At 41.1% G+C, this 288,358-nt stretch overlaps 7 protein-coding genes and 1 long non-coding RNA gene across 16 annotated transcripts; 2 read left to right on the top strand and 6 right to left on the bottom strand.

Annotated features, from left to right (window-relative positions):
* Positions 1 to 115,599: 115,599 nt before the first annotated feature.
* Positions 115,600 to 118,004, bottom strand: LOC306812612. The gene is made up of 3 exons (XR_013776885.1): positions 117,926 to 118,004; positions 117,694 to 117,811; positions 115,600 to 117,578 (listed from the first exon to the last, which is right to left on the bottom strand). It is a non-coding gene; the product is annotated as an uncharacterized lncRNA (long non-coding RNA).
* A 13,522-nt stretch (positions 118,005 to 131,526) lies between these two features.
* On the bottom strand, positions 131,527 to 139,509 carry LOC306812589 (uncharacterized protein). The gene is made up of 4 exons (XM_079327330.1): positions 138,953 to 139,509; positions 133,578 to 133,628; positions 133,111 to 133,204; positions 131,527 to 132,093 (listed from the first exon to the last, which is right to left on the bottom strand). Exons 1-4 carry the CDS (start codon positions 139,109 to 139,111, stop codon positions 131,948 to 131,950), a joined length of 450 nt encoding a protein of 149 aa, XP_079183456.1. The 5' UTR covers positions 139,112 to 139,509; the 3' UTR covers positions 131,527 to 131,947.
* Positions 139,020 to 155,964, top strand: AKIRIN2 (akirin 2). Of its 2 annotated transcripts, none has more exons than XM_079327283.1 (5): positions 139,020 to 139,752; positions 150,198 to 150,341; positions 151,049 to 151,198; positions 154,895 to 154,966; positions 155,281 to 155,964. In XM_079327283.1, exons 1-5 carry the CDS (start codon positions 139,548 to 139,550, stop codon positions 155,289 to 155,291), a joined length of 582 nt encoding a protein of 193 aa, XP_079183409.1. In that variant the 5' UTR covers positions 139,020 to 139,547; the 3' UTR covers positions 155,292 to 155,964. The 2 variants fall into 2 exon arrangements, with proteins under 2 accessions (XP_079183409.1, XP_079183410.1); XM_079327284.1 differs by having other exon boundaries at positions 139,085 to 139,752; positions 151,064 to 151,198.
* A 4,499-nt stretch (positions 155,965 to 160,463) lies between these two features.
* Positions 160,464 to 195,476, bottom strand: ORC3 (origin recognition complex subunit 3). 4 transcript variants are annotated; one of them, XM_079326944.1, is made up of 20 exons: positions 195,254 to 195,476; positions 192,964 to 193,018; positions 191,169 to 191,266; positions 187,568 to 187,712; positions 186,219 to 186,323; positions 185,316 to 185,470; positions 184,250 to 184,386; positions 182,468 to 182,627; positions 181,548 to 181,661; positions 180,017 to 180,150; positions 179,459 to 179,522; positions 176,441 to 176,557; positions 175,452 to 175,531; positions 171,552 to 171,685; positions 169,100 to 169,185; positions 168,532 to 168,629; positions 167,493 to 167,634; positions 163,288 to 163,404; positions 162,156 to 162,235; positions 160,464 to 161,033 (listed from the first exon to the last, which is right to left on the bottom strand). In XM_079326944.1, exons 1-20 carry the CDS (start codon positions 195,275 to 195,277, stop codon positions 160,928 to 160,930), a joined length of 2,151 nt encoding a protein of 716 aa, XP_079183070.1. In that variant the 5' UTR covers positions 195,278 to 195,476; the 3' UTR covers positions 160,464 to 160,927. The 4 variants fall into 4 exon arrangements, with proteins under 4 accessions (XP_079183070.1, XP_079183071.1, XP_079183073.1 ...); XM_079326945.1 differs by having other exon boundaries at positions 169,100 to 169,182; positions 195,254 to 195,452; XM_079326947.1 differs by lacking the exon at positions 195,254 to 195,476 and adding an exon at positions 194,865 to 195,247 and having other exon boundaries at positions 169,100 to 169,182; positions 192,964 to 193,042.
* Positions 195,477 to 195,494: 18 nt separating this feature from the next.
* RARS2 (arginyl-tRNA synthetase 2, mitochondrial) lies at positions 195,495 to 225,207 on the top strand. 2 transcript variants are annotated; one of them, XM_079327038.1, is made up of 21 exons: positions 195,495 to 195,632; positions 196,268 to 196,341; positions 196,948 to 197,053; positions 199,780 to 199,863; positions 201,186 to 201,283; positions 202,389 to 202,444; positions 203,987 to 204,070; positions 207,432 to 207,508; positions 208,985 to 209,140; positions 210,570 to 210,676; positions 211,279 to 211,374; positions 213,231 to 213,291; positions 216,664 to 216,740; positions 218,021 to 218,145; positions 219,399 to 219,466; positions 219,566 to 219,675; positions 220,674 to 220,769; positions 222,489 to 222,563; positions 223,451 to 223,514; positions 224,756 to 224,838; positions 224,938 to 225,207. In XM_079327038.1, the coding sequence occupies exons 1-21, from the start codon at positions 195,594 to 195,596 to the stop codon at positions 225,104 to 225,106; spliced, it is 1,905 nt and encodes a 634-aa protein (XP_079183164.1). In that variant the 5' UTR covers positions 195,495 to 195,593; the 3' UTR covers positions 225,107 to 225,207. The 2 variants fall into 2 exon arrangements, with proteins under 2 accessions (XP_079183164.1, XP_079183165.1); XM_079327039.1 differs by having other exon boundaries at positions 195,546 to 195,632; positions 201,253 to 201,283; positions 224,756 to 225,064.
* Positions 225,208 to 225,323: 116 nt separating this feature from the next.
* SLC35A1 (solute carrier family 35 member A1) lies at positions 225,324 to 241,846 on the bottom strand. Its single transcript, XM_079327245.1, has 8 exons — positions 241,466 to 241,846; positions 238,154 to 238,331; positions 233,639 to 233,798; positions 233,127 to 233,279; positions 231,786 to 231,852; positions 228,621 to 228,797; positions 228,094 to 228,228; positions 225,324 to 226,803 (listed from the first exon to the last, which is right to left on the bottom strand). The coding sequence occupies exons 1-8, from the start codon at positions 241,692 to 241,694 to the stop codon at positions 226,673 to 226,675; spliced, it is 1,230 nt and encodes a 409-aa protein (XP_079183371.1). The 5' UTR covers positions 241,695 to 241,846; the 3' UTR covers positions 225,324 to 226,672.
* Positions 241,847 to 242,800: 954 nt separating this feature from the next.
* On the bottom strand, positions 242,801 to 264,869 carry CFAP206 (cilia and flagella associated protein 206). 3 transcript variants are annotated; one of them, XM_079327076.1, is made up of 12 exons: positions 264,630 to 264,869; positions 255,871 to 255,954; positions 255,485 to 255,575; positions 254,336 to 254,524; positions 253,912 to 254,070; positions 253,249 to 253,457; positions 252,444 to 252,563; positions 249,784 to 249,982; positions 248,935 to 249,072; positions 246,762 to 246,955; positions 245,627 to 245,770; positions 242,801 to 243,156 (listed from the first exon to the last, which is right to left on the bottom strand). In XM_079327076.1, exons 2-12 carry the CDS (start codon positions 255,913 to 255,915, stop codon positions 242,926 to 242,928), a joined length of 1,719 nt encoding a protein of 572 aa, XP_079183202.1. In that variant the 5' UTR covers positions 255,916 to 255,954; positions 264,630 to 264,869; the 3' UTR covers positions 242,801 to 242,925. The 3 variants fall into 3 exon arrangements, with proteins under 3 accessions (XP_079183202.1, XP_079183203.1, XP_079183201.1); XM_079327077.1 differs by lacking the exon at positions 264,630 to 264,869 and adding an exon at positions 257,777 to 258,174; XM_079327075.1 differs by lacking the exon at positions 264,630 to 264,869 and adding an exon at positions 257,296 to 257,434.
* A 4,305-nt stretch (positions 264,870 to 269,174) lies between these two features.
* On the bottom strand, positions 269,175 to 282,627 carry SMIM8 (small integral membrane protein 8). 2 transcript variants are annotated; one of them, XR_013776876.1, is made up of 4 exons: positions 282,378 to 282,627; positions 281,457 to 281,619; positions 280,046 to 280,283; positions 269,175 to 270,824 (listed from the first exon to the last, which is right to left on the bottom strand). XR_013776876.1 is itself a non-coding variant. In XM_079327316.1 (2 exons), exons 1-2 carry the CDS (start codon positions 282,495 to 282,497, stop codon positions 281,461 to 281,463), a joined length of 279 nt encoding a protein of 92 aa, XP_079183442.1. In that variant the 5' UTR covers positions 282,498 to 282,612; the 3' UTR covers positions 281,263 to 281,460. The 2 variants fall into 2 exon arrangements, 1 of the variants encoding a protein (XP_079183442.1); XM_079327316.1 differs by lacking the exons at positions 269,175 to 270,824; positions 280,046 to 280,283 and having other exon boundaries at positions 281,263 to 281,619; positions 282,378 to 282,612.
* Positions 282,628 to 288,358: the final 5,731 nt, after the last annotated feature.

Raw genomic sequence — 288,358 nt, 5'->3', positions numbered from 1 at the left:
GTAGACAAAAGCTGCTGTTGTCTGTTGTGACAGACTCATATCAGGTACACTTTTAAGTCCCTGACTGCACTCCTGAAGTCCAGGCAACACTCCCATTAGCCAGTGAGATCTTGCCACAGCCAGAACATGCCTTTCAAACACCTTCAGCTTACAGGTCAGGTTACAATGATGTTTTTATATCAACTTAAAAAAAATTATATACTTAGCCTAGTAAAAGTTCTTTTAAAACATGCAAAGCCTACTTCAATGACTTTCAGCTTGAAATCTACTTCCCACTACAGATCTGTGCACTATTTTACTGTAAAGAATGATGAAAAAAACCCACTACTCTATATTTTTCACAATTGCATTGCAAAAAATCCCAAACCTACACGAAAATTGTATGCACTTAATGAGAAATTTTCTAAGGTTCTACAAATAAAAAAGAGATTGACAACATATCTGAGAGTTTCAAGCAGACTGGTTCCAATTCTGCCCAAAACTTAGCATATTAACTTTTACATATATTTTGAAATGGATCAGGATAAGTTAATGGCAGAGTAGGATTACATACACACAGAGTAGATCCAGGCTGGTAAGCTTGGGCACCAGGATTCCCTATTTAATTTCTGTGCAAATGCAAGGACAATCATGGTTTTGCTGATTACATGTTTGTAGAGTAGCCAGTTTCAGAGATGTGCCTTTTCTGTCTGAGGGAGGCTTTGACACTGAGGTGAGCAGCAGGAAAAGGACTCAAAAGGGCTTTGGGCTACAATGGCCTCTGAGACATAGCAATGTCCCACTGGCCCTCCTGGAAACAGGGCACTGCTGGCTCATGGTTAACTTGTCCTCCACCAAGACCTTGTGTTTCAGGGTAATGATTTAGTAAGAAGGGCATATAGAAATGTAAGTCACCAAAAAAACCCTGGATTTTCCTCACAATGATCCTAATAATTTTTGATGAAGATAACTTTTCTTTTTCTGTTTCTTTTGCTATAAAAGGCAAGAGAAACCTTAGGTCTGAACAGCTCTGAAAACAAAAGAGACAAATTACTAAAGACCACTTATTTATGCAAAAAGATCATTATGCCTGTTTATCCAAAGGCCCCAGAGGAGCACACTGGTCACAGATAAAGGACACATGGAAGCTTTTCATGCATAGATTTGAAATTGACTCATACAGAGTTTCAACACATGGAAAATCCACACAAATTCCTGTGAGGTTTTACATGACCTTTTGCAATATCTCCTCCCTAACTCCTTCCCGCCTCCCACGTGTTAAAAACCCAAAACACAAAGTGTCACACTGTGTATTTTCAAGTGTTGGCCCTGGGGCCAGGTTTGCAGATGGTGTTGCTGACTCTGGCCACTGCTGCTCAGGTGGCAAAACATCAGAGCCACCTCTGATGGCTCTGATCAAGAGGGCTAAGGATGAGACAAAAGCAAACACATTCACCCTGTAGCAGCTGCATTGATGATTTTTAGCCCTGTTGAAGACTTAAGGGCTATCTCTCTAGGAAAGTGACAGGAAAAAAGGCCAGCTGCAGAGCAAACACATTTCCACTTTGTGCCCCATCCTGTGGCTCTGGCATGAAGAAATGTATCTCAGTGGAATAGTGAAATGAGAGATCTAGGTGATGAGAAAGGCTAAATATACAAACTTAAGCTTATTGACTTGAGTGAGGCAGAGAGATGTTCAGAATTGCTTCGATTTGATTTAAAAAAAAATATTAGGAGGTAATAGAGAGGACCTGTTATTTTCCTGACTAAAACTGATATGTCTGTTTGGCTGGTTGAACGATATCTCCCAAAATCTTAGAGACCCCTCCTCACAGACTGTTGCACCAGCTGCTAGAGCCCAGCAGGAGGCTGCAGAGCAGCTCCAGTGAAGAGGGGCAGGGGCTGCCCATGCTGGACATGGTGGATCAAGTCAGCTCTGACTGACCCTGCCAAGGTCAGCCCCCCACCAGCCCAACTTGTGCTGATTAGAGAGATCTAGTCAGCCAGTTTTGGATGCTGGAAGGAATCCATTTCACTCCTTTAGATTACCTGAAAGAAGAGATTTTTGTCCTTCCTCCTGATACTAATTTTGTGATTATGCCTTTCTTTCCATTTCAGCTCATAGACTAGATAGGCAAATGGCAAAGGAAAATATGGAATCTCAACAGAAAGACTTAGATTTCCTGGAACAGGTACAGAAATGATCTTGCTTGATAGGTGTGATAAACTTGCCTCAAATTCTCCAACCCCCCATTTCAAAAAGACTTTTAATGAGGAAATGGGAAAGGCAGCATTGTACCATGGACAGAAATGCTGCCCCTTTCCAGTCTGAACAACACAGAAAGCCATGTTTCCAGAGAAGAAAGCAATTCTGCAAAAGGGAGCAGATATACAGAACTACATCCAAACACAAGGAATCTTGTTGCATCCACTGATGCTGTCAAAATGATCTTTTTTATTTTCTCCTAACCCTTTCAGAAAAGTAAAAATAATCTTCTGATCTGGCTAGACTTCTGACCATCCACAGACAGAAAAACTAGTAGTGCTTCAGCTGATAATTTCTTCTGCGTACATAGATAAGAGTTAAATTTAAAAATCCAAGAATTAATTTTTAAAATCCAAACAATGGCACTCCTGGAGAAGCAAAGCCCGGAAAATCTTTTGGGCATCTTTGTACAAAGCCAAAGGACGGTGATCTGCCACTAAGCAGGACAATCCATTCTTTCTAATCTACTTAATATACCTTAGAACTTGTCTTCTTCAGATTCCTGTATAATTATACATACTGTCTGTGTCAATAAATCCCAGTCCTTTTGAAAATTTCTCAATGGGTCTGTTTGGTGGTTTCATCTGACCACTTTTCACCAAGTCACAGCTTACAACACAAGTGAGTGAGTTGTCCTATTGACTCATGACTCAAGTGAAGGAACATGGTTTCATGCTTAAACCTAAAACAGATTAAGTACAAGCTCTGCTTATTCATGTCTCAAGAAAAGAAGCTTCCACTATACAAAAATACATGTAGAGGCTGAACAGTGAGAGAAGCAGGGAAGAGGGAGTGGGGGGAAGCTTTGGGTGGTTTGTGACTGTCATATGGATTTAGAAAATGAATGAACAAATTTTATTTCACTGTACAATGGCAAAAAGGAACACCACAGAGATGCAAGAAATTGGGTTATCTTACTGAAATATCTTACTGAAGATACAAAAAATAAAGCAGGATTCCCAGGCCAGTTTCACCTAATAAACAACACAGAGGGAAGAAACATGGGGAGTGGTATTTTAGAGGATTTATTTCATTCTAGTTTGCCATAATTTTGTATAAGACCTCAATCTACCTTATTCAGGAAAAAAAACATTGATGTGCAAGGCACTTTACATGCTTTCTCTGATTAGGAAAGATTTCTGTGTGACTGTTCACCTGTTTTGAGAAAATCAGCACACTGCTACCTTCATCATGAAGTCAGAAAATCCCATTACCATACGAGCTGAGAGCAGTACCACCAAACTGTTTTATGATGTATTCTTTTTAGTGTTAAATTTCAATATATCTATTGTGCACAAAATAAATTCCAGATGGCCACTAAGAGAAAATCTCAAAATTTGTTTTCCTGCTTCTGTATTGAAATATAAAAGACACAACTGCAGAACCAGTGCTGCTGGTGCTACCAGGCTCAGTGAGACAAAAAAGAAACCATTTAAAGTGCAGTAAAAAACCAAGCAGGTAATAGAAAACTCCCTTTATTTTAGCTGGAATTTTTACAAAGAATAAAGACAAGACTCATGCCTACCACCAGGAATGTCTTCATTTCTCTTCTGTCATTTCCTCTTATATGTCTCTTTTACTGGGCTGCATTTCATGACTGTCATTATCACAGCACACAAGCTCCTGCCTATATAGTACCTCTGACATGCAGTTTTACAAAGATTGAGCACTGCATAAAAAACACAAGGCCATATCACTACAGCACTGCAAGTGTCTCTATGAGCTTACCAGTTGATGTGTAGACTGTGTATTTTACAGGGGCAACAACATTTCCATTTTCCTGGTTTCACACTGGAAAGTGATTGAATGAGTATCACTGCAAAATTCCATAATAGCCAAACCATTGAGAGGAATGTGGGCTTTATGGCCATATATAAATGAAAAGGAAAAAAAATGAGATTTTTTTTTAAAAATAGAGCTGCAAAGACAAGTTGTATTGTGTCAGATGTGCAGAAATATGCTTATTCTATTCCACTTGGTCATGACCTTTTGGCTGCTTGGAAAATTTCTCCCATCTCTTCATCTCCTACTTAAACAATTAGGAAGGGCAATATGGTTGTGACTTGCTGCACATATGTTCATCAGGCACTATGCCTCATTCTTCTGAAATAACAGTAAACATTGCTCTCTAAGATAATTGTTTCCCTCACATAAGCAGGAAATTGAAGCTGCATAATGGAGCAAAGTCATGTGAGTCCTTGTATTACCAACTCACCAGTGAGAAATCAAGGCTTAATTTCATTACGACAGCAAAGGACATAATTTGCCCAGAAGTCTGCACAATTCATAAGGAGAATGTGGTAAATACATGCCATATCAAATTTTTCTGCACAAAGTGTAATTCAATTGCTGACCTTGTTCGGAATTAGCATCTTCCAAGCATATTTAAATCAATATGGAGAAGGTATAAAAGTACACACAGGGAAGGCCCTCAGAAAATCATACTTCCCCTATATGAGAAACTTCAATAGGTATATAATCAACTGTATGAAACATCTTTGCAAAGATCATAAAGTTCATAATCCTTCAAACTGTAGAATGCTACTTGGAAATTATTCTTTCCCTTAAAATTACTTAAAAAACACTTTGCTTGGTCTAATGCCTAGAATGTAGTATCTAGCAGAAAACCAGTATTTTACAGGGACTTGAAATCAAGAGCATATCACTACAGAAAGGAGATCTAAAACATTACTGGATTGTTTAACAGGGCAATTAAAGGGTGAAATGTTATCACTTCATTCTACTTCCACCACTCTAACAGAGAATGCTTCCCTTAAATCAACTGGGAAAATCAGCTTATATGCTCTGCATTACTATATCATAGCATTTCACTTACATCCTTGTCACCTGGCCCACAGCATTCCTCCACAGGGACAATAATCTTTTCCTTCAGTCCCAGGGCATCCACTAACAGAACTTCTCAAAGGCCAGCCCCCTTAAAGGGAGAAGAAGCATATTTCTTGATTTCCTTCATATCCTGTTTTTGCTTTCTCTTTCTTTATCCTGGATGTTAATATGATGTTTCTACCAAACACCAGGCAAAACAGACTTTGGACTGCCTGCTAAGATCTCAATACAACATCCACTTCTGTCAGACTCTGCACCCTACAGATGCAAATTCTTCGAATCATCATGCGTCAGAAAAGGAACTGAAAATTAATTCAAAACTTTTCTTACAGCATAAACACTTAAAATAAACTAATATATGTTCTGCAAAACAGTTCATTCACTTTAAATATCAAAGCATTCAGGCTCCTGGCCTTTAAATGCTCAAATCAGATGGCACAGAGAATTCTGTACAGGCTGCCAGCTCAGTCTGCCTCCAGTCTTGTGACTGTCTGTCTTCAACTCCCACCAAGGTCAACAGAAATCAAAGGCACTGAAATCTTGAAGGCACTGGAACTGGGGAGTCTGAAATTCCCTAACAGTGACCAAGGTGCATGATACAGGAACAACACCAACAGCCTCCAGAGTGAAGCCTCTCAGAGCACAGGCTGGTGGTTGGCAATATGAAGCTTTTTATGAGAAACAGGTAAAAGCAGGTGTTGACCCCCTGGGCTACATGAAGGGTCTTACTGAAGGGAGCAGCAGGTAACCTACGACATGTGCATGAAGCTAAAGAAAATTAATACAAAACATTGAAGGAAGCAAAAAATATTCACACTCACTATCAGGATTTCAATGGGAACATCCTCATTTTAACAATTACACATAAATTCAAAACAAGTGCTATAATTGTTTTTGCCAAACAGTGTGTACACAGTTCATTGGAATGACATAGCTTGTGGGGGAGGCAGGAATAATATGCTTAGGCCCAGTAAACACTGAAGGTTTTGTCATTTTTCCAGAAGCATTTTGCTTACTAATAGACATGGGAAGAGGAGAGTTAACCCCCTTGCAGCGGAATAATAAATAGGAAATTGGTTTGAATATTGCTCTTATGATACATCTGCCTCCCTTAAACATGTATTATATAAATAAATGGATTTCAGAATGCTTCAGAGATGCCATGCAAATCATGTGACACAGAACTTCAAGTGACAGAGGGAGACACCACCACTTACTGAGAATGACACAGAACAAGGATCATTTTCTGTTCCAGAGAATGTCTCATAGATACAGAGACAGGGTGTAGATGGCAGAGAACCAACACCTTTATTAAAGGCATTCCTCTTTCTTCAGTGCCATTTGGGTTGTTCTAGCTAAGAAAAAGACAGGAAATCTATGAAAAGATGAAAAGGTGGCTTGATAAAATCTAAAGGTTGGGCTAACTGTAGTCACACTCACCAGGAAAAAAAAATTACCATATCTTATCCATGGGAATATTAAAAATTGAGGAGTATATCATACTCAAAGTGTTGATGAAAAAAACTATTTTCATTAAATGTGCAAGTTCCTTTGGTACACCTCTCTTCCTTTCCTTTTGGACAGCCTTTTCTTTCATTCCTATGTTTTATTCTCCTACCTCTTCTTAGCTGGTGCCAATGCTGAGGAAATCAACTAGTGAGTTGCCCTAACAAATGAAATCTTAACTTCAATAACTCATACAATCTAACCTAAAAGAAAAGCGGCCATAGTGCATCAAAATAAATTTCTTAAATTAAATTCACCCTAAAGAAATGTAAGTTAACAGACTGCAAGAGGGGTGCTGAAGAGGCACAACCCACAAAGAACTGAATAATTTGCAATACTAAAACAGCAATTCTGAGGGAAATCTAGAGGTAAGAGGGCACAAAACAATTAGATCACAAAAACCCTAAGGCAAAGCTTAGCAAACTAGACACCATTAACATATGCATTAATTATGCTTTAATGCCTTTGTAAACCTGGATTATGATTAAAGAAACAATGGATTTGAGGCTCAGCATTACTATGAAAAAATTGACAAAATTGAATCAGTTCAGAAATTGAGAAATACAAAGGGCTAGATAGATGGATGAATCTATGGAATAAGGACTGTGAAGTAGAAAAATAGTTCACAGTATTACTGGAAGAACCAAGAAGCTACCTTTCAGCCTTTCAAAAGACAAACATAGAATCATAAAATGATTTGAGTTGGAAGTGACCTTAAAGTTCTTCTAGTTCCAACCCCTCTGCCATGGGGCAGGTACACCTTCCACATAGACCATGCTCAAAGCCCAATTCAGCCTGACTTTGAACACTTGCAGCAGTGGAGTATCCACTTCTCTGGGCAAGAAGTTCCAGTGCCTCACCACTCTCATAGTCAAGAATTTCTTCCTAATACCTTATATAAATCTGCCCCTTTGTCCTATCACAAGCCCTTGTAAAAATTTCTGCTCCAGCTTTCATGTAGACCCCCCTTAACTACTGGAAAGTGCTAGAAGGTTTCCCCAGAGCTTCTCTTCTCCAGGCTGAACAACCTCAATTCTCTCAGCTGTTTTGCATAATAGAGGTTCTCCAGCCCTCTGACCATCTTCATGGTCCTCCCCTGGAATTTCTCTAGGTCCACATCCTTCTGATGCTGGGGCCCAGAGCTGGAGCAGCACTCTGGGTGGGGTCTCACCAGAGCAGAATGGAGGGGCAGAACCATCCCCCTCTATCTGCTGGTCACAGTGCCTTTGATTCAGCCCAGGACATGGTGGATTTCACATCCCTCCCAAATCCTCCCCAGGGCTGCTCTCAGCCCATTCTCCCCCAGTCTGTGTTTGTGCCTGGAATTGTCCCAACCCAGGGGCAGGACCTTGCACTCAGCCTTGTTGAGCTTTGTGATGTTCACTCAACGCACATCCCCAGCCTGTCCAGGTCCCTCTGGATAACATCCCTTCCCTGCAGTGTGTTCACTGCTCCCTGTAGTTGGTGTCATCAGCAAACCTGCTGAAGGTGTGCTCAGTGCCACTGTCCATGTCACTGACAAAGGTGTCAAACAGCAGCAATCCCAACAGTGACTCCTGAGGAATGTCACTTGTCACTGCTGTCCACTTGGGCATTGAGCTGTTTGTTGGCTGCAAATCTTTGAGAATGACTATTCAGCAAATCCTTATCCACTGGGTGATCCATCCATCAAATCCAGTAGAGACAAGGATGTCACGTGGGACAGTGTCAGGGGTCCAAGTAGATGGCATCAGCTACTCTTTCCTTATTTACCCACTGATATAACCCCATCACATAAAGCCACCAAATTTGTCAGGTGCAATTTTCCTTTAGTGAATGCCACTAATTATGTCTTTATTTTCCATGTGCCTTAGCATAGTTTCCAAGGGGGATCTGCTCCATGACCTTGTTGGGCACTGGGGTGAGACTGACAGGCTTGTAAATCCTCAGATCTCCCTTTTTAAAAATGAGGATTATTTTCCCACTTTTCCAAACAAGGGGAACTATACTGGACTCACAACTTCTCAAATATGGACAGTGGCTTAGCCAGTTCCTCCACCCTAAGGACACAGAGATGCATCTTATCCAGTTCCATAGACCTGTGCACCTTCAGGTCTCAAACCTGACCTACTCCCAGAGTCCCTGACTTTCCTTCTCTGAGTTGTGGAGCACTTGTTGGTAAGACCAAGGCAAAAGAGTTGTTGAGTACCACAGCTTCTTCCATGTCCTGCTTAACCAGGTCTCCTTTTTCCTTCTGGAGATCCACATTTTTTCTGGTCTTCCTTTTATCTGCGAAGAACCTATAGAAGTTTTTCTTGTTGCCCTTGGTATCTCTGGCTGGATTTAATTCTTTCATAACCTGAACTCTGGACAGCTGCTCTGTATTCTTCCCAAGCTACTTGTCCTTGCTTCACCCTCCACAGGCTTCCTGGTCAACCCACCAAATCATTAACTCTGAGGGACCAAAGATAAAACTGATAAAAAAATTAGGGAAATTCCCTTAAAACACAGTACATTTGAGATATGTAGTCACATAAGGACAAAAGGACAAAAGGAGCAGATCCTTAATATCCAAAATGTGCCTGCATTGGAAGTTATTAAGAGTATGGGGATACATATACTTCATCAGTGAATGGAACACATAAGCAGAATTGAAAATATGAAGAATGAAAAATATTAAAGTATGTAGAAGTAAGATGTATTTCTGATACCATTTTCTCTTTGTCCTTTGAAGCATGTTCTTGGATGCATAGCAACATACTGAGTGGGGGGAAGTGTCCTGGTATTTTGGGTCTCTGTTCTGGGGAGTCCATGAGATTTAGCAGGTTTTGTGTCTGCTGGCTATTTGCTGTTATTTCTTGACTAATGCTGTTCTGATTATTAGCAAACTGTTAATTTTTCATTTACATCATGATTACCTACTCATAATCATTCCTTATTGGTGGAAAGGGATTGGTTGAACCTATAAAGGGAGGCAACTCATTCCACAGTGTTCTCCTTTAAATTGTCTCTAAGCAAGACAATCTCTCAAACCCATAATGTCCTAAGATGTGAAATAGGATGGAATCAAGCAAGTTCTATCAAAAGAAACATCAAAAACTGACTGAATAAAATATAAAGGCATATGCTAGAAAACATCAGATAGGTGGGGACAAAAATTTGCCTCTCTTTCTTTCTTTCTTTCCATGATCTTAGGAGAAGCTGAATTTGTTTAGAAAAAAAAAAAAGCATTTCAGATTCAAGACTGCTTCCTAAGTAATATAATTACTATCTCTCAGCAGTTTCTATCATCACACCAAATGCAGAATTGTCTCCTTAGGGCTCATCTCATTTTTCCTTTCTCCCTTTCTACTCCAGAATGATACCTCTCCTCTCCATTGCACGATTTATAAATTGTGTAAATGTGGAATACAGAACAGGCTACTGCAGGAAAGCAATTTTTTGGCAATATTGTATGTGGAAAGACATCTGTGAGAAGCATCAGAAGATCTTTCATCTTCTGAACATCTCACAGATGTTCACAAATAGCGAAAATTGTTACTTTGGGGAAGGCAGCTCATCTGCCAATAAACGTAGAGAACTGATTTAAAATAGGAACTTGCAGGCTGTGAAATTAATAAAACAACAGATCTGACCTAAAATCCTAATGACAATCAGCCTGATTGTTTTTGTTAATTATAGTTATTGGCAATTGAAATCAATGAGAGGTGAATGAGGGCAAGCAAATTACAACTGCTAAATTGCTTCAGTTAGCACTTTTTTTTCTTTTTTCCAAGACCAAATGACAATATGTTTTATTCATCTGCTTTGTTACTTACCACATGTAACTGCATTCCTCAAATCCTACTGCTGTGAACATGGTGGCATTCAGACTTGAACATGAAGTCTGGGGTTATATATGTAATACAGTGACAGGGGTTGAAATGCCCAGTTAACAGCAAATTCACTCCTTGAAATCTTTCCCACTTCTCATAAAAACATGAAATTTGCCAACATTTTTGCTTTCACCAACTAGACCAGAAAAACAAGGCATTTATGAAATTCATTGTAGCATCTAGTGTGAAAGGCATTCGTGTTTAAACCTTGAAATTATTCTTTATAAGAAAAAATGTATTTTTCTTATAAACTAGTCAATGATGTTAAATTAGCCTTCTGAATGCTCTCTGAAGTGTGGTGTCTAGGTTCTATGCAAATTATAGGTCTTCTCTGAAAAGACTTGAGAAAAGTTTTCATTAAACAATATTCAATTAGCTGGTTTCCTTGTTCTTTCTGGCTAACATGTGCCTTCCCACTGGATTTTTCCTCCATCACTCTTCAAGGTCAGGCTTACACAGCCAGCACAAAGATGAGTCAACTAGGTACAGTATTTTAATTAGGAGCTCAGGTTTTAATCACTGTGGTTATGTTCCTTCCATTTTCAATGGTATTTTGAGGCTCCAAAATGCATAAAAGAAAAAGGTTCTCATCTCCATACGGGGTTGAAATCTGAATTATGCATTTACTCCTAATAGCATGCAGTTTGAATGTCTGTTTGTGATCATACTAGACACAGTAACTGTTCCATAGAGAAACTACCTTAGTGAATCTCTTTTGGAAATTATTAATTAAAAAAGCAGAAGGTCTTTTCAATCCTTCCAAATGCAAACAGAAAATCACTATGACTGTTTTTACAAGTCTACACTGCAAGTCCTGCCAACTCAGAATATTTTTTTCTTATAATAAATACTTACCACTGTAAAGTTGCTTTCACTGTTTCTCAGTTTTTTATATTCAAGATTTATGTTTACAGGACATTGTTTCTGTGCAGCAATACAAGTTTATGTATCACTTCTTGCTACTAAATCTCTTGTTACTAAATCTCTGAGCAACATTTACAGTTTTCACATACTAGCCCAAAGTTTAAATTTCTCACGTTAAAAGGAATGGATCCATTTCTCTTTCAGTCAGTGATACACAAATATAAAACCTTTATTCTTCCATTGCAAAAGATTTACTCTACAGCTGCATGGTGCATTCTCCACTCTCTTTCTCAACATTATAAATGAGCCATCAAAATCTTAATCTTCTGTTATCTCTGTCTCTATGGTTTTGACATTTACTTCAGCATATAAGCTGTGCTCATCAGACCAGTCTTCTGGTGTACACACAACAGTCCTTAAACAATAACTCTCCAGATGAATGATAAAATATCCAGCCTTAGCCAAAACATTAGGAAAAATGTTGTAAGGTTAAAATCCTATGAGAACAGAGACAACCTTTAAAATAGCTAGTGTATCCTCTGTCTTTAATTGGCTAAAAAATAACAACTTCTATAAAAAATGGTCCTCACCATGGTCATTCTCTCATGTTTCCCTTAGCTTCTTTTAAACTGATGGGGAAAGACTTTCAACTGTCTTGTCTGGTGACAACTACCACAGAGCAGCAGAGATTTGGAGGAAAACTTAAAGAAACTGTCTACAGTCTCAATACGGTGCTGTTTAAAAATATCTGTTTTCAGCTTGGTATAATGGGGGGTGCTCTTGCTTCTTCTGTGCAGAATAAATAAACATACAAAAAAGGATGAGAGAGAGGACTAGGACTGCTTCAGATGATGTAAATTCTCAGAGAATTCTCTGAAAACTTACATCAGATTGCCCTAAACATCTACCCTGAAAATAGGCATTACAGTAATTCAGTTTTGAGGTGACAAGCTGATTGTAGCCACAGCAGGGTGTCATCATATCAGAAAGGAAAAGACGTCATATCCCACCCAGAAACAAATTTCTTCAAAACCTCAAAAACTTTAGAAACAAGAAGAGACAAAACCCATCAGGTATTACTAATAGGAAGCTGAGATACTTTGCTAACCAGGGAAAGCAAACTTTTAACAATAGCTGAAGATACCAACCATGATATCCTTTCAGGACATTCTTAACTACAGGAGACTACAAGGTGCAGCATGACTCTTTCCTCAGAGATTCATAATGATGAACTGACTGTAGCTCTAAAAAAAAAAGAGGTACTGCATTTTTTAAGTCATATTACTTCAAATAAACATTTAAACACATCTAAACAGTAAAAGCAGATTGATTCTAAATTAAGCTAATCAGGAAGCCCCAATCCTGATTTTTGATGTAATGAAATTTATTTTAAAAGCCACTAAAAGAAACTTTGAGGGAAATAAGATCATTGAAGATAACATAATGTTTTTCATATTAATTATATGAACTTCCAATGCCAATATCACAATATTGGCACAAAGTCTTGTATCACTTCCTTCACTAGCATTTCCTCCATCCCTTTTAATTGAACCAAAATGTTAAGCTGTTAAGACAGCTTCTGGTAAGAAACTACAGATCTTTCTACTTATATAAGATGTCTGGTTCCAGTTGCATCAGGTTCAGATAAAAATATAGTGTTAGCCCTATGCAAAAAGAATTATGTATATAAGCTTCCATTAGCATTAATAGGAGTTATATATGTAAATCCCACACATGCTGTGATAAGAATGTGCTAAGAAACTGCATTTACATTCCTGTCAGGGGGCTGCAATTAGTACCAGCAGAGCAAAGGCAGCCTGTATTCCTCTCGACATTTTGAAGCCTTGTAAAACCCATGTAGGACAGAAATCTTTGCCATTATACCCCGTTTTAATTACAAGCCACATCACAGCATACGTGCAGAATATTTTGATAAACACTTCAAAAGCCCACAGAAATCCTACTAAAAATGTTCACTGGGAGAGCTCTAAGTCATGGTTGTGAACTTGATGGGAACTCACTCACTCCTGACCTGGGCTTCTTTTTTTTTTTTTTTTTTTTTTTTTTTTGCCAAGTATTGTGGCTTTATGACTTAGGGAGTCCTGGAGGTCAGCGTGCAGAGGGGAGAGGGAGCAACCTCTGACTCCAACCCCAAAATGGCAAAACAAGTAACAGTGGTGGGGATGTGGGCTCCCCAGGATAGAAACTTTTCCATGGGCAATTGGCTTTGCATCTGAGAGCACATCATCTCCAAACCTGTGCAATTTGTTGCTTGGTGTTGGACAGAGGGGGTTTGCAGGGATCTGACTCTCAGTAGCCCCTTGTTTTGTCTATGAGAATGAAGGGTAAATCCAGAGCTTGCCCTGTCTCCCTAGCCTCTCCCTTCAGGAATGCTCTCTGATGGCTTATAATACACTCTGACACCTTCCCACTGCCAGCAGACGACACCAGGGAGAGATTGCTGCATCCTGGTGGTGATTCAGCCTGCCTTAGGAAGCTGACACCAGGCAGCCTGCAAATTGCAGCTGGCAGGACAGAACACCAGCTCTCCCTGCAGCCCAGCTGAGCCAGCCCTGATGCAGAGAGGCAGGCTGCCCTCCGTGGGTCACCAAACCTGTAGGGAACCCATGGGGCTGGATGTGCAGGCAGCTCTGTGCCTCTGTGCCTGCACGCCCATGGGGGCTGGCAGGTCCAGGTCAGTGAGGTTGTAGGTCCATGCTGGCAGTCAGAGTGAGCTCTTTGTGCCCCCTTGGTCTGTGTCCCTCATGCTGGAGCACAAATTCCATTGAATAAAAAGGGGGGCAAACTGAGTGGCACAAAAAGGACCTCACTGCCTGCTATCAATGGTGCAGGACAATAACATTTTGGTTACAAATATCAGTTCTTCTCCAAAGTCCAGGAAAAAACAGATTTAGATTCAAGTTGGTGTAGCTGACTCCAGTTTCTTAAAATACTACTCTAGGATTTCCACAGTGCCTTTCAACCTCCCATCTACCAGAGCCCTGTGCAGATCTGAAAAGTGCACCCACGCTCAGGAAACTGGCTCTTGCATGTGCTGGGCACATCTGACAACAGGAGGCAGGGTCAGCAGAAGAGAATATAAGAGCCTGCTTTCAATAAACTTCCCTGCTACCCAAAACCAGTTTTTCTAAGTGATATTTCTACGTTTTACACAGAATCCATGTTGATAGGCTTTACTTTGATGTTCAGAAAGCCTTTGCAGATGTCCCAGGCTATCTGGGCTAGAACTTCCTCCTCTGTGATTATGTCTTCCTCCAGCAATTGCATTTCCCTGGGATACAGAAACACAGCCAACATGGAATTGCTTGTGAGTGCAGAGCTGGGCCTGGGCTCTGAAATTTGCTTTCATGGGAGTTGAAAATGAATAGAACTTTCCCTGACTTTGAGTCTACTCATGTATTTTATCCGTTTGATTTAGCCTTTCCTTAAAAATTTGTTGCCAGTACACCTACTTTCACTTATGCAACAGAAAAAAATGGAAGGAAATTCCTTGACCTAATCAAGCTATTTCTTTAAAAGCAAGAAGAAAGGTTGTTACTTTTATAAAATACTTGGAAGGCTGTCAGATATTGAAGGCAGAGAAAGCTGGATAAATGGGGAAATCCTATTTGATAGGTAATGAATCATCATTTATTCAATAAAGTTCATTCATGAAGCTGTCAAAGATTATGTTGTCAAAATAATAATTATATTCTTAATAATAGCTCTTATTTCAATACCTTCAGGATCCAAAGTCATCTAGAAATAGGGAAAAAAGTTAATATTGAATAAAAACAGTGTGTCTAGAGAATGGAAAAAGTGATCAAATAAGTTAAATCCAAGTGTGTGTTATGGTTTTACTTTCATCAAGACATTTTCTACCTGCTTTCCTGTCTGTGTGCATGTCTAGTACATGTATTTTAAATAAAACTATATTTACACACAGATACACATATATTCTGCTGATAGAATGCAGGAGATAGTTACCATGAAGTAAAGATGAATAATTTCCAGGGATAGTGGGGTTAAATACATCTTTAGAAGAAATAGGATTTTGCCATTTATACAGAATAAGTAGGAACTCAGATTTTTAGGCTGGAACCTAGTAAATGGCTTATGGATGGCTTTTTGTACATTTTTCTCCAATATTATTAGTCAGTAGCAATGTCTTTCCTGTTCCTGTCTTGTACTTCACATGCTTGGTGCTAGTCTTGGTCTCTTTCTACAGTCTATCTTCTGCCCAGGTTCTGCTCCTTTTTTTCTGACACTCCTTGCCTTCCTGCTTCTATAAAAATGGGGATAAGAATACTGATGGCAGTGGGCAACACCCTCTTGGCTGGGGCTGTTGAGTGGCCCTGTGGAGCAGTGCAGATCTCCCAGGTGGGCAGAGCTGTTCCACCTGCTGCTGCTGCTCTCACAGCTGGTTGTTCCTCAGGCTGCCCAGAGAGGACTGGCAAACAAACAGCTTGGAAAGAGCTTGCAGCTGCTTGTTCCTCTCCCCAGCCTCAGGACAGCCATAAAGTGCTTCTGCAGTGGGAGTGCAGATTTGGAAGCTTTCTTCCAGGCTGCTCCTTTTCTCTCCTCGTTTGGCACCATCTCCCACACAATCATTTTTCTCACCCTTTTACAGGAAGAACAGTCTGCCTGGACTTGTAGCCAGTATCACTCTCCTCCCCAGAGTTAGGAGAGGTGGGCAGAGTCACATACTTCTTAAAATTACCCATATGTGAAGCTGGGGATGAGAGCTGCAGTTAGGAGCAGCAGACAGAGCTTCTTCAGTGTTACACACATCTGGAATATGATTAACTGTCAACTCTGCCTTCAGGCCATATGGGATGTGGACTTTCAATTTAGCCACATGGTGCACAAAATAGTTTCTTGCTGAATTTATTTGTCCAGATGCTAATCAATAGACCAAATAACGCCATTAACACAATGCCAGCAGATTTGTACTTAGCCTGAACTCAATACCTGCTGATTTGTACTTGAGCCTGAACTCATTGTCAGTAAGAACACAGTGATATTAGATGCTCAGTACTTTTCTGACTTAATAGCTGTAGTTGTGAAAGGTTGAGTGCAGCCAAATGACAAAGACAATTTAGAGTGAGCCAGACCATCCCTGTCTCTTTTATTTACACCTGTAGCTGAGGTTGTAAAAGAGGTAAGAAAGATGTTTGATACTTATAGAAAAGAGTAGTTCCATGCACTGCTGTTTTCTGTGTCAGGACTCTGTTGGTCAATAGAATTTCTTTATTCTCTGTGCATGGACCAATAAATAATTCTGTAAGTCATTTTTCATTGAAAGTTCCTGCAGCAGGAGCTCATGCCAGAAGGTCAGCACATCTGTAGTGGTCAAGGGGAGGTGGGCACAGTTCTGAAAAATACCTCCTCTTGTTTTGTTCCTATGCACAGATAATGGCATGCTCCTTCCACTGGGTAAGAATTGTTGCCATAGTAATGTTTCAAGCACTCCTTTGGATCAATAGAAGAACAGAAGGTTTTTCAGGTATTTCTTTTGCTTGTAAGCCTGCAGTCATACCCCACATATATTTGTATTCACTTCTATAAAACAAGTTTGTTCAAAGATCTTTCAGCACTGCACAATTAAGCAAAAAAAGCAACCTAAGCATGGTATACAAAAATCTTGGGTCAGAATCACACCTCTAGCAAGCAAGTCCAGTTCTGTCTAGAGAGCAGATCCATATTTGCTTGATCAAAGCCCTGAATTTGGCCCTTGTAGTCCTATCAACCTCTCACCAAATGCAGGAACAAACAGCACCTATAGAATTAGTTGCATTTTTTCCTGAGGGCCCTGATGCAGTTCCATTCACAGATCACTGGGATTTTCAGCTCAGGATTTAAAATTCATTTGCTGTTTTGTGGTCACTAGGTGCCTGATATACTGCTACAGTATAGGCTGATTAGATGGTATTAATTCTATGATGGAAATGATGTGAATCTACAAAAGCATGGATTTAGTCACTTTATTGCCCCTTTCAGCCACCACCTTCAACATGTAGCTATTAGCATTTGGCCATCTGCTCTACAAATCAGAAGACTGTGTATGTGTTGAATACAGGCTCATACACTTCCCCTACATAACCTAACAGTTAGGAGACACCTCAGCATTTGCTTAGAGCTGCTTTAGCTCTTTACTGGGAGCAGTCCCATTCCCAGTATATAATTTTGAGCAGCCATGATGTTTTAAGGCAATAAGAGTTGCTCGTGCTAGCTGACCTCAATGCTGGGGAATAGTTACAAGCATGGTCGATGTAATGCAGTTGGTTAAACATAAAGAATTGAAATATATGAATGTTTTTGTGAATTTAATATGAAAAGCTAAGGACAAAGTTTTTTGAGGTAGAAAGTTCTGCTTGCCATATTGATATATAAGCAATAATAAGAACCTGATTTGCCAGCCTCCTTTTAGGAAAAATATCTCAAACTCAGATTTCTCCATGGGATAGTGATTCTTTTATTGCAGTATTTTACATCAAAACCTTACTACTCACAAGTATATTATACATTCTTCTATGCATAAACTCCTTTACAAAGAGCCATATTTTCCTACAAATGATGCACAAGGCTCCTTCAGGTATTACAGTTACCCACTTCTAATTGGAATGGGAACATGTCTTCTTCTGCAATTATGTGGTACATTTTTTAAATAGCAGCTAATATTTCATTTCCTGCTGAAAACATCTCCAGATCATAAATGCTGGAGACTTCTGAGGGAACAGTGGTAATCAGCGCCATAGACACAATTCTGAAAGATTCATTAGTGTTCCCCCTCAATTCCTAGGCTGGTGTCTGCATATATATATCATCACTGAGAAGGAAAGAAAATGGGCATTGCTTCTTCTTATCCTGACATTGCTCATGTCATATCTATTTATTATCCCTGTTCCTTGCTTCCACCAAAACTGGAGAAGTTTTCCTTCATCTCCTACAACTCCTTCCTTGTTGACGGTGAGGTTTCCTGTCCTACATCTACACATCTCTCTTCCATTGAGGAAGACAAGAGGAGAAAGGAGTAGGAGAGGAGGACAAGGTATATTCCTGGGTTTTATTGAGAGATTGAGTCAGGATGCATCTAGGCTGCTGAACACTGGAAAACACTCTCCTGTTGCTTGTAAGCAATTCTTGACCTTTGTGGCCTTGTAAAGAGAAAGATGGGAGGAATTCAACTGAGATTTCTGTCCATGGAAAGCAGTATTCTGCAATTATATTATTTTGCCCATGTTATTTAGCACATCCTCCTGACAACCAGCCTTTTCAACATCAGTACTTGTTAAATATTTCATGACACAAATATCAAGACTTTCTGATATAGTCACATCCATTTTCTTGTTACTCTGAACAGACTTTAGTGAGAAAGGTTAAAAGAACAGTAAGTCCATGGAAGGACAGAGAGGCTGAGAACTGTGAGAATCACTGCTAAAAGAGTACAAACTAAAGGTCACATTTTGCTCCCACTGTCACAGTCCTTTTTGGTCAGAGTGGCTGTTCAGTTGTAAATAAGGACTGAATACAAGTTGAATTAGTTAAAAGCTTACTCACGTGAAAGACAATAGAAGTTTTCTTAATAACATCATGGGGAGCAAGACCCGAGCTCTGAGCATCAACAGTGATGGGAAGGTGTGGTTTTATCTGTTGCTGACTTGCACTCAGTGCCAGCAAAAATAAAGTCTGCATCATAAAAGCGATCCCAGATTTTACAAGTAAGTGGGTGAATTCATGGGCTGGCATTTCAGAACCAAAATTGTAGACTTAAAATGCAGCAACTGCTAGTACATGCATCACCTGGTCAACCAGACCTTTTTGTTAAAAGTCAAGCTGATATCCTAGAACAGTTCCAGGAGCTGGTTGCTGTAGTGAGGCCTTACTTTTTTTGTCTCAGTTGCTGTTTGTTCCTAAGGGAATGCCCCTAGGCTACCCCTGGCACTTCAGCCTTTCTGTTTACCCACTTGCTCATCCAGAATTCACCCGCCTCCACATGGTGTTCCTTGGCATCCTTGCTAGCACAGAGCTCGCAGTAGCTCTAGCTTTGCTTGTCTCTGCACACAGTGAGACAAATGCCTGCATAATACAAGCCAGCACACGAGTGCCCTGCCACCTGGCCAGAGGCAGATTGCAAGGCACTGCTAGAGAGATGCCAGAGCTTCCACAGTGTCCCACTGGCTTTTCCCACCAGGCAGCTCATCGCACCGAGGAATCACACTGCTCTCGTCTGCTCGCATCTGCTGTCCCCTGCAGTTTGGCAGAGGCATCCTCTGAAGAGACCTAGCAAGAGATAATGCTCATTAACTCCTCCTCAGACATCCTTGGGTCTGGATGCACTGAGGTGCCATGGCAATGAGAGCAGTAAGAGTGTCTAGACAGACAGACAGACAGCAGTCCCACAGCTAGGAGAGAAATTTTGCCAGCAGATATTTCATCAAATTAACTGTTATATGTTCAGAGCAAAAGAAAATGGGAATATGCAACTCATGTTTATGGTGAACCTAATGAATGCCTGCTATCATAATTTTCATAGGATACCACAGAGCCTCTGGAAAATACACAATTAATAACACACTTTAAAAATTAAAATTACCTCTAATATTTGACAAGCTGTGTTACCAAAAGGGCTTCTCCAGTACTACAGGATTTTCTTAGTAGTGAGATAGCCAAACCAATCTTCCAGATCACAGTTCGTAAACGGATGGAATTAAATCATCTTAAAAGACTATCTCTCAAACAGCCTATACTTAAAAGTCACCACAGTAATTTCTGATAAGGATTTCAAAGTACAAGATCCATTTCTGTTATAGATGTTGATCAGCTGTGCACCATTGCCTTCTGTGCATTTGCCTTGATAAAAATAATTCTTGAATTGACTCAGGTGCAGAAATTAGGAGTTGCCTTGAATGTTTGTTTGTTTGTTCTCCAGCATAAATTATGCTTGAACAATAAGGGCACGGCTCTCTGAAGGGCTGAGCACCTGCAGCTCACATTCCACTCAGCTGGAGCTGTAAATGCCAAGCAGCTCTGAAAAGCCAGGGTTGTAACTGTTCCTTTGGATGAGATTTATCCAAACAGTATTGATCCACAGCTAAATCTCTGTATAGGGCTGGCCTTCCCTTTCTAACTTACCATCTTTACTTAGAGGTCTAGATGCTGAGTAAGGCACCCAGAATAATTTTGTTTAATTAAGACTGCAGTGAAAGGAAAGAAAAGCAAAGATGTGGCTTGTTCTGCAGTACAATAAAAAATAAGTAAATACAATTCCAGTTAATTATTCATCACTCAGTGTAGAGACTTCTACTTAATCTAATCACTGGTTAATTAGATTGTCTGTTTTGTTTGATCAAATCTACTGTAACAAAATCATCTGTGTTTGCATTGTCCGTTATTTTGATGATTTTCTATTATTAAAAAAGGTCATTGGCAGGTCAACATAGGCCTGTATTTGTTTTTTTAATGCAGCAGAATTTCACATTACATAAATATCTCTCTGTGGAATCCAATTTGAGGCCCAGACTTTTAGAGCTATGTAAAAATTGAAGGATCTAAAATCTAAGATTTTCAAATTAATTACATGGCTCTCTGGCTTACAAGCAACATCTCTGACTACCTGTGCTACATTCAGTGGGGTATTTCTCAGAATCAACAAGGTATTTCAATGAGCAGTGAGGAACCTAAATGGAAAATACATGTAAGAAAGGGTTTAGGTTCAGTATTTCCAATTTAGAACCAGTGGTGATCTCAAGGCAGGCCATGGTAGTGCAATGCTGCAGTGCCTGCAGCTGAGCTGCTCAGCTGGTGGATAGTAATGTGTTAAGGGGTAGTGGTTTGGTTGCTTATCTGACTCTCTAAAGAGTAAAAGTCCTATTTTGGCTTTCATTGAGATTTAGAGATTTACCTTCCCTTAACAGGTGTGCTTACCTGATGTAGCTCCCTATCCCAGCTACCAAAAATGAAGTAGTGCACAGGCTAAAGCCAGCCTAAAAAGCAGGCTATTCCTGGGCAGTTTAGAACGGACAATATTATGGGCTACTGTTGAAGGGATTATGATGCCTTGGTCCCATATTGACATTATCTCAGTGTGCAGAGGACACCCTCAAGCTACTCAAGCTGGGATAACTGATAAGCAACCAGACCAGAACTGGGACATTGAAGAGTTCAGAGGACCTGAAAACAAGAATGGCAATGACTCCCTAAATTTTCCCATGTAAATGTGAATACCGTGGCATTCATCGCTTCTCTCTAAAGTCCTGTTCAAGACCATGGTAAGTACATGAGAGAAATTTCCTTATCTTGAATTTGTGAGAGCTGGGGTTGGTGATAAGAGCAGGGATAGTATAATAAAGTGTGCTAATCTCATCACAGCAATCCTGCTGTGCATACTGCTCACGGCCAGCTCTAGGTATAGGCAAAATAGGCAGTTGCCTATGGCAACAGACTGCTGGTGAAACCAGAGTGAGTTCAGGCTCCTGCAGTGCCTTTGTCAGCCTGAGTGCCCTGGAGAGCCAGCCTGGTGGCTGCTGCTGGAGGAATCAGGGCATGTGGGGCCATGGCTTTTAATTGCAGTAGTAAAGATCTGAGGTTTTCCCTGCAATTGTTGTCATCCATCCTTTGCTCCCCTAAAACCCCTGGAATAGCAGAGTGGAAAGAGTGACTCCCAAGGAACCTTCTGTGGCTCTGCTGATGCTCTTTTGCAACAAAATTCAGTCTTTCCAGCACTTCTGAGGTGTCTGGAGCTGCCCTGGTTCTGGCTGGGAAAAAGTTAATTTTCTTCCTAGTGGATGGTACACAGCTGTGCTTGGATTAAGTAGGAGAAACATATTGATAACACACTGATGGTTTTGCTCAGTAATTCTGACCCTAAGAAAAAGTCTACTCAGTTTCCCCTGCTCTGACATCAAACAGATGCACAAGAATCTGGGAGAGAGTATGGCCAAGAGAGCTGACCCAAATTGGTCAAAGGGATATTCCATAAAAGGCAGTATCATAGTCAATACATAAACTGGAGGGAGTTGGCTGGGTACTACTGATCTCTACTCAGGGATGGGATGGACATCTGTCAGTGGGTGATGAACAGTTGAATTGTGCATCACTTGGTTTTCTTAGGGTTTATTCCTCTATTTTTATTTGCTTGCATTTTATTTATCATTAGTAATCACTATTAACAATTATTATTGCTATATTTTAATTATTAAACAGCTCCATCTCAACCTGTGAGTTTTACCCTTTTTTTCCTACTCTCCTCCCCATCAGAGGGATGGGGAATGAGTGAGAGGTTGTGTGGTCCTTATTTGCAGGTTGTGGTTGAACCACAACAGGAGCTGACTTGCATCACAGGAGTCCTGTAGGCTTACAATTCCCTGGGGCAGCTTGAAGTCATCCTTATGTCTTGAGGGCTTCCCAGAGCAATGGCAACACCAACATGGGCAGAGTCAGGAAAGTGTCATACAGCAGCAGGAGAAACAAATCAGACCTTGCAGAAATGTGCAGGTGAAGATCCAACAATTTTTCATGAAATCACGCCAGAGAACTAGGGATGTTTCTGTGCCAAAATAACACAAACATGCTAAATGAAGAAGAATTGTTGCTGGTTCATTCTGGGAGCTGAGTCAAAGCCAAAACACACCAGTTTCACATTTCTAGTGCTTCCTGTTGCATCTTTGACCCAAACAGAGCCTGAACACAATTTGTGCTGTAAAGACAAAACTATACCTTCCAGTGTTTTTGCATTATAAAACAATTTCTTGAAAGTAATGATTTCTCACTCCATCACTGGGAAGCATAGGAAGAAGCACTTCTTTGAATAATTTTATTCCAAGTCTCATGTGCATGTGTGTCTGTATGCACTCCTGTTTACAGAGCACTGAACTCTGTTTGCTTTATAGCTTCATTACTAGAAATATTATCTTGTTGCAAAGCAAGACATGTTCAGAAAGGGATTTGGTGATGGGGTGAGGTTGCTCAAAGTTTATTTTTTGCTCTTGCTGCCAATTGCTGCTGAAGCAAGAAGGGTGATTGAAAAAGGCAGCTCCTCGTTTCCATGTCCATAAGTAATTCACTGCTTTTGGCAGTGGACTGCAAAGATACAGCAAGGGCATAAAGTTAAAAGCCAGACTCATACTGACTTGCACCTCTCCACAGAGAATCTCCTTCTGTGCTCAAGCAAGGCGAGGTTCAGCTCTGCCTCAAAGACCCACTGGTGGGTGTCTGGGGATATTGCATATTCCCTGCCTTACTTAGCATGCTTTTCATTGCTGTGCAGTCTAGGATTCCTGCTCCTTGTCTTGCCTGAACCATACCTGCACATAATGTCCCGATGTTTTTTTGGGGTTTTTTTGCTTTTAGTGGCAGATTATTTTGAGTTACAATATTAACCGTCGTAGAGCCAGCAGAAACAAACAATTCCAAAACCAGTGGGAATTTAAAGGAGAGTCAACAGCTAGTCAGTCAATACAAAATGCATCCTTGCTGTCCAGTATTCCTGGTTGTTTGGTCCTGAAAATTGTGTGTGGGGAATTTGATTCATTTATTTGTGTCACCACTTTGGAATCAGTAATACAGTTGTCATACCCCCAGCTTAGTTAAGGTGACATTTTCCTAGAGACATCTTTTTCCACTGCCCCATATGGAAGTACTCTCCCTGAGGTTGCACCTATTCATTGATATGCAGAGTTATGCCAAGCCTTAGTCCTGAAGAAGTCTTCCAGCAAAACTCCCATAGTGTTCCTGAAGCAGTGGCTATGGATACCTTTGCACAGAGATGCTTTTAAATTTGGTCTTATCAGTATTCATAGACTGATGGATCGAAGGCTGGGAGGAACCATTGGATCATCTCTTTTGACCTCCTTAAGCCCTTAAATGTCATCACTTACCCCTGCATTGAACTCAGCTGTAGAAAATATTTCAGAAGGAAAGGAAAGTTGCCAAAGGACAGAGAATTCAGCACTTATGGTGGCTGTAAAGGGTGTACCCTGCATTGTGGCAGAGCCTTGGGGACCCATCTCGAGCCATGAGACCCAATTTTGGTGGCCCCACTGTGCATCATTTCGAAAGGCAGCTGCTGCCCCAGAGAATTCGGAGACTGTAAAGCATATGTGAGGCTTGGTGTCAAATAGAATGCTAGGCAGTTGGTTTCAGGATGCTTGGCCAAGTGAGTAAAAAATTTAACGATGCAGTGGTCTGAAGTATTTTAAAACCGAGAGCTGAAACGCATCAGGCAGACAGGAGGTTTACACAAATGTCACAGACACAAGAGGAATGATCCAGAGAGGACAGTGGCCCTTAGCATGGTGGTATCATAAAAAAATTGAATATGAATAAGAAATATGAAATAATAATAAACAGAGAAAAATTCAATCAGGTCCCTGAGGATTAAGAAGAAAAAGTAATCTTGTGGAGAGCTGGACTCTGATCTTTCTCTGAGCTCCACGTGCCTGCATTCCCTTTGCAAAATGATAAATAATTTAAATAAACAGCAGACTTATGGATTTTCAAAATGCTAAATAAAATAATCTCCCACATATAAAAAATATTAATATAAAATGCTAATATTTCCTAGTATATATTTATAAATTTGAATAGAAGCAAATAGAAGGCATTCTCTTTTCTTATTTTAAATTCTCTTTTCTACAGGAAAGAAAGAAAGAGAGAGAAAAAAGAAAGAAAGAATGGACTGAGCAAAATAACAAACTTATCGTTGAATACAGGCTTGAAGGTAACTTAGGGGTTTATATAATCTCCTTTTTCTAAGCAATACCTTTTCCTTCTGCATTACTATGCAGAAGGATGTTTACATATTTTTCTCTTTCCTTTAGCATATCTCTTGTATTTTCCAGCAGTCTTTTTCCTTCAAACTAAGATAAAAGCTAAAACCCTATAATTGTACGGGTCTCATACTTAATTTTCATTGCATTTGCACCTCTTAAGGGAAGCAAGTTTTGTGGACTGCCTTCTTCATTATTCTAGTCTGAGACAAAAATGAAGCCTCTTATTTTTGTGACTGGCTCAGCTGTACAAGCTGATAATTCTTGAAGAGCTGCAAGTTATTGCTTAGGGTGAGAAGCATTCAGCCTCTTGTGTTCTCCCCTTGAAGCAGTACATTTTGCTGAATTCTAAGTTGTGTTGGCCTAGCTAACCAGGGGCCTATAGCTATTGCAATAAGGCTTCAGCCACTTACAATACTCTCAAATCTTCTCAGGTGCTGGGTTGGTGCTTGTAAAGACATTATCTACCCCCACCCCTTGTCCGCTTCATCACTACAAGTCCCAACACAAAGATACAAACAGAGGAAATGATGAATTAGCTCCTGAAAAGCATCAGTGGAAAAGTAAATTAGGTGAAAGAATCTTCAAATTTGTTGACATGTTGTTAACATGGGCATATACAAATGATTTCAGATACTTGGGCTATTTCTGCTTGGATTCAGCCTTCAAGACTGAGACGTGCATTTCTTGGTACATCTCTGCTTGCTCAAATTGCTACAAGTTCCCCATGGCTTGGCAAAGGGTCTGTGTGGTCCTATAGCATCCCCAGTTAGTCAGACACACAGCCTCACTGCCTCTGAGGCAGGCAACAGCAGAGCTGTTGAGGAAGGGAAGGCAAATGCAGGTAAGTGGGGAATATCAATGCTAATTGTAGTGTAGGCTAAGGCAGGAGCTTCAGCAGAAAATCTCTGGCCAGCTGCTATGCAGGAGGACAAGCTGTTCTGTAATATTTCTTGCTCAGATGAGATGGATGTTCAAATGCTTTTACATATCTTTGAAGTCAGAAACAATATTTAGGATAATCTATAAACTGGCGGACACGAAAAGCTCCAGGAACAACCGAAGGAAGCAGCTGAGAGGTCTGCATTATCCAGCACAACATGGTTCAGGAGTCTCATTAGCATGGGGACCTACAGGATTGGTGCCTCTGATTAAATGCCACCAGCTGTCAGTTAACCTAAGATGAACATTAGCAGGTAGAGACATCCCAGATAGGTCTGTGAGGAATCCATCTGGCCCTGTCAGTCCAGGCACAGCTCTGCCCAGCCCTATGCACCCTCCCTGGCCACATGCACCCTACTCAACCCTTTGCAACCTTTCCAAGGCTGTCAGTGTGGCAGAGTGTGATAGACTGGCTTTGTAGAACAGCAGCTTGGCTCTGGAAGTAAATAGCTGTTTGCAGTCATGGTCTCTTCAACTCTTCATGCTTTTCTTAGCACGCCACATGCTCATTGCCATGTGCAGTGGATGGGAAGAGGTCTGTGCTGGGACATCCCTTCCTGGGCATGGGACAGGGGAGCTGCAGCAAGGACTGAGATACAGGAATGTGATCTCTGGAGGGGGGCTCTGACAGATTTCTTGTGCATGCCAAGGAGCTCCAGGGAGAATTCAGCTGATAGGAAACCAATTTCCTCCCTCTGCTTGCCACTGCATGAGAAGAAGAGTGCTTAGGAGGCAAGGCCAAGACCATTCTGGTTGTGTTACATGGCACACAAGAGACTTGAACAATACTCTGAGCCCCACTTCCCCTTCCAGATGCCTTTGCACCAGTGCAACTCTAAAGAACTTGGTGGAGCTACACCTTTAACTACGAGAACAGACAGCCTGGACACTATGATGGGAGAACACTAAAGAGGAAGAATTACTGGTGTCAGAGGAGGAGACAGGTTAGTTGTAGCCTCTGACAGTAATAAGAGAGTAAGAGGCTTCTGCTGGGACTTCCTCCCAGGCTTTCCTCATCAGAAGGGCAAGGGCTGAATTATATAACCTTTGAATATATAGAGGAATTAGAGTGAAATTACAGGCTCTCGGTGACCTGCCAGATTTTAAGTCTAGCTCTTAGGGAAAAAAAAAAAAAAAAAAAAAAGGCAGGGAAAAACTCCTTTTCCCTATAAAATTGAAATATAGTAAGTAATAGTATATGTCAGTCCCACCAGAAGTCTCCACATTTCCCTTCACTCTCAGACTTCAGTTTAATAGGCTCCAAACATAGACTGCTTTAACAGCCAGTATTCTGACATCTCTTGGTGTTATCTAGAAAATGTCAGCAGCTCAAATGCAGAATAGAAATGTGGCTTCAGTTTTTCTATAAAGCAACATTTTTTTGTCCTTTGACATCCAGTAGCTGCAGGGGTGATGCCTCAATTTGAGAAGTAGCTGCATTAAATGAATTGTGATAAAGAGACATCCAAATTCCAAACAGGTTTCAGATTAAGTTTTTGAATATGTAAATTTAGAAACATAAATTTAAATTCAAACCACAGGGTAAAATAAAAACCAAAAAAAAAAAAAAAGAGCAGCAGTATTTTGGCTGTTTGGAAAATTTAATGCAAGATGTTTTCTTCTTTTCAAGGGCTTGCATGTTCCAGGCAGATGGAAACATCATGAATATGATATAGGTACATCTTGGTCAAATTTAATTTAAAATGATGTAAAATAAAATTTAGTGATGCATGTATATATGATGCATGAACAAGTTTGTGACTAGCTAGAGGCAGACTAATACAACATCTTAGCATATTACTACAACTTCTTCCCTTTTGCTTTTCAAACATCACTGTGTTCTCAAAGTCCTGGTCACATTAAGCATTTTGCAACACAATCCTTTTTTGCTTTTCAGCTTTCCTTCACTTTATTGTGGTCGCCTTGTACTTGTAGGGGTTTGCATGGGTCCAACAAGGACCTGACTTTCTGGCCTGTCTCAAGTCTTGCACACCTTTAGCTACTTTGGAGTGAGAAATTTCAGGAATGCTTTGCAATAATATTTTATATTTTTTATAATATTTGATTTAATATTCTTTCTGGATTATTTACTGCATAGCTGTAATCTTCAATTCAGGATTGCTAAACTGATGCTTGATTTTCCTCTACATGAACCTTCTTCCCAAGTTTTTCCAGTATTATGAATCACAGAATCACATAGGCTGGAAAAGACCTTTTGGGTCATTTAATCTAACCACGAGCACAGCACTGCCAAGTGCACCAGTAAACCCTGTTCCTAAACCATCTGCATGTCATTTCAATACCTCTGGGGACAGTGACTCACCCACCTTGCTAGGCAGCCTGCTCCAGTACTTGACAACCCTTTCTGTGAAGAATGCTTTCTTAATATTCAGTCTAAAACTCCCCTAGACAACTTGAAGCCATTTCCTTTTGTTCTTTGTGTTATCTTGGGTTCAGTCTTCCGACATCACCTCTAGAGTTTGGCATTTTCATCATTATAATACTTTCCTGGAAGCTCAGTTTCTCATCAACACTTACTTTCTTGTTGCCTTTGGTTTTGGCAGTTCTATCTCCCTGAAAGTAATTTAAAGCATCCCCTGTTCAGGTCATCTGTCAGATTATCTCTGACCACAACTCACTGCTCTCCATGATTTGGTCAAAATTTGTCACTTCTGCATTTAGGGCCTTTCATTTCTTACTTTCACCATTTCTATTTCTATTAATAAATTATGTCACTGACCATACCATGTCTTGTAGAACAGTTTCAGCCTATTCTGCTCATCAGTCCACTGCTCTACCTAAAAGATCCATCTTTTTCCTATGCTGCATTTTGGATTTTGGGAATAGCTCCATATGCTCAGAGGTATTAATATTCACCTCTTCATAATGTCTTTTAAAAAAACCAAAACACTACTGTTGCTAGTTGGCTCACTGATAGTTTCTTTTCCTTTGTTTTGCATTCCAGCTTACTTTCACATTCATGCCATTTCTCTTCATTACCTCTTTGCCACAAATCATTAACAGTAAGATCAGCAACAAAACCTGCCACCAAAGAACCCTCCAAATCCTGCACCAGATACAGCATCATCAACAGCAGGTTATCCTTTAAATCATATCACAGACTCCTCTGCATCTGTGTTTCTACCATACAGCCTCAAACCCGAGAGAAGCTGCCATCACACAGTGGTATCACCAGCTGCTACCAAAATATAGATTCACTGGTGGCAAATATCAGTATTCTGCTGAAATCTGACTTTTAAGAAAGAGGAACATGTTTGATTTTTTTCTTTCTTTAGACTCATTAGAAAAAAAAATTTTTTCTGGTTTTGTGCATCCACCAAATTTTGAGCATTAATCATAATGTTAAAAAGTCTCCCTATCAAGAGATATGCAAGACTTCCCTAAAAATCCTTCCAATGAATGCTTAAGTCTGTTTTTCTTTCTTGTTCTAACAAGGTTTAAGGTCTTGTGTTCAGTCTTCCTCTCCCCATTTAAATATTGTGCATATCACCAAAACATAACTGGCACTTAAATACTAGGCTGCTATTGCCTTGAGTCAAACAGATATGCAAAAGGGGCAGCAGGAATATGTGATAAAGCCCATTTTGGAATGGAAACTAATGCTTTCTTTAGCACTAGTCTAACTCAGAGGGCATTTTGGATTCAAATTAATGGACTGTCAGCAGCTGCTTATAAAATTAGGCTCCAAAAGTATACTGCAAATATAAAACTTTAATTGCTTGCAAACAGCTGCAAGGAATCTCTTACAACTCCAGTGCTACATGGAAGTGGAAGGTCTGATTTTTGTTCTGTAAATATTTACCTTTTCTGCAGTTTCATCAGTATACTGTGTTTTGGATTAAAAGATTTTGAAAGCAGAAAGTAATTGCTAAAGAATAATAACCTGGCACTCTTATGTACCTATAAGAAACATGGATTGGCTCAATAATACAGAAGATTGGCCAGAGGGCAGAGACTTAGATACTACAACATTTATTGGTGAACTCCAGAACAGGTTTTATTATTTATGATTGTCTTTGTGCGTGTGCATAGGAGACTTGGCAATGACATCATGTTGGAAGGCTTTTAATCAGCTCAAGGAGCTCAATTTAATACCAGAAAATGTATCAAGGCAAATGTTAAAGGAGCTGGCCTGTCATTCAGAGAGCAGCTGAAGGACAGCATGCAACATCATTAGGGAGTGAGTGCCAGGACTAACAAATGGCAAGGTGAGGGCTGCAAAAAGCCCCCAGGCTGATAGCTGATGGAGGGTAACGAGCAGCTGAGGATCCCTGGGCGTTCTGCGTGCTGCCCACCACTGTTACTGCACTCAGACTGAGTTAGCTCACAAGCCAGCATCCAACAGCTAAGCTGCATTCACACATGACTAAAGGGAACCTTAGTGGTAAGGATGTGACATGTGTAGCTTAAATTTATGGTTCATCTGCTATGTGAGTGGTATCTTGAACAGAGTCCAACAACTCTTCCATCAGCTGCATCCATATGCTATGCATGTGTTCCCTGCTAAGCACATCTTTTAAATTTAGCCCTTGTGGGTGCATGTTCTACACTTTCTCCATGTTTGTGGCTTTTGTGTGCATTCTTTAGAAAAATACTCCTGTTCATTCAAAGGCTGTCCTGAGCTGTTCAGTTGCTCTCCAGCCATTCAGCTGTGACCTCAGCAAGACACCTCAGTGCATTCCCTTTGCATTCCCTTCCAGCTGTGTGACAGCCACCCTTGCTCCTCGGGCTGCACTGTGAGTTCTGAGCTCCTTGGGGAACTGCTAGGGCTTCCCTGCTGCTGCTTGCAATGATGTTTGTCCCTGTGTGAAACTTACAGACTCTTAGAATGATCTGAATGTTGCAACAGGCGTTTTCTTTTCTGGTGGATTTTAAGCTTCATTCATCAATTTTTTAATTTGCATCAACAATTTTTGTCACATTTTTGCCATGCAGGGTAAGGAGTGAGTGTTTGCATCTACAGAAGAAGCAGTTGCCCTTCATGGTTCTCTCCCAAGTTTCCAAAGCAAGAGAACCTTTCCTAGATGAAACTGTGAGCCAAGCAGGAATAATTGTCAAACTAGTACAATGGCCCACACACAATAGATTATAAAAGACTTTTCTCTGGCAGGCATTTGTTCCCAAGTCGTCTTCTGGAACAGAACATACTGCCCTACACATCATCAAAGAACTGAATACTCAAGAAAATTAGAAGGGAGACAAAATATTAAATACTCCTCTCAGTGTGAAGAGGTGATGCTCTGATATTAAATACTAGTGCCATTCTTTAGGCTTGAGAGTTCAGATTTATGAAAGAAATGCATAGCACTTCCCAGAGGAGGGTGGGAAAGGCAAAACACTGAAAATGTAATGAATTTGGACAAAAACTTGTATTTCACATAAAAATGCTATTAATAAAAACAAGAACAGTGAAGTGCTAAAAAGTATTGTCTGCACATTCAGGAATTAAATTGTAAACTAGCATTTGAAAATTGAACAGAGGTAAAGCTTAAAAAGCAGAGGGATTAAGAAATCTGCTGGAGCTCACATGGTAATCTGTGCCAGAAAAAAGTACAGAATTTGGATGTCTTCTGGTTTTAATGACACACGCTGTTTCCTCTTCCCACAGATAACCCTACTGATGTTGTCGTCTTGCAAGGAGAGGGTGAATTAAAAAATAGCATCTATTCAAATATTTAGCACTTGCCCACAGTAGAATTCATGTTACCTAACTCCAGCAGACTGAAAGTTGGAAATGGTATTCATCTGCCCAAATTTAGATTCCTACAGTGCAAACGTCAACAGCTGAGCGAGTCATACGGACTCCTTTATAGGCAATGGAGAGAAACAGGCACTTCTGATGGGTAAGCACATCTCATCCTAAAAAGTATGTCTAAAAGAGAGCCAGAGAATCACATGGAGAAATGGCTTTTTCCCCATCAACTGTAAAGAGAATCCAGACTGTTATCATTATGATACAGGCTTTTAAAGTCCAGCAAGATCCCTTTCTCTCCTGGTGTCTAATTTAAACTGGTCATTCTTGTTCCCTCGTCATGTTGGCAGAGAGAAGCTGTCACTTCCAGAGGTCTTGGTCATCTTGGCCATTTCCCTGAGCTACAAAGAGCTGCCTTCCACAGGTATTTGCTGCTGGGGGGGGGGGGGGGTGGAGGCCTCTGGGATGGCTGAGGAATGTGAGCTGAGAGGATTGACATTATTTCAGCCATTCCTCATTCCTCATCTATTTTTGTGAGTTTAAAATGTTGTCTCCAGAGATATGGAAGTCTTAGAAGGACAGTATCAGAGTGGACAAGGGGGCTGCAAAGACAAGTATACTCTGAATCTGAATATTTTTGTGTGTATCATTTAAGCCACTGCCTTCCCTGAGGTTTCCTCCTTCTTCTGTTAGTAGCTGCCACAGCTGAGGTTGGTGAGGAGTATTTATCCTATTTTTTTCTTCAGAGGTGCTGTGTTGTGCACAAAAGGATTGGAGACCTGTGCAAGAGCCAGTCTGCCTTCCTCTCCCAACGTCAGAACATTACTTGACCAATCCCACACACTACACTTGCGAGAAAATGCAAAAAAATAACCAAAAAGCAAACAACTGAGGAGGTATAGGAAGGCACAACAAGGAATAGGATATTAAGGATAATAAAGCTGGGAATGGCTTCTTTTTTCCCTCAGTTTTTCCTGTATGTGAGATAATCCCTCAGTCCACAGTTATTTCATCCCTCTTGGATTCATGCAGGGATCCCTGGCATATATAAATTGTGGGCTGCAGGTTTTTCTGGTCATTGCACAGCCTTTTTTCTGCTCCGTGCCAAGTGAGGCGTGAGGTCTCCTGCTGATCTCTGGTAGTTCTCTGATGTGGCTGCACACACACACGTGAGCACTCCCACACAGAGATCACCATCTCAGGAAGGTGCAGTGGCACGGGTTGTGGAGGGGTTCATTTTTCATCCTCCCAGGTTCTGGTGGAAACAGCTGGCACAATAACACCTTGGCCTTTGTTTTGCACTGTCTCTCCAGAAAGCCATGTTGAGAGGCTCATATCTCTTTTTTTCCTGTTCAAGCAGACTTTAATTACCTGCTACATGCAAAATGGATTCTCATTAGACAGAATTTTTCCTAAAACCATCGTGATTAAGCAGTAGCAATTATTGCTCATGCCATTAGGCTCAGTCAGTCACCAGGGAAGCTTTGTGAGCAGGAAGATGGGGATCTCTGCTTTCTGGTGCAGGGACTCTGCTTTTGGTCTGTGTGTGCACAGCCCTCAGCCTGGGGACCAGGGAGTATCACACTGAGTTTACAGATGGGAAAGGGGCTATTCTCACTTTGCCTGTGGGATACCCCCTGACCCCAGCATGGGGAGTGGCAGGGCCAGGCTCCCTGAGGCTGGCACCAGCCAGGCAGTCAACAGCACTGTCAGGCCAGCATTGAGCTCATAATTCACACTGCAGCCTTACACCTCTGCTCCCCAGTCCTGTTTTCACATGCAAGCCAGAGCAGCGCTGCATGCTGGACTCCCTGCTCCTGAGCCATGTGAGCCATCCCCAGAGCCTCCACTCCTTATCCCCAGCTCCTGCAGGCTTGCTGCCTGCTGCCTGGACAGCAGCTGAGCAGCCAGCAGCTGCTTTAAGACTTGCTGGGGGAAGGGATCCCTTCTTTAATTTTTCCAGGTCCTTTTGTGCTCTCCCTGTTAGCAGCACACCTGCCAGGCTGTCTGCCTCCAGGGCCAAATTGTACTTCTCTATTAACCCACAGCTTACACAGGAGCTGTGTTCTCTGACAGTCAGCTCAGGGTCTGGAGGATATCTAGGGACCCCTCAGGACCAAGCTTAAGTCCAAAGTCAGGACCAAACTTAGAACTGAGCTTTCTACTGCATGAGAGGGATACATTAGGCAGAGGATTTCTAGAGCCTTAACTTGGTCTGATTTTTTCAACTTCATTCAGTCTGACCCCAAATGGTTCAATCAGAGGCCAGATGCTCAGCAGTGACACATGCAGGCTGAGGATGGACACACAGCATGGGAGGAGCTGGCTCTGGCTTAGGTTCAGCCCTGCCAGCCTCTGAAAGGAGTAGAGGACATCAGAGGGACTGGTCCAAAGCACAGCACAAGCACCAGCCCCAAAGGCTCAGCAGAATTACTTGCTCTGTCTCACCATCCTCATCTGTTCTCATGCTGGCACACTTGGGATGAACATAAATGCAAAACAGAGCAAACTCAGAGAGAACAAAGGCTGGAAACAGGCTCCAAGAAACTGCCTCATCTGTTTCCACAGCAGATTGTACCTGGATCATCACATATTAAATATGATGGCCATTAAAGTCTGTTCAAGGCATTAGAGATGCACTGTATGAAAAAAAAGCCACACATGCACAGTGAGAATTAGATCACTGCCTGCTTGTTTCAGGGGAAACACAAGCCCTGTGTTACAAGAAACAGCAAAGAAATACTCCCTGTTCACTGCTGCCTATGCATCTTTTCTGATTTCCTAGGTGTGGCTCTCTCACCAAGTGGAAAAGACACAGCTCCATGGCATCCCAAGGCATTTCTCTTTCTGCAGTGCTATTCTGTGCAGGTCCACAAGTCAGATCACTTGAGCTGAAGCTCAAACCTTGCTGCTACCCTGTCTTTCTGTCAACTTTATATGCTTGTCTTTGTTGGTGCAGCTTCTGCATTTGCCTTTTCTCAGTCACTCTCATTTCTGTCCTTCCTGACTTTTTCAATTCAGTATCTGTAGGTTACAAAGCTGGCTGCTTGCTTGTTCTGCTCCTCAGCTCACAGGACACCTAATAATAGCACTTACCTGGAACATTTAGTTCTCCAGGAACTGCACAAACCCTGATCACCACACTGGGCTTGTGAAGGAATTGAATATTTGGTGCTGATTTATCAGAAGGACTGGGAAGGATGACAGCTCCCCCTTCTGCTCTGCCCCCAAGTCCCTGTCTTACATTCCCACATGGACACTTTCACTTGTCCCCAGCTCCTTCACACCATGGGACTGTAGGTGTTATCCAGGTGCAGAAACTTTTCTGTCTGACAGTCCTAAGCCCTTGGCACATCCAGGAGTTTTCATGCCATATGATCCCAGCATATTCCAAATATTATTGAGCTTAGCCCCACAGCACAGCTGTGATACTCAAAATTATATTAAAAGTAATTTTATGGAAAAGTAAAAGGAAAACTAATGACTATGTGTAATGGCCATGCAGGGGCCAGGCAGAGGTAAAGTTATACTCAGGACCTTTAGAGGACTTTCAAATGATGCATGTCCTTCTAGAACATGATGTGTAGATATATCAAATCATAGATATATGAACTGAAGCAGCAGGGCCTTGTCCCCCCTGGGATGAGGACTCATACAGGACATCCCAGTGAGGCACATCTTAGAATATCTGCACTCAGATTACTCCTTTTCACTCCCTACATCATCCTGCCTCTCAACACAGCCTTAACAAGTGAGATTCATGAAATTTGGAAACAGACTGAGTGGTGAAAAATAAATAAAATTGTTCTGCATGTCAGCAATGTTTCCTATTATTCCCAGAAGGCACTAACAGGCACTACATAATCCTGCTGACATTAATAATTCTTGCATTCTCCCCCATTCCATCAGAGCCGTGAAACTTGCTATGTCTAACATGAAAAATCTGAATGTGAGGGACTGTGCTGAGATTGTGCAGAATTCTCAATATTCAGGTGAAAATAAACTAGAGCCCTGATGCCAAATCTTCAGTGCTGATGACTTTTCTTCCATCTCAAGCAGAAAAAAGACAGATTTCTCTTTGCCTGCTTAAAGTTAGTCATATAATCCTCTAATCAGTAGAGTGTTGGTCTATCATTTGCAAATCACAATAGATGTCAAAAGAGAAAATATAAAAACTGAGCATTCATTGCTCATCCACCATAATCACCATGAATATATCATTGTGTCTGAGAGCAGAAGTGCCAGGTTAATTCTATTTGCAGGTTGCTTCACATCACTTCTTTTAAACCTGGCTAATGTCACTCATCTGCTGTCAGATTGGTACCCTCTGGGAAGATCTGACTCTTCTGTCTTCCATCATACATCCAACACATTTATTTTTCTGCAGTTGGACATATTTTGAATCTTCATGCCCAAGTCAGATGAGAGACACCTCCAGCCACTTCTGGTTTGAGAGCATCACAGAGTAACCATCCCAGGCTCCACACCACTGCTCTTTTATTCTTCAGCCCTGTCCCATAAAACCTGCTATCCAAAATCCTTCTAAACAAAATGCATTTCCTAGGTTGTCATCTTCTCTAATTCTCTATTTAAAAGTCTTTCTGTGACTGTCCAAGCACAAAATCTTTCCAAACATAAGAGTGATCATACCCCTTTTCTCAACTTTCCTCTAATTCTTGCAGATTGCTTAAAGTGTGCATGTGGTGCCAGGAAGGACTTACACACACACACACACACACACACACACACACACACACACACACATACACACACACACACACACACACACACATAAGCTTCAATTCTCACCAGTGAGATCTTTCCCCTGATTTCATCTCCTTCCTTACTACTTGACACAGGTGAAAGATTAACAAACTGAAGAAATGGCAATGTAAAACCTTTCTCTAGGTTCTCCTGTTTTCTCTGGTTTTAATTCTTCCTAGAGTACGTAAATGACTATCTCCAGATTTCAGTCTGCTCCCAGCATATTTGTTCTGAGCAACAGAGAATGGGGAGGATCCTAAGTCTGAGCCACCAGATACACTTTCAGATCATCTTTGGAACCCTGTCTGCAGGTTATTCTGTAAATATCAGTCTTTTTCCTAACCCTGGAGGTGCAACCATGCTCTGCTGGTGTCAGAGAAATGGGAAGCAGGAATAAAAGAGTAACAGGACTCCCACACAGTAATATTTTGTTAGCCCTAGGTCTCCTCCAGTGACCAGGTATAACCACACAGGAGAGCCCCTCCACAGAGCAAGCCCCAAGGGAGCCATGCAGGAAGGGAGATGACAATGTCCTTCAGACACCTACCCCAGTCTCCTCCTTCCTTTGCCTTCCCTTCCCTGCAAGGGCTCCCTCTCTGCCATAGGACTCGGGATCCTCTTCAACTCACACCCTCCTGATGATGTGAAACTATCATGGTGGCAGGCTCAGGGTTATCACTGAGCATTCCTGGTAGTGCTGCTGCTGCCCTGACAAGGGCAGTGGATTTTGTACAAGTCCAAGCCATTGTTTCAGGCTGCCAGGAGCTGCAGGAAGCCTGCACAGCATCAGTTACACTCTGCTCACATTTGGGGGTTAATTTGTAATCAAAAGGCTGTAAAATCTTTTTTCTTTTTCTTTTTTTTTTTTTTTTTTTTTTTTTTTTTGTGAAATGACTTCAGATTCTGCAGAAACAGAGGGTTTCACAAAATCACAGAATATTGAGATTTTCAAGGGAAAGAAAAGTATGCCATTTTCTTGCACCAGCCATGATGTCTAGTGCTGCTGAAGGCTTCATCCAAGTGAAGATAAGACAATCTGTAGCTTTCACAATTCTTTACATCTCAAAATTAACAGAATGGGGAAGGAGAAATTATGTCTTGCCCTAGTAGTTTGTTTTAATCCTACAAAATATCTTGATGACCTCATGCACAGCTGATACATAGCAAGAGTATGGTGTTTTCCCTTGATGAAGGTGAATTTATAAGGGCAAATAAACCAAATTACACAGTGAGTTGACAGGGCTGGTGTTTGCCACCTCTATCCCAAAGAAGTGGAGATTGTGGGGAACAAGCTTCTCTCAGCTTTTCCTCAGGGGCCTTTTGGCTGTCCCCCTCCTGGCACATTGGGCAGAGTTTCTCAGAAGTTTCTCTACCCAGGGACCTCCAGCTGAAAAAGCTGCTCAACTTCCTCTGTTCCCACAGCCAAATCAAAACCAGGCCAGGAAGAAAAAAGATACATCTGTCCCATGTTTTCCATGGGGAGAGATGCAGGAATATGTTTGCATGAGCTTTACCAAGCCTATGGGAGTAGAACATGGATGAAGATTGGCTTTGGTTTGAGACACTAGGAGCAAAAGCCTGGAGGTTCCTGTGACTCCAACATTGCAGTCACTGGCACTGGACAGCAAAAACTGAGACCAGCAAGTTGTATCTAATTCCATGCCAGAGATCCAAAATGGATTTTGAAATAAGCTTTGCCTAAGGGTAAAAAATGAAGGCAAGGTGACATTTTTAATTTGGGAATTAGCTCATCCTTGCAAGACTAAATCTCAGACAAACAGTTTCTGGAAGGACCTAAGCAGGGACTGGGATGGAAAGTGTTTGGAGACATGCTATGGGCTAATTTCTGTCAAGCTGGACTTAATGGTGACTGTAGCCACCTCCTTCTGTTGAAAAAACAGTCAAAGTAATTCAGGCACCAGATAATTCACAGAAGAGAAAGGGTAAGACCCACACTGGTGTAGTAGACAGACCCAAAACCATCCATGCCAATCTGGTATCCCACATCCACAAAAGACAAAAACAATTGAAACAGACACAGGCGCATGCTTAGAAGGAGGAGGAGGATCTTGCCTTGTTAAATCTGGCAAAACAAAGGATCTGATTGCTGCCTATAAACATATTGGGGGTAGACACCAGGGAAGGAAAACAGCTGTTGTGCTGAAGGACAGCACTTGCACAAGAACAAAAGGGTATGAACAGGTCATGAATACATTTTTGAATATGATTATGGGACGTGGTGTCTACAATACCAAAGTATTTGCTTTGGTGACCAAGTCACTCCATTGGTTTGAAGTTGTGCAGCAAATCCCTCTGTTGGTCCTGATTAATTTTTCTGATATTAGCTTTATGCTTCTTGCCAGCTAGTCACTTTTAATCCTCAGGGTGTAACATCCTGGTGTATTTGTCATAGGAAAGACATATTTGGAGCAAGAGTACCTACCCCAACCCCCCTGCTCACACCCAGAGTCATGTGGAAGGCAGCAAAAGCTCTTCCTGATGCTGGTGAGAGAAAGGGAATGAAAAGAGAAGGGACTGTCTAAATCATATTTCATAGAAAAGGCCACAAGAACATTAAGGACTGGAAGAGTTGTCAAAACTGTCTTATCTGCAGGGGGAATTTTACAGATGAATGAGGTCCATAATGATGAAACTCTCATATGAGAACACGTGGAAAGCTTTTGCACTTGGTACAGCTGTGACCAAAGCTTCTTGGTTTTCATGTTGTGCTAGGCAAGCTGGGGACTGTTTCTGTCCCCACTGGATTAGGAGGCACCTTCCTGACTTGCTGCATCTTGGATGCCAGGGCAGTGGAGGCAGAGAGGAGTCTGTTGGCTGCTTCATTGGAGATGATCCTGTGGTTCCTCCCCTCTCCAGTTTTTATTCTCCAGGCTCTGGGGAGGTAATGTGCTGCTTACTGTGGTTCTGGACTCATTTTCTAGGCAAAGAATCCTCCATCAGTGACACATCATTTTTAGTTATTTTGAGAAGAAAAGAATGTGCTTTTTTTATGTGGGTTTCTTTGGGCTCCAGAAACTATAAACGTCTTCATTTTTAAGTGTCAGCCTTGACATGCACAGCTGATTTAGGCCTCAGTGATAAATATATCTGCTCTGCTATGAATCTTTTTTTTTTGGGAGTTATAATTGAATTAAAATTGTATACTCTGTGGGCAGGCTGTGATAGGTAATTAAGTTTATTGATTATGCCATGGCTCAGTTTGTCAGATGCACAGAGCACCCCACACTCTAATTGCTGTTATATACACTGGACACAGCTCATCTCAGATGGTTTCAGCTGGCAGAAGGCCATTCCTTCAGTGATAGCTTTCATGAGTTTGGGACTTTATGTTACTGCTGGAGCTCTGCAAGAGGATCATAGGCAGAACAGACAAACCTCATCTTGTTTGAAAGTGCTATAAAATTATACATTTATCTAGATCAGCAGTCTGGTGCATTTAATAGTGCATAAGGCTCCTCTCTAAACCTGGGCTGATTTATAGGTTCACATGGAGGCTGTACTGAATTTTCACTTTCCAGTCTGAAGCAAAAATTGCCTCTGACTGAGGACCACACTGAGCACTGAGCCCTAAACTCAGTGCAGAAGCATCTGGGTGTAAAATTGTGAAGAACTAATTATTTGCAAAGTATTTCTTTTCAGGCAGTGCAAATAAGTGATTTTACCTAACCAGATATAGCTCTTCACAGAGTAATAAAATGCAGCTAGATGCCAGTGCTAAAATGAAATAGGAAAGACTGGGAATAATGGGAAGGGTAGTAGAAGACCTTCTCTGTGGTGAAGCTTGGGCAGAAGGGGGTCAGAGAGATTGTGGGAAAGGCACATGTGTGCAAAGTGTACCAGAGGGACCATTGTAGTGAAGAGGTGCTGAAAGGAATTTGAGGTGCTCAGAGAGCAAAAAGTCACTGCTTTTCCCACCTCCCACACCTTTGATCAACACATCTCCTCCTGGGGAATGGTAGGCTGCACCCCCTAGGAGAGGAGGGAGGCAGGGTCAGGTTGGGACAGGAAGCCAGCATAGAAGAGCTCCCTGCTGCTGCTCCAAGAGATGTGGGCTGGCAGTGGACATTGCTGCAGGGGTCACTGCCTCCTCACTCAACCTGCCCAGCTCTGCCTGTAGCAGGAGAAGCCTGTGGGGCAGGCAGCAGGGCAGGAATTCAGCTCAGGGAAATCCCTTCCACACACACACAGGGTATTCCCATGCAGATACAGATTACATTGCCATAATTTCCATGATGTGTTCTCCCTCTAGCACCAAGCCATCTTTCATCACACCACCCAGGGAACATCAGCAAAGCCACACAGTGTGACCACCACAGTCCTGCACTCCAACAGTCCTGCAGGATTTGATAAACTTCCAGAAATCCTGAGATTTTTCTTTTCTTTTCTTTTCTTTTCTTTTCTTTTCTTTTCTTTTCTTTTCTTTTCTTTTCTTTTCTTTTCTTTTCTTTTCTTTTCTTTTCTTTTTTCTTCCCTTCCCTTCCCTTCCCTTCCCTTTCCTTTCCCTTCCCTTCCTTCCCTTCCCTTCCCTTCCCTTCCCTTCCCTTCCCTTCCCTTCCCTTCCCTTCCCTTCCCTTCCCTTCCCTTCCTTCCCTTCCCTTCCCTTCCCTTCCCTTCCCTTCCCTTCCCGTCCCTTCCCTTCCCTTCCCCTTCCCTTCCCTTCCCTTCCCTTCCCTTCCCTTCCCTTCCCTTCCCTTCCCTTCCCTTCCCTTCCCTTCCCTTCCCTTCCCTTCCCTTCCCTTCCATTCCCTTCCCTTCCCTTCCCTTCCCTTCCCTTCCCTTCCCTTCCCTTCCCTTCCCTTCCCTTCCCTTCCCTTCCTTTTCCTTTCTTTTTCTTTTTCATGTAAGAACACTACATTTTTAAAGCTAATAACTAATTCATTGTGGTGCAGGTGCAGAACAATCCACAACTGCACAAGTCTGATGTGTCTGTGCAGCACCACTGGCTGAGGCCATTGTGTTCCCCCACAACAGGTCTGGACAGGTACTTTTTCCTCAGGTCTCTGCTTGAAAACAGGGTCTCTTCAATTCAGAACTTTGAGCAGCAGGTAGTGGCATTGAAGTATGCAACACAGTAAGCACATGATGGCCTTAATCCCACATTTCACAGAAGCTGCTGCTGAAATTTTGGGACTTCTGCTCAACTCACTAGGGCTACCCACATTTTTAAAGCTAGACTTTGCTAGAGGAGGTCTTTTGAGCTGAGATTTTGAAGGACAGACAAGCTTATAAAAATCAAATACTGGGCATCCAGATTTAGTTGAGGATAGTGTTTTTTCTCCCCTTTAACAAATCTGAGTTGCAGGAACCAGAGTACAAAATAGATTAAGTTGTATTGCATGAGATACATATTGCCTCCAAGACTTTACCTTGAAGCTGAGGCATATTTCCTGGCCAGAAGACTGAAAAACACTATGAGAAATGGGTCTGAAAATGCTGTATCTGAAATGTGATAATCCAGTTTCAAGGAGAAGAAAGCAGTAAACCTATTTTCAATTATACGAAAAGATTTTTTTTTTTTTTCCTTTTGGCCTCTTACCCTCCTCCCAAATCCTTGAGCCTGTTTATTGCTTTCTCCTTGTGATTGAAGCTGCTTCTAGTGGTCTCTGAGGCTAAGCACTTCAGTCTTAAAATGTGAACAAAGAGAATATGCCATGAGGGAAGGAGGTGCTGCTGGAAGAAAAGCCAAGGTTGAGGCTATCTCCTCTGAATACATGACAAGATGCTAAAGATGTATTTTTATAATCACACATAATAAAATGCTTTTAAACTTCTACTAAACTGCAAAGCTGTTCTGATGGTCTGTGTTCAAAGTATGTTAGAAAAATAAATGGAAATTCACAATTTCATGCTACCCCACATATTTCTGGATGAAGTTGTTAAGTATATCATCATTCTGAAACAGAAACTGCATCCCTAACTTCTTTCCCCTTTTTAGAACTGTTGCTGCTGTACAATAAATGGAGTTATCCAGGGCTTTGCATGCTCCAAAAGCCTGAAGTGTCCTGAGCTGATCCATTGCATTTTCAGATTATCAGAGCCAACAAGATATTTCCTGCCAGCTGTGCCCTTAATGGGACCCAAGTGATGCTCCTGTTCTCCTCTGTTCCTGAGCAGCTGAGACAAGAGGAGTGGGAGCTGAATTTAGTGGATGTTTGATTAGCAGGGTTTTGGCTGCCTTCCCCCTGTAGGGAGCTCTCAATGATTCACTCAGTCCCAGCAGGAAAGTCCATTGGTGGTGGCCACGGAGACTCCCTTGAGACTCCTCTGAGGGACCTCAGTGAGGGACCAGGGGATTCTCTTCTGTGCTAAGCACCAGGAAATCTGCAGTTTCTATTTCCCTGACAAGTGCTGATGTTAAGGAACTGTTAAGCTGACACTGCTGAGCTTACAGACTGGATCTGCCTGAAATGATAAGAGGATGGGAAAGTGATCTTAGGTGAATTTCTCATCAGTCTGGTTTAGCAGTAACAGAGAGGATATTCCTGGAGTGCACTCTGCTTCTGCTTAGAGACATGAGACTTAAAGTGAATAAACAGAGTTGTACCAGGCAGCAAGGGCCAGGGCACAGACCAGAAGCAGCCCACTATCAGGGATCTGGGTCCCAGGATGATGGGATCTTCATCCTTTTGGAGGCATAAGGGGTTATTAGATCTCTTGTGAATGGAAAGAACTCCTCTATATGCTTTTTCTCAGCCACACAACTCTTCTGATTTTTCCTTCTTGTCAGGTTGGATGTCAGGTTACATTATAGGAGCAATGGTGGAAAGGAAAAAAAATCAACTTATATTGTTTTGACTTCCTGCCCTTGCTCCACTCTTATATGACCTGCAGACCATGTTGTTCTTTTCTTTGTTTCTTGTTGCACTGGAGGTGAAGTTGTATGGGAGAGGGAAGAGCTGTCTGTACAAAGAGTTGCCACTCTTCTAGGTTACACAGGACATTGTGAAAACATATTTCAGACATTAATAGAAAAGCAATTTTTGCACTTTGAGACCAGAAAAGCATAGAAAAATTGGAGCCTGATGAATATTCACCTGAGCAGATGTGACATCTCAACAAAGCCACCACAGGATGCAGCTGTGTGAGTGCCATTGAAAGATATATTAGTTGTTCAGTGAGAAAAGTTCTTCTATGGAAATGCTGCCCTCAGCCTGCTGATAAAGCTATGGCTGAGTGCTTGGAGCAGTCATACTTTTTCCATTGCAATGTCATAGATAGATTTAAAAAGTCTTGAAAACCATCTGACAGCAAATGGCCTCTGAGATTCAACAAGGACTCTCTGCAGGTTGGGAAAATGACTTTGCTTTCAACTGTTCTTCAGTCTCTTGGGTACATCACCAGTAAATCTATTCTTATTAAAAATGGGCCCCTTACTACATGTACTGGAGTTTTCAATTATTTTATAATAGACCATGTTTCCAGAACACAAGTGCCACAAGTATTTTTCTAGAAGAAGCATAGGTTCAGTTCTCCAGTTCTTTCTTCAGGTTTTTCTGCAATTTATTTAAATAAATTTCTTTGAGAAAAATAACATCTGCTACCATTTAGTACAATTGGATCTGTTACTCTCTCCCTCTTAAAGGGAGAGTTTATACCCTTAATATTTACAGATAACAATCTTAATATTTAAATTAAACTAAGCTTGCCTATAAAGCACACATAAATTTCAGAAAGGTATCTAGGTTAATAAATGTATTTTAAATTTGAGTTGGCAATCCCATTCAGCACATTTACAGTAAAAAGACACAATTTATTTCATGCAACTTCCTATTTAATAATAGGACTTTAATAAATGATTGAAAGATAAATACATAGACAGAGAACTGAGAGCCGATGGCTTTTTTTAAATTTTTCATAAAGTGCAGCAAGCTTCACGATGAAATAGAGAAAATGTAAGCCTTAAACTAAAACAAACACCAAAACTTGTTAACATAACAAACATAAAAGCCTCAATATTTTTCATTGGATTGCCAAAACAAGTTGGAGATATACTTCCAGGTATACCAGCTGCAAAACAACAGAAAATATTCTTCCCACATATTGGCAAGCTAGCTCTGCAGAAAATGCAAATAAAAGCATGCATTGGAGGTAAGTAATAACTCCCAGGGCCAAGTGCTTTGCAACAGGGTTGGAAATGGCCATTTAGTCTTGCTCCTGGCAAGGAGCAGTGATGCTCCTCTCCCCCAGCCTGCCACTTGAAGGTGGGGTAAGCCCCCAGTGCTGTGCCTCTGTGGGCCAGAGTGCACGACACAGGGTCTCCATGCAGTGCCCAGACCTGGCATTCCCCTCCTTAGTGCTCACCCTAAGCCCTCCCACTGTGTTGGCTGACTGCTCTTTTGATGGTGATATCATGGGCTACCCTTCAGAGCATCTTCATCCCCTTCTAATTCTCCATCCCACTCTTCATGGTTGTTATTTCTCAAGGCAGTGCCAGGGATGTCCCCCAGATGACATGATCTCCTGAGAGCTGATGAATCCCTGATTGTGGCTAAAACCCCTGTATATGTCTCACCCCTAACTTCTGCAGGTAACTCTTTACTTGGCTGCTTTCTAAAGTATTTTCTGCTTGGAGTTTCCTGGAGGATTAAAAAAACTCCAAAAAAATCATTGTTTGCATTTTCAAGCTACCATTTTCCAGAAGTGAAAAGGCATCCTTTGGGCACCTTCCTCCTTTCCTTCCTCCAGGCAGGAGGACAAGGAGGTAACAAGTAATTGCCTATTCATGAGCCAGCATCAGTTTTCCAGGGAATGCAATGCTCTGAAGGAGAGCACACAGAGAATGGTGGTGATTAGGAAAATACTATCTCAAATACTCAGCTCCTGGAATGAATACTTGCATAATAGTTGAATTCCATTTTTGCAATCCACAGGTGAATTGCATCTCATTTTCTCTCACAAATTTTTCTCTCATCATGCTTGTATTTGACTTAAAGACCACTCCCATAACCTGAAATCTATCTTGAAAATAAGACTCTCCCAGCCTTCATCTATTGGGAAGGTATGTTTTCCTCATGACACACAGTAGACACTCCTGAGACCCTACAACAGAACAGGACTAAAAGTGCTCTCTGCAGTCTGGCTGTTAAAGAATTCTACAAATGAATCTAACTGTGATGTCTCATTAAAATGGACACAGTTTTCCCTGAGTACTCCAGAACTCCAGGCCCTCTGTTTGCAGGCCAGGCTCAGCTTTGTATTTTAAATGCTACATCTGTGCTGTCAACCCTCATGGGACAGAGGGGATGGAAAGTAATTACACTTTGCAGGAAAGGCTGCTGAATATCAGGGCTACTTTGAGCTGCTATGAAGCAGCAGACCATGCTCAGCACCTGGGGATGCAGGCTCTGGGAAAGGCAGAATTTTGGTTTCAACTGAGATTCTGGGCTGCAGGTACAGAATCCTTCTGCTGCCATTGTTGCACTGAATATCATGGCATTCTTTGTGCAAACCTTGTATATACTGCAATAGTGTTGCTGCTGCTGTTGTGGGTACCCAGAGGAAGATGGAGCCAATCCAACTCCCAGCCCCACTCTCTGCCTCACAGAATTCCCCCCATTGAGTCTGGACCCACAAGCTTGCACCTTTCTCAGAGGGCAAAAAGAGTTCTAGCACAGAGCTGACACTGATGGAGCTTTGAACTAGCTTGGACCTAAAGGGACAAAACCAGACTTGCCAATGATGAGCAATGGGATCCATCCACAAAACCTAAGGAAAGGAGCACTGACAGGATGCCTCAATCTGCTTCAGGGGTGTTGCCTACAATGTACCACACCTGAAGGGATTTTCTGCTAAGGCACCTGGCATGAGGAACCAAAAAAGAAGAGGGTGAGGCTTTGGCCAATCCCTGAGATTTGACATCCCTGGTACAAATGACACCTGGTGAGATGTGTCATGTGTCTGGAGTGCCCTGTTGGATGGTTGCAGGCTCTTCAGGAGGGATGGGCAGGGCAGAAGAGGTGGAGGAGTGGCACTAAGAGAAGAGCTGACAGCTGACAGTGACACAGTTGAGAACTTCTGGGTGAGAATCAAGGGACAAACAAGGAATGTGGATGTCATCATGGGAACTGACTATAGGCCCTCTAGCCAGGATGATGACACCAATGAATTATTCTTTGAGAAACTAAGGGACACTTTCAAGTCAACTGCCCTTGTCCTTATAGAGATTTCAGCTTGCAGCTGGGAGCATCCACACAGCTGCTACAACACAGGCCAGAAGATTCCCAAAAAACCTGGGTGACAACTTCATGGAACAGTCCCTAAGGGGCCTGACCTGACTTGAAAAGGTGCCCTCCTTGATCTACTGTTTGTAAGCAAAGTGGAGGCTGGCGGCCATCTTGGCCACAGTGACCACAAAGAGATCAAGTTTAAAATCTCTGTTGATGGGAGGAAAGTGCCAGCAAAACCTCAACTCTGGATATGGAGAGAGCAGAGTTCAGGCTGCTCAGGCAACAAGTGAGTAAAGACTCCTGGGAAAATGCTTTTACAGGTGCTGGGGTCTATCAGTTTTGGTCATTTTTTAAACATCACCTCCTAAGGGCACAGGAGCAGCAAATTCTAAATGTCAGAAGTTAGGTGGGAAGGGCAGAAGGCCAGCTTGGCTGAGCAGAAATTTTCTCCTGGAAATAAGGCAAAAAAGAAAGGTGTGTGCCCCATGGAAGTAAGGTCAGATGACATGAGAAAAATACAGAGATGTTGATTAGCCACTGCAGAGAGAAATTTAATGTGGCCAAAGCTCCACTGGACTTGAGGATGGCCAGAATTGTGGGGGACAATAAAAAGAGTTTTTTCACATATATTAATGGTAATAGGCAGTGTAAAAGTAACATCAGCTCATTAAAAGATGAGGATGGTCACCTCACAAACAGGAACATGGTAGATGTGTTTTAACACATTTTTTGCCTCTGTCCTCAACATAGATGACATACCAAAGGGGTCTTAGTGCCCTGAGTTGGAGGACCACGACTGCAAGAATGATCAACTCCCAGCTGACCCTGAAAATGTGAAAGATCTGCTGTACCAGCTGGATCCCTTCAAAGCTATGGGGCTTGATGGGCCAAGAATCCTTGATTCATGATGGCCTGATTCATCCAAGAATCCTTAAAGTGCTGGCTGATGTCATCCCAAAGCCTCTCCTGATGATTTTTGAACAGTCGTGGGAATCTGCAGAGTCCAGCTCACAGAAAGCTGACAAACATTCCAATTTTCGAGAAGGGCAAGAAGGAGGACTCTGGAAACTACATGGCTATCAGTCTCACTTCAGTACCCAGTAAAGTCATGGAAAAGACTTTCCTGGGAGGTGTAGAAAAACACTTGGAGGACAATGCAGTGATTAGCCACAGCCAGCACAACTTCATGAAAGGAAAGTCCTGCTTGTCAAACCTGATTTCCTTCTATGACAGGATAGCCCACCTAGTGATCTAGGAAAGGCAGCTGAAGTAATCTTTTTGGATTTCAGCAAAGCTCTTGATTCTGTCTCTCACAGGATCCTTCTGGACAAAATGCCCAGCACACAGCTGGAGAACCAAGTTGCATGGTGGGGAGCAGCAGGCTCACAGGTCTGGCACAGGGGATTATGGTGAGTGGGGTGACATCAGGCTGACATCAGACACTAGTGGAGTTCTGCAGGGCTCCATCCTTGGCCCAGCTCTCTTCAACATCTTCATTAGCAACTCAGACACAGGACTTGAATAAATACTAAGTAAATTTGCCTCCAGCACTAAACTGGGAGGAGCTGTGGACCTTCCTGAGAGCAGAGAAGCCCTGCAGAGGGACCTTGAGAAATCAGAGAGATGGACAGTGGTCACAGCACCAAGCCTGACAGAGTTCAAGAAGCATTTGAACAATGGTCTCAGGAACTTGGGGTGATTTTTGGGGTGTTGTGAGCAAGGCCAGGAGTTGGACTTATTGATTCTGATGGGTCCCTTCTGACTCAGCAAATTCTATGATCCTTTGAGTCTATGCTTGGAGTTCATGTCTCTCATGTGATACCTTTGGAGCAGAAAATGTCAGAGCACCCCTTTCTCTCTTCACAGAGATTTCCTTTCCCTGTTGCCACCCTGGAGGATAGATAACAGTTCTTCCAAGCATGGCTGTAATCCTTACTCATTACTTTGGTAATCTTTGCCCAGAATACATTTGTCTTGGGGCAGAAACATGTGAGATGTTCTAGGCACCCTTCCCAGTCATATTTTTCCAGGAATATGCATAGAATTTAATGTGTTCATGCCAGTTTACAATGCCTGAAAATGAACTGTTTGTGGGTGGTCTTAAATTCTGCCTGTGCATTGCTGTTTATATTTGTTTATGTTATATTTTATGGCATATATTAGGCCATAGGGATATATTTAAAAACTGACAATAAAGGCAATGGCACAGGTTGTAAAGTGGTTTATTTCATTCTCATTCCTTCTCCAGTCGGTGTCAGCTCTGTGTGAAAATGGTGTGTCCATTTTCCAAATGGAAATGGAGGTCACTGGAGACTTGGTTTGGCCAAGCTGGCAGTTGGCTTTTAAAAGTCAGTGCAAGGGGCTGCAAAAGGTAGCAATTGTGCCTTCTGGCACTTTTATTACTTTATGTATGCATTTTGAGGACCTAAAATCTTTATTTTGTTTTATTAATTACTGTTCATTTTTAATGTAGAAATACCAGGAATGCTGAAACTCCATTTCTTATTTTATTGGAGGCTTTTATTCCACAGGGCAAGATCCATACCTGGGGCACAACCTCTTTTAACAGCAGAAGCTGCCTGGCAGCTGCATCTTCAGGCATTAACAAAACAACAAATTACACACACACAGGCTTCAAACACAAAAATTTAGTCAAAATTACTTCCCACCGAATGTAGTGCCTCCTGTTTTGGCAAGTGTAACACCAGGAGCCTTACACATGGCTGGGAGGCAGGGCTATGAAAGCAGTACCCTCATGTATGGGGTCGGTGCATTGATTTTTTCCTGGAGCAACATTTTATGTGTGCAGCCCTCATCTAGCCCAGGGGAAGTCCCAGCTTGAGGAATCTGCTGTTTCTGAAGATCAATATCATGTAGTACAGGGTGCAGCTAGACAGCAGACCTCTAGATTCACATCAGCACAAGTGGGCCTTACCTCTGCAGGGCACACAAGCCTGGCTAGGTTTGGACTCTGTCCCTCAGTAGCACTATAGAAAAATAAAGCATCTAAGTTTTCACATTCCCAGGAAAGCAGCATATTGGCTTCTTGGTATTCTGACCCTGCACTGCATTAGTTTGGCTGGGAATATGGTGAAATGAGGGTTTTAAGAAGTAGCAAGGGCCAAACCAAAACTTTTTCTCTGCTAGCAACTGCAACAAGAAACTAGGAAGAAATATTATTAAAATATAGCAATGTGTCCTTATGTCCCAGGCAATCTCTGATGAAAAACTTAAGCTAGAAATTAGGTCATAAAATAAGTTCTACTGCACTTCTACGCCTCCAGTTTGGTGGAGAACATTGGTGCTAATAATCTGCTGTGTTGTTCCCACCCATTTAGTTTTATGGGTCTCTCAGAAACACACTTGCAGAAAAGATCTCAGACACCAAAACAAGCCATTTCTTACCTCCTCGTCTTAAACCCCACAGCAAGCATGACCTGCTTGGCAGTCTCTGACACCAGGGTCAACACTTGCAAATGTAGCAGAGCAGCTCTTCCAGAATGACAACGGTGTTATCAAACACTGTGTGGGCATTTTAATTCCAGAAGAAGAGACACTACCCCAAGACTTCTTCCAGAATAACTATTTTGGTAAATTTCCAACTGTAGGCAAGTCCTAAGCTTTTCAGTCACGACTGGAATGAATCATTCATTGCTTTAGGAGAATGTAACAATCTTGCATATAAAGCATCTAAATCTTTTTGGCTCAAAAAGCTTCACAGTCCAGAACTGAAATGCGAGAAATTGCTGCAAATTATAGGTAAACTCTTCTTCACTTAATAGTTCTCACTTTTTGAAATGTTTTCACTGATATTAAGGCAACTACTCTAAGGCTTAAATGCATCTGAAGCCTGTGAAATGGAGACCAGCAGGTTAATTGCACCAGGGAGTTGAATATCTGTGACAGAGAAGGCAGGCAGGGAGGTGAGTTATCAAGAGGGAGGCAGATAGCAAAACTGGTTAGAAAACTGCACAATGGCAGATCTGCTAACAGGAGGTGGCACAGATTTTTGTCCTCCCCCTTCCTTCCACAGCATCACCCTGCCCCAGTATGGTGCATGCCTTGGGACATGTGTCTGGGGTGGTACCTGGCCTCTGCATATTGCCCATCAGAGTGGTACCCCTCCCTGGCCTTGGTCCACAGACAGGAGCTGGGTTTCAACATCTGAGATCTCCCTTCATTTCTCTCTGCAGTGTCCTGTGCTCTGATGCAGCTCTGAGAGCCCCAGCAGCAGCTCTTTGCTGCAGGTGGGTGCCCAGGAGCAGAGATGGTACCCTTGGGGCAGTGGCTGCTGTGGGGGAGCACACACTGCCCTGCCCACCCTGTGCAGCTCTCCATGTGCTGGCTGGGTCACACTGGTGAGGGTTTGGCTTCTTAGAGGAAATTGAGTGCAATTACAGCAGGCAGCATCCAGCATGTGCCACATTGCAAGTGCCATCCCACCATCCCATCCCAGACTTCAACAGAACAGACCATGCTCCTGGTCTGCTGGGGCATCCCTGAGTACAAGGGTGGCTCTCATTTCTATTGAGCTTGAAAAGGGAGAGTGGAACCCAACAGAGATTATCCTGCCACCCTTGCTGTGAAAACTGTGACTGGGAGACTGGGGCCCAGTACAAAGAAAAATATCCAGCTTGGTGCCATGGGCATACTCATGTCAAAGAGGATCAGGATGGTACCTTAAAATGCAGTTTGTGGTCCTCACATAAATCCTAGGAGGAACTGGCATGTGTTTTAGATATTGCTGGAAGTTTAGGAAAACAACCTGCTTCTCCTAAGCCGTGTGCTGACACTGAAGCATCCCCTTGCTCCATTTCTATTTTTCATGGTGGAGACCAGACACAAGCTTCCTCTCCTCTCCTCTCCTCTCCTCTCCTCTCCTCTCCTCTCCTCTCCTCTCCTCTCCTCTCCTCTCCTCTCCTCTCCTCTCCTCTCCTCTCCTCTCCTCTCCTCTCCTCTCCTCTCCTCTCCTCTCCTCTCCTCTCCTCTCCTCTCCTCTCCTCTCCTCTCCTCTCCTCTCCTCCTCTCCTCTCCTCTCCTCTCCTCTCCTCTCCTCTCCTCTCCTCTCCTCTCCTCTCCTCTCCTCTCCTCTCCTCTCCTCTCCTCTCCTCTCCTCTCCTCTCCTCTCCTCTCCTCTCCTCTCCTCTCCTCTCCTCTCCTCTCCTCTCCTCTCCTCTCCTCTCCTCTCATCCCTGCACAGCAGTTTCCTCACTGACATTAGCATGGGGACCACACAGCTCTCAACAAGAAAACTCTGGATACCCACAAGGCAGATGGTTTCTAAAGATGAGCTGCATGATGAGCTAAGGGTGTTTTTTGGTTTTAACTTCTCTGAGTGCTTGCTTTTAGTGTATTTAGGCTTGAAGACAAATAAATTAGAGCTCTACTAGACCTCTTCTCTCTTTTCTCTCATTGTTATATTCACTCTAGGACAAATGATTTGGATGTTTTCAATCTCTTTGGAAACCTGTCCATGCCTCTGCATTTCCTCCAGCATTCTTAAACTTCCTTCTGTTTCCTGCTACATTATTTGCAAAGACAGCATGTATGTGCACATCTAAAGGTCAGTCATATCCTTTATTTACATCATTGTGTCAGCATTATCCAGTAACACTTTCCATTTACCATTTAGCAACTCTCCAACTAATTTTGGGCCAGCACTCACCAGACACTTTCATTTCATTTCCCTTGATGATTCCAATATATTCTTTCCTCAGAGTGACTACAGTCAATTATTTCTTCCATTCTGCACTGCCTCCTGGAGATTTTACACTCCATTTCGTTTGCCATAATGTTGCCCAGTTATCTTGCTGTGTCAAGACCCTTCTGATGTTCCTTGCCATTCTTTCTAGTTTTGACATGCTGCAGTAATTGTATTTTAAAATATGGCATTTTTCACTATTCTCTTACACTTCATCTACACCATATCAGAACATGATCAGGCCTGGATTCAATCAGGATCTAAAAAGGGGAAGAAACACCTGCCATACAGACCCATGAGCCCTTTTGATATGAGCTTCTGGGCTTTTAATTTTTTTTTTTTTTAAAGGAAATGATATTCTGAGGTCTGTCTGGTAGTGCCTCACGTTATCAGTGCCAAGTTCCTTTTTCCTCAGTGGGTGTCCTTTCACATCACTTCTGATCTAATCGTCAGAGGTTTTGTCTGAGAGCCATTTCTGCTTTTATCTCGTTGCTATAATTACATTGCTTATCTTTTACAGGGACTGCTGGTTTAGAGCATCCTGTTTTAGGAAAAAAAAAAATGTATGGCACTAAAGGATCCTAAACAGGAGCTTACTCAGAGCAGCTTGTGGGCTTCTTTTCATCTGTACAGCTTTGGTCTGTCCCAGTAATGCAGGGCAAACACAGAGGAAACTGTGAGTAAGACTTGGGCGACTCATTTTCACACTCCTCTCAGTCATCCTGCAGAAAGAAGCAGCCTGGCCTGAGAAAAATTTTTTTTTAAATGGGAGAAGGTTGAAAGAAATTTGGAGAGGCTGGGTAAAGGCAAAAGCAAATTAGAGTCAAAACAGCAGAGAGGATGAGGAAAGGGTGTTCAGAAATAAATTGCTGAAAAAATTACAATCCCAGCTCAATAGTATTAAGATCTGGGACTGAAAACACCCAACGTGTGTTTAGATGAATACATAAATAAATAAAATCTTCCCATTCTTCCTTAATCTCAGATTGTCTTATTAAGAAATCAGATTCACAGAAGATTCTTATTAAGAGCTCATATTCTTTTCTAAGGAGAAAATCCTATTAAGCTACATGTACATCCTAGCAGTAATGTTTGCTTTTAAAGATCTCTCTTTCTCCTACGCAGTCCCAAATCACTTAAGAGGCTTTTATTAAATTTCAGAGTTAGATAGCTTTCCTTCACAGACAGCCCAGGAGTAACAAATGCTAGCTAGCTAGAGCAAGGGAAGACAGGCAGTATTGAATCAGGAAACAAAAAGAAAAGAAAAAATATATAAGGGAAAAAAAAATGCAAAGTTCTCCCTCCTGAACCAGCTGGCACTATGTTTTGAAATTATACAAGGTCCCTGTTTCACATGACCCTGTTGAAAGACAGCAGCGCATGAAAGAGCAGAAGACAGCACCTCAAAGCCAAACAGCACCATAAGAAATGAGCTGGTTTTAAACACCCAGCAATTTATGGCAGCACAGCCAAGAGAGTGAGCCATGAGAATGGTCATTCCACTCCAATGGTACACATTTGCTGAGTGGAGATGGACAGGTTTTGCTGCTCTTTCACTGAGGTTATGAGGACTAATACACCTTCATCAGATTGTTTTTTTTTTTTTTCTGGGGGACAAATAAATTAAGATTCTGCTTTGTTACCTCGGGGTAAATCCTCAGTAACATCATCAACCTTTTTAATTCATGGGTGGACTCAATTAATTTGTAAAACACTGTTTTCCTCATTAGCAGCTTATTAAGGCAGGCTGCAAGAACAAATGGCAGCATATGGATTTCTCACAGGCAGGCAGAGAGGTTGAAGCAGCAGCCACTGCGCTGCCCGAGCTCTGCTCCAGCCGTACCTCAGGGCTTTGCAGCATCCTCCTTCCCTCACTGATTCTGATGGAGCAGGGCTGGAAAACAAGTCCCAGAGGAACCTGCTCCATGTGTCTTGTGGTGTATGAGGCGCTGCAGCGAGGCAGATGATGTAATATCGATTGTTTCTTAGTGAGAGAGGAGGGGAATGTCAGCTGAAGAAATTATGTCTGTGAATAGCAGATGAGGAGGAAATAATGAGAGAATTGGTGGAGTAAATGAAGACATAAAAGCATGTAATACAAAGAAAGGAGCATATGCTCTTAGCCCCATGACCTGCTGTGGTATTAGTGTACAGTTTTAGTAATGTAATGATCATTAAGGCTCTGATCCCCATTACTAGGAGCACGGCAATTTCTCTTCCTTGTACAAGGCTGCGTTTCAGTCTGGTATTAATAAAAATTGGTTTCACATATCATTACACTTCCCTGGCTTAATCATCTCTGAGCGTATTGTGTGTTCAAATGTTGCCATTTTGGGCAGAGCAGTGAACCAGTCATCTTAACAGGTTGTTTTTTTCCAGCATCTCAGTACAATGCCTTTCATCACTCAAGAGTGCCATCACCACGGCCCTTTTTGACAGATGAGGATCGAGGCTCAGGGCTCTGACACAACCATGTGACAGTTTGCAGTGATGGGGTTTATTTCCTCCCTTCAGACAAATAATACTGGGGTTTTATTAGGTAGCAGCCATGGGACTGACTGTGTGACACATAACATGTCAAGAAAGTTTAGTAAGAAATTTTCTTGCCAACAAACTTTTGTCCCAAACCCAAGAGGCAGATAGATAAAACTGGACTCAGGTGGCAGAAGCAGGTCAGCTGCAGCTGGGTTGGTTCTCTGTCAGCCTGAGGTGATGCTGCTGTGAGGACAGTCTCTCCCAGACCCAGCTGGCTGAGCTCTGCCACGGGAAGCCCAAAGCCACAGGAGCTCTGGCACAGGCAGAAGCTCACTGGGATTTGAATCTACTCAGCTCATGGCTGGAAGGATACTCAGGAGACAGAGGCAGCTGTTCCTCTGTTCTGCACTGGGGGAAAAATTAAAAAAAAAAAAAAAATTGTTTGATTTTCCCTAGCAATTATTTTTCCCTTCTTTTCCCTCCCCACAGATTTTCCTTTTCAGGGGGAAAATGACTCATTTTTCTGTTGAACCAAACTTTTGCAAATGTCAGGATTTGTTGCAGAATGGAAGTCCTGTGTTTCAACCAGATCTCAGCAGAGACATTTCAAACCAAGGCATCTTCAGTGTGTTTAGTTTCCTTAGTTACATGCCACATGCATCCAGGTAGAAAGGACAAGGGTCTGACACAGCTGAGACAGTTCTTTAAACTGAATCCTTCCTTGGCTTTTAGAGAAGTGAAGAATGGATGTCTACATCCAGGAAGACAGTAATAAGAGTACCTCTGACCTTGCCTGTCCTCATTCCCCTGCTTATCATATCAGCATGTTTCCAGTTTCTCGTTTCCATTGTTTGGAGGAAAACAGAGCTGCAAGGAAGGGGATGATTTACAGAAGACTTACTTCACTAATTCAGGCTGTATACACAAGGCTGAGAGCACATATCCTTTTTCCCAGATATGAACAGCAGCTGCCTTACTCAGTTTCCTCTCTCAAAAGTCAGCCTGACCTTCTGCTTGGGCTAGAAAGTCCTGACCCCACCTTTCAGGTCAGTAAAGCCCTCAGAAATAGGCTCCAAATGCAATGAGAAGTCTCCTTCCTGGGACACTGCCTTTTCCCAAGGTGGTCCTTCCCTGTTGTGCAAACATTTAGGAGCAGGTCACTGAAGACTGAGCTGCCTTTTCAGGACAATGGCCGCCCATTCCTGTAAAAACCAGAGGTAGCAGTAATTTGTAAACCTCTGGGACAAAACCACATCATCTCTAGCAGGGCTTGGAGTAAGCCAGTTATCTTCAACATCTTCTCAGAAGATGGTGCATCATTCTTAGAGGCTAACTTTTCTAGATGTCTTCCATCTGTATGAGAGCAGGTAAAGGTATGAAGCACGGACCAAATGAAACAAGGATGTTTGCCTGCATCTGCAGCTTTTCAGCAACCTCCTGCTTTTCTGCAGCACATGAGCAAAGTTTCATTTTGGTGCTGTGAGCAGATTGGACCATTTGGAGCAGGGGATGTAGATTTGCACTGCACTTGTTTGCATTTTCCTGTGTATATGTTATGCTCTTATGCTGAAGGGGATGACTGGGTGGCAGAGCAGAAGGCTGCCCAGCTTGTTTCTCTGGTTGTTGTAGTTGAAGTGAGAGGTGAGAGCAGGCACATGGGAGAGAACTGGCTGTAGAAGCTGGCAGGGGCACCAGGGACTGAGTCCCATGGAGGGTGCAGAGCATGGATGGGTCTCAGGGAGGATGGAGCTAGGTAGATAGAGGCTTGACCTGTAGGGGAGAGACCCATAAGTCTCCTAAAACTTACTGGCTACACAATTCCTGCTGGCCCAGGAACAATTGCTTGGCCAGGAAGGATAGACAGTGATTTCCATTGCATTTCTTTTTATTTTGCCCTCCCCAGGGCCCTGGGCTTCCCTATGTTTGGAGTTTCCAGATTATCACAAAGCCCCACTGTGGAGATCCAGCCTCTGTGCTTGGTGATCCCTTCAGGGAAAGGGGAAGGACACAATACCAAAGCTCCTGTGTGTGTCACCCCAGTGACATTTCCTACCCTGGTGCCAGGCAGGATGCTGGATGTCAGCAGGCAGGACCAGGCTGGATGCCCAGCAGCGTGCCCCAGGTCAGCCCACCAAGTCATTCTTCCCCCAGACCTCAGAAAAAATCCTCTGTCTGAGGAGAAAGAAGGCCCTCTCATTGGAGTGGGAATCTGTGTGCAAACCCCTGTTATCCTGTCCCTTCCTTATCTCCTATATTGTGGAGCCCCTCAACTGCCTCTCTCCTGCACAAGGGAAGAAGAGTTTCACAGATTCCCCCTTCCCTTCTCCACAGCACAGTCTTGTACCCTGAGCCCTCAAAAGCCATCCACTGAAATGTATGTTATTCAGGAAAGAGAACCAGCAACAGGGGTGCTGAAGCTGGGACATAGAGGGTGTCCTTAAAGGATTAATCTGCTTTATTTATGTCTCCAAGCACAGACAATTTGTCACTGGAAAGAGGGAGACACCGGATGAAATAAATAGTGGAGAAAAACAAAGAGAAATAATTAGGTACACAATATGCCTGTGGAGTGCATCTTAAAAAGAGTTATTTGGGACAGGCTGTACTGATGCTGGATTATAAAAAGGACTGGATAATTTTATAAGCAATATAATGCTTCTATAGTGTGTGAATGTATCTCAGGCTTCAGGAAATAAGGTACTCAGCTTACAAAAATAAAATCTGCCACTTGTATCATATGATTATACAATTCTCTGGATCAATTGCTATCCTTTTTTAAAAATTTTGCATTTCCTCAGGCCTTGGGTACCACCCAGCACTGGCAGTTGAATGAGCTATTAATGGCGCATTGGTGAGCATCCTAATGGAAAAGATCACATTACCAAAAAAAAAACCCCAACAGAATTGATTTGTTGTGTGTTCATCGATTGAGCCCCTTCCCTGACAGAAGCGAGGCATGCTGTGATCCCAGTGCTTGTCCTTCAGGCGTCCATCAGTCATTCCCTCAGCCTCCCAGCTGCCGCACGCGCCTCTGGCCGCAGCAGCCGGGGGAGCAGCAAGGGGCCACATCCTCCCTGAGTGCTGCTGGCTGGGCTGGGGAGCAGCCCATCAGCTGGCCACACCAGCCTCTGCTCCTCCCCTGCTGACAGCCAAGAGCCCCACGGTCGATGGTGGCATTTGGGCCACGGAGGAGTGAAAGCTCCTGCAGCAGAGAGACGGAGAAGGGCTGGATGTATTGGGAAGGGTTTGGAGGTGTGAGTGGAAAGGGGAATTTGGTTGGAGAAGTTTGGAGTGAGCTAAAATCAGGGTATAGAAGCACAGAGGAGAAATTGAAAGAAAGAAAGGAAGGATGAACCTCTCAGATAGCCAGACACCCAAAACCCTAATGTATTCTGACATGAATCTGTCTGGCTGCAGTGATTTCTGAGCTGTCCAGATAGCCATATCCCATTTCTTCCCATAAGTCTGTGGAAGAAGCATATTGCTGCTGCCCCACTGAAGCTGGCAATTCCTCTTTGAAAGGACAGAGCTGCAACTACCTTCATTTCAAACCCTAAAAAAGGAAAAGATAGGGGAAAATGCTTAGCAAGGAAGAGAAATCTGGGAAGGACATGACAAACAGTGCAGAGCCAATACAGCTTCGAGACCCCTGCAAATGGAACTGTGCTGGGGACATGGCCAAGGAGAAGAAAGCAAGGCCAAGGAGAAGCAAATGGAGCCAAAACAGCCTTGCCCCTGAGCATCACTGCCCTCCCAGATCCCTCTCCAGATCCTTGGATCCGTGTCAAGGAGCTGTGAAGTCACCAAGTCCTCTTCATCTTCTCAGCCCTAGCCACAGTGGAGTGCCATGAGTGTGCTGGAGAGGGAAATCTATCTCTTGTGTCTTCAGGAATAACCTGATGCTCATTGTGGTGTTTGATGTGGAGTTGCTATTGACTGAAGCTGGCAGTACCTCTGTACCACTGGCAGCCAGGCACCTTTGTTAGCAGCCACAATCACTGCACGAGTCTTGTCACCTGTGTGACTGCTAAGGGCTTGGGCATGAGTGGCACCATTTGGGCATTTTACAGCTCCCTCACACACCTAAACTCAGTTCTTGACTAGAACTGACTGGGCTTGAAAATGTAGTCTTCCTTTGTTGCACTAAATTTGGGAACACCTTACTGTAAAATCAAAACAAGACCCAGCCTCCCATGGCTGCCCATTCTCAAGGTAGGTGGCTTTGAGGGCTCCCCACAAATGGTGGGGCTGCAAGTGCAAACTTTGCACAAAATATTTTTAATCAAATAAAGCAAAGAGCACAGCAGAGAAATTTATTCAGACTAAGGTCAGTCTTCAACACACTTCAGGGTTCTAGTCTGAAGACCTGTGAAGTCAGAGTTTTTCTGTCAAGTACAGTGGGTTGTTTGGATCAGGATCCAAGTGCAATTTCTTTCCTATTTTTTTCCTAGGTCATTTTGTTGGGATTTTTTGTTTGTTTTTCTTTTTCCTTTTTCCCTTTCTTTCTTCTTTTTTAATTTTTTTTTGTTTTTTGTTTTTTTTGGGGTTTTTTTTAATAATGAGTAAAGCTACATCAGCTGTAGTGGATTGTTTCTCCTCCCTCTGCTTTCAGGAGCCAGGAAGAGAATCATTGAGCCATATTCTCCTGCTCCTCTGCAGAAAGCAAATGGCTATCCTTGGATATCAATCACTGGGGTAAAAGCTAAGAAATGTTACCAAGGAAACGTTGTCAGGACCATTGGCAGTCTCCTTTGTTTAGGAAGTTTACCCATGAGCAGCATTTTATTGTTTTGAAATCAAGAAATGTTAAAATAAAATAAATCTTCGAGAGACTAACCTGCTATGCACCCTCCCTAGTGTAACAAACACCCAAAATATATTGCTGTACTTTGATCCATGAAATAGTTAATTCATTCATCATCTTTGAATTAGTAATCTAAACTGGCCTTCTGAACAAATAAAAAGTAGATTTATCACTGGGTAAAATGTGTTATTTCTCCAAGCAGGTAAACATTAAAAATACTCATAATCCAGAGCAAGAAAAATTAAGGACTGCAGTGTGTCACATGTTGATCCAGCTGTGAGGTGTGAATAATAGCAAAGAGGATGCAAAAGCAACAGAGCTGACTTTGATCAGTGAGGTGCTCCTTTCTCACTGTGTGGGTGCATTTAGTACCCATGGAAGCAGGGGATGAACAGCATCAGTTCCAGCCAGACCTTGTGAAACAGGTGCTGTACCACCCTTCCAGCAGGCAGCACTCACAGCACCCTCCAGCCAAGAGCCTCTGCTGCCCCAAGGTGTTCCTGGCCATGCCACCCACTGCTCAGCACCTCCTAGGAGGTGACAAGTGCCCGTGGCTGTGAGCCACTTAGGGGCAAGCTGAGGGCACCCCAACTCTCACAGGAGGCATTTCTGCTTTGGCAAATCTTTGCTATTTAAATAGAAGGCCGTGCTGCAGGTTTTGTGACACGTGTGAATAAAAATCATGGTGTCACTGTCATATCCTTTTACAGTCCCAAAGCTGTGGATCTCAGACTTCCAAAGTGGAGGTGTGGTGCTCTACAGCAGTGTAGAAATGGAGGTAAACTTGGATGCTGCCCAGCTCAGAGCCATCAAGGGTGCACGAGAAGCCATGCAGATTTCCTGTAGTTCACCTAAAATGATGCCTATTCTTGGTCCCTAAGACCTTTGGACAGCATCCAATCCTCAGGCCACATTCAGCATGCTTGCATTCCCCCTAAATGGGAGGGAAGAGACATTCAAATACCCAGGAAAAGCTGGTCCATGTAGTCATGGTGCAAAGGAAGAGGGGATCCAGTTTAGTGTGAGTGCTGTAGCCAGCTCTCCCTGCTGTACTGTAGCCCTGCTCTCCCATAAACCCAGCTTTGATGTGCCAGGAGCCTAGGGCTGGTGCTGGGTGGGAATGCATCCTCTAGGCTCTGAGGCCCTAATGGACAATGTGGTGTCAAAGCACAGCCTGAAAAGACATCAATAAAAAATATTTTTCATAGCCAGGTGCTTCCAAGCATTATAAAATTTCCCTCAGACAGAAAGGGCAGGGCTGATGCCTTAATTATTGCAAAATAAAAAGATTAAAATTGACTAATGTGTTCAGGCACCAGGCTCAAGTCACATATCTATCTAGTTTTATTGGCACTTTCTTGGGCAGTGCAGAGGGAAGCCAGTCAGGCAGTCCTGCTGATTAACTGTAATATTCTCTGACTTATATCATGATTTCTGCTTATTTTTACATTTTATCTTTAAGGACAGAGTATTCTGGACTGCAGGATCTTGTGGGAATTACAAAATTGGGGAAGGGAGAACTCTATCACCCTGAAAGGAATAAAGAACAAAAAATAAAAGAACAAGTAATGACCTTCTCTTCTCTGGCTGACTCGAAATCCATACAGCATTATCAACCACAGGCAGACTGCAGTCAGTTGGAGGGGATGCTTAGCTAAACAGTGACACCCCAACACTAAAGAAAACCCCCAAAATCTCACTGCCCTCTGCTAATCAGGGGGGAAACAGCAGCTCACAATCCTATGTGACTATCACTTCTGGGATGCTGTGCTTGGGCTTTCATTAGACTTCACTTGTGTGTCTCCTGCAGTCTGCTGGAGCCAGCTGGCATTTTGGGTGCTGTTCAGAGGGAAGAGTTTACATCAGTGCTAAATACTGAGGAAACCTTCACAGATGAAGATGTCTGCAAATGTCTCTCTGCTCAGGAAACTCAGGGTTTACTTTCTCTTTTCCTATTTGCTGCCACTTATTATTTGAAAACTATCACAAAGCTTCCTGAGCCTGATCCAGATCAAGTGATTTTCCCCAAAACCACAGGAGTCTTCATAAGAGACTGTAGTGGAGACACTGAGGGCTTTAACCTCATATGAGGTCCCTGCCTCCTTTCCACCAAGGACTTCCTCTGCCATGGATGAAAATCAATTAAGCTTTGTTCTCTGCCTCAGCTTCCCACCTGCAGAACAGTGAAGACAGCACCTTTGAAGGAAGGCAGCATCAGTGAGGATGTATTCCAGCCCTTCTCCCAGAGATGACAGATTTTCCCCTCACAGCAGGGGCACTGTTTTTCCACCAGAGCTTGCATGTTAGTCCATTGCTCTGTAAGGACAGCTACCTCCCAGTAATCTGGTCCCTTCCCAGGCATCCCATTGAAGAGCAGACACAGCACCAACATACTGCTCTATCAAGACTCACAAAAGCCACAGAGCACTTTCTCTTTTATGTTTCACAAACCAGGCACAGGCAGTAAGAACTTCAGTCCTTGGGGGATGATCTCCCTCTCACAGAGGGACACTGAGTCATGGAGCTGGGACATGAACTTCCCACAGCTGGGCAGGACAGCCCAGCCAGGATTTGCTAGGGAATGCACAAACCTCCAATTTCTTTCTTTACTCCAGGCTAGATGAAAAAATATTCCCTTAGCTGATAGAAGGGAGTCAGTATGCTTCAAGGCTACCATCATTCTGCTCTGCTTAACCACTTCTCCTTCCCCCTGCACACCAAACCCCCTTCCTGCCCCTGTGACATCTGCAGGCAGGGAACAGCCACTGCCTGCCAGTGACTTGGTGGTGTCTGGCAGTGAGGAATCAGTGGCAGCTGAGAGCAGATGTACCTCATGGTCCCACCTCACACAAAGGAGGGAAGGCAGACAACTGAGTGTGGTAAGAAAACATAGCCCCAGCCTGGCTGATAACTGTACTTTCCTGCCTTTTGCCACTTGGCTGATGCCTGGACAGCAGGAAAGCATGTCATTGCTTCATGTCTATAATATGGGGTTCTCAGAGATGCAGAAGAGAATTCATAGTGATGCTGTTGTGTTCAGAACAAATGCTTATCTGAATTAGTTGAAAATAGTACCATTTATCTTAGTGCTGTTCCCCCACTTTCCTACTCCAGCCCCAGCATAATATAAAAGGAAGTCCCTCAAAGCAGGTTTCTTGTTCATTTTTATGGGCAGCTGGTAAAACCAGATAAAATGTGTCTCAAGACATGCTTGGAGTGTCTCCTGTTCTCTGTCACTGTGGCCTTACCCTGCTGGGAACAAGTAACTCCTCTGAGCATCTCTCTGTTGCAGTATCACAGGTCCAGCTGTGTGAGGCTGCAATAACTTTTCTGCAGGGGGAATTCCAGGCAATGAGCAAAACTGAGATAGAAACATTATGAATCACATTAAACAAACAAAGGGAGAGGAGTCTATGAAGTGCATTGAGGGCTATAGATCAGAGAGGGACAAACCAGATGGGGAAGAAAAATGTGGGCAGTCTGGAGGGTGCTGAGTTGAAGTACTACTAGCTCCTGACTCCTGCTGAAAACGCTCTCCTGGCTTTAGCTGGCCTGCAAAGCCAGCTGCTGGTGAGCCAGCTGTCCTCAGCCCCTGGGAGCAAAGGCAATGTCCTGGGAGAGGCTGTTCCTATAGGAAATGAAAACTAAACTGCAGAGCTGAGCAAGGCTGTGCCGGGGGACCCGCGGTGCTCCTGCCACATCAGCACCTGGGGGCACTGCACAGATGAAATAATTCTAGCCATGGCACCACCAGTGCCCAGCTGAGCCAGGCACAAACAACTGGCCATTGCCAGCAGGTATCTAAGCACCAAGAATGATTTTGGGCAGCTGTTTGCCAAAGGCTTTGCAATTGCCATTACCCCTGCAGTCCCGTTCATACCCTGCACAGCAAAGGCAAAGCTGTGCTGTGATTTTTCATTAGCTGATTGCTTTTACAGCCTCTGAACTTTACTCTTTGATACTTGATCATCTGGACTTTTATTTGTTAAAGGAAGCATGACATATAACCACTTTCCTAATGTATGCCAGGTCGGTTTCCCTTGCTCTCTCCCCGGTGCAAAGAGTGCCCACTTCATTATCTACGTATATTTCTGCTCTGTGTTTTTTTCCATGGATCCTGCTCCTTTATGTATGCCAGCGTTCATACGCCACCCAGTGGCTCCCGAGGCGTTGGGTGCCGATCTCACCGGTGACTGCTTCCAATGACAGATCCCCAAAAACCCTTTTCCATGAAATATCTTCCCAGAGGCAAAGGCACGGGCAGCACAGAGCCGTGCTCCCGGAGCTGAGGCAGCAACATCCTGTGAAGCCCTTTGCAGACCTTGGTGCAGGTACCACACTTGCTCACTCTTGTAACCACAGCACTTGTTCTGCAGTCTCAGGGTGCAGCATTGCTCTGCCAAATTTAGCATAAGCAATGGGGCACCTCATGTTCCAGTTGCTCACATCCAACATGCACATGGAGAATGCTTTCTGCCAGGTCACTTGGGCTTGTGGTCTTGTTCTTAGTTTTCAGTCAGTCTTTAGTCAAATTAAAATGAAATGGGTGAAAATCCAGAGCATCTTTTCCCAATCAGGTCTAGCCATGAGTCCTTCAGTCAAGCGAAAAAATTGTCTGTGCTGTGTCCCCAGCTTCTTACTGGGTCTCTCTGTTCACGCTGCCTTGTACTGCAGTTCCTGAGCTGAGCAGCCAGCTATTGGGCAAGCTGAGAGGAAAAAAAGAAATTACAACATACAGCTGAGTTCTAGACCACAAAGAGACTTGGGTGGGATCTCAGTTTTACCTGAGCTGCCATTCCTGCCTTTTTGTTGGATTTTCTCCTTCATCATTTTGCTATAAAACAAAGTCTCACACTCTTCACCTACTCTTCAAAAGCCTAAGACAAGCACAAGTATCTCTCCAACAATATTTACATACTGTGCCATCCTGTGCAACAATAAATTTCCCTGCTGACTCTCTACTTGCATTCACCAGAGTCTGCCAACTTCGTGCTTTAAGAGGCTGGTCTTTGATTTGGCGTGTAGTTATTGGACATTAGGCATTCATCTCATTCATTTCACTGTTCCCTGAGGGCATGTTCTTCACCATTTGCTGTCATAATGCTTGAGGGCAAGAAGTCATTTTTCTTATTTAGCCTCTGGTCTGTTATTTGGCCCTGACACTTGCTGTCGGATGCAGAGATGAGATGCCCCTTTGGGCAGAGCCAGCACACCCAACCATATTTACAAAGCAAATCATTGTGAGCAAGGCAGCATTAGTGACTGAACTGGGACGGAAACCTGACCCTTTTAAAGTGATACCCTAATGACAGGGATTGATCCTAACATATATAGATTCCCCTCTCTGGAGAGAATGATCCAAAAAAGTCCAAAACATGGAGTCTCAATGTTTGGCTTTACTGTGCCCCACCTGTATCCCACCCTATGTGCAGGCCAGAGAGACCTTTGTTTTCACAAGCACAGCAGGATGAGGATTTTGTCCCAGGACAGCTTTTCACTGGTTAGCACAGCCAAGCTGGGGTTCGAAGAAGTGCCAGGGAGCAGGGCAATAGCTCCTCTCTCCAGCTTCTCAGGATGCCTTGGCTCCTTTGAGTCCTTCAGGGGAGAGAGGGAGTTAACAAAATGGAGAATAACTCTGTCCTCTGTAAGAGAGCACACGAGGGAGGCAGCTCCCTTTCCAGGAGGCCCTTTGTCTGAAACCCAGCCAGCCAAGCATACTGCCTCCCTTTTGTTACCCAAACGTTGCTGCTCCACAGCACTTGACCAGCGCTGACCCCAAGCAGATTAGGCACAGCGAGTGCCTTGTGCTCTGGAGGGCTTGTGGTGGCTGCAATGCCCTGCATGCTTCTTAGGGCCAGCCTCATCGTGGGGCTCAAACAGCACTGCACGGCCTGGCACACACCATTCTGGAACTCTGTGTGCCACACCTGCAGGGCAAGGTGGGCTAAAGGACACCTCCCATCCAGAGAGGAGCACGTGGCAGGACTTCATGCGAAACCCAGACCAAATTCAGCTAAAGTCTGCCCTTTTGCATAGGTACCACATTCCCTTCCCAAGCATTTCTGAATCACCACATCCATCTGCAAACACTAAATATAATAAACACCATTGTAGGCTCCATCCAAGCCTGGCTATAATTGAATATATTGACTGATAAATGGAATATAGTTATACCTCTCCATCTGGTCTCAGCAGAGGACCACTGACATTTTGTTCATATTCCCTCATTTTTTCGTCTCTTTCAGAATGAGATTTGCATCATAGCTTTTTAATGAGCTAATAGTTAAAATAGCCCCCTATAATTATGCTAGAATAATCCAGCATTATTTCAGCTTAATTATAGGGGGATATCTTAACTATACATCATTTGCAGTTCTCAGTCACTCTAATGTGCAGATGTCTGAAGAAATGACATAAAACACTGGCAAGTTATAAAATATCTAGAGTGGTGCTCATTGCTTCTGTGGAAAATGATCACATCTATTTTCCGTACCTCTGCTATGCAGTCTCCCTGCTCAGATTATTTCCTGCTAACACACAAGAGATAATATTGAAAGCAATGGAAATAAAATACTTCACTATCTCATGTCATGCTCTGATATTGTTGACTCTTTCATTTTCATATCTCCTTGATCCTCTCATAAATCTTCACATCAACACATTGCAGTTAATTTCTCCAAACCTTTAACATCTCTGGAAGCAAACCAATTTCTACTGCCTTCATAGCTGTGGATAGGCTATGGGCTGCCTTTAACTTTGCTGTGGGTTTTTGCTCATTTGCATCAAATGACCTGGAAATATTGCCCTGGGAGCACGTGGCATTGCTATTCATGGTTAAACTCCGCTTCCCCAGTTGGAGACTCCCGCATCCCAACAAGGCAGCATTGTTGGAAATGTCAGCTTGCCATTTGGATAGGCATGTCTCTTCCCATCACATGACTCTTTCTCCTGGTGCACCTCCTGCTGTGGATGTGGGATGCCTGTGAGAAGACAGGAGAGGACTGACTGCAAAGTGGCTGTTGTTTGGAGAGGTGTAGCTGTCACGTCTGTCCCCTCACATTCAGCACCCCAACTGTGTGTTGCCACTCCTTTCCTGTAGCAGGAAACAATGTGTGTCCCTAAGTATTTACTGTTGTGTTGATAGGTTTGCATACACAGAGAAGGAAAGATTCACAGCAATATTTCCCTAAGGACTGCTGTAACAGGAAAAGCTCAGAGTTCTGCTCCATCAACACCATTCCTCATGCTGCCCCATTGAGCAGAATTAGAGTGAAAATCCCTCTATGTTGGAATAGGTGAAGGAAAAGGGGTGGTGGGAAAGCTGGTGTCAGCAGCCTGTGAGGACAGTAAGAGCCACAAGCACACACACAGAGACAGAGCTCAGCAGTGAGGTGATGATGGGAGGACAGGCTGTGGTCCACCTGTGTATTTCTGGCCAGGCATGGAGAGGGCTATCAGAGACAGGCTGAAACCACATGGGAACCTCTGCAAGGCTGTCTGACCTTGGAGGGTGCTACTTGAAAGGATCTCCATAATGCAGTGAGGCATAATTCTTATCCTTGAGCAAACTGAGGAGATGGGCAGCACTGCAGCTTCCAGGGAGGTGTTCAGCACTATGGGAGAGTGCTGGAAGAGGTCTGCCAGGTGCAAAAGCAACACAGGCAGAGCGTGAACCAAGTGCTATTTTTAGATACACTTCTCTCTCTTAACACCTGTGGATCAGCCTAATGGACAGAGAGGGTATAATAAATGTCATAACCTCCTTGGAAAATACCTCATGGCTTTTAAAGTAATCCCTTGATACTGTGAGAGCACTGCTGCGTGACACTGATTAAACCACCAGGGTTGCTCATGCTGAGGTAGCACTTTGTGTTCTTCCCTTGCCAGGCTGGCCTTCAACTTTGCTCTTCAAGGCAAGAACAGGGTCCAAAACCCCTCAAGATTGTGATCCTGATTATCTGGGCTTGCATCAGAGATGTGCCTCCTTGAGGCACGAACTCCTTGTCCTTATTCCCATTAGTCCGACAACCCTATCAGCATTCCTCTTCCTCAGCAGAGGTCCTGGTCTCTGGGGAGGGTGACACCTCTTCTTAAATTGTTCTCCATGGTAGTTTGCCATTTTCCCTCCCTTCACAGAGCATGTGACTGAAAAGGAAGGAAAGATTACCCTTTGAGAATCTCACACCCCCTGAAATGCTCCAAACTGGGCATGGGAGAGTTCCAAGCAGGGCATTGATGGTGGAGGGAACTGCTTGTTCTTACCCATGCCTCATTCCCACTGAAGCCCTTGACAGGCTGTGCTGATACACTGGACCTGAAGAGGATTGGAGTCCTCTCTCCTCTCAGTCCTGCACTTTGGGCTAAGGAAATACATGTGACTTTACATGACCATGTTTGCATGCTAGAAATGGGGCTGCACTAGTCTGAGCTGCCAGCAGAGATATCCCCCTTGCAAACCCTCTGACTTTGAATCTACATACTGAAGAAATGCCTAGTCTAGAAACCTCTAGCCTTCCTATGCTTCTCTTCTGATACTTGATAACTACAATGCTGTGCACCCTTACTTTCCTATACTAGGGAAAAGAAGTGGAGGGAATTGGAGCATTTGTTCATCATTTTTAAAAATGATTGAGAGCAATCTCATTAAATTCCTGAATATGAGGAATCACTTCAGTATGCATTTTTCATTTATCCAGGGTTTTGGAAACATTGCTTTTAGGGTGAAGTCCTAAAGGAAATCACCTTTTTTGACCTAACAAACTCATTAGAATCAATTATATTGAGTTATACCAAGCTGGAAGCTGACCCCATCAGCAACTTTCTATGACCCATTTATGAAAATAGTAAGGATAAAATTATCAAGAGTTGCACAGACCTCTAGTACCCAGAGGTCTGTTTGCTCTGCTGTCTTATTTACATATGCATGTCTTCCTCCTGCAGATCCTCATTGAACTCCCTCATCTTGTATGTGAACCAAAAGTAACTTCCTCAGCTCCCTTGCTGATGCTGAAAAGGCCTCCATACAGGTGAACTGTAAATGCTTGTCTTACACTCCAAAAGCTCTCACATCCTGGAAATGTCTATAAAACCAATTAATGCATCTTGTCAAGGCAACTGACTCCTGTTCCCAGAGCCTATTAATTTCCCGGAGCTCAGCCCCCTCCAGAGTCTTCCAAGGACTGTTCTACACCATGTGTATAAAAACCCCTCTATCATCCTTTCATAGTAGCCATCCTGGGCTGCAGGTTATCAGGTTTTCCATTCCTTCATCCTTTCTTTAGCTACATTATCAGATTGTAACAATACAGCTGATAATTCTTGTTTTGGTGAAGAATCTTCTCAGCTAACTGCAGATGCAGGACAGGGGCTTCCTCTCCATCAGTACAGAAGAGGAAAGGGGACATCTCTAGCAGAAGAGAAAGCTACAAGTCTTCTCTGCCTCAGGGGGATAGCCAGACCATGTTTCCAGCTGAAGACCTTCAGCTGTGGCCCTTAAACTGTATGATGAGTCTTTAGATCAGTGTAACATTGCCAAAGCTCATCTAACTGTTACACAGTGATAAAACAAATCATCAGTACCTCCCTAACACCACATCTAATGGCTTTTGCTTGAAGGATTAATGAGTGGGAGAGTTGGATGAGCTTTGCCAGAATGTTCCCAGACACAGTCACTCACAGATTTTAATGAATTTGGCCAGCAACCTCTCTTGGTACTTGCTGCCTTGCATATTCATATGGCAGCTCAAGGCTTTTATCAGAGCAAAGGCAGTGTGTCCAGACTGCACACATGAGCGTTCCAGGAAGCAGAGTTTGAAACTGAGCTGAGCAGGTGTTGGAACTCAAAATCCATGCATGCCCATTCGTGTGGTGAGCACCCATGGCCTGGTCCCCCCAACTGGGCAGTGATGATGGAGAGAAAAGCAGCAAGTCCTTCTCCAGAGTTCTTTGAGAGGAAATAACTAGCTCAGGAAAAACTAAAACAGCCTTGGAAATGGGCATGCTGAACCATCCTGGGTAGCTGAGAGTTGCTGTTGAGAGCAGTAGCTCAGGGTGCAGAAGTTTGCTCTTATATCTCAGACCCCATCTCCCTGTGTGAAGACAGTGTGAAGACAGTTTATCAAGGTCATCTCTGGCACATAAGCTCATGATGGTGAGCAAAAGGCTGTGAAAGTTTCAGTTATTTTATCCTTTAGGAATTTGTGAAGAAAGAGTTGAAGGCCAGGTCACGGTGCAGCACACTGAGCAAAGAGAGGGATATTTTGATTATCTAGTAAAAGCTTCCTGATTGACTTTTACTGGATCTTTTGCTTGTTCATTAATGTCACTTTACTCCACATTAACCTGTTCAAATACTAACCCAACAAAGCAAATTGTCTCAACCCTTTAACCTGTCTGATAACACATAATTGTGCTGATTACATCTTCGCCTAATTTAAATCCTTAACTAAATCCTTAATTTGAGGTGAGCTTTTGAAGGAGCACTGACAAATAAAAGTACCTTCTGAAGAAAAGTTCGGCTTCCCATGCTCTGTCAATTGACCTTAGAAGCAGTGATGTCCAAAGGCCACAAGTGAGCTCCAGGGCTCCTTCAGGGTATATGAAGCAGAGCAGAGCTTCTGTAGAGCATGGTGCTGGCTGAGACTGTCTGCTGAAACCCCAAACCCAGGTGGGACACCCAAAATAGTCTCTGCTAGGGAAGGAGCACCAGCCAGCCTTGCACAGGAGGAAAGGAAAAGTTATTGGATCCGTGCATTTTCTCGGTGCTGCCTGAGAAATCAGATGTTGTTAGAATGTGTGTTCAGTTTAAAAACCTGGCAAGGCCAGATGTTCGCTAAGTGGATACACTTCAGCAAGTGCCTGCACATTAAAATACAAACTAAAAGTGAAAAAGTGAGTGCAACTGAAGCATTAAACAAACACTGACAGGACATGCATGAGCACACACAAACTGCCGTGTTTGCAGCACAGGAGGCACAGAGCTCCCATTTGCATCTGAAGAGGTTTAATTGTTCATATGCTGCATACACACACTCCCTTTTGCCTGCGGAGCAAATGGCTGCATAAATAGGGGCACATAGCTACCTGAATGGTCAGTTCATCTGGCAGCAGACACTCACACCTGGGAGTGAGGCAGCTTCCACTCTGCCCCAGCCGTGGGACATCACCTCCTGGCAGCAGCCAGCTGGTTGTCCGAGCCAGCTGTCCATGCCACGTCCTGGCTGCAGCTGTTGGGTGTCCCCAAGTGCTGCAGCATCCCCTGACCACTGTCTGTGAAATGTCAGCACTGCCCCAGTGCCTGTGAATGCATTTATCTGTCTGACACCTCATGTCTTACTGCAAACAGAGAGGATAAACCACATTCAGTTCTTTTAAATGAAGTAATTCAGTATTTACACTGCAGCAGTCAGACCCCAAAACTGCAGCAGATGTTACAGTAGGGCTCCAGCTCCACTGTTCCAACAAGTAATGCAGTATCTGATCAGCTCTTTCTGTGACCAGGTACCAAAGCAGGCACTAACATCTACATCTCCCACTAGCTCATGAGGCAGAAACACCATTGTAATTCTGAGCAAGTCAGCAGCACGGTCTGTGAGGTCCCATAATGGTTAATGCTTCCTTACCAGGGAGAGTTTCTCAGTAGACTCAGCCTGTGCAATGTGTCATTACCCCCTCAGCTTTGATCGTCAATCTGAAGAGCATATCACCTTGGAGATTAACAAAGAAATTCTGGCTGCAAAGCTGCTGAAAAGGCCATTTTGGTTTATTTTCTTTTTATACTGCTCTGTGTTTCTGCTTCACAGAACAGAAGGACAATAAAAATTAATTTCATGATGTAATAAAATATTTGCCTCTGAGGTTTCTGGAAGCTGAAACACTGGTATTTTATTAGCATGCAAAAATTCATTATGGATATAAAAGTGTGATGACATGGTGTGGTTGCTAAACCTTAGGATATCACAGGCTTAGAACAATGCAATCAACCAGATGAAACAACATTTTAAACCAAACAAGTTTACAAGCATTATAATTAAAAAATAATAGTAAGAAAATGAACTATTTCCAATCTGTAATTGTTTTAATCTTCATGGAGCTGGACTGAAAAAAGCATCATCAGCTGGCCCCAAAGGCCTCAGGATTTTGTTTTCAATCCAGGAGGTCTTCTATTCTGAAGGTTGCCAGATTTTCACAAAATTTCAGGTAATAACAGGCTATCTCTGTTTTCCCAGGTTCTCTTTCCTGTCCTCTCAAATTTCTTGAGGTCAGTGAAAAACCCTGTTTTGTTCACTTTCTTGCTGCCTGGCTTTGCAACAAGGTGGAATGGCATCTCCAGAACTAAGAAAAGGAGCACATCCTGATGACCTTCCTCTGAGAGAGCACTTAGCTGGAGGAAAGAAAGAGACTGATTACTTTGTGTTACTTGGTTTTTTCCTTCATTTGCTCAGACACTGTGTTCCTGTGTTTAGGTCAGGCTTGGGATGTGCAGGAGAAGACCATGACACAAGTTACACAATGTTCTCAGTAAGTCAGAAAGATATTAACAAAGTGATTTTTTTCTGAAAAGAGACTTTCACTGGCAATGGGAGATGTTACAGTACAAAGCAATAAATTGCTGGCTGACAATATCGAGTGTTTACTAAAAAACTTCAGAACCTAAAAAATCCACTGCAAGCACTCTGATGTGTGGGGAATCATCATCCTGTGTCCTTCCTCAAATTTTAATCAAATATGCACAATGAAGTTCTATATTTTTCCTGATTTTTGCTGGGATAGAGCTAAGTTTCTTCCCAGTAGCTGGTTCAGTGCTATGTTTCGGAATTAGTTTGAGAACAATGTTGGTAACACACTGATGTTTTTATTGTGGGTCAGCAGTGCTTACTCTAAGTCTGGGACTTTTCAGTGTCTCATGCCCTGCTGGTGAGGAGGGGCTCAAGAAGCCAGGAGGGAGCATGGCCAGGACCTGAACTGGCCAAAGGGATTTCCACACTACAGAACATCCTGTCCAGTGTATGAACTGGGGGGAGTTGGCTGGGAAGGATTGATCACTGCTGGGAAACAGGGTGGGTATCTCTCAGCAGGGGGCTAGCAATTGTCTTGTGTATCACTTGGGTGTCTTCAGTTTTATTCCTGTCTCTCACTCTCCTTTTCTTTATTACTACTACTACTACTACTACTACTACAAGCAGTAGTAGTAGTAGTAGTAGTAGTAGTAGTATTACATTTTACTTTATTTCCATTAGTAAACTGTTCTTAACTCATGAGTTTTACCTTTTTCTCCCCACCCCATTGAGGGGTGGGGAGTGATACTTAATTGTTGGCTGAACTCAAACCACAACAACTTTTGTTTACAGGAGGGCAAGTAAAAACGAACCACTAAATAAAGCTAATTTTTTACCAGCAACTGGGTAATGCAAGAGCTGTGTTTTGTTTGTTTTACAGAGGCTGAAATGTTCCTGCATGAGCTGGAATAGATGAAAAACTGCTCGAAACACCCAGCAAGGGAAAGCCAGGACCCAGTGACGTGAGCAGGAGGGTCTCCACATGGTAAAATGCAAACAGAGAGCAAAGAGACAAGGTTCATGACCCTGTTCCAGCACCAAGGTAGAGAAAGCAGATGAAGGAGGCAGGACAAAGCTGAGCAGATGAATAGCATGGTTTTCAGCCTGGTCCATGAGAACCCTGTGTCAGCAGAGTTGACACTGCCCATCACCTCCAAGCAAACTTAATCCCACTGGCCCAGAAGAGGACAGAGATACATGAGAAGGGTGGGAAATATCACTGAAGCAGTCAGAGAAAGGCAAGGACCCATAAGAGAAAGGTTTACAGAGTCACCATGACCAGAAGTTTTGGGGATGTGAAAGGGATAAAGGCCATGAGCTGTCAGCTAAGAAACACTCTTCTCACCTTCACCCACACCAGAACATTCAGACTAATAGGGCTTTGTATACCTTTCATAAATAATCAGCCCAGATTCAAAGAAAACAAGATTTTGTGGTTGATTTTCTCACTAGCCAAGCTAAAAACCTGGGGGAGCTCACAGACCAAAGTCAAAGTCTAATTTTGCCTTGTTCTGCATCCTAGACCCTTCTGCACAGGGAAGGCTCATGAAGTTTGAAACACGTTCATATTTTGCCTTTTATATCACAGCAAGTCAAGTGGATTTTTTATGCATAACTGTAACAATTTCATAGAAATACCATTATTTTCCTATGGCTAGATTTCCTTATTTGATGAAGAAAGCAGCAATACCACAGCATGAGTACCAGAAGAGACTTTTGCAAGCCACAGTGAGCCTTGGGTTATTAATACCACATGACCCTGTGTCTCAGAGGACCACTGGTGAACCACTGGAAATCTTGCATGTTCTGGGAAGAATTAATCACATTGGGGGTTTGTTTTCCTATTCTTAATGTCCCCTCAACCCTGCTGTTATAATGAATGAACAGGCTGGAATGACCACTGAAAACTATTGCCTCCCCCATTTCACCATGAGCACCCTATGCTGCCCCAGGAACTTCTAGGTTCAGTGTTTTGGAGAGCAGAGTAGTTGTCCAGCATTGTTCTTGTCACAGTGTCCAACACAACATTTTTAATAGCCAGGCCTCAGTCACACTGACAGCCATGGGTCTTTGAGGTTAAACATTCCTTTGCCAGGTAGCTTGAGGATATTTGGAAAACCTGTATGGAAAGGCACAAGGTCTGGGACCATTCAGTACCATCTACAGCACAATCACCTGAAACTACTAAGGACAACACTCAGTGACCCACACAGTCCTTTCCAGTCCTCCTTCTTCTCTAATCAAGTGGAACTGAGTCACAGGCAGAATGCAATTATGTTGTGAGGTTCAGCTAGGCATAATAAAAACATCCCACCAAAATGAGCAGCCTGTGAAATAGCAGCAATACCAAGAGACCAAGCAGTGATAATGCTCAGTGATAATGCATATTAACTGACAATGAAGTGTAAAGACAAATAAAGATTAATACCATTTTGGTCTTCTTCAGTGAGGACATTATGTTGTAAGACAGGATATTTTCTCTTTCAAGGTAATGGACCTGCTCTCTCTCATATGACCTCTCCACACAGAAAATTACCATGTGTAATTGCTCCAGCAGAGTGATGCTCTTAATGCAGTCGCTCTTTAGCTAAGATCACTTCTTCTCTGGAAATAATAGATTTTGATAAGTAGTCGGGAGTTCAAAGAAGAGCAGTGAGAAATGCAATGAAACCAGGCCAATTTTGTTACTTTCCAATCTTGCATAAGGTTATGACAGCCTATTCACAGCACGCACGGAGTCCTGTGGGGAGGTTAGTGGAGTTAAATAGGCAGCTGCTAGATGACAAAAACTAAAAAAGGTATAAAGCATGCAATGGCTATTACCTAGGCAGGAGACATTGTGACTGTCAACCACCCTGTGCAGAGAGAGAACAGCCCACCACAGCCCATGGAGTAATTTTCCCCGCAGAGGAATTCAATTGTAAAGATCACTATGAAAAACTATTAAATTGACCCTGGAGATAACACTAATAAAGAGTCCTGTATCAGCAGAGAGATGGACAAAATTACTTTAAAAGGTCTTTCTTTTCTATAAAACTCTGAAGAAGTGATGCTATGCATTTTTTCTTTCATTTGAGAGGCTCGCCTAAGTAAGATTTTTTCAAAGGCATTTCTCCTGGCAGCATGCTGAAAGTGAAGACTTTTCTTTGATAGCAGCAAAGTGCATAAATGATTCACTGGAGAGAAAAAAAATCAGTCAGGGTGACAAAGACACTAAGCAAATGTCAGTGCGAAGAGGCATTTCAGAGAGCTGGTAAACAAGCTTCTACCCCTAGTACGTGCCAACTTGTGGACTAAGACCTCAGAACCTGATTTTCGAGTAAGGATTAATCAAACTTCCATTTCTGCAAGTGCTGATGAGAAACCGTGCCTGCATTATTGCACTGCAAATAAGTTTTGAGTGGAAATGTCAGCAACAAGACACCTGAACTTCCAGTCTGTGGGGAGAATTGGAAAGATGATTAAGTGAAGGAACAAAATGATCATCGAGAAGCAAGAGACTTTCTCTTCTAATTAAACTGGTTCTGGATTGTGGAACAGATGGTAAAGAAACGTGTCTGATTTCAGGGTGGAGTCTGACATCACTTAAGGGATGTAGCTGCTTATGTTTGGAGATGACTGGATTTGATAGTCTATGAAGTCACTTTCTTGTGATTGCATGTACCTAATTCTACTCCCTCTGGAGACAGTTATAAATAATTCTTTGGCTTCCACAGGGGCATGATGGCGTAAGGGTGTGAAGTCTCTAGCAAATATATGGCACCTGCCTCCCTGGTTTGTGCCTCTGTGCATAGTGGCAGCACTTGGGAAACACTAGTATTGACAGAATGTGTAAAAGTGAGCATTGCCACTGTCAAGCAGCACTGAGAGCTGGGTGTATGATGGTCATTCAGCTCAGTGCAGCTGTGCCAGTACTGCTTGCAAAGCAGGTGCTCCTTCTCCCTTTTACTTGGAATGACAGCAGTAAGAGACTTCCCAGTGCACAGCTGAGTATGAAGTATCAAATGCATCAGTGAGACTCCTGTTTTCTGGCTTCAGCAAGGTACTCCACCACAGACTTTTCTGGGGTCTTTTTGAGATGCATGGACATTTCAGGGGTCCAGCTGAAGAAATATCTCAAAGACATGCAGAAATAAATGACTGGCCTGGATGCCACAGATAAGAGATCTCAGCCATGTCTGCACTTGGGCTTGACAACACTCTGATGTTTCATTATTGTCTTCAGACTTCCTGTCAGGCCAATTGCTGTCTGGTCTCACTCATGTTCTGGCCATGACTTGATTCTAACTTGGTTGCCAAACCTGGATTGAATAGCATCTGCTATGCACTATGGTTGGAAGTAAAGGCCTGGCCCCTATAATTTTACACTCCCCTCAGCACCCTTCTGCTGTGCAAAAGGAGTTAAAGATATTAGCAGATCTAGATGGGTGTCAGCTAAAAATGGTTCTGTACAACCAGGGAATTAAAAAATCCTGCTCTCCATTCAGCCCAGGCATGGCTGCAACAACCTGCAAACATTTTAGGTTCAACTAAACCACACCACCCCAAACCTGCTGCTCTCCCACATTTCTTCTGGAGCGATTATTTGCAAGCCTACAGAGAAGGACAGTAATCCTCTGCTCTTTTGGTTTGATTTTTTTTGCCAGATCCACCTCTGTGTCTTTTCCAAACACAGTCCCATAGGCAGACAAAGCAGCAGGAGGCAATGAGTGTTCCTGAGTCCCTGGGTAGGAATAAAGTAGGAAGGAGCTGCTAAGACCAGTCAAGCCATCCATTTCCCATCACATTCATGCCAAAAGGCATTTCCTTTATTCTTGGAGCTTTCAGAGAGGGGAAGAGAAGCTAAGCTCACAACAATTGTCCTTTCATAGGCAGGATATAACTGGGTGGTTTTGGAGGCAGTGAATGAAGATGATTAATTATTGCTCACTTTTTCACTCCATCAGATATACAAGGGATATGCCTGTCATGCTGACAGTCTCCCTGCTCAGCCCTCTGTACACACAGCGTGAGTGGTGTGATTCAGTCTCACACGCCACCTTCTGAAGGGAAGAAACAGAGCCATGAGTCAGTGGGACATGGTTCCAAGTGTCCTTAATGCAGGAGTGTCAGCCTTATTGAGCAGCACTGAAATATTTATTAAACACAAACACGGGAGCAATTGTTTTTAATTTGGTAATGCTATCTGAAGAGTCAGAAGACACAGCACAGAGCAGCTCATTAAAAATATTTCATTTCAGAATGATCCTTACCTGGATACAAGGAATTCAATGAGGGAAACAGAAAAAGCTTTAACTATAGCATTATAATGAACTGTGGGACATAATAATATGTGTGGATTTCTTTTTCTGATACCCAGTTCCCCATTGTGTACGTACCAGCCAGGAAACACATACCAGATGAAAGAGATGATAGCTATTCCAAGGAAATCTGGGACCCTTAACTAATGGCCCAGCAAGTGTTAAAGCCTCATTAGTAATGACAATGGAAATGAATAATGACTGTAATAAATAATCACTTGGCCTTTAGATAAGATGTATTTTATTTCCCATTGTGTATGCCAGAAGTTAAGAGTATTTATAAGCTACAGTCACAAATGACTGGCTTGTGCTAAATGTAGCTGGGAGTAGGCAGACAGAATTTTCTTGGAAGTCTCTGGGCCAAATTCAGACGTCAGCCATACTTTCAGCAGTACCACTCATCCCCTATCTGCAGAAGCAATATTCAATTTAGTGCTTAGAGTATTTGAAGGAAATGGTTACAAGTGTAGTCAAAAAGTTTTCCACAGTGTCTCTGTTCTTTGAGCGCCAGTGTAGGACGTAGGAAACCAAGAGGGGAATAAAAAAAGGGCCACAGGAAGGAGGCCTTTCCCAAAATCTGAAGGGCCACAGCTTCCTTGCATGAGAATGGTCAGGCACTGGGGCAGGAATCAGTGGGCTGATGCTCTTTTCCCTCGGATAGTCTCAGTGGAAAAGTGCCTTTCCCTCCCACACAATATCCCCCTCCCTGCTTTCCCCAGGGAATGGGACCCCATGGGCATGAGTAGAAGCTGCCTTACAGAGGGACTGCTGTGGGCAGTGTTGGGCAGCAGTCACTAGTGTTTACTCCTCCAAGTGCTCAAGGGTTTGAGCAGACCAGCTCTGGAGACACACTGAAATTGCTAGTCATTCAATGGCACTTCAGGACTCATAAATTCAGAATAAATCAGAGCAAGAGGTTCTTAAATTTGCCAGTCAGTGGCACCTCATCCTGCAAAGAGGAGCAGTCAGGCAGTACTGCCCACCCTTGGAAAGTGTCTAGCTCATTTCTTGCCACTTGACAGAGTCCAAAACAGTTTGGTGGATTTCATTTTCCCTATTCCCAGAGTTCACTTTTTATCCATGCGCGAAGGAAGAAATATGTTACTAACAGACCAGAATGCTAGAAACATTAAAAATGTGGTGACAGGGGTGCAGAAGTGAGGAGCTCTGCCAGCTAGCTGTGGGCCAGTGTTTTTCAGCCTGTGATGTTTTTCATCACAGGAGTGCCCACAGTTTCCAGGAAGGTGCAAAAGCCCAGAAGTCGGGTGTAAGTCAACTGCAAGGGGTTGTTCTCTTGTTTGGCTTTGATGTATCCCTTCAAGTACTGCACAGCCCTTCTCAGGGATCTCTGGCCATGGGCTAAACATTACTGTCCTACCACTGCAGCTATTAGGAAGGAGAAAATCACTTGAGAGGCCACTTCCACAGCCAGTGAAGCCATGGGGAGCTGCTTTAGGGGCACAGGGGGATGCAGCATTGATCCATTTCCCACTGCTGGCAATCTGTTATCCCTTTCTCTGAAGCAGTGAGGCTGCCTGGTACCCTTGTGCTAAGCTGCTGAAGAGAGAAATGCTCGACTGCTACAAATCAGTGTATATGGTCGAGACAATTTGGACTTTACAGTCCATTTATTTAGCTGTTAAAGGCACCACTGATTCTTTTGGTAAGCAAAAAGTTTTTACATAATATTGGAGACTTTCAGCAGATTGCACTGCAATTCCTGCGATGACTATACCTATGAAAAAAACTCTGGTAAAGAGGAAGAAGGAAAAGGTCTGTTTGATTAGTGACTGCAACAATATAATTTTTAGAAAAGACTAGAAGAGGGGCTATTCAATCTCAGATAACATTTGCTCTAGTGGCATGACCTGTTGTAAACCTCGAACAGTGAACAAAATGTGAACAGAGACACATTGAAACGTCAAGCTGCAAAACCTACAAGCAACAGGGAGTGTAATTACCGGGAGAAGAAGTGGAAGGCTTTCTTGAAAGCCAATTCATTTTCCTTGAACCCCTGTTCTCCTTGCAGTTTTGTGCTGTCTCTCTACCAAAAGCTCCATGGCCATCACACTTAGCAGGGGAGACAGGGAAGTGGGAGAGTTGTGAGCAAAGCTGGCTAAAGTATGGAGATATTTGAAATCTGCCTGGATGTGATCCTGTGTAACCTGCTCCAGGGGAACATTTCCTTAGTGCAGCAGGAAGGAGGTGGACCAGATGACCCCTGGAGGTCCCTTGCAACACCAGCCATTCTGTGATTTGTGGTTGTGTGATAAGCAGAGGCAAGAACTTCTTTAAGCTCAATTTTAAATGCCAGCAAAACATGAAGAAAGCCAGCATATTTCTTATAAGAACTGATATAGGGAGATGAAACAACTGAGATGGGTTATGAAAGTCTGAAGACAGCAGCACCTAAAATAAAAAGTGTCATGACGCTTCTTTAGGCCCCCAAAATCATCCAACAGGTTAAACTGAATGTCCTTCATCAGACACCACACTAAGCAAAATCTCTAAAAGTAAAATCAAATCACTGACCTTTCTTCTCACAAAAATTTAAAGTATGCATTTTAAAGCACTATGTTTAGGAAAGAAAATTCAACTTTTGAGATAAATTATTTGTATGAGCAATATAGTTTATGTCAGTCCAGAGTCATCACAAATAGTACTTTTCACAATTTAAATGCAGCAAAGTACACAAACTCAGTTTTTGTTTTTCAGAAAAATTCTCTTTTCTAAACCAAAAGAAAAGTAACTTAAATATATTATTTAAATCATAATATACAATAAACTATAACACACACATAATATATTGCATATAATGTAATATAACAATAGATAATAAAATGTCACATATAAAACATAGATTACTAAATATTTTCAAATGTAATAGTATCACTGTTTTCTCATTAATGTCTTTTGTTCTTTCTCTAATAAAAGAAGATGTACATCCATGATCCAATTCTTAAAAAAACTAATTTTCCAAGACAAAAGAGTTGTGAGACTATAAAAGCATCCCCCAAAAAATCCAAATCTGCCAAGCTCCATTTTATATTGTATTTCTCCAAGTCAAAAATGCCTGCAGAGAATATTATCAAGCTCAGTCTCTGTGAGAGATTCTCTGAGCCAGGTTTCAGCTCAGAAGAAATTGGTTTTCCTGTGAGGAGAGTGAGGAAGTCAATGGTATCAGAGCATGATAATGGCTGATCTCCTAAAGTTTAGGTATAATATTTCCAGTTGGCACTGCTGTACTTTATGGAGGGATTCAGTGGACACATTGGTAACCATGAGGACAGTGCTCAAGGGTTTTCTGTGGATACCTGAGGGGTAGCAAACATAAAATGAAATATACATTATCCATGACATTAGGTCAGTATACAGCATCTTTCTGAAGGCTTTTCATGAAAATTCATGGATGTTTTGAGGCCTTTCAAATATCTGGATTTCAGAAGGGCAGAGCTATGTGAGAAATCTTACCTGAAGATCCAGTGATGGAAAGCAGACCAATGGGCACCACATTTCTTCATGGACTGGACTGGCCTCAGGGAGGATGGGGGTGGAGATGGACCCTTCCCACTGGGACTACAGATGTTGGGGAGAAGTCCTGGGAAGATGGGAAATGCTTCTCCAGCCTCCAGCCACTGCTGGCCTGCCCTTGTCCCACGGGGCCATGGGATGGTCACTGGACAGGAGATGGAAGCAGAGAAATGTTGCTGCAATGAACCCAATCACAAGGGGCAGCCTGGGTGCTGACTGGCACATCAAAAAGCATTTTATAACTGTGTGAGATGCACCTTTGAAAATTAAACTGCAATAGAGGTCATGCTCCCTCTTGTTCTCCATCCCCTGACTGCAGGATTTCTGCTGCAATCTAATTTTACTCAAAGTAAAGCAAAGCATGGGTGAGATTCAGTTTCAAGGAAGAAGGTTCTTTTTCAGTACAGTGCTCTGTACAAATTACTCTGTCAAGAAAATGTTACATTTTGAGATTGAAACTCTTAATATCTGGCAATGCCAAAATTTTGGCTAATACATCAACCCCCACTGAAGATGATGCAGCTTTTAAGGGGATGAGGGAAGCTAAGTTATTGCTGCTAATGATGCATTTGCATTTCTCAGACTTCTTTCATGTGTCTACAAAAGTGCCTCCTCCCCCAGGGTAATGGAATCAGCCTTTGGGTCTAAGAAGTCGGTGAGGAGCTGTAGTGAGAATAAAGCTCAAAATTCAGAACAGTTCAGGTCTGCTTTATCTCACTTGTCACCCATGTATAAGTCAGTCTTTCCCTCTTGGCAGTGAAGAGGGGTATTTACAGTTATTCTCTCCTAAAAAGACAAGTGAACCACCTCTGAGAGGTGCCCATCTGTGTTTGGATGGAGAGGAGGCTTAGACATTTACCTTGGATGAAGTGCCCAATGTAGCTATGCTTATATAAAAGAAAATCAGGGGAGGATGGCCTTGGGGAGCTGCCAAGGCTGTAATTTTTAAATGTCTTGTCCAAAAACACTCCAGTGAAGAGGGGCATGGACTTCTTAGGGAAAATAAACAGCTGGTGTCAGCTGTGTGTCACAAAGTACATAGAGCAGCTAGGGTGACCAAAGCCTGCACAGATGTTATGCAAGAAGTTTCCTCCCTCCAAAAACACACCTCTAACTGAGGGACCAGACAGATGCATGCAGCCAGCAAATATTCTCTCTGCCTCATTTAGTCAAGACAGTAAGATTGGCTCTGGGATGAAGTTAAATCAATTTTCTGATGAAAAACCCTTGGATTTAAATTTCTATTAAATGTTTCACCACTGTCTGATTTCTACAGAGATGTCAATTTAGTGTTGCAAGAACTATTATAAGCAAGTACACTATTCTTACATATTGACAGCCAAGGTATTTCGATTGGGAAGAGATATTTTGTTCATGGTCCAGTTTCCTCATGTTCCTGTTCTTAAGTGTCAGCAAAATCAGCAGACAAAAAACCTCTTTTGACAGGTGCTGCATGACACCCCCATGGAGACTCCATGGTCCACCTCTTCAGTCACGATCACACAACACAGCCAAAGTGGGGGAGAAGGGGGATCTGAAGTATTTTTTGAAGTTTTTTCTCAAAACCACAAATGTTTATTACTGAAAAGTTTTTCTCACCTCCCCTTCACTTCCTCTGAAAAATGTCATTGGAAAAGACCTCTTTTTAGCAAGGTCTAGTTTGTAGACAGGGCAAGTCTCTCCAGTGAAAAATATGCAGACAGGAACTTGGCCCAGGCTTTCACTGTACCCAACCTCCAGAGCACTTTGTGACCCTAATTTCAACTAACATCAGGGGGAGCTGGGAATGTGTGGCACCAACAGGGCACAGGTCTCTCTAGGCTAACAAAGATGTAGTTAACTGCACAGTTAACTAAGGATGGAGTATTGAGGGAGATGAGGAGAGCTTGAGGTTCATCCATCACACTGCAGGCTCTCTGGGAAGGCTCCATTACAGGTAAACTCACCCACAACCACTCAAAAGCAGGACTCTGTGCTGGATATTTGCAGGACTATCAGCTTCATCCTCACTTGGCTATAGCTAAACTTCAGTTTCCATTCTGCAGTTGCCAGGGGTTATGGGGAAGTCACCAGGATCTAGGCAGGGTTCTAAAAATATCATCCTGCCACCAGTTTTCACACTGTGGCTTGCAAAAAACTATAAATAAACTCCTGTGAGGGACTAACATAGAACTTTTCTTTGGAACCACAGCTGGGAGAGTGAACATCTCATCCATTTTATGTATTTTTTTTTTCTCTAAAAACATACTGGTTTTTTTTTTTTTTTTTTTTCTTAGCTAGTGAGAGTTGTTCAGCATCAAAACCAGAAATAATTTTTAAAGAAAAAAAGTTTCTCAAAAAAAAACAGGAAGGAAGGAAGGAAGGAAGGAAGGAAGGAAGGAAGGAAGGAAGGAAGGAAGGAAGGAAGGAAGGAAGGAAGAAGGAGGAAGGAAGGAAGGAAGGAAGGAAGGAAGGAAGGAAGGAAGGAAGGAAGGAAGGAAAGGAAGGAAGGAAGGAAGGAAGGAAGGAAGGAAGGAAATGGAAGGAAGGACGGAAGGAAGGAAGGAAGGAAGGAAGGAAGGAAGGAAGGAAGGGGAAGGAAGGAAAGGAAGGAAGGAAGGAAGGAAGGAAGGAAGAGGAAGGAGGAAGGAAAGGCAGGAAGGAAGAAGGAAGGAAGAAGGAAGGAAGGAGGAAGGAAGGAAGGAAGGAAGGAGGAAGGAAGGAAGAAGGAAGGAAGGAAGGAAGGAAGGAAGGAAGGAAGGAAGGAGAAGGAAGGAAGGAAGGAAGGAAGGAAGGAAGGAAGAAGGAAGGAAGGAGAAGGACAGGAAGGAAGGAAGGAGGAAGCGGAAGGAGGAAGGAGGAAGGAAGGCAGGAAGGAAGAGGAAGGAAGGACGGAAGGAAGGAAGGGAGGAAGGAAGGAAGGAAGGAAGAAGGAAGGAATGGAAGGAAGGAAGGAAGGAAGGAAGGAAGGAAGGAAGGAAGGAAGGAAGGAAGGAAGGAAGGAAGGAGGAAGGAAGGAAGGAGGAAGGAAGGAAGGAAGGAAGGAAGGAAGGAAGGAAAGGAAGGAAGGAAGGAAGGAAGGAAGGAAGGAAGGAAGGAAGGAAGGAAGGAAGGAAGGAAGGAAGGAAGGAAGGAAGGAGGAAGGAAGGAAGGAAGGAAGGAAGGAAGGAAGGAAGGAAGGAAGGAAGGAAAGGAAGGAAGGAAGGAAGGAAGGAAGGAAGGAAGGAAGGAAGGAAGGAAGGAAGGAAGGAAGGAAGGAAGGAAGGAAGGAAGGAAGGAAGGAAGGAAGGAAGGAAGGAAGGAAGGAAGGAAGGAAGGAAGGAAGGAAGGAAGGAAGGAAGGAAGGAGAAGGAAGGAAGGAAGGAAGGAAGGAAGGAAGGAAGGAAGGAAGGAAGGAAGGAAGGAAGGAGGAAGGAAGAAGGAAGGAAGGAAGGAAGGAAGGAAAAGGAAGGAAGGAAGGAAGGAAGGAAGGAAGGAAGGAAGGAAGGAAGGAAGGAAGGAAGGAAGAAGGAAGAAGGAAGGAAGGAAGGAAGGAAGGAAGGAAGGAAGAAGGAAGGAAGGAAGGAAGGAAGGAAGGAAGGAAGGAAGGAAGGAAGGAAGGAAGGAAGGAAGGAAGGAAGGAAGGAAGGAAGGAAGGAAGGAAGGAAGGAAGGAAGGAAGGAAGGAAGGGCCCCATATTTATGTGAATATTATTTCTGCCTGAACCTAAATCTTGAAAAAATCCCCAAGTTCGTTTTTTTAAAATCTTTGTCAAGAGTGGTCATTTTACAGCCTGCATGCACCATGTTTTTGGCATGATGATGAACTTTGAGAACATATGGATTAGATCAGGGCAGATGGGGTGAACCTCTTCTGGTCAATGAATGACCCTGAAGGTCACAGAGTCCTCTAGTCCTGCAGGTTTCCTGTACCAGGGGCTGACCCTAGTCATTTCCTCACTGGAAAAGCAATCCAGTTCCTAAAGCCTTCCAAAAGCTCTCATGGGTTATTTGATCCCAAACAGCTGCCAAAGCCCAGACAGAGACTGAGTACCTTGGAATACTGTGGTGAGCCAAACAAGGGCTGTGAGGTGAGGCTGGTTAGATGCCTGGCCAGGCACAAGAGGCTTTCTAACAGCAGGATGAGTGCATGCATGAATCTGCATGTATGTCCCATGTGCACAAACATAATGCTGTTGTCACCCAGCCCACAGCATGACTAGCAGATCCTTTAAAAAGAAACCACACACGCACAAATATTTTATGTGCATGCCTTATACATAAGGCATGGGCCAAATGACTTGCCCACACAGTTCTAAAATGTACCCTTTCCCTCCCTTGGGTGCCAAGGAAATGTTATTGACTACAAATGGTGACAGGGAGAATTGCACAATCCAGTCCATACGTATAAAAACCAGCAGGCTGAGCATAAATGTCTATTTGAAGGAATACAGATGAATCAGTAATGATATTAGAGTGATTAGCCAACTGCCTTAATTGATATGTACAAAACCATATGTGCTTATAAGCTTACAAATGCTAACTCATGCTTATCACCATCTGCACAGAAAAGCCTTTAAACTCACTTTTTCTTAATGTTTGTCATTTTAAAAGAGATGGGCTGAGGAGGGTTGTGAAAGGTTGTGCCATGAAATGTTCTTTGCCAGTAGCACATGGGTCTCTCAGACCAGATTTATTTAGTGACTATAATACAGCTCAATTATTGTTCAGTTCAGTGCAAAGACATGAGGGAAATGTAATAACCAGCTTTTCAAGAACAAAAATAAAAGTGAGTTCTTAAGAGAAATTATGAGGATGGTCAGTTGTACATTGGGTCTCCATCCTCTGCAGCTTTCTCCAGGCTCTCTCCTAGAGTTGTGTATGAACCACAGCTAAAGAAGGCTAAAGAAGAGCAATCCAGAAATACCTAAATGATATTCAAGTCCATAGGCAAGACACTGGCCACTGCAGCTTCCACTGAAAAGCAATGATGGCCAGAAATATTTGAGTGTATTTTTCACAAAGTTACTGTGAGAGTGTCTGACTGTAGGTACAAATTCATGCCCTCAGAGCCAAGCAGAGTGGGAGCTTAAAGTTGAAGTGATATGTGTATTCATTCCAAGCACATGTGCTTTCCCATCTCCTGGCAGTACAAATATGTTCCAGATCACCCATGGCCGAGGGCAATCAGTCACATTTCTGCTAATATAGCCAGAGCACAAAACTGCAGTGTTTGGCCAGCTGCATGCCTGACCCTAGGAAGACAACTGACATCCAACTTGGCATGAAGATTGCAATGTAATTTGGCCCTTCTGATACAAGAGAGTGAATTTTGTGTCATGTATGGGTTTTGTGAATTATCAAGTGCCCTGTAAGGTTGTGGGATGAATCTATGAGGGTATTTGGGAGTTAAATTCTGTTTAAAACGAGGAGATAAGGGGAAAATAGTGTTTGTACATCCCCATGGCCTCAAGGTTGTCACTTGCTTAAGCAACATAGCTGAAAGTTTTATGCTGGCTGTCTCCACAGAAAGACCCATTAGAATTTGCTGTGGTACAGCCTGCCATTTTTGACTCAGGCTTCATGGCAGAAGACTATTAAGATAGGAAAATTGATAAGGATTCTCCTGACACTTCTGAAACATGGAGGACATGTGTGTGTGACAGGGGCAGGTGAGTTACTCTCATTTTAAAAATCTTGACAGCACTGTGCATTAATAGTGTCATAAATATTGTATCTGTGCTGCAAAGGAAACTGAGAAGTTGTTATAATTCAGTTGTCACCATTGTGTGGGCACTGTGTTGTGTCTGGGTGACCTGCAGGCTCAGAATAATAACGAGGGTGATTCATCAGACCTCACCAGCGACAAAGTGGGGAGGGAGTATGTGATGGGCAAAGGCTTTGATCACATTAGACAACAGCAGCTGAAGGAAGGGCTGGATGAGAAGGTGCATGTGAAAAGTGTGATTATTAGACAGGTCCCAGTAGTTCTGGAATGACAGGGAATCCCTGGGTGCTGGCAATAAGTGTCAGTCACTGCCAATTTTACAGGTACACCTGAAACAACTCACTCCAGAGGAGCTGGCAAACATCACAGAGGTGCAAATAAGTAAGAAACTGCACAGGAGCCCCTGACATGCTCCTGTCCTACCTGATGCTTCCTGCCATTGCACCTCAGGAGCAACAATGACTGGTCAAGCACAGTCAGTACAGGAGCAAACTATGGGCCACGATCCAGTTTGGATACAGGCAAATCATGTCACAGGAACACAGACACCAAGTCATGTTCAGTGGCCATTGGCACCTTCTGCACGTGGCCAAAGCAGTATGGCCTCAGTGCTTCCTGAGACAGGCAGGACCAAAATTAGTTTTGCAGAAGCAAATTAGTCCTTTGGGAAGCAGCTGCTTTAGAAAACACAATAAACCATCCCAGCTCTGAGACTCTATGGGTGTTTTTTTCAGCTGGAGTATCCTACTTTCCCCATCTCCCTGTGCTCAGGTGCCTCTAGTTATAGAAACCTGTATGCAGAATTTCACAAGTCCCAAAATTATATATAGCAGGAGCAAGTCATATGCAATTGCTACTTTGAAAAAGCACTCAGACATGTAAAAGAGAAGTGAACTTGGCCTCTGGCCCATGAAATCCACATACCACACAGCTTACCATGTAAATACAGCAAATTAAGTCAACTAGACAACTAGAAAAAAAAAAAAAAAGACCTAATACAAAATAGTTCAGGAAGTACTGGATTTATTCAAGGTGTTTAGAGGTGCATGCATACATTAATATATATTAGCATACATTAGCACCTTGTTCAGTAGAAGCTTGGGGTCAAAGCTAGAGCATGAGAAAAATGAAATGCACATCTCTAAAATGTGCTGGCAGGGCCCCAAAATAGTGGCCTCAAAACCAATGGAACTTACTCTATTTTGACTCAAATATTGCATGTCATGTAGAGTCAAGACAAGCATAAGTCAGAATAGCACACATTAAATGTACTGATGGATTTGAAAAGCAGTAGTAAATATAGAGCCAGAATCCAATGACTATTTTCAAAGGCATTTGTGATTCCTAAACTCAGTTTTATGGCAAATATAATAAAAGAGATTGACAATAGAACTGTATGTCAGTAGTTGCACTATTGCAAAAGAGGACCAGGAAGAACTTGGTAGCTTGTCCAAATCACCCTCCTCCCAAGGAAGAGTCAATGACACATTTACCAGCCCCATAAGGTCTTGTTAAACCCATCTGTAAAAGCCTTCAGTAACTGCAAGTTAAGCTGTGCACTTCCTGTCCTACAGACATGGCAAGGAAGTTTTTCTTTTCAAAGAGACTTTTAACAACTTTGAAAGCTGTATAAGTCCTTCATTCTGTACACTCTGCTGACCCAGTTACTTTAGTCCTCCTGTGGAGCCCATGTTTTTTGAGATGTGTCAGCAGTGGTGTTCTCCTATGGGTTCCCTCCAGCTGATTCCATTTGCTTTGAAGTGCAGCATCTAAAATCAATCTTAGAGCTGCTGCAGAGGCCCTTCCAGTGCTGACCAGAGCAGCAGGAATATTTAATTTGTGCTGCAGGCTAAACAGATGTCTATATTCCCCACTGTAACACTTACCTCTTTCTTTTTTCATTATATAGACAGAGTTGCCTCATGTTGAACCTGCAGTTCATGGAAAACTCCAGTCTTTTCTGCAGATTTGCTGAAAGCCAAGTATTCTCCATCAGATATTTCTGTACAGAGTACTACTTTTGGGTGTGCTTCCTTGAATTTTTACTGCTTGAAACTGACCCTCTTTATTTTCAGGCCATGCCTCTCATTTGGGAATACTGTTATGAATTTCTAGTTCTTCCTTTCAGCATGTTAGCAGTTTCTTGCAGGTTCATATACATCAACCAAGTCATGAGTGGAAACACAAAGCAGAGTTATAGCACAATTATAGCATGTCTTTGGAGCATGTAATAGTTGCTATATTTTAATCTATAAAAAAATCAAAAGCCATGAACACTAACACTTAGAGGTAGTACAAAAAGTGACGTATGAAATAATGACAAGTCAGTGGCACAAAGAGATCTACATAGTTTTGTAAAATGGATTAATCTGACAAGTTTGAGTTTTAATATGCCAAAACACAAATCACAAGCATCTTTGGAAATCAAGAATGCAGATCACACCTGTGGGATGAGGAAGTGTGAAATGGGGACCCTCAAACTTAACCCACTGAAAAGGGATGTTGAAGCAAAACCACAGCAGGGCATAACAACAACACTTGCTTAAGTAAGCAGTGAATCACAAAACAGAAAAAAAAATCCAAGGAAGGGATCTTTTAAGGAGTCAGAATGTCTCCTTCATAAATATTTCCCAAGTTAAAATTAAATTGACAACTCATTTTTCTAGGAGGCCATCAATGCACTTCTTTCAGATACTTTCCCACCTGCTCATCATATGATGTATGCATATCAGCACTATCAGCATGATTGCTTACTCAGTGAAAGGAGCAGTGACGTTTGTACTGCTGTCAAACACGAGGGCAGAATTAAAGTTTGTCTACTCAAGTCATCAGACAGATATTTAGGACAAGGAACAAAATGCTGCAATCCCCAGAGGACTCTGCAATAATCCATTCCAAACTTTCAAAGTCTTAGCCTGTAGCACAGAAACTGCACAAACCTGTGGTTTCCATATCTGAAAGTTTTAAGCAAGCAAGTCTTATGTAGTCCAACTTGTCAGTATGTCTAATCACAAATAATGCTTATGTCCAAAGGACTGGTATGGCTTTACAGCTGAATAGCTGAGGCTGAGAGCTCTGTTCTGAAATCATTAATGCTGCACAGCTGAGTAGAGACCACTGGAGTCATTTGCCCAGAGGCACTTAGAAACTAAAGAATTAAATAAAGTTCTTCAGTGCCTGAACTACTAACAGAACATATCTTCTAAAGGTTCATCAAATAGCAGAATATTTTACATTTCCTGCTAACAACTTTCCACAAACAGGAAGAAGGTGTGCAAGGAAGAAGTGCAGTGTCAGACCTCCATATATCAGCATTCTCTACCAAAAAATGAAAATGCAGGAGGAGTCTGGTTTCTAGAACAGTGTCACAGATAGACAATGTCAGATCCTCAAATCTGTAAATTCAACAGTCTTCCCACACTGGATATGAAGTGCCACCCAGCATCCAGCCCATTACTTCCAAGGATGGCTATCTCAGATACTTTGGAGGGTGGTGTGAGACCTTTCCTATACCAAGGGCAGGATTATGCAAAGTTGTACTTGAAAAACCTCTGTCTGTTTTGAAAATAGCATTGCAGAAAAGGTTATTTATTTATCTAAAGCCCACAAGCAGTTTTATCCAAGAGGACTTTAGAATCAAGTGCCTGGAACTCCTTGGAAAACTTCTTTTTGTTCCTCTGTGATACTGAGAGAGAACTACTGAACCAGTTTTCCTTAGCTGAGGTGCAGCTCTGAAATCTCCTTTATTTTCTGTATTTTTAATATCTAACTGTCTGAACTGGTCCCAAACAGCACAGTTCAGAACTAACCTCAATCTAATTTATTTAAATGTATGCAATAAAAGTGTGGCTACAGTGCAATTAAAGTGCCATTTCTGTTCATTTTAAATGTCAGTGAATTAAAGTTCACAGCTAATAATATTCATAAATCTGTAGATTTTTCCAGGCTCCTCATTTAGTACTTCTGGAGATTTCCACACATGAAAACGTTGGCCTCAGTTATCACTCATGCATGGATAGCTGTGGTGCTTCTCTGCTCGCTGTCTTTGGCCTAAGGCTTGTCTACACTGAATATCTGTTGCAGTATGGTACATGCTCTATCATTTTAAACTCCTACTTGTTCATCCCTTTTCATATCAAAAATTGCCTTCCTTTTTTACAGTTCTTTAATCTGCAAGCAACTTTACTGAAACACAGGGGTAGTGCATCCTCATGCACACTAAAAATGGATGAACATCCTTGAGATTCAGCTGCTGCACCTGCAGGGACTTCCTTCTGCTTTAACATACAGGGCTATGCCAGTGACAGACATCATACAGTCTCATCATCACTGCACTGAGCTGTTCTGGGTTTTGGGGAGTTTTGACTGTCTTATGTGCTCCCTGTGCCATAGGTAGAGCAGAGCTTAATGTCATGGCTCCTGTCTGAAAAGCCCTGGGAACTCTCATTTCTTGTTTCCCTGATGAAAATCAAGAGTCTTTCCTCCTCTGGAGATGACAACATTTCCTACATGCAGAAATTTCAGGAAGCTGCTGATAACTCCCAACATCCTCCATATACCTTTCCTTCTTCTGGTCATTGAGCTATGCAGAGCATGGTGAAAGAGTTCCATATTCCTTCTCAATTCAACTAACTAAAAGTGTAAATGGGATACTCATAAGGAGCAGAGCAATGGAGCAGCACTGAAGTCCAGGAATATAGAAGTTGAATTGCGTATTTCAGAAAGTAGCTAATACCCTACTGGCAGGGATTTTTCAGCAATATTCAAATCAGTTAATTCATCCCAACATGGTTCATTCACCTTGAAGTATCAGTGTGAAAAAACCTTTTTCTTTTGAGAAAGTCCAAATCCTTCCAGGGCACAAAAAGAAGTGGCACAGATCGCCCCCAGTAAGACAGCACAACCCAACTGCAAAACCCAAAGTTTTCCAGAGCAGTGCTTTCTGCATATATTTTTTTTTAGCTTGTCCCAGCTCCCAAGATGGCTCCCTTTATGGACTGCTGCAAAACAACTCTTGAATTGTCTGCTGGCTTTAGTCTCACCCTCCTCAGGAATGTGCTTTGGAGTCACTGCATGAATATCAATCTGTTTGCAGCAGGCTGATGAGGTTCAGCATCAGTGTACTTCCACTGAAAGCACTTGGGAAATTGCTGTCACTGACTATCAGAAAAACCAGAGGGAAATGGAATAAAACAAAGAGAATGATGTGGATTATTTAACTGGGACACAAACTCCTAAATATTGTTGCTTACCAGTGCATAAAAGTCCCAGCAATCTGAAGGTTTTATTCCAAAATAGCAGCATGATTGGCAAGAAAGCAGTTTATCAGCACATCAGGACTCATTTCCCTAAGTCTGTCTGTCTAAAATTCGTGTGTCTCACTGTCTCTGGCCCCTCTTCAAACAGCAGAGAGCTAGGTACTTCACTAAGTGACACAGGTAAGAGGCTTGAGCCCGATGATCTAGATCCTCCCTAGATATTCTTGCATCATTCCAACAACAGGATAACTCTTTTACAAGTTTAAAAAAAGTGAGTTCTGTGAGATAAAACACACCCAACTTGAATGCCCTGCCACTGGTTTCCCATGTGGCATCACTTTTCAGGCAGGAACACAACAGAGAGAAGAAACTTTGAGTGGGACCTGCTTTTGTCCATGTGCCAACACTCTCACCACACCTATGGGTTATTGGCAGGTGAGGGTTGTGCCAGGCAGGGAGGAACTCTTCTGTCTGCTCTGGGAAAATGCCCTGCTCAATCACCTGCCATCTCCCTGGCACCCCAGTACCTGCTGCAGATTGATCACTTTCCAATAGCATCCTTCTGAGCTGCAGTGTCTGGAAAAATGGCAAAGGAGAGAAAGCAAATTTAGGAAGCTAGAGCAGCACCACAAGGGAAGAAATGCTAGGCTTTATGGACTAAAGAGAAGTCCTTCAGGGACACAGGCTTTTGCATCATAAAAAATGAGTATGCAGCCTGCTACTAAAGCAGACACCCATGTAACAACTCAGGCATCCTCATAAAACAAGGTATTTTTGTTAGTCTGCTTTACTTATAGTAATGCCAAAGGGAAAGAAAGCTTGTAGACTGACAAAATTACTTGAACACATTTTCACTGGAGACTGCTGGATCCTGAGAGAATTTTACCTTCTAATTTAATAAAGGAAGTCTGAATTCATAAACACTTCTTGAACTAGAATTCCTACTTTGTTGAACTTGCATTCAGTCTCACTTTTTATGTCTCTGATCTTTGCTTAGGATGATGGCTGATTCAGATCTGTGGAAAAAGGAGATACTGCCCTAATTGCTAATGCAAAGAAAACCTTATCTATTTCAAGCAAAAGTCTGGTGGAAGAGGAAACTTACAGTTACAGATGGCAAAATCTATTTTGTCCTTATTTGGACTGGTTTAAGCTTTGGGGAATGAAACAGAGGGGAGCTGTTTGTTTGTCTGTTTGTTTTGCTCTGGGAATACAGCTCTTAAAACAATTAGTCATCTCAGAGAAATTAAACAGAAGCGGCAAATATAACTGTGAAAAAGCTATTATTCATGGCCATATTAACTAAAACAATCTTTTTATTCTTAGAGGAAAAAAATGGATGTTATTTGATTAGAAAACTTATTGGGTCTACTAAATGCGAGCAATTCAGAGATTTTCATTGCTTGTGTGCCCTTCCTGAACAGGGAAGGACAGTGAAGTAATACAGTGACAAAATTGAATATTTCCAGTAGAAAATAGAAGATTTCAGTGCCATGGTACTGAAATGGTGCTGTTCTTCAGCATATTTATCATGAATTACAAGCAGCACACTTGCACAGCTGACAATATTAATATTCTGACCTTAACAGTCATTAATATTCCAAAGTGACCCAGCTGAACCGAGCTTACACCTTTCATTAACCTTCCCAATAAAGCTTCCAGCCCTCTTACAACACCAGAATCTCAAGGCTGCCAACACAGACCAGTGTAGAAATCCCCTACAACAACCAGGCAGGGTGGAAGAAGGAAAGCACACTTCTTGCCTTCTTTGGGATGGAGCCACAGGGGCACAGGCTGGCTCTGCAGCAGGACCAGGAGAAGCACGAGCATGCAACATGTGCAATATGGCTGGCTCAGTGCACCCTGAAATGTAACTGTGCCTTGGACAGTTCAGTATGGATTAGCACCAGCTTGGCCTGTGCAGAGCTTGTTTGAGCTATCAGGTCACTGAGGTCACAAAATCCATCTCCAACATCACACTTGTCCACACACAAGGCTGGGGTCATTCTCCATTCACCTCACAAGTCTGTTCCTCAGATGATTAATTAGAAAAACACAGCTAGAGGTGAGAGAGAGGGAGATGCCTTTGCTTTTTCCAACGTGTCAAGAGCATGAGGAAAGCACAGGAGAAGGGGGTGACCCAGGGTCCCTTACCCTCCCTGTGCATACACAAGAGACTCAGGGCCTGGTGGAGTCTCCTGGGGAGGACCCATTCTTCTGTTTGTCAAATACAGATCCTTCAGTTCCTGTACAACATGGAAAGGACAAACTTTGGGGCTGACTGAATGGCCTACATTTGCCTCTTGTGAAACCATCAGGAGAACTCCCATCAAACTCCACTAATGGAGGATGCCAGTTACTGCTGAAAGTCCCCATGCACAGGTGGAAACCACAAGAAAGATCACTTTTTTATCAAGTGTTTCCATTTTCTGTGGTTATTTAGGGGTAACCTAAATGACTGGTATTGAAGAAATCCAGTCACAAACAACAAGAAGAGTAACAGACAGGAACAAGATTCCATTGTGTTAGTGGCTGTACAAATCCAAAGAAGACACAGCCACTCTGCTGCCAAGAGCAGGGATTATAAAATGTTAATGGAAATTTGGATTATTTATCAGTGACCTTTTGGTCCATGGTGGCCTCTGAATCACTATTAAATACTTTGTGTGTCATGCAGATCTCATATTCAAAACTGTGCTACTAAATCACACACAGGCATTAGCTACTGCTGCAGAAACCACCAGCTGTTTCCCCTTCACATCATCTGATGCTCCAGGCATGCTTGGAGAAGCCCTGAACTCCTTTTACAAGCTTGCCATTATCCTTTTATAAGTAAGCTCAATATTACAGAACTTCCCCTTGAAATAAATGCCCACCTATTTTCAGTAATTTTTAACTTCAACAATTCAGTCCTGTGTTTTTCATTTATTTTCATTCATGCTAAAACCTTTGCAATTCTTCCACTGGATGGCAAAGAAGAAAGTCTGACTTTAAGGAAGGCAACAAGCTCAACCTTTTCCTGCTGCATTTTGGGTGAAGAAAGAAAAACACCTGTCTTGTGGCAAGGGACTTCTCAAATGGCAACTTGCCTCATCTGATCCTGGCAATTCTTTGGCAATATTGTTTATGTTTGAGCTCCACCAATACAAAAATATCAAAGATCCTCAGCTGAGGACAGACAATGCATGCAACTCATTTTTATAACAACCCTCTTCCTGTTCCCTGATAATGAATGGAAATAAATACTTTAAGATGTGATTCAATAACTTAACTGATCCTGTGGCTTCAGAAAAAGGATGATGAGTTCAAATAGTCAAAAACTGATACACTATATGGGACTGGATGCAGACAGACACTAGAGCCAAGGGAACTGCAGTGACAGGCAGCAGAGCAGGAGGATGGTGGAGCTGTGGATGTTAAAGAGATAATTTCTTCAGAAACTAAATATATGGCATGTCCTGTACTGCCTGCTGTTGTTAGTGATCAAATGTCAAGTTGAAAAGAAGATGACTAAGAGCCCAGAAAGTATGAGGTGGGTCTGGGATGCTGCTGACCATCAGGGCCCATCAGCTTAAACCAGAGACAAGCTTGGGAACTCAGTCCTGCAAAAGAAACAAACCTACCTGAACATCTGCTCCATGCACAGCTCAGCCTAGCACTGCCATGCATCATGTCTGTCCCTGCTGGCAGGCTTCACATACAGACAGCACAGCTGTGGCTGCCCCTAGAGGGAAGAGGTTTCCTTGGCCCTCTGGGGTGATGATTTTATAAGAAGCCCCACACATTTTAATGTCCTACTTTAACAGATGAGACTAGGACTATGTGATGGCCAGCTCCAAGAGTCAAGTTTGATTTGGTGACATTTCAGTGGTTTGATGTCAGTGTGTGCCTCTGTTGCCTTGAGGAGAGCTGATGTTTTCGTTAGTGAGAGCTTAGAGTCACATCTTTGGTAGTCACTGGCAAACATCAGACTGGAGAGATAATTTTTACCTTTAATCAAACTGCATAACACCATGGAAGTGGTTACAAGACAGTCTCATCTGGGGTATATTGGCACTTGAATTGCAAATGGTGTTTGTTCTGGCCCTTCTATGCACTAGCACATCTGCACCTGGGAGCAGAAAAAGGAACCACATGCTTTATCAAGGATAAGTGAATTCAGTATTCATTTTAAAACATTAAAACTTCAAATGGCTTCCCAGGAGTGGTCTTTATGTGACACAATTACACTGTTACTGAATCTTCCTTTTTTATTCTTGCATGGCTTTCACTGAGGAAAATCACACTGAAAGCCACAGCTAGTTTATGAATATTATAGTTCTGGCTCTAACTGTTTGCCAAGATTTTCCATTAGGCACGGGCTATGTTGAGTAAAACACTGTGTCGAGGCCAATAACCAAATTTTCATTTAACATCTTGGCTTTTATTGCCCTGTTTGCCCAAAACCAAATAACATTACCGCTTGTTATCAGAAGATTTAACTTGCATGCAAGCTGCAAGCCTGCTTTGATTTTATTGATGGTCCTTTTAGGTATCTCAGAGTAAATTTTCAAGCTATTTGCAGGCATAACCACCAGCTGCAGAACCAGGGAGGTGTGCAGGCTGCTCACATGTTGCCAGCCTCACAAGGGTAGCAGGAAAGAGAAAGCAGCTGAGGTGCAGTTGAACCCAGGACATCCACATGCATGGACAGACAGATATTAAGACCTTGAGGCAGCTACCATGGGGTTGTTTGGGTTTTTGGTTTTGGTTTTGCTGGGGTTTTTTGGGGTTTTTTTGGGTTTTTGTTTGTTTGTTTGTTTTTGAGTTTGGGGTTTTTTTCCCATCTTTCCTCCTAGTTCTCTTGTTTTAGTTATTTTTCTAACCATTGTTTTTTGGTGAAACCCTCCAAGAGTGACCTCCCCACCTCGTGCACATCATGTGCTACAGGAATGGAAGTGCCACCACTGTATGCTTTATTAGTAATGCATGGGGTTCATTCCAGGTCTGACAGGAAGGAAAGGGTGTCTTGCCAGCATTACCAGGGTATTTTTTCATGGTCATATTTGGATATGAGAACCCTGGAAAACTCTGCCAAACCATTTTTCCCATTGCCATACACTGAAAAATAGCCACATGGCAACTGTGACAGTGAGGGAGGAGGAGGGAAGGAAGGGTTGGCCTGAGACACCTTTGTGCCTGGTCTCTTGCTATGGGACCCCATGTCCCTTTCAGAAATGTCACAGTTTCCTGGCTGGTGCTCCACCTTACCTTACAGACCAGCTCCCAGGGAACAAATATTGCATTTTTCAGTTATGGAAAGTTTTGTCAGCTTGAATTGGCAGGTACCACTCGTGCAATTGTGAGACAGTGACAGTTGTGGTCTCTTTTGGGCAGCCACAAGAGGGCAATAGGACCAAATCTAACTTCTCCTTGATGAGATGTCCCTTTCAGCAGATAGCAGGTATGTGCAAACCTCATCCTTGCAAGATGCTGGGTGCTTCGTGAAGGACACGTGTGTAGGTAGAGCTGCCTGGTGTCAGGGAGATGCCTGCACCAGGAGCATCTATTTTGTCCTGCAGCCTCAAGCCAAGTCAGTCTCACTCAGGAGCCATGAGCAGGTCACAGGAAGAGCCCTTGTGCTGATCTGCTCCCATGGTCCTGTATGGAGCCAGGCAAGGAGGGCACACTGCAAGGTCTGGAGCAGGAAACTTGGGAACTGCTCACCCACCCTGCTCCATGGGAAGCAGTCAGAGTTGCACCACTGCTTTCAGGAGACATCTTCCAGCTCTGCAGCCTAAAGCAAGCAGTTTGTGGAATGATAAATACTATCAACATATTCAAATAATCATGTCCTTTGCCTATACTAAAAGCTGAAGTGTTGTATTCTCACCATAACAAACCCCAGTGGGAACAGGATGAATGTTCCCGTTGTGAAAGTACACATTGTAGCGGGGTTCAGCAATTAACTGCATCAGAATAATGAAGAAAGCTGCTATTTGCATAGAACATCACTGCATTTTACTTTTGTGCTTTCCGTTTAGCAACCTTCAAACAATCATTAAAGAGACAAGTAGGGACAAGAACAAGAGGGAAAGCTGTATGTTTACTTGCTAAACACAATGTGCCTTAAAAATAACAAAAAAAAAAAAAATCATATGACTGTTGAATCCAGGTCAGCCCTGTGTGAACAGTCCTGCTAATAGGCCTCATTATCAGAGGGAAAATTAGTTCTTGCTGTTGGGATTGTTATAAATGAGGACTGTTAAAAGCTGAGTTTATTACTGTGTAGCTGGGCTGCATTTAAAAATGTTATTGAAGATTTTCCAGTCCTAACAATTGTATTAGGAACCACTTAAAAGATCAACTGAAAATGTGGTAATTTCTGAATAATAGAAACAAGACTTATTCTTCAGCATGCAAAGGTATTGTGGGTTTTTAATTAGGGTTTATGTAAAGGAGGTTAGAGATTATGGTGACCTCCATGTGAGAACTGGCTTACTAACAGAGCTCAGCCTCACCAATGCACCAAGCTGTGAAAAATGGCACCCAGAAAAAAAGTCCTTTGGGTTGAAAACTAACATCCAACAAGTTAGAGAAGACTATCTGACACTGGGGACTGGCAATTTAGCTCCAAGAAACTGGCTCAAATCCAGACATAGCCACCATAAGTAAAAGCAGACATGTCCAAACAGTCTATCCACCAGGGTCCAATGGTTTGGATTTCTCATGGGCAGAAGTCTCAGGAGAAGATGGATGTTATGTATCTCAGCTGATCTGGGTCGACCTCACTGTGGAACAGGCACTGCTAATGGCCCCAGATGTTTCACTAACAGAGGAGAGTGTTCAATTTCCCAGCTCAGAAGTCAGTGCCTGCTGGGCATATTTAATTCAAGTTTTAAAGTCAAATCACAGGGCAAAAGAACATTAAGACTAACTGGGCTTTTCCCAGCAAGCAAACTCCCAAGCTCAAAGATTTACCTTTTTGCAAATCCTTTCCTCTGAGGTTGCCTATGAAGTAGCATAGACCAGAGCTCACACTACCTAAGTATTTTTGACTGTGGTGGCCTGGGCAAGAGAAGGATACGATCACCACATCATTGCTGTTCACTTCTTCAGAAAACCCCTTCAGAGCCAGGAGGGAGGGATACAGCACAAATTCACCCACTCTTTATGATGTGGGAATTCAGGACATCCTTTTCATTGAAAACACTGGTGAGGTCTCACCATCAAGAGCCATGTTGGTATGGGGACAAGAGCACCTGGATGCTGCACAGGGTGGACACCAGTCCCAAGGACACCATTCCAGCAGGCAGGGAAACGTTCAGCCCCAGCAGCTCGGGTAACTCTGCAGTGCTGTGCCCTGCTGTAAGGGATATGGCAGGGACAGCTGAGCAGGATTTTGTTCCATCAGCTACATGAAGGAAGGTCAAGACAGGCCACCAACCTTGCCAGCTGATCTCACAGGGGAGAGCCCCCGCAGCGCAGCCCAGCAGACACCAAACCTCCCCTTTCCATATGTCTCCATGGTTTCCTGGAGCACAGAGTTATGCACAAGGTTTTGCTCCATTTCCCTCCATGGCTATCATGTCAGTTCGTGGGTAAATTGCCATGACAATTAGAGAGAATAATAGGAAGACGTGACATATGTTCCTTTTACTTCAACACTGTCTGCCAAAAACTGGAACTAAAAAGTACCAGGGAGCTCCTTCCCTGTCTCTGGAATTTCATAGAGAGTGACTCCAAAGCATTAAAGAGGCACAAACTAAATTAAAAACAATGAAAGAGAGTGCATAATTTTCTTTGTAGCAGCCCTTGCTTGCAGCAGTTCTGTGTGTTTCAAATAGAGTAGACGCTGTGAAACCTTTTGGAGGTTAATGAAAGCCACTAACACAGCAATAAAATCTTCTCACAGCTGGAGCCAGAATGCAGCATTAATATTTACTAGCCAGTGAGTGTATTTACACGGCAGAGAGGATTCTAACAGTGTCTTCAGTAGACAATTAAGACACTCACATGCACTGGCAGGAAAATGAAATAAATAACTTTATTAATGTCTGTGATACCATCTCTGGTAATGCACTAATAATTACAAATGTATATGCAAGGTTCTTGCAACAGGTTAGGTTTTGTTGCAATTTTTATTCACATTTAAGCACATCTTGAAGTCAGTTGTGGCTACTAAATTGTACACAGAGGAAGAAAACCCAAAGGTTTAATTTGGTATCAACTGCTTCATTGCATAGCCTGCTGACTAAGATTTAGTGTGAGAGCTATGGATATATTTCAAAAATGTCCGGGTAACAATGGCACTCAGTTGGTGTTCAAGCCTAGAGAAAAATGGTTTGGAGGGCAAAATATATCTCTTTAACTAGATGAGATTATAATCCTTTAGGTCTACCTTTGTCTTTAGTGTCAGAGCCCAGGCTGGGATCTGCAGTGATGATGGCCAAGAGATATGAATGTGTACAACTCACAGCCTGTGAGAAAAATGGGCTTGTGAGATCCACCTGGGTTTGCAACCTCTGCACCATGGTAAGGGTCTCCCCAAGGATTACTACAACTCCACACCATTACCTTGATGGCCTGGTACATTTGTACTGCAATTTTATTATCTGGTCTAACATATGTTAATGGGTTTGTTTGCATACACAGACCTGACTAATTTACCTGAAAGTCCAAAGTTGCATCAAAGTAGGGATATTTTGCACAAGGACAGTTCTCCATAAATGTGAAAACCTAACTTAAAAATCCTGTTACTCAATCAATCAAGCTGAAAATATGTTTCCATAACAAAGTGGTTCAATTATTATAGCACACTAATGCATGTAGCTTATGTACAGCATTAACAGTGAAATGCTCTGCACATTCATTCCTATTTGTATGAAGAAGCATCTAACTGTAGTGCTGCTGAAAGCTGAGTAAGGTTTGCTGCATTAGAACCTCAGTTTAATCACATAATTCTGGGGTTTTTAGGTTATTAGGTATTTGCTATTCATTTGAATTTCTGCTACAGGAATACCAATAGAATGTGTTTTATATCCTAGACCAAAACAGCTGAGAGATGGGAAAAGAAAATATTGCCAGAGTTCAAAGAATGAAAGATTGCCTATATCATCTTGCCTTGAGAAGTCTGAAGTACAAAAAATGAGCATCATTCTTAACAAAAATTGTTGGGTTTGTCTATCAGTTATTAGTGGTTCCTTCTGTATCTTTCAAGGCTCTGTTGTCAAAATGTTAACAAAAACATGTTGCTAGTGAAGGTCTTGGATTTATTGCAAAGATATTATTAAAAGGGAAAGGAAAACAAATTTGAACATCCAATTTATTTACCTTCTTTGACTGTTTCTCTCAGCTTAGCTGTAGAAAGTCACTAACATCAGTCTTGTTTCATGTTACAGGAATGAGTTTCACTATCGGGTTGTCAGAGCTGCCATATTATGGCTGCCAACACTGCAGGGGGATATTTATTGCTTGAAAAACAACAGTTCCCACTGGATTTAGAAAACAATATAATTGCAGTATTTTATAGGGCATAAGTTTCATAATGGCAGAAGTGATTGTCCTCTCCCCCACCCTCTGCACCCCATTTCCTTTCCCTGCTCTGCTCCCCCCAGGCTAGGTCTGGGACCACTCCAAGACAGCAATGCTCTCTGCATGACAAGCGTGCTGACACACTGAGAGGAGAACAGCTCTAATTGCCAGCTTAAGCCTAAAACTGCACAAGGGAATTGCTAAGCAAGGCTCAAGGTCACGTACAACCAGGCTTACCCCACTGAAACAGAGAATGACACCAAATGTCATTAGAGTACCCCCACACAGAGGACCCTGCAGCCCAGACTGACCTGAGCACATCAGACAGCAGTGGCATGTTGATTTTAGTCTCCTCTAAAGAGAGATGCTAATTTTCATTTCAAAGCAAGAAACAAAGATAAGGCCTTGGAAGAGATTCACAGGTTTGGCTGAAGGACAAATAACTGAACATTCCTGAATGTGAAGAGCAAAGGAAGTAAGATAGAGTCCAGTTTTTATTTTGTTCTATCTTCCTTTCCAGAATCAGTAAACTTTTGCTGCAAGCCATGTCTTCCAGAAAGAAATCACAAAGAAGAAAAAAAAAAAAAGAAATAAATGGAAAAGCATAGCACTATAGAGATGGTTAGAGACAAGGAAAATGGCTGTCTAATTTAAGGCAGAGAGACAGACAGAAAAGTTATGAAAATTAATATTTTTCTCATGTGAAAGGAAGGGATGTATAAAGAGGGAGGTAAAAAAAGTGCTTAAAATGAACAGAAGCCAAGAATGAAATTCTGTTAAGCAAAACACAGTGCTTGGGAAAATATTTCCCATAGGATTTAGGAAGAAATGTCCTTAATTTCTCCATTAAAAAAATTCCCCACACAAAGAATTTCCAAACCAAAAAACCCAAGAGAAATACAGACAAGTGCTTTAGCTCAGGGCCTGGAGTAGGGAAGCCATAAAGTCATGCAGAGAGGCCACAGGAAGTTGCACTTCCAGCACAGCTTACCAGCATGGTCCTTCCCCCATGGTGCCAGACAAGCATCTCCTTCCCATCCCTGCACAGTTTCTCATTCATGGGAGACACAAAATGCAGGTGCCAGGGTGGTCCAGCACCAACACATGCTGTGGATGGACACCTCAGCAACCATAGCATGGTAATAGCAATGCAGCCTGTCCCAAAAGGAATAGAGAAAATACAAGCAGATACTCAAAACTATGAAGTATTTTTTAAAACAATCACTTATGACAGACATTTAGAAGAGTTCCTGAGGAAAAGCATGGAAACCATTCCATTACAAGTTCATGGGATGTAATTGTAGATACATAAACATTTGCAGAAAATGAGTTTTCAGACACAGAACAAAAATCATCACGGCCTTATTTGAGAGAGATCTTTTTCCCTACATGGAAGCTGCACAGAGCACTCTTAAATGTATGCTATTAAAGCTCCTGATGTACCTATCAATGAAGTAGATGCTGAGTGCCTAAACAGTTCCTGTCCAGAGGTCTCTTCTAGAAAAAGCACAAGGTGCTAGTTTTGCTCCTGCTTGTGGCCAATGTTTACAGCCAAAGAGGAGAAACAGCACTGCTTAAGCTGATAATCAGCTTTTGCTTCTGACACAGTTTTAAAAGCTGGCTGGGCAGGTAAGAGTGTACAAGAGGTTTGAATGTGCCAAGGACTGGATTTACACTGACACTGCACTGGGTTGTCAAACACAGAGCAAAGACAGGAGCTATGCAGCTGCTGCCAATGTGTCCTGGGAGCTGTTTACTTTGTCCAGAGGCTGGTTTTAACCTGAGCACCAGGTAGGAGCTTCACTGGTAAAGCAAGCTTGCCCAAAGCCACACTTCACAAAGGGTTATTAGTTATTTACAGAGGAGACCAAAGCAGGTATTAGTAGAGGGTCAGAGGAGATGTCACACTTGCTCTGACACCACTCAGGCAGGTCAATAACCAACCCTTTGTGGTGGTCTGGATGCCTGGCAGTGTGGGACACTCCAATCCTGCTTCTGTCCTCACTTCTCAGTTTGTACCTCTGTGACCTTACAGAGAAATTGTTCACATCCTGAAGTGATGGATCTTTGAAGCCATAGCTGTAGCTAAGTTGCATCAAAAAGCAGGATGGAGGTACCACATTCTCCAAACTGGCTCATCAACTCCCTAACACCCTACTGTTCCCAAGATGGAAGTAAAAGGATTTTTTTACCTGCTGCCTGCATTTGGAGAACACTTGACCAAGATGCAGCTGGTCTCAAGATCAGTGGCTTCATAGGAAATATAAAAACTTACATAGCAACAGAATGACCTGGTGAGATTTTCCAACTGTGACTCTCATAGCTGCTCTGACTGAGTCCAAAATCCTAAGATGCCTGGGACCTGGAAAAACATCTGGTTTATAGAGTCTCTCATAGCATGTGGTAGGGGTACATTTCATAGCCACTTCATTTTGATGAATGTAACACAAGGATTATAAAGCAGTTTAAGTATAAAACACTAGCTCCCACCATGGTAGAATGGATCAAATTGATTAAACCTGGGTCACATCACTCCATGAGGCAATTCATAATGTCAATAGAACATTAAATGGTAGGATTTGTCCTCTGAGCAGTCAAATCACGTATCACCCAGCCATATCCAGCCCAGTGGAGAACCCTTTTATAAAGGTCCATGTCAGTTCATGGGACCTAATATCATGCCTATGAGTCACCAAAGGGCATTTAAGGTTCAATCCCACTGACCATTAGGCAACAGCATGCACCTGCAGCTGGTCAGTTCACAAAGAAAGGCAGGGAGATAACCTACTGTGTACACACTAATGACAACACTAAGTATTTCATAAAACCCCCGTCCATTTTCCCAGCAAGGGCTGATTTTCATCAGGTGCTGATGTGATTTGCCAGATCTTGACATAACCAGCTTTACTTCACTTGTGCTCTGGGTTATATGAGGAAGGTTCCCAGAAAGGTCAGTTCCCTCCTGCTGCTGCTATCTGGGCTGGCAAGCCTGGCACACACAGCACAGTCCCAGTCCATACCTGGGGCTTATCTCCTGTTAAACCATGAATCTCCATACCTGACCTCACTATCAGAGCAGGGAATGTCCTAGCTGTGAAGGTCAAAGGGACAAATGAAGGCCTCAAGACTCCCTCCCAGAAAGATTTGACTTCTCCAACCTGTTTGCATTCACATCTCAAGAGCACTTAAACCACATGGTCTAAGGAGCCCAGCCCCCAATATTAATGGGTACAATCCTGATAGTTTGCAGATCCCCCAGTCTGGCACAATTGCATACATGTTGCCTACTGGCACCCCAAGGCCCCCTTTTGAGATTCTACTCACACAGCCTGCCAAATGTCAGGATGAACAATTACCTCTGGTGATTGACATGAAGGAAGAGAGCTTTAGCAATCATTAACAGAAGCCTTCACTACAACAAAACACACTCGTTTATTCTGTCTTCCTAAACCACAGCTTGTGAAGAAAGAAAGAGAGAATGAGAAAAAGACAGATAAAAAGAGCAAGTAAGCAAGCAAGCTTCTTTTCCCTTCTGTAAACTTAGAGCTGTTTTCAATTTTCATGGGTTTTAGCCTGAAGAACTGTACCATTCTTTTTTAAATGAATATATAAATTGCCATTTGATAAAAAGAAGAAGTTTGCTCTCTAGTGGCTGAATCTAAATAGCTCAAAAAAAAAAAAAATAACACAGGCTGCTGAAGAAAGGGAGAGTTTCATCAAAAATGTGCTCAGTTTCTAATCTTTGTGCCACAAAATATTTGATCTTTGCCAACACTCACTGTTGAATGATATGACTGGTCTGATTCTAATAAGCAAAACCAAAGTGCAGGGTGTTAAGAACTAACTCTGTGCAGTTTATAGTTGGAAAAGGAAAAGATTCTGTCTCTAGATGCTTGCTGATGTGGGAAAGGGCTAGGATAGGGTCTGAAGGGTCAATTGACATAGGAGAACATGCTGCACAACCCAGATTCACTGGCTATGGAAAGTTTATGAGAATACCACCACCAGAGTGACTGATTCCTGCTTGTGGCAGGTTGTTTTTGACCATATCAGGCCAATCCTGCATTTTGACACTTCCATTCATTGTGCTATTTTTGATCTGGGACTGGCTTGTTCCAGTAGCCAGGATGTCATAGGATGGCAGAGTGCAGGACAAGGGGCAGATGAGGTCAAGACAGGGCAGGAGCTTTCTCCAGGCTAGGAGGCCAGGAGGAGGACCACAAACAGGACCACAAGCACGGCCCATCCCTGACCCCAGGGTCGCTTGCAAAGCTGCACAGTTGAGTCAGGATATAAAAAATACTTCCAGTTTCTTCACATTTGCATTCCTATCCCTGGTTTTCAGCTCAGGGATTTCAGAGCAAGAAGGCCCAGTCTGCTCCCTGCCCCCTGGTTTCCCTTTGCACAGACCCCCATGGTGACCCCTCAGACTTCATGTAGATTCCAGCATCTGGGTTTGGGATGGTGCTTCTGAGTAGTGTTTTTCCTAGTCCCATAGCCTTTAGCAGAAGCAGTCAGTGGCAGGCTCTCAGTGTGCCATGGCTATCTCATTTCTCTCTTTTACAGCACATCTGGCAGGAGGGGCCGGATGCCATGGTGTGATTGTGTCAGCCCAGGAATGGCAATGACTATCAGACATTTTCTATTCACCAGGGAGGGGGAAAAAAACAAAGAAACAAATCAAAGATACTGCCTCAGTGAAGGCAAATCCTGACCACTTCTTAATTAGTGCTCTCATTTCACAGAAAATCTGCAAGACCTCATGCTTCTTCAGCAGCCAGATGGAGAAGGGGACAAGACAGATGAGTGACAGCCAGGTCTCAAAAGCCCACCCACTTGTGAGGCCCATTCCCAGGCAGAGTAATTGCCAATCAGAAGCAAACTACTCTATAATTAAAGCATTGTATGAGCAGAAGGATGTCTGGGGCTTTTGCTTAATTGATAAACATGGCAGAGAAGCACAGACACATGGACAGAGGGGCTTAGGCAACAGTTGCTGAAATCAGTGAGGGTTTGGCACAGAGTTAATCCTAGGCAGGAGCAGAGCTAGGGCAGGTGTAGAGGCACTAGCAATCCTCCAGCCAAACCCTGCCCAGGAGAGTGTATATACCTCCTCCTTCCACACACCCAGGGCAGGCAGGGGCACAGCCAGGCCCTTAGGGATCTCATTCCCAAAAGAGGAGCTCCACATGTTTTGTCACCATGGATCATGCAAGTTTGGGCCATGCCCCACAGCTTCTGCTGCTCTGGCTCCTGCCCCACTGCCTGGCTTGCATGCTGCCTTGAGAAGCTCTTCCTGGAGCATGGGCCCTGTGAAGTTCCCCACTGAGGAGTCTTCCTCTTTTCTTCCTCTTGCTCTTTCTCAGAAGATAGGTCTTGTCTCAGTGTTTGGCCGCAATGTTAGACTATGTCTCTTAACTGTCCTGTTCCTCATGCTCAGGAAATCCTTTTTTGCAGCTTAAACCAGAATGAGAGTGCTGTGGTTATCCAGTCTGGTCTCCATAACCTGGTTCATTTGGCCTCCCAGCACTGAGCCCTTCTTGAACAAAGATATTATCTTCGAGCAGAATCTTGTTTAAGAAGTGCAGTGTGATAAGTAAAGTCCATCACTGACACCAAGCACCATAGATGGTACAATCTCACCCCACAGAGCAGAAATTCTATATACAATTGTTGTATTTGGATCTTGAAAAACATAATGCATAGTCATTTACAGAACAAAACCACCCATACCTCAGTCATATTTCATCATTACTGTATTGCAGCATTTCAGATTTTTTTTATTTGAAGTTAGTAATACTCTAGATGGAAAATGCAGAAGCAGGTTTAGAAATAATTTCTGAGTATAATCAGACCCTTGGAGATAAGGAAGTGACTACATTAGTTTCTAGGGCTGTCTTTGGCTACAGCATCATTTCCTATTATGAGCTAATCCAGAGTGGCACAACATCAGTGGGAAAACAGACTCAAGGTTTTGGGGCTCTTTGCAAATCCCAAGCCTCCCCAGTAGCCATATTTTACACCCAGCCTTGCAGGCAAGGGTAACTGAGGTTCTTGTTAATACATTGCTTGGGGACTATTAGAGTTAAAACACTGAATGACCGGTGTTCATATATATGTATATTTGACAAGCTTATTTTAGAACAATTTGGTTTCGGTGGAAAGAAGGTATGTACCTATTTTTGCTATTATCTGTAAAAATGCAACAATATCAAAGTATAAAGATATCGCTTGAGGACATTTTTGAGGAAATGAAAGAACAAGAATAAAAGGATAAGAGTAGATAGTGGACAGGAAAGATCAGTAGATCAAGCAACAAGACTCAGTTGTTGAAATTTCGATGTCCATTGGCCAAATGATGGTCGCAGTCTTGGTCAGTCGGGACATGGGGGAAGCCCACAGAACACAAAGTTCAAGGGGTTAATAAAACCTCAGCTTCAGGTGGGAACCCCCAGGTACCTCCCTTGGAGAGGGGAGTTCCACACCATGTTGTACACTGTGGATCGTGACCAGTCCTCTCCAAAATGCCCCTAAAAGTGAGTCTGGCTCCCCAGGGGTCTTTGATGGCTCCTGAGTGCCCCTAAGACCCGGCAGCCGCTTCTCAGGCAGCCCAGTTCAGCCCCGCCAGAAGGGATGAGAACCTTCAGACCCATGTGAATGCCAATGTCTCCATACCACCCAGCAGGGGAGATTTACATCTGAGCCACTTGTGTAAGAGAGGACATTGTCATGATAAAAAGCATTATCCCACTTCCACAGGATGTGTTTCCTATTGGCATTTCCCTCCATCTGGCTCAAAACCCAGCTTGGTGCTAAACAATTTTTGTTTTGGTCATCCTCTGGTGGCAGGAGTGCACCCCCTCTGCACCTGGGCTGTTCTTGTGCAGATCAGAGGTTTTGCCACCAGACACACAAAATCCCTCTTCTCCCCTTCAGCTGGGGTGTGCAAACCTGGCCTCAGCAAAGCACCCTGCTGCTTTTGCAGCTGGCTGATTGTTCGAGGCATTAACACTTCAGTCCCTCACACCATCGTCCTCTTGATAGCTCCTCCAGCATCACCTGCCACAGTGTGCTGTCTGTGCACCATCAGCTGGGCAACACTGAGCTACTTCAGTGGAAGACTGTTAATCCATCTCAGACTATTAAATCCTTCTATTTGATGGCAAGACCAAATAAACCAGGACTGGTAAAAGAAGACACTCTTCCTCTTGGGGCATCTCCAAAGAGGGCCGAGCAAAAGGAAGACGTGTATCAGCAGCCTTCTGCAAATATCAGAGCCTTTAAAGGATGTGGATGTAACATATATTCCCCTTTCTTCCCATGAGTCCTTCCAAGACTGAGCCTATCAGATTGGCCATGATAATGGACTACCTTCTCCCTGCTCTGCTCTTCATGCAATAGGTTCTAGCACCAGAAAGGTACCACTGTGATTATCTTCTCTGATCTCCCTCATTATGAGGTTCAGTGGACCTCCTGGGAGTCACCTATCTTTAACAAAACCACCACAAATGTTAATTTTCTTATGAAGGAATAATCACTTAAATCATATTTGAAGTCATTGAAGTCCAATTACTATTATACTCCCAATAAAAAAATGCATCTTATTTTTGTCCAAGTTTCCTCACTTTCAGCTGCCGTGCAGTTTTTCCATTCATCTAGAACAAAAAGCATTTGGCCATCAACCTGTCGTCATCCAGGCAATGGTAAGCAGTGAGCAGTCTTGTTCTCAGGAGTGTAATGACACCAGATTCTTTCCAATGAACCAAACAGGCCCTGGAGACCTTCGAGTGTTCTGCCACTTCTGTTCCTAGATATGTGACTTCATGTTAGATACACTTTGAGACACACATGGTTTGTTTACACCCAGCTAAACCACTGCTCCTCCTGTGACCACAAGCATTCCCTGTCATCATCTCCACGTCATCAGCAATGGGTCCTCCTTCCATAGCATCAATAATATGTTCAGTAGAACCCTAGCTGGTGGATAATGATGTGTACCTGTACTTACGATTAATCCCCAGCATTATTGAAGAAAAATCTGATGCTGCTTAGGCAAATGAGAACCAAGAAAATAGGTGCTATATACAGTATGGGTTTGTTGTTTGGAAAGCAGTGATGGCAGAAAAGGCAAGAGACAAAGAAGCAGGTTGAACACCATATCCTCGGGATGCTCTGACCTTTGCTGGCTCACCTGATCTCTCTTCAATGATGAGAAAGGGAAGATCTTGCTTTCTTGGAGGTAGAAATCTGTCAGGGCTAAGCCTGAAACCTGCTTTCCAAACAGCTTTCCCTCAGGACCTTTCCAACAGACTAGACCAACTTAGGTGAGAAGACTGTGCCTAGTGAGCTCTCCCCTGGCTTCTGAGGTTGGGCACACCATTGCAGATGAAAGATAAAGTCATCCAAGTTGCTGAAATATCTCTCCTTATAGCATGTGGGGAGGCTGGCAGAAATGGCAAGCAGATCGTGAGGGAGGGGGGAGTGTAGTAGTGCATCGTGACAGGAATAGAAATTACATTGCACCAAGCTTTGATGTCTCCAATAATAAGCTCTCAGAAAGAGTTTTACGGATTTCCTTCCCAGTACTGTCGCCCAACTAGATTAGATTTTGCTTACAGTCAATCTGACCAAGGCTTCACCAAAACCTAAGACTCTGAGCAGGATATGCTGGAAGTTTGTTAGTGTGAGTTGCACTTCAGTAAAGCTGAATGTTGCATAAAGCAGCTTTTTTTTTTCTGACCAGCACTGAATCTGAATGAACTCCTCTTTTGACTGAGCTTTCATTCCCTGGAAACTAAGACCTTTCGTCCATTTTTAAAAGGAACTTATTTCCCGTCTCATTGAAAGTGAAATCAGAGCTGATTATTTCTGCTGACTTGGGTGCTGTGCTGTGAACAGGAGATGTCTTTTAATGTAGCTCAAACTTCTTTTAAAAGTGTATCTAAGGAATAAAAGTGAATGATGAGGTTGTTCTTAAGTATTCTTAGTGTTGCCACGGAAACCATTTCCTGCCTGTATTTATCCCAATTCATCTCTGTTTTTTCAACAAGGGGAGGTAAAATTTCCAAAATAAATAGACAATTCTCTGAAATGAAGGTACTTATTAATGAGACAGAGTATCCCCAAGATATGCAGCATGGGATCTGGTACTTTTCCAGTCAAGGTCACTAGTTTAAATACATCCCAAATCAAGAGCTTCTGGGGGGGAAAAATAATATAATGAAGGGATAGTCTGTATGGCTGGTGGTGTGTGTATAACCCATCTAGGACAGGGCTGTATCTGGGGTGGAAAAGATACATTAGTCAGCATTGTGTGCAGCTGGCCCTTGAAGTGTGTTCCCACCTCGCAACTCTCTCTCAAATGGGATCTCTCTTTATGGAGGTCTGGAGTTTCACCACATCCTGGATTAAAAAAATACCTCGGTCAGTGATTTGAATACAAGCTCCATGCAGATGTGATGGGCTGGTGTCTGGCATGCAGCACATCACAATGTACAGTGAGAAAGAAGAAGCATGAGGCTCAGAATGCTGCTGCCCATACTTGTCACACATGGTCCTTAGGACCACCAGGGGACAATTCTGGAAGCCAAAATTCATACTGATGGGGCCAGCAGGAGAGAAAAGGTTGCCCTCTTTGTTCAGGTATCGATATCTTCCCTACATTGTTTTCCATTTTGTGGTTTTAAACATTACTCATCATGTCAGAGCAAGAATCCAGTGGAAAACCCTAACTGATAAGATTATATGCAAATACTTTGAAATTGGAGCATATTGCTAGAGATACATGCTGTGGATCCTGTAGGTGCGTTTGGCCTGTAGCTGTTCAACTGAAGAGTGCTGGTTAGGCTAAAACCCTAACCCTCTGAAAGTCAGAGGCTTTCATTCTTCCAGTGACTCCAGTGCGGTGGAGATGAAGCTCCTCAAGTTTGGTGCCCGATAATTTCCACTGACATGAGAAGGAGGTGCTGGCATGGGTTTTCACTGTGTCTGGCTGATGGGCTTTCCTGGGGACAAGGGGAGTGTATGTGATGAAAGTTTGGGTAGGAACTGGGCCTCCATTTGAGCACACAGAGCATCCTTCTTCCTGGGAAGACAGCTGAAAGAGTGTTCTGAAAAACTCTCTTTGGCAGGAGCCTTCTCTGTTTCTGGGAGGGTTTATTTCCTTTGTCTCTCCTTTCCTTACCAACTAACTTAAGACTAGTCTCCTTAGTCTCCTTACACTAAAAGAAGAGGGGCAATAAGGGAATCAAATGGACAGAGATTAAACCAGTCTAAATGAAGGAAGTAAAGGAGCCTTCTGGAGACAGGCTATCCATCTTTGGAATGTCACAGGCTGAGTTAAATTATGCAACTTCACCACACCCCTGCATGTGAGATAGCTCTGAGGAATAGGTAAGCACATATTTAAACACAAAACAAAAGCAAACACCTGAAGCTGCTCTAAATTCTGGGCAGGGAAGATGGGCCAAGGGTGGAGTTGCCTATGCATTTTAGGAATTTCTGGTACAGACTTCCTATGAAAGGGAACATGCAGGGCACTGAACCCTGCACCTCATCTTGAGTACAGGCAGCAGAAGGGGAAGAAACAGGGAGGCAAGACACAGAAGCAGACCTGTAGGATTCAGATCAGAAAATGCAACAGACTGCATAGCTGCAATGGCTCAGGGTGACAAAAAACATCAAGCTCCTCAGCCCATGAAGCCACCTGGGTCAAAACAGGGTAAGGACTCAACAAATTCATCTTATTTTGAAGGAGATCATGGTTGACAGCTACACCACAGCCATGGCTTTTGGAGCCCTAATCTGCACTGCCACCATATCACCTCTGCTTAATGCCCAGTACCTGAGGGCAGACCAGAAGTACTTGTCTCCTGGAATGCAGGAGACATTTCAGGCTTACATCCTGAAATGTAAGCAGGGAATGAGGCATGGAGGTATGCCAGCCTGGGTTGCCTCAGCACTACTTGCTGGATCCCAGGAGAGTGCCTCCACAGATGTCTATGGGCTTAAGGCCAGGCTGGGAGCCTGAACCTGGCCTAGCATCAAGCCAGCATCAGGAGAGAGACAGGCAGAGAGCAGCAGGGCTCCGGGGTCGAGTGAGAGACAGCAAAACAGGAGGACTGGGCACTGGAGCTGGACCCAGGTATGTACCAAACATTGTCAGACAGAAAAAAAGCTGAGAATCGTCATGCAGGCAATCCTTGAAGAGGAAGCCCAGCACATTCTGAGCCCTCACACTGTCATGGACAAAACCAAGTATTTTCTCATAAATAAACACAACTGACCAAACTTTATGATATTTTGTACCTCCTACCTACAATCATCTGCACAATATTCAAGGCTCTTAGCTATTTGGATCTAAAGCACTGTTCGTAAAACTAAGTTTGACCAAGCTATAACACTGATTTTGGTCCCAGTTGTTTATACTAAGGAACTCATTAGAGCATAAGCATTTTGAGTATATAATATTGAACTATTAAAAGGGATTTTGTTTTGTGGTATTTAGAGTAGTTCTTAAATCAAGGCCTGGTCTGTCTCTTGACAGTATTATCACTGCAACTTTCTGATGTTCGGTCGATGGAAGGATCATTACAGCTTCTTGCCAACATGAAGTATGATGAAGTTAATTAAAGAAACATAAAGTTGTGATGCTAAAGATCACCTCTGTGCCTCTCCATGCACACTGGCATTACATCAGTTGAGTAATGATGGGATCATTTTGTTCACCATTTTAAGCTGAGGTTTATACAGTCCATTATAGGATGGAAATGTCACCTTACAATTTAGCTGAAGGTGATGTTAGACTGTATGGTTTATAATTTAGGTCATATTTAAAATATTTTTTTTATTTGATGACTCTGAAGTATGAAAACTTGAATGGTCAGACTTTGAGCCTTCTTAAGCTCAGGGTGCTTAAAAAGCTGGAGATTCCAGAGGAGAGGCTCATAGTCTTGCTACCCCTTTGCTGCTCTGTGCACATCCTATAACTGGTAAAACATCTCTCCAGGGGGACATTTGCACAAGTCCTCATGACAGCCTCACCCAAGCCAGAATTGAGGAACATAAGACAGGAAGCCTGAGAACTGGTGTGTCTCCTGCTCACTTCCATGTTCCTGAGGGAAAACCATCAGGAAAACTACGGCGTTTAAATGAGCAAAGGTGCAGTGTTGTTAGCCCTGATAAAACACACATCTACAGAAAGACAGGTGACTATATCCAGAGCATCAGTGGTTAAACACAAAATGTTCCAAGAAACAAAAAAAATACATTCACTTTTCTTCTGTTCAGCAAATTTGAAGCTCTCTTTGAATAATAACAAAACTTTTTTGATTTCATATTTACCAGGTTGTGTATAATAATACCAGGAAAGATCAAAACCTGGGCAAACCAGGCCATGATGCTGCGTCAGAGTAAGAATCACTGAAAATGGGAATGTTTCCAAAAAGGGAATGGGCTACATCATTCATTCCTGACAGAGTTATGCAGCTGTTACTTAAGCCAGACCTTGTAATGCCACAGTTCCCTGATAGTATCGGGAACTACATGGACATTTGTCAAAACAGGATGACATCTAAAGATAGCATTGAACTTAAGGGAAAGGAATTTTAAAGAAAACAAATCACCATGGTTACCATGTAGGGTGAGAAAAGTTCCCTGTGAGTAGAAACATGACTTAGGTGACCTTTGCTGAGACAGAGTCCTGAGACAGCACTAAGCTGTGCAGAGCCAGCAAGATGAAAACAAGAGAGTCTGAGCAACAAGTGAAGATAGTTTAATGTTCAAAGTGGTACAGTGCAGCTGCTGCAGGTCACACCCCCCTGCAGAGCCCAAGGGCTTGGCCTGGGGGCTCAATGATTTGTAGCTGAAGCAGTTGGAGCCTACATGCTGGTGCAGCACTGGCAGCAAAGGTGAATATGCCAAAACCTCCAGAGCACACCCAAGCACCACTACCAACCCATCCAAACACCCTGGCTAATCCACAGGCCAGACCTGTGATCCAGCAACAGGCTGAAACCAGCACTAGGGTGCCTAGAGCCAAGCCAAATGCCACATGTTGCAAAGGTTTGATAAATCAGGTCTGGCTACTCACACTTGTTTAAAACCATTGGTGGGTTAACCTTGTACAGGCATGCTGGGTGCTGGAAGAGGCTCTGATTGCTTGTGCTGCCTCTGTGCTGCATCACATCCTCCCAGGAGCCGTGAAAAGACAGCATAAAGTCAGTGGCTAATCTGATAGCAGTCGCGTGCCTGCTCTTGCCCAGCACCTGTGGAATTACAGCATGGGTTTATAAAAGAGCTTAGGGCTTCCTGTGGCTGATCTGAGAAGCTGGCAAAGAGATGTAACATCTCACTAGACATCTACAGCCCTTTGAGCATCTCAGCTACCACCAGGCAACAGCCAACACATAAAGATATCTGGCACAGGTGCAAGCTGGCTGTGCTATTGGAGTAGAAAAAAACATAAAACCCCAGTTTGCCTACACAAGCAATCCAAAATAAGTTCTTGGTTTTCTCTTCCCTATCTCTTGCATGCCTCTATTTCAAACCTCACAAGCACTCAGGTATACAGGTATTCACCTTACTCCACCATCTGAAATGCTGAGACCCAAGCTAGGATATTGATCTGGAAGCTACTGGTAATATATGTTCCTGAAAGTCTTCTGAGCAACAAGGCCAAGAAAGTTCTGCTTTGGTGACTTCAAAGAGAAAATTTGCATCAATCCTCTAGCTCCTAAATTTTTTATTAGATATTTTTGGGTGGAGTGGGCTTCTCTCCCTTAGGCACTTAGTGGCAAGCTATATTAATATAGAATGGAGTTTCTGACAGTGTTTGCAATACTCAGGAAGGGGCAAATTTCCATGAAATCATCACTTTCCTGCTGAACTTAGAATAGTGTGACATAAGCAAGCCATGATGAACTGATGAAAGTTTGTTCTGATGATGTAAACCCAACAGTGTTAGGTAACACTGAAGGTTGGCAATGCCATGAACACACAGATTTTGCAATCCTCCCTTTTCTATATTACTCATGTGCTTTAAGGTAAATGAAGCTGAACTGGTCCTTTAATTTTATTAGAGTCTCATCTTTGCCCTCTTACTATTAAGCAACAGTATGTCATGAAAGTTCTAGTTTTAGTATACTCAGATAATAGTTTCAAGAACAGGATGGATATACAGCAGAGTGATAAAATTACTATATGGCCTAGCAAAGTTTATAATTGTCCCTCACACTCCAGCCAGCAGTGGGTTTTCCTGTGATGTGAAGGAATACAGTAGAGGTGCTTTAGACCTCTAAAAATTACCTCTGTTTACATCAGTCAGTGCTGTGACTTCTCTTTGTCCCACATCCTTTCCCCAAATACAAAATCAGCATTTCAGCTATGTAGTCATTAACTTTACTTTTTAAAATCAACAGTTCAAAGCATCTGACAAAAATTCCCTTCAGCTTTCATTACCCACTCTACTGACATCATCCTTTCAGTATCTCTCCAGCCATCAGAGTCCAGCCAGAGAAGACTGAACAAACGCAGAAGCAGACAATTAATTTTCCCAGAATCTCTTCATCTGTTCCAAATAAATTAGACAGTAAAAAGCAATGGGAAAGGACATTTTAAATTCATTACACACTTTCAAGACCTGAATTAAAACTACAAATGGTTATACTGTGTAGCAGAACCAAATGCATGATTGAGGTTACAGATTTTGTTGTTTACATTGGCCACTGTGTAACCTAATGCAGCTGACTGTTTATTTCCCTGAACCAGTTACATCAATTCATAAAGCACTGGGTATTTGGCTTTCCTTTTTTTTTTTTTTTTTTTTTTTAAGAACTGTGTCGCAATACAGTTTTTAGCATAGAAATTTATCAAAAGTATTTACAGTTGGTTGAGAGTTCAAAGGGGCAAGATAGGAATTCAGATTAACTGGAAATCTAAACAAATGTAAAGGAAAATGAGGATCAGATTCCAAAAACCTTCTACTCTGCACTGCAAGTTTAACAAATGGTCTTGATTTGTGTTGGTTGTTAAAGAAGTGTAAATTCCATGATAAATTGATGTAGCTCCTGGGATGAATAAAATCAATAATGTAATAACACTGAGTTAATACCAAGATGACGTTGATTGAGAATGAGTATACAGAATTTGAGGTCTCCTTCCATGCACAAAGAGATATTAGTAAATCAGAACCAGATTGCCAATTAAACCTTGTTATTTTAGGGCAGATGAATAAAATAATGTGTGATGAATAGAGCAGACTGGGGGTAAAGCCAGTCAGTTCAAAACTGAGTGTTCCGAAGTCTATGATTCCAGAATGGGAGCATGTGAAGAAGTTAATAATGCCCTCAGAAGCCTTGCAGAAGCTGATATTTTCTGCTGCATTTTTCCATAGCTGTTTATATATGGGCAAAGGCAGGGGAGGCAAAAGATCTTTACTCCAAGGAATGGGGCCCCAGATCACAAATTAATTTTTGCAATTTGTCTCCAATTTAGACATGTATTATTGTGTTCCCTTAGCATATGGTGAAACTGGTCAATAAATAGGCCTTCTCCAGCTCCTAACAGACTTGTTCCCTTTGCATGTCCACTGTTCCTTTTACTTAAATTCTACCCCTGTCATGGGTGGAGAGTCAACACCAGGTGAGCATTAGGCCTTTCCAGATACAATGTGGACAGCAACTGAGGACTTATGGGAAGAATATTTGATTGCTAATATAGTAATTTACACTTCAAATCGCAAGTGAGGCTTAGAGAATGATGGGTCATGAGAAAACAAACAGAAAACCCAAAATGAAATGACTGTGTGCAACAGAACGAGAAAATGAAGCCTTAATTCTTATGATTTTTTATCTGTCCCTCTATCCCTTTTCCTCTCTGACATCTGGTAAGGCTTGTCTCTGAGGAGAAGTGACATTTTAATTATTCATTTTCCCAATTTCATGGAAATTTAATGCAACTTTGATACCACTGAGGCCTCTATACTTATCTGGAGTTGGGTATTAGCATAGAAGTCATCTGGAAGGATGAAGAGGCATATACACATATGCAGGACACAAAATGTCATCTAGGTTTAAAAGAAAATATTCCTTTTATTATGAGAAATGGAGTGCATTTGTTTTGAAGATGGGAAGGAGGGATGACTGCAGAAGCTCAGAGTACTGCTGGGTCTCAGCAATTACCTTGGAGTAGATGTGGAGAGACTTCAGGAGCAGAGTGACAGTGGGAATGACTTGCCTGTGGATATGCAGGAGGACATCACAGAGCCAGACCTCAGGTTTTTCATTTCCACCCTCCACCCTGAAAAAATGAAAACAGAAGTGTCTTTTCCTCTTGTTGTGAGACTTATGTATCAGTGGGGTAAACCCTCTGATAAAGTACTTAGACATCTGTTCAGACAGATCACAATCTCACCTTCTAAAAAGAATTTCTTCTGGGCAAAGACTGTCACTGCTGCAATGTGCAATTCCTTTGTTCCTGGGGTTTGCAGCAGGGATTGGTGCTGAATGCATCACTGGTGGTAAATAATTACTTGACTAGTTAGACTCCTCAGACTCCTCAGACTGTCTCCTGTGTGTTTACAGCCTCCCCAGATGTACTGGACCAGAGGATTTCACAGGACAACCACCAGAGCTTGCTTCCACTTGATCCACTGCAAGTTTGGTCACCAGCTTCAGCAGAAACAGGAGATGAACCCTACATGCTCCTCAGGGTTTCTGTCAGATACCAGTGTCTTCTAAACGTCTGTATATACCTAAAGAGGCTGATAAGTAACGAGGGAGGGAAGATGTCAGACAGGAATGCCCTTGAAATAAGCTATTCTAACAATACTATGTCGGGATTAAGATAAGCACATCATCCTCAACTCTGTGTGAATGAACTGGGGCTATTTAGCAGCTCCATAACTCATTCAGCTTTTTTTTCTCTGAGTAAAGCACCAAACTCATTCATTATTGTTGGCTTCAGGAATCTTGGGAACCACCTTCAAAGCCCTCCATCTTCAGCATGGACAGCTAAGCGGGACAAATAATTTCAAATTGTTTAAGAAACAGCTTGACCCCCAGTGCAATATAACTAAAGGTTAAAGGGACATCTTGGTGTGTATCTGTAGAGAATATAAATTGAGCTGTTTATCCCTTGTCTCTGGAGCCTGTGCAAGGTTCAAATTCAGTTTATAAGCTTATCACCAAAATTCATTTTATAGAGTACCTTAAACTCCCACTCAGCCCGATCAAAGCTTTTCCGACATAAAGTGAATGAGCTACAATGGGTTCCCTTGTTCAGTCAGCCAAGTCAATGTTCTTAATCAGTATAAAAACATCAGGAGTCAAATGGTGGTTTTTATTAAAATGTGTTTGATCAGCTTCCAAGGAGGTGACAGAGGTCTATGGAAAGAAGCATTCCTGCCTGCTCCTAGAAAATGCATGTGAGCCCTGTAAAAGCACTGGGCTCCAAGAAGACCCTGTGGCTTGCTCATGACTGACCTCATTATCCTGGAAGCAGGGTGCACCCTCTCACCCCTCACTCTAATCCTCCTCCAGCCTGACCTCTTTTGAGTTGCCTGCTCCTGAAAACTCATTTATCTCAGTTCCTTCCACTGGATAATAATCAAGCCCCTGGGCTTTGCCAGGGATCAAAGAATGATTGCTCCAGTTGTCTCAAAATCTATTGCTTCTTTAGATGCTGTTACTGCCTATTCAGACAAAGTGACATTATGCTGGAAGTACACAGCAGCTGTGGATGAGAGACAGGGCAATGTTTAGGAAGTGATGTGTGGGGCACAGCATCCATCTGACTTTCTGGGCACTTACTCAGTTACTCAAGAGAGAGTGGATGTACCCCCAAGAGCATCACACAGACATGGTCAGCCCCAGGAGCTGCTTGTTGGTAGTAGCACTCCTACGAGTCTTTTCCAAACACAGGCCCATAAGTGACAGCCTCTGCTCAGTCATCATGCCACATACACCCAGACATCCCCCACATATCAGAACATCTGTCTAGAAGCCAAGGTCCTCTTTTGAACTCAGTGAAAATAAAGTTGATTCTTCCAGCAGTAGGGAAGGAGCTCTCTGAAGCCTACACCCCTACAAAGCACAGACAGGGAGAAATGCCACATCCTGGGCTGTCTGGTCCAGAGCACTGATCACCATGAGCACATTGGGGAATGGGTTATATTGCCCAAGGCTTCACTGTGACATGGGGCTGTCAAACAGCTGGATCCCCCCACATTACAAAACAGAAGAATCAGCACAATACTGTCTTGCTATCAGGTCCTTAATGGGCTCACAACTTTCCTAATGTTTCTCACTAAAATCAATCTTATCTCAAAAATCTCCATACACTGACTGCCAGAATCCATTTACTACCATGAATAGGTCAGACACGGATCTCTGAATGGCTGAAACAGAGATGATCAAGACACATTCATGACAGCAAGGCTGTTATGAAATAGAATGATTCTCTGGAATAGCTCTAGACTGCAAATATTTAGGGCAGAAGACTAATGCTAACTAAATACTGATCCATGCGATTAAGCAACAGCAACAAGCAGCAGGGCCATTTTAGAACCATGTGCTGGGGAAAAGAAAATGTCCTAACTAGTGGAGATGCTCTTCTGCATTCATGATGTGCTCTCCTCCCTCCAAAAGCCAGTCAACAGAAGTTGGCAATAAGACAAATATAACTGAGATGTTTAAGGAGATAGCTCATCAACAAGACCTAATCACACATGCAAGTCATCAACAAATATTTCAGCTGGGAAAACTAACCAAATTTGGCAGATGAAGCCTTTTTTGCCCTTGGGACTATGCTTGAAACTAATAATTTGCAGTTATAAGCCCAGCTGGACACATCACTACCTCAAGAAGTTTAATCAGTGAAGACATAATCTCTGTTTAGGATTATTTGGACAGATTTTTCTCTCCCCAAGGAGACACTGGGAGGCAGGAAGGATGTGTCCACACACTGATTGATGCAGAGATCCGACTGATAGGAAGGAACATCCAACCAGGAGTTGGGAGTGGAGAGTGAAAAGGCATGTAAAAGACAACCTTCATTTTCATTTATTTACATTTTGATAATTTATGCAGAGATTTGATAATTTTAAAGAACTTCAAATAAAGGACAGGAAAAGTAGCTGATGCATCTTATGGTCTCTTATGGACATTCTCTGTGGTGACCAGTGACAGGACCCAAGGGAATGGCCTGTAGATCTTGTGTCAGGGGAGGTTTAGGCTGCATATTAGGGAAAGGTTGTTCACCTGGAGGGTGGCTGGGCACTGGAACAGGCTCTCTGGGGAAGTAATCACAGCACCAGGTATGATGGAGCTCAGGAAGCATTTTGACAACACTCTCAGGCACATGGTGTGGTTTTGGGGTGATCCTGTGCAGGGCCAGGGGTTGGATTTCAATTATCCTTGTATCAGGAGATTCCATTAAATGGGCCTTGTGGGTCCCTTTCCCATTCAGGATAGTCAACATCATTATCAATTCAGGCAGGTAGAAAAACTTGCACAAACCCTGAACAACTGAACTCTATTCCATTCACAAAATAAAAGCATGAAGAAGAGAGCAGCTGAAATTGTCCATGATTCCACACATTCAAAAAAAACCAGCAACTCCAAGGGTTCCTAAACACAGACTTGTGATAAAAATTTTACACCCATTTGTTAAAATTTTTATCTGATTCCCTAGAAACATCCTGTGAGTAATTCCTATCTTCAGAAACTACATGGATCTTATATTTTTGTCCTGATTGAACTATTTTTTTTTTCATAAATTGAGCACAGTCATAGTTTTTTGGGTTTTTTTTTTGTTTTGTTTTTTTTTTTTTCGCCAAAGCATACTGAGTTGGATTTGAGGAGATGAACATGGGAACACACAAATCTTAAGAAACTCTCCCCAGGCTTCTGGCTACCTGTTGATAATCCATTCTCTCTCCAACAGTGTCACACAATGTCTGTAACAGTACACTAAGGCAGTGTAAACGTTCTATGTTTCAATGTTGCAGTCAGTGCTTTCTTTTACACAAATTACTCAATCTAACGGAGAAGGTAAGGAAATTACTAGTTAAAGAAATGTAAATGAAACATTGTTTTATCTCTTTTTTGCCTTGTTAGATGCCCCCCAAGCTTACATTCTCCTTACATACTCCTTTCTTATCATAATACAGTGACAGGTAATTCAGATTTTCTCTCTGCAACCCTGACCACCTTACCCACATCAGCAATCTCACAGCCCTTACCAGGTGTGATCACCCACCTTGGTACTCACAGAGCCCAAAGCCATCTTGGTGCTGCTGCCCAGCTTCTTCCTGTTTACTAACAGAGGTATGTTTGTGTCAATTATAATTGCCATGCTACAGAATCACTGAAAGATACAGACAGCAGTTGAGTGTGGAAATCTCTAGGAATAAGACATCTTTCTTGTGCTGCTGACCTCTCTCTCTTTCTAAAATGCTTGTGCATTACTGATTTGAAGAACCAATTTTTTATTGTATTCACCAAGCTAGATGCATGCTGATTCTGGGTAATGAGATCTCCTCATTCAAATTCCTAAAAGTGTAAAACAAGCTACACATTCTTGCAACTCTTTGCAATACAATCAGTTACATATCTGTGTGTGTAAAATATTGTTCACCTGCATTTTTAACCTGTAGTATGCAGTGATGGAAGATGGTTATTCAGAGTAGTTGCTGCATTCTCATTGAAGAAGGCAGCTGACAACATGGTTCAGTTCACATCAAGCATGCCAATAAGACTTACAGATGATCATTGTTGACACACTGTTAACTCTTAGTCACCATACTTACTGTGCTCTGTGTGAGATAATGACAGGTTTGAACCTACACCATTGATAATAATACAGGGTTTGTCATGTATTTCAGAAGGAACAGGATGAGGAGGGTGTCATTCTTTGTTCATAATTGTTTCAGCTAAGTGAGAGGAATCATATAGGGCACTGACTGGAACAGTTCAGTGTAAAGCCTTCACCCTTCCCAACTCATGCTGGTGACCAGTTGCTGACATGATTAACTAGTGACCTAGATATTGCAGGATGACAAGAAATGTCCATGCTGCATGGAAAAATCTTTGGTTTTCTACAGCATTTCTTGCATCCCCTCTGACAGCCCATATTAGTTGCTGTCTGAAGATGGATACCAGACTTAATCAGCTTGGCCTTGCACAGCAATCTCCATGTTCCCATAAACATGGAAAGTGCATTTCAACTTCTCCCTACCAGACTGGATGCAATGTCTGTGCAAATATCCACCAGACTGCTGCCTCCTTGCAGCCTCCACAGAATTCATTCCATGCTTACCATACTTGCAGCACGGTGCTACAGTCTGTCTCCTACATGATTCCAGGCTTCCAGCAAAGTTCAGGCAGTCTTCAACTGGCAGAGTGAAAAAGCAGAGTGGTGGAAATATGTAAAGAAGTCAAGGAGGTGTAGAGGCTGTTTTATCCACCATGGAAACAGCTGCAGGATGGCTGCTTATTCATGCTCTGTCCCTCCCATCCTGCATGAAGAATGAAATCTCTAATGCATCAGAGCCAAAGAAATTTTGTATACCTGTATTTAATATGAAAAAAGAGTGACAGTGTCACTTTTGATTGCAGGCTGAAACACAGCTGTTTTCACTAAAGCCCAAATAATTATGTAAGGAGTGAGAGTCACAAGATCTCTGATAGGAGGCATAGTCTGAGAATGTAGAGCTCAAATCCTAAGAACAGGATGGGGTTGTGTTTATGCAGGTAGGTAAGTAGTGAGAAATGTGATTCAGATGCTTTTATGAGGCAGGTCCATATAACTACAAACCGGGTAAGGCTGCCAGATTTCTGTGCGGTTCCATTGTGCTTTAGGGAATTGTCACACCCCTGATGCTGTACTGGAGAGGAAGAAGTTGACTTCCCCCCAGGGGAAGTCCAGCTTGTCATGCAACAGCACCCATATTTTCCCAACCAAAAGCTGTACCAGCCACTTTGCCAGGAATGGGAAAGCCACACCTCATCTGCAGAAAATAGAGGGTATTGCAACAAACATCCCTTAAAAAATGCACAGCTCATAATGGCTGCAGGCTGCAGCAGGCCAATTTCTATCCTTCAATTAGTGATCTTCCAAATGACTCACCAGTGAGCATTGCATCAAAGACCTGCAATCTGCAAAGGCCATATCTAAGTATTCATTGACAGGACAGGTAGCACCACTTTTTTGAAGGTTGCCCAACTTCTCTTTATAAGGTCCCATTTTCTGTTTCCTTACATCTCTGCCAACCCTTGATCAGTTCCAGTTCACATGTTTCAAGCTTAGTGTCTGCTGACAGCTCATTGTCTGCTAGTTGGGTTTGTTGATTCAGTTTGGTTGAGTTTGGGGCAGATATCTTATTCTCTGTTTAACCAGTTTAGCTGTTTCCAAGAGAGATTTGTCAAAAACAAAGAAACAAAGCAAGACAGAAACAAGCAAAAACAACATAAAAAATGTTGTGGATTTCTTCCTATAATTGCTTTTTGTGGCAGAGATCTGAAATTTTTCAGGCAGATGGTCCTCAGGTCATGAATCCACCAGGAAAGCCTATGCTAATGATGCTTCAGCTAATCAGATTGTCTTGAAACTTGGTCTTTCCATACAGTTACTGACTATGCCACACTGGTGACAATATCATCAGGAGTAGCATTTGGCCATCTCAAAAAGGCAGAACTAAACTGAGCAGGGCACAAGTATCAGACATGGGGAAGCAGGCTTGTAGGCAAGAACCTACTGTCAGTGTGTAGTTGCAGTCGTTCAGTGATCCACTTTTTCCCTGAAAAGGTAAAAACTACCTGGGCCAAATCAAGAGAACAACCTGTGAGTGAACCTGTTGTTTCTATCTGCTTCTGTCATCAGTTTTCTTTGAATACAGCAAAATGAGCCCTGCCAATTTGTACAAGATAATTTAGTTTCTAAGTAATTTCTAGAGGTTAATACATTGTGGATAAATATGTGGGAATGATCGGCATGTGGCTGTTGCTTGGGCTTGGGAGACTGTTAAACCAGAGAGCCACCATCAATCAACCAATCAATAAATCAATCAATCAATTAGCATTGATTAATTAAAGGGAAGAAGAATGACAGCAAAGACACTGTAATTATGTTTTCTGAACGATAAAGCTGAGCATGTGTAAGCTCCAATCATTACTGAGCCATGGGCACTGCAGTATGAGATGTCTGGAGAGGGATCAGTGGTAGGAATAGCCATGGGGAAGATACAGCAGTGAGACCAGGCAACTATGTGAAGGTAAGAGTAATGAAAGAGTATGGATGATAGAAGCTAAAGCAAAGGAAAGGGAGTAAAGCAAAGGAGATAGGCTTGGAGGGCGACCAGTCCCAGTGTACAGGGGGATCCTGTACACTTCCCACTCACTTCCTTCAAGAGCTAGAGAAGCTTTTTCCTACTTCCCAAGCCTATCCCACTTGCTCCAAGGCATAATGAGTGCCCTTGCCATTTCCAGACTGTAGTGAGGAAAAGCATGGGTCCCCATTGGGGTCCAGGCTGGCTCCCACAGCTGCACAAGGGAGGGGATGTAGCTTAGGATGTCCAATGGGATGTAGCCTGGACAGGTATTTACAGCACCAGAGGGCACCAGACAGCAAGGAGCAGGTGCTAACTGGGTCCTTGAGGCTACAGAGTTTTAGGCATAGGAGCAGGGGGCTGAGCTGGAAAAGTAGACAGGAAGGGCCATACATCATGAGTGTAAGATGTCAGAGTGGCAATCTCTAAAAGCTTGTCTACTTTTCTCATTTGCCCACTGTAACTGACTTGGAGTATATCTCAAAATACCTAGCTTCTGAGATTTCTCTCCTTGCTCTGTCAAATGAAGAAGACTAGAATATAAATTCAACCTACCCCCTCCACTAACTCTGCCTCACTGAACAGTACATGTCCATACCATTCATACTCCAAACATGGCTTTGGAAAACACTTTAGAGAAGAGGGAACCACTAGAGATTTTTAACTTCACAAGTGTGGTGAAACTTGTGCTGTTGGTCTGTATAGTCAGCACCCATTTACACCCCTAGAAGCAGCAAGACACAGGGTAAACCTTTCAGCCATTGCACCATCAACTGCAGCCCACTCAGCCTAATGCCAAAGATACCATCTCTGCTTCCCTGGTATATGTCACTGAAGTTATTGCTCTCAGTTGATTTCCTGCCTTCTGTTAACATCCCCAGTGGCAAGAAGGCCCAGAGGCACTCCCTGTGACACAAATCTCTGCACTAATATGATCATTTGAACCTTGGGAAAATCAGGCTTCCTTTTTCCCTCTGTGTCCTTGTGCTCTGAAATTAGATTTCCTTAGATGTAGGGTAATTAATATGAGTCCTCTCCTCAAAAAAAAAAGCACATCAGGCTACACACTTTACTCATCAGCTGCTAACTGAGAGAAGTATTACAGCCTTCCTACACAGTTTGCTCAAAACCCAGTCTCAGGGCTCTAATGGACTGTTGAAGAGAAGCAGCTGTGGCCAAAGCAGACTCCCAGCCTGGGAAATACCCTACCTGGCATGATGATTTATGAATGTGTTCAGAGGAAGACTTTCAATTGTTCCCCAGCTGCATAGATACCTTCCTCTTTCTACCCCCACAAATTAGAGCTTCCATGTAAGGTCCTTCCCACTAAACATTTTAGTCAGGCTAAATGGGGTTTTATCCTTGGATTTTGTCACAGTAACTGCTCAGAGCAATAGTGGTCTCCTTTGCAAAGGCCTTTCAGCTAAATTAGCTGCTTTAAGTCTGACAGCCCCTCATGTAAACTCACTTTCCTACTGCTGAGCTTGAGCTTCACAGCAAGCTGGGCCACCAAGAGTGAAAGGATGTGATCTACCAATCACACCAGAGATTAGAAACACCTTGGTCTGGAAAGAAAACTAAGAAAAACATGAGGATTCATATGAATAGAAAAAAGTATTCAGAAAACCTTGATGTGTCATCTTAATCGTCTTCCTATTCATGAATGTACTTGAAACCTCTCACAAGGTTATGATAAGGAGTTGTTCACCAGTGTTACAAGAAGACAAAGCGTTCTGTTTTTTTTCCAAGCAGCAAGTTACAACATGAAAGTGAACGTGGTGTGCAGAACACTTTTCACCTCCACGTTCCCATCCAGAACTGTATTTTCCCTTGATAAATGATGAACTACGTCCTACAGCTGTGCTACATATTTCAGACTAACAAGGGCAGAAGTAAGGTCACAGCAATTCTAGAGCACTATCTATTGAGACAAAGGGACTCAGGCTTGTGTCATGTGCTCTGTGTTTCATGCAGCATAGATTTAAACTATTTCCCAAATCCCTTGTTTTCCTGGGGACATGGCAACAGTTTATGCACACTGAAGTTAGAGAAATGGCCAGTTTATGTGTTCTTCCCTTTCTCTACCAAACATCATCTTGTTCCTTTAAACCCAGCTTAACCTTACTTTGGTTCCTGTTTCTTTGGGGCACATACACCAACAAGAGAAGTGAAAGCAGATATTTCTGTTTCTTTCGACTGCTCTGAGCAGTTCCTGAATGCTTGAAAGTGAATAAGGGCCAGAGACACCTCCAAGAGGATGAGTGAATCTCTAGTTCCAGTTCAAACAAAAGGGATCCTTGAACTAAACCTCTGGTGTGAAATTTCTCATCCTCATCTGGTAACAGGATTTTGATCTGTTGCCAGCAATATATAGTTAGACTGTGCAAGAGCTGAACAGTGAACTTGGGATTCATGTCACTGAATACCTGCAGTCTGAAAAATACAGATGGTCATCTAGGCCTCCTCAGCACACAATGCAGACAGACAGACAGAGTTCATCACATCCCTTTTATACCTACTTTGGGCTGGTACAGATTGCTCCTGGAAGGCATCTCTTTGTCTCCATATGGTCTGAAGACTGGTATGAGCTAGATGCTGAGCTATCAGACTGGGGTTAGGTGAGAGGCACTGAAATCATCTTAACATTCATGTTTATCTGGGTCTTTTGTCCATCTGGGCATTTATATCTAGGATCCCCTGATGCTGTCAATTCCAAAGCATTCAGAGAACTGATAGTGATTTCTCTAGTGATCTCGTGTCTCTTTTGCTTCCTGGCTGTTTTTGTTTTCAGGAAGTTATTTCCCTTCAACCATGAACATGATTCTAGAATTACAAAGATGATGGAGAAAAAAAAGGGGAGGTTACCTCTACCCCACTCTTAATAGCATCTGAAAAATGTCCAAAAGCTGCTCTTAAATGAGTAGCGCTGTGAGCAATGTAACCGGTGACTCCTGATTTCCTATGGATTCCTGTTTACAGTTAAATTCTCTGGTGCTTAATAATGTACAAATGCCAATTACAGCTTCTCTGGCACTTGGAGAGGTCATAATGATCCACTCCCACGTAAAGTGTCTGGTGTCAGATCTGAGTTCTGCCTGGGCTTTTCCTCCAGTGAAGGCATATACATAATATGTCTTTTCTAAGAGAGACATCTATTTTCCTGACTGGAATTGACTATGAGTTCAAAGACCTGAGTGGAATGACAGCAAAACACAGCCAGTCTTCCAGTAAGCAGCAAGCCCCTTGAAAACTCAAAGAGAATCCATTTATAATGAAAGGAAGTAAACTAAGAATGGAAATACTTTTCCCTCTGTACAACTTTCAATGAAAACTTTTCTTCATCTCTGTCTCTTTTTCCCGTTACATCACACCTCTGAAGGCAGAGACCTGGCAGATGGCAAAAAAAAAAGGCTAGTTGTTTTTGTTATTGTTTAGATATAGAGCACCTTAATGTATGCTAGTTACTGCTGAGTTGGGTGGAGAAGCTTCCTGATGGAAAACTGTACCTCCCTTTGAAAAAAAAAAAAAATATAAAAAGAAAGAAAGAGAAGAGGAGGTACTTGGAAAGATAAAGGCCAATTCAGTCCTTTGAATGCTCATATCATAAAACTGAATACGAAATAATTACCATAAATGAGGCAACTAGTTCCTACACCCTCTGCAACCTGGATGACATCCTTCTGTGTCATCAAAATATGTGTTACTTGCAGAAAATACATCATTTACTACCTTATCTCAGTTACCCAAGCTCAAGCATACAAAAGAAGAAGACCAAAGTCTTCTAAATTAGTTCTCTCTATAAAGAAATTTAACTCTGCAAGGATTTTAAGTCTATTTCTTTCTCCAAAACTACTGGCACTAGGAGAGGCGTGATTTTATCCTTAAACAGGGTGTTCCTTAGGCTCTCTGCCAATTTAATTGGCTTATTCATATCCTTCCCTTCCAGATTACCTCAGGATGATTTACATGTTGGAGGCCTATAAACACCGATGAATCAGTACATGAAAACCAAAAACATTCTTCAGTGCTACATATGACAGGGTCCTCACTGGTTTTTGCTCCTAAATTAATTGTTCTCACTGGAACAACCTAACATGTCATCAACCTCTGACATCATTATAATGTTATACAGAAAAAAGAGTTGCTAAAATACAATGGCACTACTGCAATTTGGTTTTTACCAGTGTTTCCAAGTATTTCGTAGGAGCAAGCAAGGTGAGGTTTTCAAATGAGAAAATACAGATGTTCCCAGTCTGGCTTCCTCAGCTGACTGGCCATTTTGAAGACTGTCTCCTTCTGATTTTCCATCAATAAATCACTGTGACTGAGCTCTAAAGAAATGCAAATACAAAGACAATTTAATTTCCTCTCTCTGAGAAACATAGCTTTTGTTGTAGCAGTTTAACATCTACACGAATACAATTTTATTTTGAAGAGCTGGTGGACTTCTAGTGAATTCAAAACTATTTCCTTCACATGGTAAACCTGAACTACACCTCTAGGAAGTATTTTACAGGCCAATTAAGGACAATTTTACCTCCACCAAATACAGAAACAAGCAAAGATTTGTATTGATGAATAAAGAAAGAGCTGAAAGAAGTTCATTTTGTCTTTTTGTTGATTGAAGTCTTAGATTTACATGTATCTCCTTTTTGTGACATGAACACTTTCACAGAATCAGAGAATGGTTTGGATCAGAAGTCACTTTAAAGATCATCTAGTTCCAGCTCCACTAGACCCCATCCAAGCTGGCCTTGATAAAGTGGTTTTGATAAAATGCACTAGAAAGCTTTACAGAACACACTTCTCTACAACTTTGGTAATAATTTAATATATTTTGCCTCAGTATTATCACAAAAAACAGTCATTCCAACATCCTCCAGGGAATTACTATACCTCATATTCAAACACATTACATTTCCTCCTTAAATTATATGTTCCCTGCAGTGCCTCTCCTAAGCAAGCTCCCTGCTTTTAGACCAGACCTATTGCTGGTATACAGCCACTCATGGAAATACAGCACCCTTCCAATATGTTCCTACTTTGCTTTCAAAAAAAATCTCCATAAGATCACCAATCTCCATAAGATCATCAACCAGCACTTTTTAGTCCATTTCACAGTAAGATTTCCATAATGTCTTTAAAAGCCACAGATTGCTTCATAAGGCATTCCAGTACTTGTTTTCACAAGGACTTTGTGAAAACTTCTATCAGCTGCTAATAAACTCAGTACTCTTAATAACAGAGTCCATACACTTAAATACCTGCTGGAGGATAAACACTCCTCTACCATTACAGCTGAAATATTACAAAGTCCAGCACTTTTAAAACAGTACAAATGCCTTAAAACTAGTTTCCCTGTTTGCACTGGCAGTTGTGGTTACAGGTGTCATGCACTTACTAGCTCTGCTTAGATATTAAAACTTGCACTCAAATTCAGTCATATTTGCATTCACTGACTGTGTTTATCTACAAAAAATCTGCAATACACTTGTCATGCCCACAACATGTTCATACAGAAGTTCTAAGCAACATCACAGAATTATAACAGCCCATATATGCAAATGCAAGTGAGCCACTACATGAAGTTTTTAATATGTAATACAGGAAAGCAAATGTTTAATGAAATAGTGGGAAGAATGAGGGGTGAACTCCCTAGAATTATAGCATATATATACATAATTTTTATAAACAGATGGAACGTTTCATTCCTACTGAATACTTTAAAAACACAAACTAGTAAATAGAATTCAGATCCCACAAGAAGTCCATTTGAGGACTTGATCATTTAGAGTAATAGAGGAGCATTGCCCAACCAAGGGAAATAAACAGAGCCCACACTCGAGGCTCACTGCAGGAAAGTGGAGAGCTGGCAGCCCTTTGAATTCCTCCTCTTTGATCCACAATGAAAAAGGATAATAAGGGTGTGCGTACTCACCCTAGTCTAGTTTTCACTTTCTTCAAGAAAAGAAGCTATGCTGATTCAGGGCTCTAGCTGTGGCCCAGGAGAATTTTGTCCTTATACTCCCCACACATTAAAACAACGATTTAAAAGTTCTCAAGATTTTCTCTCCCTTTCCTTAATTCAATCAATTCTAGTAACAAACGCTTCTTTGTTGCTTGTCACCAAAGTATTTTAAGCACTTTGAATCCTCTCTCGTTTTAGACTTGTTTCTAAAGGAGTCAGATCTGACCTTCAGCTCTTTGTTTTTCTTTCAAAACCTTATTGAACGAGTTGTGCTCCTCTGCATTCACTTCAAGGACACACATTTTCTTTTGTCATGATAACTCTCACAGTGGAATGCCTCAAAACATCAGATACAAAAATAAAACTATCTTTTCCATTTATTATTTTTAATAGCATCCCTTTGGCTGAGTCTCAGATAACCATTCAAAAGGACATGCTAGGGGTCACAATGTAGAAAATGGGGCTAAACCCTTGCAAATTGTAGCTCAGGCAAGAAAAGCGGGAATTCAGGAATGTCCAGTTTATGACTCTCTATTTACACCTTATGCTGCAACAAGGATTGACAGCTGCAGTAGGTCTGGCCTGCTCATTCACAGTGGGCTCTCTTTCCTATAACATTAAATGTAAGCACGTGTTTTGTGATCATGGGTATTGTATAGGAAACCTGCTCTTGCTTCCACCCAAGTCCACAGGAAAACAAAACAGTCTAGGAGCCAGAGCTTTCCTTTCTTCACTTTTATTTAAATGTCAGTGTTTCATGTGGTTGTTTATTAAATCATAATAACACAATAATGCCCAGAGGCTCCAATTAAGACTGGGAAGTCGCTGCAGTGGGATTGTGCAAAGGCAGAGGAAGGGGCTGGGAGTTGGATGGCTCCCCAGTGGCGGGAAGCAGGGGCTGGGAGCTGGCTCCTCTCGGCAGGAGGAGCCTTTTGTTTGCGTGGGAGTTTGATGCTACTTTGGTTTTGGGGTTTTATTCGTTTGGGGTTTCTTTAATGTCAAGACACAGATCAACCAGGAAGACATACAAAGAGGTTTTCTTCAAAGTAGCTGAGGGAATAAAAAGAGTACATGTAGCTGTATATGCTAATTCTTATTAATTAAAGCCAGAGTGCTGTGCTGGAGCTGTGCACAGGCTTTATTAGCTAATATTAAAACAAAGGCTTGATCGCCTTCCACAGAAACTTTGCCTTGGCAAAGCTCTGTTTGCTGAAGAGGAGCTACTCCTCACTTCATACCAGTGTGAACACAGGGTCAGGCCAGGACCCCTCTGAAAAGAATCAAAAGCTGATAACAAAACAAAAGGACAAACAGGAGGCACACAGGGAGGACAGCCCTAAGGAGTGGGATAAGAACAAGCATGTTGCTCTCGGCAGAAAGCAACTGGCAAAAATTAATTGTGTAGTCAGTCTCTGTTCTTTCTGTTTTGTTATAAAACAGGACTTGCTCTTATTATAGAGGGACGGGATGTATTTCAGGAGAAGAATCTGAGCTGGATCGGTGTTATGGCACAAGTACATTTTATGAGGAGATTCAAATGAAAGCAGTGTGGATTTGGTTCACAAGATGGGTGCAGTTGTTCCAGACTTAAAGCATGAGTAAAAGTCCTCTGAGGAAAGCCAGAGGAGGGAATGAAGAAGGGAAGGAAGTTATTAGAGGAAAGCTGGACTGGACCACAATGTGTGGGATTGACACAAACCAGAAATTAATGCCAGAATGCCAGGCCCCAAAGGTGAGGCCTGAAAGCAAAGGAATGAACTACCCAAGAATGTCCAAGAAGGCACAAAGGTGATTAAGTGCTCCTGGTTATAGTGAGGAAAAAGGGTGAAGAGGGCAGTGAAAACTTTTTCTCCTGAAATGGTGAACAGAGAGACCCTGACCTGTGGGTGGAAAGGAGAAACTAAAGATTCCCTGGGAGAGAGTTCTAGAAAGCTGGTAACTTATGAGCATCTTCAGGCTAGAGGTGACCTAAGTCTGGAGAAGAATTTTGGAAACAAGGTCTGAGGTGGGGAAACAGGTCATTGTAAATACTTCACAGAACAGCCATGACCTAAAACCAACTTTTATATGAGAGAGAAAAAGGAGCAGATCAGCTTGAAGGATGACAGAATTAGCAGCAGTGATGGAGAACGGACAAGGAATGGGTTTGCCAACAGAAGATGGGTGCTGTGTTTTGTTTTAGGAATGGAAAAGGTGTGCTAAATAAAAAGTACTGTACAGGATTGGCAGAGGGGAACAGAATGGGTGATGGATCAGAGAAGTAGGTTCAGCCATAGGTGTGTATAGATGATAGAGCACACATACATAGCACCTTGCTTGGGAGACCAAGGAGCATCCTGGAGGTCAGCTGAAGCAGGAAGGAAGATGTTTTTGATAATAAAATATAGCCAGGTACTATCTGAAAAGAACAGAAGGACAGAAAAGACAGGTAAGATAGTGACAGAAGGGCTGAACATTTAAAAAATGATCTGGGAAAATGGGAGTTTTAACTCAAGTCCCCAGTTCTTCATTGTTCTATGCAGAAATTTGAGTTTAATAAAAGCAAAATTTCCAGCTGGCTTCTATGCAAAATTTCCACAGAAGGAACAGGGGAAAGTACCTGCCCATTTCTTATGTGTTGCAAGTGAACAGAATGAACACTATCTCAAGCCTCCTCCTAGTCCTGAGGAAGTCAATAAGAGATAGTTAATGGATAGGTTAGTTGTCACCCTGTCCTGTGCTGGTTTGTTTACTAACATATTGGCACAGAGAAAAACTGAGCTTTACCATACCTCAGCCCAACACAGCTGTGTAAGCTCACAGAGGATCCAGGCTCCAGTCCACTGAAAAAGAGATGTTCACAGCTCAGTGTATTTGACTTCAATGGCTCTTAATTTACATGTTCAGTATTACTCACATTATTAATACTTGGCCTTGGTAATTTTTTTCACCATTCCAGCTCAATATATTTTTAGTTGACTCAATTCTACTCTCCAATTAACATGCAATACCATGCTGCTTCTTCACCCTTAGAATCAATTATGAAAAGTTCTTTTACAAAGATGTAAGAGAACATTTTGGAAAAAAAAGTCTTTTCATAAGAAGTACAGTGTTCCTTTCTGCTAAAGCACTGCACCAGTTTTGTTTTGTTTTTTTAAGATCAATAGCAAAGCAGAATTTAACATGGCACAGTATTTGTCCAAAATCCAGGCAGCAACATTTATCTGTGAAGTTTAAAAATGTGAATTCTTAACAATAGTAAAAGGGAGGAACAAAACTGATAGGCACAATGTAAACGTTTGTTATAAAAACATTTGACATTGGGGGGTAAGGGTATTCAGGACACGGTGATGTAAGGCAATCTTTCTTTAGGTTGCAGCAGCATTTCCAGTACCTCATGACACTGCCCTCCTTATACACCATTACTTTTTTGGGGGATCCTATACAAGGATGTGACTAACAACAGATAGAAAAGAGTATGATCCATGCTTTGCTAGTTGATGCTTTCCTGAAATCATTGAGGTAATTGCAGTAGTCAGAGCTGCAAAATTTTACTCAGTGCTTCCTAATTATTCTATAACCAGGTCTGTTAGCACAATTCATGCATATACACCAGTGAGTTTAGTAATTTTCTTTTTATAGCCTCAATATATTATTCTGAATACAGGTGAACTGACTCAAATGGGTTATTCCTGCTTCACATCCTTTCAAGCTGTCACATTTTAACTCCAGCCAGCAGCTAAGCACCACACAGCCACTCCCCTGGTGGGATGGGGGAGAGAATTGGAAAGGTAAAAGTGAGAAATCTCATCAGAATTTTCTGAGATAAAGACACCTTAATAGGGAAAGCAAAAGCTGTACACGCCAGCAATGCGAAACAAGGAAGTTATTCACTGCTTTCTGTGGGCAGGCAGGTGTTCAGATATCCCCAGGAAAGCAGGGCCCCATCACACCCAACAGTGACTTGGGAAGGCAAATAGCACGACTGTGAATTTCCACTGCCCCCACCCCTTTCCTCTTCCCCAGCTTTATATGCTGGGCATGATGCCACATGAAGTGGAATGCCCCTTTCAGCAGTTGGAGTCCTGACTGGGTCCTCTCCCAACTCCTTAAGTACCCCCAGCCTCCTCATTGGTGGGATAAGAAGGAAAGACCTTGATGCCATGCAAGCACTGTCCAGCAAAAAATGAAAATATCCCTGTACAATCAAAACTGTTCTGGTCACAAATCCAAGACCTATCCTACATCAGCTACTGAAAAGAAAATCAGCTCCACCCCAGCCAAAATCAGCACACCAGTAAAATGTTTAATTCCAGTGATTTTGTTGTCAATTTGCATTACAAAACTTCTTGGATTATTCTTAATTGTCTCATGTCCCTGAAAACATCAATATCATAGAATCCCTTTCTGTAAAAAATACTTGGCCTTACCTAAAGTCCATTTAACCTGCAACTAAAGATTGCAGTTTATTTTCACCCATACTGGTGCTACTGGAAGAGTGTTCTGGAAACTCATTCCTCTGGAGCTTCTAAATCTTCCTTGTATTTCCATTTGGGTGAGGTAACTGACAGTTCCTGTTATCAACATGGTCTTCATCATAAACCAGATCTCCTGAACTTATTTTTCCCTTGTGCTTTTAGGGAAAAATCATAGAATTCAACTAGTAGGAGTAATAACACTTAGATAACAACACTTTAATTTCCTGGGGCTAATTTTTCCTTTTTATATTATTCTAATCAGCTCAGTTACCTTTTTCTATACGGATTCTGGTTTTAATTAATCTTTTCTGAATATGTGGAAGTATATAAAGTATTTTAGAGGAACTTAGCGTTTTGAATGTCTTTTATATTTGGAAATCCACTTCTGTACTGCTGCTGGCAATACCTTTGTAGCTAAGACCTAAGAAACAGATTTGTCCTGTTGAAAGTCAAAGCATGTTGCAGGTTCAGGTCATAATTTCTGGTACAGAAATAAAGTCAGCATAAGTCAGCATCTAAAGAAGCAGAGCTGACCTTCACTGACCTTTGCCTTTCATTCCTATTCCTGTGTATCCTTTCCCTTTGTCCAGCACCATCTAGAGATTCCTATATAGCAAAGCAGACTGAGAAATTTATTCCAATTCCCTTTCAGCTGTTTTTTCCATTTTACAGTTTGTGTACTAATCTCTATTTTTTTCAGCATAAATAATCCCTTCTCACTTGGTACCATACAAACACCTCACTGATATCATGGCAGATAACCACTGCTGCATTTTGCCCACAAAATCTGCAACCACAGCATATGCCTAATACATAACTAAGAAACTTTTGGTGCCCATGTCCAAATTGAAGTGGCATGACACCTCTTAAAGTGAATTTTGTTCATTTGTGGTGAAATGAACAAGGACTAGAAACTGTTCAGCTAATCCGTGGTCTCGTTGACAAACACGACTGGTTAATGAGAAATGAGCCACAGGTGAATTGGGAAGAATATGGTTAGATGGCATAGAAGAAAAGATAAGGACTGTGATATGGATCATGCATCAAACAAATAGGATGTCTCAAGGAAAAGGAAGCAAAGTCAAGATGGTCTACAAAGAGAATGAGAGGAAGACACCAAAAAAACCAAAAACAACAACAACAAAAAAAACCAAAAAAACCCACAAAAAAAACCCCCCAAAAAAACCAACAAAAAATAAAAACAACAAACCAATGGGGAAATGAAGCAATGGCAGAAGGAAGGAGAAGAGAATGCACAAAACCTAAAATTCGGTCCACTATGATATTTCCATCACCATCCCAAAGCAATACACTGAAAGGGTTACTTTCCCACCTCAATCAGGACTCTACAGAGGTCAAAATATTGTCTTGAGTCAGGTCTTGCCTTTTTAACAGGTGTCATGCTTGAAGTAAATATTCAATATAATCTAGCACAATGCCAGCTATGAATAAGATCTCCCACTCCCAATATTAATAAAATTTGTGGGTACTATTTATTTTCAAAAGATGCTTATAATATATAATTTTAAAGGCACCCCATGTAGCACATAATGGGGCACTGCAAATTGGTTATATAATAAGTAAGTAGAAGAACAATATAAACAGTGGTTTGCAGCCTTGACCCTATGGTGTTTCCTGCCACAATGAAAGTAAAAACACATGTTCCCTGACAACCATCAAGCACTTTGTCACTGCTGTTGGACATTTTGCTGCCTTAGGGCTTGTCTACATGCAAAGCTACATTGGTTTGGCTGGGTTTAATTTGCTGCAAAGGGCTGTGTGAATTCTTATTTTGACCTAAATCAGACTTGCTTCAGTTTAGTTCAACAAATTAAAGGTCAGATAAAAGCTAAGTAACTCTGTTGATTAGGACAATCACAGTTCTAATCAATTGCTTACAATTATAGTGCTGCCTGTGCTGGCAAAAGCTGACTTTCTAGTAGCTTATCTTGATGAAGTTTCACCTGATTCCTCAGACTGTCTTAATTAATTTAAATTGTGCTTGAATGGTTCTTAGGATCTAGTGCTACATGGTTAATGTCACCAAGTCTTTGCTTCTTCTGCTGCTGAATACAGAATATATATCTAAAATAATAATTTCAGTGGGGAAGTGCTGGTTATTCTGGAAGTTACTTTTTTTTCCACTACGTCACCCAAACACAGGCACTTCCCAGCATACAAATGATGGCAGAAGCAGGGAACAGAGCACTCCAAACTAAACAGGTGCATCATACATGCACTGACAGACACCTGGGATTTCCTTAATTCAAAACCTGCAAGAGCAATTTTTCCTTAGTCTTGCTGGGTTAAGTGCTTGGTAGGAATATTTAACAGCAGTGCCCAAACACAGGGAAAGCTGTATGTTTAGGGAAATGTAATGGAAATGAAGAATTAAATGAATGGAAAACCAGCCAGCATTATTCCAAAGCAGAGTGTCCACAGAAGTCGTTATACCAGTACACTAATAGTAGGACAATTGTAACACTGTAATAACATCAGTACATTTCCTGAGTCTTGCTGCAGAGAAGCAGAACTTGTCTTAGTTGTACAAAGGCTTGTCAGCATCCTTATTTCCAAGGAAACACTCCAAGTACTTCCTCTTCAGAGGAACAGCCCACAGCAGAGGATTCATTTTCCGATTTTCCAGTATTAATTTTAGGCCAAGGCAACTCAGACAAGCATAAGGCAAATTTCACCTAATCGCTCCAACATTGTCACAAGCTGTCTGTGTCAAAAAACAAATACTTTGCTGAGAAGGAAGGCTCTGCTAGGTCACCCCACCACCTGAAACCTCAGCTACCCCAAGAGCAGCACAACCACAATGCCAGCACAGTCAGATGGGTGTTTAGATTGACTGGGTGCCACTGTGGCTTAATTAACAACATATGCCACACACCAAAGGTGTACAGCAAATCCTGTTTCCAAAGGTGTACAGCAAATCCTGTTTCCAAAGGATGGTAAGGTTTGTGGGTTTTTTTATGTCATCACAGAAAGTCTAGCTTACAATTCAGAACACAATCAAAAACCACCAAAGTGTCAAAACTTTAGGAGGGCATATCTGTAATTTTGTTTTACAAAGACAGCTTGACTTTGCGTCCATGGTTAAATTAACAACATTAGATACAGAAAATCTAAAAGTTATATATATATATATATTGGGGGTTATCAACCTCTGCCAGCTTTCCCACTGCGGTGACCTGTAACACAGTTTGTTTCAATCAGGAAGCTGCACAGGAAAGAGCTGCGCTCTTCCCAGCAGCAGCTTTAGAGTTCTTTGCACCTCTTCCCTCCCTCACCACCCTCCTTAAGCAAGAATGTGCTTTATGCAACTACAGGGAAACCACTCGGTTACGCCGTGACACAGTTCCCGACATCGTGGGGCCTTTCCACGAGTGTCCTTAGCTGTCTCCTCGGACTCCCGCACGCTGCCGGCTCTGCCCTCGCTGTGGAGGCCACTAAAACGGACTTTGCCCCCGATTTCACATACAGACAAGCGCCACGCGGACGCACACCGGCCGCCCGGCTCGCTCGACACTGCGCTATCAGGCGGCAGGGCAGGCCCATGGCCCTCTTTGTGCCCCGCGTCCCAAGGAGACCTGCCGCCCCTCCCCGGGGTCCCGCCACATCCCCCTCCACACCCCAGCCCGCACCCTCCCAGGGGGGATTTAAACCAGAACCCGGAAGCCTACCCTGCCGGCGCAGTGCACGCCGGGAGTTGTAGTGCCAGCTCCCCACAGGCCATCCTGCCTTTGAGCGGCCGGGGACGGGGCGGGGAAACCACGAGTCCCGTGAGCCTCTGCGGCGGGGGGGGCTGGCGTTTGAACCGGCGGCGTTGTTGTTGACGCCATATTGCTGGTGCGGGGGTTACGGCCGGGAGCGCCATCGCCGCCGCCATCGCCGCCGCCCGGGCCCTGCCAACGCCATCGCCCCGCATCGGCCGCCCCGCACCGCGCACCTGGGACCGACGCCGCGCCCCTCGGCACTGCTCGTGCCCCGCCACCGGCCGCGGGCGGAATTTGTCCCGGCCGGGCAGGGCGGAGCGGGCAGGGAGAGCGGAGACCCAGCCGGACTGAACCGGGGTTGCTGCTGCCGCTGCCGGGGCCGCTCCCTAGAGAGAGGCCGGCGGGGAGGCGGCGGAGGCGGCCCTGACGCAGCCGCCCCCTCCTTTCCCTTCCCTCCCCCCTAGCCCACTCCAGACAGCGGGGAAGACGCCTCTGGGCAGGGCCGGCTGCTGCTGCCTCCACCGCTGCCCCTCACTCTGAACCCCCTTGGCCGCTCCGCGCCATGGCTTGCGGCGCCACTTTGAAAAGGACTCTGGATTTCGACCCGCTGCTGAGCCCGGCGTCCCCGAAGCGAAGGCGATGTGCGCCATTGTCAGCCCCGGCCTCAGCCGCCTCCTCCTCCTTCGCCGCCGCTGCCTCCTCCCCGCAGAAGTACCTGCGCATGGAGCCCTCGCCCTTCGGAGAGGTGTCGTCCCGGCTCACCACAGGTGAGGGACGGGCACTCCCTGCACCCGGCAGCCCCCCCGGGGACACTTCGGCGGGGAGGGAGCCGGGAAGGCGGCCGGGAGCGGGGAGGAAGAAGAAGGGGGTTGGGTGAGTCTGGCGTCCCCCTCCAGCCATTTTCTGCCGGGCTGTGCGGCTGGCAGCGGCCGGGGCGATCCCTGCTCGCCTTGGCACCGAGAGACACAATAGAAATGGCCGTTTGCAGCAGGAGAGGAGGGGGAGGAGGAGGAGGGACGGGGAGGAAGAAGGGGGGGCGGGTTGAGCCGCTGCGGGCGGGTGGCCATAGGAAAGGGGTCGGTGAAGGCGGGGGGGTGAGACTGGAGAAGGGGACCCGAGCAGCCTACGGGGTGGGGGTGCTACTGGGGGGGAAGCTCGATCCTAGGAAAGGAGGTGGCCGGCTTTTTTTTTTTTTTTTTCTTTTTTTTTTTTTTTCCCCTCCTGTTCCTGCTCTCCTGGATGTGGCAAGGAGAGCCGCAGGGGCGAGTGGAGCTGCGGAAACGCTGGGGGCGGCAGGGGAGCGGGGGTGTGACCGAGGTGCGGCTGGGGTCGGGAGCCGGCGGGGCCCCAGTCGATCCCTTCCTCGCAGCCATTATCGGTGGGTCGAGGCGGCGGCACCTCCTCCCGTTGCTCAGACATCGGGGGAGGGCGAGGGGGCAGGGCGGGGAGGCCGGCCTGTCATCCATCACCCGCAAAATGCCACTGGGAAAAGGCAAAAGCGGATAAAACAAAGGGGTAATCCCACTTGCCAGCCTCTTAATACGGGCCGTCGTCCCGGATAACCCATTCTGTGGTATCCTTAAAAGTTCCGTAGGGAAACCGAGCGTTAAAAGCGGTTGTGTGCAAGGGTGAGAGTTGCCTTTAGGGCAGATAAAATGGAATCGGGCGGTCTCCTCCTCTCGTCTGGGAGACGCGGGGCAAGAACGAAACCCTTTTACATTCTTAAGGTGCGAGAGATGAGTCAACCGGCGGTCCTAAGAGCTCGAGGTCTGCTTGTGTAATGGTTGTCAATTAAAAACCAGCCGAGTTCTTTTTAGCAGCGAGTAGGGAGAAAAGCAAGGAGTTCATCTTGGCAGGGCTCGGAGGATCGATTGGCCCGTGCCATGCTTAGTCCAGTGGGCAGCTTCCAGCGATGCGCTCCGGGCCGGTGCGGCTCGCGGCCATGAGCGCCTGTAGCGCCGAGGTATGGATGTATCCGTGTCCTTTGTGTGCAGGGAAAAAAAAAAAAAAAAAAAAGGCCCTCTGCAGTTGTTGCAGCAGAATTCCTTCCGCTGTTGTGTTTGGTACTCCCTTTTATTATAAAAGTTGGCTCCAGGTTACCAGGCACTAAGTTTGAATGTTCAAATTGCAATCTACACGTAGGACAGTGCCTTGTTTCAATATTCTTAGTTTGGAAAACGGTACTGTACAGTACATTTTTTTTTAGAGGTTTTAATCAAATAATAAAAAATTGCTGTGGAGGAAATATAGAGGGCCTACAGATTAAAACTTGGCATCAGTGCCTTGATATTTTTTTGAACCTCTAGGAAATGATCTTGAATGAGTCAGCGGTCTGGGATGAGAGTTGTGATGGATGGCACTCCCTGGTACAGTGAGGCATGACATGTACTTTGAAATAGATATTTTAAATGAGACCTAATTTGATTCTTTTAGAGGATAAGTGTTACTTCTTTGCAATGCTTTCTTTTTATTTCTTTAGGGTTTGGAGAGCTTAGGTTATGAATATTTAATATAAATATTGTCTGGTCAGTAAATATGTATTGCTGAAAGGAGGCAAATCAATAAAATTTTCAGAAGAGACAACCTACAGCAGTATTTGAGGTAATACCTAAGCTTCTACCCTGATCATTCTGAAGGGCTTAAAAACTGAGATGTTACTGAAATTGAGCGAATACAGGGCTTTCTATCTCCTGAGAAAATCAGAGGTGCAGGTGGTAAGCCGTGTGACAAGGTGATTTCTGTACAGACAAGGGTGTACTTTATGTATAAAAAATGCATTTAATATAATGAAGAGTGAATGGCAGTAAATCAAAATGTCTCGTACAGCACTTGAATACTCCTAAGCAAAACTTGAAGCATTTATAAGTTGTGCATGTTTACGTGGGTTTTACTTAAAAGCTCCCGCTGGTTTCCATTACAGAAAAAAAAATCTTTTTTTCTGTGCTGGTATAAATGTATCTGTTAGTCAGCTTGCTTAGCTTTTAATTTCAGTTGAAATTAGGGGTATTATCACATTGTGTGTATTTCATTTCGACCCTCACTGAGCAAAATAGAGCTCATCATTTTAAACGGGGCTGTTGAAAGATGGTGTGTGATTCATCTAATTGTGTAAATGTACCTGTGAACTAATAGTTTGCATTTTTCCTGGTAATCACTTGGAAGAATCAGGTGATTTATTCTAGAGCTCTGACTTAGGTTGAGGCCTAGTGTGCTGCAGAAATATATATTGCTTTATATTGACTCTAAAATGAGTTCACATGACTGTTTCTGATGCAGATGTCTGCATTAGGGTCAGATAAATCTTGGTGTACATGTGAAAAGAATTCCAGTCCGATTTAAAAAGTGTTCCCGAGTCACCATTTTGTGTTAGTTTATGTGTTGGGAAATTTATTATCAATAGCCAGAATTCTGACTTGGCTTGGGCTTTTCTCAGCCTGTTTCTGTAATCCTTAGATTTTCAGCACTTAAAAAAGTGTCTGTCTGAATTCTACATAATGAAAATTAATGTTCATATGAAATCAGAGCTCTAGACATTAAGGACCTGATGCTTAGACTTTTAAGTTCATGCTTGAACATTTTTCTTGTATCTGATATTCTGACCTGGTAGTGTTTAACTTCACACAGTGGACACTATATCAGCACCACGACTTCTTACCACATCATTCATCATTTCAAAAATGAATTCTCTGGAAGCAGAATACAGATTGATTGAGGGGTGTGCTGAGAACTGAGAACACAGTGTGGTAGTCAGATGAGAAAACAGCTGTCTGTATGGAGTGGTCATAGACAAATAACCAATGTCTGTTTGAGAGAGGGTAGGCTTATTCAAGATGAAATTTATCTCTCACAAGAGTGTTTTAATATTTTGTGGTTATTTGAACAGCTGTTAGGTCACTTCCAGTTTCTCGGTGAATTTGGCAGCCAAACTGTAATTGTGGCTTTACAGTCTGTACTTTCTGTGGAATTGTGCTTACTGGCTTGAGCATACTCATGAGTGTGTTTCCTAGTTTTTGAATAGCATTGTTTGCATGTAGAATGATGTTTTTTAAAACTGTGTTCACTATAAGCAGTTCAGCTCCTGTTAAATATTTTTCTACTGCTTGAATACTACAGATGAGTTTTAGTTTCATGTAAGTTCTAGCTATAAATGAGACTGTTTTGTGTTATCAGAATATCTACACCTGGGTCTGGATGCTGCCTATGTGTTATGCATAGACTTGTTTGGTTTCCTCTGAAGTCCAAAGGGTGCTTTTCTGTTTCAAAGCTGTTAAATGAATTCAAGGGTGAAAGGAGAAAACATTGGCAATATTATTTCTCTGTTCTCTGCTGGATGTTTTGGAACCATTGTTTGCATTTTTACCCAGATAACAACAGATTGTTCAGGAGTGGGAGAAAAAAAAGAAAAAATAATTAGTCTTAAATTTTTTAAATTCAGAGGCAGGTTAGTTGTTGAAAGCCTGCATGTCTGGACATTTCTGAGATTGCATCTACAGTGGGAAATATGGCTAAAAGAAATTGGAGAGACAGAAGGGACAAATAATGTTGATCTTAAGGATTTAAGTCTCCTAATTCCTGGCACATAGAAGCTCTGAAGAGAGACTTAGATCACAGGGGTTTTTTCCACACTTCATCCAAAACCGGAGGTTAACTTGAAAGACCTTTATGCAGTCAGAAAGGATGAGATAATTTAAAAATCCACCGACTTTAGCACATGCAGTTTTTTTCTCCATCTGAAACATTCAACTGCCTCAACACTTCCCAGCAACTAACTAATGTTGCAAACTAAGAACCCTAGTGGGTGGACCTGTTGAGAACAGGCCTCTCATGAGGGTTTCTTTACAAACAGAAGGTAGATAAATTTGCGTTTAGTATATCCTTTTTTCTTTCACAGAATAGTCTGGAAAAAGATTGATGTAATTGACACAGTTTTTCAAAATTAATGCAAGAAAATGTCTTTGACCTTATTGAATAGGAGGAACTGTTAGTCTTCCCTGTCAGCTGTCCTCCTATGACCTTTGAGTTGCCCTGTTGAGCAAACTGAACTACTTCTATCTGAAACTTGGTCAGGCAGTGGACAAGCATAGGTTTGGCTTTTAAATGAGCAAATCCAGTGGCTTTGGAATGTGACGTATTAGTAGTGCTGCATCTCTTTCTGCTTAATTTCTGTTTTGTTAACTTATCCACATGTGTATTTATTGCTAAATTATCTCAGTGAGATGCCAAGTTTTTCATTCTGCTCCAGTATTGCAGAAGTCATTAGGATTTTTAAAAGCAAAACATTCCCACCCCTTAAAAAAGTCATGTAATGGCTGCATCTGGACTTCATAATTTAATTTATATGAAAAAATTCTCTGTAGATGCCTGTGGTGACTATAAATGTTAAATACACTTGGTCGTAGATGTCATAAAATGTTGAAGCTGGTTTTTTTTTTTTTCCAACGGCAAGTCTGATAAATGCAATGTGACATTTTGTGTGAAGGGAGAGATCTAATTGCTGTGTCTAATACATTTTGCATTGCTTGATTTATTTTTCATTCCTCAATCCCTTGATCAGGACAACTGGGACTTCCTGAAATAACACATTTGCAGAATGAGCTAATTCATATGTGAGCATCTAGCCTGTGGGAGAACCAGAACTTCTGTCAGCCTGGAACCTGGAGTAACTGGATCTCCTGAGGTGGTCTGCTCTGTGCCCCAGTTCGTGGCAATGCTTCTGTCCCGTTCTGTAGCTACAGCCAGTGGCTGTGAGGTGTCAGCTTGTACCCATTCATCGGTGTTTTCTCTCCAGCATAGAGCATGCTCTTCTCTGAGGGGGAACGTGGTTTCCAAAAGTAATATATTCTGTTACTAGGCTCTTAGAGTGCCTGATTGAGAAGCATAAGTGGAGTGGTTGATACCTGAGACCAAAGCAAGAAATAGGAATATTTGGGTTGTTTTAATTTCTGTCTCTGTCAGGGTTCCCCGGTTAAGTAGAAAAAAACCCCCTGAGGAATACCTTTACCCATTGCTCTGCTTCAGTGCTGCCTTTAGGGGCATCTTAAAATAAGCATTGTATGTCAGTAGTCTGGTGGGGAGACCAAAAGTAGGAATGTGGTAACATCACCTAGGTGTTGAATAAGATTGAAGGCTTAATGGAAATGTTACATGTTAATTTGAACTAGGACAGTGGAGCAGTTTTGCTTTAACAGAAGGTGAAATCCGTAAAGACTTATGTCATTGACATCAGGATAGCATTTGATTGATTATTTTGAAGAAATCTCAGGCATGCATCAAGTTTGAATGTATATGTTGAATGGTGACATTGCAAACTGAAACCTGAGCTAAAGGTTCCATTTCAGGCCAGGAAGACTTCTACTCTGATTTCAGTGCATTGAGTCACCTTCCTGTGTGTTTTGCTGAATTTTCCTTCAGCTAAATCAGAGAAGCCAGGAGCTGTGATGAGAGATTGATAGTTTAAAAATCAAGCCCAAAGAAGAAAGTCCTTCAGGTGAAACAGACAGCACCTTCATAGTTGATAAGCAGATATTAAAACGGACAAAATAATTGTTTGCTTGTTAACTTTTCAAAAGCAGATATTAAAACGGACAAAATAATTGTTTGCTTGTTAACTTTTCAAGTTGAACTTCTGTTTCCTTTGTACATAATTTCTAGGTAATTACAGGTCAGGATGAAGTAATTAGATGGCAGAATTTCGAAAAATATTAACTTATCATGAATTAAAGAAAGTAGGATCTTAGTAGAGACTACATCAGTCCTTGGAAATGAATATTTGGCTTTGTAATCCATTATGTGATAATCATATTTCAGATGTAAAGCTTGAACTCTAATTTACCCTGTTCATCCTCTCTTGATTCAGAAATCTTTGTTCTGCAAATGGCATCTCAGGTTCTGAAAGATCTTAATGCAAAATTTAACCTATGTACTCAACTTTATGCTCTCAGTACAGAGCTCTGGATAAAAAAAGAGTATCCATTTCATTATATTCAGGTGTATTTGACTGAATCCCTGATGCCTTTGGTGGTTATGGTGAGACAATAGCAATTTTCATTTGTCAGTCTTAGCCTTGAACCTGAAGGAGAAGGGGGCATAAAACAGGTTCTGTGTAACTGGTGGAGATTCGTAGTCATGTTGAATTTGAAACACTGGGTATGAAGTACTAATTCCTTTTGTGTGTTAGCAGTGTGGCTTTTCTTGCTGCTGCACCAGATTCAGCAAGTCTCATTTTCACTTTCAGCACCTCTGCCTGGAGTTTTCTGCCAAATATCTCAGTGCCTTCAGAGGCAGCTGTAAGCAGCAGGAAGCGCTGGGCACAGGGGCCAGAGTGTAATTACAGAGAAACTGAGAATAGGCCTCACAACACAGTGATGTGTGCTTCATCATATTAAATATATTCCTTTTGTCATCTCAGATCAAATCATTGTCTGATGTGTATCTGATTTGAACTTCAGTGTGTGTACAAAGTGGATGAAAGCTTTTATTGAAGATATCTAGTAAGTTGTAATATATGTAATGCAAGTTCTTACGTAAATTTTATAGTCTTAGGGTGACAGTAGATTTTCTTTAATAAGTGTACTTTCAGATTCTAAATTTTTATATATAAAATAATTTGTTAATTAAAATGTATGTCATTGATTTAAAGGATAATTTGAGCCTCCATACAGAGGCTCATAAATTGTGTTGTGTTTGACATCAGTTCAGAGCACATTTTAATTCAGTTGTGCACTGCAGAGAGAATAGTCAGAACTAATTGGAATCTGGATAAGTTAAAAAACTAAACTTGAAAAAGCAGGAAGACTTTCTGGAAGCAAAAGTAGGTTGGATCTGCTAACTCTTTAAGATTTGCTTAACTAGGTCAGAGTTTTAAAAGTCTTTAAAGTTAGATGTCTGCTGTATAGATCGTGTTCAGAAGTTGTCTGGTTTGCACTACCTTAATATTTCATGCCTTTCTGCAAGTGCTGAGATGCTATAAAAATGTTGTTAATATATTTGTGTGGAATTATGAAACAGAACTGTAAATTGAGAAGTAACTTGGTGCATTTAAGCAGTTTTTCTTAATATATTTAGATGATTTTAATTTGGCATTCAGATTTTCATTTAAAATGAGTCATAAATGTTTGCAGTCTTAACATTTCACTTCACAGAGAAGTCGTTTTAAGTCTAAGATTTTATGCTATTGTGAGTTAATAAGAGTATCTACTTAGTCTTTGCTGATATAAAAATGTGCCTGCTTTATTTGAACATTCCTGGTCTCATCATTCACATGAATAGTCATTGAAAGTTTGCTGCTACGTTAAACTTGCATTTCTTGAATCTTAATCTCCATTTTACAAGTGGTGGAAATTGGAAAGTGTGAAATGAGTCAGTCTCCTTGCCTGCTATCAGCAAGGTACTGAGTACACCTTACAGTCCAGTTTTCAGTTCTGAGCAGTGGGGCCTTAAATATTGTAAGTCAGTCTGAATAGAGGAGTACCATTTAACAAAACAAATTGCAGAAATGCTTAGTAAATATTCAGTCAGTGCTTAAAATTTCAGGCTTTTTTTCTCCTGGTTGCTATTTGTCGTGTAGGCAGTGTCGTGTTTAAATAGCCCTTTCTCTTAAACTTTGCTTAGTTCTATACTTTTAGCTGAAGTCATAGTAGTGCTACCTGTTAAAGTGATTTTGTCAGGTTGGGGATCTCCCAGTATCTGTTAGTAGTTTTTCTTGAGATTTTTGATCTTAACAGCAAGATTTGAAGGTGGCAATTTAAGAAGTGTTGCTAAATTAGAAGTAGATGAAATTGCTGTAATATCATTGAGACTTCTTGGCCACAATTCAGTATAATTTGGAATAGAATCATGTATCTTGGGTGCACAAATCTTAATTTGCTATCCTGGTTGTTACTGTTTTCCCAAAATCTACACCATTCTGGCTGGTGTTTTAACATTTTCTGTAAATTATTCCTTGTTTAATTTCCATTGTTTGTTAGGACTGAATGGGGACATGGCATATGACTGTTGATTTAACTCTTGCAGTTTTATCAGTTGACCAGAGTCTGTTTACTTTTTTTTGTCCTTAATGATTTTGATGATTAATGTGGTTTGAGAATGTTTCTACAATAAAGATAAAAGAAAGGAGAACTATAGAAAATACTTTTATCTGAGTTATTACACCTGAAATTTGGCTGATATTTTTTGCAGTTCACATGGAGTTGGAAAAGCATGGCCAGGACAAAGTAGTCATAGCAAAGGAGGGTCATGGTCTGTTATGTTTTTCAGTTAATACAAATGCAGTGTGAATATGTGCAGTCGTGTTTCTTAGAGTGTAAACATGCTTTAGGACAGATGAGTTTGGTTCCCATTCAAAATTACACTGTATGACTTGAGCCAGAACAGCACTTGATTTTGACAAGTGTTGTTCTACCACCATAGTGCCATTGAGTGTAAATACTGTTAGGCCATTCTCTGACTGATGTGGGCATGCACATGACTAACTCTACATGGGATTCTGTTTAATTTTGGAAGCCTGACTGCATCTTGATTTAACATGGTTTATGTACTTTGGTGTTGTAGAGTAGGAATGTGTGTATCTTGTCCTACAGAAAGTATGAATCCTCCATCCCCCCAGCACCCCTTTCTTGTGATTCCTTCTCTTAATTTACCTGCTGTGCTTTTTTATTACTGTTTTATTGCTGTCTTCTGCATTTGCTGCTTCTTTGAACCATATTAGACCTTAGAGAGTTGAACATTTTGCAGCTGCAGGCATGGGACTGAAAAGGTATCAATGGACAAAATCAAAGAAGCTCCTTTGCTGACACTCCTGTTGACTCAGATTCTCTCCTTTTATAAATTGGAAATCTCTAGACTGACTCATGAAAATGCACAATGTCAGTATTTGAACATCTGAGCTGAGAATTGGTGTTTGTTTCCACTTGGTCTAGCAGAGGCTTCAGCCACTGGCTGAAGAAGGTGGGAGCTGAAGTTGCCTGCATCACATGGTTCCTGATTAGAAATGTTCAGATATGGAACCTCAGTAGCATATGAATTACAAACATGAAATTTGGTTTAAGTTTTCATGGTGTTGTACTGGCAAGATGTGATAGAGATAGGAAGGTTCTGAGTGGAGTCCTTTGTTACTCTGACATGATCCTGTAGATTTATATGCACCTGAGTTTTGGAAAGTTGTCTTTGCTAAAAAGTCTAGTAGTGTCAGTGGAAGCCAATTGTGCAGATAATCTTTTTCTTAATGCATTTGAGCATTTAAAAGTAAGAGCTCTCATAAAGGATGAGAGTCTTTGGAAATTTCCTTATGGAAAGGTGTTACGTGAAGAGTAGAAAATAAAGTTATTTTCTTGAATATTTTACACTGCCAGAGGATATACAGTTAGGCCACTGATGCACTTGAGAGCCATCTGGTGTATGGAATTTCATACCAAATGTGTGAGAGAAGGCACAAAGGATTAGTAGTTGCAAGGATTCATTTCTCAGTGGAAATGAGATTATTAAAATAACTTGCTGTACTTTTTTCATTGCAATCAAAGGCTGCACTACATACTACCATAGTCCTTCAAAAGAGACTGCTGATCCATCCACTATATTTTATTTGGATAAATTTGAGGCTGTCAAAAATGTTGTGGAAAGCTTTTGTATTTTTCCTGTCAGCTTTCAATTTTTTGATATTTTAAGCAGTAGGTGCTTTATGCATATTGTATAAATTGTGTTTTCCTCTTCACTGTGCTGTCTGTTGGCCACTCAACCTACAGAGAGGAATGGCAATTCATATGGATGTTTTATTCTAGTCTCTTGTTGTATGAGTGATAAATGCTGTGTGGGGATGAAAGACTGAATTAAAGATTAAATATATATGAAACAAAGATAATTAATACTAGTGCAAGTTTTCTAGCCAAATTTTTATCCATGCACATGGTATTGTTCCTAAATTTTGGGCTGCTGGGGTTTTTTTTTGTTAGCAGTACTCTGGTGCCAATACTTAACTAAAAACATTTTTACTGGTGTTCTCCTGGTGAAAACAGTCTAGGTTACCTTTCTTTTAATTATTTTAATGATTTTATGTCTTTGGTGAAACATTGCAGATTTTGCAGATCATGTTTTAAGAGTTTGTATATCTTTTATCATCTGTTATTTATCTGCAGCATTTGATGTTTGAGTGGAAATCAAGTGAAATGTAAAGATAATTATTTTAGGGGTTTTTTGTTTCTTTTTTTCTTCTTTTTAGAACAAATTCTGTATAACATAAAACAGGAGTACAAACGCATGCAGAAGAGAAGACATTTAGAAAATAGCTTCCAGCAGACAGATCCTTGTTGTTCTACTGATGCACAGCCACATGCATTTCTCCTTACTGGACCAGCTTTGCCAGGTACCCAGATAATTCTGTGTAATTTTCCTACGTTTAGACTCTGCTTGTGTAAACAATTTTTTCTAGTTACTTGGTGTTTTATATTTTTACCCTCTCACCAGCTATTGTTTTTTTGGACATAAATTGTGTGTAATTCTGCTAGATTCTCTTACTCTGTCAGATTCCCTTTGAGTAAATAGTTTTCCCTGTTACCTGTTGTGGTATGACACATTCCCACTAGTTACTCCTGCTTCTTTTTTGGCAATAATGGCATTGGTCTGGAAGATGGTAGCTTTTCACTTTAAGAATTGGTTGTAAAAAAACCTGGTAATATTTTCAGGAAGCCATCCTGCCTACTCTGTCCCCGAGACTGTAATAGGCTTTTGCAAGGCAGCTGTCTCGGCACCAATACACTGTACTATAATTTTTTATATAAAATAGAGGCTTAAATTTCTTTGTGGCAACTGCCATGTCAGTGGTGTTCACAGTGTTTGTGTAACACTTTTGGAGTTTTAGTAGCTGTGTGCATTGTCCACTACAGATGTCTTCCTTCTGAGCATCCAGTTCTACTTCAGTAGTAATTAGGAGGATCAAATAGCAGAGAAAGTATTCTTCAAATGCTTTGTAAAGTTCCTTTAATGTAAAAGATACGAAAAAACCTGATTATGAAAAACTGGTTCTGTTCTACCTGTAATAGTAAATTGATATGCCCAAATATTTGCTGTTAGGTACTTCATCTGCAGCATCATCACCATTGAAAAAAGAACAGCCCCTGTTTACTCTCAGACAAGTTGGAATGATCTGTGAACGTTTGCTGAAAGAGCGTGAAGAGAAAATCCGTGAAGAGTATGAAGAAATTTTGACCACAAAACTTGCAGGTATCTTGCAGTCCAGAATAATATATGTCAGAGTGCACTTGAAAGCTTAAAACTTTTCTTACTTCTGTGTATGTTTTTTGCTCACCTAATCTGATGAAGGTATGGGGTTGCATGCATGACAGAAAAAATGGTGTTTACTCTCTTTGATAGGTTTTTTCCTTCTGTGCTGCTTTGGATAGAAAGTATGACTCTTAGTTACTACTATGCAGTGCATACAGTGATTTTATTTCAGTTAGAACTTTCTCTTGCTATTGTGTCTGAATTGACAGGTTCCCCTTTTTTTTTTTTTTTATTCTTTTTTTCTTTTTTTATTTCTTTTCCTCCAGAAAGACTGCCTTTAGAGCACTTTTTGAAGGACTGTTTTTTTGTTTTGTTTTTTCCTGCTTGGGAACTGACTTCCTTTTTCTGGAATTCGGCAAGATGACAATACCTAAGATTTCCCTTTCTCTTCCCAGTACTTGCCATCACACTGCTGCCATCAGTGTTTGGTATCTGCTTGAGAATCAACTGGAGTTCGACTGTTTTTCTGATGTTCCATGTTGAATTCTTGTATTTCACTATTCAGCTGAAATTCTTGGCATCTGATGCCAGCTTATCTTTCCATAAAGATCATGCTAATGTCAGCATTGTAAATATGACCCTTCTTCAGTTTTTGAGATCCTTTACTTCTAAGCCTCTTGCCTAGTATTTGAGCACCTTAATTCTTATGCATTCAGAGGTAGGTGCTTTGGAGTCTAATTTAATATTTAGTGTGATGATAATGAAAATCTGAGCACACTGTTCTGCATACTTGCTTTTGAATACCTACTGCTGTTCTGCTTCCCACCTTAAAACATCAGTGGCAGGTCTCTTCAGGTGGGAATAAAACCTTTTTCAGGCATACACATGCAGAAAGTCACCACGCTTGTGGGTTGCTTGTGGTAGTATTGTCACTGCATCTGAGATTCTGTTAATGTTCTACACTTGATGATCTGCCATTTCTGTGTAAGAAATTGTTACAGTTCTATGTCCCTCTTAAATCTGCATCTATTTAAAACTATAACTAGAACCATGAATACTTCTGCTGCTTTGGGCCTAGTGTTCCATTTCAGTGTTTTTCTTCATCAGGCTTCACCCTGATGAATTAGGGCTCTACAGAACTTTTTCTCCCAATTCATATATGTTAGGAGTTAGGTAATTTCTTCTATTTTCTTAAATTCATTTCATTTAACAGGGTAAATAATCATTTGAAGACCAGATAGATTTACAATTGTTCTAGGCAAGTTTTGGAGTACAAGCTTGTAGTTCTTAACAAACAGGAAGCCCCTCTGTCAAGTTTTTTACATGTACTGTGTATCTCAGTCCAAAGGGAGCATTCTTGGGTTTTGGGTTTTTTTTGGGAAAGGGAGGAGATTAAATTCTATCTGGGAATTGTGGTTAAGTGAGATGATTTAGGTTTACTTATTCTTACCGTGGTGCTCACCAGAAGAGCAATTAGGAAGATCATGTTACTGCATCATGTATATTAAGCCACTAATACATTTTCAACATTATATGTTGAACATTATATTTAAAGACTGACAAAAGAAGTTAGAAATTCCTTACATAGAAGGCCAGTTATGGTTGTCTGCTGACAGAATGGTTATATCCTTTTCTAAACTTTGTGCAGTAAGGTGATACTCTTTGCTACAGAAGTGAAGTTAAAGGAAATTCCATAACAAATCTCAATTGAATAGCTTCTTTCAGGTGACTTAACTGAATGTTTGCATCTTGGGTATTTTCTGAATCAGAGTTGTCATGTAGGTACTTAGCCAGATACTGCCTATTCTTTCCTTCTTTCATGTTCTTTGCAAGCAGAGCTGCTTTTCATGCAGAGAAAGTGTTTGGTAAAAGGAAAACTCAGATCATTGTAATGCCCTGATTTCTCTTCCTGCCTCTGTTACCTGAAACCGCTGTGTTAGCGCAAACTTGGTTTTGCAAGAGCATTAGCAAAGACTAGCTTGAAAGGTTTTAAAGAGTGTGAAAAACAGCCTTTTATAGTATCATTATTGTATTTGGATTCATCTCATGTAGCCACCTGACTTAAAATAGTTGGGATGTATATGACACAGTGATGTGAGTATTTGTGCAGTGTTCACTTAAATTTTCAAGTAGTTCACTGTAGGCTGCTCCTACCTTTGGACTGCTTAACTTCTGAATCTGAATGTCACAAGAAAGGGGCTTTTTAGTAACTGGATTTTTTAAAAATTTGCAAAGCTGTAGTTCTAACAGAAATAATGTTACAAAGCAGCCATGTGTGTTGACTTCCACCTTTAAAGAAGAACATTTGCAAGTTCAATTTTGGCCTTTAATAAATACTTGTGGGAAAAGTTCTAGTTGCTGTTATATTTTGAAATGGTTTCAGTGCACTAGATCCTTCAGTCTGCTCTTTGTGTTATTTTGTTGTTTGGCTGAAGTCGTCGTGTGGCTGCTGAAAAGGTGCTGGTCAGAACTGCAGTGAAGCAGGTGCTGCCTGTGGCAGAGGGGAGCTGGCTGCTGTGACTGCAGGCCCCCTTGGTCAGGGATGAATGTCCTTAGATCTTTGGGTCCTCTCCGTACTTTGGGCTGCTGCTGCACTGCTTGCTGATTACTGATACCCTGTTTACTTCAAAGGTGAAGCTCATCCCTGCAAGAGGATGGGGACTTTATTGGGGCAAACCTGTGGGACTAGGAACCACTACAAATCTAACTGCATTTTTGGTTGAAGATTGCCTTCTTTGACCTTGCCCTTTTCTCAGAAAACCCCACATTGCTGCACATGTATTTTTCCACAAGGGAGGAAGGGGAATGGAGAGGAGCGGCATCTGGTAGATATTACTCTCCTTGTTCAATTTCCTAATTCTGAAAGGTGATATCCTGCTGATGAGTGCAGTATTAAAACTGAATAAAATATTGTTAATGTATTTGTATGTATGTGTGTATAGAAAGAGAGTAACCTTTCTGGGAAATAACAGTGCTTAGTTCAAAGCCAAGTATGTTTCATATCAAAATTTAATTTCAGATGACAATAACCATTTTCATGCAGTCCACAGTCAACTATATGTCTCCCATAGTAGCTACTTTTGTGATTGGAATTACTCAAAACTTAGTGACTTAGGATTCATCCTTTAGTTTCTTGTTTGCTCTTGATTTTCTGGCATTCAACAAATAGAATTTCTGACTCTGTAGCAAATCCCTTTCCTGTACTTTTGTGTTTCCATTTTATTAAATTAATTTTCTTGCATATGGTAGTGGTAGCAGCAGACAAATTATGTTTCCAGCCCTAGCACTGACCTTTATGCTGTGTTTTCCTTAACTACCCTGCCTGCATTATAGATCTGTAAAATGGGCACTTCATTTCTTCAAAATATGGTGTGTGATACTTAGCCAGGTGTGAGGTATATTGAGGTCTTCCTTATGTACAGCATAATTTTCTTTGAGTTTACTGCCATATTCCTCATTTACAGAAGTTTGTAAGGAAGAGCCTTTTAATTAAAGGGACATTGACTGAATTGTTCTGGAGGATAAAAAGGAAATAGCAGCTACAAACTGTATTAAGTTATTTAGAACTACTGCTATTTGGGGACGTGCTTAACTTGTATGATTTCTGAGTGTAAAGAAATAATTTCTGAGTATTTCTGAGTATTTTTCTGCTGATTTAAGCTTAATACTCGTATTTGTAATGCTTCATCCTTGCAGAACAATATGACGCATTTGTGAAGTTCACGCATGATCAGATCATGCGACGATATGGAGAACAGCCTGCCAGTTGTGAGTATCTCTTTCTTCTGGTCCCTGGAGCAGCATTGAATTACCAAATGTTCAATAATTTAAATGGCCATTGTTTGCTGTTGAGCTGCTAAGCCCCAAGGTAAAATAGTCGAAATTGAGAATATGGAATATTGAAGTTGAAAAGGTGGTGTGAGAGAAAATGCAGCTTGTGTTTAAAACATCTGCAACTGGTTTCCCATAGCATGCTGGGGTTTTAGTCTTGAAACCAGTTTTGATGCTACCATAGTAGAAGGTTTGCACAGAGCTGATGCTTGGTACTGCTGTCATTGACCCTTTTTTTTTTCTCTTTCCAGATGTTTCATGAATCACACTTTCTGCATATGTGGGCTGCCCTATACACCCTGTTTTGTTGTTGCAAGCTATCCCAGTAAAGACTTGCAGCAATGCCATATTTTTTCCCCCCTGTGAACACAGGTTATTTCAAGCTTTTGTCAGTGGCAACCACTCTTATGCAGCAACTGGTTTTGGAGTGCTCCCTGATGTCAGTACCACCTGGATGTGGACCTTTGCTACCTGTAATAATACCAGTGGCCTCATTTGCTGTATCATTACGATTTGGCTTCTTATGTTAATAAGTTTGAAAAAGTAAAGGATTAAAGCTGGTGTTCTAGAAGTTGCCCTTCACTGGTTGTGTAAATAAAAATGTAGAATGACACTTCTGACTGAAGTTAGTGTGGTTTTCATAACTGTGCACTACAACAGAGCTGTAATCACAGTTAAGTTAGAATGTAATCCCAGGACAATTTTAAGCAAATAGCCCACAGTACTGCCTGTGAAATAGTGAAGGAGGGCATTTCTGTATTCCATGACTTTTTTGGGGGTTAAGAATGGGTTTATATGATTTCTCATTTTTGTAGTTTTTATTTATTCTATCAGTCTTTAACAAATGTTTATTGCTGCAATTTTTCAGTGTATCATTGTTTTACTGCCCTTGTAGTACTGGAATTTAGTTGGAAGAATAAAACATTTACTTCTAATCTGTTTGTTTTTAATATACAGGTGGAACTTTGCTGTGTATGAATAAACTTAAATCTGAGTGTTTAAATGAAAACTTTATTTTCTAGCAATAGCAGGGGGGGTCAGTTTTAGATCAGGAGAAGGAGGTGGATTAAAATCTCAGGTCATTCTTCAGAGGCAGAGAAATCTTCCATAGATCATCTATATTGTTTCATGTTGAGGAAGATAAATGTTTTCATGTTTGGTACAGAACAGACACAAAACTGGTGATGTAACTTGCTGCAGATTACTCAAACAGCAGCTGCACTTGCCTTCCTTCAGATTCCAGTGACACATTAAAGGAAATGTGTTCATGAGGTGGAGCAGGAGCGTGTAGAGTAAGCTGGAACAGTGTAGGTATTGCAAGGTGTGTAATGCCTGTTGAGGGTTGAGAGCCTTGTTGGATGCATTCAGCTGTTGACAGATTGCTGTGTTGCTGCTGGCTGCTGCTGTCTGGGCACTGCTGGGTCTGAATCACTGCAAAGTTCCTACATGGCAAGTCCAGATCTGTGTGTTGTGGGGTGGAGGTATTGCTACCAAAGGCCTTCAGTTACCTACTTTGGGGACAAGAAAGCAGTTTCAAAGTAATTGATTATAAACTGCTGTCTTCTGTAACTTAACTGTCAGCTTCTGGGTAAATGGAAGTCTGCTCTGTGATAGATCTCTGTCCCATCTCAGATCAACAGAGGAGTTTGAGTTGAAGCTGGTAGATGAACTTGGTAGTTGGCTCATGATTACTTAAGGTATCAGAGAAGCCTTGTGATGAGTTCTGCTTCTTGGTCAACTCACTTGGGAGTGGGATTGAAGGCTCAGAAATGGACATGTTGCCACAGTATCAGAGTATTTTCTGCTCACTGTCCTGAAACCTATCTTGCCTAAATATTTGGGTTATTTCTACTTTATTTTCAGAATCCCAGAAATGAGGAATCTCGGCTATACTCCCCTCTCAGGTCTCCTGTCACTGAAGATAAACTATCAAGGGCTGTAATTTCTGTTGTCTGCCTTGGAGTCTTCAGTCCCTCTCCTTCCTGCTCCTCACTTTTTGACCTCATTTTATTAAGTTGCCCAGGCTAAGAAAATCACTGCTTCTAAGTGGACCACCATGCAAATTCTGGCATCCTCATACATCTCATGTATTTACTGTGTTTTTATCTTTTCCTTTGGGATCTTAAGATTAATGAATAAGCAGTGATGTCATGCTAGCAACCAGCCACTCCTGCACTGCTCCAAATTGATGCATAATAAGCAGTGTTGTGGCAGATGGAAAGAATGGCACCATGGGTGCTGATGTATAACAGCTGTGGTATGCTTAAGTTGTGCCTGGTTTGGAAATGAAGTTGCATTCTTTGAAATTTTTCATTTTTTATGCTGCTGCTTGTTCTGTCTTGGACTTCAAACTGGCTCCTTTTGCTAATCTCAGTGCCAGTATCTGGTGTGATGAATCACACATGAAAGGCCTGTTCTTACAAGAGACATACTCTTCAGGAGGAAAATGGCTGGCAGCTTGATGGCTGTTGAAAAAATTAGGGAAATTGGGGGACTGTGAGGATCTGATTGCTGCTTGAAAACAAACCTGCTTTGCAGAGCCTTTCCAAAGGCTTTTGAGTCAAGGAGAAATGGGTACAGTTCAGTAGCTACACAGTTCTTGGCACTACACTTTGTGGGGGCCGTGTGTAGAATATTTTTGCCACTTGTATGCAACTGCAGTCTTACCCAAAAGCAAAGCAAGCTGAGAATAGTGAAATTGGAACTTAACAGAGTGAAACCAAAGATCTTGGTTAACCTGTTTTTAAGGTAGTGATGTGTTTATTTCTTTCTAAGCAGATCTCAGTTACTGTTTACTTGAAAAGCAGCAGGTACATCTTGTGTTGATTCTTGTGTTTAGATGTGAGAGCAAGATGATTCAGCATTTTTCAAGGTTGCAAAGGAAGGAGATGCAAGCAATCTTGTGTGCTGGTATTTGAGATTTGTCTGTGTACTCTTGAACAGCATGACCAGTCACAGATTCTGCTTAAAAACTCTGCTTTGTGAAAGCTCTCTTCATTCCTGAATTGGGAATTGGGAAGGATTTAAGCTTTGTGGTTTCACAGGGAGAAAAAATGAAGGCTGGTAAAGTATTAAAAGTTCGTGCTCCTGTTAACCAGTGCTTGTGACTTTTGTGTTAGAAGTTGTTCTCAGGCACCTGGGCTGTTCTTACAGTTTATTGCTGTTATAGGCTTCAAGATAAAAATTACAAAGTTTGTGTTTCAAACCAGTAGTGCAGTAGTGTAAAGAGATGTCAAAGAACAGCATCTGTAACAATAGAGAAAAAGGGTTGGAAAATTGTTTTAATGAGTGTTAACTTGCATTCAGATCTGATTTTTGGCAGTAGTTCTGCTGAAAGATGTGTCTACCTAAGAATATGAGACAGTTAATTCAGAGGTGAGGCTTTACAGTGGAGTTTCAGAATTACTACAAACATTAGCACTTTGGGGTTTTTTTGTCCTGTTTTCTTGAAGTGAACATTGCAGACAGTGAAGGTTTTCTGGAATATCTGCAGAACATGTTATTACTATGCAGACAGTTGTAGAAACTAATTTTTAATTTTCCAGTTGAAATCTCTATTTCAGCTTAGGTATGTGAGTGAGGGTGTCTCAGGTGTTACTGATGTTGGTTCCAGATTCAGTGATACTAAGCTCTTTCCAGGAAAGTAGGACTGATTACAAAGTCCAGCTTCTGAAGAAAGAAAGGTGAACTAAATTAAACTTGACCAGTTTAGTTTGTTTTTACTGTTAACATTCTTAACCCTCCTTGCTGAAGAAAATAAAGTGCCAAGTACAGAATTAAAGATTTGATCTGAGAGACCATATGTAGCACAGCAAATGTGACTTTAACCGTACAGATTGTTATTAGTTAAAGGGAAGAAACAGCCATTAACTATTATTTTTATTGTTTTAATGTCATGTTGCCTGCACATTTGGGGATTAAAGGCCACACACTGTTGAGGCTGGTTTCTCTTTATTTCGGACTGGTTTACCCTGCAGGGGTGTGAGTGTTACCTGGGGTGAGGATAGCAGAGGGGGTGGCAGGGGACAGCTGCACAGCACTTGGCTCCCCGTCCTCTTGCACATCACAGAGACATTTGGTGCTGCTCCCTTTCATTTGTCAAGTGTGTTTGTGAGATAAATGGGGTGAGGTTCAGGATGGGGGGTGTTCAGCCTTCCCCTCTGCTGAAATGGTTTGCTTTCCTCTGCTGCTGGAAAGCTCTCTGTATACACTACTGAATGGTCCCTGAGCCTGCTTACCAGGGAACAATGGGAATTTTTTACCTGTGTTTTGGAATTTTGCAGGTGCTCCACTGCAATCCTAAAAGTTCATGCTCTTGAGGTTTTAGTCATTGTTTCCCAGGGTGTATGTTCGGGCAGTAGAGTCTGATAAGCTCCTCCTGAACTGGCTGGCAGCATTTAGAACCAGACCTCCACTTATACACAGCAGAATATGTTGCTGTGGTTGGAAAATATACAACTCCTACCCTCCCTGAGCATATTTACAAAAAGCTTGACATCTCTTCTATGTATTGCTGGGGGGAAACAGCTGGGTAAGTTACTGATTCTTGTAACTCTCCCCTCCCCAGTACGGATCTGGTTTATGGAAGTGACTCTGTCCTCAGAGCTCCAGGCTGAAGTGCCAGTGCAGTTAAGTAGGAGAATCTGGAGTCTACTGATGGCTAAACTAGAGAGCACTTCAATGCCCCAGAGGGAAAATGAAGCCTCTAATCCCTTCTCAGTCAACTAAGGGTATCTGGAAGTTCTTAGGAGGTAGTCTTAAATAAAGTAACTACCACTCAACTTTGCAGTTGTCTGGGAGGGACTAAGTCTGAACACCTCTCTTCAGAACAGCCCTTTCTGGGTGGTCAGGCTGCCCTGAAGTCCCTGCCCCTACAAAGCTGCAGTGCATCTGTCACAGTCTTCAGCAGGGTTTATCAAAGCATGGCAGACACTGCTTTGGAGGGCAGTGCAGCTTTTCCCCTTTGGTTCCTAAGGCTTTTCCCATGGTTGAACAGGGCACAGACTGTCATAAACACAATTGCTCCTTAAATGGAGTGAAGGGAAAAGGTTGGTCTGAGAAGGCTTTCTGAAGAAGATCAGTAGATGAGCAGTGCTGGTACACACTCAGCCTACATTGCATTCACAAAGCTGTTTCCTTTGCCTGCATGCAGCACAAACCCTCAGCAACACAATGTGTGCTTTAGGTGAGGATTTTCCTACCTTCCACCTGAGTGCACAAGTGCCATGTTCTCGGGGCTGACACAACCTTCCCCAACAGCAGAAGTCAGGCAGTGCCCATCAACTTCGCTAGAAAAAGGCAATGATTTAAATAGTTCACTTCTGCTCTTGCCAAAGGGCAAAGCTCAGTATCTTGACAATTATTCTCTCCCCTTCTCAATGAGATTTTAGGGCATTAGGACCAGTTTAGAAGAACACACAGCTGAAGCTGAACATGGAAGTTCATTGTCTTCTTTCACATACTTGTTTTATTTCTTTTTAAATGTAGTTCAAGGATCTAGAAGGCATTTTATAATAATGACTCAAATCCTATCAGCTTATAATGATGTTAATAATACTGCTTCATCACTTTTGTGGCTGACAGAGCTAGTGTTGTCCTTTTGGCTTGCTAGCTTGAGTTTTATCAGTGGACTGTTAAATATCACACACATCAAAGAAGATTGAAACTGGCACAATACAGTATTTGGAACATGAACATTAATAGAGCAGAACATTACACAGGGAAGATGAGCATTAAAAAATAACATCTCTATTCAAGCCTGCCCAGGCACTCACAATGTATCTCACAACATTCAGGCCCCGCTGACTTTGACTCAGTATGCAAAGTTAGTGAGGAGTGGTGTAGTGGGAACACAGCCCTTGCTCTGTGGGGGAGGTTTATTGGCACCTTGGTGGCACATTAACAGCCTCCCCAGGTCAGCCTTGCCACGTGGTCAGTTTTCTGCTTGCTGGGCTTTATGAAGCCCAGGAGCTCCAGTTCAGAAACAGCTCGAATAAAGCGAGCGCTGGACATGTCAGTGAAGGAAAGAAACCAAGGACACTGTTGATGACACAGTGACAGACATGCTGGTCTCTTCTAGGAGGGCAAGATTTCTAAGCCATGGGAAGCACAGATTACACAATGTGTTGCACAATAAAATCGTTGGAAATAAGGGCAGAGCACAAGCTGCCTACAGAAACACATCTTCAATCTGATCAGTAGTTCTGCCACATGCATATGACGTGACAGCAAAGGAAGAGTTCCTTTTCCCACTGCCAAGAGAAGCTTAAAGCCTACAAACATACCAATTTTGTAGTGTCTCAGAAGAACTTATACTCTTATGTCCCTTGACAAAAAAAAGATAGATAATTATAGAGATTTTTTTATTCTCCTTGTTTTTTATTCACTCTGCTTTTCTTGCTGCCTGTCTGACATACAGGTTTATATTCCTGACTTAGAGAATTTAATGTATTGTGAGTGACAATTAACAGCAGAGCTTGTAAAAAAGGAAAGGCCAGGAAAGCTAGGTACAGTATTAGAGCATATAATTATCCTTCCTTTAGTTAAGCCTATTTTTGTACAACTATTCATTTCTTCTCTGTGGCAGCACTACTGCTGTAGCCATGAGTTTTGGTTCTAATGCTCATCTATTATATATTTTTTAGACCTCAGTTCAGGATCAGAACAAAGTAAGAAGCAGAATGGGTGTCCTGTGGAAAGTAAGTTCTCAACTCTAAGGAACATACTGGAACATAATGAACTACTGCTTCTATTTCTCCATCTGCTCTCTAGGTCACAGCCCTCCTCCCATCTGTTCCCCAGTAATGCTCTACCCCTATCCAACAGCTACACCATGAGCTAACCAGTTCTGATGATTTAACCAAAAAATTTTCACTTGTTTTATGCACTTTTGGTTCTGTTTCAGATCCAAACAACTCCTACAGACAAAAGCTGCTCTCTAACCTCACCACTCCCAGTCCAACTATTTCAACTGATCTATTTCTTATACATTTTCAGTAAATTAAGGCTGTTTAAAATAATTTTTCTGAAATTAGTTAATGTACATGAAACTGTATTTTAAAACCCCTGGTTCATAGATCCTGTGAGCTTTTCCATATTAAGCTTGAGAAAAAATGAGAAAGGATACTGGATAGTATCATCCACCTGGTCTGAGGAGGCTGCATCTGCATTTGGTTCCTCAGCTGCCATCACCACAGTTGAGAAAGCCTAGAAAGGGAAAAGCAACACATATTTATTCCAGTTCACAGACAGATGTGCATATAAAATATGCAGAGCTCTGTGAGCTCTGAGCTAAAGGCTATCACTCAGGGGGAATAAGATCTTGGAAGGAGAACTCTAGGAGCGTGTCAGTTCAGCAGCAATCAAAGAGCAAGCAAGGTTACATATTACCATGGCAGGAATACAGAATGCAAGACATCACTCTGTGAACTCTTGTGCCTGCTTTTTAAATCTCAAAAGGTTCTGGGTTCTGACCCATTCTCAGCAAAACTACAGAACTGAAAAAATATTCTCAAAGTAAGACTGCTTAAATATTCTGGGGATGTGATAGAGGTAAGTTGGCTGTAAAGAAATCTATAAAACTGAAGGACAGCAAGAGTCTGGGTAGGAATATACAATACACAAGCAAGGTAGCAGCAAGCAAAGCACACAAGTAAAAGGATTATCCCTAAACTGCAGGTTGTTAAGCTACAGTTTCTTGCAGAGGATGTGGTTGCTAAAATATATTGATAATGACATCCAGGTAGGTTTACAAAATACAGAAGAACCACTCAAGTTTAGGAAACCTTAGAACTAAAAGGTGGTTGTTAGCTAGGGAGACTATGATATTAATGCATGTTCTCTTCCTATACTCTCTCTGCTTTTGGCTATAGTATGAGACAGGTTATTAAGCTAGAAGGACCTGGACTTTTCCCTGGCACAAGCATTCTTTCCAGGAGCCCTACTTGCCTGTTTCCATAAAAGTGTCAGAGAATACTTAAAGACAAAAAAAGAAAGGCAATTTCGTTAAGCACAAAATCTGATCTGTGCAGAGCATAAAACAGAAGCAGAAGCAAAATGGTTTTATCACAGAGTAAACAGAGCTGGAAATCAATGATTCCCAATAAAGAGACATATTGGAATTACTGAGAGTTCTGGTGGATCAAGGTATGCAATGATTTAAACTGTCAAAAGGGGCACTAAAGAAAAGCAGACATGCAGTAAAAAGATAAATAAGAATACTGAAAGCAGGTAAAGGTACTGTTTGCATCATCACATACCTCCAACCAATCAACAAGATTGATTAATCTGCCACATTCCAAATGAAGCTTATACACTATGCATATGTCAGGGGCTTTATTAGAAATGCCTCCTCCATCACATTTCAAAGCTTGATTCTGATGAAAAAAATTGAAGGCAATAACTGATCAGTGTCTAAATCTTGAGCAATTCAAAGGGCTAGATAAAACATTATTTCAGGTAATTCAGACAGTAGGTATTTTAAGCAAATGTTTACTGTTTGTGTGTTTAATGGCAAGTTGATGGTACAAAGAAAAAACCCAAAAAACAAATAGGAAAATAAAAAGCATACTATTAAAAAAACCCAATAATCCCCACCCACACAGCTACTTCACTCCTGGTGTTTCTTCTATAACACTTATGCAGTATCTACTGTAATGAGTGATTATCTGATTATGCTTTTATGTAATTTTTTTGCTAGTTCTATTTACATATGAGAAAGAAATATTCAGTTTTATGGAGTCAAAAGAAGAAACAAGTCATGATCTGCCATCTAGAAAATAGGAAAGTATTCTTTTCCCAAGCCCCCTTGAAAGGAAGAGGAAGACTTAGTATAGATCTGTCATATGCACTAAAAATAATTGCTTCTCTCATCTCAGAGTTTTATCTTTGAAATGTAACAATCATTTATTTCTGACTTGAAACTCAGCATCTGTAAGGGCAAAAGTCTAATTTCTCACAAAGTATTCTGTATTTCAGGAAATTCATAGAATGATTAAGGTTGAAAAAGCCCTTAAAGACCATGTGAGTCCAGTGATTAACCCGGCATTGCCAAGGCCACCACTAAACTGTGTTCTTTACTGCCACATCTACGTGTCTTTTAAATCTCCCCAGGGATGGTGAATACCACAACTTCCTGGGCAGTTTGTTTCAATGCTTCTTCTTTCCAGGAAGAAATGTTTCCAAATATCCAACCTAAACCTCCCTGGTGCAACTTGAGGCCATTTTCTCTTGTCTTCTTGTGGATTCCCTGGGAGAAGAAGCCAAGCCCCACCTGGCTACAATCTCCTTTCAGGCAGCTGTAGAGTGATGAGTTCCCTCTTGAGCCTCCTTTTCCCCAGACTAAACAAGCCCAGCTCTCTCTGCTGCTCCTCACAGGACCCTTCACCAGCTTTACTGTCCTCCTCTGGAATGCTCCAGCAGCTCAGTGTCCTTTTTAAAGTGAGGTGCCCAGAACTGGACACAGCACTCAAGGTGCAGCTTCACCAGTGCTGAGAACATAATCACTGTCCTGGTCCTGCTGGCCACACTGTTGCTGATCCTGGCCAGGTGCCATTGGTTTTCCTGACCACCTGGGCTCACACTGGCTCCTGTTCAGCTGCTCTTGACCAGCACCACCAGGCCCTTTTCTACTGGGCAGCTTTCCAGTCTCTGGATTCAGGTCATCAGCACTGAAACATTTACTTGGGAAGTTAAAAAAACCACTCAAGCCAGAGGCAAAAGTCTCTGTACAGCTGCAGAAATTTAAGCATTTCATTTCAGTTTCAGGCACTCTAAGAAGTTTGCTGTCTTCACATGAAAACAAATACTGATCATTCCTTTCAGCTCATAGAAGTTTGTTCTAAAATGTTTTCATATGCTAGTAAAATATACAAGCAACTTTTGGGAAATTATAGAGCTGTAGCAATGACAGACACCTTCAAAAGAAAAACACTTTTCAAGACAGGAAAGAAGGCAAGACAAAGAATATAATTTTGCTCAAGAATCTCTAGTTTACCCAGAGATCTCAATTCCTGTAATTTTTGAGACTCAGCTCCAGTTTGGACTCTGGCACTTATGAGACGTTTCACAATTTCCAGAACACCTAGCAATTTTCAAGTTTATTTACTCTCTTCTACAACGAACATAAAAGCTGTAGACCTTAAGTTAATATCTGTCAGTTCATTACAAGATGGTTTCCAGAAAAATTCAGAGAAATATGGCTAACCCCTCACAATGTTACAGAATGTTACAATGCAGAATTGTAACTCAGAAATGTAACATGACAGTTTCAAATACTCCTGTGTTACTACCTGGCACGCATGAGGTTACATTTCTGGCTGATGTAGATCTAGTGGCTCACCACTGCCCAGGAGGACAACACTGCACCCTTCTCTTTTCCCAGCACCCAGCTCTGTGGTTTTCTACCACTCATCCATGTACTAACCTGGAATGCTGGACCCTTTGCACTGATTTCCTAATTTTAAGGTGTCAGGACAGTTATCACAACCAAGAGAGGATGCAACTTCCAGAGCACCTGCACACTCCTGGCACAGGTCCATCTGCAGCAGCACCTGAGAGATGCCAGCCTCTCTTGTGGCAGCTGGGCCAAGCTCTGCAGTGCAGCTGGGAGGCTGCAGCACACGTGTGGTCCCCAGAGGAAATAACCAGGCTGACAAGCAGGAAGCTGCCCCACAACGAGCAGCCAGTTGTGAAACCATCTGTACAGCACACAGGTGCTGCTCCCAAAAGAACAGAACAGGAGTGGGAGCAACCCAGAACACAGCTGATGAGGAATTGCTCTCGCCTGACCCTGCCCCAAGGCTAGACAGAGGACACAGCATACCCTGATCTGGAATCAATGCTGTTATCCCAAGGACCAAGTCCTTTTTCCCTGATATAGGAGCTGGTATCCCAAGTTTCAGCTTGTTAAATTTTCAAGGGATCAGTGGAACCAGAATAACACTGGGTTTGGTGCAGTTTTTTGGGGGGTTCTCTTCTCCCCTACCTGATAAATATGACCCTTGGTTCACATTTTGCTAAATAAATAACTGAACTGGACTCCTGTAAGCAGTACATCATATATTAATCATTCACAGGTATTCTACTGAAGCACTTTTCTGTCCTGGCCTTCTGGAAGGAACAGCTCTGGAGAACTTTGTTCTGGTCACAGTGCAGAAAATACAAACCATGCAGAAGTCACAGAGAAAAAATATTTGACTCGCATTAAAATGTAAGCAAGGTACTCAGCCAATACTGCTACTGTTAGAAGCTATGCCAAAACTTCACAATCTTCTCAGAAAACATTGGAAATATGTTAAAGCATGTCCAAGTACAAAGTATAGGATGACAGGGGGCTTTAAATCTTATCAACTCATCAAAGAGAATGCAATACTTATTAAAGACATTAGTAGTTTAAAGACATTTTCTTGGCTGTCCTAGGTTTTCTGAAAATATAAACTACTGAGGCTCATATTAGGTTTCTTTAATGGTAACTTGCTAACTACTGTTCTCACAAATAAGCTCTGTAAATGGTTTTAGTAATAACTCTTGCACACACCAAAACTGATAACCCTCATTCAAATCAAAGACAGTGCCAACAAACCCAATACAAATCACGCTGTAGATTTCAAAGGCTGATCTTTATCAGCCTCTACAGTTCCTGATAAGTGTTAGCTTTGACTCAAGTAGTGCATTACTCAGATACAGCTACAACCAATACTTTCTTCAAAATTACTACCAGTTTTTAAAGAAAAAAAATGCTAGGGCATAAGAATAACTTCAAATACCTTCTATAATCAAGGATAAAAAGAAATACATGTTCTCTCCTTTTCCAAATCCTAGTCTATTTCTTTCTTTTGGTCAGTTTGACTTACAAAAGAAGCAGAGAACAGTCTGCTTTTCTCTTCTAGAAAAGGGCAGGGTTACGCTGATAGAATCAAGGGCTTTCCTTTTCTTGGACTCAGAAAACATTGGATATCAATGCACAATAAGTATTAAAATAAAGTTACGGAGGAAAACAAAGGACTTGGTTAAATACATTGTATTTATGTTATTTTAATGTTATGACTCCACCTGAACAGCCTTCACCTTACAGCTAATCTACATAGTGAGGACTGAACACCAGCCCTAATAAGAAAGTCTCTGGAAAGAGCAACAGATAGTTGATTCTTCCCTGTGGACAGTCATCCTAATTGTAGCGGGGGACAAAATTTCTGCTATATATAAAGAAAGAAAATATCATAGCTAGAACATGCACTGAAAAATGGATTCCTCCTACAGAACTTTTTCCAGAATTACCTCTGCAAGACAGATTCCCCAGCTCTTTGAACAAAGTCCCTAGTTGCTTATCAGCACTTGCTAGTTCTCTGCAAAACAGCTGAATATGTGCCAAGCTTCATGAAACAGCAGAACTCAGCCTTGCACATCATCCCCACACAGCCTCCCAGAACTACTCCAGCACCCAAACTGCCCTCTTGTCTCCTACCTTCAGGTACCAGTGGGGGTTATTTAAAGCTGTGTGCAGTGCAGTCCTGGGGGCAGCATTCAAGTGCCCTCGGAGGACATTGGCTGTGTTGAAATACACAATCTCATGCAGGGTCCTGTCTTCTGCAGGAACAAGATATTTTCTGGAAAAGCATGAGGTATGGGGGGAGTGGGGAAGACACAAGCTTGAGCTTAAGGGAAACAACACAAGTCTACTGCAGTCAGACTGCAAAAATGCATGTTTCCTATCCAGTACTGAAAAATCTCTGAAAAACAAGATGAACAGCATTGAAATAAACTTTTAAGCAGAGAAGTCTGTTATTATCAATTCTACATTGAATGAATTTAGCATAGAACTCTAGTTGAGACACTGACAAATTAAGAAATAAGGGAAGAAGCTACAGTGCTAACCAGTCAAGTACTCCACAGATCTTGCTTGTCCATCTCAAGGACTCATCATGAGTCTCTGCTCATCTATATCTTCCTATCTGAAGCTTTTTGCTTGGCAGTCATACTTCTGTTAGCTTCTCTGCCTCCCCCCACCCTCTATAATTAACAAGTGCCTTCATCTCTTCCCCCACCACAACAAGCCTTTCACATTTTCCACTGCAGAGCTGCCTCCAAAAACTGCATCTGCTATGGCTTGCTCACCAAAACAGCTCTGAAAATGGACAGGTTATCACACTTGACATCAGTACAGTTTCATAAGTAGAACAGATCAGCAAAGATTAGGGAAAAGACTCTTGACTTTATTTTGCCACTCGTACCCACTCCTCCCTCAACTCTGTTCCAGTAGCCAAAGTAGGTTGATCAATTCATATCCTAATTATTTCAACTGATCTGATGGAAAAGAGGTGTGGTTTGTTTGGTTTTGGGTTTTTTTAGTTATTTTTAGAGCTCTCTAAGAAAGAATAGGAAAGGAAAAAATAAGTGTGCCACAGACACTGAGACACAATTTTGACAAGATTAACATGTTAGTAAAATTTCATTTGCAACTTATGATGCAAACTAATGCAGGAATATAAAACAGGAAGGCTCACCTTACAAGGCTGTCTATATAGTCAACAACCTCAAAACGAAGCATTTCAAACTTGGTCAGTTTCTTAGGCCTCCTTGATTCCTTCAACTCCAACAAAGTCTTTAAAGAAAAGTGGTGCATGAGACTACATAGGAGGCAGTTATTCTCTGGAGAATACAATCTATATGTTTAATGTGTATAATTAATTTTTGCTGGCATGTTTCACTGATGATGTTTGAAATGCAATCATGCAGTTATTTTTATTTAGGCCAATGTATTCAGTTCTCAAACCCGTAGGAGTTCGAGAAATTCAAAGAAGTATGTGTTAGGCAGAATGTCTAAATTACAAGTTAAATAAAAAGAAAACATCTAATTTGCATTTTAAAATCCTGGTTTATGATAGATATTTTCTATAATTTTCTATGTGTCAGGAAGGCCTGAAATACATAGTTGGTACTTATTCATTCATTTTTAAGATGAGACACACACAACCCTTTACTCAGAGCTCTAGCAAGCTGGGAAGAACTAACCATGATCATTTTCAAACATTAATTTAAGGAACCAGTCAGTAAAGCCTAGGCAGGCCTGACCTTCTGAAGGTGATAAAGGTCTGTCTTCTTCTGGAGCTCCTTTTGTGATGATACGGACACATCTTGATCTTGGGAAGCTTCTGCTACTAAAACAAAACTAATGTTTGACATGTGGGGTAGACTTTTCCTACAAAAACCTCCTAACCCAAGCAATCTTCAATGTACTCAGTAGTTCCTTGTTCATACAGACCCAATCACAGGCAGCTTTTGGGTCTTACATCTTGTAAAAGATTGTTAAAAAAGGAGTCTGCAGTGCAGCTTAGCCAGCAGTGATTAAGTAACAATTCAGACCTGAGCACAGGCCCAGCACAAGCATCACTTTAAATCTGTTTAGGCCATCCTAGGTCATACTCTCAACATTTGTTAATTGGACAAATTAGGACTAGGTACTACTGATGCTTTTGGAATATTCAAAAAGCCACATGTTGCATTTTTTTCCCTTCTCATGTGCAGAAAAATAATAAGAATAGTAAGAAACGAGTTCTCCCTACCTAATCCAGAAACTGCAGCCAGAGCAGCAAACAGAAGCATGCTAAGGTATTTCATTGCCCAGTTTTATTCTCACCTTAATTTGTAAGAAAATTTCATCTTCATGAACATGCAGTTTGGTGATCAGTTGCACCATTATTAGTAATTTTTAGGTAAAAAAAAATAGAAGCAAAACCTCCCAAAGCATAATCAGTGCTAGGATAAGAGATAATCAGACCAAAAGGAATCTAGATTTCTTGCCTTACTTAAGATGATGGCAGATGGAAATTCCACCCACACATCACAGGTAAAGCTCTATCAGCAGTAACAATCATAATATTTAAAAGCCTTTTGGTGACCTGCACAGAACAATTTGATACCTTCTGGGATCTTGTGGATATTTGTTTGAGTGTTGAAGACTACAAATCAGAAAACCTCCTTTCAACTAATACACCAATATTTTTTTTTTTTATTTTCCAAATCCTTCAGCTCAATTAAGCTTCAGCTTCATTGAAGTTATTTAGTTTGTTCACGATTTTATGGTTTTCAGTTAGTTAGGCTGTCAGAACAATGGAGTTTTTGTTGTTATAAAAAAGTAGTATTTTGGACTATCCTTTAACTCTAACAACTCTGTAGGTGATTTGGGTACACCACATTTTTGGCAGATTCTGAGAACCCTCAATAAAGATCAATACTATCACAAAGTAAGAAGTTATCTAACTCAGCAATTTATTTACATACAGTATATCTTAACTTGCCTTCTCACTTCTCCTTTGGAGCTTAAATCCACTTTGAAAACAAACTTAAGATTACCATGGATTCTCTATTTTAAAACCATCTTCAAATCCTAAGTGAAAATAAATACTGTCTCTTTTGTTTTATAGCTCTGCAAGTTCTGAATCCCCAGAGTTGTTGTTACTTATTTATTTCCTCAAGGTAAAAATCCAACTACTTAAAAGCCTTTTGCTTTAATTCTTTTTTTCCAAACTACACAAACCTTTTAATTTTCCATCATAGTTCAGATTCCTCAGTGCTGGTATCAGCAGTGATATACACAGCAGTGATATATCAAAGTGAGGACCTATTTTCTTTACCACAGCTCTGCTTTTACTGCAACTCTTCAAAAACACATGGTACAGACAAGAGCTGATTCTTCTGGACAGCCCTCAGTTGTAATGTGACTGCTTTAATTAATATTGACAGCATCTGGGGGTTGTTGCCTACTTGTCCAAATGCTGTATAGCAACCACACTGATAATGAGCTTAATTAATATGCATAAAACAGACCAGATGATAACCAATTCATCTTCAAAAGCCAATCTTTGGGGAGTGCTTCTCCATAATTCAGGCCAAGCAATGATATTCCTATTCCAGAAGAATGCTGGAATACATCATACTCCTAGTTCAGAGAGAATGCAACTGTTTCAGCTAACACACTTCTGAAAGAGAGAATGCTGCTCATTTGCCTTGCTAAACTTTGAAATATATCCCCTACCATGAACAATCAAATCTAGGGGCTTGACAGGTCACAGCCTGTCAGCTGAGCTGACAACTGGCACTAGGGGTCCTAGCTCTGAACTTGCAGGGGAAGGAAACTTACATGCATTTGGGTTAAATACCACATCATAAGAAAGTCTGCTGCTATTTATCTTTAAAAACAGTTTGTTTTTAGCAACTGCAACATCTGCTAAAATGCTCAAAATACATGTATGAGAGATTTAGGGGATAATGCTTGCTGATCTGTCCAATTTCTTATCTAACATCACTCTTCCATATTATAAAAAACATGAACCACAGACCAGCAGAGAATATAAACATTTCCTAAATTTGTGCACGTATTTAAAAAAAAATAAAATCCTGCCAATATGGTGGCTTAATACGACGACAGGCTGTCTCAGGAAAAAATGTTTGGCTTACTCACTGGTCAGATTACAAAACAGCTTTTATATAATTTGTAATGGAATACATGATGGTACACACCCACCTTCTAGATTCTGAAACTGGGTCAAGAACTCCTTCAACTTTTCTGCTGTCTTATCAAACTCCCTTCCAGAAGATGACATCAAAATTTCCACACATTGTTGGAGCATGTTTACCAAATCAGTCTTATTCAACATCCTAAAAGACACAATTATTGGCTGAGGTTGAAATGCAGAATGATGAAACAGCTTTCAATGTTCTTGGTTGAAAAAGGTTAAAAAAAAAAAAGAAAAATTTAAAACTCCTTCTAAAAGAAAAAATCTCCAGGATCTCAACCACGGAATCTTGCAGCAAAGTAATTTTTTCCTGCTGTGATTAATAGAAAGAAACATGCCAATTAGTTTTGGTGATGATGTCCTTCACATTTTCCTGCAGAACAGTAGTTTTCCTGATTATCTAAAACCTCTTGCTGAACACAGGAGTTGCAATTTTTGAAACTGGGAGTCAGACATCAAAATAAAATTTAAAAAAAACCCAACACCCAAACCCCAATCATGGTAGGGTTCAGAACTCATTCCCAACACCAGTAAATGAAATGGTAAAAAAAAAATCACTAGGTAAAAACATCCACAAAATTATTGTCTGTGACTCAGAATGACTCTCAAATTAAATCTGTATGCTTTTTTCTGTATTTAATTGCTGTAAATCTAAACATCACTAGAACCCCAGAGCCATTCAAGTTGGAAGGGATATCTAGAGATCATCTAGCTCAACCTCCAGCTCAGCATTTACTTTCTATTTAGTTATTAGGGACTTTCCCAAATGTCACCAAGCACTGCCCAGTCTCAAAATCTTAATTTAAAAGATTACAAAGTAATGATGGTGGTCATGTCTCAGGCAGTGGGTTTCCATATCAGCTACCTAAAAACTGACTATGAAATTTGAGGAAGAATTAAGAAGAGTCTGGGGAAGCACTGTGGATATCTGGAGGGACAACTGAAATTTCAGCTCTAGTTTCTAAATGGCTATTGATACTAAATTCTTATAAAGGTTAAAATTTAAAACTTCAATTTGTCTGCTTCAGCTTATGGATTTTTGCAAGTCAGGTATTGCCTTCAGATACACCTGTATTGTATAGAAAAGCATCAGGAGTTAACAACAGAAAGGGTGACCCTGACCACACAAAAGGCTAGAAAACATTTTGGAACTGTCTTGTATAGTATAACGGGAAAAGAGGATAGCCTTGTTCCAGGCCAGACAGAGCACTGCAGTTAAATACCCAAAATGGAGAAAAGAGAAGCAGATCTGGAGATCTGTGAATAGGAAAGAAAAAATTTATTTTCATAGTATTATTCTAAAGGGAACTACAAGTTCTAGAAAAAACTTATTTACAACAACAATGGGATTACAGGGCCCAAACAACAGGCAAGAAGACAGTTATCACATGTGAGAAAACAGTAAAGGATCCTTTGCAACCTTTTAGGTTTGAGATTACTGCAAGGTATGCCAGGTATCGGTGGGGTTGAAATTTTAATCTGGTAAGGAATCCAGCTTAAAGCAGAAAGGAAGATCTCAGATTACCAAAAGGCAGTAAAGAAATCTGGTTATTCAGACAAGTCATGAAAGAGAAGAAAGGAAGCTACAATGAAGTCCACAGAAACTCCTTCTGAATGCTCAAGTGGGGAATCACTTGAAGAAGTGATATCAGGTTGGTCAGCACCAAAATGACCAGCCACAGATGGGTAGGACACTGATAATCAGCATGTGATGAAAAGTCATCCATAATTACCAGACAAAAAACAGAGCACAGTATCTGGACAGAAGACAATAGAGCAGACAGTCCTTGAAGTTTTGCCACCCAAAAGGTTGGTGAGATGTCCCAGCCAGTTAGCTCCACATAACCAACCAAATGAGACACTCTCCAATCTTCCTGATGGCTCTCTTCTGATGGAATTAATGCAAAATGAACTAAAGCTCACACATTCCCTCTGTTGCCACATGGTATCTTTTAGACTCTGGAAAACTCAGGCAGAGTAACCACTGCCTAGATTAAGTCAGATTACCTGAAACACCATCTTTGGGGAGAGCACTTCTAGCAGAAGGGATAAAAGCATATCCAAGGAAAGGCTGAAGTAGAGAAGCCAATCACAAAAGAAATACAATTCAGCAACTTAAAACCTTACATTCAAACATAATTCATGAAAGGCAAAAGAGATACTTTATCAGAAAATGAGAAACTAATCTAAAGCTTCTCTATTTTTTTACTTTCTAAATAAAAGGAAAAAAAGATGGATTCCAGAAAAACACTGAAAAGGAATATTGGATGGGGAAGAGTAAACATAAGGATATCAACAGGTGCTGTGAATCCTAGGAAGGCAGAGATAATAAGGGACAGTGAGTAACTTTTAAACATGAGCAAAAGGGGAAAAAAAAGATTGCCAGTAGAAGGGGAAAAACCACATTTTATCATTTTCTTCTAAAAGATAACAAAGATTCTATATAGAAAAAGCAGAGACAAGAGGAATTATTTGTAAAAAAAGCAAACAGAAGTTAAAAGCTGAAAAAATTATAATCCCAGCTAGAATTCCAAGTACTTGAAGAAGTTGTGTTGGACAAGTTTTGTTAAGAAAAATGACAATTTCTGGATTAAAAAAAAAAAAAAAGAATCATGGAACCATCATCTATGAAAGCAGCGACCATGATCACTGTATTTCTATCAGAGGCTCCCACAGTGGGAGCCAGGACCAGAAGAACAACAGGAGGGAGATGAACAGATAAGAATAAAAGGGGAGCAAGCCAGAATCTGATGGAGCATCAACTTTGAGATAGGAGACAGATGAATTCAGAGAGGATGAAAGCAAATTAAACAGAGGAGAAGAAAAAGAAGAGGGGAAAAAATGGCCAAGAGTTATTAAGAGATTACAGACAGACGGCAAAGGAAAGCAGAATGACACATTTTTGGGCAAGAGCTGAGAGGTGACTGAGTGGTATCAAGATTCAGGAGAGTCAGAGAAGAAACACAAAGGAAAGACTGCAGAAATGACAACTCAAGCATGTAATAATTTCAAAGGGATGAGGGTAAAGAGCACAGAAAAGTGGCTGTGTGCAAGAACCACTCGGTATGGCAAAGGTACAGTTTGAAGAGTGTGTTTCCTTGTATGTGTAAAAAAAAAAGCTACCCTCCATCCACCACTGATAGGTGGATGTTTCACTGCCAGACACATCAAACCTGAGCAGCTCGGTCTGGAAGAGGCAGTTACATTTACAGGGTCACACTGGCTCCTTGAGTGACAAAGGGAGGGATCATTTGAAGGAGTACAACTCTCAGGAGACAGACACTGCCATGTGTCTGTTTAAAGCACATTTACAAGTCTGTAGCTGCAACACTGCAATTGAAAGGTTTTCCATCAAGAAAATTGGCTTTGACGACTTTGGCATTTTAAACACTGGCAGACAACACAAGTACAGGCTCTCCTCAAGTCCTACGCTCACAGTATCAGAAAAAATTAATTCAGTCTCTGTAAAAACTGTTAAAGCAAATTAAGAAGAAAAAAAAAGCAGTAAAATAAAAAAGAAAGGTCTCAGCTACTATTCATTTGGAATAGATTCTAATTTTCACAGCAGATTAAAATTTAAGACAACTAAAACTAATAATTCGATTGATAATATCTACCACAATCATACTTTAAAAGACAAAACCCAACTCGTTCTCATTCACACAAAGCAATCTCAGTGGTTTCAGCAAAATTACTCACAGCATATGAGATATTCAAACCTGGCTGAATTTCACAGAAATCAGTAGAAAAGGAAACTGAAAACAGCAGCCAATTACACTTGCAAACAACCCCAAAACTAGCTGTGAACAGGTAACATCCTCAGCTTTAAGTTCCAGAATAGCTGATGACTGATATTTTCCATGTGTACAGCCGTATTAAAACCAAATGGGAAAAAAAAAAAAAATCACCTTGCTAGTTGAAGAGATGACTCATATTCCTCTGTCTCCCACACTCGGTTTTCCAAACAAGCACAGTGCAACTCCCTGATCTGTTATGCAGAAGGTGAAGAAAGGATAAAGTGTTTTACAAAGTAATGTGGAAATCTTAAAACAAGCTGTTCAAAGCAATATGCAATTCCTTTAAAGCCTGTTTTCCAAAGATGCAGAATGATTGCAAAAGGAATGAGAGCACTTAATATCTTTCAGAACTAAGCTTCTGCTGGAGACTGTTGCTCTGCACCAAGTTCCAAACAACTAACATTGAGGTGACGATAACTGCAGTGAACAGAAAGGAGCTCCAATCAAATGCCCCAGCTAACACATCCTTTTATTCTCAAACAGTGGGACAGGCCATGCTGCTTTTGTAGTCAGTGACAGATTCTAGCAACAGTATGGAATACATTGAGAACTGAGACAAGTGCACATGCACAGAATATATAATTGCTCTTCTACTGGAAGAAATTGCTTAGCATGAGAAGGTGGATTAAATCACATCAGAGCAACAGGACTATTAAGAGCAATTATCACTGTTCCTCCTACTACTGTTTTTTTCTGTACAGAAGGTTGCTAAAAACTCAGTCTCTTAATCTGAACTTGACTGGTGATCTAATAGGTGGCAGAAGAGTGTACATTGTCTGCAATGCATACAGATAATCTCACATGTGGGAAAGTCAGCGTGTGGATTCTTTTGCTGATCTGTGCACCTGCCTCCTCCTAGAAACTCCTTCCTGTTGACTGACAAGGTATCATCCATGCCAGTAAGAAACCACATACTCTCATCCTCTGGCCATAGCAAGAAAGCAGCTGTCTCCATTTTAAGTAGCAGGGGGCAAAACAGCACATTAGTAATTAAAGAGTAAATCTTTATTTAGATGACACACTTTGAGAAAAAAAACACAAAACAACAAAACAAACCCAAACCAAAACCACAACAAAACACACATACAACAGTACATCACCTGCTTGCCCAAAGGATACTTTGGAAGAGAAGATGTGAAAACATGAAGACATCTCAGAATTGAAACATAATTTTCATGGTAAACATGTAAGTCTTCCAGCAACTTCACTGTTTCTTCCTACAGCGACAGAATAATTTTTAAATTCTGACATCCATTTAAAATTCCCATAAAGCACTTAAAATGACTCTGAAGTTTTGATATGGTAGTGTGCTATGATTTAAATCACCTTAAACTGAAGCCACTAAGCAAATGAGCTGCATTTCAACAGTTTACTGCATTCCCGTTGCATATTGTTACCGTTACATTCTCCCTTCAGCTCTGTAACGATTTGCTATTGACTAGCTTTATTATTCTACCATTTTCAGCTATATTTAGGCCTTTAGACTTGAAATGTCATCTCACAACAATGAGTATACACTATTCCTTTAGCAGGGAATGAGAAATTACATAGCTACTTTTACTTGAAAATTTGCATTTCTATACAATAAATACATTTAAAAGTTCATTTGTTATACTGTCAGTGGCTGTTGTTTTTATTAGTTATATGTACATAAAAAGACCAGCTCACAGAAAACAAAGAAATACTCAATTGCTGCTCCTATGTGTTTTTAATTTGACTTTTGCTTATTCATGTGTGAGAATATGTTATTCTGCAGTAAGAACCACGGAAATAAAAAAACAACATTAAAGAAAAAGAAATTATTGACTACAGTTGCTGAATTTTCTGGGTGACACCACATTATCACTGATCTGCCATGGAAGCATATATTAACATTTCTGGAAAGCCACACTCAAAAATTCTGGCAACTGTACTAAAGATATTTAGTCTTTGTGAATCAAAAGATATTCTCTCCTCTGTCTTCAGTCAAAAATCAAGAGGAAAAACCACAGGATCCTCTACATATTTTACTGCCCTTTTGCCTAACTCTGAGCAAACTATTCCAAGTGCAAAGAGAAAAACAAAATAAACCACTGACATTTTCTAGAGTTAAATGAAACAAAGGGTATCAAAGATAAAAGAAAAGCAAAACTTTGTCTATAGGCAATATAAGGAAGGATGCATGGAAAGAAAAGGCATTATACTGCAAAGACTGAAAGTAACAAAGACACTGCTACAGAGCTTTCTGATGTTAAAGAAAGTTTTAAATTATTAAAAACATTAATTGTCTTTCTCCCCATAAACTTCTTATATATAGGAATTTAAAAGTCATTGATATAACAACTCTTAAGGCAACCTCTAAAATCCCAGGTAGACAAGTTTGTATTTTAATTTTAAGTAGGATCATTAAGAAAAAAAATTATCCCCACCATAAAATAAGCTAAGAAAAGAAAACAAGTTCCCTCTAATGCTGCTTTGACCTTATTTCCCCAAACCCCAAGCATTAACACATCTATATTTTCCTTCTTGGTTCTAGCTCAAGATATAGTTAATATAAGTAAATAGCAATGTATTTTGCCAAATAATGAAATTGAAATGCAAAATCCATTTTAGTAAAGTTCAAAAATGTCATTAGGAGACTATGTAATACTGTTTCCAGAACAGAAATAGAAGACACAGATTGTCACATTTACATAGTTTCAAATTAAACTTGCCATGAAATCTTTCAGACAGATTTGTTAATAATTACAATGTAAAATTGCTTTTAAAACTGGTTATTTTAAATAGGTGAGATGCTTCCCATAGTTATTAAAAAAGTTGGTAACAACATGGAATATAAATGAAGCTGACAAAGTATATTGCAGGTTTAGGGGCCAAGCTGGAAGACTGAAGTGAGCTGGTGCTGAAACACCAAGTTCATATGAAAGATTACTATAATGATTTTGAAAGTGTCTCCAAAGCTGGGCATGACATCAGAATAAACAGCACTGATTAATGCAGCAGTAGGACCTTTTTTCGCCAGGCATAGTCTGCCAGCTTGGCAAGGCAGTAATGGTCCCACCTCTACTCTGGAGATTAGAATAAGTGTCTTCAATTAAAATCTGTGAGAAGCATCAAATACACCTAAGCATGAAAATTCCAGCTTCCTTCCCCAAGTTAAAAGGTGCGGCTTGTGAAATAAGGGGTGAATTATTAAACATTTAAGATTGAAAACAAATAAAGTTTAAGCTGATGAGTATTCAACTTTCAAAGCAGGTGTGAATAAAGGGCAAGAGAACAGTAGTACCTTATTTTTGCCAATGAAGATAATGGATCACAAAATCATGTAAATGATTAATATTGAATACTGTAACTGTACTGCCAATGTTGCCTGCTCCTAATTTCCCCTCCAGCCATTACCACTGTTCTTCACACTTGAAAAAGCTTTACATACCAGGCAAGTACCATTTGCCTGACAGGTTAGAAATACTTGAAATGAATAGTCAGAAGAAACCCTTTACCTTCAGCAACGCTTCTACTGAGAGTGGCTCAGATGGTGAAAATAACAAAGAGATTTTTTGTTGGTGAATTCCTAAAGGGCTCACAAAGCAGTAGTCTGACTTCAATCAGTTGGCAAAGCCTCAGATAAACATGTAACAAATTAGTTTTAATCCTGTATGAGGTCTAGTATGGATGTGTACCTTGGGACACAGACTCTGCCCTACTGAGTTCAATCAGAAACTATGCAGAGGCTATGAAGGATTAAGAGCTTATTAAATAACCTCCAAGATTGCTTACACATTCTTCAAACACTTAACTGACCTTCCAAGAAAGTCAGTCTGAGTAAGCATGAAAAGACCTGGCCATAAATAAACCCTGTATCCTTCTTTTTAAGCAGTTGTATTTCTAGATATATCTAAAAGTTGATGTAAGAAAGTTGTGCAGCTTCATATAAAGGCTGACCTGGCAACCCCAGAGATTTGGAATTTTGACCTGCCAATCCTACTTCCTCATCACTGATCACAAAGCACAGTATTTCTGTTGTGTATGAAAGATGTTATACAGAACTATACATCTTGGTCTTGTATTTTATTATGCTCCACAAAGTGATACATTGGGCAAGTTATTTCTGCTCTTCAAAGACATTCTTAAAATTTTACCTTTAAGAAGCTGTCATTTGTCAGCAGTGCAACCTGTTTCCCTGACTCTTGCTTTTCCACATGCCTTATGGCAAGAAAAAAAAAGAAAACAACATAAAATTATAATGTAAAGGAAGATTCTAGGGTAGAAAACATTTAAAATACTTATGCTGCTATAAGGAATACATTATCTTTCTTTGGAAAAAAATAAAAAAGGACAGTCAAATCCAACAAGTTGAAAGGCCACACCAAAACCCTAGAGATTATGCCTTAAATCAGCTTTACAAATTCAAAAGTGATTTATGGTTATTTGTCAGAACAATTTGTTTCTGTATTAAGAACAAGAAGAAAAAAAAGGAAATTCAAGTGGTTGCACATCACAGAAGCTGCACTCTCTAGTCTAGAACATTAAGGTTTCCTGAAATTATTTAGAAATGCCTTCTGTTTGATCAATTTACCTTTGCTATAGAAACGTGCACAAATGAGCTATAGTGTTCACAGAGCTACATTTACAGATTCTTTCAATCTTTTCTAATGCCAACTCAAGACACGATTGTCCAAAAATATTTCCACCTTTACCTTCTAAAAGAGGGCAGTCTCCGAATGTTTTCACACTGATCATGTGATAAAGAATAAGCTCTCTTCTTAATATCTTCCACTTGGCAACACAGTACACTGAGGGGCTGGGAATAGAAGTGCTCCACAATACAGAGCTGAAAAACAAACCAAGAACTAGGGATGTTAATAAAATTAAATCTCCCTGCTATATCTACCTTTTAATGCTTTCTTGCTACTACATTGCACATACAATGATAGTAATGGTACTTCTTTAAAAAACATTAATTACAATTCATAAATATTCCCTAAGTCACTACAGGACATTGACTATATAATTGCAAACAGTCACATAATTCACCTCTTTGCTATATATGCTATGCATTTTCAGTATCTCAACTTTTCCCCCCTCTTATGTAACATCACACCTAGATATAATGACATGATGGTGATCTCTTGTATCTACCACTTCAAAAATCTGATCTGAAATTGCTTCATCCTTGAATGCTTTTAACACATGAGGACACAACCATACACTGTCAGGTCTAAAACCTGTATTTGCATGTCAGGTCAATGGATGAGTACTAAATTTTGATGACTCTCTTTCAAATAAGAGGAGCTATGAAAGCTCACAAGGGTCTGTTTTCAGTTACTATGGCCAGGATACTCCTCCTGGCCACAAGTAATCATTGAATCTTGTATATCAAAAAAAAAAGAGAAATTCTGTAAGTATATGATATTAAAAGGGCATGTTTTACTAGCAGGTTCACACATGGAACTAGGCAGGAAAGGAACTATTTCACAATCCTGCATTAAACAGATGACAGGGGCTACAAATTCTTCAGAGAACTCTTGTCTGCAGTCCACAAAAGCTACAAGGAGACCTAGACAGAGAAATACATCTAGATATGAGGAACTATGTAAGACAATACAAACTTAACTATCATGATCTGTAGAGACTCTTTTTGAAAACCCCCTGAGCTCTTCCACTTTGTCTCCTGAGAGAGGGTAAATGTAATTCCCACATTGCTGCATAACTGCTTGGAGCACAAGTATTACTCTGAGGCACCAAATAAATACCCCTGCAGCTCCTATTTCCCTGAAAAGGCAGGAAAGTCTGCATACTGAACATGTGCCAGAGGAGTTCAGGTGAGGAAGAGACAGTGCTGTAGCCTACTCACACCAAGACAAACCAGTCCAAGGTAGTCCCTATAAATGATCAGAACTGGGGAGCTCTGCCAGAGGTGTTAGAAAATTAATCTATAGCAAAATGCAGCTCTTTCTGCCCACTAAGCCTGGTCACTCTTTTAAATGTAATCTTAAAATAGCATGGGTTTTGTGACAGAGTAAGCTTTTATTTGCTTCCTACAGTTTGCTCTTAAACCTTTATCAGTAAGGATTTTAAAGTATCCATCTGCTCACAGATCCAAACTGTTTTCAAAAGATATTTTTTTCATGCAATTCAGCAATACTAGGACCTAAGAAATCTTTCAGTGCCTAGTAATTAGTCTTTGTTTTCACAACCATAATTTGAATTCTTGTTACCACTGCCTACCTGAAATCCTTTGATGAAATTCTGAACAGAAAAGTCATGGTACAGGAATATGTTGATGAGAACCTGCAGAACTTTTTCTCCCAGTTTAAAGGGAAACTGGGATGTCAGAAGCAGCTAAAAGGGAGATAAAAACAAAAAGTACCCATAGCAGAAATTTTCTCCTGAATTCAAATCAGTAAAACATATATACAACTTGATACAACTCTTAGTATGTGTTAACATTCAACTGAGATACTAAATACACTGCCAGCTCCTAAAAACAGTATTTCTACTAAAATATCCATGCAAAGTTAGATTTTCAGTTGATTTTACCACACTTTCATAACTACCTTTCACTAATACAACATTTCAAGTTAATTTGCTTAATGCTATTTTTAAAAAATTACAAATAGAACTAAGACTGCTGTAATAAACAATTATACCACTACTTTCAGTATGTGTAACAGAGACTTTGGAAATCCTGTCTACCAAGAATCCACAGGCACAACATTTAGATGGCTTGAACATATGGATAATTCAGCTAATGTCTGACAGGTGGCAAAACTCATGCTGAATTTTATTTTTTAGAATTTTAGCTAAGTTTCAAAGCTATTTTTTTTCTGGAACAAAGTAGAACTGAAATCACAGCTTGACTTTAATGAAGAAGTGTGAATGTCAAAGTGTAATTGCACAAGGCAATGCATATGAAAGATGAAAGCAGGTGTGTGTGTGTCTCAGTATGAGAAAGGAGTCTCAGTATTGCATTACTCTGCAGCTGCAAGCAGAAATATCTGAAATCCACAGCTTTCAGGAACAGAGTCCTTTCCAAAACCTTCAGACAAACCTGCATTCAAAGGCCACACATGTAAACAGTGCTTCAACACACACACACACACACACACACACACACACTCCTCATTTCTATTTAGAAAGGGAATTACCTTGTCAATTATAGTAGACAGGTGCTCCTTACAGGAAAGGGACTGGAAAAGCTCTATGCACAGCAGAGAGGAAACTGAGTGAGGAAGCAGTCTGTGGATAATCATTGGTGATGTAGCAATTCCAAAAATCAGCACTAGAGGTAATTCATGGATATGCTGACTGGATAATGGGGGAAGGAAAATAAAAAGTAATAGTTACATTATGGAATCTTGTGTAACAAATGCATTATGCTCCCAATACAGCACTGAATTTAAATGCAGAGAGGGGTAAATTAAAGAGATTTGCTGCTGGTAAACCAAAAGAGGAATTGAAAAGAGAAAATTAAAAAGAAAGGATGCTATTTAAAACCCTAAAGTAGGTAAAAAATCAAATTCCATTTTTGGATTTACATTTCAGAAAGTGGCACAAAAAGCATAATTTCAGTTCTTGTGGTGATGCTACCTTCCCAAAAAGTTATATTCAGAGAACTAAGTCTTATAATTGGATTTTTTCAAAGATACATAGGAAAGACAAGAAGACACATTAAATAGGTAACAGCCAAGAAAATTCTCAAGATTTACCATTTAATAAATTCAAAATAAATATGAAACATCTCCAACATCTGTATTCGAATCACACTTTAAAAAAATTTCCAACTTCTCCAGATTATCTTCCTCTTCAAATAATTTTTGAGTATTTGCTTTAGAACTGAAAATCAAGACTGAATGTGTATTCCTTGAGGACAGCATACAATTGATATAAAATACAGTGTTTTCAGTATCATGTCATCATTATTTTTCATTTTTAATTGTTTCAAGGAGGTACAAAATATGCTATCTTAAATACCTCCTACATTAAAATTTTCCTTTGTTTTTGCCACAGCAACCTTCTGACTTTGGATTTTAACTGTTATCCCACAATTACTTCATTTCTCTAACTCCTGAAAAGAAATTGCTGAAGACAAACATAAAACCAATAAACTTCATTATTACTGTCCACTGTTGATAACCTTAGAGAATCTTAGAAAGGAATCAGAACTAGGGATTAACAAATCAGAGGAACCTCTCACATTCACCCACTTCACCCTTATTATTAAACATGTTTAAGACTGAGATGAAGATAACACAAGCAATACAATTTCTTGATGGCACAGCAAGTTAACTGCCTAGGCCCTGTTTAGAAGTAACATCAGGTGCACACACACTGCAGCCCCAATTTTAACAGCTCCAACTGTAGTTCCAACTTGGGCACTTAAGTGCAAGATGCTCTTTTTGGAGAGCAGCAGGAGTTTTTGATTAGCATGCCCAAGATTACATTAAGGAAGACAAGCTAGAGAAGAACAGAAGTACAGGAGTACCTGAAATAGTCAGCTGCTGATTACAGATCCTGGTCAGCTGGGAAAGTTTTATATACACCCCTACTAGTGAGCTTAGTGACCTTGAAGCAGCAGCATTACATCAGTAGTCACACAAAAATACATTCTGCAAACAATTTTAAAATACCTAGATATCTTAAAAATTTAGTTTCACATTCAAAAAATTCTGCAACAACTAGTACCAGTAAATACTACTATGAGAAGAGCCACCTCTTACCTCAACTGGCCCTTAAGCATTCTGGTTCACAGTCTCATGTTTAGCTTTAGCATAATTTACCCCTAAAAGCTAGCAAGTAGTTTTTTGCTCAATCACTGCTGTGAAGAAGCCACACCAATATTTGATTCCAATGCTTCACTGGCCTCACTGCTACATTTCAAATAGAAAATGGGTCAAGGAGTGGAAGAACTGAAGTTCAAGTCACATTACCTGCTGATGACTATGAACTCTTGAAGAACTTTTGTGGTGAAACTTTCCATGTCTTTGAATATGACTACAATTGGAGGAGATTGCCAGTGTCTAGAGGAGGAATTTCTTTTTTTGCTTGGAGTTTCAGAATCTGTTTTCTTTAAAGCCATTAATTAAACATTACTAGACAGAAGCCAGCAAAAGAAAAGACTGAATCACATCTATGATATTATAATACTCCAAAGTGACATGACTGACTTTTTGTCAGCTGTATTTATTATTAGCACCTAGAACTGCCCTTTTTCTTCCTTCTGTTTGACACAGCATGAAGTACAAAGAATAAATAGATTTTAAACACAATCCAACACTGACAAGAAATGCCCTGAGAGGCAGAACTGGTGGGATTCTGTTGGGAAAGAGGGAGAAGATTTGAATTGTGTACACAGACATTGCTTATTTCCTGTATCTTTACCCAGTAATAAAAAGAGCATGCAGTCAGTACACTTTGGTTTATCACACTGCCCCGATGAAGTCATCAGAAAATCAGTTTTAACTTGTATTTGTGACAAAAACAAAACTTAAAACTTCAATAGCTTTAGCAAACACAAAGACACAAAAATATTTTGAAAGTAATTTCCTTACTGCTTGCCAATGTAGTGTGGGCTGCAGATGACATCATGGCTCATGAGCACTGATACAGTACCTTTGCCCTGGATGGCTGTTCTTCTGTAAAGTTTTGTTTTAATAAACAAAATATCTCAGCACTCCTGGGAGAAAAGCATTTGGCATGAAGCTGATACTGCATTTTAAGCTTCCAGCTCCCAATGAAACATATGACTAAACAATACTTCTTGCTTGTGTTTCAGAATTGACATTAATACATCATCAGTACCTAACTCCACATTTGTTCTACGTGTCACACATTATATTCAAATCGCCTCAAGATCACATTATTTTTTAGTATTACACTAAAAATTAACTTCTGGCATTTTCTTACAGAAAGCTAAGCTATTAAATTTCTGTTTTAAACACATCTAAAGGTCAGGTGTTTTCATAAACTGGGGTTAAAAAACTGCCAACAACATACCTTTTTTACACTCTCATACCAACTGATAAGAGAAGACATTGAACAACGTATTTTATTCCGTGAAACCTGCACACATTCCTCATCTTCCAGTGAGTCCACATCTATATCACAGTTCATCAGCTGCCCCATCAGCTTCTGCATCAGATTTTTTGTGCCTTCACAAAATATTTTTAGAAACATGGTAATGACATTTGGTTATCTCTGGTGACAATTCTCCATCTCCTACTATAAGAAACTACCTCAAAGTTATTACTCATTATTTTCCACATCTCTAATTATTCTCCTGCTCTCTGCACAATGCACATCTCATGCTCCTGAAAGCATTACTGACATGCATGCTGTTGATGCAATTGGCCTAGATGGCAACAACTGAGGTTAAGATGCTTGTTTTCCATCTTTACCTGACCTCTAGCCATATACTTTTAAGAGTGACCTAGAAACAAATAAGGCAGGCACTCCACAGAACTGAGTCTGATGCCATGTGTGATTTTAATCTTTTTTCTTTAAAAATAAAAAGGAGCATGGAGGCTGGGACAATTTTATTCTACCCATTCTCTCACTAAATAATGTGACTGTAAGCATTTAAAAAGTGGAACACATCATCCACTATCCAATTAAACAAGAAAACTAACCTACAACATCAACAAGGCAATGCACAAAGCAGCATGGCCTTAACTGTTATGCCACAGCTAAGTAGCATTTCAATCTTCACTGTTTTAAACTGAACTGGATACCTCTCAAAATAGAGTAGGACTAATGCTCTGGTAACATAGGTTTGAGCAAGTCTTTGGAAAGTCTTCAGGATCCCTCTGTCCAATTCTCTTAAATTAAGGGTCAAAGCTAGAATTCCTAGTTAATTGATATTTTATTCAAAAGAAGCAGCTATACTAATGCAGTATTTACCTGGGCAATCTTTGGCTTCCAGCAAGGCTACATAAGGAGTAATATTATCCTGAAGGACATCTGAGAGACCTCTGAAAGTCAAGTCATGGTCTGTAACATTTACACCTAGAATAAAATATAAAAAAAAAGGACAAAATTTTAAGAGCATTTTTCCCATGACATGTCAGCACAATGAATGAACAGTAGACAAAAAACACAAGATACAACCCCAAATATTTAAGGAAAGAATGAAAAGTATCACATCAGCGATGAGGAAAGATGAAAAATTAGTACAAGATTAGACATACATGTTGACAGCCCCTGATTAAGAGAAACAGGGAGTCACTGTGAATACCCTTCATCATATAGCTTAGTGGGGTATTTAAAGAAGGTTTTCTCAAGGGTGCAAAACTGCAAGAAGCAGGACTGGTTTTCTAACATCCCTCAGAAGCCTCCACAGCCATGTAAGGCCTGCAGACACCTTCTCTAGAAGAATACTGTATCCATACCTGGATCCTCTCATGGCTCATGTAAAGAGGAAAACTACTGTAAATGCTGTGAAACTCAGTCTGAATTCACTTTGAACTACATAGTATGTAATGCTTTGTTAATATCCTTAAACAGTGAGAAAAAAGTAGAAGCCCCTCTAGGAAGCAATTCAGAACTTCGTTCACACATGTATTTGAAGCCACAGTTTTTCACTTTCCATTACCTACAAAAGTAGAGTACTTTCCAGTCTTTGTTAGTGTCTATATGACAAGTTTGAGGTACAGGCCTGATTTTAATTTGCCTAAAATAATACACTGAAAATGTAATCAAATCACCTTGAATCAGGTTTAGGATTTATAGGTACAAACCTCTGAAAGAAAGGAGAAGGGAAGAAAAAAAAAAAAGGATTTCAGAACATCACTAACTTCATCTCCAGCTATTTTCTTCTCCCTCTGCTCTTTTCCCAGGATAAAGACACTACTTTCCCACATGTAAAAAGATGTACTGCAAGAACACATATCAGAAATACAGAAGCTGTATCATGGTTAAGTTGCAGAAACCATCAAACATGCTGGTGGCAGAAATGGGGATGTGATCAAAGTTATCTCCAGTGCCTGGAACAAAAAACCTCAAATCACTACCAGCTGTTTAAGAGAGACCTGCAAGGGAGTTGTTGACTTACTGGACTATTAAGCAACATAGACAAAAGGGGAAGGAGGTTTTATCTGACTTTCTTCTCCCCACCCAATCTCTTCTGTTGACATGTTTGAGGCTGATATTGCTCACAGTAATTGCTGGAACTCAGTAAGTTTCTTTGATGTGAGTCTCAATGTGAATTTCAATCAGATGTACATTACAAAAAATATTTTTAAAAAAATTACCTAAGACAAGAGCTGCAGTAGGGATTTCTCTGAACTTCATCCTGCAAGTCCATTCTGTTGTCTTCTCTTGAAAGTTTGAATGAGACCGGCTCAAAAAGCTCACCAGATTCTCAAGCAACTGCTTATTCAAGTCTTCCTGTATTTGCTGCAAACATACACAGAGAGAAGTCATCTATAAAAATGTGAAAACACCACTGCATCTTCCTTTTTCTACTCCTTTCCTGCACAATCTTTAACCCTTAAAACTCCAGAGCTTTAAATCTTCCTGTGATCTATAAACCACACTAACTTATTCATTGTGTGGCAAACAGAGACATTTCCCATCTTGGAACATCTGGTCAAGTGCCCCAAGAATAATTTGAAAAGTAAGTGAGCTTACACCACAGGCTTTAAAAGAGAAAAAAACAACATACTGACAAGCCTCAGTGACATAGGCAGAAAAAAACAATATAATTAGTTTCTGGAACAATGTTCATGGAAATTCCTATTCTTCCTTCTCACCTTACAAAACAACTGTAAAATTTTTCTGAGAGCAAATATTCCGCTCCTCCAAATCTAATTTGGGATGAAAGAAATAAAAATAGTAATAAAGGAAATAATGAAATATGTTTTATAGGAAAAAATACTAAACCACATGACTCCCATGTTTGCTATAATGTCTTTAGACATTCAGGATGATTTCCACACAACAATTTGTACAAGCAGGAACGCATGAAAAGGTGAAAGAAAGCAGAGTGGGGATAGAGATAAAACTTTTAAAGGCAAATATATGTCAGCAGCATTTTGTATTTCCTTTTTTTAAATCTGTATGACTTTGAAAATCTGTCCATAAACCAAGATATGCCTTCATCTAGAAGAGACAAAAAAATCTCCTGTACTCTGAAGTTCAGGATATCAATATATGTAGTCTAGAATGAATGTTAGAAACAAGATTAAACCCTTGCTCCAAACAAAATAATCATCAAGATTTATTAGCAACAAAAAGTGACACACAGAGCTGTGAGCTTGATATTAAGCAAAGTGGCAAAGGTCATCTCTAGCAGCATTGAAGAGGCCACTATCAAAGAGTGACGGTCACATCTCCAGGAGATTGCACATGATGCCTGCTCAATAGCCTGAACTGCATTTCCATAATACAGAAGGACTTCTGTTGGTCTCCTAAGCAACTGATAAAACTGTACACAAAGTAATTTTAGTCTTTTCATCCTCTGGTTATTGAAGAATATTTTTCTGGCCGTTCTGATGTTGATTGTGCAGCTCTGAACTCTCACTTCATAAATACTGTGCAACTCAGGTCAAATTGTAACATGACATTTTTGAAAGAATTTACACCATCTGCATTATAGCACCACTGTAGCAACTCCTGTATTACCACAGATCCTTCAACAATCCTCTGAGCTTCTGTTTCAGATTCCACCAAACTCTGAACTTCCTGTGATCACTATTGTTTTTGCTAAGCTGACCTAACAAGAACCTCAATTCTTACTCTGCATGATTACAGAATATATTATTTTTTCCATTGTGCACTTGTGACAATGGAATTCAGTCTGGCATAGCATTTCACATTTACCTAGGTTCCTTAAAATACATCAGTCTTTTCTTGTCTAAACAACTTTGTTACTAGCATTGTTTTGATAATGTTCCAGAAAGTTCATCAGGCTGCTCTGCATCTCAAATGACCAAGTCACTTATTTACATGGATTCTCACTCTGGAAAAGTCACAGGAACTGGAAGTTCAGTTACTGCCACAACACCAGGTTTCATCATGACTACTTGTTATGTGGTCTGAAAATCATTATCTTCATATTAGAGCAAAAATTACTGTATTTTAGCCCTGCACTTTGCCTTTTTGTTTCTAGACCATATCCTGCTAGAATGAAATCTTGTCACACAGGAGAAGAATGTTTCTGTAAGCCCTTGATGAGATTTATCAAAGAAATTTGCAAGACCACTTCTGACAGCAGGGTCAAACTGGGATACATTGCAATACTGAAACCAAAAAAAGTCCAAAATTCCACCTTCCCAAAACAAAGAGCAGTTCCTGCCACACTTTTGTCAGCTTTTCACTTGTGATAAGTGTGAAAGGACATCATCACCAGATGACACATGGTGCTGCCACAGGCCAAGAGTGCTCTATAACAAAGTGCCTTGGAGGGCAAATCCTCTTCTGAATACCTCAGGCAGATACCAGAGAACCAGGAAAACACCAGCACAAGCACAAAGCCTGCCAACAAATTAGCAGGTAGCAGGGCCCTGGCAAAACCTTTGGAGAATGTCCTGCTAGGCTCCCTTAGCACACTAGCAGAGCCCCTAGAATAAAAGCCCAAACCAACAAGCCACATGCTTCCCACATACTCTGCCATGGATCAGGCTTGCTACACCAGGGTTTGAAAACATGTGAGAAATGGAATCCTGACTAGCTAAAGCCCTCACCTACCTGGTCTGACCTCACAGATGATGCTGCTCTGAAAAGTTCAGACTTGAGACCTGCTAAGGCCCCTTCCAACCTAAATTACCACACTATTTTACATGTAAGAACAACCACCAGCTCCACATTTGCCAACAGTGGGATAAAAGGATGATGATTTAAAACTCAGAAGGAAAGTTATTCCAGATACACCAGAAGTAGTATGAAGAAAATTCTCTGTGCAGTAGCTGAAATAACTGGAGGCAATCTGCCCCAGGGCAATTCAAACTCTAAGGAAATGCTCCTATCAATATGTCAGTATAGGAGGAACTGTCTTCCATCAGGAGGAATAAGGTCAGAAGAAAGTATCTAGAAAACTCCTAACAGTCTCAAAGAAAACAAGAGTTGGAACAGAATTAGAGGAATTTAACAGCTTAGCCCAAGGGTCCAGATTTTAAGCCTCATCCATCTGGCTTCTACTGCACATCCCAAAACAAACATTGGGGAAAAAAAATTCCTAATGTATATGGAGCCAAAGAGCAGGCAGAGGAATATGGAATATTTGCCCAGAATTCATGACACTGAATAGAGGAGGGGAGGAAATCTCTGCTGTGGGAAGCAATCATTCATACTATAATGCAAGCCAGCTGGCTATAGGGACACAGCAACAGCATGCCATGTAATACAAAACAGTCAGGAGGCCACATTTCAGTATGAAATTAACTCTGACACCATTCACACCATCCATACTAATTCAACAGGCTGTATTTGCAGTGGTGTCATTCTGTATTTGACATCCATGCAGCTATGTTAACATAAATCCACTGTGAATCCTGGGCTGCTGTGTATGAATTCTGGACCACTGAGGTCAGGACCAGACTAACCCTGAGAGGGCTGCAAGCATTAACTAAATTGTAGCAACAGTATGCCAGGAGAAGAAAAGTAGGAAGAGAAGCTTAGAAGCAGCAGCCTGAAGCAGCAAAAGTGAACAGTTCTGTGGTTACAAGTAATGTGTACTTGATGCATTCATTATTACTACTTCATATTCTGGACAGTCAATATTTCTGGCCCTCCTATTGCTTTAACTAACTGCTGTGCACTTTTAAGCATGTCAAAAAGATCCCCAGAAACAAAGAAGCAGCATTATTACAGCAATGTAACAAACACCACTTCAGTGTGAGGCACAAGACTCACCTGTGTTTCAGATTTGACCTGGTTCCATAGAGACTGACAAGTGACAAACCGTAGCCCAGTACCCTCTGAATCATCACCCGGGATTCTGAAATCATGACCTGGAAACACAGAAAGCAAAGGAAAGCACAAATAAGCTCATGAAAACAAAACATTTCTTTTCCTGAGAATAAAACAAAGCACCAAACCATACATTTATATTTCAGGGAGAAAACTTTTCTCTTAAGGAGTTAATTAATTGCTGGTATTTGGTAGAATAAGCAAGGGAACAAGCAGAATCTATTACCCAAGTATGCAGGCAAAACAAAGAAGTCTTCTATCTCAAGTCCCACATAAGCTAAAGATCAAATCAGAGCAAATAGCCTTTATTATTAAACTAAAACAAACATCATCATCATCATCCTTCTCTGTTTTCACCAAGCTTTGTGGGTCCACTTAGCTGCCATTCAAGCACCAGCAGTGGCTTGATCTCTGGAAAAGAGCCAGTTGATGAGCATACTCTTCTGAAGCACTAAACCCACCCAAAACAGGTCTCTAAATGACAAATGAGAGACACCTCCCTACCTCCATTTTCATTGTCTCTCCAATCACCTCATTCATATCCCTAAGAAAAATCACTCAGAATACATAACCAACTCTGATTACACAGATCTTAGACTTTTAGTTGAAGAAAATCCAGCCACCCCATTATCTTGTAACATATCCAGGCATAATATCCTTATTTTCACTACCAAAACTCAATTTATAGGTGCAAAAGTCCTCAAAAGGGGTTTTGTGGGGTGTGCCAGTATTATCAACTATTGATGGGGAGGAGTTTCACAACTAAAGCTTCATTTTGGACTGGGCTTCTAGACTGGACAGACACACATCCAAGCACATGATTTAGAACACCACTCTAACCAACTGCTGTTAAAAGCCAAACCAGCTCACTTCTGCCTCTCTTTTACAGCTAGTCCAGCCAAATTTACTTCTCCATCTCAAAGCATTTGCTAACTAGAACAATATGCTTAGCAGTTTATCCAAGCATTTCTAATCTTGCAAAAACAAAAACATAATATCCAATAAGGGGTAAAATTTCAATATGGTGTAAACGCACAGGCCTTGGTTGTTGCAATAATAAAAATCTGGCCTCATTACTTTGCTTTCCATCTTTTTCATATAAATTGCCACATATTTTGACAGCTCTAGTGATGATAAAAGTAGTTTAACCTAGGAATAAAAACAGTGAGTTTCCCAACTGAGTCTCAAATAGCAATTATTTAACAGGCATTATTTCTGGTTCCAAGAAGAGTCAGTCCTCAAATGAAAACTGACCTGCATACACATCTAGAGAAAATGTATACAGCAAATACCAATGGGCAGAAACCACAAATGGCATTTCTTCCTTCTTTTCCATAAGAAACTTACAAAAAATATTCAGAATTTAAGATTCATGCATGGGATATAATTTCTGACTCTCACAGCTTAAAAATGGCTCATTCAGACCTTCAGGTGAATTGTTTTTGTATTACAAAAAAACTTGTATTAGCATGGTAAGGAGTTCTCTTGTAAAAAAAAAAAAAATGGTGCAAGGACAAAGATGGCTATGCAGTCCGGATTGCTGGAGGTGAAAAAGGCCCAGCATTTATTCTAGCCAATAATTTGCTTTCATCCCTCCAAAGAAATGAGTTTTCAGCAATCAAGGAGTAAGAGAAAACACAGCTATGACAGAACTCATGATAAGAACTCAATCAGATGTGATGAACCTTTCAGGACTAACCATTCTCAAAAACAGAAACATAAATGAAAATGCACTAACCTGTTTTCTCAGACAATCTTTTCTTCTTGGTAGTTGGTTTAAAAACAAAGCAGCCCTAGAGAACAGAAAAAACCACAGACTTCAATACAAAAATCAATCTGACTGGCTCCAGAGGCCACTTTATTGTTCTTTTATTTCAGTGCTCCATTAAACCAATAATTTGCACTGAATTGCCAGCCTCTTAAGAATATCAAGTTACATACTGCTCCTTTATATTTCTGTTTCAAACTGGAACACTAGTGGAAGCAGTAAGCCAGCACACTTGTTAGGAATTTTTTCATCTTCCCACTATGTTTTGCAATTCAACCATCAACTGGGCCAGCAGCAGAATCTTTAAATGTCTCAAAACCTCCAACAGGTTCAGAATTAAAAGGAAATTAATCCCTGGGGACACATCAGTACAGTTTTCTCAGTACAGCTTCAGTTAAAGACAAACCAAAAGGCAAGAGGCTGAGACAAATGGAAAACACAATCCAGAACAATGTAATTAGTATTATGAAGTCACTTATAAAAGGAAATTTTACATGCCCAAGCCACAGTGAACTGCATCCCAACTCAAAAAAAATAGATGGTTAGAAGCAGAATGACAAATGGTTGGGAAAGGTTCATACAAATCCCTCTGTTCCAAGGAATTCCTGTACAGAGAAGTAATCTCCCAGTTAAACCTATTTCAACACACAAGTATTAAGTTTTGAGTTCTTTAAGTTTTTATTTTCTTCTAGAACATAAGAAATTTCTTCCTCAATCCTCTCTATAGAAGCTCATCTCTTTTGAAGAGTCATAAAGATTTCCTATATATCAGAAATCACATGCACTGCCCAACTCTCACTATGAGGTTCATACACCAGAGGTATGTTCAATTTTGCTCACAGTCACCAGTCTGTTGAGTAACTTCAGACAGGTTATTTCCTTTCTTACACAAATAAAAAACTGCAGTAAAACACCAACATTTACATTGACCCTCTCTGCAAAACAGCTTCACAAACTGGAGATGCCTTCAGATACATTCAATTTTACCATGTATATTAAGGACCATTTAAAAACAGCTGGACAAAAGTAGAGGTTATTCTACAAGTGCTAAACAATCTGGAACAATTCCACTGCAAAAAGGTGTCCTACAGATTTATTTGTGCTGCTGCATGCACAAATGGGATTGGTCACAGTAAGTATAAATCATGTACACAAAAGGAGAATGGATGCTTAATCAAACCAAACACAAATACTGCTGAATGTTTTGCAAACACTGGCTTTTCCACACCACTGCATGTGGAAGAGACTGGAATATAAAACTGCAAAGAAGTATTATACATAAGATGTGGGAGGCAAGGTGAGGGGACATGATTCACTGCCAAACTATCAGGCCATAGCCATTGTCAAAAGTGCAATCCACCTGTTCCACATTAAGTTTTAGGTTTGTTTGGAAGCACTCCACTTCTGGAAGTGATAACCTGTACAGAGCTTTCCACACCAAAGGAAGCAGCTGCATACCACAACTCAGTGAAAAACAATGGAAGGGGCGGGAGCCTTCCTGTGACGATAAAACACACGCTGTGAAGCACTGCTGCTGTCCGCTGTGTGATCAAGAGAGGAAATTAGTTACATGTTTCAATCCAACATTTCGAGTCTCGCTATTCATTGTCACTCTGGTGAATGCACTATCCCTACTGCCCGCTCTGAACACAGCCCACATAAAAGCTTTCAATTCGGAAACATCAAGGCAATAACAGACATTTAAAATTACACGTGGGGGACAGCGCTTTTAGTTCTATCAGTTTTGGGGCGAGGGAGCGGGTGGGTGAAGCAATGAGTGTGGCAGCGAGCAATGCCGGCAGGCAAAGCCCACAGCAGCCCCGGCTCTGCTCCCAGGTCACTCCCGGGAGGAATGGGTGCTCCCAGGTCACTCCCGGGAGGAATGGGTGCTCTGAGGTCACTCCCGGGAGGAATGGGTGCTGCTGTGACACTGGGGGGTCACTCGCGGCTCACGCTGTGGCTCTAGGGCTGCCCTGTGCAGGGACAAGGGCTGCACTCGCCGTCCTTGTGCTCCCTCCCACCCCAGGACACTCCCCGATTCTGTGGGGCTGCGCTGAGGGCAAAGCGCGGCCGGGCACGGATGAGGAGCCAGCAGGGCTTTGGGAAGGGGCGGGCAGCGGAACAGGGAGCCTGGGCACCAGGGAGGCGGGAAGGGAGCGGCTGGATGAGGCGGGAAGAGGAGCGGACGGTGCCGCGGGTCCAGCCTCCGCGCAGGCCGCGCCGCTCCCGGGGAGCCCCCCCGCTCCATCCCGCTCCTCACCTTGGATACGGAGCACGTGCTCATGTCGCCCCGCGCCCGCCGGTACCGGAGAGCAGCAGGAGCAGCAGGAGGAGGAGCTCCCGCGCCCGCGCGCTCCCGACGCACCGCCCACCTCCCTGCGCGTCCCCGCGAAGCTGCCCCCCACCCACTTTCCCTGAGCAGTGGTACGGCCCCCTCCGCGCTGCTCCGCGCGGTTCCTCCACCCTCGGCTCAACCAATAGCCTCCTCCTCCCCCTGTAACCTGAGAATGGTAGGGCCCAGCCCGCCCCCGGGCGGGCGGAAAGGAGCGGGGCGGGGGGGATAAGGGTCGGCCGTGGAGCTTCCGCCGGGCGGTGCGGCCATGGCAGCAGGTTCCTTCCGGAGGAGCATTGCTTCCCAGGTACGCACCGCTCCTCCCCACGGCTGGCGCGGAGCGGGAGCGCTCCCTGAGCCAGATGTCCCCTCCGTGCCCTCACAGCGGGCCCCCCCTGCCCGGGCGGTTCACAGTGGGCGCGACCCTGAGCGCGGGCTCGGCGCGCGCTGCCCCGCCCCTGCCCGGGCGCGCGTTGGGTTTCCCGCGGGATTGGGATGGAATGAGGGAGGAGTGCTGACCATCCCTAGAAGTGTTCCAGGCCAGTGGGAATGGGGCTCTGAGCAGCCTGGCCTGCTGTGGAACGTGTCCCTGCACATGCAGGGGTTGGAACGAGACGGTCTTTAAGGTCCCTGCTAATCCAAACCATTCTCGATGTCCATTATGTTTCGATGGGATCCTTCGTGAGAAAAAAAATAAATCCACTCTCTATGGTGTTTTGCCTTACCTTGTTTCTTGTTTTAACATCTCATAGGTTTGTATTTTATTGTCTTGTTCAAAATAGTTATGAAGTCTTTGCTTTTTTTTTTTTTTTTTACCTGGGTCGAAATTAGATTTCAGATATAGAAAGTGCATCACCCGTGGGTATTTAAAAAGGGAGCAGTATTTTTCCTTGGATCCTGGTCTTTTTACTTTAGTAATTTTTTTCTTTATTTTCAATTTAGCTTTCAAAAGTTTTGGATGTGCCACCAGAGAATCTAATTAAGTCCATATCTGCAGTTCCTGTCTCCAAAAAACGGTAGTTGTTTGCATGTTACCTTACAATGCTGGTCATGTTTTATTATTATTTTATGTCATGCCTATTATTGCAAAAGCTTAACAAGACTAAAGGGAAAAAAATACAGACAAAAGCCCCAAACCTTTTATACCAATGTAATTATAAGATAATTCAATCAAATTATTTAATTTTTTCAAGAAAGCTCAAAGTAAATACAATTGCTTGCAAGCCTGTATAAATTATTGGCAGTGCATGGATGGCAAATGCTTCAACACTGATTATCTGAATGTGAAACTCCTTAGAGCCAATGTGAAGTTATACAGGATTTTTTTTTAGTGTCCTGCTCAAGAGTTGCAATAATGTTAGCAAATACTTTTTATTTATTCATGAGCATAGTTTTTGTTTATTTTGTTTATTATTTTTGTTTATATCTTCTTTCTGATTGTATCAGAGCAAAGGTGATATTTGGCCTTCTAGTCCAGCTTTCTAAATTATAGAGACTCTTCAGATACTTGTGACTGGGTTATGATTGGCAATCATGTGCACAGTCAGCTTGGATTTTCCAAATGTCCCCAGCATTTCAGCAGGTTTTTCCCCTGATTTTAATATGCTGTTGTTTTTTTCCAGGCATGTTGCTGATTTCCAGCTGTCCCTTGCTTCTGTAATAGAAAACAGTTCTAGTGATTGCTTGGCACCAGACATGCAGCTTCAAGCTCAGCAGCTTGCTGAAAGGGTATGCCAAAGAATTCATCATATATTTATGTAATAATGAGCTTGCAGACTAGAGATGTAAGGGGCATAATCAGAAAAAAAAGTATTCTTGCTCCAAGCATCTGTTTGGGTCAAAGTAGTTTGATGACTGTGCTTACTGTAATTGTACACAGCATCTTCACAGGGAATTGGAGAAGCAGCTTTGGTTAAGGTTCTTAAGGTGAAATTGTTGTTTTCAAACAGTTTGAAGGTAAATAGTGCTGGTGAAGTGTGTGCCATGGTCTGTGCTGCTGCCCAGCATTTGAAGAAATTGAATGTGTGGTAGCTTGGAAAACCAAAGACTGTAAAACCCAGCTCTGGTAAGGCAGTGGATAAAGTTGGCCTGTGGGACAAGCAGCCCTAACTTTCAAATCCTTACCTGCTTGAAATTCAGTTTTCTTGGAACAGCAAATTTTTCAGGTGTGCTAGGTTGGGAAATGTCAGTAGCTGGTGTGTTAATACTGAAAAATGGACAAATAAAGCCAATTGTAATACTACTGAGGAGCTAAACTATTTTTCACATCATTCTGAGGTATTGAAGTTACCCATGTATTGAACTTGTTCTAGCAAGATAAATATTCTGACTCAAGCGGAAGAAGAACTGATGATGAACAGATATACACAACCAAAAAGTTCTGAGACAGCTGAAAAATGATCTAGAAACATGAAATAATTCAGGTTGGGAAGGACCTAGGAAGTTATCTATTCCCCTGTCCTCCCCAGTGCAGGTGTTTTGGATGAAGTTACTTTTGAAATCCAGTGAGGTGTTAAAAGCCTCCAAGGATTTCAGTCTCCCTCAATCTGTTTCAATGACTGCCCCATCACAGTGATGAGTCCTATTTTTTTCCTTGTGTGTCATTTTAAAAAACAGCTGCTATTCCCAGTTTTTAAAAAGCTGCAAGTTTCCTCTCTATTGTTTTTGGCTCAGTAAAAAATCCTGACATATTTATTGCTACAGCTTTACATCGAGGAACAATTTTAACAGTAAAGAAGAATAGACCATTAGTATAAGCCCCCAAACTAAATAGATCATGCCAGACAGACAAAGGAAAATAAAAATCCATAATCTCTAGGGAACATTTATTTTGTTGAATAAATGAGATGCATTTAGTTTAATTTGTTTAGATGGGTCGTATCATCCCCAAAGAAGGTAGGCTGTGTATAAACTAGTAAAGTATAACCATGTATCGAAAAATGCAAGTAGTTACCAGTTTTTGTCATGATAAATAGTTGGTGGAGTGCCCTAAGGTTCAACAGAATGCTCTTAGCCTCTTCTGAGGAAGTGAGCCAGAATATTTGAAATATAGGTCTTTAGTTTAGGCAAAAAGAGATGAAAGTTTTTCCAGTTGACTAAAATAGCCTAAATAGTAGGGCAGTAATACAAAAAAGGAAGCAATGTGCTCTGAAGTACTGAAAATTGTCTGTCAGAAAGGTCAGAAGGGTCTTGTTTCCATGGGCTTTTGATTTTATTCATCTGGCTGATTCTTGTTTTATTTTTGTACTGTCAGTTCTTTGTGGGGGGGATGTTGTGTTGGGTTTTTTAGTGCTTCTGTACTGCACAGTGGCATCCTAGCCCAGTCCTTGGGCTCAGGGACATCTGGTTAGTAAAGGAGCACAGGGCACTTGGAGAAGAGGTTGTTAAAGCTGTGGAAAGGGAAAATGAGCAGTCTTATTAAAGAGAGATAAAAGCTACAGACATGACAAATGACAGATTATGTAGAAAACATTTATCAAAACAAGAGTTGTGGAGAAAGTCCAGTGGGTATTTCTGTTTTCTCTCTGCCCCATTTGTAAAACAGTAAGGTGGAAGATTCAGTGTTAACACAATAAGTGTTTTGTTCACATAGCTTGTGATCTAGCATTGAAATTTGTTGTTAGCAGAGCTTGTGAAAATGAAAGAATTTCAAAACTAGCTACAATTTCTCCTGGTTAGGTCACTGTCTTAAGCTGGAGACCTAGCAAGGGGGTACAATTTCTTCATGGTGATAAGCTTCAGTAGGAATGCATAGCTTGCCTCTTTCACAGATACTGAGCAAGTGAGAAAGTGATTATGTCATATTTTTATATGCTTTCAATCCCTCTTCCTTTTTTTAGACAACTTCTTGACTATGAAAGACAGTTAGTTTAATAAGAAACTCTCAAACCTGACAGGTCGAGATCCAAAGATCTTGGCTTATGAAAAGACCCAAATTTGTGTTGACATTAGGTGTTGGTTGGCTAAATATACCTTATGGGTTCAAAATTTTCAAGACGTGCCTTATGGAAATTGTAAATGAAATTTTTAATAAATTTGCCTTTTGTGACACTGGGTACTGCAGAATGTTGTCACTAAACTTTTTTTTTTTTTTTTTGTTAAGTGCTGGCAGTTACTGTGTAAGTTGGCAAATGTATCTCAGCTTTTGTCTGTACAAAGAGTTCAACTACTCCTCCCAATCAAAAGAAAACAGACTGTGCACAAGAGAGTTTGAAATGGAACATATGTGTGGCATTTCAAGCTGAGATATACTCAGAGCTTGTAAAGCATGAGTGAGAAATAATAAAATTGTCCCTTTTCCAACGTCATTGATGAAATTATCTATTTATGATTGCTTCAAACAAATAACACCTAATGTCTACAATGGATTAAATTAATATTCATAGTGTATTGAATTACAGTTTTCCAGTTCACCTGTCTTCATTTAGAATTTTTGTTTTGTTTTATTCTCTTAGCTAAAATGTGATTCAGTAGTGAGTGAGATCAGCGCTGGTCCAGGAACAGTGAATTTTACAATAAACAGGGAATTATTAGCAAAGGTGAGTAATGTCTTTCAAGTGCTTTAAGATAAAAATAAATTTTCTCAATATAAAAGTACAGAATACCTGCTGTTGTCTTAGGATGGTATTTTCTATGTAAAACTGTCTTTTCACAAGTTTTCCCTGAGGATCCTTGTTGCTGAATTGTTATGGAGGCCTAGAATTTGAAATGAGGCTCAAGAAAGTTTCCTCTTGTGAGGAAACAATGCATCTACTGTTCACAACTCTTCTCTTTTCCTCTCTCTGCTTTAAAATGCAGGCTTTTTTGCATCTACTTTAAGTTTTTACAGTGTGCAACTCAAAAGTTTTGATCTTGTAAATACTCTTGGTTTTACCTGACATAGAAGTATATTTGCTAGAAGATCTTTCATTACACACTTTGCTGAAAACAAACAATCAAGGGGAGAAAAAGTCCCCAAGGGAAGATGTATTATTCAGTATCCTGACTGAAGTATACATATACCTTGTAACCAAGCCAGTGGCTATTAGAGAATAGGTCTATAAGTAAATTTTGTGTATGTATATTGACTTCTTAGGTATTATAATAAGAATAGAATTAAAGGCTTTTTTCAGATGCTGTTCCTTAAAAGAAAAAATCAATAGCTATTGCAGAAAAAGTGGGGTTTTTTGAGTGGAAAAAATAAGAAATTTCCACAGAATGAAGTGAGATTTCCACTTTACTTCACTTTGTTAAAGGTTTCTGTTATCTCAGGAAGCTTGTCCAGGTCATGCAGCTTCATAGATTAGGTCTGCAGTGCATTGGCCTGTGTGACCTGACACATTTCAGCTTTTGTAGGGACTGACTTGGTGCTATGAGCACATTACTGATCATACTCACACAAACTGTCCTGAGGGATATTTTAAGGCATTTTACACAGTACCCAGGCTTTCAAAGCAAATATATTTCAGTACAGATCATTCATACTGGCCTTAGAGATGTGCAGGTAGGAGAGAAAAAAAAGAGTTGTTTGGACACACATTAGGATTGAAGAGTTGGCTTTCTTTGGCACTGAAAGAGTAGAGGGTTTTCACAAAATTCAGCCTTAATTTTCACCAGAACTCTGCCTACAATTTCTCTTAACTGTTTTATTTGGTCAGATACAGCTTTCAAAAGTTAGTGGCATTTTTACCTGCATATAAGACCTTGTTTGCTTGGCAAAGCAGCCATCTAGTTACTAATGTGAATAAAGGATGTGGGATCAGTCTCCTTTGTGGCTGGTAAAGTTTTCCTGGTGATGTTTCTGTTGATTAAACTTTTTTGTGTGTGTGTGTTTTGTTTCTTTTTCTTTTTTTTTTTTTTTTTTTTTTTAATTGTGCTTCAGACTGTGCTGCAGCAGGTGTGGAAAGATGGCTCAGAGTATGGAGTAAAAAGTGAACTTTTCTCTACAGTTCCCAGACAAAAGGCAGTGATTGAGTTCAGGTTAGCACATCTGAGGGGTCCTTTGTGACAATTTCCTTGTCTGCTGATTGATATTTTCTGGTTGATATTCATTGCTGTAAAGTGTGATGCCTGTGATGTTAAGTCATATTAACCAGTATTATATTGAGCTGTATTTGAAGTCTGATATATTCACCAAGTAGAATATAAATTATATTCAGGGATTTGAGGCTTTAAAGGAGACTTTTAAATTTGGTATTTAAGGAGTTCATGCCTTACACAGGCCTCCATTAAGAATATTCTCATTTAACACATAATAGCATTCAGTTTTTAAGAAAGCTTTTTATTTTGTTATGAAGAAACAAAATCTGAATTTCCAGGCACAAATGCATTTCTTTTTGTACTTTAATGCATTCTTCCCTGACTTGTTAAAACAGGCAGGCATTTGTCTGGCTAAATTTTGTTAATTGCTGCCCCTAAAATATTTTTCCAGTGCAATTTTCTTGACTGTCACCTACTCATGAAATGAAAAGTGACTGGCTTAGATTTTTTTATGTATAAGTATTTTTGTTGAGTACAGGCTTCTGTAGTCATAGAAACTAAGAATTTGGCTTTAATTTGGAGGTTGAGGGTTGAGTTTTCATAGCTGAACTTTTTTTTTTTTTCAATCTGGACAAACAATTTTGTAGAGAGTTGGTTTTTTTTTTTGTTTTTCTTTGTGGAGGTGGGCATTGCTAGAAAGATGTAATTTTGGTTACTAATCCTTGTACACAAGATCTCTTGTGCTGGTTTATCTCTGAAAGACATGAGGAGAATGATCCACATGTCTAAAATGTGTAAAAAGTGAGGAGATACTTTTGGTTCTTTGTCACTAGTACAGCTGGGCTTTGGTTAGATCTTTGTATTGTTGTTGGGTTGGTTTGTGGGGTGATTTAACCATAACACTCTGTTAATTGATCCTGTAGTAAAAGCTGGTTGGATAGGAAAATTTGCTGTCTAGGAAAAAGCTAATCAGGGAATCTTATAGGAAAATTGAAAATGGAGCTTTTATTTCAGCTCTTCTGGATGCATGAGTTGAATTCTTTTAACTTGGTGATCTGGCAGTATTGTCCACTGAACAAATGTTATTTGTAAAAATCTGTTGCAGCTCCCCTAATATTGCCAAAAAGTTTCACATAGGACACCTGCGTTCCACCATAGTAGGTGAGTGTGCATTTCCCTGCCTCTGGGAGGGCTGCTTTGGCTGCCTGCTTCCCTTCACAGGGGAGCACTGCTAACATTTCATTCCTTGGGTGTGAGTGGTGTCAGGCTCAGCTTGCTAATTAAAACCTTTCTGCTCGTTATGCAGTAAAGAAAAGAACTGGTGTGATGCTGGCAGATTTATTAAGTCACACATAATATAGTTTTACTACTGTGAGTGTTTAATGAAGTAGCTTAAAATTGGTCTTCAAAGACACCCAAGGCAGTTTTCAATGAGGTGTTATGAGAGTCCTTTGAATTTTAAATTCTCAATTTGCACTGGACTGCAGAGCAGTTTGGATCGTTATGTCTTGGTGGCTGTCCTGCAAAAAGCTTGCTTGTATATGCTAATTACTTTATGCCAGTATTAATGAGGCAGCTGCTGTAATTTCTAATAGAGTAATTAATAAATTTCTTGTGCAGTGCTCCAGTGCTGTATGGAAAACTATATTTGTCCCTCATTTCCTGATCTCACAATAAAAGCTTGTAGCAGAAGATCCTACAAAATCTGTGCATCTAATAATGTATTAGTTCTTAAGTATACTTAATTCATCATGTGTAGTTATTAATTATGTAAAGTAATTGCTCTTCCATGGACTGATAGTTGAGTGGAATGATGTATTTTGGGGTTTTTTATGTTCCATTTCTGGTTCCTTTTTTACAGAAAAAAGCCACTTTCAGGAATAGTTCTGTAGATTAATGTTTGTCCCAGAGTAAGACAATTAATTAACTACAGAGAATGGAATTGAAAGTAATTACAAGCTATAATGTGTTGTCACAGCAATACAAGAAGAGAGAGCTTTCTGCATCCTTTACAACAGTATTGTAATTAAAAGGTACCCTTGAAGCACAGGAAGGTAGAGAAAGGGATGTGTCTGTTTCTCCTTTTTAATTCTAAGGTTATAACTGCTCAGGAAAGAGATGAAGGGTTTTTGTTTTAAGAGCAGCTGGAACTTATATGTATGTCCTTATATGATATGAGAGGTTTGGAGCATAGTCTGTTAAGTGCAGAGCTCAGAACTGCTCCAACAGTCCAGAGAGATTCAGGGCTTGATGTTCTCTTTTTAGCATCACAGTAAACAGCAGTTTGTGAATTTTGAGTGCTTGCCTAGCCTGCCATGAGGTTGCCTGACTGTGATGGAATTGTGTATAATGCCACATATTTGTGAGAAGATGACTTTAAAAGGTTTTTCATGATCTTACACTTTGCAATATGTGCACATGCATCCACCTGTGTATGTTTTTATCCCTGTTGTGTGAAGCACTTTGTGGCACTGTTCAGATGCACAGCCTTTCTTGTCCTGCTCTAAAAGGAACTTGCTTTTTACTATTATTGCTATTGCTGCTTTCAGTTGTCAGGTATTTTAACAAATCCTGTGGAGTATTCCATCTGATTGCTTTTCCTCTTCATTTTGAATACAGATGATACAAAACCAGAAAACTGTTCCATAGGGATGAGAGGCTACCTACAACTGAATAATAATGCCATTTTTGTTTCATTACCAGGGAATTTTATAGCAAATCTCAAAGTTGCACTGGGACATGAAGTAGTAAGAATAAATTACCTTGGTGACTGGGGCATGCAGTTTGGTATGTTTCAATATTTTCTTTGCTGTGTCCTTTTCTATAGTATAGTATAATCTAGTGAAATCTAATGTACTATAATCTAGGTTTCCAGCTTCAGTTTTTGTAGGTACATTGGATTCACTCTGTGCTCATAAGGAATGACCATATGAGGGTAATGTATAGTTCATTTCCTTAAAAAAAATCTGAATAAAACAATCCAGACTGATCCATCAGGAGTATGACCTATACTGATGTCAAGAAATAACAGGACCAAATTTATCTAACATTTCTTCCTCAGTAGCTCCTCTCTCAGACTAAACATGTAGTTTGGGAGTTATATGTTTTGGTTTGGATTTTGTTTCTTTGGTTGCTTGGTTTTGGTTTTTTGGGGTTTTTGTTGTGGTTTTGTTTTGGTTTTTTTTTTGGTTGGTTGGTTTTTTTGTTGTTGTTGTTCCTTTTCTCATTACTGATAGAGCATAATTAATTTCCACAACAACCACTTTTTGGCACATTGGGGCCCAGAGAGTTTATATGTTTAGAGATATCCCTATACTTTCCCCAATACATTCTGTTTCCCCTTAAAATGTAGCAGAAGAGAGGTGTGTAGATGGATCAGATCAGTGGGGACTGTAAAGTCTCTCAAGTGCAGCCTGAGTGTGCAGGGCTTGATATTTATTCCCACCCCAGAGATCATTTATGTCCCATTGTTGGATCTGCAGCTATCCCTCTGTTATGGCAGCTGACCCAGCCATAACATTCACAACTTTGACTTCTGCTGTTAATCTTGCATTTTAAATTGATCTATATTATCCTCTCCTTTTATAATTTCCCCCAAAAAGCTGGTTCTGGCATATTTTTAGGCATTTAACAAAAGGCAGTCATTCCTACTTCCTCATTCTTGAAAGCTGGTACACCTCTGAAGACTATAAAAATCCCCACTTCTTTTGCAGTAGGCTCTAGAAACTGTCCATTTATTGATGTTTAAATGGCACACACAAAGTGTAGTGTCTGTTAAGTGTTAATGTCTGTCACTTGTGGTTATTCCAGCCCTTATGCTGCCTCCTCCAGTTTCAGTGGGACCCCTCTTTGGGGACATCAAGGAATCAATTTTATGAGCAGAATCAGGTTAAAAATTTAAAGTCAATACCCTAATTTCACTCAGTTTTTATATTCAGATTCATAAGTGTAGAAACTAAAATACATTCAGTTCTCCCTGTTGTCCTTCTAGCCTAAATTCTTGGATTTTAGACAGTGCAGGATAACATTCTCAGGACTGTGAGAGCAGTAATAAAACATTCTTTCCTTTATTAAATTATTTCCCCTGCAGCTTGTCTTTCCTGATCAAACAGTATCTTATAGCAGAGCTTTGTTTTGCCTATGATTTGTTTCATAAGAATTGAATACAGAATGAGTTCACCAAAAATTGAGTAAATTTCATCCTTGCATATTTCATTCATGTTTGCCCCTTAGACATAATTTTTATCACTATGCTGTTGTATAATGAATGTGGCACTGACAGTTAAGCAAGTGAAATGCTATGTGGATAAAAGGCTTCTCAGCTGACCTCATTCAGTCTGCCTTTGAAGATGTTAAATAGCACTCTGAAGTCTGAATACCAGGAATTTTTATGTATTTTAATACAAAGATTCCTGAAGGTATAAAGATCACAGTACCTGTTATTAGCATGTGTGCCATTTGTGCAGCATCCAACTCTTAGAATCATGCTTTTGACCTAGTAGTTTTGACCAACTGTTTCTTTCAAAGAAGGCACTCCCCTCTTTGTTTGGACTGGCTCAGCTCAAATATATGGCAGGTATTATAACAAATAATAGTCATACTTCACAGAATTATAGCATAGCAATATTACTGTAATGGTCCTTTCTCAGAAGCAGTGCTGTCATTAATGATCTGTCAGCTGGTTTTACAACTGCTGTTGTCAGAGGCTTTAAAATGTAAGAATTGAAAACATATTTTCCTGAAACATAGCAGAGAGACCCTCAGCTTTTAGGCAGTTTGGGGCAGATTTTTTTTAAGGTATCAAAGTGTATGCAGTCACACTATCTGTCCATCTGTCTTCCTGGCACTTTGCTCCTAATAAATTTTGAACCTATTGGGCAACTTCAGCCAAATCTGACAAAGAAAAATATTTCCATGAGAATTAATTTGTTTTGGAATTATGGCAGTTGGCAGCTGACTAGGGGTAGAAATACAGTGTGTTGACCTCTTGGAGAGAAAGTTAACTTCTGTGTTTATCCTGCTGGCTGGCCAGTCTCTATCTCTAAGTCAGAATCACTTCCAACATGTGCTGCATGTTGCCATTAACTGGTGAGTGTAACAAGGTCTGGGGATAGTATGGGAAAGACAGAAAATGTGTAGAGGGATATGTTTGGGTTGAATAAGTGCTGACAGTTGTGCTGGAGATTGGAGTGTGAAGTCAGCATTGAATAGTGGAATCTTTAGGTACACTAATATCTAAGAGAGATCATTAGGAGACCCAACTCTGATTGCTCATAGAACAAGCTGTCCTTAACTAAACTCCCTTTCAAGATGATTAGACTAATTTTATTTCTAAAACCTGTTAGTTTTCTTTAAGTCTGCCATGCCTTCTTCTGTACTTCTGTACCCAGTGTTTCTAAGAGGGAAGTTCTTGAGACAGTGCTATTTCTTTAGTTGCAGAGAGTTTTCCAAGGGGATGCCAGCATACCTATTCCTATGTTAATCCTGGTCCTTGTCAGCTTAGAGGAATAAACTGGCCTTAAAGTCAGCCTCAGATAATCTTAGAGACTGGCAGGTTAATATTGCTGCATGCTGAAGGAGTTAATGAGGTCTTTTCATTTGGACAAAAAAAAATTGGGATTTGGACTTCTTTCCCTTTTAGATGGCTTTTGGAAAATCCTGAAGCCAAATTGGATGCTCATAAAGAAGCTGCATGTTCCAAGCAGGCAGCAAAGATTTCCCTTGAAAACGCTGCATGAGTGTATGAGGAATTCTGTGCTGTATCCCAGTTCTTATTGTCCTTAAAATGATAATACTAATAAGGGAAGGAGCAAAACAAGTACTTTAGAGCATGTTCTGTTGCTGGACAGTTTCCACTGTATGGCTTCTCATTTACATCTTGTTGCCATGTAAAAGATAATTTTCTATACAAGTCTAGAAACACAAATTCCTTCCATGAGGAATTGAGAAATCAACATAGTAATTCTTACTATTTTCTAGCTATTATATTTCTGGAGGGGGGGTGGTGTTTATGCAGTGGAGTAATAGGCTATGCTTTTGATTTTTCTTTTTGTTTTAAAATGTTGCAGTGTTAAGACAAGACTTACAAAAATAACCCATCAATATACTCTGGCCTGTTATTTAACTCTATATGTAATTGTTATTCAAGGCTTATTGGGTGTTGGTTTCCAATCCTTTGGCAACAAAGAGAAATTAAAATCCAGTCCTTTGCAACACCTTTTTGAGGTAAGTACAAAGAAGATCAGCTAGATTTGTCTTTCCAGGATTAAACATGTTATGTTTTTTGGCTTGCTCAGCTCAAATATTTGAGTTGGAGTTAGTATTTTTTTGTTGTTGATCTTTTGGTGCTGGTAAGTGATCTTTGTGTGGCAGCTGTGCTGGGTGTGATATAGATACAATACACATAAGGGATTTATGTTCTTACCTGCACAGACCCAGTAACCATGAGGAGAGGTGGGCAATATTCCTGGATGGCCAATATTCAAGCCCTCATCCTCTAAAAGAAAGATCTGACATGTTACAGGGGCTTTGTCAGTCAGGGTGGTTGTGTGGCACTCTCAGGTGTTTGCTTATCATGAAGCTGAGCTGTGCTTCACCCTCAGAGCTGCAAATGGGAGCTGTGCCTAATGCTGGTGCTCAGACACTGTGCCACAGCATAACTGTTCTGTACAAATCTGTCTTGTGCAAAGGAACAAACAGAGTTTGAACACTTGGGTACTCAGCAGCTGAATGCACATTAGTCAGATTGCTTATCTGGCAGGGTGGTAGCTCCTGAGCTTGCCAGCTTCTTTGGCACAGGTAAACTTTGTTCACTTGTTCCCTCATCCCCGAGTCCGGTGGATTTAAATTGATAGATTCTCAACTCCGAGGTGTTTGAGAGCTTTAAAGAGAAAACAAGAAGCAACCATATTTTTGGGGTTGTGCACCACTGTGTATTACTTAATTTTTATTTATAGTTTCAGCCCACTCTTAGAATTTAGATTTTTTTATACTTGAGTTTTGCACTAAAGCTTCAAAATACCAGCTCTTGCAGTAGCATGTAGGCTTTATGACCTTTAAAAAGATTGCCTTTAGGTGTAGAGAACAGTATTCAGTCAAGATGCAAAATATTCTAAAACAGTAGTTTTTTGAGACCAAATTAGTTTCTCCCAGTTTAAGTGTTTGTTCAGCTGTATGCCTGGCTGTATCAAAAACTGAGATGTGTTTCAAAGTGATGCTTTTTCTGCTGGTGTGTGAAATCAATCTTTCCTATGAATATAATCTTGTAAAATACTGAGTCTGTCAAGGATTTTGCTGCTTCAACTGCTGTCTCAATTTTAGGCAGTGCAGTTGCCATAAATGTCAATTTTGAGGTCCTCTGAAGACATGTTTGTGGTTTAAAAGTCCATGATAGGTTCCCTTCCATGCATAAATTAGTTCTTCCATATTTTGCTGCTGCAGTTTTTTCAAGGTTATGAAGAGGATGATGGTGATAGCAATAAGGAATTAGGACATTAGTCTTCTTTCAAAATAAGCTGCACATTTTCCTGTTGGGCTTGGGACTATTAATTCTTTAGATAGGTAATGTGTTGCCTTAACAAGTCTTTTAAAATTTTTGTGTTAAAAATGTCATCTTTAAATGTATTTGTATTGTTTTTGTAGAACTGTTTTTATTGGAGGAGACAGTTATATTACTTCAACATTTTCAGTGTCATATTTCAGGTGTATGTGCAGATTAACAAAGCAGCGGAAGATGAAAACATAAAAAAGCTGGCTAAGGATTTCTTTAGAAAACTGGAGGAACATGATGAGCAGACATTGTCAGTTTGGAAGCAATTCAGAGACCTCAGTATTGAGGAATACATCCGGATTTATAAGGTACAAATCATCCAAATGTCTCTTCTATGTTGTTAGTAAAATGGTCTCTATTTCTCTCATCAACTTAATTGGCAGTACACAGCACCTTTTTCTCTAGGAGACTGCCAAGCAGTGGACTCACCTGGGATCAGAGATTGCTCCAATGTTATCAATTCATTACCTTTCCCATAAACTTTGGAATGTTGTGGGGAAGCTCTTTCTCAGTATGACAGGCTAAGCCTCATTCTGCTTGGAAAAAGCACAGTAGTTGATTTCTCATCCAAGCAGGCTCTCACTTCAGTTGCTGACATGCTAGATACATTTTATTTAGTCATGTCCAGGTAACAGGCCTTTAGACTAACTCTTCCTTCTCAGAAGTCCTGAAGCTCAAAGTGTGGTGCTAAGCAGCAAGGCAAACCAGTGCTGGATAAATATTGCTCAGTTTTGCTTTATCTTTGATGTAATAAATTTTGTTAGAAGTAACTCTGTTTTCACATTTCTGATCTAGTGTTATAATGTTGCATATTAAATTGGGTGTAAGGAATTATAGCAGCAGGAGTTCCCTGCAGGTGGCGGTGAGCTAATACACAGCCATGTTGCACACTGTGATCTCGTGAGTGGAACCAGTGTCCTCTGCTCCATGGGACATGTTTGTGCCCATGACCAAAAAATTAATCTTGAAAAATTGGGAAACAGTTTATGATCCAGATAATCTGGCTGTGCTTTAACTTCTTCCCTGAAACATGTCACTGGAGCCATACCCTTAAATTAAGATCTCCTAAGTGAGACACTGGATAATTCTTGTGGAAAGGTGGCCTCTGAAGGTAATGAGGTACTGGGCTGTGTATGCCATCTTGAAGGTCACCCATCATTGATCACATGATGACTGGTACAGCTACATCTTTCTCTCCCAATTTCATTTAAACTAAAAAGTATTGAACTGATGAACTGACCAGGTCTGACAGTTAAGGTCATCTTGTCTCTTCTGAATGTACCCTCAGCCTTCATGGTAATGACTTCTGTATGCTCAGCAATGTTTGTGAGCAGCTTTTATTCTTAAAATTCCTTTTAGCATCCTTTTGAAATAGAGTTGGTTTCATGTCCAGGTAGCTCCTCTGCAGCCTGGTCCCAGTGGTCTCACCTCCAGCACAACTAGTAAGAGACTTGCATCAGAATTTGTGTATGAATTGCTCTAACCAGTTTATGCCAAATTTCTCATGAATGTTACATCCAATCTCTCCTCAGGGAGAGCTTCAATCTAATGCAGAAATTGATTAAATCAAAATCCAAGCATCCTTTCCTTTTAACAATGAAGTGGCATTTCCTGGAATAACATTAATCTTTGCACTATATCTGATCTGTGACCTATCATCTGACTTAATTTGAGGAAAAATGGTTAGCCTTGATCTTAACAATATTACCCTTCTTTGATATTCCTGTAACTTTTCAGCGTCTGGGAGTGCACTTTGATGAATATTCTGGAGAATCATTTTACCAAGAGAAGGCCCAAGAAGTTCTGAAGATGCTGGAAGATAAAGGACTCCTTCAGAAAACAATGTATGAACTTATTCAATCTGTTGGTGTAGTTTATGTATCACCTCAGTTGCACTTCAAACAAGATAAGAGGAATGAGGTTTGTGCATAATTGTGCAGGGGAAGAGTTTTCTTTATATGGTTTTCATGTTCTATTAGAACAGCTACCATCAGGATTTGTGCAGTCACAGCTAAAATTTACATTTTCCTTTTCTATAACTAGCACAGAAGCCTGGCCTTGACAAATGAGGTACAATGAGTGTTCGACTCCCAATGGTGTTTTAGGTTGTTGATTAGTTTGGTAGCTGTGTGTGGCATTTAATGAGCAGAATTAGATGAGATCCTTGCCTTGATTAAAGAGGTGCCTGGCTGAACTGGGATGGAAGCTGTAATCATGGAATGCACCAGAATGTGGGCAGGCTGCACCCTGGCATCAGCAGTGGTGACAACAAACTTATACAAACAGTTTTCAAAAAGACTTAAAGGAGACTGTTATTTAAAGAGAAAGAATGACACTGTCTAGAGGGAGGGGAGGTTGTGATAAGAGACCTTGGTTTTTGGCTCTGACCTCAGTCTTACCTGTGTAATAGCTTGCAGTGACATCAGTATTTTCCCTCAACTTACAGCAAAGGGACAGGAGTTGTGGATCTGTCAGAGAAGAAAGATCTCTCAGCAGTTTCCACCGTCATGCGCAGTGATGGGACATCTCTTTATATAACAAGGCAAGTAAGCCCATCTGTGTTCATTGCCAGTCATTCTGCCAGGGAGCTTTTGAACATGAGCACATTTATAACTGAGGCATGGATTTTGAAGCTTTTTATTTCTAGGTAGTTGTCAGTGAAACTAGCAACATAACTATGCTGGGATGAAGATGGCTTTTAAATACTTTTCTGCCCCCCCAAGTAATGTTAATAAATCTCCTCTTTGCATAAATCATAAGATTTTCCCCAGCTACAAACTTTGAAAATGAAGCTGGGATCTCTGGATCGAATAAATAGTTGCCAAATAAAGGTTTTAGAAAGACCTTTGCTTAAAATGTTTATTGATGGTGTGATACAGGAAAAAATTGCTTGTTCAGCCATGTCTTCATTGACTCAGTGGACCACCAGTGCTGTAACATCAATTTTATTGCTGTTTTCCAGCCATCTCATCAGCATCCTAAAATTCCTCTTGGGTATTTAAATATGGAAGCCTTAACAGTTTCTTTGTGCCAGGAATGTAAATAAATCTAGTGTCTAGCCCTCAGGGTAAACTCTGTACAGCTTTTCAGGGCAAGGGTATTAGAGATGCTACAGTCAGTCCTGCACATTAGGGAGCTGCTGAATCCTTGTGCCAAAAAGAGACAAAGGTGCCACAGCTCCGTGCCCACAGGTCAGCCAGGAGTAAGCATGAGCACCTGATCTCAGGGCCAAAACCACTCAGCACAGCTGGCATTTTGTTCCCCTCTGGGTGATTAGGAAGAGTATCTACTCCTGTGAAGAAACACACACACGTGTATGTGTGTGTATAATTACATATGTGTGTGTGATAGATATTGTGACATAGATATTTGTATTATGTATGTGATATGTGTATTATTAAATAGTTTCATTAATATACAGATGTATTGTGTGTGCACTGTGTACCCCTCCAGTAGCTGGAGGTCCCTGTGGTCTCTCCAGCTGTTGGCCTGGACCCTCTGATGCCAACAGTACAGGCTCTGGGTGCCTCACCTCTGCAGGCACATCTGGAGACTTCCTGGGATACTTTGCCTACTTGCTTGGGTATTCAGCTTGATATTTGCTGTCAGTCATACAAGGATGTGTGTGCTCTCACTCACCTGTTGGCTGAGACACCTTGTGATCCATGGTCAGACTCCAGCTGTTCATTTCACCAGTGCCCCTCAGTCTCTGACACCACCTTTGCATGGCCTGCATGAGCTGAAGTCCCCAGCTCCAGCTACTGACACTCCAAATACCTGTGCACACAGAGGGGAGAGCCCCCTCAGCCTGGGAGAGTTTGAAATGGAGTTTAATGGGAAGACAGGACAGATTGTGCTGCTGAGGTACAGGACAGAACTAGGTAAACATATAACCAGCAATTGACTTAGGAGCCACCTATCCCTGTCATCATCTTCTCTTACCTTTGGTTCTTCCTCTAAGCATCCCATAACAAGTCTTGTGCAATTGCAAATGCTTTTTTCAGATTGGAATACAAGGCTGATGGTTCTCCTGTGACAGTCCTGTGTGTGTAGATGAGCTTTGTACCATTTAAGCTAAGGCTGAACTCTGGGTTAGTTTTCCAGGAAAGGCTTGTTTTTCTCAGATCCCAGCAGACAGACACTGGAATTACTCTGCACCAAAGAGTTTTCTTCAGTATTACTGTTTCTTCAGTAATTTTCTTAGGTAGTGGTTTAAAAAAACATTTCAGGCATGTCATCAGCAAAGTATACATGTCCTTTCTCATGTGTAAGGCATACATGGATCCTTCTAATCAGGAAGTCCTCTCCCCTCTGTAAACAGCAGGTTATTTTTATAAGAGGCAAGCAGTGAGGTATGTTTGAGTGAAAGTCCAAATAGTTTCTCATTATCTCTTTCAGAGATCTTGCAGCTGCTATAGACAGAATGAATAAGCACAGCTGGGATACCATGATTTATGTGGTAAGTAATTCTAGATTCAGCACACACTTTTGTGCTGACTCTCCAGTAACCCAGAGGCCTCTGGCTCACAATATGACTTTGACACACAGTATTTTTGGCAGTAAAATGGATGCCCTTGCTGCCCAGCAGCTGTGCCTCTGTGTGGCAGTGTTTATTGGTTCTGTTTCAGTGCCTGACCCCCAGAATGGTTGAAAAATACCTTTAAACTGAAAGAGAGTAGGTTTAGATTAGATGTTAGGAAAAAAATTGCCACTGTTAGGGTGCTGAGGCACAGGTGACCCAGAGAAGCTGTGAATGCCTCATCCCTGGAAGTGTTCAAGACCAGCTTGGATGGTGCTCTGAGCAACCTGGTACAGTGGAAGATGTCCTTGCCCACAATGGGAGGGCTGGAACAAGATGATCTAAGGTCCCTTCCAACTCAAACCTTTCTATAATTTTATAAAAATTAGCTCTGGAGTGACTTTCTGCTATAAAAATTCATTGCAATTAATTTGAAAGGAACTCCTACTTGATTTGACGTTTTATTTTCTGTATAAATGTTGTTGTTAATAATTAAACCAGGAAAAGCTGTTAGTATTATAAAGGGTTTTAAAACATTAATTTAGAAATTAATGGTCTAAAATGAATCTAAGTCTACTATGAAGTCCTGCTATCATATCTGAAATGTACATTTTTACAGCTTAGAAATGCTTTAGTCTCATTATGTAGAAATTGCACATAAAGCACTATTTAATCAATCTAAATGAAGCAGTTGTAGACAGGGAATCTTTATATTTAATGGTTTCATAATTTTGTTTTTTTCACAATTCTGGCAGCATCAGTAATGGATATGAATAGTAGGACTGTCTCCTTGCTTGTCTGAAACTTTTTTGATCTCATTTTAGCAAGGAGATTTCATGTGATGCTTTTAAATCTTCTTTTTCTCAGATTTAGGAAAAAAAAATGTTGTGAAAACCATGTTCTTTTATATGAAGTCCAGAATTAGTAAAGTGTAGAAAAAAAAAAATCTGTGTGTGGACGTATTTGGTAATGTCCTTGTGCCTTCTCTGTACAGCTTTTTCAAAAGTCAATATAATGTGACACATAAGATGCAGGGAGACAGCTCAGTAAGCAAAACATTAAATACACAGTTTAAAGTGCAACTTCTAGTTGAACCACATTCCTCCTTTTAGCTTCAGTGTTCAGGAAGTTTCCTGTAGCTTGCCATTCTCACATGTTGTTGTAGAACAGGGACTTTTTGGTTATTCTGGGGGGAAATTGTTTGATTTTGGTGGGAGCTTTTCTGCCCTTGCTGGCTGGAACAGTGAGTTCATTGGCATCAGAGGGCAGTGTGCCTGTGAAAGTGCAATCATTAGATGTCAAGGATGTTTCCTGTCTAGTTCACATGGGTGGGCAGTTATTTGTGTTTGATATACCAGGAGGTAGCAGGGACCAAGGGAGAAGGAACAGTTAGGGAAAACAAATAGTTGGGTGTCCACTTTGCACAAATCAGGATATCAGCTGAACTTCCACCTAATGGAATGAGCAAGCAGAGGAGCAAGAGTCATGAGCAGACTGCTGCTGTAGCTGAACTCAGTCAGTGTTTAATTCCTTGCCTGGGCCTCCCTGGTCTGCTGCAAGTCCAAAGAGATGCACAGCCCAGCCAGATTGTGATGTGATTGTGTCCATCATAGCCAATGTCCCATTCAAGTGGGAAATGACAGATTAGCCTGCCCTGTCCTCTCAGCCTTGCTTAGGTTGTATGGTTTTCAGAGGACATGGTTAGTATTTTTATAATTTCTGACTTTCTGCAGGCTGAGAAGCGGGGTCATGAAATAAAAGCATGAAACAAACTCTTAGGAGATGTTTGTGAGACACAGCCTGGTGAGGGAACTGCCAGCCTTGCTCAGCTTTGCTCCTGCTTTGTGGCACTGCTTTCTAGTGAATTAGGACTTTACTCAGAGGCAGGAGGACTTAGTGGGATTAAATTAGAATGCTAATGATTTTAGTCTTTAATAATTAAATACAAATATATTTCAGAATCCTAATCTTGTTACAAGAAAATTATTTAGAGACTCAACAGTCTCATTTCATAAGATCATCTTATTTTCATCAGATCAACTTCTTTAAAAGAACATTAAATTGGTTTACCACTTGTAATGCTGTAAATCAGTGCATTCACCAAATTAGGTTTAAAAAAATCCTACTTATTTCATAAAAAGGCAGTGGTATGAGCAAAATATTCAAAACCTTTTCAAATGTGTGGCATCTTATTAAAGAGGTGCTAACATTCCATTGAGTCTTGCACTCAAGAAGATGAAAATGCTTTTATATATGAAGAGTTAAATACAATCCCTGCTGTCAGACTACAGACTTTTATGTTAATGCCAGCCACTTAATGAGGGAGGTCTGGCTCTGTGCAGAGATGCACCTCATCTGCAAGGTGCATGAAAAAGGACTTGGGAGGCTTTGCTTGACGCACCAGCCACTGCTGACCATTTATCAGCTGTCCTTTTATCAGCCTTGCTGTGAGTCAGCACAGAGAGGTGATTCCCTGGAGCAGAGCAGGTTATGAGGAGCTAGGAGAGAGGAGGCAGGTGGTAGAGTTGAGAAGGAGCTCAGGATAAACATTTCACTCCTTGTCCCAGAACACCAAACAAATGAGGAAATAGTGATTATTTGGTTATCTCTGCACTGTTTTGTAAGAAGGGATAAAAAGGAGGCAGTCAAAACAGCTAGGTAGGAAAATGAACCTCATAGCAACAGCTATAGCTAGAAACACCTATGAGGATTGTTAGACATAACATACAGTCAGAGATAACTTCAATTCGAGGAGAGTGTAACTGAAAGTGGAAGATACATCATTGTTATGAAACTGTGATCATTTATACATTTAAAAAAAAAATGTACTTGCCTTATGATGTAAAGCTACAAATCACTGTGGAGACAATAGAAACTAGCCAGTTCTGGAGGCAGACAGCCAAAGAGGTGTTCTGTTTCTAAGCCAAAGAACCCTTGGAGGCTGGTGATATAACCCAGGGGTATAACAAAAGCAGCAAGGTTCAGAAGTGAAAATGGAGATGTTTTGTTTGATGGGCAGCTCTCAGATCATGAGAAACTGAAGAGTATTAAAGTTTCCTTTCACTTCATGTCTTTACCTTCATGACATGACAATAATCATTTCTGAAAAGATGGATTTCTTTTTCTAACACAACTCAAAATCCCATTGCCAAAGATTCCAGCTGTTACAATTTTCAAGTCTTGCTTGTCTTCATAGGTCTTAATTTTGCTTGCAATCACTTCCTGGCACTGTGGTATTGTGTGTTTGTGTGTTAAAAGCTACCCTTATCAGACTTGTAGTGTTTTCTGATATGCATCAATTCTATTCCTTAGACAGATAAAAGCCAAAGTAATCACTTTCAACATTTGTTCCAAATACTGAAGCTCATGGGTTATGACTGGGCAGAAAGGTATGTACTTAAAAATGGTTATTATATACTGGTTTTGGGGTTAATTTATTTTTTCTCAGTAGTGTATATAATATGTACATTGGAAGCCCAGAGGAGTGCTCTTTTGGGGAGACTCTCCTGACAGTTTCCATCCACCACCATGCTATGGCACACATCATGTAGGCATTTTGGATGAAACTAAGCTACAAGATGTGTTGCTGGTGTGCAAGTAATGAACTCCAGAGTACAGGCAGACATTTGATCTGTAGGACCCTGTTAGCAGTAGTCCAACAGAAACAAACCCTCAGAATTATGTGCAATGTGGGCCTCAGGTCCTTATCAGCAACCTTTTCATTCTATGTGTTCATTCCTGCTGGCCTGATTTATTTGTGAGTGGAGTTATTGCTGTGTGTTTAGGATGTGAAAAACAGCCCTGTCTCTCATTTAACAGGTTTTTCATAACTGCCTGATGTGAAAAAGGGAAACAATTTTAAAGAGATTTTGTGGCATAGCTTCTGGGATATTGTGTGGTCACATATTAAATTATTACCTCTTGAAGTATTTTATTTTAGCAGAGATCAGAATCTGAGTTTGAATCATGCTTCAGGCTTGAAGTATCTATTGCAGGGAAGTGTATCCCTACTGTTATTTCATTGTAATTACTAATCTTGTTAGTAATCTGAGCAAGGGTCAGTCATGGATCTCAAGACTAAATCATATTCCTCTCTGCCAGACTGTATGTCTTTTGTGGTTAAATATAGGGGTTTAGCCTTCAGGAATACCAACCTGCCTCCTTTCACAGTGTTCTAAAATTGCCTTAGATTCTGGATCAAGAATAATGCTTGGGTTTATTACGAGCAGAAACAATGAGTGCTTTATTATTAGCAATGATTAATTATACTTTTAGTTTAATGTGGCCACAATAGAATTATTATGACTCCTTTTCTAATTATATTAAGAGATCTCTGTTGCCACAGTAATTTGATCTGTCTACATCTTGCCTCTCCTCAATTTATTGCAAATTATTGTGTTGAGGCCTCTGTACTAAAGCTAGTAGCAAGAGATTCCTGAGAGCACACAAATGACCAGGCTATCATAGCTCTGATCATTATTTTCTCATTATATAATAATATGGAGCTTGAAATGAGAGTTACTGATTATATCACCAGGCTTCCCATGTTGGAGTGTTATTTATTCAGCTGTTATCACTGTTTCCTGATAGAGAATGCAGCTTTGAAAAAACACTGCAAATGTTTCTCTCTACTGAAATATAATTTTGGTCCTGCTGCTTCTCAACACAGGTGCCAGCATGTGTCATTTGGTCTAGTTCAAGGCATGAAGACTCGGCGAGGAGAAGTAATTTTTCTGGAAGATGTTTTAAATGAAGTTCGCTCAAGGATGTTACAAAACATGTCTTCCACAAAAAGTTAGCTATTTCAGGTCTTATTAGTTTCTTTTGATGTTCCATGTTGATCACCTTGTGTCACCTTTTCCACCCTTCACTTCTCCCTGTATTGCACTAATCACACTAATATGCCCTTTTTCTCTTTTTGTACTTCCCTAAATAATATAAACAACATTACAATATTTCTTTGCAACTCTGTGAACTCCCCTAAATTCAGATCTGCAAATTCTAACATTCAGTAAAATTATTTCATCATGCACTGGGAAGGAAGTACCTGCCTTTCAGGGACAGCTATTGTTTTTTCTCAGGGACAAACTATTCATTAGTAGGTTTGGGGCTGGAGTTCAGGGATCAGTCAGATTTCATCCAAAGGATTTATAGCTCAGAGTTTTCTCTGGCACGAGCGACCCTCGCTTGCCTGCCACTGCTGCTTTGTCACCCTGCCAGCCTCGTGGCTGTTCCCAAGTGCCAGGGAGGTCACTGCTCTGCCCCAGATTGTGCTGAAGGAGGAGTTTGCCTGCACCTCACTCAGGCTGTGGCTCCAGGATCGTTTCCTCCTGATGCAGTACAGATCCAAGCAGTTCCCAGTGAAATGCTGCCCCCTCTTGTGCTCTCTAGAGTTAGGTGCTGGATTGAGTCAGTGATCCAATCAGCTTTAAAGGTATGCATCTTCCTTGCTCTTCCTCCTCAGCTTTTTTTAAACAGATTATTTTCCTTGTGAAATGGACAAGGAGGTGGCAGTGCTTTTGGGCTGGATGATCTTTAAATGTCTCTTCCAACCCAAAGGGTTCTGCGATTCTCCCAGTTCAGATTCAGATATTTCCAGTGGATGGTATGAAATGTGCATGAATTTACATCCAAATGGTCCATTAGCCATTGGAAGAACTTTTTCTTTTTTTGTGTCTTGTATCACTTGGAGCTTTTTATCAGTTGTTAAAAAAAATCTGTGTTTCCCTGATCTTGGAGATTTGGCTGTCAGCATTTTGAAAAGGAATTCAGTGTAGCTTGCATAGCCTGTCATAATGAGCCCTTCTCACCTCAAAATCTTTGCTACACATACAAGGGAAAGTGGGAGAAAGCCCATATGAAACAGCTGTTTTCAGCTTTTCATAGAGATTTATATCCTGGACTCCTTGGTGCATGCATCCTGACAATTTCCATGTTGCTAGTTTTATAGTTATGGAAGAAATTCTCTTTTATTGGCATGTCCAAGTATGAGCAAGAGAGTCATTATGGTACTGCAAACTTAACAGTGTTTTTCTGTCTCTCTTCAGCAACCAAAGAGATCCAAGATCCTGTGGAGACAGCAGAGAAGGTTGGTCTTGCAGCAGTCATCATTCAGGTGAGTCTGAGCTGCCTCATGAGGTGTCTACATTGTCTGTGGGAAGTTACAAGTTGAGATGAAGAGCCATGTCTGGGTGACATCAATGTACTGTTCCAGGATTTCCGGGGCCTTCTGTCATCTGATTACCAGTTTAGCTGGGATCGAGCTCTCCAAAGTCGGGGAGACACAGGTGTGTTCCTGCAGTACACCCATGCCAGACTCCACAGGTAAGAGCAGCATTTCTGCACAGCACAGTCTGACATGAATTTCAACCTTATTAACTTACTGCTTTGCTAAGTACTAGTGCTAACTCCTTAAATATGGCACATGTTCGCTTTTTCAGCAGAAGTGTGAGTTTAAGATAGAAATCATTGAGACTTCCCAGAAGAGCAAGCCAATTAAAATTAATTTTCTGCCAGGTTTCCGTGAACTGAACTAACTGTTCATGTAGTTTCTCAGTTCTATGATCAGCTTCTCTGTGGTTGGTGTCACTGATGAGGAATGGTTGCCTAGAACTAAGGAAACTGATGTAAAAGCCAAAATGCCCATACTTGTAAAACACACCATGTCACAGAGCTTGGATGTTTTGGCTACCACAGTAACTAATGGATTATTTTTAGCATTGTTATTTCCCAGTGTTTATAGCCAAGATTGAAAAGGGATCCCTTCTTGTTCACTCAGGTCCTGACATCTTTAATTATTTTTTTAAAGACTTTTAGAAGAGTCCAGTTTAAATGGTTTTATCAGTTATACTGAACTGCCAAAGCAGACCTCAATATGTGTTTATATGTAAGATTCCTTCCTGGGTAAGGCCAAAGGTGCAAAGCAGCCTGATGTTGTGAGGCAATGGTAGCAGGACATGGTGTTCAGGGAGAACATGCAAGCCTGATCCCTTTCTCTGGTCTGTTCCTCTTGTACTCCCTTGTCATATAGCCATTGGTTCTAGGGTACCATTAGTAGGGAATTGACTTCCTCCCTAGTCCTTTTAGCTTCTGGACCTGTTGTCCATGCATATCTCTAATCCCACTGACAGTTGAATAGCCAGCACAAATTTTTTGGGTTTTTTTAATCTTAAATTGAAGTCAGCTAGTCTGTCTCAGTATTCCATTCAGCTTAAGCAGAGCCTACCCTTTTTCTTAAAAGCAAGATTACCTGGGGGTTTTTTGTTCAACATTGCTAAGAGGTAGTTTTCATCCAACATTTGTTTTCCATTCTTACATTCTAGTTTAGAACAGATGCATGGGAATGCAGAGCTAACTGATGTAAATGTGGCGTGCTTACAAGAGCCAGATGCCATCTCTCTTCTTCAGCATCTTCTCAGGTTTGTCTAGTTTTCTTTCCAAATTTATTCCATTTCCCTTAAAATAAATATATGGATATGCCACTGACCTATTGAGAGGGCACAGACTACATGATCAGAAGAAAAAATGGCTTGAGTCAATTACTTTTATGCCACATGGATTGCAACATTTTATATACTTGTGGCTTAAGAAGCTATATGATGGAAAAAGCAGTATTTGGGACATACTCTGTGTAGCTGAGCCTCCTAATTATTTCCTGTCCTCACAAAAATATGCTAAGCTCTGTATAAATATTGGTCCCTCATGTTCTGTTGTTGTCATGTGAGAAAAGAGAGAGGTGGTGAGGTAGATGGAGTATGTGCATGCACGTTTGGGAGCTCAGCATCCTTCAGAGTTACTGAAAGTGCACAACTGGTACCTGTGAATAGCAGTAGTGTTCTTCATTAATTCAGTCTTAAAGTTGAGCAATTTCTGTTTTCATTATTTCATAGATGTGAGTTGTCCATGTTGTGCAGCCTGTGATGGAGTCAGAAGTGACCAAGGCTTTGAGAATTCCTATATACTGTATTGCACACTGTGCAGTGCCAGCAGCTTAACTCTTTTGACCATACTAAGACCTTCCTGAGGCCATCTGTTTAAATTAGGGTTTCCAAAAGTCATGCCAGTGCACCAGGTGGCTCCTTTGACCTACAGGTGTTGCTGCAGAGCCCTGCTGTTACTATAATTCCCTCCAGAGGTCTGCCTGCAGTCCATGGTTTGCTGCACGCTCTCTTGAGCAGCAGCAGGACCAGCCAGCTCTCAGTAAGACCCGTGGCATCTTATTTATGCAGTGCCATTGTATTTCACAGAAAGTTGTGAGCTGTTTCTTGGGATTTTTTTAATACTCTTACCTGAATGCTGAGCTGTCAGTATTGTGGTGTGCTCCCCAGTTCTGTAGCTTGTCTGTAAGAGAGGAAGATTCCACAACAGTTCAGCTTGGACATGCTGGCAGGGATGGGCCTGGGAGTTGAGCAGAGTTCAGCAAGTCCAGTCCTCACTTTGAATTTGAGATCTCTTCAGCCCTGGAGGTGTTGGTACCTTCTTGCAGGCTGTGAAAAGGCAGAACACATGAAGAAAAAACATAGCTCTCATGACTGCCTTTACTACCCTGTTGAATACTGTCTTACAAAGTTGAGTGTATTGTGTAAGTTATGTAGGATGACCCTGCTTGAGCAGGGAGGTTGGACCAGATCACCCACTGCTCCCTTCCAACTTGACCCATTCTGTGTGATTCTATATTCCAGGATTGCTTTTTCTAATGTTGCATGATTCCTTTTATCTACTTAAAATTCTTAACTGCATTTGCTAAAGGCAGTGTCCTCTAAGGGACTATTTTGACTTCCTTGATTATTTAACACGTTTTTTGCTCCTAGAAACATACAATTAGTGTTCAGATGTAAAACCAGACATAATGTTCCAGGAGCAAATACAGTTCTTGTGTTCTCTTTGCTATAGCCTGCCTCTCTGAGCTGTTTGCATGATGAGGAGCAGAAGCAATCTCCTTCAATAATAAGTGAGCAAGGAAGGAATAATCAGTTGTGTGCTAATGACACAGCTTAGATTTGCTTCAGAAGATTAGTTCTGCTAATTCTACAGCTGTGGTTGTGTGCTTGTTCTGGCTTAAGCAAGTCTGATGAGCCTTCTATCTGAGTACACCTTGTACCACTTCAGCACCAAATAATCCTTCCCTTCCTTCACAGGTATGATGAGGTCCTGTATAGATCTTCTCAGGATCTGCAACCCAAGCACATTGTCAGCTACCTCCTCACGCTGAGGTAAGGTGTTTGCTGATACTGGCAGTGTCTCCAGTGAGGACAGCCCTTCCTGAGCTGGCTCTGCAGCCCTCACATCTGCACTGCTTTGAAGAGTAAAAATAGTGGGAAGATGCAAATTTGTGGGGCAGTTTCCCTGAAGCAGGAAATACATCAAGTAGAATGGCAAAAAATGTAATAAATAGTAGAGATTAAGGCTGGAGCCTTAGGAGAAACTTAACAACTTTTAAGAAAAAAATAATCATTTGGCTGAAATCCAGTATCTGAACCCAAAATTGTGTTGGACTAATGATGTCTTTAGGAGCAGATTTTAGCTGATAACATCCTCTCAGTGTCAAGATTTCAGCTAGGACATTTTATCCAAACTGCTTTTAACCACTATCTCAGACCATGAACAAAGCTTGTTATTAGTGTAGGTCATACTGTGTATCTGATTCCCATAGGGATTAGACAGCACCATGAAATGCTGGTGTAGGTTTGGTGAAGGAAGTTGTAGAGCCTATGTATGGGAAGGCTTTAACAAGTTAACTGTCTAAAGAATCATGCATCTTGGGAATGATAGGGTAGGTTCACAAGGATTTCTCCAGTCTTGAGACTGTGTTTTGTGGGTTTTCTAGGAGGGATGGAGGGCAGGGAGTGGGAGAGTATGTGTCAAGCGAGGAGATTATTTCGGGGTTATTTTAGGAGAATTGAGTTGTCAGGGCATGCCATCAACACCACACAGGTTACATAAAACCATGCCCTCCTTCAGCCAGGTGAAGAAGCTGTTGGAAGTCAGCCTATGGCATGCTGCAGTTGTGGGTGGCTCTTCCAGTTCTGCTGCTTTCTGTAGCCCACAGCGCTGCCTTTGTCAAGTCCTTCTCACCGTTCTCCTGTGTTTTCCCTTTCAGCCACCTGGCAGCTGTGGCACACAAAACCCTTCCCGTGAAAGGCAGCACCCCCGACGTGGCACAGGTATGGCACAGTGGGGCTGGAGGGCAGCCCGAGGAAAGATCCATCCATCAGGGCTATGCCAGCCCAGCTGTGTCACCACTGGGGGCAATACGAGCCCGCAGGCGGAGGAGCCAACAGCCAGGCTCTCCCGTGGGCGGCACTGCTTTGGAAGGCAGGAATTGCTGTTCACAGCTGTGCCTTCCAGAAAGGGCTGCTCTGCTTGATCCTCCAAAAACACAACACTCCCTAAGGACAACTGTTCCAGACCCAGGCAAACCTCATCAACTTTCCTTCTGAATGTTTTTTAAGAGTAAACATTTGAGCATTTAACTTGCTCGTTGACTTTTGATGGTTTCCTTTAGTGGTTATGTGGGAAGATAGATAATTAGGAGAGAACTGAATCTTGTCTCCTCCCTCTTGCCACCTACATATCCCAAGTTATCGGTATTGCCTTTCTAGCTGAAGCACAGAGGCTGACAGCTGTTAATGTGCCATTCCAAATAAATGCAAATTCTTTTTACTGATCTCCCAGGCAATGTTTGACCCCCTAATGACTCAGTAAATGATATATTAATTACAGTGCCTCTCTTATTTTCTTTCATCTATTTCAAAAGGAATTACCTATTTGATTTTGGTAGGAAATCACATTTAAGTGTTGAGCTGTGCTGTGGAAGAAAAACATTCAGTGGAATTGGTGGAGCTGTAGTCTGTATTTGAGCTTTAGATACTGTAGGCATTTGTGCCTTTGAAGATAGACTGTGTCAAGCTTCAAGGAAAATTTCAGTTTCTTATTCTGTAAATAAAAATATTTCTAAATATCTTACAGTGTGACAAATTTCAAGAACTATGATATTTGGAGCAAGCTCGATAGAGCCCTTCCCAAACAGCCAGCTGTGTAACAGCCAAGATATTGAGAAGGGAGTGTGAAATTTTCGTAGTTGCTTGACAGCCTGTCACCCAGGCACAGCAAGGGGAGGATTCCAGCGACATCCACAGGCTGTACTAGCCCCTGGTGCATGAAAGATTTTCAGCTTTTACTCATTGCACTCTTGTTGAGGTATCTCTGCTTGCTCTGCCCCGAGGGCTGGGCTGGACATTCCTCTCCACCTTTGTTTGACAAAGTGTCCTTCTACACAGGTGTTGTGTAGATCCGAGTCCCAGTGGGGGCTGAGTGTTCTCACCTCTGCATCTCACTGCTGTCCCAAGAACCGCACCCTATTCTATAGCACTGCCCTAAAATTACTTTTTTCCTTGTTTTCCAGGCACGGCTCTGTCTCTTCCATGCTGCACGCTCAGTTCTAGCCAACGGAATGAAACTTCTTGGAATTACACCTGTAACTCAAATGTAATGAGGCTGTGTCCGGTGTAAAGTCATATCTCTTAGTAAACTGATTTTTTTTCCACAATAATACGAATCCTCTCTTGTTTGTCACTGCTACTGCAGGCTGGAAACTCCATCTGCACTGGGAGGTTTGTGTTCTCCATCCTACAGGTGCTTAAGAGCAGGTGTGGCACAGCCATTTGCAGGAGGCAACGCTGTCCCAATCACTTTCTTGAGGCATTTGGTGGTGGCAGTGTACTTAAGACACTGCTCTACCTGGAATTTCCCATAAAAGAGAACTGCAGGGTATTTGCCATGTAAATATCACACCCTTTTGGTAGAGGAAGTGGTGTTAACTGGTTGCCCTAAGCAAAGTTCTCCACTCCTGCTGTTGCCACTGTGTACCAAGGCCTAATGTTACAAGGGTTCTGTCAGTTGTAATAAACCATTTCCTGGATATTGTGCTGCATTCCCCTTTCAGGAATCTCAGCCAAGCCCAACTGCCAGCTGTCACACCCTGCTCCTCAGCCCTTGCTCTGTGTCACTGATGTGATGGCCAGCGAGAAGAGGCTGCTGCCCAGCTGGTGGAACAGGCAGCGCAGTGTTCCTGCAGCACTGTGCACACAGGCAAACGTGGCAGGTGCTGCTTGGCACCCCTGAGCCTCCCACTCCTGTAGAGGGGTGGAGCAGCAGGTGCCTGGCAATACCCTCCACCACAGAAGCCTGGACTCCCAAGAGCAGTACTGTGATGGAACTGTTGGCAAAAGGCAGAGGGGACCATGTTCTCCTACTGGAAGAGAATTTAGGCATGTTTGTCACTGCTATGTTGAACACGCCCCACGTTCAAGTAAAACCCAGCTGCTTAATTCATGTTCAAAGAAACGTAGCCAAGAGCTTGAAACTGGTCACATTTCAACTCCACTGTGACTATCAATAAGTTGCCTGAATACACCAGGGTCAGTTTTTCCTCAATGTAGAGCTGAAAGATCGGGCAGGCCTCAGAAGATGAGGAAGGAGGTTGATATTACACAGCTGGTACTAATAAATTAAAGGCAAACATGCATTACAGGAACCCTTTTCAAGCATCTGTATGCACAGAGTGAGTGAGAGAGAAAAGATCTTCTAGATAGAAACTTTGTGTTGGCTCATTCATACTTAAGCAAAAGGTACAGGAACAAATATAGACCTTCCCCTGTACTACACATAGAAGATCCCTTTACCACCTACAGCCAAAATAAAAAAACAGTTAAAGAGTAAAAGGAAATTCACAGCTTCAGTCTTTCATCTGACTTTTTAAACCAAACACCAAGGGCTACCTCTCATCACTCAGGGGTAAGTGATGCTCAAAGCAGGGGTATTACCTGTAGAGTTGCATCATCTTATTGCCTTAGAAGAGAAACTCTTCCTGTCATTAATCAAATTACCAAGTATTTTAAGAGAAAATGCTGGCAGTAGTTGTTTTTTAATTTTTTTTTTATGAAGCTTTCAGGCATTTCTGCCCTCAAAGAGCAAGACAGTTTATCAAATACACAAAGAACCAATTTCCCTGCATTATATACATTATGTACAATTGAGTGATCAGTTCCTTCATTGGATTTTCCTTGTAAATGAGAATCTTCATTGTCAAAGTGAATGAAGAATACCTTCCATAAAATACCCAGCCAGCTCCTCAGCTGCAGTGTAGCCTCAGTGTCAGCCACTGGAAACTCCACAAGTAAAACAGAACTAACTTCTGCTTTTAGCCTATCCCACTTAAACCATTTCATGACTAGCTTAAGGCTAATTTTGAAAAAAAAAAAAAAAGCCAGTTTTTTAAAGTCTATTTTTTTCTTTGTCCATCTGTCCATTTTTATGGACATCACACAGTAGCAAGTCTCTCTTTTGAGCTCTTAGTCTCTGAGGGCTGGATTTTTGTGGTGTCTTGTCGAGGTAATCCATAGAGGTAAATAGAAATACAGACGAGGAGAGCACCCAGGACAAAGGTAACAGCTGAAAGGAGAAAAAATAGTTTAAATAAATACATTCATATAAGAAACATTCAGCAATCCGTGTAAGTTATGAGATCTGAATGACAGTATTGAAGTTACCCAAAACTAAACAAGGCAGCAAGCTATTGTTAAATCACAATATTTAGCTTCATTATCTGTCACTGGGATCTCTAGAGTGTTTAGAATCCCCACACAGTTCCAGTTAGTCTCATCAGCAAGGTGGTGGTCATAAAAGCAAGAGTGAAGCATCTCCTGCAGTCCCAGGTGCCATCTGTACAGGCTTACATTACAATAAACTTAATCATAAAAAGCCAGTGGATGTGATAAAGTAGCCTCTGATAACACCACTTTTTTGCCTTGCCATGTCTAGACAGGGTTATTAAGAAACTCTATCAATGAGGCTTTCACAGGAAGTTTTGGTTTGATTCATGTGAACTGTCAAGAAAACACTCTGCCCAAGTAAGTTTTTAAAATTTTATTCATCCCCTACTTTATTGTACTCTTTTGCAGCCAAACACTGATTATTTTCTCCTTATGCAAATTTTCCTTAAGTTTTGTCTCACTAACACTACATCTAAAAGCTAGTTTTTCCACCATTTTCCCACACCATCTTTGGATTAAGGTGGGAAACTACCCCCCACTAAACAGTGATGAACTGAGCAGGAGTGCTTGGGCACAGTATCAGACACAGACTTGACTGGGGAGAAAATCCTTTGTAGTTGCAGAACAGCTCAGAGCCATCTGCTGTTCCCTGTCAGACATTCACCACATCAGTCAGCCATAACCCCAGCTGCTCTTTGACTTTCTCACATGGTGGTGTCCACAGTATATGAGGAAAGTAAAAGTTAATGCAGTAGTGGGTGTAACTCATCAGGGATGTGTAAAGAAATAGCTGAGGAATGAATTTGGCACTGGCTGTACTAAAACCAACAAAAATAATAACCCATCAACAGCAGTCCTAGGTAAACAGCTGTATCACACACTAAACTGCACCAGAAAGTGATGCATGAAAAAAAAAAGCTGCTTAAACCAGAAAGGTTCTTTCTGTTTGAAGTTGTAGATGCCTCTGAAAGAACAAAGCACCGATGCCTTTGAAAGCACAGAGTCATCAGGCACCTTTGTGCACCACAACAGGGACCAGTGATGCATTACTGCACAGGAGTCCTGGAGAAGACTTGAAGCTAAACCAAGAAAAACTGAGATGGGGCATAAACGATGGCTTTGGTATAAGCCGTGTACAGCAGGCTGGAAACATGCACAGCCATCAAATCAAAGGCAAAAAGGCACTTACTTATCTGGAGGCCAAAGAGGATGACTGATGCCACAGTAGAGAGAACAATGGCTGCTGCTGCAGAAAAGCCTTTCATGATGTTATCTGTGTACTTAACAACCACCGAGGTGTAGATGCCACCCACGCTGGCCAGAACTGGGAAGCAGATAAGGTGTTACCATAAGCACAGGTGCAATAGGTTACTCTGAAATTATGCATTTTACTCCACTAGTGTGCTCCACCTTTGGGCTACATTGTCCTAATTAGTGATTTAACAGATCATTCAGTGGAAGGGATGTCTAGTGGCATCCAGTAAATAACACATTTAACTATTATCTACTTGCTATTTCAATTATTTAGGCTGCTATTTCAGCACAATTTTAAATTGAATTAGTGAATAACTTCCAAGAAAATTATACTTTTAAATAAAAACCCTCAAAACACAGTTGCGAGTGTGTCAGACTGAATTTGTAGCTTCCTGCAATCAGTTTTATCATTGTTAAAAAAAGAAAAACAATGTAAAAAGACTAAAATCACAAGATACTTACAGATGACAAACCAGACGTAGTATGTGTAGCCATAGAAAAACCCTTTCTCAAGAACTTTGGCTCCATCTGACATATACACAACAAATAAATTCACCACAATCCCAGATAAGTACAGCTGAATGTTCCTCACCCACAAGGAAGTATCTGAACTCTTTAACACCTTTTCAAAATAAACTCCTGAAAAAAAAATACAAACAACAAAACAAACAAAAACCAAAAAATATTTCAGTGAGATGAATGATTCATGGTTTATTGCACTTTAAAACCAGACAACCTCTTAGAGACATCAGACTCAAGTTCACTGTCCTTGGAAGACCACTGCTGAACACCAATGATGGATCCAGGGTTGGTCCCTCACTCCTCAAGGCTCAACTCTTGGCCCACTGAGAAGATGAAAAGGCATCCCATGGGAGAACTTCACTGAACTGGAGGAGTATTTTCCACCCTGTACAAACTCCTCTACACCTGCGTGAGCATGAACATGCTACAGCAAAAGTTCCTCTCTTACATTCTCAAGTACTTCACCTTTGTAACTAACTTAGCTATCTAAGCAGTTACTGTTGTTTCATAAAATCTTTTGTTAAATTGTTTCAATTAGGCAGTTAAGTTTAAGTGCAGTTAAAACCTTTAGGCCTAAATCGTTGGTCAAATCTGGGACTAAATTCAGCAAATTTACTCTTTCCTTTTCCACCCTTTTTCAATCCACAGCCTCCAGGAAGATAATTTTATGTTGATTTTAGTTTTAGGTTGATTTTAGTCCGATTTTTCTCGGGGGGTAGGGGAGGAAGGGAGGATCTATATTACCTCAGTACTGAAACTGAAAACTCCTCAGGAGCTTTGTGCTGGCAGAGCACTTGGCAGAAACCACAGCTTCGGGGGATTGATTACAAGAGCAAATCAAAACTGAGGCCTTCTGCTAATTGAAACTACAGGTTGGTTTTGAGGAAGTGGAATTCGTTTTAATATAAAGCTCTAGTTCTCACTGCCACATTGGAGAGCATTGGTTTTATGCTTTGCATTACTGAAACTCCCCAAATACTTCTTCATCATACTAGTTAGGAGGCATTTGTCAGACTAAGAGGCAGACATTTGGCAAGGCCCTCACCACCTGCCTTTACAACCACTGCTCACCCCTCAGGACTCTGCCAAGCTCTGGAATTTCCTCCACATTTGAAAACAAAGAGAGCAATTGCAGGACTCTTACCAGAGACTTCCATGACCTTCTGGTGAGAGCTCTATTGACTAGAAGTTTATTGGTGATTAATATCACACACAATCATACAATATGAAAAAATAATATGAAACCAACAAAGGTGGCACAAAGATCTGTGTGTTAGAAGCCCTAGGCACACCCTACCCCCTCACCCCTCAAAATGCCCAAGTTAGCTTCAAGGAAGGCCTTGCTAATCTTTTATTAATGAAAAATGCAATTTATAATTTAATAGAATAGAGTGAGTATTTATGGTGTATAAATGAGAAGGCAAATTTATATTTCAGGGGCTCAAATAATTATAAAACCAAGGAAATATATTATCTCATAAGAGTATCAATTTTTGAAGTGTAAACACCAAACTAGTATTGTTAATGACTGCAGTCTTTAAAATAACCTAGAATTACCTTGAGATTTGTGCCCCCTGAGAAGACCCACAGAGCACAACGAGATGTAATCAACATAACAAATTTGGCTTGAGTATGAACCATACTTGTAAATGTTATAAATGGAGAAAAAAGTAGGCAAATCAATAAAACTATGCTTCTAGATTTGTGAATATACAATTCACAAATCCACTAAGCAGACAAAGGAAAAAATGGGGGCTGATTAGAACTTACTCCTCAGAGCTGTTTTAAGTCACAAAGGATCTGCCCTTAAATTATCCCTTCAATGCTTTTAAAAGCATTGTTGGGGCCCCAGATATTTGGAAATTATCACAGGATCAGCAATTTGAAGAAAAAACTTCTTTTCCATCACTTAGTGACAAAAACACACGACCATTTTTTCATTTTGCTGGACTAATAAAAAACACTGTAAAACATGGTCTGTTCCAAAACTGGAGGTCTAATGGCAAAATAACTGCTGCATGTGAGCGTGGGAAGGAAGAACAGGAAGGGAATTTGAATAGAATTTATGTTTTCAACATGTAAAGCCCCAAGGGCACAAGGAGCTCTCTGGATGAAACACAAAGTCCCTTGCAGCTGCCTCAGAGCTTCAGCTGTCAGCAAGGAAACCCAAGCTGCAATCCTTTTGCAGAAGAAAGCCCTAAGCATCTCAAGCTGCCTGCATCAGCCTGTCAGTGCTCTGAATTTTGCAGCTCTTTGGAAGTACAGCTGTTGACCCACATCATCAGGGACAGCAGAAGTTTTAGGAGACTCTGAAGGCTGTATTTTGTCCTGTGGCTTGGGAGCATCTATTTAAATGAGGAAATTCATAACCTTCCAGGAAAAGCTGACTGAGCTCTACAGTTTTATATTTCTGCTTCACAGTGCCCATTTCATTGAAACAACACCAAACAAGAATGACACTCTCCTTTCCTCCTCTACCCACCAAAATGTTTTTCCATGAGTAATGAGCATCTATGCACAGCAGAAGATTGTTCTTGTATGATTTTACAGTACTGGAGGTGGGGGATATTACCTTGGTTTTTTACACCACTCTGCCTTCCTCATGCTCCCTCTATATCCCAGTTAGATTTTCCACCTACAGATCTATGGCAATGTGTATTTACCAGGGCTGAGCTGGTACAAGAACTGAGCGAGGAGCTCAGTTCCCCTTGTAAAAAAAATGCAAGTATTTCATGTGATCACCAAAGGGGAGCTATTCACTGCAAAGTAAACTTTATAAAATTGATGTACATTAATTAAATGTATACAGTGAGTCATTATGCTGCTCCCTCCAGTATTATTCACAGCATTTGAAAGACACTTCCACTTGCAAACCATCCCTCTATGCAGCATCATGTAAAACCAATGGTACATGCTCCTATCATTTGCTTGACATGGGAGTAATCATCTTATGAATCTGCCATAATTAACAAAAGTAGAAGATAATTATGGGCAGAGGGAATAAGCTATTAGAGGCAGACAGTTAACAAATGTAGAATGCTCAGTTTTAAACACTGAGTTCTCCAGTCCTTTAGATGCAGCCCATGTACAGAAATAATACTGTACCTGCAAATCCTGAACACAACACTGCCACAGCAATTGCTCCAAACCCTAGCCATGGGTTCTGCTCCACCTGCAACACCAACCATTATTTTAAAAAAAGATACAACACTTCAGTCAACACAACTTCACAACAATCAATTCCAGAGTGCTGTGGTTTGACTTCAGCCAGCTCCTCACTCATTTCCCCCAAAGCCTCCCAGTGGGGAGAATTGAAAACAAAAGGTAAACTTTGTGGGTTGATATAAATTAAATCAACGAATAACTAAATCAAAATAAAAACTACTAATAATTCTAGTACAATTAACAAATGGAGAAAGATATATAAAACCCAAGAAAACTAAGTGATGCACAAGATAATTGATCACCATCTGCTAACAGATGCCCAGCTCATCCTGCAGCAGCAGTCAGCCCCTCCAGGCCACATTCTCTGATTTTTCATACTGGGTGCAATGTTCTATGGTATGGAATATCCCTTTGGCTGGTTCAGATCAGCTGTCCTGGCCATGCTCCCTCCTGGTTTCTTGTGCCCCTTCTCACTGGCAGAGTAGAAGGCACTGAAAAGACCTGGACTCATGGTTAAGCACTACTGAGCCACAATCAAAACACCAGTGTTACCAACATTATTCTCATACTAAATCCAAAACACAGCACTGAATCAGCTACTAGGAAGAATTTAATTCTATCCCAGACAAAACCAGGGCACAGAGCTACTTAATTAAGTAGAGCAGAATTATTAGCATTTCACTGCAGTACCACATGCTGCTCTAGGGGAGTCCCTCAGATCAGCTCAGTGTAGCAGTGTGGGTGTTTCACTTTCTGTGGGTACTCTCACAGTGCTCAGAGGCACTGCCTACTTGGCTGTGGCCAGTACTCCCAGAGGCATTACCCACCTTTCCCACTAATGCAGCTGGGCAGTAGCTATGACCTAACAGAGGACACTTGTTTTTCCCTACAACAGTATTAGGTCAGTGCCTCTGAAGGGTGTGTTTAAATGACATACCCACACTGCGCTGCAGTTTCACTCCTAATTCCTCCCAGTGCTTTGATTCCAAATTCTCTGTTCCAGCAATTACAGTGTTACTAAGGCCAACTGCTGGAAACAATCTATTACTCAGATGCTCCTAGGATGGTGCATTAGACTGATTATCATGGCTATGGTAATTTATACTAATTGTAGCAATCAGTTGCTTTTCCAACAAGTGAGACCCGAACAATACCACAAACAATACTTCCTGAACTAGTATACCACAAGCAATACTTCCTGAGCTAGTACACAATAAAGTGAAAGCCAAAGATCAAGGATCATTTACTCTTTATCTGAAGAGACAAAATATTAACTCTTACCTGTACTTTTGTAGCCTGAGCAGGCTCCCACTGAACAAGGGTAACACCAACACACAGCATGAAGACAGAAAACCACTGCAACTTACTAAGGGTACGGTTCAGCATCAGGACCGTACATAAAGCTGTGCAAGGGATCTTCAACTGGTACGTCACCTAAAAAAGATGGGACTGTAGTGTAGAGGACATAGTTTTATAAAGTCCTCCAAAACAAGAAGATAAAATAGAAAATTCAGCTACAGAATGACAGATTTTTATATTCATTGATTTCCTACAGATCCAATACCAGCTACAACAAAGTGAATTTGAAGTGACTCTAGCAGTGAGTGGCCTAGCTCAAAAAGCCAGAAGTCTGCAGCAGAGTGTATGCTCTGGATAGAACAAAGCATAGTTTAACTTTCAACACTGAGGCTGAAGAGAGTGCTGTGTGCCAGGCAGATACCTGAAATACAAGCATCATAAACCAGAAAAGAGAAATATATTTCCACTTTGTTACTGACAGAAGCCTGTAATACCTGGTAGACTGCAGCATCCAAGTTGCTAAGTGCCACGAATGCCATGTTGTTCTGGAGAGCGTACACCAGAGATGGAACACTTAACTTCAGCAATTCTTTAGGACTTCCGAATACATTTTCTTTTAAAGATGTTATTAACCTTGTCAGACTTCCAGTTTCTCTGCAAAATAAAATATTAGCTTAACAGAGGGCATTCCTAAACTGGTACTTGAAAACAGAAATCAAATCAAGGAATTCCTTGGGAAGGCTGAAAATTTGTTCTCCACAATGTAGTTTCTGCTCATATAAGAAAGAAAAAATTAACTGGAAAAAAACAAGTGAGGTTTTTGACAAATAGTCCCAAAGGCGAGAGAGACATTCTGGAATCAGGAAGTTAGATGCATTAATGTGTAGCAGTGTGTCAATGCAGGCAATAGAACAGAAGGCTGTTGTTCACATCTCCCCTTTTTTACTGGGTATTAATGGTTGCATGTGATGACAAATGACCATGATTTTCCAGATCCCCTTTAAACTGGGCCTTACAGTACAGTCAAAAAAGGATTGTATCCTTGCATACTACTTACCTAGAAAAACCTCTTATTCCTCAGTCAGCCATGGGCTCTCACTCTCACTCGTGCTGTGGGAGATGCTGGATCAGCACCAGCACACAAATGAAGAGGTCTGGCAGGTGTGTGGGGACTCCCTGTTGCCTGTCCCTATCTTTGCATTTCACACCTCTCCTTCAAGTAATTACAGTGTGTGACAGAGCAGGCAATGGGGAAGAACGTGCTGCTGCTGGCTGCTTTTGCAGTTTGCAGCTTTTCACAGCTCCCCTCCGCATTATTGGTTCTCCCTTATCACTTGTACATCAATCTAACATTTGCTGCTTACTTGTTGCTGCTGCTCCAGTCCTCTTCCCAGTTCTCCTACAGCTCCCCTTTCCAATCTTCTCTCATTTAGCACTGACAAATACCAACACCCAAAATCCTTCCTGCCCCCTCCCACAGGCCTTGCAACTCACAAACTGTACTGCTCTTAAATTTACCTCTCCATATGGTTCAATCACACACTTGTATGAATAAATAGCTTTAACCACATTGTTTCAGTGTATTTTTCTTTCCTGATCAACCCCTGACTCTGTACTCCAGTTGTTAAACTTTTCCTCTCCAAAGATTTACAGATTTTACCCTCTTGTGATCCTTCCATCCAAATTTCTCTCTTTCCTTGCCTTCCTCCTTACTTGCACAAACATATAGCTCCTTTTCTTGTTTGCTTGCTTGTTTTCCCTCTGTAGGGAGAGCAGTCTTTATACAGGGATTATTTTTGTATTTTTCCATAACAGAAAGCACACACAAAAAAAACAGACATGTCTGGCCACAGGAAACAAGCACGACAAGAAAATCCATGGAAAAGTAGCAAAAAGTGAAGCATGCAATACAAGAAAGGAGAAAAGTTCATGCTACAGCTTACCATGGTTAATTACACTAGATAGAGAACTCTATCAAATGTTAGGAGTCATTGATATTATGGGTAAATTTTGTTGGTTTGTTCCATTTCTGAATGCATGTTGCATTGTCTGGGACTGGAGATAAGATGTACAAGAAAATTGGGTAATACCCAAGTACAGCTGGACTAAAGTGCTTCTATCTCAAATGTCTAACAGAAATGAAAATATATTTAGCACATACTTCTACTCTATGAAAATAAGAAAAAAAATACCAAGGAGCAATAACTTCTTTTCATTGATACTAAGGTGGGCTGTCAAACTAGAAAATAGTATTTAAATTATACCTGCTTCTGTTCCAGACCATGCCCAGTGAATTTGCTGACCACATTTTTAAAGTCATAGCAGCAATAGTAGCTTCTGTCTACTTTGACTTCTAGAACCAAATTTCAGCAATGAAGAGTAAGTGCCTAATAATCACCATCTTCCCCTTTAGTTTTTGAGAACAAGAAAATGAACTATCTAATAGTTCATCTGTGCAGTGGATGTGCTTTCTGAAGCATGCATTTACCAAGAATCTCTAACTGTAAGTTGAATTCAGTACATGGCCAAAAAATAATTTAAAGCAAACTTCCATGTACAGCTGGTAATGCAAAATTAGGTCCCCAAATAAGTATGCTGCAAGATCAAATTAGAAAATAAAAAATTATCTAGCTTGAATTCAGCTTTCTTGATGTTAATCTAGGTTAGAATTTTAAAACATAATCACTTTTCTTTTTAGAATGGTTCAGATTGGAAGAGACCCTAACACCATCTTGTTCCAACCTTCCTGCCTTGGGCAGGGACACTTTCCACTGGATGAGTTGCTCCAAGTCCCATCTAGTCTGGTCTTGATCACTTCCAGGATGGGGCATATACCACATCTCTGGGCAGCCTATTCCAGAGATTCACCACCCTCACACTAAAGAATTTATTCCTAATATCTCTATCTATTTTCTTTCACTTTAAAGCCATTTCCCCTTCCATAAATTCATTACCCCATTGACAAAGCCAATCCCTGGGTATGAAGAGGTGAGATACTAATAACTATCAGTTATGCAACAGAAAAATTCACATGCTAGAAAAGCTGAAGTGTTTAGAGTTTGCAAAACAGCTCTGCTTTTCTTCATCCATTGCTAAGTAGTTATGTACCAGCTAAGAATGTAGCAAATGCAATTACCAGATGGTGAACAGGACTTTAAATAAGCATGAGAAATGGAGAGTACACTTCAGTTAACAATTAACACAGCTTAAACTATCATAAGCTTCTCTTTTGAAGACGATTCTTTGGCGTTCATCCATTCAATATGCCCTCCAGGAGACGCCTTAAGAGTAAACAGTGAAGGCATCATGTAATAATATTGTGTAAGAAAACAAATTGGGCAGCTGGAACAGTGGGAGAGTTGCACTCTAGTATCCTGTATACTGCAATTACCAACGCAGTCTCTTTCAGAAAGAAATGTTTGCAGCTATACAGTAAAAACAGATGGTACTCTGTCTTCTGACTGGTTACTGAACTACAAAGGCACCTTGCCTTGGATGAGACAAATTGGTTAGGATTTAAAACTAAGGAAGCTGTAAAGGAGACACAGAAAGAAGCTGTGCTGGAATTGATGCTGTTTAGCATATTCATAAGTGATCTGAAAGGGAAGGTTACTAGAAAGCTGGCAACTTTTGGACCCACCAGCATACCAAGGAGTGGTGAGCATGGTCTGATGAATGGTGTCTGCTGGTGCCCATCTTTCCCTCAGCTATAGGGAGAAAAAGCCCATCAGCTGACCAGATCAGAATAGACATTATAACCTCCAAAACAGCTCAGTGAATCTGATTCTTCCCATTTTAATTGGTAAATAAGGCTCAGGTGTCAATAAATGAGAAAGAACCATAGGAAATGACTCTGCAGCACTAGGTGTACTATAAACAGCCTGGGTCCCAGGTGCACAAGATTTGACAAATTATGCACACAGGTGAGGCTACCCAGAGATCCCTCACTATTGGGAAACATGGGCTGCTACTGTCTCCAGAGAGCCAGTGAGATCCTCATTGGTCACAACAGTGAGAATCACAGCAGAACCATATGTCAGCAGAGTAATTTCTGCCAGCATTTTGTGCTGACAGAGTGAGAAGTCCAGGGTGTGTGAAAAGAAAAATAGAAATTCCTCACTGGTCACACCTGCCTTCTCTAACACATTCCATTTAATGAAAGGTTAAAAAAAAAAAGGCAGTTTGTCACAGTTGCCTTAGCAAATTAAAATATTGTCTCACATCTAAAGCAAGTAAAACGCCATTTGTATGTTAAGAGGAAAAGAACTGATGAAAATCTGAAGTACATCATGTGACTCCGTGATCCTCTAGCACATAACAGCCAGCCTTCTGATGTACCACAAGCCACAAAGAGAAATATCTACCACAGCAGCAAGAACTGGGTTTTGGAAAAGTCCAGAATTTATATACAAAGATTTTCCCTAGGAAGGATGCAGCACAGAGAAGCTGAGAGAAAAGGCAGCAGACTGATATCCTCCCTACTTGAGTTGCTCGTGCATGGACTAAAGTTCTAGTGCTTAGCAGCAGTCTGGGATTACAGAAACTAGTATTTTTTTGATCACAGTAATTTAGAATTGGTTTACAGATTATTAGAGACAGCAAACTGTCTGTCTGTAACATTGTTTGGGAAAATTTATTAGTAGGAACATTACAATTTTATATAACTCAATAGATGATGACTTACAGCAGATGATGAAAACCCAATTTTCAACTACACCAACATTTTAAAGACTCAAAATATCATGGATAATCCATGCTGACACTGAACTGTGATTCCAAAGCATACAAAAATAGAAAATACGTAGAAAGGACACACCTGAATATTGTGCTGTATACAAAGCAGTTTCAGGTGATGAAGACTCACAAGCTCTAACCTGCTCTAAAATTACCCTTCCACAGCACAATTATCCAGCCACATTTTCAAACATACCTGCACTTCAGCACCCCAGAATCTGAGGTTAGAAGCAAGGACTGGTTTTCAAAACACTGATCAGCACTCCCACACTTACTTAGTCAGGATGCCCATGCTCAGGACCAACTTGATAACTTCAGTGACACACACAGCCGTCGTTGAAAAGTAGAGTTCTGTCCCCACTGTCCTGGTGTACCGCAGTGCCACCGTGTACGTGGCAGCAACCAGGGTCATCACCGTGAGGCAGTACAGCTTGAACAGTAAGCTGACATTTTCTGAAACAAAACAGAGGAGAAGACTCAGCCTGACCCCCATTTTAAGTCCTTTCAACTTAAGAACTGAAACAGTGTGTTCTCCAGCTGGAGGGATGTATCAAACACCACTGTGTCAGCAGACAATAATTATAATGCTAGGAAACACTTTCCAAAAAAAGGTTTTGGTTAAATTTTACAGCCTTCTCAAAGAAGCTTGTACAGGAATTCCAAGTGTTTGAAGAAAAGATGCTCTCTTGCCCTTGTTATCATCCTTCATTCTAGCAAAAACTAATCATACATTAATATTTATCTAATAACAATCAAAAAGTCTTTCTGTGCTTTCCTGCTCTTTAGCTGACAGTAGGCATTTGCTCTGAAGTGTCAGCTGATCCTCTTCATGTCATATACTGAACTCTGACACAAAGAGCATTGGCAGACTAGCAAAATCAAAAAGAGAGGAAAAGTTCAGTATCAGCAAAGAAATCTAGCAAATCTTAATAAATAAGGCAGCATTTCCTTCAGCTCTATTTTCCACCTAAGTTAGTAAAAGAAGATTTTGCTTTGAATAGTGATGGGACTTCACACAAAGGGCTTTCTTGAAAAATTCCCTGTAGAAAGGTCGAAGGTTAAGGCTCTTCCAGTAAATTAAACCACACAAGGACTGTGTATCATTGTGCTATCCCCTCTGTCTTCCCCACTGCTATACTCCTACAACAGTAGCAATACCTGTAATAGTTTTTACCTGGACCAACTACTATCCTGCAAAATTTAGGAGTTAGCCTGTCCAAGGTCTCCTGGCACAAGGCAGTTTTCCATCCACCTGCACTCCTCCAAGGCCTGAGTGTTCCATCAGGCCATTCCAGTGCATTCCCAGGTCAGGGAATAGCTCACACTGCATCTGAACCAGCAAAGAGAACAAACAGCATACAACTCCAAATGGGTTTCTCTGCACAAAGGCAAGATCCAATACGAGACATCAGCAAATATGCGGTTTCTACAAAATCCTTTTTCCAACTGGTTGCTATGTTTGGCATCTCTCTGGTGAGTATTGGTCATCCAGCAGCACCTTTGGGACCACTGTCATGTTCTAAATATACTAAAGAAATGTGTTTTATTTGGTGTTTGTGTTCCTCTGCTGATTAGGGAATGAGATACAGGATAAGAAGTTTTGTAATAACTTCGCCCATTTAATAAAAGGAATGAGTTGTTGAATCCAGTGCAACCAATGCTTTGGTTCATGTTTCTTTAAAGTCAGAGATGTCTTCAGTTGCATAACATTTCTGCAAGGTACAGTTAATACCTCCTGCCACTGCAATCATTTAAATTAGCTACTTCCTTATAGATAACAATCTTACCCACGTCAGTAACCACTTTTAAAAGGTAGAGCCAATTAGTTTTTGGACTAACAATGCTTAGAAAAGACTTACAAGAGGTAACCTATTTTTAAATTAAATTTGGATTGTGGAGAGGAAATCCAATGGCATAACAACCAGGAAATATAATTAACCCCATGGTTTTACAAAAACATGTCTTCTAATGATGTTTCAGTGCTGATAGAAATTATATTAATGCTGTGATTTCACGTGTGCTGTGACACGTGAAGATTTAAGCTTATGCACCACCAAACTAAAGATAAACTTACCTCTATTAACTACTCTTTAAAAAAACCCCAAAAACAAAAAAGCCCCAATTTGGCAATGGCTTGGAAACTTGGCTAAACCGACTGCAGCAAGACACAACAAATGTAGTATCTACACTAGATAGTTCCAGCATTATGTAAAAAGTTAATTCTTTTATAATTATTGTCAGCCTGGCTATTTCTTCAGCCTGGCTCATACATCTGCATCAGTACCAGTGCAGGAAGGGGAACAGAAGAAAGCATAGTTGGGGCACCCATAACTTCTGCTGATAAATCTGAACTTACACACGCCTAAGGAAGAGCTGGAAGAGGCTTTTGCTTTTTCCCAGTAAACCCCACCTGCATGGAATGATTTCTGGCAAAAAGGGAACATACAGGCCCAAAGCCTCAGGATACAAGTGCGGGCCTCCCACACATCTCCACGGCTCATCTAAGGGCTCCGCCAGGGCTCCTGGAAGGCAGCCCCGGGCCAAGCCTGGCATGGGAGCAGAGCCTGCCAGGTTATCCAGGGTGGGAGGCGCCTGGCACTCACTGCTGGGCACCTCCTGCCCCTCACCCTTCCAAGCCCCTCGGCCCTGCCAAGCCGCTGCCGGGCGCTGGGGAGCCCTGGGCAAGGCCCTCCATGGGGAGCTGGACGGGGGGCAGGCGGCGCCTTCCCGGCGGATTTAAGCCCTCATGGCTCGCCCGAGGCTCAGGCTTCGGGAGAGTGCGGGCTCTGGCCTCTTTGTACACAGAGCCACTGAAAATCGGGGAATCAGTTAGGTTGGAAAAGATGTCTGGTGTCATCGAGTCTGACCTATGACCGACCACCAAGGCAATTACACCTTGCCACGTCCAGTCTTTCCTTAAACACCTCCAGGGATGGTGACTGCACACCTTCCCGGGCAGTCCATTCCAGCAACCCGTTTGTGAAGAAATTCCTTCTGATGCCCAACCTCAACACACTCCAATAGGCACCTGGCAGCGGCGGCGTTTCCAGGGACACCAGCGGCGCCCACATGGTGGGTGCAGAGGATATCCCTGTGCCCTGACCGCCTGCGGCCCGGGAGAAGCCCCAGAGACGCTGCGCCACGATCAGACGCTCCAGAGGGGAACTGGCGGCGGGGGAGACGCGAGCTGGCTGAGGCGCCGCGGGGACCCGGCAAGCCCCGTACCGGGAGCACCGGCCGCCCACACGCCGGGGCCGCAGCGGCGCCACACGGCGCGGAGAAGCTCCCGGGCGGCAGGAGGAGAGCGGGAGGGCGGGAAAGCAGGCGGGGAGAGCCCCTCCCCAGCTAGACCCCGCGGCCCCGCGTAGCCCCTTCCCCCCCTTCGCTCCCGCGGTGGTGGCGCCCGGTGCCACAGCCCCCAGCGGGGAGGACAGTTCCACTCCCTCTGGCAGGGGGGAGGCCGGGGTAGTCTGCGCGCGGATCGCGTTTCCTCTTGGGGAAGCGGGCGGGAATTGTCCCCGTTCTCCGGCCGTGCGGCCTACCGGGAGCCGCGCGACCCGCCGGGCTCCCCTCGCCGCCGTCCTCACCTTTCGGAGTCGACATGGTGCTCGCCGAAGGCTCCAGGACCGCCGGGCCGGAGCCGCCCGCCGTGCCCCGCCGCTCCTCCCATCGCACCATAGAGTGCGGCGCGGCCGCCCAGAGCGCCCCGCCGCCCGCGCCCAACCATCGAGTCGAGCTCCGTCCCGCCTGGATATCCTGGAGAGCATCCGGCTCCACCCGGCCGCAGTTCGGAACTGTTTCATTGGCAGCAAACATCCAGGAATCTCACACGCGTATTTCTCACTGCCAGGAGTAAGCTCGTAGCTACCGACACGAATTTGCTGCGACAAAACCGAGATGGAGGTTACAATTGTATTTCCCCGTATTTTACAGCACTGCAGTACCTTCTCCAGTGGAAAAGAATAAAGTAGGATAAAATGAAATTTCAATCATATGAGTTTACTTTTAAATAAAATGTATTTCTGAATTCTTGAAATACCAGTTTGTTGGTAAGGCCTATAACATAAAACCTCAAAGCAAATGATGATAATATAGATAGATCACAGCAAGAAAAAAAAATGTTTAATAAAGAAGCGGCAGGGTATGTTTCTCTGGGGAAAAAAAAAAAAAAAAAGAGAAAAACCTGCAGCTAGTAATTGCGTTGATATTACAATTAATAAATCTAATCATTGGTGCCTGCTCATAATTTAAAAACATGGAGGAGCAGCACATCTAGCTGCTGCTGATTAGTTTCTTTTCCCAACAGAGAAAAGCACATAGTCAAAAACCAGTTAGCAAAGTTCTTTCTTAGTGCTCCCCTCATGTTCCTTTGTTTTTTTTAATAATGCTCTGGGGATTCGTCCCTGTTGGGTAACTTTTAAAAGTGAAGACAGATACCTTGGAAAAACAATGCCACAGAAAAATCACTCAACAGCTTCAAGATTGAGCTTCATTGTCACCAAAAAAAGAGACTTAGAAACCTTAGAATGCCATATGCAATCACAGCTGTGCACCTGCACAATGTGCAGATAGCAGCTTGAGGAAGTATTTAAAACAGATATTCTTTTAATGACAATAAAGTACCCCCTTTTCCATTTGGGAAAATGTTTTATCCTGAAGCTCAAATAATTTGGGTTTTCACAAAAAGAAATACTATCTGCAGGTGCATTGGTCAGACCTGGCACATATTTATTTGCCACAATGACATAAAGCAAAAACTTTTCCTTTGTTGTGCTTTAGTTTTAGCAAACACAAGCAAAATAGAGCTTTCCAAAAAGTTCCCTGAAGTCAAGTTCCTGTGGTTTGCAGTGCGTTCACCAATACACTGCTTAGCCAAGAAATTTCAGGAGACCTAAAAGGGTGCCAGAACCACCCATGATAAATGAAATGGACCAACTGTTCCTGGAATCAACAGACACAGCAAAATCTTCAATGTCTAAAATCAGATATATTATGGGATTTTTTTATATACACATTCAAGATGTGCCTTCAGGTTTCTCATTTTCACTTAGGTTTCATCCAGTGGTCTTGTTAAGTCTACTGCAACCATATGAGTAGTGGGAGATGGTCCTCCTCGGAGACCTTTCAAGAAAATCTGGGGTTTGGGTACATTGCTTGAGTTGTCACGCTTAGTCTGGGTGCCAGCATCTTTTGGCAAGTACACTTGGGTGAAGTTCTCTCTTCTCATGTGGCTGAGATCAGTCTGCATGGAATGAGTTAACTTGCGGCGCAAGTTGGCCTAAAGACACAAAAAGAATCAGATTAAGCAAAACTTTGTTTGAACATTTTAGCACCAGTATGGACTCAGGAGTGTTTGTCTATTTTATATCCGTGAGCTTCACAAACCTGGAGCATGGCCCACCTTACCTTCCTGTCAATACATGGTTGTGACTGATTTGGCACATCCTGAACTTACAGGATGTGTGAACAGCACTTGTAGGTAGCTCACACAATTTTCAATGAGTCTCTTAATAATTTCATACCATTGGTCATTATCCTTCAAATTTTGTTAAATGCTTCACCTTTGTTTTGTTAGAATTTTTTTTTTTTTCATGGCAAGTGCTTCCAGTCCTTGTCTGGTTTCTGCCAAATGTGATGAGGTTTAGGGGTTGGTGTTAGTTGGTGTCATAGTATCAGATAAAAGTGAAAAAAATGCTTTCTTACACCACGTTGCTCACTAACCTCTTGATAAGGGGTAAAAGGGTAATTTATGATTCAAGTTGGTTATTCACAGAAATTGCTGTAGATACAACAAAACCACTTCTCACAAAGTGTTAACATTCCAAAGCCAGCACTTGAAACAAAACAATGTTCCTTATTCCACCGAGCCTTCTGTATCAGCAACGATGTAAAACACTGTAAATTATGATACAATGCTCTCCTCAAAATATACAAAATACAGTCTCATGCTGGAATTCAGACCCCTCCATGTAAGTGAGAAAGTCCCTGGAGTCCAGTCTGGTCAGTGAAGACTAGAGTCAGTGGAAGGTGAAGAGTGATACAGCTGGACAAATGTCCTAAATGTTGTATCAGGGCAAGTTAAAATATTCTGCAGACTCCACTGAGGTCTCTCTCTCTGGAATGGAAGATGAAGCACCTAAATGTACTCATATTTTGGTACCTTAATCTACAACTGAATCTTATATGCAGAGTCATCAAGCAGAATCCAGAAAAGAACAATAAGGACCTTACAGAGGAGATAGCATGGGAAGAAAGACAATATATTGAGTCTTTTTTTCTTTTTTTCTGAGGGTTTTAATGACTGCATGTATGCTATTAAGAGGAACTGTGCTTGCACTGAGAAATAAATGTGAGCTAAAAAATTTTACTTCTAACAGCATACAGGTTTTCTAACAAAGTAATAGCTTAATATTTCATAGCACAAGTTTTTTGGCCAAGTATGAACAAAAAAGACCCCAAAGGCCTGTGAGTTCATCCTCTAACAAACACCACAAATATGTCTGATGCTTTCCTGAAGTATCAAATTCATTGATGCACTGGTAAACTACTTTTGTTATTTTTAGCACTTTGATGTTAAATGTTTTATCACCTCCATATTACAAATTAGCATAGTCAAAGCACTTTTGCATCATCTGGGAGGTTTACTTTCAGCTCCACATCATGAATCTCACATTTGGACACATTTAGCTGAGGCTAAAGCACCCTAAGTACTTTAAAGTATTTTCTCTAAATATTTCAATCTAATGAGCTACAAATTTGTGAATGGTCTTCATGACCAGATATTGGAAAATATCCACCTCTGCTTATGCTGAAGAACGACTGACCACATCTTATGTTTATTTATGTACTTTTTTCCTTTACAGAAGCAAAAGAGGCTTTTAGCTAGGCTTCTTTTAAAACTAATTGGCTGCTTTATATACCTCAGTAACAACTATTTCTTAGAATCCTTTATGAGCTATCAACACTGGTAAGACACCTCAGTCCAAAATTTGGGTTTCCTTTCATAATGTTAGAGATTTCATGGCAAAAATAAAACCAGCAAGGAAATAGGCTGCCCAGCAGACCACAGGCATCCACAGTGCATCTGTTCACAGAAGAAAAAAAAAAATAACCCTTCAGTATGATATGTTCAGTTGATATTATTAACTGAAATATTCCCTGTACTGACAATTTGTTCATTTTGATTTAATTGTGAAAATCAGGTGCTGTACCTTGACAACTACATGTACTGGCAAACTCTAGAAAGAAGCCTCTGAAATATTTACTGTTAATTCAGAAGTTTTTATGTACATATGTGGTCAACCTTCTATGGACAGACTGGGATTTCCAATCCATTAGAAAATCCTGACAGTATGACAAACAGTTGCTCTCGCTTCTTTTCACAAAGAAATTATATAGTAGTATCTTCAATCCCTTAAATTCATTGGAATGTAGATCAACCTTAATATTCAATGGAATTCAATTCAAAACAAGCTCTTATTACATAAAGAAGGGAATTGAAAAATTTGAAATTAATAGATGTAGCAGTGAAAGCTCTGCTCAAAAGACAGGGAAAAATATGGAAGAAGTGAGAGAAGAAGTCTAGAAACAAGGAGAGAAAATATCTCAGAAAAAAATTGAACCAGTTGTAATAAAGTGTATGTCTTTGAATCAAAGGTAAGATTTATGCTTCATTGAACAAAAATTAAGAATAATTTATTCTCAAATTTGTTATCCAACAATGAAAATCTGGTAATAACTATACAAACCAATTTTATAGCTTTTCTTCTCAGTTCCCATTCATTCCATTCATAGGATCTCACAATAGTTGGAGGCAAGATATGAGTATCAGTTTGAGTACCACTGTCACGTTTTGGGAGTGGTTTCAGTGAACCTCTGCTTGCATTTCTGGCCTGGATGAAAAGAAAAAAACAAAGCCAAGCAAGGCATTGAGAAGAATACTGAGAAATAGCATATGAGTATGCAACTTTATAGAGACCTGCAAATCACAGGTGGATAATGATTTTTACATTCAACAATATTTTTGTTCCCCATGCCCCCACTGAAAGGAAAACATTAAGTATCTGATGGATTTAATTTCTGATAGAAAACCCTGAGTTGCAGACTCAACCTACCTACCTAGTGAGGGTTAAATTGTAGGATTTTGGAAAAAAAAGGCCCCACCACCACCAGTATTTTATGATGCAGGCACCTCAGTTTGTCTTCATGAATGGACTAAAAATCACAAATTATAACTGGAAGAAGTGCATACATCTCTGCTACAGCTGGGATATAAACTATATTTCAAACCAAGGGCCAGTTTAAGACTACATTCTTTTCACTTCTAAGGATTTAAAATTCATGAGTGGATCACAGAGAATGTTGTCTATAAATCCAAATCAAATCTTTGAATTACACATAAAAACACCATGACATTCATTGTTGATGATTCCTATGACTCTCCTTTTATTTTGTAATATGTTCTGTAACTCCTGTCCCCAGATACAGTACACCCCCATCCATCACACATGAATGGACTGCTAAGCTAAAGCTCCAGTTAACATGATATCTGACATTTCTTCTGTTGCCTTTATTTACTGGTTCTTTAAGCTATTTTTGCAAAATATGAGGAAGAGAAACATCAGACACAAGACCTGCCTAGGCTATGGACTAACAGCTTTTATCACTGCCAGAATGCTTTGAATCTACATACTCTCCCATGAATAAATAAGGTGAGAATGACAATAAGTAGTTTCTTCAACACTGATGACCTGGAAAAGATGGATCTTCAGACAGAGGATTTTACTTCATTCCTAAAGATAGGTATCATCTGCTCTCTTTCAGAAAAGACAAATCAACCAGTGGCCCAGCAGCTGTTCAGCAAGAGGCTTGGGCGGTGTGTACCTGTGCACGTGGAACAAGGTATTCAAACTGATGACGGAGCTCAAGCAGTTGAATTAGCTCTGCATATTTTTTTGCTTTTTCTACATTCAATTGAATGAACTTATCTGGATCTTGAGCAAAGAGGTATGCAGCTTCTTTTGAACTGAAAACATAATATTTCTCCTTGTGCTTCAAAATTCCAATAGCAGGATTTCCTAAAAATGAGAAGAAAAGCCAACCAAAATAAGTTCCACAAATTAAAGAACAGTATGATATCCAATTCAAAAGACATATGCAATCAAGATTCTGTGTTTCCCTCAAGTTAGTTTCACATCCTTCTCTTTCTGAACACAATATAAACCCTTGAAAGCAAGCTTTTTCTAAATATAGAAAAGTCTATTTTGTTAGGTCAGTAAAACTGCTTTTGATCAGTTCACATCCAGCATGCCTTAGGTGCATGGCTCAGAAAAACAACAGATAAAAATAGCAAAGGCATAAGAAGCTAGTCTCTACCCTCAAATGTTTCCCCTAAAATCTCCAGCTAATATCTGATTGCACATCAGTAGTGGATTTATACCAAAGGATAAAATGCTGAGATTAACTGAAGAAGCAGATAAAGCAACTGGGAACCTGAACAATAAATTAACTAATTAATTACTTAAATAAATTAACAGAGAAAATGAAGTATCAATAAAGGCCAAATAACTTATATAGGAAAACACAGACTAATTTCAAGGACAGTGGCATCTTGTGCTTCAGATGTTATTGCCCAGGAAAGACCAGAATCATCATAGAGAGTGCCTTGAAAATACTCGGTGAAAAAAGGAAGTATTAGTATGCTAACAGAGGAAGAGAAGAAAACTAACATTGCAACAACATGTAGGCTACATTTGTAATAATTCATTTTGTTCCAACACAACAGAACAAGTAAAAGGGAGGTAGGAGTGATCAAAGGCTTGTGATACCTTTCATAGAAGGAAAGGTTAAAGAAAGAAGCCTCCTCAGCATTAAAAAGAAAAATAACATGATATGATAGAGGGTTATAAAATCATTAATTGTGTGCAATATAAAATTACTATTTAGTGATTTTCCTAACAGAAGGACTATCAAGTCTTTGTTGAAATTATCAAGCCAGAGCTTAAAACCATCTCAAAATGAGGTACCTTTTCATAGCATATATAATTATAATTATGAGGCTCTTGAGAATAAAATATCCCATGACAAACTCTAGATGGATTACAAAATCAATTAGATAAATGAAAAACCTCTTTGAAGGATTATTCAACAGAAGGTTACAGACTCAACATTAATCAGAGGAAATCCCATAACTACTAACTGCTAGAACAAAGAAGAATATAATTAAGAAAGGATCACTCTGACTTGAATTCTCATGATTCTAAAGTGTTCATGACTGTCCATGTGCAGTAATCAGATCCAGGGCTAGAGAGACCTTCAGTCCAACTCAGGACAACTGTTCTCATGTGCAATACTAAGTAAGTGTAAGTGAATTACATTGCCATTAAAATATCTATTCTTTACTACTGACAAGTAAATGGCCTTATTTTCCTCCCAAACTCCCATAGGTTCAAAAAAATTCTATATGGACAGGTTCTAGAAAGGATAGTGAGACAGAAAACATGAACTAGGGTAGTTGAAATAAGGCTAACTTTCAAGATAAATGAGCCTAGAGAGACCAAGAATTCCTACGATTAGTTGACTTAATCAAGTGCACTTTTGCATTCTTTTCAGGAAAGATTTTTAGTACTTTGTCATGACTATTTAAAAATACATATGAGGTAGGCATGAGTGGAAATGTTTGCAACATATGGATACACATAATAGAAGGAATGGTCATTTCACTATGCCTGCATTATAGCACATGAACAACAGCAACCACACCTGTAGTGTAGGTTATACAGATGCACATACAGCAGGAAGAAACATTTATCCATCCCATCTTGTTTCTGCCCCTGCTTGCTCTTCAAGCCCTCCTGCCTTCTACTAAGGGCAGTTTATTTGTGTATTTAAAAGAAGATATTTAAACATGGGAAATAAATTATCTGGGGTGAAAATTGCAAATGGAAAAACAATATTCCAGCTTTAACATAAGAGGATGCATTCAGAATGCCTTTACATTTTTTCCTAATACTTGTGTAAATATATAGTGTGGAAAATGTCTAACTATAAAACATACCTCGCAGGGTGATACCTTTCACACCAATTGAATGTGCACAGAAACCATGGTACTGGATTAGCAATTGATCAAAAATATCAGTAGTCTCTGGAAGAAGCCATTCTTGGTTCTTGAAATCAGAAACATTCACTTTGGTTCCTAAGAAAGATTGAACAAAGAAAGGACTTCAATATTAAAATATCAGGTGTCCAAAAGAAAATAATATTACAGGATGACCAGATTACTCTGTTTTTCACAGAATGACCTGCAGTGCCCAGATCCCAAAAGCCAAACTTCAATCCTGGCTCGAAAGAGAAACTACTGAAAATCAGTCCTGCAAGAACCTTCTTTAGTAGCATTAGTTTTCTTTGAAAACATGGGACAACAAAAGGAAGATAATATTTTATTATTTGATTTTGTTTTCACTCACCCATGCATAACAAATTCCCTGGCATAAAACTTGGTTCCTAGGGATACCATCTTACAAACAAACTCTTCTGGTAATGAAAGTCTCATTTGTTTATACCCTACCCCTCAATTTCCAAAGTTCTGAAAGGTATAAAAAGACATATATATGCTTCAAAACTGTTTACAAAAAATATAACTATTCTCTGATCATTCTGCCATTTTTGTAACGTATACTTGTATCTACAAGCTCTATTTTAATTTTACATGTAAAAAAAAAAAAAACCCAAGCAACACTACATGAAAATGTAAATCTATACCCTACAAAGCTTATTTTAATTTACAAATTCTGAGTATTAAAGAATCAATATATAGTACATTGTGTAAAGCACCTATTGTACAGAAAATTCAAACTACAAAATCTTGGAAAATTAAGGAAAATCAGAAAGTTTCAACTTTCCATACCCATAGTTTCTTTTATCCTTTCCTCATCACTTTTCACAGTCACTCCTTCCAGAAGAGATGTTAGCATTTCCTCTGGAAAAAGCTGTGACTGGACTTCCACAAATTGTTGCAGATCATTAGTCATATTTGTGAGGAAGCGTAGCAGTAGCATTTCATCCTGAAAGCTGGTCCAAATCTTAGAAAGTTCCCTAAACAGAGGCTAGAACATAAAGAAAATCATCTGAAATGAAGATTTGTTTTATGTCTACCTTGTAACCCAAGCACTGTCCACAACAATCTCAGCTATGAACAAAGCAGGGATGATCTCCAAGGTCTTCAGCAACCAGAAATTCCTGTGGAACTCAGGGACAGAGGAGCTTCCACCACTTGCTTCCACCTAAAGCAAGTATACATGCTGGTATACACCCAGCATGTCAACCTATAGGCAAGAGTAGTACTTTTCTATATCTTACTCTAGAGCCTTTTTCAAATAAATGTGACCATGCTTTGAATTTAGCACTTCACTGACAGTATAGCTTTAGAATTGAAAATTTGGTGTACAGGAGTAAGGACCAGAAGGAACACACTTGATCAATTACCATATATACAAACTATATACAAACTACCAGGTTCTGTTATTTTGTCTGCCCTGCTTTCAGAGTGGCTTGGTACCACAGCCCCCAGGCCATCTTGTGTCAAATGAAAGGAGTGCAGGCCTCTTCAGTGGTCCAGGGTTCAGGGCAAAACTGGAGGCTGTCCTTGCCAGCACTGACATGATGTTGGCATACAGGTGTAGGCACATAAAGAAGCAGCCTGTAAGCTTTAAGTTTAAATGCTGTTTTCAATGACAGTGACATAAAATGTGCCCTGTTACATTTAAACACACAGAGAGTACTTACAGGAAGAGATTCAACCAATCTGAAATGTACACTTAATCACACACTTTATGCATGTGAACAACATTTTCATAAGAGTAGCCAAAAGAGCCAGCTCTGGAATTCATCAGTATTGCTAATGCTGTGGAAATGTTATGGTTACAAAAATGGAAGAAACCAAAGGAAGATCAAAAACATTCCTAATAGAATAAACAAAGAATATTAATGAAATGTACTATTTTTCCTAAAACAAATATTTACTACAAATTACTACTACTATAAAAAAGCCTTATTCTATGCTTTTTAAAAGACAGAATGCCCTGCTACTCTACTTTTGTGGAACATCCAGCTTGTCAGCAACAAGCAAAAGATGAGAGAAGTTATTTAAATGGCATGATAACAGAAAAATCTCTATCTGAAATCTCTATCTGAAATCAAAAGGCATTATTCTGTCTTGAGCAGAGAAGACAAAACAACTAACCAACTAGAAGAGAAAAAAAAATCCTAGGAAGGCAGCAAACAAAAATAGACAGCTTTTAGGTATAAGGGTAAAGTGTATCAGTCACTTAAGCCCCACAAAGATATAGAAGAGGAAAAACTGCCTTGAGTAGCTGGACAAGGGGGGAAAATGTTCTCCAAATGAGAACATCTGGTTTATAAAATCAAAAGCATACATAAATTGAAGCTTGGATTACTCAGTTAAAGTGATGTTCCCATGAGTTTCCAGCTTGGATGTTCTTATGGGAAGTGTAAAAAATACTCTAAGTAAGTAAGGGTCATGATATTCCTCCACAGTAGGCTTTATTTTGCTTTCTTAGCTTAGAATGTTGAAAAATAACCTAAAATATGTATGACACTGCATGCTGGTGAAGGACCACCACAAGGAATTGGAATGATAAACAAATCACACAAAATAATGAGCTCTTACATGAAAAGCAAATTGAATGAAGCAGGTTTCTAGCATATTTCTCTCCTGTTTCCTTTATAACATGCTAGCATCATAATCCCAGCTTTTCACAGGCTCATCAAGCACCCTCATAATACCTGTAGTTCACAGCACCTCTTCCCTTCCCCCCTAATACCTCCTTGCCATGTCCTGTAGCTCCCAACCAAGGGTGCAACAGTACAGCAGATCTGTCCTTCAGTGTCTGCTCACTAGCCAGACAGCACACAAACTCTTTCAGACCTGATCTTGGTAAGGCTCTAAGTGTGTGTCTCTAGTTGCTCTTTGTTTTTCCCACAAAACTTGCAGAAAATGACATATTTTGATATCTTTGGACTCTGACAAATGTGACTGAAACTTGCCAACAGGTTCAGAAGCTACCAGGAGGGGGAAAGAGGCTAACAGCCCATCACAGAAACTCAGTTTCTTTAAAAAAATATATATATCAATGACTCATACAGAAATTACAGGGATTGCTATCTCAGGGAACTTCAAAAAAATCACACTCTGATGTGCTGTTTTCTGCAATCATTATGTTCTCACAGTTTCTGCAAGGAACAGGAAAGAATACTTACAAACAAAAAAAAGGAAGATGTCACTGTAAATCTACAAATATGACAAGCAACTCAATACACTTACAATAAAATACCATTTCACTCCTTTGCCCTTTTTGTACCTTGCCTTTTTCTTACCATAAGAGCAAGCCTGTTAGCTGCCCATTCAAAAATCACAGATTTTGTAATAGAGAGAAAATATGTTGCTTTTTCTAAACGTAAACTATTCAAAAGCATACTAGTAAAGTATCTTACTTTAATATTCTTTTCTACTGAGCAAGTAATGGGTTTTCCATTCATAATACTCACAAAAACTTCTTCAGATTCTACGGAAGTCTTATCCACCACTGTGTTTTTCAATACCATCATTGCTACTTCAAACTGAACATTCAATGATTCAACTTCTTGAGCACTTGTAATTGTATTGGACTGGAAAGAGAACTCCAAGTTATACATATCATACTCCAAAAATCAAGTATTTGGTAGCAAGTATTTACCTGGGCCTCTTCTTTCAACTATTTTCAGAACAATTGTTTTAGGGAACAAAATGTACTCTAGCTTTCCCTAAAATACATTTTTCCTTAAATGTTCAGCTGTTCAGACACTTCACTCACACATAAACTATCAATTTTTATAGAAAATCCTCTACATTTTCCCAATGAAGAGAACAAAAAAAAAAAACCCACAGGTTTTTTCAATGCTTTATATAGGAAAGACTAATTAAAACCTGCAGTTTCTCAAAAGACAAATTAAAAGCTCTTCATTAACAAAACAAGAATTTAAATTGTATTCTTCAAAGACTTTTGATTACTTCATATATTTTGGGATTGTCTGCAGATGATTTATAGATTGATTAAGGAGATTTTTTCTCTCATGCCTTTTAGGGCAGAAAATCAGAATGCAAACGATTGTTTAATGGTGACCTTGGCAGTGCCAGCCTAATGGTTGGACTTGATTATTTTAAAGATATTTTCAAACCTAAAAAATCTAGAGATATATTTTATTTTGTTTATTTTCTTTCTGAATAATTTTCCTTATATTTCTGTCCTGTGCAAGTAGGTAACTTGAAGACTATCTGCAATAGAAGTCCACAGGATATAACACAATATCTCACCTGAAGGATGCAAAGGAAGGCTTCGTACTGTCTCACATTGAATAGTGCTTCTTTTAATTTCAAAGAGTGGAGCTGGGAGTGTCTGTGGGGGTCTTTCTGCATGGATTCCAGCAGGGCCGTGTAGCGGTGGGCTAGCAGCTGGCAGGAATTCAGACGTTCATCAAGCGTTTGTGTGGCCGACAGAATGGCTTTGTTCAGGATGTGTGGCACTACTCACACAGGATAAATATAAAATATGTATAAAAAGAATTGATGAAATCATTATCAAATGGTTGAAGTGCAATATTTGAACATGAAATTTCCGATGAAATTTTAATTTCTACGTTTTGTCCTTATATTCATGCATTTCCAAATACTTGTGAACCAGATTCAACCACCCTATCTCACTAGTAAGATTGTTCCAAATATTTAGAATTACTGGTGTGGAAATATCAAAGTCAAGTCAAGGAATGTGAAAAAACTTGCTTTATTGTTGATGCAACTCTGTTGCTACAACTGACGTGGGTTTCCTGAGAGAATTGCACAAATTTCACTTCTCAGTTGTAAAATACAAATAACAATAACAGGCCTCCCTGAGATCGGAAATTATTGGAGCAGCTCCAGTGAAGAAATCCAGGAAGAATGAATTTGAAATACCCAGCTCAAATGCAGTTGTTTACTTACAGTCATCAATGCTGCTTCCTCCTTTCTGGCACTGCTTGTTGTACAAACGAATTCCTGAGACTAGCATGGCAAGATCTTTCAGCTGCTCTTCTTTGTCCTTCTTACTGAGTGAGATGAAAGTAATCATCTGTGTCTGGGACAATACACTCTGCAAGGCAGCTATAAGCATTACAAAGTGGGAGAAAACCCTCAATATAAGGGAACAGAAAAGAAAACCATTAAATAAGCAAAAATAGCCCCTCCTAAACAAATGTAAAAGTAGGAAATCTAAGGGAAATTTACACTTCAAGGCTGAGTAGTGACAGCTTGGATAGTAAGCATTCATCACAGTTTACCACATTTCTATCTAAATATCAGCAAAGAGAAGGTGAAATTTTATTTTTCAAGAAGAAAAGCCCAATTTCACAGCTGGGAGTTTACTGACCTGTTACCTCCCTGACAGCCTCAATATCTGCTGGGGATCCCAGGCCAGATCTCAGCAGAGCATAGGTAATGATCTTTTGATACACATTCTCAATGTCCTCTTGTGCATGTGGACCACTCTCTGTGATATCTCTAACCAAAGGAGCCAGTTTTCCTTCCAGAACACGCTCCTGCTCACTCAGCAATTCATCTAGGAAAGAAGGACACTTAGAAAGTGCTATCTAAACTCTTGGAAATTTGGCATATACAGAGGGTGCAATTCATTGCCACAGAACACCAACATAGGGTTTCTGAAGCACAGGTACATGGAAGAGATGTTCCTAATACCACACCATTAGAATTAAAAACAGCAGAGTTAAACATTAATATAATTAGCATGATTAACATCAGTCAGTAGAGTCCTGAGAACTGTTCATGCCAAATTAAACAGCAAGTGTCTGGCTCTCTGGACTCCTCTGACTTAACTTACACATATTTCAAACCACCTGAGGTTACATGCTCAAGTCTGAATACTATTCCAGATCTCAATTATTTGCTGGAGTTAGTGAGCTTATAGAGTTCAGAGGATTTAGTAGCAGCTCTTAGTGTTGGTAATATTTGGTTTTCATCCATGCTAACAGCAAAACATTTTCATTATCTCCACAGAGAAATGCTTTTTTTACATCTATTCTTGTTCTGTGTCTTCTATTTCCCAGACAGCCTCCACTGACCCTTTCAGATCTGAAATTACATTTACAGCAGAGGCATTTCCCCATCTCATTTTATTTAGTAAAACTTTAACTGATTGTGCAAGATTACTCAAATCTCCCAGTTAGGGATATTGATAAAATACTGAGTTCTGAGTGCCTTCAGACACACAGGTGCTTTTCTTGCTGAAGGCAGCTAACCATTGAACCTGAAAGTGTAATTGTCTGCAAGCAAACTAACACATTATATTCAGTAAATCATTCAGACAGCATGAGAAGAGTGTACTCTCAAATCTAATGTCCACTTTTCCCAACTATATCCACACTGAAACATCAGATTCCTGTACAGTAAATTGTTCCTGCGACTTTTATTTTGCTTTACTGCCAGGATTCATTTAACAGTAATTATTATTATTAAATTAAAAACTCATCATCAACTTACATGAAAACGTATTAGAAATTACCTCGGTTTGCATAGTTCATATCAAAGTAAACTTGCATCTTAATTGTGCTTAGGGATGGGTTTGTTGTGTCCAGCAGTCTGGTAACACAGAGCTAAAAAGAGAGTCAGAGAAGTGAGTTCTTTCTCATCTCTGGGGAAACAACTGAACTGATAGTGATCTACAGGTTTCACAGCAGCTACAGAGCCCTCTCACTGTCATTCTCTCCATATAAAGCTTTTCTAAGGCTTTATTTATGGAGACATAGTACAGTCTTAGCTACAGAGCCATGAGAATAAAGTACCACTATAATTTTGAAAGTGTTCATGTCATTTTAGTTACAGGAACAGGTAGCAAATAATGCTATAGTCTTAGATAAGTACTGACTCTCAACATCATGGCAGAATTACCTGGATAAGATCCTGCATATCATTTTCTGTAAGGATTCGATCCATATTAAAGTCATTTCTTGGATCTAAAACAACAGCTTTCACCTAGAGATTGCCAAAAGAAAGATACTAATTAACATCTCAAAATATCATCCTTGAAACTCACTTTTTATTTTCTGAAAAATCTCAGATGCATTCCATATTTCTTTACTATTCTTTTTTTATCCATTCCAGTCTTTGATAATGAAACAAAATTACTTCATTTCACATCTCACCAGTTTCAATTTCAGTTCTCAGGCACAAATGAAGAAAAAAAATATTTTTGTAATACAAGTATTTAAATACAGCTTTTTTAAAAATTACTTGGAAAATATTTTCCTAAGTAACATTTTTTGAAAATCCATCATGGTTGTTTATGAAATTCTAAGTTGGTGTTATATGCTTCAGTATAAACATTTACCATTTGAATAAAGAACCCGTAGTGTTCTACATGCAGGAAAATACGTGCATGTTTGCAATTGGTGTTCCTGCTGGGTGTCATGCCAGCCACTTGTACAAATTTTTTAATTATTAAAATTTTCCTGCTTAATCTTCTTTTGAGCCAAATCTATTTTCTAAAGCTGCAGTGTCACCTTTAGGGGAAAAAATTCCAAATTAACAATACTGCTGTGAACCATTTACATTTATATACAACTTTATCAAGAGCTGATCATCAATAAAAAAGGAATCCAGCCCATCTTTCTTTAGACAAAGCTTTGCAGGAGCATTCAGACTATATTCTGCAGCAGTGCTGTGTCTCCTAAGAGATGCCAAAGTGAAAAATGTTTTTAGGATACTTTTAGTTGTCTAACGAGTACAATACTGAGACTGATTCCATTAAATTTTCACTTAAAGTTGGATCAGAGCCAACTCCTTCAAACATTCAGCCCGTTTATACTACCTGGCCCTGTCTGAGCGAGAAACAAACAAAATTATCTATCATAATAGAGGGAGGCAGTAAACATCGAAGAACAAATATAGCTGCTGCATTAAACATTCATCTATGCATAACACATTAATATATGAAAGTGTGAAGAAACATTATTCCAACTTGGTAACACTTCTCTTTTTCACTTCTGGAAAAAAACAAAACAAAGCAAAACAAAACAAAACAAAAAACCCCAAACAAAACAGTGGTTTATCTGCCTGCAGAAGAAAACTGAGAAAGAGCTCTTAGTTGGAGTTCAGAGAGTTTCCAGGACTAAGGACCTGCGGCTGTCTTGGAGCATTATATGCATATAAGATTTCAGGGGAATAAAATACTTTCCCATTTTTAGGACCCTATACTGGATGTCGGTGAACGCCCGTTTAAAATTTCTTAGTGCAGGCAATTGGAAACCAAGGCATTGGTGTCACCCTGAAAGGCCCTGCTGCTGCCGGCCCCTGAACGCCTCCCTCCGCGCTTACCATGAAGGCCACCAAGGTTTCCGAGAGGTTTTGTCCCTGGGCAGCGCACTGCAGGCCGACCTGGCGGATTATTGTCTTGATGGCGCTTTGTGTCCGCTCGCCGGCCATGCTGGCCGAGCGCACGGCTTCACCAGGCTGCATTCACTGTCCCGCCGCCCGAGCCGCCCGAGCCAGCGCCGGGCGTTGCCATGGGGACGCGGCCCGGCACGGCCTGCGGGAGAGCGGCGAGGATTTAACCCGTGGGAATTTACACACAGGGAGACGGTGGTTGTACAGGATAGATGGGGCAGGGTGCCTGCAAAACTTACACGCCTGCATATATTCCAAAGACGTGGCAGGTGCAGGAGTGTAGGTGCGAGTGTCCCGGTGCACGTACAAACCGTGTGTGGATGTTGCAGCTGTGACTGTATGTATGTGTGTGTAAATATAGATAAATATGTAGCTATAAAGACACGTATATACCGTACGTAAGTATAGCTACCTTAATATCAGAGAATCATTAGGGTTGGAAGGAACCTCTAGGAATGATCCAGTCCAGCTCCGCTGCCAAGGCAGGGTCACCTAGAGCAGGTTACTCTGGAAAGTGCCAGGTGGGTTTGGGACATCTCCAGAGGGAGATCCACGGCCTCCCTGGGCAGCCTGTTCCAGGGCTCCGCCACCCTCAGTCTACAGAAGTTCTTCCTCATGTTGACGTAGAACTTCTGGTGTTTTAGTTTACAGCCACTGCTCCTCATTCTCTCACTGGGCACCACTGAAAAGTGTCTGTCATCATCCTCTTAGCTCCCGTCTTTGAGATATTTATGTGCATTAATGAGATCCCCTCTCAGTCTTTTCAAGACTAAACAGGCCCACCTCCTGCAGGCTCTCCTTATTAGAGAGATGTTCCAGACCCCAAAGTGTTTTTATGATTTTATATGGACCCATATATGCTCACACATGCAATACATATACCCCCATGGCAGTGGGGATCAGAACCAGGTGATCTTTAAGGGCCTCTTCCAACCCAAACCATTCTATGAATGGTCTGCTGGAGGGGGGCACAGCGAGAAAAAGAAAACCTTCATGCCAAGCAAGCATACAGCCAAAACACCTGTGTGTTAACAACACACCATAATTCCAAAGCACAGCACCACAGGGAATGCTGATGAGCAAGCTAGCTCCATCCCAGCCAGACCTGGTACAGATAAATGTATTTACACCTATAAATGCATGAAATACATAGATAAATTCACAGATACATCTATAAACAAAATGTGTGTGTGGTACACAGCGAGTGCTGCAGGCAGAGCAGTGCAGACGAGGTAACTTTGCAGCACAAACAAGAGAGTCATCTTTGCTTTCAGGTATCATGATTGCTGCTGGAGGTGGCAGCTCCTCTGGGTGTAATGCCTGCAAGTACTACAGGTCACAGTCTGCAAGCAGCAGCCCAGTGAGCCCCAAGTTCTTGCACACACCAGTGGGCACACCACTGGATGGATGCAATGCCTTGCTGTAAGTGGTTCAGTTAGTCAATACGTAATTAATTCCAGCTTTTCTGTGTCAGATAGAGGAAAGAGTAATAGCATGCTAATTAAATTTAAAAGCCATGTCCCTGAAAGGCAATCAAATAAGCTCAAAAGGCACAGGGAATGCAGGGATAACAGATGAAAAGCTACACCAGTCTTCTTATGATTTGATTTTTTCCCCTTTGATTTACATTGTCAGACAGAGGGAACTCCACTGAGAATCATGATGAGATCAAGACAATATTTTTTTTTCTATTGTGACCTCAGACAAGTCACTCTTATCAGTAAAATTAAGATGATACTATGCTACCTGGCAAGTAGCTGCAGGGTTACATCCATGTTGTCAGTGTGTGTGCAAAGGTACAGTGCAAGGAATGCCAGCATTATCCATGGGAAAATGCTTTGGGAAAATCTGTGAAACAGGCATCAAAACAATCCTGCAATGGACATTGTGAAATCTTAGGTTTAATTCTAGCAGCACAGCTAATGGGTCTTCTTAATATGTCCTCTGCATTGATATTTTAAAAATTCAATACCCTTAAGCTCAGTCATTACATCAATACTTTCATCAAGAGAATAAAAATCTACAGGACTTCTTTTTCTACAAATTGCTAGATGAGAAGCTTTTGGGGCCTTTCCTGGAGTAGAAGTATGTTGCTGTTAGTGAGCTTATGGTCACAGAGATTTTCCTCTGTGCTTCTTGGTAAATCACACAAGAACAAGCTCTTCTGCAGTTGCAGGTGGGGAGGAGCAAGAGAAGAACATAATTTTGGGGATTAGAAGGAAAAAGAGAAGGTGCTCTCTCTCTACAAAAGCAAATTTCAAGTCAGTCATAAACCTTGTGAAGTGCATTTAGGGGCATTGCCAGAGCTCTCCTGCACAGTTTCACACAAAATATTCACATGCTCAAAGCTTTCTGTACTGTGCAAACCAAAGCACAGCAGGTGAGGACTATGTAGAGATTCTCTATGTGAACAGGTGCTTGGTCCTAAATTAAAAAACCACACACAACATCCCACTGCCCCAATATTCACAGTCATGTTAGTCTGCTGAAGTATTTCCCAGGGGAAAAAAATAAGCTTTCTGAAAAGCTATCACCTCTAGCTCCATAAATCCCAGTAGATGTCCAACTGCCTGTACATTTTTAGGTTGCAGGCTGAAAGGAAAGAACAATATAGCTTCACTTTAGCACATTGAGAATTTACATTCTGTTATTGTTTAAAGCATTTCAGTAGTATTAACCTGTATTTCGGATAGCACTAGATTCCAAAATGGGAAGGGGAAGGGGAAGGGGAAAGGAATTATTTATTTTCCAAATAAAAACATGCTTTCAGGGAAGGTTTGTAATCTGTACTAGACCACAAAAATTACTTTAACTTATTTGTAACCTACTGAAGACTTTAGGTTGCACAACACTATTTTATAACTGTTGGGTTTCCCTTCTAGAACTAGTATCAAGTTTTAGAGAGTTTCAGGAATGCAGACCTGGGGCCTCAAAGATAGATAAACTCTTCCCCCTGGCGGTGTATCTGAGCCACTGACAGACAGTCAGTAAAAAGATTGCTGGTTTGTGATAGGAGGAATTCCCGGATTAGTTTGAAGAGTCATTAAACAACATACACGGTTGTTCTTAAATCTCTGTAAAGTCTGACACTCTAGCGTTTTATTAATAGGAAAAATCAGCTATTTGATGAATTTGCTATCACATTAGGCTGGCTATCACATCTAGGAAAGTCACCCCTTTATCCAGCTATATCCAGAAGATGGGATTTACTTAACAGGTTGCTGAAGTCTGAGCACATACCCTTATTTTGCCAGTGTGGGGACAAAGTTGCAGCTGAGTGCTCTTACACCACTGATGTGCAGAGGAAACAACACAGAAGCAGCTACATGACTCAGTAGTCCAGTTCAGGGCACGGCCTGAGTCATATAAGGTGAACAGAGAGCTTGCACCCCAGAAGGTAACAACTGCCAGGATGGCAAAAAGCACTGCTTTCTGAAGCTTCACCCATTGCTCTCTTCCCAGTGGAGATGCTGGGCTGAGCCAGAGCCTGAGTCCCATTAACACAGCCACATTCACCAAGGGATTCTGCAAACACTAACCCTCCAGTCATTCCCATTCCCATTCACCTTCCAGCTCAGTTAGCCTCTCTGTGCTCTCAGCCCCTCTGACTGGATGCCCTGCTAGTGAATGAGCACCAGCCCCTTGGCCTGAAAGTCTTCTGCTGCCATAAATATTCCAAGGCACCAGTTAAATCTCTTCAAAGATGATGCACCTAAATGCAGGGATTTACAGCTGACAAGGATACAAGGAGAATCTGAGTCCCTTTCCTCCTCTCAACAAGTTTAAGTTAAAACATAAACTTGTGATGCAGGTTTTTGTTTTCTGCTCTTCAGAGTCCTGAAACTACCTTGTACCTTGATGCAGAAACTAAAGTCCACTTGATTACACTTGGTTGTTTAAAAGGAGCAGTGCAAGAAAAGCCTGTCTTCACACGGGAATCAAAGGCCTGTCTCTTTCAAGAGGGAAAATACATTCCATCTATCTCACTTTATTTCCAAAGTGTCCCGGAGAAGTGTCACAGTCAGAAATCCATTTTGTGAGGACAGACAAGTTGTGCCACCATTTTTGGCTTGTCTGTTAGTTCACAAGAAAACTGACTTTCAAAGCTGGGAATGTTTTGGTGCAAAGATTTGTATTCTTTCCTCCTCCTCAAATCTGTATATTAACAAAGAGAAACGTCTGTGTTTATGCTGCCTTGCTTGAAGCACAAAATTGTGGTGCTGGCCAACAGTGCTGACCAGCTCTGTTTTAATGACATAGTCACACAAGAGCATGCAGTGCTATTTTAAGCTTCTGTGACTCTCCTGAAAAGCTATATAAGTGGTAGGTATGTAACCACTGCAGAATCATTGAGGCATAGTGCAGACTAATGGTTCACATTCAGAGGAATCCTAGTCAACATTTATAGAAATAATTTAACATTCCGTTTTGGAACATGATACAGGAATTTAAAACTTTTCTATTTTCTTCTCTCAGCTCCAACATTTTTTTCTGCATTAAAGATGTCTGAGTATGCTAGTGCTGTGTCTTTCCCTAATTGCCACTAATCAGACTTTTGACTGCAATATGAGGCAACCTGGAAGGGGCTTTAGACTTAATCATTGGACTCAGATCAGGGAAGACAATAGTTATCCCCAGGATGAAACCACCACCAAGGCAGCAAGATTTGGCTGGATAAAGAAGTGCAATTTGGCTTTTAACCCAGAAATAGAAAAAAAATCATTCATATATAACACGATATAAAAAGTTTACCTTTCATTTGAGTATTTCTGGGGAAAAAAAAAAAACAACAAGAAACCAGAAGCATAGAATCCCAGTTAATAAATGCACTATTGTTAGCCTGGATCCCTGAGCAGGTACAAAAGATGCTCTGTACTTGCCAGGTTACAGAAAAGGCTGCAGAGCACAACTATTTGTCTTTCAAACCTTGAGAGCTCTGGCAGTCACTGTGCAGAGGGAGTGGAGATTCCAGACATACCATTAGTGCCTCAACTGGAAACTCCTGCAAAAGATGCATTATTCAGCTGTATTCAGATGAATCACTACTTAAGACTCCCAAACAATATTAACATTACATTACTGTTTCAGTTAAAGGCATTTATAAAAGTAATCAAGAGAATTTTGCATTCATCATTTCTCTAAAAAATCCACTTAAAGCTAGACCCAGGACTTATCACAAACACAGAATCACAGAACCAATAGGTTGGAAGAGACTTTCAAGATTATCCAGTCCAACCCATGCCCTAACACCTCAACTAAACCATGACACAGAGTGCCACATCCAATCTTTTTTAAAATACATCCAGGGATGGTGACTTCACCACCTTCCCAGACAGACAATTCCAATACTTTATTATTCTTTCCATAAAAAAACTTTTTCCTAATATCCAGCCTATATTTCCCTTGGTGCAGCTTAAGACTGTGTCCTCTGGTTCTGTCAGTGCTGCCTGGAGAAAGAGACCAACCCCACCTGGCTACAGCCACCTTTCAGAGTGTTGTGGAGAGTGATAAGGTCACCCCTGAGTCTCCTTTTTCTCCAGGCTGAACAGCCCCAGCTCCCTCAGCCACTCCTCACAGGGTTTGTGTTCCAGCCCCTCACCAGCCTCATTGTCTCCTCTGGATGTGCTTTAGGTCCTTCCTAAACAGAGGAGACAGAACTGGACACAGCACCCAAGGTGTGGCCTCACCAGTGCTGAGTACAGGGTGAGAATGATCTCCCTGCTCCTGCTGGCCACACTGTTGCTGACACAGGCCAGGGCCCATTGGCTTCTTGCCACCAGGGCACATTTCTGGCTCGTGTTCAGCCAGCTGTACCAGCACCCCCAGGTCCCTTTCTGCCTGGGCACTGCCCAGCCACATCATCCCCAGCCTGTAACACTGCAGGGGGTTACTGTGGCCAAAATGCAGGACTCGACACTTGGACTTGCTAAACTTCATCCCACTGGACTCTGCCCATCCATCCAACTGTTCCAGGTCTCTCTGCAGAGCCCTCCTGCCTTCCAGCAGATCGACACATGCTCCCAGCTTAGTGTCATCTGCAAATTTACTGATGGAAGACTCAATACCCTCATCCATATTGTCAATAAAAATATTGAACAGAGCTGGCTTCAGTACAGACCTCTGAGAGACACCACTGATGACTGGCCTCCAGCTGAGTGCAGCACTGTTCACCACCACTTTCTGGGCCCAGCCATCCAGGCAGTTCTTAACCCAGCAAAGAGTGCTCCTGTCCAAGCCATGACTCCATCTACATCAAGTAGTCACCACATATTCCTGCTGAGTTGTGTTTCAAAAGAGCAGTAGTTTGGCCAGAGTTTGGCTATTTCATGAGTTATCTAAATATTATTTGGCCTGATAATAATTCAGAAACATTGAAATTTTTTACAGTAAATTGCCTCCTTGTACAATGTTAGATGAGCCATTTCAACATATAGAATATCCCACCAGTATGCAGAAGCAAAATAACAAAACACAACAGCAAAAAAAATCCCTGGTGCTGTAATTTTCTCTTGAGCTTGACAATTGTGAGAATCAACTGCTGGGCAGCACCTTGCACTGAAGAGATTCATAAGGAGATGCAGGACTGAGGATTTTCTTCTCAGTTCAGGCTACGGGCACCTATTCCAAAGTTATGGAACTATAGCTATCCAATAAATAGATAAAGGAGAGAATCTTACAGCAAATACCCCGCTGTGTCTGACTCTATTCATGCAAGAAGAAAAAAGTGCACTAATAATGGGAATGTGGTTATTCCACACACAGTTTGTAAGTTAACTTCTCATTCTGCTTACTTTTATCCAGCCACAGGCTTCTAACTGAAGTACAAGGATGCTTTTAATTCATCTGTCAGAAAGGAAGGGAATGATCAGTGAATCAGACAGGGAGGAGGGCAAGAGGATTATTATCCACAGTACTCCAAAGCCTTCCCTGCAGTGTTTTCCTCATGTCAGAAAATGAGCTGAGAACCAAATACATTTGTAGTTATGTGCAGATTTCAACTGTTCTCCAAAATTCTGATTTTTTTTGCCCAAAAGCAGTTCTATTCCCCATAGAGTCTCTCTTGCTTAAAGCAGCTATTAAGGCTTAAGATTCTGTCAATTTGTGCTTAATACTTGGCAGGAAAACTCTTTAGAGAGCTGGGCCTGTTTGTAGCAATCTTCAAAACCAGCACTAAGGACTGGAAAAAGGTGGTATTTTAACATCATGGGATGTCTAATAACCTTTAGAAAACAAGAAGTATTGCTGAAATAGCACTTCTTTCTTACCTTTTAGTTTAGAAATTAATTCTAAGACTTTTCTTCAGATATTCAGCACTGGCCAGCTGTGATTGCTTTTTGGTTTTTTTTTTCAATCCGGTATGTCAGCTAATCTTAATAGAAATGGAAAACAATATTTGAATAGAAAATAACTTGAGGAAGTAGGAAACCAATTTGTGAAATTACAAGTACACAAAATGTAATATAGAAGGAACTGTTCAACTATAGCAATAAAAGCTGAATTAGTGATGGTCATAAAATCCATCTTGCTGACAGAAGAGCAGAAGTCCTATTCCTTGGCAAGCACAAATATTTGAGAAGCACAAGTTGGGCTTGCTTTCAATCAAAGTCATGTCTCAAAAAAATTTTGAAAGCCCTTTGCTAGGACAGTTTACCACGCTGATTTTTCCTCCAGCTCCTTCCCATGACTAAAGTGAAACCAGAGTTTTCTCCAAGCCTGTATCAAAGTGTAAGCTGGAGGCCATACAGACCTGCAGGCTTACTCCAGTGCACAACCACAGCACTGAGCTCAGGAGCAGTTTGACAAGAGAATACCTATCCCTTACAGTTTTAAGGTACTTAGAAATGTGTCTGCTGGCAGATCATTTTGAGCACAGTAAATCTTAATGGTGAATGGGCAGAGTTTTCAATATTAATAAATGTAGAACACAAGTTCTCTCACATCTGCAGCAAGATATTACTTTGCTTACAGCTTCCAAAAAGCCCTAGCTCTGAGCAACTCTTTTGGGTTGGTTTCTTGCAACTTCTAGGACTATTTGGAAAAAGCAGAAAGAAAATCCCTATATTCATATTGAGTCCTTGCTCCCAAGGTTTTGCCAGTTGTTTCCTCTGGCATTTCCTCAATAACAGTTTTGTGTGGAGATACAAGGATGTAAAACATATGACCATCAGTCATGACCATGCCCTGCTCCCTTGAAGTGCCAGGGAAGCAGCATGCTAATAGCTTTCTTGGTCTGAAGCCTCAACTAAGAGCAGAAAGCTGTAAGAAATATCTTTTAGCCAAGAGCAGACTAACTGGCATCTCCCAGAATTCCCACTCAGTATTTACATGTCTTTTAACTAGATAGCTGCTCATAGTTGGCTGCATCAGAAAGAGAAACTTCATATACCTGACTTGGGTCTCTACTGATGGCAGCCTTTCTTACATCTTTGCAGAATTCACTCACTGGTGAGCAAATCATCTGCCTTGATTTCTGCTCCTGTTTTTGCCTTTCAGACTTTGGGTCTTACCTTGCAGTCCAAATCTTCCATCCCAGCCCAAGCAAGAAGGGACTTCTCCTCACCCAGACACAGACCAAGGGAAGACATGGCCAGTATTTGGCCTCTCACAAGAAATGCCCTTGCTGCTTTCTAGGGGGAGATCAGGAGGGAAATGAATCTCTCATTTTCATTCCTGCTGGAACAAAGCAGTCCTTTCATGGCTTTTATTCACTTTTCAGAATTCTTGGCTTTTGCAAGCTTTGTGACTCCTGAAGCTCCCTAAATCCCACTGTAAGGGTGGTGTAAGCACTTCCATCTGCCTTGATGTAGATTCTACAAATCTACAAATGTAGATTCTACAAATGTTGAAAATCATGGGCATTCTGCATGTGAAATAAGAGGTATTATAGATAATCCACCACAATCTGAAAATCAGAGTTTGATTTTTATCTCTACTGTAGAAAATTTGGCCGTGTTTAGTAGAAAATTTAATGTGTTCTCAGGTGATTTTTTTAGGCTAGAACAAACATGTTTAAACACAATATTTATGTACAAAATAAGTATCTCATTATAGTATCTATTAAAATCTGATTTTCTTTGACTAGCTGTGTTGTTCCATTTGAAAGTGAACAGAATTATTTTACTGAAACAAATTTTGAAATAGGTAATGCGTAATACTCTTCTTTGAACTGAGAGTTTTATGCTATTCTTCATGGTTAACAATACATGTGCAACATCATGCTATTTCAATCTTAAGCTTTCCAATAATGAACAAAGCATATTTGTTCTCAGACACAGCTAAGGTGGGTCATCTCAGTAGTCATCAGGGTATGTTCACTTTTATAGGACAGACAAGGAAGTTCTTGTTTTACTTTTAATCTGTGACTTTAGTAATTTTTCTCTGGGCTTTATCTTTAGTCTGGTTTTGTTAATCTCTTTGAACTTCATATAATTCTCTCTACTTGTGTGTCCCCATATTGCTGATGTCTGACCTTAAAGTAGTGACCTTAAAGTGCTGCTCCTAGATCAATTTCAATTTCATGTCAATGCTCTATTCTTAGACAAGACCCTATAGGTTTCCCAATTATCATCTTAATCTGATTGTAAAATTCTTGGTTTGTAGTATTTGAAGGACTGAATCATTTGTGTTGATACAAGACACATCATATTAGCCATCTTTAAGCTTGCACACACCAGGCTGAGAACTTCCAAGTGGCAACTTTCACAACCCCTATTCAAAGTTCTGTTGGGATAAAATTAACTTAAAATGTAAGCACACTATGGAATGAGATTTAAAAGACAACACAGAAAGTATTGACACAAGTGTCTTTCACAAACACAGAATTCAGGACTGAGCTTTGACCTACACTATCAAAGCAGTAACTTACAGATTCAGAGAAATAAACCTTTGGAGCAAAGCAAGGATTTTCATGCCAGTTCCAAGCCTGGTGGCTCCACTTGTTGCAATTCTTTACTTCAGAAGACCTTCAAGCTTTTCAGCCAGCATGAAAATTACATCCCCTTTTACTTCATCCTGAAGAATATCTTCTTCCTACTAAAATTAAAGCTTTTGAAGGAAGCCCACACTGACATTAAAAGCTTATTTGTCAGCTTTGTGGATGATCCTCAATGCACAAATTGCTCTCAAAAGTACCTGTGAATTTCTGGAAGGATGTTTTGATGCAAGACAACAGATCATTTCTTTGATCGCTTGCTTTCACTGGAGGTTTCACAGCATTCTAGAAAATGGACATAGATAGGCAAATAAATACAGAATATCAAAAGGAAGAATATAAGTTTACAGCCTGCTAAGATCTGTATCCTCTCTATATAAGAGTTCTAGAACTGTCTGGAAAATACCCACAATATAAAACTTCCCCCAAAAGCTTGAGCTAATGACTCTACATCAGTGGATACATCTGGCAGTAAATCTGTTTATGTCCCAATCAAGTAGAACCTGCCCAAGTCACACCTAAAAACATAAGCAGCAGATCAAACATTTACACAATACCTGACTGGAATGCTATTGTACTTAGAGCTTGCATGAAATAGCCTCTTGCTTTTTTCCTGCATGGCACCTCCTACTTCTGATGAAGACATATATTCCTAGCACACACATCTGTGGGTGAGGCAGTCATTGGATTAATTGGCTGGTCAAAAATTTTCTACCTCAGTGACTCAAAGCAGCCTTTCAACGAGCTGCAGAAGTGACTTCTGATCAGCATGTGAAGAAAAAAAGCTGTTTCCATGTCCCATTAAAGACTTGGGTCTAACTAGAGGCCTGCTGCTGAAGGAAAGATGTTTGCCTCTTATCTGTACTGACAGGCCATTTTCTGCCATTTGAAGTCAAGACGAGAAGAAGAAAATACAACAGGTAAGAAAAATGGGCTATGTGTACAGTGTGAGGTGTATGGGTGGAAACAAATCTGAGAGATGACTGTGCATGTGTATACAACATGGAGCTCCTGGACCAGGTCCAGTGGAGGGCAAAAAAGATGTTGAGGGGACTGGAGCATCTCTCTTACAAGGAAAGCCTGAGGGAGCTGTTCAGCCTTTAGAAGACTGAGAGGGCATCTCATTAATGCCTATCAGTCTCTGAAAAGAGGGTTCCAGGAGGATTGAACTAAGCTCTTCTCAGCAGTGTTGAACAAAAGGACAAACAGCAATGGGCAGAAACCGATGAACAGGAAGTTCTACCTGAATTTGAGGAAGAACTTCTTTACTGTGCAGATGACCACACACTGGAACGGATTGCCCTGAGAAGTTGTTGAGTCTCCCTCACTGGAGATATTCAAGAACCATCCAGACACAATCCTATGCAATGTGCTCTAGGATGACCCTGATGAAGCAGGGAGGTTGGACCAGATGGCCCTTTGTGGTCCCTTCCAATCTTACCCATTCTGTGTGACTCTGTAATTAACTGAAGAAGCTACTCTGCCATTTTTTGCACATTTCTGTGGTAGTTCTGGTTTCTTTGACTCTGTCCCCAGTAGATTAGTCAAAATCATTTAAATACTTTGAAAAAAAAAAGCAAAGCTGTGGTTGCTCCCTGCAGGATGGTCACTTTTGGAGGAGGGAGAAAGAAACTGCTGCAAAATGTTTAAGAAATTCCTGCCCCCAGCACACATTCTAGAGAGTGGCTTTCAAGTGTTGCAAAACCTTTGGCAGACTCACCACTTCTCTGGTCCATACACATCAGATTGATTAAGACAGCCTGCAAGGAAAGGGCAAAGAGAAAATGCTTTGCTATCCTCAGTAAAAAGTTATACTAATACCCACTGACATCCAGCTTTTCCAGCACATTATGGTATCATGCCTGCATGAGTTTTTACTAGAAGGGCAATTTCCACTTTTAAAAGAGTTCAGTAGAAGATGCTGTAAGAGCATTATTGACAGGAGCAATGGAAGGAGATGTGGTGCAGTGCAGTGACAAATCCACACAGCGTGTTTGAATTCAGAAACTCCTTAATGCCATTAGCTGGATTGAACAAAACACTTTGTGTACAAGAGGAAAGAGGAAGGTTCCTGAGAGGAACCTGAGAACCAAGAAATAGCCACCACCTAAAATCAGCTGCCATCCTCCTGTGGGGTTATAATGGCTCTTACTGTTCCCTGGGCTTTAGACAGTATTGTACCACTCAGGTTTTCCAGCCTGCTTTCTTACCAGCTTTTGAGTGAGAACAGATAAGTAAATTGCAGGAGCACAGATCTTTTTGTCCTAAGTAAGGCTGCAAGGCAATTAAAATATGATGATTTTATGTTAATGATTACAGTATCAAAAAAGTAGATTTTTTCACTAGGGTAACAGAAAGATATGCAGTTTTAGTATACTTAGAGGAAGAATAATTTTAGTAAAGGAAAAATAATTTTAGTAAACAATAAAAAAATATGCAAGCAGCAAGGCCTTTAGAAATTTACAAGGCCTACAGACTTCAATCCCTATTATTCACTTCCAAATGAGCTCAGTTCTTTCAAGTCTTTTAATACCCTGCATATCCTTTTACACTGCCAGACTTTCAAGATCCACTCCAAGTCACTCAACATATTGCTGGTTAGATACCATCAAGCACAGAACATATGAAACTGAAGGGCTTTCAGGCTTTTACAATATTAGAAGCTTTTTGTTCAGGAGGATCTTTGAACTGTGTACATTCCAACATCTTAAGCTTGGATTTAAAGCTAAAAAAATTGGGGGCACATACTGAAAGAGCTCTGCTAGTGTGGTGTGTGTAGAGAATCCCAGGTTATTTTTCTTCTGAGTGGAATAAAAGAAAGTTTTCCTGTCCTTTTGGCAGCTTCCCAGGAATCCTTGGACAAGATCACAGTGGTCCCACATCATACTATGAAATGAATCCAACTCCCCATTGTCCCTGGTGAAAGCCCTGCAGAGGATGGTCTCTGCAGAGCTCAGAGCAGAACTGGCAAACCTGCAAGAGCATGTGTCAGCTTGCACAGCAGAGACACAGATCAAGGCCTCAGTCACACGGGTGCACCTCTAATTGACCAGCAATAATGTCAGTGAATTACAGCTCATGTCCCATATGCTGCAGACTGGGTGGCTAGTGGTTTCTGTAACATTGCCAGGTTTCCAGCAAAGTCACTCAGGAACTCTCCAGTAAATGCCACTAGAGCCCTTTTTGGCAGCAGAATTAAAAGAATAAGAACTTTCCCTTGGCAGCAAAGTTAGTAATTCTAAGCTTTCACTTACAAAGCTCAGCTTACTGAACTGAACCCAGTATTACTGCCTTATCTGAATCATGCTTTGAAACACAGTTTCTTTCACATGGTTTGTGAGCTGGAATGGGAATTTGTTGCTCTTGACTACAGCAATCAGTTTCGTCTAAGATAGTTTGTAATAGATGAAAGGATCAGTCCAGCTGGTGATGGAGATCAGATTTCTCTCATTAACAAATACAGCATTCCAAACCATTTAGGAGTCTTTATCCAGGAGAGGTCAGCAAGCCTTCTATAGACGAGCACCATCTGTTTAATAACCAAAAGACAGATATTATTGAATATATATTCTTGAATGCTACCCAGTTTCCATTCTCAACTACCCATAGACAAATTACCATTTATATTTAATCAGTACCTAAATAGAAATGGGAATTTAACAGAAGCTGGTTATAAGAGTGATCAGATCACAGATATCTTCTTATATTGATTAAACACATTAAGAAATGCAGAGATTTTTCATTTCCTTGAGCTGCTTCCTCTTCCTCATCACAGCGATGGCATCTGTGATCTTTGCTTTCTGTTTGTGCATTTGTACGAGGATGCAATGCACAAATATAGATCATATAAAGATTGTGGAATTCAAGAGTTGCCCTGTAAAAAGAAACACACCTCAGGGAATTAACTTTAACCTAAACTCATCCAAGTTATTATTCAAAAATGATCACTAATGGGACTTTTAATTTCTAATGGGGAAAGAAGTTTAACACACACACACACACCACAAAACAATCAATCTCACAGATAAGAGAGTTTAGGAGAAGTTTAACACAGACATTATAGCAGTAGCCAGTTTTTCCTTTGTATTCCCCTCATGACTAATGATAATGCATTAAACATGCCAGCAAGCATTTACCTTGTTCTCTATTGAATCAGCAGCAAAGATCCTGTTTTATAAAAAAATCTACAAATATAAGTGTTGACTGGACTCACCCCTCTTAAAGTGGAATTCATTATGTGAAAATGTGGCCTCACTTGAAAGTAATGCTAATGTCTTTTTAGCGAGAGTCAGAAAGTGAAGGGGCATAATCTGTTTTCAACATATAGCTCCAAATCCAGAATAACTTTCCAGATTTAATAAGAAAACTCTCCTTTTGTACAAAGGGAGAGAGGCTTCACTAAGAGTTACCCGCAAAGGATCCTCTTTAGTGCTGCCCTGCTGCCTACAGTAGCTTGAGGAAAACTGACACTTGAGCTCCAGTGCTGACCCAGCTGGCATTTTGATACTTGCCTTGCTAGTGCTGGAAATGTTTCAGGTCTTAGTTTATGCTTTGACATGTCTGAGACACATGCACCCTGGCTCTTCAGGATCAGCAAGTTTGCAGGCCTCATATATTTTGTGAATCTAATGTAGTGCTTGACAGCAACTCTTCATAAAGTTCTTCTTCATAAGAGCATAGGCTACACTATTTATTCTCCAGGACTGCCCATGTTTAGATGACTTGTATGCATGTTCAACCATGGCAGCTCCTACTACAACTTGGCAAGAGCCTCCCCAAGTTTCTGCTATGGATTTTTCATACTTTTGCTCCTGAAGTACAGGTAAACAATATCAATATTTAATTTGTAACTCATTATCTAGGTGTGTTACTATAAAGACTGTAACACAACCTTAGTGATGAGGTGCCTGAAATACTGTGAGCCAGTGCCCAAAAGAAAATGTGCTCTTTTTTTGTAACTAAATGAGAATTATTTCAAAAGTCCTTAAATTTCATTCCAGTATACAAAGAATATATTTATAATATAACAGTATGCAGAAAACCACTCTCCTCAAAATATAGAAAAGATGCATTCAATTTGAGATCATTATTGATACTAGAATGTCCTTTGTAACTGAGAAATTAGATGTAAGACCTGAAAGGTCACTAAATATGAATGGTGATGCCATACAGCTAGAAGCAGGAGAGCAGAAAATAGGATAAGATGAAATAATCTAGTCAGCTGACCCAGAAATAAGCATATCAGGCAGACAGACAGACAGACTTAGCTATTCTAGAGAGCACTTAAGTCTTTCTATCACATTCCCTTTAAAAGACTAAGTGTCTCAGTATCAGATTCCTATCAATGTAATGAAATGATAAGATTGTTCAAGGTGAAGTTTAAGGCTGAAGGTCTAGGTCACTGACTTTTAAATCCACATTGAAAATCAGAACTGGATATAAATCAGGATTATAAACCTCATACTAAAGAGGGACTATCAAAGACATATCAAATATGGTTAACACCTTAGGTATAGAGTCAAAGTAGGTCAGATTCCAGCCTCAGAGTTAAACTACTCTTTTGCAAAACCTATTACTTGGAGTGCTTGGCTAGACTCAAGGTTAAATTACTCTTTTTCTGAAATCTAACTCCTGTAATGTGTGGCACATCAGGTAAAAAGTCCCAAAACCCTCAAACCTCAATCATTGTGGGATACCACAGGCAACACAGGGAAGAGACTGCAGCTGTTGTGGCTAGCACCCAGAGCCCTGCAACTAATCTGACATCAGCAGTTTAAGTTTCCAAGAAGCCATAAAGGAAAACAGAAGTGAAGTGGAATAGACAGCAAAATTCTGTTTATACTGTGGATTAAATTTTTGAATAAACAAATTGGAAGGCCTATGCCTTTTGGAAAGCTGACTTGAGGAAGGAAGAATGTAATCTTATGAGAAAAATAATGGAAAAATATGGTGCTCAGACACCTTGATGAGTAGGATTTTTCCCTAGTTGCTCAAGTTTTAGGAAAAGCAACAGCAGACTGCAGCTGTACAGTGGAAAATTCCAAGTATACAAAAGAAAGGAAAGACACAGCCATAAGAATGAGGCTTGGAGCTGGATTACTAGCTTTTGTTAATCAAGCTGTTTACCTTACTCTTGGTTTCCTCATAGACCCAAAGACAGCTAGTTGAATGCTAGTCCCAGTAAACTGCAATGAAGGAAGCACAGGTTTTCGCATTCCCGAGGATGCCATCATTATTATTAACTCAGCTTTCCTTCTAGATTTGTCTCTGGTCACTTCTGGCATATGCCCAAGTAGAACTCTGCTTAGATATCCCCAAAACACCCATGTACTAGCCAATATTAATGTCAGTTGTTCCAGCATCTGCATCTCCCACCAGACACCTGCTGCATTCTGCCACTGGTCATTCACGTGGATTTCCTCTGTCTTTAAGCAGCAACAAATGTAATGCTGCACTTCTGCTAATTAAGCCCAGCAAAGGAAATGACACCAGTAACTCCAATCCCAGTGGCTGGTTTCTCTCAGTGTGGGTAGCCCTCCAGCCATGCACAGACACGGTGCATTCATTCTGTGCTCTGGTGCCCATCAGGCGCTGCGGCTCCTTAATTGCCTCACATGCACAGACAGTGTGTGCTCACACTCCAAATGCTACCAGCCTCATTAGTTCCTTTCACACTTCATTTCTCCATGTGAGGCATTCAGAGGTTTCACAATCTGCATATCTTCCTTTTAAGATGTCACAGAGCTCTTCTGCAGACCTTTGAGGGATTAACGAGCAAGATGTCTCTATTTTATTAATTAGCTGCTTCTCAGCCGCACTCCACAGCTCTCTACTAGTTCAGCTGCTCAGCTACAGTAATTAGACAACCCACTTTTCAGTCTTCCATAGCATTGCCTCAGAGAGAAAGTTTGACTGTTCCTGAGACTGTGGTACATTCTGGCAATTATTAGACATCTCCTGAATGACTAATAGAGAAATCCTGCTTTCTGTATTATTCACTGCAGTATTACAGCTCCCCATTCTAGGCTTTGTCTCATGCACTCTGCTGTTAATATGTGCCATCACTGGCACTCAAGTGTCCAGATGTTATCTGAAAGATTCTGTATTTACATAATTCAGACATAACAGTCATAAAGAATGTATTCACACTCCCTCAGATTCAGAGTTGCAAGTAAAGTGGGTACTGTTACTTCTTATGCTACAATACTTCTCAAACAGGAACAAAATCAAGCCAACAAACATATGCTGTCTGCTTCATGCATTGGAAGGCTTGCTTGTATGTCTGAGCCCACAATTTTTCTTAGTTACCAGCAGCTCATGTACTCACAGCACTTGACATGCAGAAATTTATAAAATATGAAATGGCCTTTTTAAAAATTTGCCAGTCAATCACAATTAATATTGTGCAGTCTGTACAACTACAAGGAAAAAAACAAATCATTAATTGCACTTAGTTATGTTACTTGCTAAAATATTTCCTTGAAATACCAAACAAATAGTGTCTATGCTGAACAGCTCTCCAGACTCCATAGTGATCCTACTCCTTGCTATCTTGTCCATTTATCTACATGACCAAGCTACTCATTTAGGCCAAGCTGTGGCTCCTTTCATCTCTCAAAAACCAAGATTTAGGAGGAGATGCTGTTTCTAAGTGGAACAAACACACCTTCAACTTAACGCTTGAAAGTAGTAAAGCAAAATGGTTTTCCCTTCCCAAGAGGCAATGAGAAGCAATGCCAGGGTCTGACAGACTGTTAGGAGCTGTATGTGCTGTCCGTGCACTGCTGAGTAAGTCCATCCCAGAGTGTGCTGGCAGCATAGATATGTACAGACACAGCTGACCAGATCTGAAACCCCTGCTGCCTGTCTCTAAATATATCTCCAAAGGCTGTAGCTCAAGAAGGGCCTGGGATGTGCACCCATCAGAGCCCTTGGTCTTGTCTGGATGAACGAGATGCCCAGGACTAAGGTCCACCACAGATAACACCTACCCTTGTAGCCAGACACGGTCTGTATCAGTTCCTGCCACTGTATCCCACATAAAAAGTAGGCTAGCCCTATAAGACAAGGTGTAAGGCACTGCAGAAGGATGATTATATTATGACCTCCCTAGTAGAGAAGAAATAACCAATCTACTTATCTATCAGTGTAAGAGAACTTGGACTGTTTGTTCAAGGAGAGTTGAAACACTTTAACATTATCTAGTTTTCTAATATATAGCTTGCAGAATTGCCCCTCATGTTGCCTTACACACAGACACACACATGCAGTGTGTTCTCTGCAGTTTATGCACTTAATCAGACAACTGTGAACATGAAGTTTGGATTTTTTCAGCGTGGATGTAGGAGGGAAATGAACACAGAATGTCAGTTATCCAGTTTCCATAATTCAGTGAGGTAAGGCTTTACAGACATGTCAGTCAGAAATAGAGCCAGAGTGTGCCAAATATCTGTTCAAAGTATTTTACATGAATTAAACTGTTCCACACAAAAGCAGTGACTTCACTTGTCTTCACTTCTTAGTTTGGTAGAGTGATGGACTTTGAACTATCCAACACTTAAAACCTCATTCAATCACTCATGCACTGATGTGTTTGCTTATACAGATGATGAATAAATTTTCCACTACCAGCTGTCCAAGCCCACTGTTAGTTAGCACCTAGCTTACTAAGAGTGAAGCTAACTAAGGTTAACACACCTCTTAAAATTAACTGCAAGAAACAACTCAATATAAAACATCTTGCAATTATTTCAGTTACATCTGCCTCTTATGTTGTTTCAGCTGTAGAATTCCCCACCTGGGAATTCTCCCCAGCCCTTAGTCCCTGGAGCCAATATTACCAGGGCAAATGGCACATGTTGAAATCCTGAGAATTCAGGTCTGTGAAGATATGTAACACTCTTATCACAAGTAATTGAATGGTTAAACATGAGGAACTAAGATTCTGCCAGCTATTGTCAGCAGATACTATGACAGCAAAAGATAAAGCTCCCTTGGAAAAAAGCTCCATAAAATGGAATGAACTCTGTTGAAAACTTAAGACCACTGTAAACCTCCCTGCTTTTCCTCTTGAGATGCCAAGTGCTTTTCTCTGACCGTCTGCAGTATAAACACATAGCTATTTAGAAACTTGTATAAAATAAAATTCCAAAGCAAAACACTCCAGCAATTCTCTGTGAGCCCTTCATCATCTGGTGGGAGGCTGTAAGACAAAGGATGACAGGTGTCAGACGTGCTGAGTAATGCCTGGCTGAGGAGAGCTCGGGTGCTCCAGCAGTGAAAAGCCCTGTGAAGTGGTGCAGAAAGCAGGCAGGCTCAGATCCAGAAGGATCTTTTTGTGTATTTCTTTTCTCAGATATCCAAAAAACTACAGTTGGTATGCTTCATCTAGGAATATAGCATGTTGGCAGTTTTCCTTCTCCAGTTCACTTAGGGTCCAGGGTCAGCCAATCTGTTAAACACTTAGATGGACCTGAACCTCCAGGACAGATTTAAAGTTAAGCCTGTATTTTACTGCCCTTAGGAAATGCACCTAATCAGGTTCTGCTGCTGGCTGAAACAAGGCCTGACAATGAACTTACAGTGAAATCCATAAACTTCATGCAATAAAAAAAAGTACTGAAATATTCTGAAAGGGAATTAAAAATCCAGCCAGCTCAAGCTCACATCTCATCAAGCATAAAGACAAAGCCAATAATTTTTCAGGCTAAGTACTTCTTCTGGCATTAGAGTTCAAATTCGAGGTGAATAAAAGTCCTGGTTTAAGCAGGCATTAAAATAAAAAAAAAGCAAACCCAAACTGAAGTGTTTTTGCTTTTTCTTCTCTCTCTTTTTTTTTTTTTTTCCTATATTCAGAATTACAATCTTGGTTGTCAAACACTCAGTTCTGCCATGCTAGCTACTTCCACAGTAATGAAAGCATCTTGTGCTTTGATGACACAGCTATCCCCCTGTGCATTTTATCAAGCAGTGAAGAGAAAATAATTGAAAAAGAGAAGGCCTCTGGCCTTCTGGGTGTGTTTCACACTGTGAGTGTCAATGCAAGGCTGAAGCCTCATGCTCCCAAGCATGCACAGCACTCACCCTGCTGCCAGGGCTCTCAGGACATTGATAAACTCTTGATATTGTTTAAAACAGAAATCAAACATTCCTCTTCACAACACACATTAAAAAAACATCCACAGTCCGATTTCTACAAAACTCTACACTGCTGATCAGAAACTTCTATGACAACTAGGCATGGCATATACTTTGGATTCTTCCTAGATCCTCAAACATATGAAAGCTACCATGAGCCCTTCATCACTATGGTATGCCATGAAAAAAATCAAACCTCAAGAGACTGTAGAGATTTTCAGTATAAGGTCAGGAGTCAGAATCAAGTATAAGAAGGTGAGGTTCAGGATAAAACATCCCAGCTGTGTCCTGTTAAAAGATGATGGGATGATCTGTGCAAATGTCAAATCAAACATAGTTCTTACAAAAGTACTTGAGTTTAAGAAAACACTTGCTAATGGTCCTGCAGCTCCTTTGCTGAAAGCCTTTCATTCTTCACTATGCTCAACTCTGAATGCTTCATGCACCATGGAACAGCTGACCCTATTCCCCCTCTGAATATACTGGAGTTACTAATATGCAGCAGTTCTTTCTCACCAAGATGTGAATGCATCCATGACTGGCCAGAACACATAGAATCAATGAGGTTTTCCTAAATCTCAAATTGCAATGAAAGAAAGGAATTTCAGGAATTAACTTTCCCAGTATCTTATGATGAGTTTAATACTGTTCTGGAAAGCTTATACTCCTGAATCTGATCCAAAGTAGCAATGGGAGGTGGTGGTAATGGTACCCTTTTTGAACAAACAGCATTAACAAAGGAATCCAGATGAGAACTTCCAATCTTTGTGGTGTTCCAGACTCATTCTGTACTTTTACCAGAGTGTCAGAACTCTGTTCTTGACTAATCTCATTTGCAGGCAAAACTCCTACTGTTGCCACAGAAAACACACAAGCTGGTGAAAGGAGTAAAATTATTGGCAATTACTTTTTACCAAGTTAGCTGAAACATTTGCTTTCAAATTACTATTCAAACACGTTGACAATTCAGTAACATCCAGGAGACAGATGATAAGGGAGGGTTTCATGAAGCAACGTTTTCCAGCCTGAGTGCAGCTTCCCATGTAGCAACTGTTACTGGGGAAGGGCTGGTTTCACCCACAAAGAAATAACCTTCCCTGGTAATAGTTAAGCAGCATCACAGGCTGCTGAGGCTTTAGCCTTTTAATTGTTTAATTGTTTTTTGTTGTTGATTGCCAACAATTTCACACCACGTGAAGGAAAGTCTAAAGAAATCTTAGGAACAGTACAGCTGCTACGGTTTTGGATGTTACAGAATTTTGTGGCTGTTCTTGGTAACAGATGTGAAAGGCGGCAGCACAGACAGTAAGGAACTGGCAAAAATCTCAAAGAGCCTCTGCCCAGGAAATAATTTTGACTCACATTTTTTTTCAAGCTGGTTATCATCCACTATAGATAATTATCACTATGCTGAAGACTGAAACTGAGAAACACACAACAAAAGAAACTATACTGGTGCTGTGTGTTTGTTCTCCAGATGTATAAGGGTGCCATGCTTTCAGAGCTGAGCAAACAAATTTTGGTATCAAAGCAGTTTTATTTGGGTGGAGTATTTTTTTCTCTTTAATCCCTATACACACATTGTTCTTATGATAAAAATCAGGTACTTAAAACAGCAAATGCCTGTGTTGATACAGTAATATTCATTAACTTACCACATACCTCTCTGTATTTGCACTGCTTTATCTCTTTTTTATATATAAATTGTGTATCATTAGGAGTTATCTGTATAGCAGCTGCCAAAGAAATAGTAAGACAAATTTAAACACCCATTCTTCCTTCAGCCTCACAGTTCTAAAGTAACCTGGTTAACAGGACTTGAGTCCAGCCAACACTCAAGAGACTCCACCTCAGACAGCTTTTGTAAGAAGTGTCACTGGCATGTACATGTGTACATCCTGTCCAGGTCAGCCTATTATCTTTTACGGCTCCCAGTCCTGCCTTCTTTTCCCCAGTAACTGCCAGATCCATATTCACTGCACAAAACATAACTGAAAATCCTGAGAACACAAATCCTGCATTATTCTCAAATATGTGAAAATAAGAGAGTGGGGTTTCAATTCATCTGCAGACATCTGCAGAGATCAAAGCATGTATTCTAAAAGCCTACAGAAAAAAAACAAGTAAAAAGTCTTACTTGTAGCACTGATTTGGGAATAATTTAGTTAAATTCATGCAAACGTACAAGACTTGTGCTTTTTAATGAACTGGAAAGAGCTAAAATCCTGTGTGACCATTTTTAAAAGAACATATTTATTCTAAAGATCCCTCACAAACACCAAACAAAATATATTCTGGAAGATATGCACAGCATGTGAGAGTTCTGAATATTTCATCATTTCACCCAAAAATTCCTTCACCAATCAAAAGGCAAGTAGTTTCCTCACCTGCAAACTTAGATTTGCCCAGGAACTTTGCTATTTTAGGGCAGCAGGCTCCCAGGGGGGAATCTGCTTTTAAAGGCTACAAAAATGTCCTTGGTTAAAAAAAAAAAAAAAAAGCTTTTATTATAGGTAGAGCTCATTTCCCTTCTCAAGAAAGAGCCAACTTAACCAAAGCCCCACTGAATTTAAGATACAGTTAACTATAAAACAAGAACAGGAGTAAACTCACAGATTCAAAGTGAAGGACTTAGAGGGATATACAGAGAATTCCCATGGTGAAACTGCTATCCCTCAAGGCAGTCACCTTTTTTATCTCCAGTACCAAAATCTTTTGATAAAACCCAAAGCTACTCCCAGAATGGCAAAGCAGGAGTTGCTGCATGTTCTTTCTCTGGCTGACAGAAGCCACTTTGGTCAGAAGAGGGTTGAAAAGAGGTTTCTCAGCTTCCTGGGAGCCCTTGTTGGGTCTGTAAATACCAACAAGGAAATGGAAAACTGCAACATAACATCAGTAAGGGTCCATGGCAGAAACAGGTCACAGCCTGGTATGTGCCCTCCCATCACATGTTCTGGGGTTTGGTTAATGGGACACTGTCCAGGAAACACCCAGGAGCAGCTGGGAAGCTCATGGGAGAAGGACTCAGTGCTGGAACAGGAAGCCTGTACAATATCCTCCAAAAGGCTCACAACGGACCACCATGTGTGTGCTAGGGAAACACCACAATGCCCACCCACCCTCCAGCCACTCTCACAGCAGTACCTGGGGATTGTAGACTTTCCAATCCTTATTTTGAATTCAGTAACCTGTAATAAATTCATGTCATATAATGTACTTTGCAATATAGAAAAATCTAAATTTTGAATGAAGGTGAAATAAAACTAGTCTTGCTGACTAGTCAATTGTTATTACACAAACTCTGGCCAACCTGGAGCTAAAGCTATCAACTGGCAGGCTGATGTCAGCACACTCACTCCCCTGTTATATGATGCCAAACAGGAAAGATAATGGCTGAGTTCTTCCTACCTTTCTCTTAACAGAAGCACTTGTTTCACTTTTTCTCCTCTATTTGGCTACTCATTTACCTTTTTTTTTGTTTGTAAAGAAGAGTATATAAAGTATCCAAGGCTTATTTTGGCCAGTATTTTACAGTTTCCTTTATGAAATAAAACCCATCACCAATTGCTTAATCAGATCTTCCTTATCTTAAAATTTAGTTTACATGCATCACTGTTATCAAGAGATTAAGATATCTACTCTTCTTTACACAGACAATACATTATATTTTCTATTAAAAAAAAAAAAAAAAGATAAATCCCTGACTTCATTTTATCAAAATAAAGAGAAAGCTGAACTATCATGTCAGTTTCTAAGGCATTTACCAGTACTAACTGCAGGTCTGAAGTAATTTCGTGTCTTCTGACAATGATCTCTCTGGATATCAGAGGGCAATTCTTAAAATCACTTTTATTTTCACAGGTATCTTTACTGCAGTTTATTTGTACAAGCACAGCATTTTATAAAGGAACTCAAATTGCATTAAATAGCAAGAGAGACATTTATCCATTATTTCAAGGGAAAGAAAAAAAGCAGTAGTTGCCCTGAAAGGTTCTGTGAGTGATTTACTGATTTCCTTTCTTACATTCTCAGTCCCACTTGGAAGTTTTCCTCCTCATATACCTGGACCCCTCACTGTCGATTGCTTCGTAGAGGTCCTTTTTATTCTCTGCTGTTGCATGCAAATAACCAAGGTAGGCCACACAGAGGCTAATTGCTATCAGTCCAAATGCCATCACAGGTTTGTTCTGACAAGAAAAAAAGGTGGTAAATGGTTTTAGTCAAAACATTTTTCAATAAACTCAAACATTACATTCTTCTATCAAAACCAATTACTGAAGGTCTCTACTACAAAATTTTAACAGATCATCTGGATATACTACTGGGGCAACACACTCTGGTCTTGCTTGATTACAGTTCTCTAAACAACATCTTGTATTCTTATCAGAAAATCTACTTTTATTACACACACAAAATTTATACTTATTATATGCACAAAATTTCACTCATTGCTGCAAATGCAAATAAAATCCGAGTATCATCAACTTAATGAAAAACGTAAGAAAAGGGAAAATCCAAAATACTGAAAAGCTACCAAAAATCACCTCATTTTGTACCCAGAAAGTTGGCATTCTATGATTAGTTCCCTTTTAAACATTAAAAACCACTCCTGTTGTTTTTATTACTTAATAATAAGTAACAATACTACTTAACCTGTCAAATTATATAGGTAATATGCCTCTGAACAGTCTTTCTGAAAGCAACTTGGCAAGGGACAAAAGAATCAGACAGTATAACAGTGAAATAAAAGCTGCAGTAAACAATGTCATGTTCTGTGCTCTCAACAGTCAAGAATGGAAAAAAGGAAAAAATATTTTTAGTTACATTATTGATTGGTTTGCATAACAAGAGATGGTTATAAAATACACAGAGATTTGTAATGATAACTTTAAAGCAACTGTATCTCTTCAAGCATATTTAGTTTATCTCAGAAGGACTGTCTTACAGGTTTAATGAAAAGCTCTGGGTTCACAGCTCGGAAAAGCATAGTTGTCTGAACACTCCTCAGTCCTGGTTTTCTCTCTTTGGGTGTTCCATTTTCATTTGGAGGTTTGGTGGAAGACATGTTACTTAATGTTGAATATTTCCTAGAAGTAGAATGAGAAACAGGAGTAATTTCTGTAAAAAAAGTGGAAGAGCTGCATTCACTGAATGCAAATTCACACTCAGTTTGTCTTACAGCATCAATTTTAGCTGGTGTAAATATTACTGATCTCCTCCAGTGTCACCAAAGATTCTCAGCTTAAGCACACTGATTTTCAATCTTGTTAATTTTGTGCATCCTAAAATTAACTTTTGGAGATTCATATCTTCATACAGCAAATCTAAATCTCCCAATGATGATCTTAGGTTTTTTCACTTGCCTTTGGCTAATGCTTTAGCTACGTGTGGACTAAACAGCACCGGTCTTCAGACCACTGTCTGAAAAGACAATCCTAGGAAAACGTTTTTTTAAAAAAAACACTTCTATATGACAGGACAGCCCAAGCACCACTGTAATGCACTTCAGCCACTCACCCCAGCAGACTCGAGTCTCACTTTTGCACACACTGGGCACATTGCAAATGCCTTAGGTTCAAAGTGAAAGGGGGAATCTAAGGTACTAGAATACGCAAGGAGTCCTTTATTCCGGGGGTGGTGAGGCGCTGGCACAGGGCGCCCAGAGAAGCTGTGGATGCCCCATCCCTGCCCAGCGTTCCAGGCCAGCCTGGATGGGGCTCTGAGCAGCCGCGCCTTCTGAAACCTGCCCCTGCCCGGAACGAGGTAATTTTTAAGGTCCTTTCCAACCCAAACCACTCTATGAGCACCTGAGGAAAGGTGGGAATAACACGCACTTGGCTACTCGTGGCTGCTGAGGGGCAGAGGAGACACGGCGCTGGGGATCCCCCGGGAAGGAAAGGGCGGCTCAAGGGCAGTCGCACAACCCCAGCCCGGGTGGCGAGGAGCTCCTGGCGCCGCTACCGGGACGAAGGGGGCAGTTTGGCCCCAATGTGGAAAAGTCCAGGGGAACTCCCTGGCGCCCGCCCGGCGCCTCCGCCTCAGGGAGCGGGGCGGGAAGCGGGCTCGGGGCACCACCGCGGCGCGCGCCGCCCGCCCCCGCTACTCACCGCTCGCGCCGCCCGCGGGGCGGGGCCGCGCCTGCGCGATGGCGCCCCCTGCCGGGCGGAGGCCGCGGGCGGGTCCCTCCCCTCAGCCTGTGGCGGCGGGAGGAGCGAGCTGTGTCTGCTCCGTCCGGGCTGCGGAGCTGCCTGCCCAAGAGGAAATGTTCTCACATCGCACCACGGGGGCTTAGATTGGGCACTAGGAAAAACTGCTTCACTGGGAGAGTAGTCTGGCGTTGGAACAAGCTGCCCAGGAATGCCTCATAAGATGTGTGGATATGGCAGTTGTGGATATGGTTTAGTGATGAAAACTGACCCTAGGTGTACAGTGGGACTTGATAATCTTAGAAGTCATTTCCAACCTTAATGATTCTGTGATTATATGAAACACAGAGATATCCAGGCTCACAGAGCTTCCTGTTCCATGTTTTTCTCCTGCAGTAATCAAACTGCCTTTCCCCCCCACCCCCCAAGATGGCAGGTTATATACATTAAATACATTGCAGGTTAACTTTTCACGTCTAAATCCAGATGGAGTATCTAAATTTTTTTTTCTTGTTGTGAGCAAATATAATGAGGTGAGAAAAATAATAGGGAAATAAGTTTAGGTGTCAAGAGAAGATTGGGTGGTATGTCTGGGGTTTGTGTCAACAATTAATTCACAACATACCATCTGCTAATTTGGTAGCTATTGTTTTGGTGGCATATGCCACGCAGCTGATTTTGTTTGGAAACTACTGAGTAAAAAATCTGAGTGAAGCTGCTTTCGTTTGTTTTCATGTTTGTCTAATTGAAAGAAGCCAATGCGAGGTTTTTGCAAGAGCTTGGTTTTTGGGAAAGTGGCTTGGTTTTTTTGAAGGGAAGAGGGATTTTTTTACTGTCATAGAGGAGATATTCTGCATACAGCTCCCAAGCAATTTTTCCCCCCACATTTTGGAAGCCAAAAGAATTACATCACTAGAGAGAAAGTGCAGTCACTTATTGGCCCATGCACCCCTCCCCTGCAGTTACACTGCCCATGCAGATAAAACTTCTGATCCAAAGTCAGCCAGGGTCATCATAGTTTCGTCCAGATTTTAGGATGGGTTTATGCCAGAACACGTTTGCAGTGCATTGGTGGCAAGGATTGTTAGGTTGCTGCTAGTTCTCTGGCATTTCCCATCTTTCTTGTAAAGGACAGGTAAGTCCTAGGCACCATTGACTGGGTAAGATCCACTGTACAAAGAACTCTGGCTGAAGAGAAAATATTTCCCATATGAAGAGCTGCAGGATAAGGCTTTCTGTGTAAAAAGAGAAGCAGAAAGAGATGTAAAAATGAGCTTAGGTTTTGGTGTGAATGCTGGTACTTGGCATGTGTTAAGCATTTCCCAGCTAACCAGATTAACTGTGCAGTGATGAAAAGCTTGAACTGCTTACTGCTTCTAGTTTTGGTTTATGTCTGTAGGAAAGTGTTTTATTGTATCTTTAATGTCAATATTACATTGCTATCATCTGACCCAACAGGATGTTGAAACATTCAGTCCATTAAGGCTTATGAAGTTGTTTGGCATATTTTATAGGAGAGACTCTAAAACATTTTTAAATGTTTTAGACACTATGAGTTTCACAATATTTTAATTAGAGTTGACAAATGGGATTTTTTTTGTTTGTTTGTTTTTTGCTGAACAAATCTGGGGGAGAAGGGAAAGCAAAAATTAGTAATTAGAAGTATTTTTTTCCTCCTTGCTCAAAGCTAATGATGAGAGTTACTATTGTTGCACTGAGGCATGTGGAGCAGTATGACCCTATTAAGGACGTGAATGCATAAGAAACAACCAGACCAGCTAGACAGGGGTGGCATTAAGGGTATTGAGGGGTTTCTGTGTGGTTGTTGCTCTGCTCATATCAATCTCAAGAGTCCTTATGCTGATTTTCAGCACCTTTTGCCCCTTTGTGTTGTTCCCATTGAAAGAAAGCCATTTTCAAACAGCAGCATACACTGCTTGGGACCCTACCACTGACATTCCAAAATAATTTTAAGGCAATATGTGTTTTAAAACCAAAAATCTCTTAGTGCAACTGTGTTTCATAACATTATATGTATGTCTCTTATAATACTTGTTAGCCAGCTGTGTCTCTGTGAGACAAAACAAATCACCCAGCCGTGCTCTCCAGCAAAGATTAAAGCAATTGTTATTCTTCAAACACTGATCAAGCTTAGAAATCTTTTTCAGCTGAATTCAGTATTGGAAGGAAAAAGGCACTTTGTTTGGTTCTGCTTTCATTTTTGAGTGGGTAAATTGGTTCTGACTGGGAACAGAATATCAAAACTCAAAGCATCCCCTCTAGGAAGAAAAAGGTGATTTCTACTACAAAGGAAGAACAGAGAAACACGTGTAGCCCTGAATTTTCTCACTACAACAATATACAGCCAGATACCTTACAGTGAGGTTTAAAGACAAATTTGAGCTAAGACTGCATCTCCAAAAGGGAAGGGCAAGGGAGACCTTCATTCACTTGTAATTGCTCTGGACTTCTTTGCATGCAATCTCATAATTGCTCAGCCTTGGAGTATGCCAATTTTGTTCCCTGGTCCATTGCCAGAAAAAGAAAAAAGAATAAAGTTTATTTTTCAATTGAATGGACAAGGCAGTTTAATCTAAGCAGGACAATACAGTTGGGGAGGCAGTTGGAAGTGGAGGCACAGACCAGAACTCACCTCTGCCTCTGACACCAGGACTCTAATCAGTTCAAGGTGTGAGAACTTGAAACCCTTTCTAATGTAAGCACCCTTTCCAATCTCAGGCAGGAAACACAGCTCCTAAGAAGACTACAGAGGCTAGAAATGTCACAGTTTCAACAGAACAACTCTGTTGTAAGGGACTCTGACACACAGTATTCTGGAACTCTTCAGATTTTCTAAAAGGCAACCTTACAGTTGTCTTTTAGTATATAAATACCACTACATAGAATAATAGAATCATTAAGGTTAGAAAATACCTCCAGATCATTGACCCTGAGATGAGCTCAGCTGGTCAAAGCATGGTGCTGATAACACTGAAGTTGTGGCTTCACTCTCTGTGTGGGCCATTCACTTAAGAGCTGGACTTGATGATTCTTGTGGTCCCTTCTGGTTTTTGTGATCTGTGAATCCAGTGTTAGGCTGAACACTGCTATGCTAATTAAACCATACCACTAAGTCCCATGTCCAATCATTTCTTTAACAATTCCTGTGACAGAAGTGTTGATCTTATAAAATTGGTCTCAGCCTATTGATCCAGCATGTCAAGATTCCTCTGGAAATGCTTCCTGCCCTCAAGTAGAGGGCCTCAACATTCCCACTCAATTTAGTGTCATCTGCAACCTCACTGAGGGTGCATTCTATCCCCTTGTTCAAATTATTAATGAAGGTGTTAAACAGGGCTGGCCCCAGTACTGATCCCTGTGGGACACCATTAGTGACTGGATGCCGAATGGATGCAATACCATTCACCATCATTCACCACCATTCACCACCATTCTCTGGACCTGGCCACTCAGTTTTAAACCTGGAGAGAATTCTGCCTATCCAAGCCATATGCTGCCACCTTTTCCAGGAGAATGCCCTGGGAAACAATATCAAAGACTTTGCAGATGATTAGGTAGGCAATATCCAAGCCCTTTCCTTCATCCACTGGGTCGAACACCTGGTTTTAAAGAGATGAGGTTGGTCAGGTAGGACCTGTCTTCCCTACCCCCAGGGTGGCTGGGTCTGATCCCCTGGCTGTCCTGTACATGCTCCATGGCACTCAAGATGTTCTGTTCCATAATCTTCTCCAGCACTGAGATCAAGCTGACTGGCCTGGAGTTTCCAGGATCCCTCTTCCAACTCTTCTTGTAGATCAATGTCACATTGACCAGCCTCCATCCCTCTCGGACCTCCCTAGTTAGCCAGGGCTCATGATAATGATGGAGAGGGGCTTAGCAAGCTCTTCAGCTCCCTCACTATCCTCGAATTCTGTCTGGTCTCACAGATTTGTGAGGATCCAAATGGCTCAGGCAGTCCACCAGCTACTTTCTCTTGTAGTGCAGGGCATCTACTCTGCTCCCTGTCCCTGACTACAAGCTCAGGGGGCTGGTTGCCCTGAGGATCTCTGGTTTTTCTGCTAAAGACTGAAGCAAAGAAGGCATCAAGTACTACAGCCTTCTCCTCATCTTTGGTTACAGTGCTCCCCTTCACAGCCAATAAGAGATGGATATTTTCCTTGGCCCTTTGTATGTTGCTAATGTATTTATAAAACCACTTTTTATTATCTTTCACAGCAGTGGCCAGATCAAATTCTAGCTGAACTTTTGCCTTTCTTATTTTCTCTCTTCATGACCTAATGATATCCTTGTGCACTTCCTGAGTTGCCTGCTCCTTCTTCATGGATTCCTTTGTTTTTAAGGGGTGTTTTCCAGTGTCCTGAACAGAACAAAGTCCATACTCTTGAAGTCCAAGGTAGGAGCTTTTCTGATTTCCCTTCCTTACTTCACTAAGAATCAGAATTTATTATTTTGCAGATAACTGTGAAATTTTTCATTATCTGCAGTCCAGCTCCAAGCTCTGGCACCTTTAGTCACCCTCTGAAGGCATCAGCTTATCTGATGCAGATATCAAGGTGCAAGATTTGGGCATATGTGTAAGCCTATGTGATAGTTTCCTCTCTGTAAAACCACCAAACATTCACATGTAATTCCCAGATAAAAGCCATGGTAAGTTTGAGCTAATTAAATTATATTATGTATAAATTATAGTGTGAAGAATTCATTTCAGAAGCAAGGAGTTCAGTCTTTCTGCTTATATTATAATGTTATTCAGCAGAAT

Source organism: Erithacus rubecula, assembly GCF_903797595.1.
Source record: "Erithacus rubecula genome assembly, chromosome: 2".
Lineage (NCBI taxonomy): Eukaryota > Metazoa > Chordata > Aves > Passeriformes > Muscicapidae > Erithacus > Erithacus rubecula.
Note: the sequence above shows the minus strand (reverse complement) of the source record. Positions and strands in the feature narration are given on the sequence as shown.

What these genes read in the sequence shown, in the direction of transcription:
- SLC35A1 (XM_079327245.1), bottom strand. Translation starts at nt 241,694, where the DNA reads ATGTTTGCTGCCAATGAAACAGTTCCGAACTGCGGCCGGGTGGAGCCG. An exon ending in AGCATGGGCATCCTGACTAA is followed by an intron (nt 233,799 to 238,153) that starts GTAAGTGTGGGA and finishes TTTATTTTGCAG; the next exon opens with AGAAACTGGAAGTCTGACAA. An exon ending in GTTGTGTTCAGGATTTGCAG is followed by an intron (nt 228,798 to 231,785) that starts GTACAGTATTAT and finishes TTTTTTTTTCAG; the next exon opens with GAGTTTATTTTGAAAAGGTG.
- AKIRIN2 (XM_079327283.1), top strand. Translation starts at nt 139,548, where the DNA reads ATGGCTTGCGGCGCCACTTTGAAAAGGACTCTGGATTTCGACCCGCTG. An exon ending in GTCGTCCCGGCTCACCACAG is followed by an intron (nt 139,753 to 150,197) that starts GTGAGGGACGGG and finishes TCTTCTTTTTAG; the next exon opens with AACAAATTCTGTATAACATA. An exon ending in TTTGACCACAAAACTTGCAG is followed by an intron (nt 151,199 to 154,894) that starts GTATCTTGCAGT and finishes TCATCCTTGCAG; the next exon opens with AACAATATGACGCATTTGTG.
- LOC306812589 (XM_079327330.1), bottom strand. Translation starts at nt 139,111, where the DNA reads ATGGCGTCAACAACAACGCCGCCGGTTCAAACGCCAGCCCCCCCCGCC. An exon ending in GCGTGCACTGCGCCGGCAGG is followed by an intron (nt 133,629 to 138,952) that starts GTAGGCTTCCGG and finishes TCTCTTTTTCAG; the next exon opens with TGGACTGGAGCCTGGATCCT. An exon ending in CACAGCTGTGTTGGGCTGAG is followed by an intron (nt 133,205 to 133,577) that starts GTATGGTAAAGC and finishes TGTTCTTTTCAG; the next exon opens with ATAGTACCTGGCTATATTTT.
- ORC3 (XM_079326944.1), bottom strand. Translation starts at nt 195,277, where the DNA reads ATGAGCACGTGCTCCGTATCCAAG. An exon ending in GGAAGCCAAAGATTGCCCAG is followed by an intron (nt 185,471 to 186,218) that starts GTAAATACTGCA and finishes TATTTTGTGAAG; the next exon opens with GCACAAAAAATCTGATGCAG. An exon ending in GAGTTCATAGTCATCAGCAG is followed by an intron (nt 182,628 to 184,249) that starts GTAATGTGACTT and finishes CCCATTATCCAG; the next exon opens with TCAGCATATCCATGAATTAC.
- SMIM8 (XM_079327316.1), bottom strand. Translation starts at nt 282,497, where the DNA reads ATGTCTTCCACCAAACCTCCAAATGAAAATGGAACACCCAAAGAGAGA. An exon ending in CAGAGCTTTTCATTAAACCT is followed by an intron (nt 281,620 to 282,377) that starts GTAAGACAGTCC and finishes TTTTCTTGTCAG; the next exon opens with AACAAACCTGTGATGGCATT.
- RARS2 (XM_079327038.1), top strand. Translation starts at nt 195,594, where the DNA reads ATGGCAGCAGGTTCCTTCCGGAGGAGCATTGCTTCCCAG. An exon ending in GGAGGAGCATTGCTTCCCAG is followed by an intron (nt 195,633 to 196,267) that starts GTACGCACCGCT and finishes TTTTCAATTTAG; the next exon opens with CTTTCAAAAGTTTTGGATGT. An exon ending in TTGCAGCAGTCATCATTCAG is followed by an intron (nt 219,467 to 219,565) that starts GTGAGTCTGAGC and finishes GTACTGTTCCAG; the next exon opens with GATTTCCGGGGCCTTCTGTC.
- CFAP206 (XM_079327075.1), bottom strand. Translation starts at nt 257,403, where the DNA reads ATGGCCGGCGAGCGGACACAAAGCGCCATCAAGACAATAATCCGCCAG. An exon ending in ATATGCAGGATCTTATCCAG is followed by an intron (nt 255,576 to 255,870) that starts GTAATTCTGCCA and finishes CTCTCTTTTTAG; the next exon opens with CTCTGTGTTACCAGACTGCT. An exon ending in GAAAGGTATCACCCTGCGAG is followed by an intron (nt 246,956 to 248,934) that starts GTATGTTTTATA and finishes TCTCATTTTTAG; the next exon opens with GAAATCCTGCTATTGGAATT.